This window comes from Parambassis ranga, chromosome 16, assembly GCF_900634625.1.
Source record: "Parambassis ranga chromosome 16, fParRan2.1, whole genome shotgun sequence".
Taxonomy (NCBI): Eukaryota; Metazoa; Chordata; class Actinopteri; family Ambassidae; genus Parambassis; species Parambassis ranga.
Window position 1 is genome coordinate 18167820 of NC_041036.1, and position 282824 is coordinate 18450643.

The 282824-nt window shown below is 42.7% G+C and overlaps 21 protein-coding genes and 1 pseudogene across 40 annotated transcripts in view; 3 read left to right on the top strand and 19 right to left on the bottom strand.

Moving 5' to 3' along the window:
- Window positions 1-1919: 1919 nt before the first annotated feature.
- On the top strand, window positions 1920-5632 carry ethe1 (ETHE1 persulfide dioxygenase). Its single transcript, XM_028426471.1, has 7 exons — window positions 1920-2494; window positions 3064-3208; window positions 3543-3691; window positions 3815-3944; window positions 4095-4184; window positions 4461-4577; window positions 4657-5632. Exons 1-7 carry the CDS (start codon window positions 2282-2284, stop codon window positions 4701-4703), a joined length of 891 nt encoding a protein of 296 aa, XP_028282272.1. The 5' UTR covers window positions 1920-2281; the 3' UTR covers window positions 4704-5632.
- Window positions 5633-9102: 3470 nt separating this feature from the next.
- Window positions 9103-27236, top strand: phldb3 (pleckstrin homology-like domain, family B, member 3). Of its 4 annotated transcripts, XM_028426123.1 has the most exons (16): window positions 9103-9571; window positions 13987-14015; window positions 16186-16334; window positions 16430-16540; window positions 16784-16915; window positions 17216-17344; window positions 19753-19908; window positions 21353-21463; window positions 23070-23171; window positions 23257-23344; window positions 23728-23893; window positions 24425-24506; window positions 24878-25027; window positions 25447-25657; window positions 25925-26010; window positions 26578-27236. In XM_028426123.1, the coding sequence occupies exons 3-16, from the start codon at window positions 16188-16190 to the stop codon at window positions 26710-26712; spliced, it is 1806 nt and encodes a 601-aa protein (XP_028281924.1). In that variant the 5' UTR covers window positions 9103-9571; window positions 13987-14015; window positions 16186-16187; the 3' UTR covers window positions 26713-27236. The 4 variants fall into 4 exon arrangements, with proteins under 4 accessions (XP_028281924.1, XP_028281923.1, XP_028281921.1 ...); XM_028426122.1 differs by lacking the exon at window positions 13987-14015; XM_028426120.1 differs by lacking the exons at window positions 9103-9571; window positions 13987-14015 and adding an exon at window positions 15462-15591.
- Window positions 27237-27591: 355 nt separating this feature from the next.
- On the top strand, window positions 27592-34390 carry LOC114448100 (myelin-associated glycoprotein-like). 4 transcript variants are annotated; one of them, XM_028424814.1, is made up of 11 exons: window positions 27592-27695; window positions 28592-28657; window positions 28782-29150; window positions 29314-29610; window positions 29792-30049; window positions 30123-30383; window positions 31523-31789; window positions 31871-32167; window positions 32247-32337; window positions 32882-32951; window positions 33108-34390. In XM_028424814.1, the coding sequence occupies exons 1-11, from the start codon at window positions 27680-27682 to the stop codon at window positions 33420-33422; spliced, it is 2307 nt and encodes a 768-aa protein (XP_028280615.1). In that variant the 5' UTR covers window positions 27592-27679; the 3' UTR covers window positions 33423-34390. The 4 variants fall into 4 exon arrangements, with proteins under 4 accessions (XP_028280615.1, XP_028280619.1, XP_028280617.1 ...); XM_028424818.1 differs by having other exon boundaries at window positions 33228-34390; XM_028424816.1 differs by lacking the exon at window positions 27592-27695 and adding an exon at window positions 27926-27972.
- A 106-nt stretch (window positions 34391-34496) lies between these two features.
- On the bottom strand, window positions 34497-42488 carry LOC114448099 (B-cell receptor CD22). Of its 2 annotated transcripts, none has more exons than XM_028424812.1 (17): window positions 42335-42488; window positions 41758-41832; window positions 41265-41669; window positions 40589-40846; window positions 40254-40502; window positions 39527-39790; window positions 39156-39440; window positions 38650-38922; window positions 38135-38407; window positions 37504-37767; window positions 37337-37412; window positions 37191-37257; window positions 36969-37096; window positions 36748-36805; window positions 35350-35441; window positions 35219-35270; window positions 34497-34784 (listed from the first exon to the last, which is right to left on the bottom strand). In XM_028424812.1, the coding sequence occupies exons 2-17, from the start codon at window positions 41804-41806 to the stop codon at window positions 34551-34553; spliced, it is 3027 nt and encodes a 1008-aa protein (XP_028280613.1). In that variant the 5' UTR covers window positions 41807-41832; window positions 42335-42488; the 3' UTR covers window positions 34497-34550. The 2 variants fall into 2 exon arrangements, with proteins under 2 accessions (XP_028280613.1, XP_028280614.1); XM_028424813.1 differs by lacking the exon at window positions 42335-42488 and adding an exon at window positions 41933-42006.
- Window positions 42489-42756: 268 nt separating this feature from the next.
- On the bottom strand, window positions 42757-43902 carry irgq2 (immunity-related GTPase family, q2). The gene has a single exon (XM_028424842.1). It carries the CDS (start codon window positions 43894-43896, stop codon window positions 42757-42759), a length of 1140 nt encoding a protein of 379 aa, XP_028280643.1. The 5' UTR covers window positions 43897-43902.
- An 816-nt stretch (window positions 43903-44718) lies between these two features.
- On the bottom strand, window positions 44719-50266 carry LOC114448104 (basement membrane-specific heparan sulfate proteoglycan core protein-like). 2 transcript variants are annotated; one of them, XM_028424828.1, is made up of 9 exons: window positions 49848-50266; window positions 49424-49519; window positions 48517-48801; window positions 48106-48378; window positions 47709-47966; window positions 46594-46878; window positions 46408-46519; window positions 46223-46292; window positions 44719-46045 (listed from the first exon to the last, which is right to left on the bottom strand). In XM_028424828.1, the coding sequence occupies exons 1-9, from the start codon at window positions 49903-49905 to the stop codon at window positions 45719-45721; spliced, it is 1764 nt and encodes a 587-aa protein (XP_028280629.1). In that variant the 5' UTR covers window positions 49906-50266; the 3' UTR covers window positions 44719-45718. The 2 variants fall into 2 exon arrangements, with proteins under 2 accessions (XP_028280629.1, XP_028280628.1); XM_028424827.1 differs by having other exon boundaries at window positions 48100-48378.
- Window positions 50267-50905: 639 nt separating this feature from the next.
- LOC114448107 (myeloid cell surface antigen CD33-like) lies at window positions 50906-54411 on the bottom strand. Its single transcript, XM_028424837.1, has 8 exons — window positions 54365-54411; window positions 54220-54284; window positions 53512-53907; window positions 52895-53215; window positions 52260-52307; window positions 52029-52158; window positions 51720-51789; window positions 50906-51412 (listed from the first exon to the last, which is right to left on the bottom strand). Exons 2-8 carry the CDS (start codon window positions 54263-54265, stop codon window positions 51032-51034), a joined length of 1392 nt encoding a protein of 463 aa, XP_028280638.1. The 5' UTR covers window positions 54266-54284; window positions 54365-54411; the 3' UTR covers window positions 50906-51031.
- A 1082-nt stretch (window positions 54412-55493) lies between these two features.
- On the bottom strand, window positions 55494-66523 carry LOC114448102 (sialic acid-binding Ig-like lectin 10). 4 transcript variants are annotated; one of them, XM_028424824.1, is made up of 10 exons: window positions 66487-66523; window positions 66021-66091; window positions 58840-59232; window positions 58377-58655; window positions 58023-58301; window positions 57510-57767; window positions 57105-57380; window positions 56853-56964; window positions 56698-56767; window positions 55494-56356 (listed from the first exon to the last, which is right to left on the bottom strand). In XM_028424824.1, the coding sequence occupies exons 2-10, from the start codon at window positions 66073-66075 to the stop codon at window positions 55958-55960; spliced, it is 2121 nt and encodes a 706-aa protein (XP_028280625.1). In that variant the 5' UTR covers window positions 66076-66091; window positions 66487-66523; the 3' UTR covers window positions 55494-55957. The 4 variants fall into 4 exon arrangements, with proteins under 4 accessions (XP_028280625.1, XP_028280623.1, XP_028280622.1 ...); XM_028424822.1 differs by lacking the exons at window positions 66021-66091; window positions 66487-66523 and adding exons at window positions 59426-59527; window positions 59856-59992; XM_028424821.1 differs by lacking the exons at window positions 66021-66091; window positions 66487-66523 and adding exons at window positions 59426-59552; window positions 59857-59975.
- A 10954-nt stretch (window positions 66524-77477) lies between these two features.
- LOC114448406 (sialic acid-binding Ig-like lectin 14) lies at window positions 77478-80211 on the bottom strand. The gene is made up of 7 exons (XM_028425325.1): window positions 80157-80211; window positions 79520-79915; window positions 79057-79335; window positions 78047-78308; window positions 77866-77942; window positions 77680-77773; window positions 77478-77583 (listed from the first exon to the last, which is right to left on the bottom strand). The coding sequence occupies exons 1-7, from the start codon at window positions 80209-80211 to the stop codon at window positions 77478-77480; spliced, it is 1269 nt and encodes a 422-aa protein (XP_028281126.1).
- Window positions 80212-84937: 4726 nt separating this feature from the next.
- On the bottom strand, window positions 84938-86824 carry LOC114448112 (DNA-directed RNA polymerase III subunit RPC7-like). Its single transcript, XM_028424843.1, has 4 exons — window positions 86682-86824; window positions 86431-86542; window positions 86273-86342; window positions 84938-85865 (listed from the first exon to the last, which is right to left on the bottom strand). Exons 3-4 carry the CDS (start codon window positions 86297-86299, stop codon window positions 85467-85469), a joined length of 426 nt encoding a protein of 141 aa, XP_028280644.1. The 5' UTR covers window positions 86300-86342; window positions 86431-86542; window positions 86682-86824; the 3' UTR covers window positions 84938-85466.
- Window positions 86825-87255: 431 nt separating this feature from the next.
- Window positions 87256-89768, bottom strand: LOC114448407 (sialic acid-binding Ig-like lectin 14; the record flags this gene model as incomplete). The annotated part of the gene is made up of 5 exons (XM_028425326.1): window positions 89714-89768; window positions 88574-88945; window positions 88069-88389; window positions 87715-87993; window positions 87256-87344 (listed from the first exon to the last, which is right to left on the bottom strand). Coding segments are annotated over exons 1-5 (1116 nt in total), but the record flags the coding sequence as incomplete, so codon positions are not given.
- Window positions 89769-99303: 9535 nt separating this feature from the next.
- Window positions 99304-100892, bottom strand: LOC114448408 (sialic acid-binding Ig-like lectin 14). Its single transcript, XM_028425327.1, has 4 exons — window positions 100838-100892; window positions 100198-100596; window positions 99739-100017; window positions 99304-99663 (listed from the first exon to the last, which is right to left on the bottom strand). Exons 1-4 carry the CDS (start codon window positions 100890-100892, stop codon window positions 99359-99361), a joined length of 1038 nt encoding a protein of 345 aa, XP_028281128.1. The 3' UTR covers window positions 99304-99358.
- A 2483-nt stretch (window positions 100893-103375) lies between these two features.
- On the bottom strand, window positions 103376-105910 carry LOC114448409 (sialic acid-binding Ig-like lectin 11). Its single transcript, XM_028425328.1, has 6 exons — window positions 105758-105910; window positions 105076-105333; window positions 104671-104946; window positions 104448-104559; window positions 104290-104359; window positions 103376-103888 (listed from the first exon to the last, which is right to left on the bottom strand). The coding sequence occupies exons 1-6, from the start codon at window positions 105783-105785 to the stop codon at window positions 103490-103492; spliced, it is 1143 nt and encodes a 380-aa protein (XP_028281129.1). The 5' UTR covers window positions 105786-105910; the 3' UTR covers window positions 103376-103489.
- Window positions 105911-106351: 441 nt separating this feature from the next.
- LOC114448109 (sialic acid-binding Ig-like lectin 5) lies at window positions 106352-112062 on the bottom strand. The gene is made up of 7 exons (XM_028424839.1): window positions 110359-112062; window positions 109755-109825; window positions 108741-109127; window positions 108248-108562; window positions 107357-107638; window positions 106738-106828; window positions 106352-106643 (listed from the first exon to the last, which is right to left on the bottom strand). Exons 2-7 carry the CDS (start codon window positions 109807-109809, stop codon window positions 106535-106537), a joined length of 1239 nt encoding a protein of 412 aa, XP_028280640.1. The 5' UTR covers window positions 109810-109825; window positions 110359-112062; the 3' UTR covers window positions 106352-106534.
- Window positions 112063-115424: 3362 nt separating this feature from the next.
- On the bottom strand, window positions 115425-124422 carry LOC114448108 (hemicentin-1-like). The gene is made up of 8 exons (XM_028424838.1): window positions 124386-124422; window positions 123918-123988; window positions 118643-118963; window positions 118289-118567; window positions 117635-117892; window positions 117230-117505; window positions 117002-117095; window positions 115425-116905 (listed from the first exon to the last, which is right to left on the bottom strand). Exons 2-8 carry the CDS (start codon window positions 123970-123972, stop codon window positions 116800-116802), a joined length of 1389 nt encoding a protein of 462 aa, XP_028280639.1. The 5' UTR covers window positions 123973-123988; window positions 124386-124422; the 3' UTR covers window positions 115425-116799.
- Window positions 124423-128410: 3988 nt separating this feature from the next.
- LOC114448410 (sialic acid-binding Ig-like lectin 14) lies at window positions 128411-131259 on the bottom strand (annotated as a pseudogene).
- Window positions 131260-132290: 1031 nt separating this feature from the next.
- Window positions 132291-142318, bottom strand: LOC114448413 (sialic acid-binding Ig-like lectin 5). Its single transcript, XM_028425330.1, has 9 exons — window positions 142244-142318; window positions 141607-142002; window positions 141102-141422; window positions 137944-138201; window positions 137539-137814; window positions 137315-137426; window positions 137157-137226; window positions 136478-136756; window positions 132291-132365 (listed from the first exon to the last, which is right to left on the bottom strand). Exons 1-9 carry the CDS (start codon window positions 142296-142298, stop codon window positions 132291-132293), a joined length of 1842 nt encoding a protein of 613 aa, XP_028281131.1. The 5' UTR covers window positions 142299-142318.
- Window positions 142319-145646: 3328 nt separating this feature from the next.
- Window positions 145647-149377, bottom strand: LOC114448414 (sialic acid-binding Ig-like lectin 5). The gene is made up of 9 exons (XM_028425331.1): window positions 149341-149377; window positions 148704-149099; window positions 148241-148519; window positions 147887-148165; window positions 147201-147458; window positions 146796-147071; window positions 146545-146656; window positions 146387-146456; window positions 145647-146045 (listed from the first exon to the last, which is right to left on the bottom strand). Exons 1-9 carry the CDS (start codon window positions 149375-149377, stop codon window positions 145647-145649), a joined length of 2106 nt encoding a protein of 701 aa, XP_028281132.1.
- Window positions 149378-153312: 3935 nt separating this feature from the next.
- Window positions 153313-160136, bottom strand: LOC114448110 (sialic acid-binding Ig-like lectin 10). The gene is made up of 9 exons (XM_028424841.1): window positions 160100-160136; window positions 159638-159708; window positions 155698-156018; window positions 155344-155622; window positions 154679-154936; window positions 154317-154549; window positions 154074-154185; window positions 153916-153985; window positions 153313-153478 (listed from the first exon to the last, which is right to left on the bottom strand). The coding sequence occupies exons 2-7, from the start codon at window positions 159690-159692 to the stop codon at window positions 154126-154128; spliced, it is 1206 nt and encodes a 401-aa protein (XP_028280642.1). The 5' UTR covers window positions 159693-159708; window positions 160100-160136; the 3' UTR covers window positions 153313-153478; window positions 153916-153985; window positions 154074-154125.
- A 26454-nt stretch (window positions 160137-186590) lies between these two features.
- LOC114448416 (sialic acid-binding Ig-like lectin 14) lies at window positions 186591-189031 on the bottom strand. The gene is made up of 5 exons (XM_028425334.1): window positions 188977-189031; window positions 188337-188735; window positions 187878-188156; window positions 186867-187128; window positions 186591-186759 (listed from the first exon to the last, which is right to left on the bottom strand). Exons 1-5 carry the CDS (start codon window positions 189029-189031, stop codon window positions 186591-186593), a joined length of 1164 nt encoding a protein of 387 aa, XP_028281135.1.
- Window positions 189032-191567: 2536 nt separating this feature from the next.
- LOC114448101 (sialic acid-binding Ig-like lectin 5) overlaps window positions 191568-282824 on the bottom strand; it is a 96256-nt gene continuing 4999 nt past the window's right edge. The window contains exons 1-10 of one of the 2 annotated variants that reach the window (XM_028424819.1): window positions 196477-196543; window positions 196000-196070; window positions 194661-195056; window positions 194156-194476; window positions 193802-194080; window positions 193168-193425; window positions 192763-193038; window positions 192510-192621; window positions 192352-192421; window positions 191568-192018 (exon numbers count right to left, since the gene is read on the bottom strand). In XM_028424819.1, the coding sequence (XP_028280620.1) occupies window positions 191620-192018; window positions 192352-192421; window positions 192510-192621; window positions 192763-193038; window positions 193168-193425; window positions 193802-194080; window positions 194156-194476; window positions 194661-195056; window positions 196000-196054 (2166 nt within the window). In that variant the 5' untranslated portion in view covers window positions 196055-196070; window positions 196477-196543 and the 3' untranslated portion in view covers window positions 191568-191619. Of the gene's footprint in view, window positions 192019-192351; window positions 192422-192509; window positions 192622-192762; window positions 193039-193167; window positions 193426-193801; window positions 194081-194155; window positions 194477-194660; window positions 195057-195999; window positions 196071-196476; window positions 196544-222575; window positions 222852-271712; window positions 271932-282824 lie in introns of those variants that run through there. The other variant, XM_028424820.1, reaches the window with a different exon arrangement.
- LOC114448105 (uncharacterized) lies at window positions 200532-215177 on the bottom strand. Of its 8 annotated transcripts, none has more exons than XM_028424832.1 (12): window positions 213854-214251; window positions 213682-213772; window positions 212333-212409; window positions 211933-212042; window positions 209150-209251; window positions 208927-209069; window positions 208740-208824; window positions 202145-202289; window positions 201702-201895; window positions 201478-201616; window positions 201195-201313; window positions 200532-200952 (listed from the first exon to the last, which is right to left on the bottom strand). In XM_028424832.1, exons 3-12 carry the CDS (start codon window positions 212397-212399, stop codon window positions 200656-200658), a joined length of 1401 nt encoding a protein of 466 aa, XP_028280633.1. In that variant the 5' UTR covers window positions 212400-212409; window positions 213682-213772; window positions 213854-214251; the 3' UTR covers window positions 200532-200655. The 8 variants fall into 8 exon arrangements, with proteins under 8 accessions (XP_028280633.1, XP_028280632.1, XP_028280634.1 ...); XM_028424831.1 differs by having other exon boundaries at window positions 213712-213772; window positions 213854-214250; XM_028424833.1 differs by lacking the exons at window positions 213682-213772; window positions 213854-214251 and adding an exon at window positions 215011-215177.

The following is a 282824-nucleotide window of genomic DNA, read 5'->3' on the forward strand; positions in this document are numbered from 1 at the left end:
ATGGAGACTGGAGGCTGGCTGGGCTGGTGAGCTGGGGAGACGGCTGTGGACGCCCCAATAAACCAGGCGTCTACAGCAGAGTAACCCAACTGCTGGACTGGGTTGAAGGATATACAGAGGCGGAGAAGCACTCGGTCTGTTCCTGTAATCTGTTCTTTTTTCATGTTTGTAGTAAAGTTAAAGCATCTCATGTCAAATAAACAGGGCAGTGCATTTCAGAATAAAATAGGAATGACATCTGGCTGGGAAACAGGATTTATAGTGACTATAATGAGGACCTCTGTTGTACACCACAAAGCCTTGATTTCCTGCAGGACATTTTATTTACAGAAAGCACTGTGACAAATATAATACCGAGATATTTTCAGTTAATACATTTCCTTGCATGTAAATTCATTTTGTGTTTATGTGGGTTTTCTGTTTTGCTGCAGGGCATACCAGAGGAAACCACGATAGCCGCCTCCACAACACACTTCTAACTAACTGTTGGTTGGTGCTGGTTCTACACACTCACCATTAGGCTAATGCATCAGATGATATTCGTTTGTCATCTGAGATATGCATGAGGTAACATTTTATACAAGTGCAACAGTGATTCCTTATAATAAATTGTTCATGTTGCTGTACACAGTTTCTTAATGTGAGTTGTTACAGAATTTGTTGAAATATTGAATATAATATTTTTTTTAAGGAAGCAGAATGCTCCTCAGGAAATATATAATAAATACAATGGAACCATCATAAAAGCTAAAGAAAAAAAGTTACAGTTGTTATGATGTGGCTCAGGTGCCAACTTACAGCTGAAGACCTGGTGTGAAGGTTTGTGCAGGTGAAGTATGTGAGGGCAGTTGTTGCAAAGTGAAAACTGGAGAGAGTGAGACGTGTTTGCCAGAGCTATGTAGCCACAGCACTGTGGGTAACACAAGTGCTCCAGATCACACGATTTAACTCCCAACAGAGCAGACAGCCAGCCCCGCATCCGACCTTGAGAGGATGCCAGGGGTCGGCACGGTTTTATTAAAGTACATAAAAAAAGAATCAATAAGACAATATGGGGAGTTTCTGTAGTGTAAGCAACAGTTTTATAAGGCACTTGCAAAATTGAGAGCTTCCGTTGTCCTTTGTGAAATATACTAACAGTCTTATGTTATTAACAAGTGTCATTTGTTTAGAAAAGGGATATATGTAGGTCATCAGTAAGTGTGGATATATTTATTTCTACCTGTATGTATTTATATTTGCTAAGGTTTTAATGTTTTCCATATAGTTCAGTGGTCATATAGTTCTGTCATTGCAGCAGCTTGATCATCCAATGACAAGCCAGCTCCACCAAACCTGCTTGTAGTCAGCTGCAGAGCCATGGCACTAAGGGTTCCAACAGGGCTTAGCAGCACTCCATGCTCAGGCCCTAATGATACTGAATGTTACCTCTGCTGTGCCATCAAGTTTGGCAGATGCAACATGTCCAGCAGGTGGCAGCAGCACTTTACTGTTCTCCAGCCTCACTCAGCTGATGATCAGATCCATGGGTCAGATCTGGTTCATGATAATCTAAGACAAAAGGATGCAGTGAGCGTGCTGTGCAGATCCGGCCTTTTAATACTTAAGTACAGTAGTAAAGTAGTCCTACTTTGTTACTTCTGCAAAACTTGTGAAAAATAAGGTATAAACAGTAACAATAATATAGTATAATAACAATATAGTGTGACCCATAATTATTCAGAAAAAATAAAGTAGAACTCTAATTCAAATGCATTACAGTGTCCCTGGGGGAGAATGTGTTTTATACATTTGTATTTTGGCCCTCACCGTGCTCCCGGTGAGTGGACCTGTCTGTGTGAACAGTCACGTACGCTGCTGCTGCAGGTTTCACTCGTGTGTACGGCGCGTGCTCGCGCCTCGTAAACGCGCATGTGCGTGTCTCAGACTACGCAAGAGAGAGAGAGACGCCCGCGTGAGGAAGTTAACTTCCAGCGATCCGCGGGATAAGGCCACGTTTCGTTGCTCATTGACCCGCTCCGTGGCCATGGCTCCAGCCGGAGCAGCTGTAAAAGTGGGCGACGCCGCTGCGGCTCACACGAGATGACAGCTGAGCGTCCACACGACTTTGAACTCTGGGCTTCTTGTGAGGAATCTGACCGTCTCTGCCGCAGGCGGCTGCACACTGCACGGCGCGGCTTTTCCGGTGCAGGCGTACGTCAGAGCTGTTGTCTCAAAGCGCTTCGTCTCACCAGAGATAATTATCTCGTTGTGTAGGTCTGGAATTCAGCAACGAACGACTATGTGCTCGGTAATAGGCAGAGTCAAGCCAGCCCAGCGGGCTCTGGCTCTCACGCTGCGACGCTGCTGCGCGTACACACAGGGCTGGAGTTACGCAGCAACCCAGGACAGGAGCTTCTGTCCCGGCGTCAGTACCAGACTCGACCCGCTCCAAGCTTCCAACAGATCGTACTGCACCAGGATGGCTGTGGTCCAAGGACTGCTCTTCAGACAGGCACGTCCACCTTTTTGCTCATGTTTATGGTGTTTTTTTTAACAAATAAGCAACAACCTATAACATGCAGGAAGTGAGCTATACGAAGTTAGCCGTTAGCTTAATTAAATTATGGTTAAGTTACGTTTAATGTTGAATTTAGGCTGTTGGTTTTGTTGTTGTGGGTTGTGCATGTTGATCTCTAAGTTAGCAGGTCATTATTGTTATCAGCCTGCTTAGTGTGTTTACAGTACAGGACACTGGATGACTGCATACTGTAATATGATGGCTGCTTCACTGTTACAGGAGCAGTCTGTGTTTTGTTAAATATCTGATTAGAGTGCACGTTGTTTTGTTTCTGCAGCCTTCAGTCTGTATTCGTCATAGAAAGTTTAAACACGTTATGCCATTAATACTTTACCTTGTGCACTGTATGAAAAGTGTCCCTAAGAAGAACTAGATTTTGAGTTGTGGTTCAATTTAAAGTGTTTACTTGTAAACACCAGTCTCACTCCACAAACACACGCTGTCAAAGGATCACGTGACATCTGTTGTTATTTTGCTGAGTCACTGTTGTCTCTCCTGTGTAGCTGTTTGAGCATGAGAGCAGCACCTACACCTACCTGCTGGCAGACACGGAGACCAAAGAGGCTGTCCTCATCGATCCCGTGCTGGAGACCATTGACAGGGACCTGAAGCTCATTGACGAGCTGGGACTCAATCTAACGGTGGCAGGTAGATGTTTCCCTGGGGCCGTGATGAATTTGTGCACCAAGACTGTGGTCTGGTATTTCTGATCACAGCAAAGAAGTCCAGTAAAATTAATTTTTAATTTAATATTTTGTGTTAAATTATTCATTTGTTTTGTCAGGGGCTAGTTTAACAGGCAGATTAAAATGCAGCTCTATCCGTTACGTAGCATTTATTACGTTGTATGTAATATTCTGTGTGCTGTACACAAACCCTCATCATACTGATAAGAAAATGGCCTTATCTTTTGTAAATAATCTCTTTATTTTCATTGCAGCTTTATATTACAGTACTATCTTTTTTTAAATTATTATAATAGTGAACACCCACTGCCATGCGGACCACATAACAAGCACGGGGCTGATGAAGAAACGGCTGGTTGGACTGAAGAGTGCCATCTCCAAATTCAGTGGGGCTTCTGCAGATATTCATCTAGACGAGGGAGACAAGATTACATTTGGAAGACACGTAAGACTATTTAGCACCCCCATTGGACCTCCCTGTATTCTTGTAATAACTACATTATAGCTACGTTTGCATAATTAAAAAAAAGATCTGAGCAGGCCCTGAGCTGACTCTGTCCTCTTGAAGTGTCTGACAGTGAGAAACACGCCAGGACACACTGATGGGTGTACAACTCTGGTGATGAGTGATCAGAGCATGGCTTTCACTGGGGATGCTCTGCTCATTAGAGGCTGTGGCAGGACAGACTTCCAGCAGGGTAGACATTCACTTTTTGCTTCCTTGTTTTTTGTATATCAATCCATTATTTCAAATAAAACTTGAAAGTTAAACTTGTTATTTTTGTAATATTACTAGATGACCACAAGGTGGTGGTATTGTACTGTCTAATCTTTTTTTTCTATTTCAGGCTCTCCTCAAAGACTCTATGATTCAATCTACCAGAAGATCTTCACCCTGCCGGACCACTGCCTGGTCTACCCAGCACACGACTACTTAGGTCGGCACGCAGCTGAATGTTTACATCTTGTGTTGTGTTTAAACACAAACAGATTCTAGGCTCTAGGATTGAAACTTGATAGTTAGGGCTTTATTTACTGATGCATAACAGAGACTTTTGTTTTTCAAAAGGTCTGAACATAACAGAAACATACATTATTCTGTGCTTTTTGACTCTGAATCTGTTTTCTACTTTTAGCTGATCAGTAAGTTTCAAGAGAAGAATCAGAAGCTCAAAGATGACAGATATTTACCCGGTTCTGTTTTTGTGTGTCAGGTAGGACTGTTTCTACGGTCGGTGAGGAACGCAAGTTTAACCCACGCTTGACTAAGAGCAAGGAGGAGTTTGTGAAAATCATGAACAACCTCAATCTACCCAAGCCGTCAAAAATAGGTATGACTTCTAAAGTTCGAGCATCAAAATAATCCAGAATATGTGCATCACATCTCCATATTTTTTCTTTCTTTTGCAGATATTTCAGTACCTGCTAATCTGGTTTGTGGCGTGCACGAAGTTTAATTACCACGCTGCAATAGAGAGGATTCTAATCAAACCAACTGCATCATCACAGACTTAACTACATTCACCATAATGTGCATTATTGTGCGTTGGAATGTCAGGGTATAATGTGTATTTGAATTCCAGTGGATACACAGCATTAAATTCACTCATTCATTAAAATCATATTTTAACTGTTAGAAATCAGTTCTATATATGAGGGGTAAACCCCCCCCCCAGTTTTGTTACTGTGTAATTTGCAGAAATAGTGAAAAGGAAAGCTCAGATAGGAATGTTCCATTCATGGTTTTGTTTAAAATTCATAAAAGCTTTAATGAGACAAATGCATTCTTCCACATGGCCTTTTCAGTGATCCGGACCCCCCTAGCCAAGACCACAACCCCCTCCTCCACACACACAGCTCTCAGACTTTTGCCGGCCACGGCCTTTTTGCATAGCAGGAAAATGAAACGACACTATTTGCATTCAAAGTCTAACGAGAGAAGGGATTGTGCAATGTGAGTTTGTATTCTACAGTGTCATCTGTTCCTTATCTGCCAAGGGTGTTGAAATGTGTATTATTATCTCAATTACATATAAAATGGGTGTCAGTGCCACCGAAGTTCCTGTATGTGCTGATCTCATCTTGTGTTTAGCTGCTCATCAGACAGGTGTGTTTGGTGGTGCTGATGTCAACATGTTTGTATAACACTGTTTTCGAGTGAATCTTTTTACTTGTGCCAGGATTTTAAACCAGGTAAAAATGTCATCTTTGCTTTTTAAGGCCTTTAAGGTCAAACAGTGAACACTAGATGTCAGGATTCTCTCAGCTTGTGGTTGTATGCTATGCATATATAACAGAGAGCGTAGAAGTTCAAAACTGGGTGTTTTAATAGCTCTGATTTGTTGCTTCTAGTACAAATATGGACATTAAATACAAACTGATCTGACATGGTGTCTGTACAGTGTCTAGAGGCTCACAAGCATGCTGATAATGTAAACAAGTTGACAACATGGCAATCGACTCCATATAACCCAAATGCAGAATTAGACTTTATTACACAGTTTGGAAAACCAGGACCACTTCAGAAACTGGTACCAATAATGTTTGTGTGGTTTGTTAGTATCTAAAGTCAATAACGTTTGTATCAGACTACTCAGAGTGATGTGGGTCATTTTTGTAGTCCCAGAACTTAGTTGTTTTACTAAATTAGTATTTTTTTTTGTCTAACTCATTTTCAATTACAATTTTTTTGTATAGCGCATTTTACAATCAGAATTGTCTCAAGGTGTTTCACAGAAACCCAGAGACGGAAGAAACCTTGAACAGGACTCGGTTCATAAGGAGAACCTTCCTGCTGACAGTCGGCCGGGTAGAGGAGGAGAGGAAGAGGGAGACAGGACAGAGAGGATGAAGGAGAGAGAGAGAGAGAGAGAGAGAGGGAAACAAACATACATTACAGAGAAGACATGATGGTTGTTGATGTCGAGCAAAACTTGTCTTCTATGGTGGAGTTAATATTACAGTTACAAACATAGGTGTGAATATATAAAAATAAACTGCTATCAATTTCCCACACATAAAACAAAAGCTGCATACATGATGTCACTGTGCAAAATTTTAAATTCAAGGAAAGACTGCACATTATCACCAAAATGTCAAAGTTATTAGGTTATAAAGTTATTAAAGTTAAAGGCTAATATTGTCATGTCCATTGTGTTTGTGTCTCCAATTCCATGTAGCTGCACCTCTTATTGTCGCAGCACCTGTGCCATCTTTATCTTTGATGTTATAACAATGAAAAGACTACAAGGTTTTTTTTTAAACACACACATCGATGTCACAAAGATTAAATTTAAGAATAGATGAAAGTAGTGAAAAGATTATCTGTAGGCTGGTGGATGTTGCCTGGTCTCATGCAATTTAATACAGTATACTACCAGCCAACACACACACACTATCTACCAGCTGTCTCTGTCAGCACTTGAGATAAACAACACACCCCTTTGCCTCACCTACTGTACTCTCTGACAGTCACTTGCATTGTTCTTTCATTCAGAGCAGGCGGTTAGCTGGAAGATATGTTGCTTTTCCACATAAAACAGTCCTGTCTTTCTAGAAGTGATGTGCCAGCTGTCCTCTAACAGCCTGTGTCACCCATCTGCCAGCTTTCTATTCAGTAGTGCTCTTACACTGCGCCACCGTGGGCCTGCTGCCTGCTCTCTCTCACACCGGGCACATGTCACTGGAAAGAATCTATTACACTATCAGGTCATTCAGAAAGAGCTGTAAAGAGGCTGGGCTGGATGATAAAATCCTGAGTGAGGACAGCAGATTTAGCCTATAGGAACTTCAGTCCTGACGTGAGTTTAAGGTGTGGCTTTTTTATGTCAATAATAATACAGTGTGTTTACATTAGATATGCATTGCTGTGGTGCTCAGTAGCAGGTTTATGGGGACTGTAATACTGCATGGTATTTTAATCTCTAGTGAGATCAGTATAAGACGTACAAGTGCACTAAGACCTATACATGTGTGTACATAATCATTTACATCACAAGGCTTGTAACAGTAAGTCAAACTGCCTTGATTTCATAGAGTTATCATCATATTTAATGTCATACCTGTGTTGCACACACACTAAAATCTGATGTTCAGCATGATTTAGTAGCGACCACTTTTTCACAGGCACATATATAACTGTGGAATCTGGTTCATTAACATCTCTGTGACTACACATTTTGTGTTGTATGTTTCAACTATAAGTCCTGGCTGTACTCTGAAAAGCTGGATTACCAAATGGGTAAAGATTCCAGCTGTCAGAAGGCCCCAGAAGTCCCAGGCCTACTCCATAAGATTAGAGGTTACATAATTTGATTAATGGCAATGTTATTCGGGAAACACGTTTCCATTGACTTTAGGGAGATGATTTTATAATGATGAAACAGAGTCAGATGTAGTTCTATTATGCCATTAAGGTAATAAAACTTCAACACCCACAATGCACTTCACTTGTTGCCACTAAAAGCAACTGGTTAGAGTATTAAAGTGTATTAAAGTATTAAAGAGTATTAAAGTTCAAACACAAAAACACAGACAGACAATGAACTATGATAGAATTCTTTTTAGTCAGACCAGTGTTTCTTGTGTTTTACCTTGACTTGACATGTTTCGACTACTTCCTGCAGTCTTCCTCAGAAGTCACATGATGTTACGTGACGTGTCTGCCAGCTGATCTTATGCAGGTTGTGGCGCCAAAAATACACAGACAGACAAGCTGATGGGGATAATATAAATCATTGATTGCATGTTTACACACTGTCAAACTTTAACCACTTGTTGGCATGTAAACACTTTATGTTACGTCTGTTTCATCCTGCTCGCTTTGTTTATTTTTTCACCGTTTCTTTTTGCATTGATGAAATTTGTACCCAATACTTCTTTTTTTCCATGTGTGGCCTGAAGCTTTCCCATAAAATTACATATGTTTGTGCACCTCCATCCAATCTGGCTGCTGCACACAGTAACTCCACCAGCTGTCCCTGCCCAGTGCAAGATTTGCACCTGCATGACTCTCAACTGTGCTGGCCACTTCCTCCTACTTATGCCCTTATGTCCCCTGTGTAGCAGTGGAGGTCCAGAGTTCAACTATAAAGTCTGAAAAGAGTATGCAAAAAAATGCAAACACAGCTCCAGAGTCCAGATATGATGGATTTATTTATTTTTTGTCACCTGGTAGATTTGATACAGGTTAATGAATAGGGAGCTCTGGGGCAAACTGCATATAAAGATAGATGGCATGACAGCCAAGTGACAAGTGAGACCAAAACAACTGGTGGTGGTGGCTGGCTGCAGTATAGGTCATAAACCCCACCTCCATGTTGGAAACACTAATGTTTTATGTTTTTTAGTTCATACTTATCACACTGATCAACTAGTTACTGTTGGCCAAAGGAGGGAGCAGCAAAGCTTCACATCTCTCTGGGAGTCTTTGGTTCCGAGAGCTTCAGGGTCTTTCCAGATGGCAGCGCCCTGAGTGAGATATCCATCTTTACTTTTAAACAAAGGACAGAGGTGGAGCTGCATTCTCTGTCTGTTTTACTGTCTGAAAGAAGTTCAAAATTTGCAAAGTCTCCATGTATTGCTGTGGTTGTTCGGTGTAGGCTGTGGTCAGCAGGGGCCCCATGACACATTTGTGCCCCTGGCCCCCCTAAAGGGGTTAATCCGGCCATGCAGTAAGTTACAATGACCTTAGAAGTTGACTCCCCCATGTATCATTATGATATAATAATATTCCCGTGGGAGCGTGTCTTTAAAAGTATTTAAGCAGCCTTTAACAGCGCAGTGTTCTGGCACAGAGCCTTGATGTCTCCACAATGAGAAAACCGCGTCAGTTCCCAGAATAGAAAGCACGAAACTCTCTCTGCTGTCCGTGCAGCCCCACAGTGGAGAACTGTGCTTAGCAGTAAATGTGCAGTATTAGATTCTGAACTACACAGCAGCAATAACGTTTACACTATTATTAGTCAGTTACCGCCTCCGTCGTCGGTCTCCACCTCCTCCTCCTCCGCGTGTTTCCAGCTCACCTGTTTGACGCCGAGGCGCCGCTCAGCTCACACCGATCTGTCACTTTTTACTTATGAGGGACCCAATCACACCAGGTGGAGATAAACCGGCAGAAAGGAGAGGATAAAGTGGTCTATAGGAGTCATCAGCAATCAAGTTGGCGAGATCGAAGCAATTTTTACGCGCAAAAGTGAAAGAGCTAAAAAGTTGGCTGAAGTGACGCTTCGCTGTTTTTTTCCTCCTCTCTGCTTGTTCGGATTTTTTTTAAACCATGTTATGAATTAGAAGGCTTATGAGATATAACCCGGAACAGCACTCACAGGTAAGAGTTGTGTGTTTATTTTCCTCAGATCGTTGTACACGAACAGCTTCACACTCTGACATGCTGCTGCTGCTGCTGCTTTACACTTTCACCACAACAAAAGGGGAATTAACCGGCCACAGCTTCCTCACATTCAAAGCAAATCTGCCTCCTCGCTTGGATTGTTACACTTCATAATGCTCCATCCCACCATGTGACCTGCATATGCAGGAGTTTCAGAGTTCCATCTGTGAAATTTTCTCGTCCTGTGACAATAAGTGCAGTTTATACAGATTCCCCTTGTGTTTACTCTGACCTTGGGACACCTCTCCTGTCCTCTTTACTCTCTTTATCCCTCCATCAGCACTTCCAGGGTAAACAGAGTGGGTGGGAGTGCAGGCTGAGGTAGGATTCTGTGGAAAGATGCGGATGATTTGCTGTCTGGGGACTTGTGCCTGTAGCTTTTTTTCCCCCTCTGTCTCTTACAGACACACACAGCGCACTTACACACAGACACTCACACACTGTCTTGTTTTGACCGCCTCTGGACAAATCTGTGTCTGAGCTCCATGTCCTAGGCTCTTATTACTGGATCACTCTTTCTTGCATCATGATTCCCACAGATTTACTCTGGCCAAAGGAATCTCTGAGCGCGCTGATGCCAGGTGTTGGCACACAGTACAGAAGTGGCAGGTCTTGTTTATGCTTATAGATTCCTGCCGTACAGTTAAAATTAATACAATAAAAACAAACTCTGCTCTACAGTTCAAGCACCGACAAATGTTTTGAATTTCAGCTATTAGTTGCTCGTGATGAATCACTTGAAGGAAAATCTGATTTTTTTAATTATTTCAGCACCACACTGCAGAAGTTTGTGATTATCTGTGTCTGATGGTCCATATCGGAGACCGTCCCATTCCTAAATCAGCCTTCTGTCCAACGCCTGACCCAAAACAGAAAATACAGAAGGATCATCAAAAGGTCGACCTTTGTGACCTTTAAAGGTCACACTTCTGTTGATTACACTGACATACAGAGGAGTATGCAGTGCATACAGAGGAGATACAGAGGAGTATGCAGTGCATACAGAGGAGATACAGAGGAGTATGCAGTGCATACTGCACTTTTATTTATATATATATATATTTCTGTTAACATCATGTATATGTGACAGACCCATAAGCTTGTAGAACCATTAAATACCTCTGAATACATGCTCAGTCTTCAGCAGGAAAGGCAGGCAAGTGCGTGGGCCCCCAGGCCGTTTTCCCAGGGCCAACACACTCTAACCTACAGCAATGGCAATGTACGAAGTTTGCAGTGACAATATAAAAGACCCCCTAATGGCACCCCGCAAAACTCTTCTCACTGGTGCATTTCAAGTGTTGTATGTTTCTGAAAGAAAGCCACAAAGCAAATGAAGAATTGTTTGGTGTCAGATTACTTATGACATGGCTGGATGCTGGGGCAGTGATTAATGGGGTCCCTGACTGACCTGAGGCCTCAAGCTATTGCCTGCCCTGCCTGCAAGTAGCACCTCTATGTGCAGCCCTTGAACTGTGTCACAGCTATGTAAGCATTTGTCCCTTTTAGCATCTTCCTGAGAACAGACCTCATGTTGCATGTAGCTATCATTATTAAGTGAGAAAAACAACGTGGACATTGTTTTTTCTGTGGTACATGTAATGTGGCTGTGTTGCATTCTGGTCAGCTTGTATGTTGTGTCTTTAATCTGGCGGCTGCATCCTGTGAAGGATGCGGACTACAAATGAACGATCTTTAAAGATTTCACATTGAACTGATTTTTGTAGGACTTCCTGTTGGCATCTCCAGCTTCTCCTGTTACCTAGCAACCCAATCAGCTTTAGCTGATACTTGGGTACATACATAGCCATGCAGTGTCTGCTGTAACACCTGAAAACAAAACTAGTGTGCAAGGAGTCCTGGGATATGTTTGTTTGTGTGGTCTTTACTTGTTTATTTACTGCCAGGTTTCAAAAATCTGGATTTCTCAGCTGCATCTAAGAGAAAATCTAAATGGGACAGTGATGCTGTTTTCAAAAGCAGCCTTTAATGGAATCATTTTTCTCTTTGATTAGTTCTTTGATTTAGATTAGACACTAGTAGAAGCTGGTTTTGGCTCTAACATGGACATGGAAACCAAATATACCCTTCAATAATGCTGTGTAAACCGTGTTATTAAGGCATTGGCAACATGCTCGCAGTGCTCATGCATAGCTACAAAAATCTCCTGGTCTCCTGAAACATCTTCTTTTTATAAAGCTTCCATTGTAGTCACTGCTAAACACCTCATACTGACATTAGCTCATCAGCCATATGTTTCCACAGGAATGTAGAAAAATACACAAGAGCCCAGAGATGGAATGTTGCAACGTTCCACAGTCTTATACAGCTCTAATGAGTGTTCATCAGCCTGTTTCAGTTTGACTAGCTGCTTTAGTAGTGTTGTCATACGCCTTGCTACCCAGGTGTCAGGGAGGATTTGTCCCTTATTGTCACAGTCACATCATGACAGCTGGGTGACTGCCAGGACTGTCTCCTCTCACCTGCTCTTCCTGCTCACAAGCTTGCTCTGCTTCTATGACAGCTTCTGGTCCTTGGCGCTGAGCCAGCAGCAGGTCCAGAGGTCATTGCAGGGTAGTCCACACGGAGCGTAATCTGTGACATGACTGTGTGCACGTTGCCCGACTGCAAGGATAGGTCATTAAACATGGCAGTAGTGCTTTAAGGAAGCAAATAGAATTTTTTTACTTACATTTAAAGAGCTATTGCAGGAAGGAGGGCACTACTGTTTATTCTGGTATTGTTTCTTTGTCTGCACATGGACTCTTGTGTTTGTGGGTCACTGCTAGAGCACAGAAACCTTTCAGAATCCAACCTGTATGATGGACCTGCTAGATAAACTAGATTATCTCATCAAGGCCTCGGCAACACAATTGAGGCGACAGGCGGAGGAGGCGCCTCAAATCATAAAAACAAACTCTATCTGGTTCCTCTTTTGTTAATCCTGCTTTCTGTCACTGTGTTTCATTGACTCAAACCTGTCCATCAACACAGCAGACAACAAGTTAGAAAACCACTCCTACTTCTACTACACAGACTAGTTGGCCAGTTGGTGCACTTTAGCACAAAAGCAAACACTTTCCAACCAGACTTCATCTTCTTAAATGAGAGCAGAAGTGTTGCAGAGAGACATCTGTGTCTCCACTTTTTTTTATTGACAATAAAAACCCAGGACATGACAATCTGCCTTCTGGAAACACTGTGTTCATAAGATAGTGATGTGATGATGTCAGGCCTGCTATTGAACAGAAAGCACAGCCTGTAATTGTGGCAAATAAAAAGAATATGTGACCCGTCCTGCTCCTTCTGGAGCTTTCGGTCCTATTCCCTCTGCAGATGAGAGGCAGTCATGTACGAAGAGGTGAACTGTAGACTGTGACAGTGTAGTTCAAGGTTACACTGGATGTGTGTTAAGATTTCACTATGTCCTAATCCTCTAAAAGGGATTGTGAGGTGTAAATCTTAACATGACAGTCATGTTAAATCGAGTTTTACGGTTTTATTTTTTCCCCCTTTAAAGTCAGCAACCACAAGAGGATCTGCTTTTATTTAATTGCTACAAAGTTTTTGTGCTGGATCATAAAGCTGACTAAGAAGAAAGTTAAAAATCAGGTCCAAACAGCTGTGGATGAACTTAACTTAAATGTGAGCAGAAGTGTGAAAGAAAATCTACATTTTAGAGTCATGTTTCTCAAATGATGCCGAAATAGAAAGCCACTGAGCTAACACACACACTGTCTGTGTTGTTTACATTTGTAGCGCAGAGTGACCAGGGATAAGAGCGGGGTCAGCTCCCTATCTAGTCACTCATTAAAAGATTGTAAAGAATGCATTCAAAGTGCATCATGATGCGTCTGTTTCACTTAATCCTGCCTTATTGTATGATTCAACTGAACACCTGACCTGAGTTGACCCCTGAGTCCGGCCTCTGTGGATTCATTTGGCATTGTACTGTACCAACAGCTTGGTGTCTGACATGTTTTGCCCTATAGTTCTGCTGCTTTGAACGCACACTGACAGGCTGTAATCAGCATTCACACCCACACAGAGCGTGCTGTCGTCACAGCTCTTTTGTCCTGTTGGAATATAGCTGCTGTTGACTTTATGGTTTTGTGTATACAATGCTTAGCCCCACTTTCCCCTTTAGTTGTGTGTCAAAAGTGGGGTCCGGACAGGGACAAGGCAATTTCAGACTGTGTTGCCTCAGTTTAGAATCTGTTTATATGGATGGTATATAACATTTAAACAGTCTGTGATGCTTTCTTGTCACCAACTGTGTGATTTTTAACAGTGTGGGTGTGGAAAAATAACCCCGATGATGTAATCAGGTTATCTCTGCTTTACGCTTACAGGGGGAACTCCACTGATTTCACACATCAAGGTCTGTTTAGAGTTTGTAGGTAGGAGAACTGCATGTATAATAAAAGTTGTACAAAATCATTTGAGTTGATCACAGTGGGGATAATGAATTTGTGCTTGATTGATGTCAAGACTGGAGCCCTTTTTTGATAGTGTATAGTTACAGAGCTGGGTTTCTCCATAGCCAACCCGATCTGGCACATTCAGACTACTAACCATTCCATATGATGAAGAAGGTGGGCTGAGGGGGGGGGTCACCATTTAGTCGGTGAGAATGATGTTGTCGCCTCTTGGGGGTCCAAGATGAATGTGTTTACAGAGGTGAGGAATATTTTGACAATGGAATGTGCATAGTTTATTTGTTAATTATTATTTAATTGACTGCTTCTACTTCAGGTCACAGTCTTATCAATCCCCCACATGTTCTCAGAATGAGAGAATAGATAAACATCTCATGTCGTGGTGCACTGACTGTATTGAGTGACTTCTATAGGATTAGCTGAGATCAAACACACAGCTGAGGTGAGTGGAGATGGCCGGAGCTTCAGTGGAGCCTCACAGTGATAAGTCTTTGCTGATGTGAGCACATGGTGAGCAGCATTCCTCTCCTCCCTGTGTGTTGAGCTTCTCACTGCTGGTTATTGCTGGTTTGAGAGTCGAAGGTTATGTCTTGTGTTCTCTGGGCAGTTATTACATAACACACACTCTCTCACACACACACACACACACACACACACACTCGTTAACACATGCACAAACACATGCAGCAGACTGGATGCTGAACTGCGTCTCCGTTTGTGCTGCTATCTTATTCTCCAGAGGCGCTCCCCTCCCTGCAATCAACTCAAATTATTTTGGGCACAAAACAGCGTTTTGTTCTTTGATCTGCTCTCAGGCTGAACTGTGCCCTGCTGAATATTTCGCTGCTCCTATTACTTTCTCCCTATGTATCTACGCATGTGTTTGTTCAGCTTCATGTTTGTGGCATTTTGCACAAACTGCTGTGTTTACATGAAGACATGGACTTCACCCCCCCCTCCTCTCTGCTCTGCTGATGATAGTGTATGACTGGACTTTAGTTAGAGGTTGCATGTTTGCACTGATGTTTGTTTGCGGCGCTGTCTGCCCGCTTTTCAAAAGAAGTCAGCAGCTTTTACTGTTTGACGACAGCGGGAGCGATCTGATTGGCTGAATTTAGCCTGTGATGGTTTATCCAGACCACCTGACGTGTTTAATGTTGTACTATTACTTTTTATATATTATATACATGATGCTATGTTCTGTAGCTTATTTCTGTATGTTGGACGTTTTCTACTAAAAATAAAATGAAAGATTTTACTGTATCAATGCATGACCATAGATGATACATCCAAACTAGTGCTCTCTCAGTGCTCTCTCTCTCTCTCTCTCTCTCTGGATGTCAGTGTGCCAGTCGTCGTTTGGAAGCCCTCACTCATATCTCAGCTGTATATTTATCTCCATGCTTCCACTCAGACTGCATTCCCCGCAGCCTAATATGGGTCTGAATAGAGGGGTAGGAGGAGGAGGAGGAGGAGGAGGAGGAGGGCACAGAGGGCAACGGAGGATGGTGGGAAAAGGTTGGACAATAGGGATCGAAAGTATTTTCCCAGAAAATTGTTTTTTGTGCATGTGAGTGTTTTTGTGTAAAGACAGACCACACAGACCAGGGTGAAAGGGCAGAATGGAACAAAGAAAGTGGGATAATAATGTACTGTGGAGCTTTAGGTTGACTCCTATAAGTACATTGTAAACACTATACCCACATCAATGTGACAGATGAAACAAAAACGTACAATACAACACAACTTCAAAGTCTGTTCTGATCTACTGCTTCTATAACAGCAGTTCATTACACTGAGAGAGCCTGAACCACCCAACACCACCCACATCCTGAATCCTTCTCTCACTTTTGCTTCCTCCTCAGAGGTGTTTTCTCTGTCACTGGGCTGTTTTCTGGAAGGCGAAGGGGATTTCTGTGTTTTTAAAGTGCTTACGCTGTGTTACTCAGCTGTGATATCCCTTCAACCAGCCGTCACCTGATCCCTCATATGCCTTCAACCGTGCAACAGATTAGATTACTACAATATTCACCACAAAGTCCCCCTTCCTCCTCCTCCTGCTGCTGCTACTACTCCTCCTATTGACGGGTCTCCTCTGTTGTAACTTTTTAGCAATGCCACAACATAACATGGAAAACTCCAGGAGCCAGTGGCAGCAGGGTCTGCGGCCGCCGTGGATCAGCAGGGTGGCTGGAGGTCAGAGCCCCGCCTCCTCAGGGGCAGAGTCGGACACAGAGAGCAGCAGCACAGAGAGCGAGAAGGTGAGTGAGGGAGGTGAAGCTGTAAGAAGAAGGAAGAATCCTCCTGCAGGTTGTGTGTGGTGACTGTGTCTGCTCTTGGTTTTTTTTTGTGTTAGTCCTCTGTAAAAAAGCTGGATGCAGGCTCACTCAAAGTCCTGTCATCACCCTCTGTGCTCCACCAGCGAATCACAGAGATCGACCAGCAAAAAGAAGAGCTGAAGATTGAGGTGAGCATGACCCAGATGTGTCAACACATCTGAGGGACACCAGTCATTTAGCTGAAACTAAAAGGGAAAATACAAGTTTAGTTTTCTTTCAAGCAAAACCATAATCTGATTAAAGACAGATTGTGTAAGCACATCTGCTGAAGTCGCCCCATCATCACAGTCACGGTAAAGGAATGCATATCTCTGACTTGCTCAATGCCTGGTCGGTATGATTCAGCGTGCTGGCGTCTTCTGTCCACTCAGCTGCAGCTGGAGATCGCCCTGCTGCAGGGAGAGCTGCAGACCGAGAAGAGCCAGCTGCACAGACACACTCTGAAGCTGCAGGCGCTGCAGCAGGAGGCCAGACAGAGAGGGAGGCGCAAAAACACACACAAGGTAACACACTCTCTATTTGATCTAAATGTATGCTAATCATCTTCTTTCTTAGAAGACAGTAATTATTGTCTTGGTGGATGTTATATTTATCTCTGAGTGCTGGGAATAGGATCACACCAGGACAAAGTTTAGGATCAGTAATGGTCTGCTAACGTCAACACAAGATCATGTCAGTGATAAGTCAGCTCCCATGCAATGATTAGCGGGTGTTAAACACACAAGTACGGAGCTGTTTTGTCTCCTGTTGGGAAATTTGTTTCTCTTCTCTAAGAGCTTTTAAATGCTTTTCTTTGACTGCAGGAGCGTGACAGTCTGGAGGAGGAGAGACACAGGGTGGAGGAGCTGAAGAGGAGGTGTGAGGAGAAGGAGAAGCTGATTCCTGGCCAGCCAGAGACCCAGAGAGAACAGCTAACACTGCAGCTGCAGCAGGCAAGTGGCTGTACACTGTCTCAACTTCGAATTACTCGGCCTGATCACTTTAATTAATTTGGACAGAAAAAGTGATAGCAGGGCTTTGTCCTGATGCCTGTCACATGTTATTGTACCACAGTTCTCACATTGTGATGACTGAGCAAACGTCTGCAAAGTAATATTTTAACCCATTTTCAGTTCACAAAAAATTATAAAATCCCATTTTTTTGTATGCTGCATATTCAAATAAACAGCACAACCTACACTTTTAGATGTCTGTGTGCAAGAACCCACTTCACTATAAATGTTTCCAACATAGAGGAGATGACTCTACATCCAGCTTTGTTTAAAAAATCATTTTAATGTTGTGGTCACCAGAGTGAACAGATTATCTGTGCCACGGGCGTAGATTTGCTTTTGACATCGGTGAGGACCTAAGATTCCAACAACTGTCTCGCCATCACTGTCTTGCATGTGTTTTGGCACAGCCACCCAACTTAGCTACACATGACAGCAGGGAAAGGCACAGCCAATCACATGGCCATATGTGTTATGGTAGGACCAGAGCTCTTGATGTAACCCAATCAGAATCAGAATATCAAGGGCTTTGGGTAGGATCAATGATAGGAGGATGTTTATTGGTAGGACGGCAGGAAGGGGATCTAATTATTGGTGGGGACAATTTAGTAATCGCTGGACATTGGTGGGGACGCGTCCACCTCCGTCCATGCTAAAACTACACCCCTGACCTGTGCACAAGGAGGTTGCTGCACTGCATGAAGAAACACAGGCGAACAAAAGTCATTTTTTTCAGCACAGTGAAAAAAGGAGTGACTCCTTAATGTCATTTTACAATATACAGGAATATATACAATCAAACTGAGTTTAGCTTCTACCCGCTTATTAAAATGTGCTAACAGACCATAAAGCACTAAGAACAGCACCAGGCTATAAAAGCAGCACTAATGAATCATAATAAGAGAAAAGGCTGTGTGAAAATGTAGCAGCATGTCTAAAGTGTCTGTAGAGCATGCATCAGGTAGTCTTGTGTTGTGCTTTATTTATTACATGGTGCTATAAAAGTGTGCATGTATTTTGACATGGAAGGTGTGTGGACAGCCTGAGCTATTCTGAGGAAGAGCAAGGCACAGCATGTGGGGCTTATAATGATAAACATGTGTGCCTGAAAGTGAAAAGTTCTAAAGATTAACATTCTAACTGATCACTGTGGCTTAACATAAGATTATAGAATTTTTTTATTTATGTTTACAAATTGTCAGGATAAAACTTAACTCAATTTAACATCTTCATTTATCAGCACAAAATGTTTGTATCCTGGCATGCTGAGGATTGACTGACTGTTTATTGAGAAATGATGGCAGCTTTCCAATCTGAAACTGATCCCTGGCGTGCAGTTCAGGCGCCTGACAGAGTGTGTCAGATACAGGGTGTGTTAAACATCGCTCAATCGTACTGTCACGATTGCTCAATACCTGTTCAGCCTGACGCGTCAGTGTTTCGGGTGTGTAGGATGTGTCTTCTGAATGTGACAGAACCAGATGGGGGGAGTGCTCTGTGTTTAATAATGACAGGTTTCTGCGGCAGGTTATCACTGTCTGTTGGAACATGTCAGAAATATTTGGAAAGAGCTTTTTCAGAAACTGGTTTGGCGCACCTTGCTTTATGGTGAAACCCCCAAGCAGAGGGCCTGGTGATGTTAGAGTGGGTATTACCATGACAAAAGGAAGTCTTTAACTGTCACCTGCACTTTATTTTTAAATACAGAACTCTTTCATTGTTCTGTTGCAACAGAAAGTGAAACATCAAATAAGATTCTTAGATGCGATTTGATGTCTTCAGTGTGTGTAGTCAGGCCTTTGAATCTGCACTACAGCTGTTGTTGCAGCATCTGAAACATCAAACTAAAAGTCTGTTATAAATTAGCTCTCTTTTTTCTTCTTTGCATACTTTTTGTGCAAAAAAACACACGTTTTATCACGTTGTTTGTCTACAAAATAATTTGGACGTTAAGTTTATTCTGCTTAAATTACATTGAAATTATAGTCCATTTTAAAAAGTGTGCTTTTGAATGTGGTGGCACTGAAATAGGAGAGTGCCAACAAAGCACCAGCCAATAATCTGCTCAGTGACTGCACCCCCAAGTTATGAAGATATTTTTATCATATTTGACATGTAAAGTTGGACATTTTGTCACAGGATTCACACTTTTAGAGCCACCCTCATGTGGACACATGAAGCACTACAGTTATTTGACACTTAGGAAATGACAAGATACAAGATAAATGGAGATGGGGAAACCTAGAAGAAACTAGTCCATTATCTACCTAACAAAATTCTGTTCATTTGCAAATTTCAATTATTTTTTTTAAATATTTTATTTATCCTGAGTTTTGTCTTTATTTCAGGAGAAAGAGGCAATGGAGGCCGCAGCCCGGGCCTTTGAGGACTGGGAGTTTCGTATTCTGGAGCAAGAGAGTGGTATCGATGAGGAGGATGATGAGGAGGACGGAGAGGTGGAGAAGGAGATCTCGTGCCAGCAGCTTGCAGTCAGCACTGCACAGGTAAACAGAGCGACAGCCCGAGAGGGTATCTTACAGCTGCTCCCTGACTGGTTTGTAGCTTATCAATATGTCATGTGCTTCATGTCACAAGCCAGTTCCCCCAAAGGGAAGGCATGTGATGTCAGAGCAGGTGGACAAAATAAAAGGAACACCCATTTCTGGTAAAGTTGGTAAAATTGTCCCTCTGTTTTACTGTGAACAATATAAAACTGCTGCAGTTTTGTGCTGACTTTTTTTAAACAACCTTCAACCTGGAGTTTGCTGAAATTTGTTATCTTCTTTTCACAGTTGAATAAAGTCAGTACCAGACCAGAAACCAAAACTATAGTGCCTCATACTCCACAAAAACCTGACAGGTTTTTTTCTGCACACACAGATGTATCCAGATTAACAGCTTATGGTTGTAAGTACAGGTACAGACTGGCCCCCTCTACTTCCCCCCTCAAACAGTGACACAAACTTGAACTCTTTACCTCACAGCATCAGTCTGATTCTGTCACATGACTACATACAGGGAGCTTAATTACATCAGAGGCCGTCATTAGTCAAAGATGGAAGAAGAGGACAGACAGCAGAGAGGATGGAAAGATAAAAACATGAAGGGATTTGGAAAGTTTTAAACGCTGCACAATCATGGCTGATTTAAAATGATAAGTACACCTGACGCCTGGTACATGTTTGCACTTGCACATTAAATCTCAAATTTACAGTATCACCAGAGAGAGCATTGAACTGTTAAAACGTTGGTACCTTGTGTAGTTTATGATTTACACATTGTGTGTGATGTCAAGCCGTACTTGCAAAGCATTTCATGGCACAGTGTGGTTATTATACAGCCATCGTCTATGGGCACTATAAAGCATTTAACCCTTATGACAAATCTTCTGCCTGTAAGGGATGGTCATGGTCTCATGTGTCCATAGGTCCAGTCACATGTGTCTTTTTTGTGCTTGACATGTAGTAAACATAGTGTTGAATTGTTCCTCAATTAGCTGCAGTATGTAGGAGGAGGAGTGCGGAGTGAGAGATGAAGGCTGGGATTGTGTGACAGAGATGCTGGTTGACTCAGCTGCACTGTGGCCTCTGCTGCAGATGACAGCTCATCTGTCTGTCTGTCTGTTGCTCAGTCCATCAGTCCGTCCTGTCTTTGAGTTACACTCTCGGCCCTGCTGCCTTGTGCCTCTCTTTAACTTGCAAAATGGACATTTGATTTGCATTGTGTCTTGGCTGAAGGGATCGGCTCAGCAGAGGGCTCCTGCCTTCACTCAGAGAAACACACACACACCACGACATCTGGGATATTTACTCAACATTACATCACAGTCTAATGAAAAAATCAAGTAAACTCAGTGCCAGCCAGATGAATCAGCACATGACTTTTCCTCAGAGGAGCAGAAACCATATGGCTGCCCACGCTGATGGGAACTTTTCTCTGAATTTTAAGGACCGAGTCTATCAGCTGGAGAGACAGCTGAACGAGATGGAGAGGGAGAAGGAGCGGGAGCTGAACGCCTTGAGGAAGGAGAAAAGGGAACTCGTCCACACAGCTCACACGGTAGGAGCTGCATTCAGTCTCTGAAATGTTTCACTTTCACTACATTTTTTTACAGCAAGCATTTAAAAAACAACTCCTGTTTGCTTGTCTTGTTCTAATTTTTCAGTCTGAGACAAAATTATTTGCCAACCCAAGAAAATGTCATCCATTTTTAAACATTTCTCAAATTCCAATTTTGATGATATTATGTAGCCTGTGGTATGTTTTTAACTGAGTGATCCTGTAAGCATTTAATGCTCGCTTAAAAATGAGGACTGGTACTAGTGTCCTACACAGAAATGGACTGTGAGGTTGTGAGGTTCATTTCTTCTGAAATCTTGTCAGGGTGGAAGGAATCATGAAAAAGAAGAAGATCTGAATATACAGCCCTGAACAGAAAACAGACTAGCTTTCACTCAGCCGGTGAATAAATGAAGCATTAGTCTGTCAATGTCCACTATCAGCTAGAAAAATATAGAATGTATGTGTAAGGAAAATATGCACATAAAAGGCCATAAAAATCAGTAGTGTTTACATGACTTTATGACCTCATCTTACCTGCGAAATGTCCATAAACCAGTACATCCTCACAGTGTGCTGATTGGTTAAACACATAGCTTGTAATCTCATAAAATCTCAAGACAATCCAGGTGTATTACCGGGCAATGGCAAGTCCAAACAGAGCAGTATTATTGGGCTTATTCACCAGTGGTGCTTTTCCATTTTTGAACCAGAGGCCAAAAAAATACTCATTCAAGCTGATGTACTGTCATGTGCTATGATAATGTGTTTAACATGAAGATATATTTTACCTTTGTACCACACAACAAGGAAAATTCATATTTCTGCAAATTAACCACTTGGATCCATGCTAGAAGATGGCACACACTGCTATCTGTTTTCTGTACTTATTTAACAAAAACGTGCTGCCCTGTGAGCTAAAATGAGCACGAGACAAGATCTGAATGAGGAAGAAGCCAATCAGACATGTGGAGAGAGGGGTAGTGAGAGTGAGCGAGAGAGCTTAACACAAGCTGGAGTTGGGGAAGCGATAGAGAGGGAGGGAGGGAGGAGTAAGCAATGCTGAGGGAGGGTGCCTCACTTGTGAGCGTATGTGTGTGCGCACATGACGGCGTGTGAGAGAAGACACGCTGGGAGAAGTTTCACATCCTGTCTGGTGAGCGGTAAGCAGAAAGAATTCAGCTCAAATTGATCTGCGAGGCGTTAAAAGTCAATGAAGCTTCAGGTCGTATGCTCTTGTAAATGAGAGGAGGAGGAGGGAGCACAGAGGAGAAGAGGGTGTCGGACAACATGACCAGATGTGTATGACTAAAGTATGGCTGCATGGAAAATGTAGTTTATGTCAGAGAGATGTGTAGGAAAGTAGGGAAATGTTTTCACTGTTCACACTGTTCCCTGTCAGCATGGAGTGAAAGAGACAGATAAGGGTTAAAGAGTGGACAAGCATGTGGTGACTGAATTGCTCATGTGTCTGTGAGTCAAGCGGAGGGAGGGAGGGAGGGGAAAGATAGTGAGGCAGTGATAATTTTTAACTCATTACGATCACTCCTGGTGTTTTCATTCTCAGACAGATGTGGTATGTGCGACATTTAATTTTGTGCTGCAGGTTGTCAAAGAGAAGAAGCCCCTAGCTGATTGGTCGAACATCACCGGCTCAACTCCCTGCATGATGTCACTTTCTCCTCTGACCGTTCACAAGCCTCCTCAGGTATGCAGCTCATCACCATGTATACAGCAGCATTATTCAAATATCTACTTTATAGTCAAGATGTTTGCATGCTTTTATTTTGTAGGAACCAAGCAAAGAATCCACCAGTTTGCCCAGAAGACGGAGTTCTCACCGCCACAACCGACTCAGCGACAGGCCGCTCTCTGTGCAGGGTCAGCCCTCTTTTTCTGCATTCATTGTACTGTTGATTGTTCAAGCTTAGAGTTTTGTGATATAGAACAATACAACACGCTCTCTCTGTACTCATGTCCTCATTTAGTCTGTTTGCTCAGCTCCCTCCCTTTTAGTCAAATCACAGGTGTGTCAGTGTAGCTGGCAGGTTGTTATTATTACGTTGGAAGGACTGTACCAACCGGATGAGCCGGAGAAGCCCAAGCTAGAGTCTCTACAGTAATATATCGCCATCCATACTAGCCTGCATTAAAAAGTCATGTCCGGTCCTGTGTGGCATTTGTTTTCACTGAAAGCTTCGATTTAACGTGATAACTGCTACCTGTGATTCATATTGTCATTCCTCATACCCTCACACTCTCAGGGTTGGTGAGGACTCTTCCTGACTGTCAGACCCCTGAGGCTTTCACCTCCCCGCCCCCCTCGCACAGACTCAGCAACGGACACAGCAGCGGACACAGACTGGGGACCAGCAATGGCGGCGGGCTCCACACCCCTTGTAACAGTGCAACAAGCTCCCGCGCTGCCAGGTCAGTTTTACACCTGCTCCTTATGAGCGGCTTCACTGCAACTAAAGTGGCATAAATTCCTACTGGAATACTGCGTAGGTCACTTGCATGGGCATGCATTAATCCCAGAATGTTTCCATCTATTTTTTTTTTACCCCACATGAAAACCACCACTCTCCTACTGAAGCCACTTCCCATGGTCACCATTTGTTTTGGTTACACAGACATTGCTGTGAATAAAGTTATGTTTTTAGGTTTGGGGACACACACACATTGCTGCAACAGAGTCTGACAAGGCAATAAAATATGCTCTGTCAGATTGTTTAACCACACAATGAAAGCCGCTTTCTCTGTGGGACAAAATAGTCAGAGCACCCAAAATGTTGGGCAAAGTTTCAGTAACTGCTTAAGAAGTTTTTTTGCTGTCAGGGAGGGGAAATGGACCAAATGTTACAGCCAATGTCTGCAGCTCCGCATGGACTTTGACTTGTTTTGATTTTAAGCAGGGATCCCTCTTTTGAATAATGTCTATATTTCCTCTTCCTCTTCCAGCCCGTGCCTTTTGGATCTCGTGGAGATTGAGAAGAAACTGAAGGAGGCCAAAGCAGAGAGAGAGCGGCTGCTCAGAGAGCGGGTGAGTCACCTGTCGTGGGAAACGTTAGCTGACACCTCTAATCATCAGCGACACACTGCATTAGACATGGCTGTCTGAACCCTGACACCCACACAAGCCTGCACATGGTGGTCCAAGAAAACAACCAGCAGATGTGTGGATTTTTGTAATGCATGTTTGCAGCGTTGGCAGAGGGTCAAGCCTGAAGAATGTGCAGCCATGTGACTGAGAGATTCAGACAATTTCAGCATCTGTATTGACCAGATGTGTGGACTCATTATATCCGAGAATCTGTTGTAAATACTTTCAGCTGCATTTTAATTGTGTAACTGTGAAAATCACATATTTTGAAGGTTGTTTATTTATTTATTTCTGTGTACTCGGCCTCTCAGGAGGAGCGACGGCTGTTGCTGTTGGAGGAGAGGAGACAAAGAGAGATCAGCTCTCCTAGAATAGAAATATCAGAACCAGAAACCCCACAAAAACCAGAGCCAGAACCAAAGGAGCAACCAAAGTCCATGTCTTCACCCAACTCCACTGAGGTATGAACATAATACAAACAACGGACATTTTTAAAGTAATACAGAGGCAGTGTAGTCTTTCTTTTTATTTCATGCATTTGACTTCATGCTCTCCTACATTACCCACAATGCAACATGAAATCTTTCTCTAGGCAAAGATTTTATGTAGTCATATTTTAACACGCCCACTTTATTCTACAGGCTTCAATTAAAAATGAACCCAAAATAAAAAAAGTATTGACAAAAATCTAGATCTAAATATTATATAAAGAGCCAACAGTGATAGAAGTGAAAATAACTGCTTGGCATTCAAAGGGTTAAAGAACCAGCATATAAGTTACTGCCATTAAATGGTAAAACTGCAGATTACAACCCAAAACATACACATATTTACGATATCATGAGCTTACACATGTTTACCATTTGACCACTCCTCCCAGCAGCGCAGCCTGCCCCTCTTCCTGTCCCCCAACTTTGACCTGCGTGCCCATGTGGAGTCTCTCGGCCACGGCGTGACCGGCTGCATAGACCTGCGCCTGACGTCTCGACGCTGCGCTGGCTTCCTGACCAAACGAGGGGGGAGGGTCAAGACCTGGAAAAAGAGATGGTTCCTGTTTGACATGGACCACAGACGGCTAGCTTACTATACAGGTTAGACCTGCTGGAGGTGTGTGTGTGTGTGTGTGTGTGTACTCACTCAGCCTACATGTTTGCCTGCATGAATAGAAGCCACCTTGTGCAAGACAATAGCTCACCAAAGGGGTGAGGCTGTTTGTATGATAATATGAACCTTGTGTTCACCATCTATCCTCTATATATTTTACTATAATGCCTAAAGATACAGGTTTTCATTTAAATATCCACTCCATGAGTTTGGTATCAGCAGTTTTTTCTTACTTGTCCCTCCTTTTGCTGCAGACTGTGATGAGAGGAAGCTAAAAGGCGTCATCTACTTCCAGGCCATAGAAGAAGTTTACTACGACCATCTACGAACAGCCACCTCCGTGAGTTACTGAAAAGACTTCAGGATGGAATAGTTCTGAAGCCACAATAATATGAAGTGTGTATTTATAATAATCTTAGTTATGGATAACTTTAAGCCTTAGTGCAATTCTGATGAATGAGAGACCAAAATAGTACCAAGCTGTAAACATCTTTATTTTTGTTGTGGAGTTGGATCAGTTTTTCACATGGAGGTCTCTTTGGATTGACTTGAGGAACTGCAGATTTGCAAAAATGTATTTTACTATATTTTACTGCCTTTCAATGTTTCAAAAAGGCTGACTAATAAAAAAAAACAATTTCTTTAATTATTAGAAATTAAAAGCAGGTCTTACAAGTAGGTATGTGTTGCTTTGTAGTCATGTTTTATTGACTTATTTGACTTTAGCTCCTGAAAAACAGTCTAAAAATATTATAAATATATAACTATATCAGAATACACAGAGATTCAGCCTTAAACAAGCCAATCACTTTCACTGTTAAGATTAAAAAAACCTTTATTTGTTGCATACTGTTATCAAAAGACTCATCCTGACTCATGATGTTTTGTGTGTCTGTCCTCCTTTCAGTCTCCGCGGCCCAGTCTGACGTTTTGTGTGAAGACATATGACCGCCTTTTCTTCCTAGTGGCCACCAATGCAGTGTCCATGCGGATCTGGATGGATGTTATCGTCACAGCAACAGACGAGCACAGCCGTTATTGACATCTTTGCATACCTGACTGTAAAAATGAAGCTACTGAGCATCTACTGTGTGCTGCAGATCCACCTCAGGGACTCATTCTGAAACCTGAACTGCTGTGATGAGTGTGTGTGAGACGCAGAGAGATGCAGTGGTGCCAGATGTGTGTGTTCGAACACAGCGGAGGAAGCTGTTACTGCAGAGTGAGGGCCACTAGCCTGCACAGTGTGGACGTCTGTTACCGGGAGGGTTTTAAACTCTTTGAGTCTGACCTCCCCCTGCTGGTCACAGTTCAGCACTACAGGTCTGACATACACTTGAGCAATACACTACAACAGGACACAGTGGACACACTGCCTAAACAAGAGCAATAAGACTATCACTGTCATATCAGGTGTCCATAATATGTCCACATCCTGCTAACATAGATTGTACATTAAATGTTAATATTATTTATATATGGAAAATTTATATGGGTTTTTGATTTACAACAAAAAGAAGACGTACTGTTATGAATGCACTATTAAATGTTTATTCATAAAAAGAACTCTGCTTTTCTCTTTTGTAATCAACTTAAATATTCATTAGCAGTTGAAAAATCATCGTTAATGAATATATATTTGATGCTGTATTTTGAGTGACGTGACTTTCTTTCTATTATGGAGCATTTGCAAAACAGAGAGTGACCTACATCAAATGGTTCACACTCACTACACAATTCATGATTTCTATATTTTAGAGTACTTTCATCATTGACTTCCTGGTCTGCTGAATGAAAAGATTGTGATTTTTATATTGATAAAGCAGAAAAGAGATGCCATTTAAGACAACACTATAGTGCTCATATCTACTGCAGTTGTGTTGCATATTAAGCAATTTCCTGTTCTTCTCAAGCTGCTGCTGCTGACACTGGTAAAGTTCTCTGCAGACCACAGAAAACAGGTCAGTGGAAATCTACTTTAGTCACCTGTCTTCAAAGTTAATTTTTGGATGGCCTCACTCACAGGTAGGATATTTCCCAATTCTCATTTTTAATAGTGCTGTTTTGAATTAACAGTGTTAGGGAACAAAAATACAAATAATGGAGATTATTTGTTGTTTTTTAAAGTTGTAAAAAGCAGTGTGAAAACATTTCAAGTATACGCAGTGAATCAGTCATTGTGCGAAGACCCCCCCCCCAAACACACACACACACACACACACACTGACACAAAAAGTGCGAGCCAGACAGCAGCAGTCTGAGAGGATTCAGCTGTCAGCCTACAACTTACTCATCAATGCTGGTAAAACTTTGACTTGGCCTGATATTAAATCAGTTATGAACTTAGCTTGAAAAATCTCAGATGTGTTTAATTTTGTTTTCGTATGCTGAGCAACACCAGTGACTTTAAGGTAAGAGTTCCTGAAAATGTAAATAACAGCTAGCTGTCGAGTCTCTTACAACTTACACAACATCACTTTTAGGATCTGTTTGCAGTTTTCTACACAATAAAACATGTTGATGTTTAGGGTTAGGGTTAGGGTTAGGGTTGTATTATAGATATATATAAGAAAAGTTCTGTGGAATTGCAGATAAGCTATACATTAAAAAATTACTTTGCCATCAGTGGGGACGCACATTTTTTTCCCTGTTAGTTATAAATGTATTGTTACAATTAAAATAACTGTTTTATCAATCATTTACTCTCTGATAGTTTGTTTAATGTTCTAATATTTTCTGTAAGATAAATATTTTACCTATGTGCAAGCTTAAGCATCGACTTGAAAATCTTATTTTCACCAATACAAATAAATAAAATAAATAAATAAACTTACTGTTTCTTAAAACTAATCAGTACACGATGGATTATTTAACCTTGTCATATTAATGAATGTCTTCTAATGTGTAGTACCTCTCTTTAGGATCATTGGAACTGAAAAGCATGACAGGTGCGATAAAGGTTGTCTTCCTATGCTGTCTACTTCCAGGTATGCTGTTTTACATTTAAAAACATTTTATCAACATATTTGCATTTTGTCGTGATTTTGGAACAACTTGTTTTATAATTTTTTGCATTTTTGTTGCATTTTTTTTGTTTGTATTGCACTTTAGGTAGCCTCTGCCAGCAGTGGGCAGCCTTCATGCCACAGACCGTGGAGGGCCTGAGTGGATCCTGTGTGATCATTCCCTGCACTTTCAGCTTGCCCTCAGAGTGGGAGCAACACCTGGATGAGTCGTGTAAAGCCATTTGGAAGAGAGGCAGCTGGAGCAGAACCCAGGTGTTTGATTCCAGCCTCACAGGAGCGAGCACGAGCTTGAACATCCTACAGGGGAACCTGACCGGGGTCCTGCGTGAGAAAGACTGCACCACCGTCTTCGACAACCTGCCGTCTAACCATTATGACCACTATTACTTTAGACTGCAGTGCGACAACTTGCTCAAGTTCAACTTTCAAACAAGTGTTATCATCACTGCACAAGGTTTGTTATGTGCCGTTACAACATGTAAAACACACAGACCTTCACTGATACCACCAATATTTTAAGCTTTGTGTGGACATAGTGGAGATGAAGTTTGTTTCTGAAGGTCTTTGCATGATAAATAATCTTTTTGTGCTTACCTTTTGTCTTTCTTCTTTTTCAGACTCGCTACCTAAACCCACTCTAACTCCATCCAAGCTGGAGGTAGAGGAGGGGACTCCGGTGACGTTGAGCTGCTCGGCCGTTGCTCCCTGTCCTATTCTTCCTCCCGTCCTGACCTGGACGCCCAGTGTAGGTGACATAGAGGAGAATATGGAGGCTAAACCCGCAGCCTCTGTCATGAACTTCACTGCTTCTTACCTCCACAATGGACAGAAGTTCTCCTGTTCTGTGCTCTACAGCCGACAAGCAGGAAACACAGACATTGTGTACGAAAAGAGTATGACTCTCCATGTTGTGTGTGAGTGTGATTCTTTTTGTTATTGATTCGGATGTGGTTTATCAGAATGTTTAGATGAGCTATGGAGAAGCTACAAATTAAGTGGATTTGAGAAGTCAGTGTGATCCGAACAGGATTCAGCAACGAATCAGGTGCTTGCTGGTTGACTAAATACATGGACTTTTTAAAATTTCTCTTCCAGATCCTCCCAATAACACATCAGTCAGTTACTCTGGTCCTGTGAATGAGGGCAGCTCAGTGACTCTGACCTGCAACACCAACGCAAATCCAACCGTGGAAAGCTACACCTGGTACAAAGTGGATGGAGATGAGATGGCAGCAGTGGGGACTAAGAAGAGGCTTTTAACCACAGTGTCAGCAATTGACAGCCTTTTTTACTGCAAAGTCAGCAACAAATATGGAACCCAGGATTCGCCCATCACTCAGATAGACGTACTGTGTAAGTCAGAATAAACAGACAGTGAACAACATGCACTGGAACGTGCACCAAACTAAAATACTTTTTTTTACAGTTTCTCCAAAGGAAACGATGGTAATGGTCGAACCCAGCGGTCCCATCCTGGAGGGCAGCTCAGTCTCTTTGCTCTGTAGGAGCCGTTCCAACCCACCAGTGACCAACTACACCTGGTACAGGGGTGATGAAGTGGATACAGAGACTGGACCGACATTAGTTATTGACGATGTGGACCCAAGCCACGGCGGTGACTACCACTGTGCGGTAAAAAACGACCTCGGAGAAGAGACGTCAGCAAAGATTCAGCTGGACATTCAGTGTGAGTTCATTAAACAACAGACCTGTCTGTATGTATGCAGTGATGTGCTGAATGTGTGTCTACTGTATGTCCAGCTGTGCTCACCCAAACAGGATCTTCAGCCAAGACTGCTTCACAGGGCAGCACTATAGTGTCTGGGTTGTGGACAGTAACACATTGTCATACAGTGTGACTAACTTAAAATCCTTTCTGTGTCAGTGTTACATCATGACTGAACTCTGCTGTGCCCTCATGTGTCCCAGTGTGTTAATGTGATGTGTGGATGTTTTGTTTAGTTTGTGTCCTCATTACACTGTCATTTCCAAAGACAAACAAAGATTATGTCCCCAAAAAGACAAATGAAATATGTTGACTATACATAGATATTGACAGTCTGGCGAGCCTGTCTGTATAAATTCTGTCTGTGAAATAGGTCTGGAATTCCTCCCCTACCTTCTGGGCCTAAGCTGGCCTCACAAGCCATCAAATGAGGAAGTTAAAAAAGACCCTCTGACATCAGGATGAGGGAACATTTTTAGATTTCATGTCCCCTTCATGTGAAGAATCACCAGATTTGTTTCTGTGATTTCACAAAGAATTAAAAGCTGTTTCATACATTCAACAGCACACAGTATAGAGCAAAACATCCATTCAGATTTTGTCCTTTGCTTATATCTGCTGTGGTGTTGTGGGGGAGCAGCTTAGGTAAGGAAGACCAGACCTCTCTCTCCTTCCAACCAGCCTCTTCAGAGAGTACAGAGGCATTCCCAAACCCACTTTTGTCGTGGCCTTTCTGGGCCTTCCCTGTTGTACATGCCCATAAACCCTGGTGCCCAGGGGGCTTCCTAACCTAACATGAAGCCCCTTCACCTGGCTCCTGTCAGAAGAGAACATTTGTAGGGAGCATCTGGTTTAAATGTGCTGATGGTGACAAAGGCATCTGTTATGGACTCCAACCTCCACCAGAAACCAGGCTGACTTACTGCTTGTAACCAAGCTCCTACTCTGTTTGTACGGGGACTAAATGGGGCATAAAGCAGTGAGCCCAGTACCCCATACTCCTCTGGAGTACCCCCCACAGATTATCTCAAGGGACATAGTTGAAAGAACATGTAGCCCATTTTTTGATGCAGTAATAACAGGAGAATGACTTCTTTCAGATCCTCCTAAGAACATCTCGGTGTCAGTCGACCCCTCTGGTCCTGTGGTGGATGGCAGTTCCGTGACTCTGACGTGTGAAAGCATTGCCAATCCAGCAGCAGCTAACTTCACCTGGTTCAGGGTGTCAAAAACAGAGGAGGAGACAGTGGGTTCAGAGCAAGACTTCACCTTCAACGTGACCAAACTCTCAGAAGATCTGTACTACTGTGAAGCTCTGAATGTCCACGGAGCTGAATCCTCTGAGCCTGCCAAAATCGATGTCACATGTACGAATTTTGGAATTAATTTTAAGCCTAAGCCTAAGCCTAAGAAAGATGTGCATGTAGTGATTACATTGTTTATCTCAGTTGCTCCAGAGATCCTTCCTTCTTCACGCTGCGTCAAGATTTTATCCCTGGCCCGATGTACCTGCAACAGCCACGGAAACCCACTCCCCTCTCTGATTTGGGAATTAGCTGGGGAACCTGTCAATAACTCTGCAAACATTCCGATCCGGGAAGTAAACTTGGGAGGTGTGGACATGAGGAGCGTCATCACTTTGTACCACCTGGATGAAGACATGCCGTCTCTGGTGTGCCTCAGTACAAACTCGCTGGGCTCTGATAGTATGACCTTCAATATGTCCGCCAGTGAAACTCAGCTAGGTAGAGGAACATGTTCAGATTTGTCATTTTTGTTGCAACTTTTGTCTCTTTCACTCACAAATTTCTGGGGGATTTTCAGGGCTTCATGGTGTATCTCTGCTTATCGGCTCTGCAGTCGGAGCACTGGGGATGTTGGTGGTGTGCATCCCACTGCTGCTGTACCTGTGCAGGTGAGAAGCACATTTTGGAAGCAGTTTACTGCTAACTAACAGAGACATAAGACATCCTCCAGACAATGGTTATGTTGAACAGAACATATGATCATATTGCCTGATGTCATCAGATGATGGGACTGAGACAGCTGCAAAAGGCCCTGCCCCTGACCCCTGGGAGTCCTCTGACGCTGCTAGCTGTTTTGTTTTCACTGCTTATAAGTTTTGTTTTCTCTCATAGTTAAGTTTCTTTTATTATCACAGCTGGATTTGGCAATCAAATCAAATCAGGTTAGAAAAAGATTATCTTAAAACTCACATTTTTATAACATTAGACATAAACATTGGTCTTATCCACAGCAAGCACCGCCCACCATTGCCTATCAGAGTATAACCTTTGTACAAAGTATGCATAAGAGATGAACGAAGTGATGAGCAGATATAAATTTAAATATTGTCTATTTATTTTAAACTATGTTTTTGAATTTCCTAAAAGCAAAAAGTGCATATTTGTGTTTATTAGGCAGATAATGATAAAACCACTTCCTGTGTTCATTTTCAGTAAAAAGAAAGGAAGCTTTTCACCCAAGAAGAACCGCACAGACACATCAGATTTTTTGGTAACCAATGAGGTGAGTCTACATTCATATGCTGTAAGATATTTATACATAAAAACAGGAACCTGCAAACGCAGTGTGGTGGCTGTGGCTTTAGAACTACAGCTAGTTGTCTGAATAAAACGTGGCCTTTTGTTATGTTTATGAAACAAATATCTGTCTTCTCTGTAGACCAAATCTTCAAAGGTGGATGTGATTATTGCTGATAAAGCTGCTGTGCAGGAGAAACAGGAAGGAGGTAAAACTGAAGAGCCTCTTCACTATGCTAATGTAGACTTTGCCAAACTCCAGGCCAGATCAGCGGGTGAGCTCGGGGAAGGTGAGATCAGAGGCCTGGCCTCCAAGACAGCCGAGTACGCTGAGGTTCGCCTGCACTGCAGAGGAAGTACCAACGAAGAAGATGCAAAGGCAGATGAAGCATGTGTAGACACTTATTTGGAACAAGGAAAAGGTGATAATGGTCTTAGTGAAAAGGTGATTGCTTAACATTTAGGGGATTTCATAACAGAAACACAGGACTTCAGTGTTCAGTTGATTCCCAGCTGGGAATTCTGAGCAGTTTCTGCAGCAGTGAAGGTAAGATCTGCCCTCGAAAGTGACAGCACCAGCTGCTGACTGATGTCTCTGTTATCATCCTTCATCAATCCATCCACCTGTCTCTTAGAAAAATACCATGAAATGGATTTAAAGTGGAAATTTTGAAGAATTTACATCTATTGGTGAGTTTTCATGGTTAGAGATGTATCTGACTACAGTTATCTTCCTGCCAGAGACGGCAGGTAGATGGTGACACCAGAGCCCATCTGTCCAACTTCCAACAATGAATAGGAGTGAATGGAGTTATGTTCTTTAATCGTTCTGATGGTGAAGGTGTTATTTTTAAATGTCAGCATTCTGCTAATAGATCCTAGTTGGTCAGTCAACATAGTCCACATTGAAAGAGAAGATCCTCCCTTTATGGTGCTCAGATCAGGCCTGACTGACAAATCAAAACCTGAAAAGAGGGCCACTGTAAGAAAAAATAAGGGGGGGGGGGTTAAATATTTTACAATCCTGTAATCCTTTTTTTCCTTTTTACAGTGGCCCTAACCCTTTCTTATAGATTTGGATGTCCATGAGGTTCAAAAAGCCATTTGTAATTACAGCCTATATGTGATAATTGTCACCAGAATCAACAGAAACCTTTGAGACTGCCACTTTAAACATGTACTGTACAGTAGGTAGTTGACTTATGATATATATATGAACCTCACCTATATGTTTTAACCTCACTGTAATGTCTTAATCTTGCCTATAGGTGTAGTAGTGTAGGTTTCTGTATAATGCAGTGCTAACATTTGTCTTGAAGTTCATTTTAAACCTTTGTGCAGAGGTACGGAAGTGATATTTGTTCACAACTTTATTGATAACTTTGTTAAAATACATATATGTGTTTGAGCTTATTTAGAAAAAAATTCTTCTTAAAATTGCATAGTAAAACACACACACACACACACACACCTTATCATCCACAGCACAGCTTTACAACATCACACTCAGTCTAGTTCAACTTTTTTATGTACAGACTGTTTTTTTTATGTACAGCTTAGCAAGAGTTAATCTTCCTGCACCCACTCACAGTTTGACCTCAGAGTACTGAGTCTTATCATCAGAGCTGCTGGAGCTGCTGGAGGTGCTGCTGTCTCTCTTGTGTCCATGCCTTGGTTTAAAGGTCACCTGAGAATAGTTGACCTCCACTTCATCCTCACTGGTGTCTGACTCAGACTCCCAGAGATTCTGAGGATCGGACGCGCAGGCTGCACTGACATTCTCATAGTCTCTAGTAGTCCCTTGCTTCTCTTGTTCTTTCTAGAAAACAGCAGAGAGGGGTGTGTGCGGTTTGATTTCATAACAGACACATCAGATTCTTATAAAGCCAACATGAGATTCTTTGTCTCTTCAGTACATCTGTGGAGGCACACAGCGTGCAGCACACGATAAAAATAAAAGATTAAAAGTAGGTTCTGCTGTGCTGCCCCAAAAAAACCACAACAAAGACAGACAAGTCCATTTGCATTATACCCAAATTTCGCAGGTGTTATAGGCTTTATAGCAAGTTTAACCTCTTCACGTTCACACCAGATCACTCTGCAGGGGCTAGATTTGCTGTAAATAATAATTTTATAACGAACTGCTACAAACGTGAGGACAGTCACTCAAACACAGGTATAAGAGTATGAAATAGCATTTTGTTAATATTTGAAATATCACACATAAGAAAGCATTAAAAAAAGGTTTCTGACCTCTTTAGCCTTTGGTTTGGACACCTTTGCGTACACATCATTTGCTTCTTTCCTATAAAAAAAACAAATAATCATGAAATTTGCCATGCAATAACACATGTATTTTTTCCTGCAAAAACAGAAATTCTCACGTGTGCTTATTCCCAAAGTGCAGAGAAGCGTAGTTGAGGGCATCATTGTCTGTGTGTCTGTGCTGTTTCACTGGCTTCTGAGCAGATGCAGCCTGAGCAGATAGAAACAAACAGACATGCAGACATCAGTCAATGTACAGCAGCCACTGTTCATTCTGGCTTTAAAATAGAGGTCGATTCATTTCTCCTCAATGTAAGCTACTGTACCGACAGACATCTGTTGACAGTGAGGACACAGCCACAGCACACAGAGGAAAAAGCAACAGCTTGGTTTATTATACGACTCATCCGCCTGACTAAAATGGAGCTTAACAAACTAAAATAAGGGCTGACTGAGGCCAGGGCAGATGCTTGAAGTGGAGGTTTGGGAAGTGTAAGTGTGTAAGTGAATTATATGAAGTCATAAAGGTTCCGACAAATGTTGTGATTACAGGTATAATATTGTGTAAAGTCTTGTTGATGAAGCATCTCAGTCATCCAGGTCATCATACGTAGAGAAGATTGAAGCAAGGCGTCTGGACTTGTAGAGTTTTCTTGAAGACGTTTCACTGCTCATCCAAGCAGCTTCATCAGTTCTAACTGTTTCATCAACATGTTGCCAATCACTTTGGGAAGGACACCCTACGATTGGTGAGGGAACATGAACATGAAAAGACCTCTAGGAAACTGGCAGACTACAGGAATCACCTACGCTTCAGCAAACATTTAGTGCTATTGTTTTTTTTAAGTTTGACCCAGACTCACCCACTGAAGTCTGCAACCACATATTAACCATGTTTCCCCACCAAACAGAACTGATGAAGCTGCTTGGATGAGCAGCGAAAAGAAAACTCTACAAGTCCAGACGCCTTGCTTCAATCTTCTCTACATTGTGTAAAGTCCTTCTATAGACCATCATAGTGGACATTTATAGAAATGTATTTTAACTTTAGTTATATCATCTGTGGATACTCCAGGTTACATTTTCTGTGTAAAAAAAAATTCCAGTTAAATCAAGTATTTAAGTGATGTATTTAAATATTAAGACAATATTAAGACATTTCATGAAAAAGTATTCCTGAATCCCAATCCTTATTCAAATGTAAGTCCATATATATTTGTTTAAGTGTGGTTAAGTCGCTGTATTACAGAGTTCATCATATGGGATATAGTGGATATTTGTAAACCTTAATTAATATTCATAATAGTTGCTTGTACAGTTTAATTAATGCTCCACTACCACCCCCCCTCGTCCCCCGTCCCCGTCACAGCCCACATCTTTGTCATGTGTGTTTCCAACATCAATGCCAAGATAACATTTCACTCTTTAATAAAAAACCAATGTACTATATGTTCTTCTTCTATTAGAATGTCTCCTACGTGCTTTCATTGACTGAGTTTCTTTTTTTCATGACTCACCAGGTTTTTCTGAGGCAGATTCACAGTGCTGTAAACAGTGCTGACATTGGATGCAGGCCTGTGAAATGACACAGAGTATAATAAATGATGAGGCAGACTCTCATTGTGCACTTTGAATGATCTTAAATGGACGCTTTGACAGAAGAATGAGCAGCAGCATCCCGGTCTCTGTCTGACAAAGCGTTCCTTGTCCTGGGTTGGGATGGTGTGTGCCCGCTTACGTGGTGTCTGGTCCTGCAGCCTGACATCGCTGGGCCCTCGGACCGGACGGCTGCTGTGGCAAGAGGTCATCTCTGCTCCTGAAAGGCTCAGCATCATTCAGCGGATTTCTGCCTCTGCTCAACCAAACCTGAGTCAGTTTAAAAAAAAAAAAGCGTGAGTCGTATTTGTTTTTTAGCCCAGATCTGTTCAATATATTGATAGAAGACATCGTGCATACGAACCGGAAAACCACATGGCGGCTGTGTGTTTGTGTTGGATTGTTGTTGAGCTGATTTTTTCCTCCTGTATCTGGAGACAAAAGAACAGGACAGGATTTATAACACACGAAAAATCATTTAAATCTGAATATTGAATATGCATTGATTACCCGAACAACAAGACAAGACAGAATATGATGAGAAAAAGAAGACAAAACAAGACGATCTTCCATGTCTTCATCCGGTCTGTGTGTAGAAGAGGCACAGTGTCAACACAGTGGTTTATTTCACACTGCTACAGAGTTAAATCTGTTTTGGTTAGTTTGACATCACTCACCATCAAATACCACCACTGGGTCAGAATGTCTTAGACCTAACTCATTCTCTGCGATACAGTAGTACTCTCCTGATTCTTGTGAGGTCACTGTTACGTTCTGCTTTTTAGCGATTACATCGTACTTCTTGTCCGCCAATTTCTTGTGCCATGTGTATTTTGTGGCCAGAGGATAGCAGTGACTGCTGCAGATCAGCAGCACGGAACGCGTCCCGTCAGGCTCCCGCTGCTCTGCTCCTTGCACAATCTTTGTGTGCTTTGGAGCATCTAAGCAAGGACAAAGAGGCAAGACACAGATATTCTATAAGAATAAAGTTGTAAAATGGCCATGGGCTGTTTGAACTGAGCCCTAAGTGGATGTTGTGATTGTAAGAACTCTAATTAATTAATTATTAAAAATTAAGACTTCCACCTTTACAAGTTGTGAAGACCACCAATGTGTAAGAAATTTGTATTGAATAATGATCATTATTTTTATTGATAAACTTGTGCTTTTGTGTTATTTAGTGTGAGGTGAGTCTTATAATAACAATGATTTTAGTAAGAATTGGTGATGTGTAGTTAAATATGATTTCTATAGTAACCATCCAATATGAGAGATGACTTTGTTTACGTTGTGCATTCATGTACTCACACTTGACTTTAACCTCGACTTGCTGCGATTGTTTAGATCCGATGTCATTTGTGGCCCTGCAGCTGTACAGACCGCTGTCAGAAGGACTGGCAGACTTCACAATGAGGCTTCCCTGAGCCCTCCAGACACGTTCATTTTTTTCATTATCCATCTTCATCCAGTACACAGAGGTCACCGCTGGGTTGGAACGAGCACTGCAGGTCAAGTTGAATGACGTGTTTTCTTTTACTAATAGACCAGGGTGAGCTTCTACTTTCACATCTTTGGGTGCGTCTTTAATGCAAATATGGAAAAAAAATCAAGAGACATCATTATGTTATGTCACAATATTTTTTTCAATGCAAGATGAAATGGTGTCATCGGCAATGTCTTTTAAGTTAGTGAAGAACCTTATCAGTTTCTTCCATTTGAGGTCAAGTTGTGTTTTATACTGAGATAAAAAAATGATAATCTAAAATGGAAAGTTTTGGTTTTGATCTGATTATAAAAACGATGTTTGCACCATCATTACTCACATTTCACCACCAGAGGTCTTTGAGTGCTTTGTTTGAATCCTTCACTGTTTGTGGCTCTGCAGGTGTAATTCCCTGCATGGGTCCATGTTGCATTAAATGTGTAGTGATAAGTGTTTGTCGTGGTCTGATGATTTTCATCTATAGAATGTTGATCAGGTAGCATGGAAAACTTGAATGTTGATGGTGGGAAGCTTTCAGCGGTGCAGGTGACTGTGACAGGACGACCTTCTGTGACCTCAGCGTCCATGGACAGACTGACTCTGGTGGGAGGAACTGTGCAGAGAAAGTCGATGGCTTTCTGTCAGTTAGTCTTGTTTGATATTGTGTAATTTATAAACAGCCAACCTCTGTTCTGAGTTTCACTTCTCATTTCTAAATAACCTTGCAATGGGTTAGCATTGTGAACTGTGAATTTTAACACATTATACCTTTTTTTAACCCAATGCTTACAATACATAATAATATATACAATACATAATAATAATAATACTTATTACAATACTTACACAATACTTTTATGCACTCGGGGGTACTTGGGTTCCCTTTACCAATTGTGTTAGTTGCGTTACAAACGTAGCATCCTTTATCTTCTCTTTGTACATTACTCAGTATGAGTTGTCTCTCGTGTCCCTTGAAGGCCCACACTGAGGGTTCATTCTGGTTGTAATGGTACCAGGAGTACTGTGGGGCAGGATATGCCTTAGTGCTACAGGTAAATGTGAGACCGTGAGTAACTTTCACATTCCCATTTTTAGCACCATCGATATCAATTTTGGTGTTCCTTGGCCTGACTGGATAAACAGAGATAACCTTTGGTAAGCATTTGATAGTGTTGCTATATGTTTACATATATAAGACATGGGGGTGTGAAACTTACAATGCACTTGAAGTGTAGAGTTCTCTGATTTTCTTGAACCCACAGAATTTTCAGCTAAACATGTGTAGTTGCCACTGTCCTCAGGCTTGATGCTTTCTATAACATAACTCTCTCCACTCTGCCTGACAAGCGAACTATTTATAAGCAAATCAATACTTCTTGAAGGTGGATTGCTTCTTGTCACAATACATTCAAAAGTAACTTTTTCTCCTTCTGTGATGTCACTTCTTTCAGGGTTCCTGAGTATCTTCACATAAGGGGCATCTAAAACAGAAGAATTAAGCAGTTTGAGTACCTGATGATAGAAGATTTTTAGAGGATTTTTATTTTTTAAAAATTGCTAGCAAAACAAATAATATTAATAATAATAATAAATAATCCAAAGTCCTTAGGCTGATGGAACTGTCTTACACTTGCAAATTACGTCAATGTTTTTGAAGATTTTAACACAAGAGCCATTCAGGAGAGCAAAGTTAAAGCTAGCAGGCCAATCATAGCGATACATCACACCACATACATTCCATACCAAGCATTTTAGTGCAGGACAATTGCTTGACTGCTTGACTGTACTGCAGTTCACGTAATGGCCACAAGAGGGCTGCCTTTTAAAAAGGCTTTTCTGATTCTTACAATTAGAACCTTTATATCCAGGATATCCAAATTATTGCTGAATGTTTTTTTTGGAAATGTCAGCATTAAAAATTCAAATAAAACAGGAGGTACTCACATTGCACATTAATAGTGATGTTTGATGTTTGGCGGCCATGTTTATTTTGAGCTGTACAACTGTACTGTCCCCCCTGCGAATCATTAATTGATGGGATCGTCCAATTGGCCTTGTTGCTCAGATTTGTGCCACTGTGAGACCAGTTAAATGTAAGGCCAGGGTTCCCTTTTCCAGAGCAGAAGAAATGCACAGCTTGTCCTTCTTTTACATTTTCAGAGCTTGCCTTCGCAACAATTTCTTTAGGACCATCTGTGAACAAAAATAAAATGTGAGGAGTACCGGTAGATTTTTGTTTTGCTGTATCAGAAGACTACAAACTCCATTTATGAACTTACATTCTACAGAAATGCTGATATTACGAATCAGATACTGGTCCTTGTTATCCTGCGTTTGACATGAAAACACTGTCCCATTCTGAGTCCAGCTGGCAGAGAAACTGTATGTTGTGCTTTTAGATGTCCCTGCATCCGTTGTTGCAGCTTGGTTAATTTGTGGATAAGACTGACATTTAGATGAAGTACTGCATTTGAGAGTTATCGTTGCATTTTCCTCCACAGGCGGTGGTGTCTCAAAAGTGACCAGGCATGGATTTTCTGAAAATATGCAAGAAAGAAAATATGTGTTGTGATATAATATATACAATATATTATATGTAATATAAGCTGTAATTGATTACACCTAGACAATATGATATTACTGCAGTCAAAACGGATTCCAGGTAATGCTACATAGTCTACATGCCCACCTATGCATTTGTTAAAATGGCCACTAGAGGCTTTAAAAACTCAATTCCCATGTTAATATTTACAGCAAAAAATAAACATAAGGTGCCCACATAAACACCAGTCCTTTTAATCCATAACAATTCAACAGCTGTTGATGCATATTATCTGCCTCTAAGATAGTAAATAACTTTATTTGTAATGTCATATTTTCTCAAAAATAAATAATACATTTTATTTTTTATTATTTCCTCACATTATGAAGTCAGTCTATTTTGATACTACTTACCGTCAACTTTGAGATTTGCTGCTGGTTTAGTAATCCATTTATTTTGTTGGCTGACAAATCTGAAAGAATAGTTTCCACTGTCACTTATCTTCAGGTCACAGATCAAAACACTGCACAGTTTCTGTGGTGAGTTTGAGGTCCAGCTTGTACCAACATATTCTACTCTGTTGGCAAAGCTTTCATTTACAGGACGGATTTCTGTATTTGTACTGTATATGTTGATGCCATCAAAGTCTTTTCTACTTTCTATGTATTTAGCATCTTTTATCCAAAACCAGTATGCACCAAACGTATTAAGAGCTTGCTGGACGGTGCACTTGATTTCAACACAGGATCCCTCCACAGCTTTAAGCTCAGTGTAGTCCAATATAAACTGGGGAATAGCGGGATAAACACCAGAAAAATCTGTAGAAATGAAAAAGAGAATGGAACAGTCAGGTATTAAATATGAAAGACTATATTATATATCGTGGAGGAGAGAAGAAGGACCTACTTTGTATTAGCACCAGAAGTAGCAGGCACCTAACTACATGGTGATGCATGTTTGCACAGGAGCAAAGGTTGATCTCTGCAACAAAAAACACACATTGTACACATTGTATTTTTAGTGTCATTTATATTTTGTGTAAACTCAAGGGAGTGTTTGTTTTCTATGCTATGCTTCTTACTTCTTCTTCTAGAGTAATTAACATTTTCTCTTCCTGTGTTAATGCTGGTGCGGCTTAGTGTTTTCGACACACAAATAAATTAATTCCTAGAAGGGAAACAAAACGTTATTTTTATTTGACATCTGTGCTCTGTAATAACTTTTGTCTGCTATTCAAAATCTCTCCCCCCATACTTTAAATCTGATATTGCTAAAAAAAAAATTTCTTGGGATCGGAGATTTGAATCCAGCCGACTCTCCACTATTACTATATAATTTGTTGCACGTTCTGTTTGAATACATCCTCAGAAATCAAAACTGATCAGACTGATTCTCACAAACAGACACAGCGATTCAGGTACATTAGTTGGGCATATTGGTAAACCATTTACACGGAATGATACAACAACAAGCTTGTTCTTACCTCACTTACAGCAGCATGAGCAGCACACAATCATTGCAAAAGTACAAAGATTTTAAAAAAGGAAGTTGATTGAGAAGCAGCATTTAGAAACCAAAAATTTGCATGTCCAATCAAGCAATCCAGAGAGCAATGTTTTATTCTTGTAAAGACAGAGTTTCTTTTGTCAGGTTTCTTTTTAATCAGTCAAACTCCCACTCACTTCCTCTTTGTGTCAAGCTTTATTAATTATTCAGTTTTATATAGGAGGAGTCTTGTAAAGAGGCACAGAGCAGTTTTCAGTACTTAGCATCACTCATCACTTACATATGAAAAATCATACTGTATCAAAGGAATTATTAAAAACTTTATACATGTTCTGCATAATCATGTGGTTCACAGAAATGTGTAGATAACACAGAGATAAACAGGAAACCCTGCGCACTTCATTTCCCCTTTCCGAGAGCTGCAGCCACTATCTTCTCAGAATCTGCTGCCATTTCATCAATAGCACTATTTAAAGCCTGCAGCATGGCGGCGAACGAGCGGCTGGCGGAGCGGGCGTGTCTAGGTATGGCCATCTCCACCAGCTTGGACGAAACTGTGGCCAAGTCCTTCTCTGCGGCGGCCAGCCGCTTCTTCACTTCCGCTTTGGTGACTTCCACTGACAACACACAGGTCCGAAGCTCTTTGAGTGTCGCGGGTTCCATGCCTCGCTGTCGGGCCAGTCGTTCAACAGATTCATCATCCACACACAGAGACAGATGTGCTTTGGTCAGGATTCGCACTGCTACACTCGAGTCCACCATGGATGCCACAAGAGGAACAGGAATTGCTGATACTCCACCAGATAGGGAGGCAGCGGCCCACACTAGTGCTTTGAATGCTTCCTTTTTCTGTGTGACCAGGTCTGAAGTGAGTGCTGGCAGAGCCAAGAGAAGAGCATGGGCTCGGATCTCTGGAAGGTCTCCACTCATGTCTGTTAACAGGCCAGGAAAGTCAAACTTCTCCAGAGCGGAGGGTCTGACCAGATACACTTTGGGCTGTCTCACACCTTGTGAAGTGAGCACTTCCAGACTGGCTTTCCTCTTTTCCTCCAGGCTCTTCTCTGTGTCCTTTGCAGAAGCTAGGAGAACAAAATACACCGTCTGCCTCTGCAAAGACCTGGCCTCCAAGAAAACCTCCACAGAGGTGGGTATGGGAGTTTGTGTGAATGTCATGAAGACAGCATTGTAGCGGAAGAACTTTACTCTGTCCATGTATCCCTCTGGTTCAAAGGGGGATGTGTTTGGGACTGGTGGCAGGTCCCACAGGCGGAAGTCAGGGTGTTTAGGGTTTGGGTATCCTTCCACTTCCTCTGGGGCGACCGGGGATGGAAAAGGAGCTGCTCCCTCATCACCTGGTCCAAGACCGCGGAGTGAGTTTAGGAAGGAAGCCTTTTCATCCACACGGTCCCCAACCACAGCTAAGTTGATCCTGCTGATGAGGAGGTCCTCCACTGCATCCTTGACGTCAGATAACTTGTTGTTCTCTATGGACTCTTTGAGGGTCTCAAGAAGGTTCAGGCCTTTGAAGACATCAGCCATCACTGTAGTAAAACGAAGACAGTCAATAATAAACACATCACATGGCTCACATAAACATAAAACTAGTGTTCTAGAATTTTCTAGACTTTGCGTCAGGGACAGTCGCCCCCAGACATTTTTTCCTGGGCCTACAGTGCTATTTATCCAACTTTCTTGTTTCTTTTGAAGACATGCAATTTTTCTGCCTTCTTTCTAATATAATTCAGAGTTCTCAGAGTGCCAGTAGATATTTCTCTATGCTATACTGTTTATAAACATATTATTATTGACTGTAATATTGCTTAATATTCTATATTTAAGTACATATTTTATTTAAGATGTTCTACATATTTTCTAAACTTTGCATTTAGTTATGTATTCAGCTAAAACGAATTGCGTAATTGAGAGTGCAGTAATTTCATTAGGGGTTTGAATAGTCCCTCTACCTGAAGATGTCTACAGAGAAACAATCATCCTGATCCTTCACACTTCTTACAGATCCATTGCTGTAGTTTGCAGTAACCAGCACACTCACCTGCTGTAGCAGAAGCAGCCCCTCTTGTTGAAATATTCTGCTGTTAAATGCTGATTCTTCAGTAGCTCTAAAGCACTGCCAGCGTCAGGTTGATCTATTTAAGGTGTCTGTCCAGCTCATGGAACATTCTAATCCTGTAGGCGCAGCCCTAATCCACAATCAGTTTAAGCACATACATGCACACTGTGTGTAAGCCTGTGAGAATCCAAACACCTTAATACACATGCAGTTATACAATTTGCAGTTTAATGGAACAATGACAGTATTACAGTATAAACTATAGTGAAGCATTACTGTTGCTGGAAAGAATGGTTGTCATAGCAACCTTACAAAATAGTCATGAAGTACATTTACTATGCTGTATTTATATAGTTTCTCTGATATCTCATATTTACAAAACAACAACAACAATTTTACCAATAAAGAGAAAGACATGAAAAAACACAATGGAGATGATCAGTTTCACTTTCTCCTGTTAATTGCAACCCTGTATGCAAAACACCCCACAGCTGCTGGGGATTTCACAAGTTATTTTTAGCACTTACTGGTTGTCTATTTGACCGCAAAAAGAAGAAAAGTGCTTTGCTGTTCTTTACCAAAAATATTTGCAGCATATTTAAAGTCCATGTACATTTCACTTAGTGTGCCCTCCAAAGAACTGCTTAGTTTATATTTTTTTAATGTAATGCAAAAAAAAGAGAAGAATGTTCAGACTACAAGAAAAGCAACGGCCATTTTGTTTTAGATTCTAGTTTCTCACATGTAGCAACTGGGTTCCGGTCTCCATATTAGGTTATTGCTAGATGGCAACACATAAACTGCTGTGAAACAATACTGATTTAAAATAAAAATAATAATTATCATCATCATAATAAAATACATATATATAACTTTTGAAGCCTGGCAGAGTCTATACGCTAAGCCATTATTTAAAAGTTTAACTTTACACACCACAGAAACATGTGAGCTTTCTTGGAAGAAAAGGTTTGGAAGTTATACAAGAGCACAAAACCTATATTAAAACTTAACTACACAACCCCTTGAACATTGCTTATAACAATAAATCATCAGTCAAGGCAGTCAGCAAAGAAACACAAATGCAGGTGATGAGCAAGTGGCCATAAAATTATGTACATTATTTAACTTCTCACAAACATCTATTATCTATCTATGTTTTTATTTTTACATTACAGAGATGATTCACCATATCATTTGTACATCTTCCTGTTCTATATAAATATCACAGCAAGAAGTCTTTACAAACATAAAATAAATCACAAATATTTCCACCTGTGAGTAGATAAGCTTCTAATTTTGACCCAGGATGTCTGAAACACTGGAATACAACGCTGTATCCTCACCTTCCTCCTCCTCTGCATCACAGTGTTTTATCTCTCCGTCCTCGTTCCCCTCCACCTCTGCTCCCCCCCGTGCTTCTCCTTTCTTAATTTCTGCGTATTCCGTCTCAGGGGTCCCCCGTGACGTCCCCGCCTGTGCTGGACTCTTTCTTTTCATCATGTAGAAATTAACGCTGGAGTACTCCACGTCTGATTTCTCAGCCACATCAGCTTCTGCTCCTTCCGTGGTGTCTTGGTCCTCCACCTCAGCATCCTCCCTTGCTTCACCAGCATTCATCTGTCAGATACAACAGTGGTAAGGATTATAGCTACAGCTCGAAACCACACAAACATCCTGATCAGAAAACTGCTGCCTCAGCACTATCTCAGCACTAACACTAGGTGTCATTAAGGTCAAACTCTGAGGAGTGAGGCTCTCACTAACACTGAATGTAACCTGATAACTAAATAATACCAGTGAATCCTCCTGACTCGTCACCATTTCCAGAGTCTCGGCCAGATTTCCTAACGTCCTCTGTTTTTTTCTGTGGGGAAAAGTACAGATATAAACACACTTCATTTACATTTTGTATGGCACATATGCATAAATACATTTTTAAATGAATATAGAAAACAAAAACACATATTTCCATAACATACCTGCAGCATATTTTTGCCAAGCAGAAGACAATAGATGAAAAAAGTGTTCCAATCAGAAATGCAATGACCATCTCAAGCCGTGAGATAACTTTTATTAGTTTCCTGTTGTCATCTGCAAAAAAAAGTTTTCAGTCTGCAGATAATAATAGTGCATCTACTTTCAATGTGATTTCCAAATACAGTTACCTCCTCCTTCTTCTTCTTCTTTAGCTATTGTGAGGTTTGCTTTAAAGTCTCCATTCTTGTTACTGCTGACACATTCAACAGTGCTGTTACTATGGTTTTTAACAGCCAGGGTGATAGTGCTGTTGACTGTGTGCTTTGACAAGGTGATCATGATGGAGTACTCGGTTTGGTCCTCCAGCAGCGGCCACTTGATGGTGGGCACAGGAAACCCCTCACTGATACACACACAGGTCAGGACAGCTGACTGAACCTTACATACAGAGTCATTCAGGACCTTTGGTCGCGCTGTAAGGAGGCAGAACACGACAAAGTCAGTGTTTGAAACAGCACTGTAGATTATTACATGGCTGGGAGACTGTGGTCTGTTATTTCTGATGAACAGACTCTTCAGCTTATATAAACGTATTGTTTTGTTCTATAGGTAGCAGTACGACAAGGGCCATAATGTGCAGTGATCTGGTCATTTACAACTGTGATACACTGACAACTCACTGTAATGTTTGTATGTGCAGATAGAGTTGTGTTCTGGTACTTTGCTATGCACATGTATTGTCCACCATATCCTGCTGTCATGGTGGGGATGAAAAGAGTGGCTGATTCATCAGAAATCTGCAGCCCTGTTCCATCGGCCAGCTCTGTATCTGAGCTGACTTATGATCATGTGATCGTAAACAGAGCCTCTTATCCAGCAGTGCAGGTCTGATTCAGAGCATCACCTTCCTTGTTACATTTTCATGTCATGGGTCAGACAGGAGACTTTTTACTCTTTACACTTTTGCATTGCAGGAACAGCTTTAGCAACAGGTTGCTAATCAGCAATAGAGTTAACATTAGATACACAACTTGGGTATTTCAACAATTTTGCATAGTGCTGCCATGACGACGGGTGTACATGACATTTACTGAATGTCACATTCATTGACTACACCTTTAATGGGCCTGTGACAGTTGGTGTCAGATTGATGTTCTATCATAATTTCTAAATCAAACACTGAAGTAAAAGCCATGGATTTCTGATCGAGTTGCAAAACAAGATCACAATAAATCACCTTTTAAGTAGCTTTGGCTTGATAATAACAGATAGTATAGATAGAGTAGAAATCCAGGTTACTTACCCTTCACTGTGACATTGACGTTTTCAATAAGGGTGTAGTCCAGATGCTTTGCTGTACAGATGTACTGTCCAGACTGATTTGCTGCCACATTAAATATGACAAGTGTGGCTACACCTGTGCCATTTCCCAGAGTTGTATTATGGCCAATTCTCGTCCAGGTAATGACAGGTGGAGGTGATCTGTCAACACTGCAGGTCAGATTCAAAACACCACCCTCCGTAACAGCTGTCTCTCCAGTGATCTCAGGCTTCCCAGCATCTTTAAAACAAAATTCACTACAATGTATATAAATACATAGACATATGTATTTGCAAGTCTGAGGCCCAAATATTTCAACATGAAGGTCATACATTTAGGCCTTATATTAATGCAAAGGATAGCTGCAGTGTACCCTCACATATCACGGTAATGTTGATGCCTTGCGTCAGGTTGATCCAATGGTTTGCTTTGCAGAAATACTGTCCAGACTCTTGTGCTGTCACGTTATAAATGATGAAAGTGGATATTCCAGTGTGCTCACGCAAGTCACGTTCAGTCTTTTCAGTTAGGCTTCTGTTTTGTTTAGTCCACGTGATCGCAGATGGAGGGAAACTGTCAACGGTGCAGGTCAGATTTAGAACATCTCCCTCCTTCACAGTCGACCCTCCGGTGATTTCAGGTGTCTTTACATCTTTAAGACAAATGTTCAGATGACAAAATTTGTAATCAATCTAAATATATTGAGCCATTCTGGGGTTGAAAACCAAAAACACTTTAGCTGCTGTTAGATTTGGACGTCAACATGCTGAAAATAATTAGTTGTACTCACAGGTTACATTCAGAGTTTCTGTTGTGTTGTGCTCGCCTGTGCAGTTGACCACACAGGTGACTTCACCTCTATGATGTTTGGCTGAAGGGTTGAATGTCCAAGTCGAGTTTTGTCCCTGATCGGTTGTGTCGTTCATGAGGACGGAGTTGTTCTCTCCTGCTCCTCTCCACATCCAGGTGAAAACAGGATCCGATTGAGAGCAGTGACTGGGAGCAGTGCAGGTCAGTGTGCTGTTATGTCCCTCTGTCAGAGAAGGGATCAGCAAAGATGGCTTTGGGCTCCGATCTAAGGTAGAAAACATTAAGTCAAAGACAAAAAAAAAGAGAGTAGCGTAATGTAATCTAGTATTTTATGTCATATTGGCTGCCCACAGATATCATTAAACCCAAAAATAAGTTCATGGATGATTAAAGTGCCATTTTTGTTGTTTAAGAGAGGACGACATTTTATCATGCTGCTGTAGGATTATTTTGGTTCTCTGACAAGGTATTTTTTTATCAAGTGTTGAGCCTGTTCACACCATATTTGGGGAACTATGATAAACCACGGAAGACACAGACATGCCGTTGTGAAAGCATTGCAGCAAACAACTTGTAGTCAGATTATGATGACAGCTCACCTAAATAACTTCAAACTTAGACCTCGAGAAAGGATAAAACCCAGCCACACACATGTTGTATCAGTGGGGTAGAGATGAAATAGAAATAGCTAACAGTTGGATCACTCCTCTCTAAAACACAGCTTAACTTATGAACGCAGGTTAAAAGCCATTCTGTAACTTTTACGAGAGAGGACACCTTACATGTGAAATATGTTAGTAACATCAACTGTAGGCTACTTCTGCTCAAAGGTAGAATCATTCAAATTATTGAATATTCTTCCACCAAGTTCAAAGATGAGCTCAAACCTGTGTTGTTAACATCATTGCTCCACACTCCAAAGATCAGAGTTGCCCAGATGAGAACGAGCATTGTCCTTTTATGGCTCCGAGGTGCTTTTTCCCCTTCAAACAGAACACATTTAAATAGTGCATCAAACATACAGGAAGCTCGGTTGATCAGTCTGGATCAGATAGAGATTCACACCAGCCAAGACAGATGTTAACACAGGATGTTCACATAAACTGTAACGACACTGATGTTAATATGTTCGACTACACCTTATTCCCAGGGGATATAAAGTGTCAAGACACGTAGAGCCCCCTGGGAATGAAGTGTAAAGCCATGAAGAGAGAGCAAAACAGCTCTGAATGGTAAATATCTGTCATCAAGTAGCATTTATTGGCTCAATGCAGAAAGGTGTTTTAAAAGGTTTTAAAAGTTGTGTTTCACCTGTGTGTCCTGCCCTGTGTCCTCCTGCACAAGAGTGTGATCTTAACTGTACGACCATACTCCCAGTTCCTCTTCATCGCCACCTCTTCCTTTGTTGTGCAAAACCAATTGTTGCAGAATGTTCCACCATACATTTACACACACATATCTCAGATTATCACATCATGCACCACTTGCTTATTTATGTATTCAACACTGAACACAGACGTACTGAGAATAGTTTTTGGTACCACTTTCATGAGTGCGAGCTGATACAAGACATTTTAAAAAAGGGGAAGTTTACAGCAGTTGCATACAATTAAAAAAAAAATCCAGACTAGCCATCTTGAGAAACAAACCACACAACTAACCTAAGAATATCCATCTTATAGATTACCTGATTTAGTATATTTATGTGTGTAACAAATATTTTCTGAGTATCTGCCCTCATCCAGTTTGACAGTGAAATACCTCCTGTTTTCCCAGCATGTCACTGCCCTTACTTCCTTATTGGTCATCATGATAGTCTTAGTGTCTCAGAACTTCCTGTTCTCAGTGTGCTACAGAGCAACTACACTGAAACTATAGACACGTTTAGAAGGTCTATTTTTGAGTGGCACTGAGAACTCACTGAAAACTATTAAAGAGCTTTTGGGGGCTAAGAGGTACCAACATTGGTAATCTGTATGCAAACAGGTTTAAGTTTTGTCTTGTTCAAGGGCACTCCAGATGTAAACAGGTGGACGGACATCCTGCTTCGCAGTCATGCTTCAAGGTTTAAGGAAGGGCGTAAGACTGAGTTAATGGCAAATAGAAGGACACATGGTTTATTTAAATATTATGTCAGATGCATTTATTTAGTAAATGTAGCTGTACACACAGTATGTGAACCCTGTGCATCAAAGCTTGCTTTACATACATAGCGTACATAGCACTCTCTCTCTCTCTCTCTCTCTCTCTCTCTCATATATATATATATATATATAGAGAGAGAGAGAGAGAGTGCACATCTTTAGTACTGACCAAATGTTCCTGTTTTAGCTGTATTTACAACACCTAACCCTCGATAAAAAAAACACACTGACACACCAATTGTAACCCCCCCCCATCAATACCTTGCCTCCCTCTGCTTACGTCATACATTCCACTCCGTACATGATATGAACAAAAGAGGATGTCCTCACATGACCCCACATACACAGTCCTTATATTTCATCCATTATTTCATTCACATTGGAATACACCGCCACTTCCTCATCTCCTCCTACCTCCTCAGCTGGCACACTGTCCATCTCCACCTCTTTCACCCCCTCCTCCTCCTCCTCACCCTCACCACCCTCCAATACTTCACCAACCTCTCCATCGGCATCTTGCCTCGCCTTCATTTCATCTTTCTTGATTTCGGCGTACTCTGTCTCTGTGGTATCTCTGGTCTTCTCACTCCGTGCTGGATTCCCCCTTTTCATCGCGGAGAAATTGATGTTGGAGTACTCCACCTCTTTCGGTTCCACAATTCCATTCAGTGCTTCTCCTTCTGCTGCTGCCTCTTGGTCATGGATCACATCCACTTCAGCCTCTTGATCCAGCTGTTAGGAATAGTGCAGACACAGCATTAATGGCTGATACTAGAACTGTGCACAATGACATTCATTTGACTCTTTGGGTAACATACAGTATTTTTTTAACATTACATTTCCAATACATCTGCCTTTAATTACACAATCTTCCCTTTTAAATAATCACAAACTCTGTATTGCTGCAGACATTCATTTTACCACAACACTTTATGAAAGCTCCTTACACAAGTCATTTACTGACTGTAGTAATTGATGTACACAAACTGTACATAACACATAATAAACTTCAACAAGTTGAAATAGAGAATAGAAATACCAGTGGTACTGCTTGAGTGGTCACCATTTCCAAGGTCTCAACCAGATTTTCAGAGCTCTTCTGTTTTTTTCTAGTGAGAGATTTAATGTAAACAGAAATAAGTGAGACACAAAAACACATTTAAACCACTTTTAAATTACATCTGTGTGGATTATCATTTGTTTATTATTACTTAAAAAGTTCAATCAAGCATGTTAGCTTCTGTCCATAATTCGTACTGCTATGTTGTACAACAGACATAAAATACATGTATGTTATTTAATATAAGGGCAGTCATGGGACATGGACATGGGAAGTTTAGAGCTGTACCTGTGGCACTTTATCACCAAACAAGTGATGATGCTCATGAGAAATATCCCCATCAGAAACCCAGTCAAAAACACAATGATGGTGGTGATTTGTGGCTTTTTGACAATGTTTAACAGTTCTGTGAGAAGGTCTGTAAATGAGAGAGGAAACAAACTGTGGTCACTGTATTCCTTATGAAAACTGAAAATGCAGTAATGCAGATTTATTTATTTATTGATTATCAGGACTCACCTGCTGATTGTGACTCATTATTGGGTTTGAGCTGGTTCTGTACTTCATCTGCAGTAAGTTGATGTGAACAGTAAAAATACAGAAGATCATTTGTCATATGCTTGAAAATGTACTCACGTGTTACATTAATGGGTTTGGTCAGGTTTTTGTTTTGATGTTTTACTGTGCATACACACTCTCCAGAATGTTCTGCTGACTCATTCTACCTTTCTGTTAACATGGTAATTTAATGTATCAACAGTGCACCTACAAATTCAAACTGCGGTTCTCTTGATAAATGTATGTATCTACTGTAAGTATGACAAAATCTACCTGAGTAATATTAAAGGCCTTAGTGTTGAGTCACATAGTGAGGTGTCATGCACTGTTTGTATGGGTTGTGTGTTGCAGGCTACATCAGGCTGTGCAGGGATGTCTGTGTGCCCATGAATGTGTTTTATAAATGCAGACCAGTCACAGAGGCAGCAGTCTTTCTTCAGAAGAATGTAAAGAATCAAAACTGTGCAGAGGACATTTTTAAGACTTGAGGAAAGAGGAAATCAGCAGAATGTGCTGTATGTTCCTGTACATGCTGCACATGTATGTCTCTTTGTCAAACTGTTCAGTCAGGACAGAGAATAATAAACAGTACTCACAGCTCACATTGAGAGTTTTTGTCTCCTCTGTAGTTATGTCCCCTCTGAAGCTGACCGTACAGGTGATCTCAGTACCATGGTGTTCAGCTGAAGGGTTAAAGGTCAAAGTAGAGGTGTGTCTCTGTGTACCAGCAGTCACATTCTCAGTCTTGAATTCAGTGGCGTTTCCTGTGATGTAAGAGTCATTATTTCCATTTCCTCTCCATGACCAGGTGATGTTAGGAGCAGATCCAGAGCAGAGACCAGGAGCAGTGCAGGTCAGGGTGGTCTGCTGTCCTGCTGTCAGTGGAGGAATCACCACTGTGGGCTTCTGACTCAGACCTGATGGAAGAAAGGAAAAAAGCACAAGTGTTCTGAAGCATTTAATGATTATTCCCAGGGTTAGGCACCAACTATTGTACTGTGACACTGTACAGGTTTCCCTTAAAGTATGAGAAAAATATACTATTAGCAGGTTTGTAAGTCTTTTACCGAAGAGTTATAATTAAAAGTACCAACACATGTTATACTACTAAATACTACTGTCATGCAGTGTTAAAATAAACCTCAAAGGCTCAGCTAATGTTTAACTATAGAAACATCAGTGTACATAGAGTATTTGCTGTGACTGTAGATACCTGTAACATTAAGTGTGACAGTTTCTTTAGAAGTGACCTTGCAGTTCTTCTCTTGTTTATTAACCCAGTCAAAGCTGAGTTTATATGATCCAGAGTCTGACGTGGTGAGGTCGTTGATGATGATGCTGCAGTTCTTCTTCAGCTCAGGCTCCAGCAGTGACACCCGTCCTCTGAACTCAGAATCAATCTTTTCATTGTTGCTGGACATAAATATTGTTTTTTCACATGATTCATCACATTTGTGCAAAGTTATATTTCTGAGAACAGAACCCTCTTCACTAGTGAAAGAACAGGGTAACACTGCACAGAGTCCAGCCTCTGCTGTTATGGGTCTTTCACTCAGAGTGACTGTGTATTTGTTCTCATCACATTTAGAGCCCTGCTGTTTTGATGCATCTGAAATGTAAAGAGAAGAAGATAAACAGGTCAGAGGACATTTAGATGAAAGCTGATGTGTCTTTCACTTCATGTTCTTTTCACTATTATTAGACTGATATATTTTATTAATGATGATTGACGCTGATGTGGCAGTTTGCTAAGGATACATTACACATGCATTACATACATTAAATACACTTGATAGTAAATTTAATTTCATTTTTGATATGATGATAAATTCTCAATTTAAACAAAAAAAATTTCATTTAAAGCACATGTTTAGCACATGTTTACAAGCGCTTGGTATAGATGTTCAGTAAAGTTACCTACCTGTACAGGTCATCACAGACAAAAGCACCCAGATGAGAACAAACATCCTGTTCTGATGGTTTAGTCTAAATAAATGAATAAAATATACGTTCATTCTTAATATTCAAAAAGACAATAAATAATAATGTTAAGTGTTGTACCATACCTTTTTGTCTTTGAATCTCTGGCCAATGCTTCTTCACTGGTCTCTGCTCTGTGTTTCCACTGTGCACTGACTCTTCTTTCTTCTCCTTTTGTACTTCTCTCTGCACCACAATAAGTTTCCAGGAAGTTTCTCTTCGCACAGCTGGTTGCACGTAAAGCAAATAAGGGTCACATCAGGTACAGCAACGTTCATCTTTTACAACATGTTTCTATTTTTGTGTCTTAAGTGTGACTTTTTAAAAAAGGGGGAAGTTTAGTTGTGTTAACTTGTATCTTCTATTTGTAATGCAGAATGTGCTTTAAGGTAAATGATCTGCGGTGCTGGTCATGTTTATAGTACTATATAAATAAAGTGGATGCAATAGAAACATTTATGCTGTAAGTATTCACAACAGCGTATGTTCCTTGTCAGAGAGGGCGGCGCGGTGGTTAGCACCGTCTCACCTCACAGCAGGAAGGTTCCTGGTTCTGACTGAGGCCTTTTCTCTGGGTGCTCCAGCTTCCTCCCACATTCTAAAGACGTGCTCGTTAGGTAAATTTGTGACTCTAAATTGCCCCTAGGTGTGAGTGTGAATGGTTGTGTGAATAGACTGGTGACCTGTCCAGGGGTGTAGCTCTAGATAGTACTCTAAGGTAGCTGCACTGCAGGACAAAGTGGGTTTGGATGATAGATGGATGGATATTTAAAGAGGAAAAACTAAGAGATGTGACCAAGGACTAATGAGCAACTGGAAATAAAGGGTCAAGAGTCAATATTATTAATCAAAGAGTGTGCTGTGAATATACTAACAGCCTCAAATTAATTAATTAAAATGACTTTATTCTGGACTTAATAGTACACTATACAGACTACAAGCAGTCTCAATGGTGAGGCCATACCACCTTACTCTGGGATACAACTAACACCGAGGTCGAGTATTCATGTGTAAGCATGCGGGTATATAACATCTCCATTCAATACAGAATATAAACATAAAGATAATCACAGTACAGCTAATTTTAGCTATGAACAGGTTGTAGTCTTAACACCATTCTTTATAAAACTTTACAGCTCAAAGTGAGAAAGGCCACTTAAATAGTTCACATCAAAAATGTGTTTCAGATCGTAAAATGAGGAAGTCATCTACAACTTCAACATCAACAACTTTAATAGTGCTATCTTAGGCAACAGGTTTAACAGTTTGATAAAATAATATAACAAGTATAACATGAGAGGAGTTTGTGAAGACTATTGCAATTCAAATGGTGACTTTACTTTGAAATTTATTTACATACGGCATAAACAGCAAAGTATACAGCACATTTCTAAGATTGTATTTTTCACAAGTACACATGAGCATGTGAGCATTGTTTCTGAAAATGTATTTCTATTTAACAAAATATATTAAGACATGTTACTAAAAATAATTCCATGTGTGTACATGTAACCTGATTTCCAGAATCCTTCATTTGTTAACACTGAACTTAAAGACATGTGTGATAAAACAGAACATAAAACTAAACCAACCAACTTTATCTTGAGCACAATTTACAAAACACGTCAACAACTTCTTTACAAGCGTCCCAGCCAGATGGTAGAGAGGACTGTTACTCATTAATCACAATGAGGCTCCATCATCAGTCCATCACATCGATCCACACAGTCCTTATTGTACATGATTTCCTTCACATTAGAGTACACGGCCTCGTCCCCTCTGTTCTCTTCTTCTGAGACATAATGTCTGGTCTCCTCATCCTCCTCCACCATCACCTCCTCCTCTTTCCTCTCCAATGTTTCTCCTTCCTCTCCAGCATCCTCTTTCTTTTCCTCTCTTACCTGCCTCTTTACTTCAGAGTACTCCGTCTCTGTGCTCTCTTGCTTCCTCCTTGCCACCTCGCTGGGTCTCATCCTTTTCAGCAGGGAGAAGTCAATGCTGGCGTACTCCACATCTTTTGGGCCACTGTTCAGTTCAGTGTCTGTCGTCCCTCTGTCCACAGCTCCATTCTCATGTACCTGTCAGGTACACAGAAGATGATACAAGTCCAAGAATGTGCACATTAACTGTGAAATGTCTGATATTTTTACATCACTGCCAACCACTGATTCATTAGCTTGAAGGAAGAAACTCAAAGATACTGCAACCAATACATTGATATTAAGAACCTTTTAATAAAATTGTGAAATTGCATTGTGGACAGACTGAGACTGAACTGGTCAGACCACATTAGAAGGTGACAACATTGTTTCAGTAGTGTGTACCCATGTGTGTTCTCAGCCACACTGAAGGATCGTCTAATGAACTGATGACGGCTGCTTAAGCAGAAGTAGCTATATAAACATATGAACACACATACCAGCATGTTGCCTTGTGGGATTATCATCTCCATAGTCTCATCCACATTTTCAGACTTTTTCTGTTTGTTTCTGGAGAAAAATATATTTGTGCAGCAACAATGTAAATGTATAGAAAATATAATCCACAAAACAATGAATTAAAACAACAGCATACCTGTGGCATTTTATAGCCAAACAGCAAACAACTGCTGACAGAACGACTCCAATTAAAAACGCAATGATGACTTCCAGCCTTGAAGCAGTTTGGAAGATTTCTTCTGATTTACCTGCAATCAGGAAGATGAAAAATACAGGTTTGTATTTGTAATAACTTGTACACTGGTTGACTACAGAGGATTAAACAGAGATACTAAAAATATCATAAAGTGGTCAAAAGTAGCAAAGTGCTGAAGATGAGAGGACGTACCGGCCTCAGGCAACTTTTTCTGAATGGTGAGGTTTGCTTTTACTTCTCTGTTCTCATTACTGGCCACACATTCAACAGCAGTGTTACCATGGTTTCTCACAGTAACAGTGCTGTTGACTGTCTGCTTTGACACAGAGGTCACGACAGAGTACTGAGTGTGGTCCTCCAGCAGCGGCCATTTGAAGGTGGGTAAAGGAAACCCCTCACTGACACACCAACAGGTCAGGACATCTGACTGAAGCTCACACACAGAGCCAGTCTGGATCTCTGTGATCCCTGCAGATACATACCAGAACACAGTGTGTCAACTCAAAATGGTGAATGGCATGAAGGTGCAAGGTAAAGGTTTGCAGCATAGAAAGATATTTAAACATCTGTAAGCAGTGTTAATATACATGTACTTACATGTCACTGTTACAGTGACTCTTTCTGTCAGGGTGGTGTTCAGATGGTTTGCTGTGCAGATGTACTGTCCTGAATGCTCTGCTGTCACATTAGGGATGACTAGTGAAGCTGATCCTATGCCGTTGTGGAGGGTTGTGTTAGAACTAAGTTTAGTCCACATAATAACTGATGGAGGGAAACTTTCAGCACTGCAGGTCAGACTCAGAACATCTCCCTCATTAACAGCTGTAGAGCCGCTGATCTGAGGTTTCCTGATGTCTGTGAACATTTCAGTGTTTTAGTTCATTTAAAAATATTTAAACAGTAAATAAAGGAGGAAAGTCAAATTAAAAGTAAAGGTGAAAATAACTCTGTGCACTGTCATTAATTTTACAACCACTGGAGGGCAGCAAAGTAAAAAGAAAGTTCCAACATATTTGAAAGTAGGCCTATTCAGTTTAATGACCTGACCTCTGAAAAGAAAAGGCCACAGTACTGTTCTGGTTTGTTAAAAGCAGAGGGTTGTGTACTCACATATCACTGTTACAGTGACGTTTCTCATCTTGTGGGTCTTGTTCAGGTGTGTAGCTGTGCACACGTACTGTCCAGAATCTTCTGCAGTCACATTATAGATGGACAAAGCTCCTGTTCTTTGATCCTGTGTGAAGGTGTCAGTGTCTTCCTGCAGATCACTTTCAGACATTTTAGCCCATGTGATGAGTGATGGAGGGAAACTTTCAACACTGCAGTTCAGACTCAGAGTCTCACCCTCAGTCACTTTTCTGCGCCCTGTGATTTTAACTTCCTTTACATCTATAAGACAGAAACACACAGTATGTAGCTTCCAGACAGCCTGCAGACACACTGTACAAACACTGTAGTACTCACAGCTCACGTTCACAGTCTGAGTCTCCTCTGTAGTTATGTCACCTCTGAAGCTGACCGTACAGGTGACACTGGTGCTGTGGTGTTTAGGTAAAGGGTTAAAGGTCAAAGTAGAGGTGTGTCTCTGTGTCTCTTCACTCTTATAGGCAGTGGTTTTTCCTCTCCATGACCAGGTGAATTTAGGAGCAGATCCAGAGCAGAGACCAGGAGCAGTGCAGGTCAGGGTGGTCTGCTGTCCTGCTGTCAGTGGAGGAATCACCACTGTGGGCTTCTGACTCAGACCTGATGGAAACACAGAGCAGAGTGGGATCAGGTGGACAGTCTGAAGGTCAGCATTCAATAAACATTTCAATGAAACAATAAGTGTTAGCTTTAACTGCTGCAGCTCCTACTGTCTGCAAACAGAGGACCATCAATGACAAAAGTTACTTTATGATTCATCAAGATTATAAATAACTTTTCATACCTTTAACAGTGACAGCTGCTTTTGAAGTGAAGGTAAATGCATCACTCTGTTTGAAACCTTCAACTCTGAGCTGATAAAATCCAGAATCAGACTCTCTGAGATCATTAATCATGATGCTGCAGTTTCTCTGACTCACATCAGGCTCCAAAAGTGACACTCGACCTCTGAACTCAGACTGAACTGATTGACTCTTGTCGGTGTGAAATATTCTGTTATAATACCATGTTTGTCCAGCTTTTATCCTTTTGGACCAAATGACATGTCTGGGTGTAAAGATGGTGGTGAAAGAACACGGTATCACAACACAGAGTCCAGCCTCTGCTGTTAGTTCTCCCTCACTGAGAGTGACACAGTATCCTTGTGGACAGTGCTGTTTTCCCCAAACTGAAGCACCTGTTCATGTAAACAAGGAGACAGAGACAGAGACAGAGACAGAGACAGAAACGGGTTTTAGAGTCAAATTGTGAGAGAAATTTAAAGTGATAAAAGGCTTTGTCAATGAACACAGCAGCTGCTTGATGTTAACTCATAATGTCTGGCTGCTAAATTTGGAGTGAGAATTTTTACTTGTTGTGCTGAAGTGTACCTGTATCTGCATTGCTGTCCCCCACACAGAAAAGCAGTGTTGCCCAGACGATAACAAACATCCTGAGTTGATGCGTGGTGAGCTCTCCCCCCACAGGACAAACTTTAGAGCAGACGATGAAGTAACCGAAGCAAAGGTTCACAGTTAACACATTGAATACAGGATGTTGCAGCTGTTTATAATATTAACACATTTTACAAGTGACTGTTTAAGGACAAAACACTTTGATTCACTAGAACAATCCTCACACAGTGAATGTCTTTAAATACAAGCAACAATCTTTGTTCATCCATATGCCATGCTAAGAAAGCTTAGCTTAGACCTACACTGAGACAAATATACTCTCTATCCACTCACATCTTACTTTTACCCAAAACATGCCATATTTACACAAGTAGTTGCAATAATAACTCATTAAACTGTATTTTACCTCATGTGCTCTCCTCTTGTCCTCTCCACTGCTGACTTTCTTCTGGTGTTACTCTCCCTCTGCTTCCCTTTTAATTCTTCCTTCTTTGTGCAACACCAAAGTTTAAGGAAGTTTCTCACCACAGCACTGAATATTACTGGACCTCTTATGAGACAGACCAGCTTTCAAACACTTTTGTTCTCCTAGTATCAAACTATGTTACATGATTAAACACAAAGTTTCCAGGATTTTATATTTTAAAAAAAGTTTTGACTCTTCTCTTCTGTTTGCTTTCGCGTCTGAAGTCATTTTAAACTTTCCATAAAAAGGAAGTGTTGTAAACGTGTCATTTTTAGGCAAGGTCTTGTCTAAAAATGACTTGGAAACTGACATCATGTGAGGAAAACACATGTATAAGATTGTGTTAAATACATTGATACTGCTTTTCCTTTTTATGGACTCTGCAAACACTTCTGTGAGCTTTTTTGATTCATATTTTCCAACACCAGTTGTTACTTTTTCCTGCAGGTCAACTGTGGTGTTAATGCTTTTGTACAACGGCATGCTGTGTCAACTTCCCCTTTTGCACATGATCTGCCACATCTATTAATAGAGAGAGAGAGAGAGTGTTGCTTGGGTATTATTAGTGCTCTCAATACTCACTGGTCCTAGCAGACTTGACTCCCATTCAAACTCTAACGATGGGCCGTCAACTAGTCCTGCACATGGCCCAGACACAGTTTCTGGTCGTTAACTAACCATTAACCAACTAGAGGGATCTTAGTCATGTGAGCTCCTGCGAGATCCACCCACAGAGGTCCTGAACACATAAAACTCAGATTCCCAACCAGAATAGTAGCAGAACTGAAGAAGCCACTTGGGGGAGTGGTGAAACGTCTTCAAAAAACAATCCTTGAGTCCAGTTGCCTCGATTTAAACTCTTGGAAAAAAAAATATATATAAAAAAAAATAAAAAATATGTACTATTACATTTCAAACATGAAATGTTAGATTCCATTTATACATTTGTTATTTTTTAGTTTCATTTAATTAGGTGTCACTTTGTGTTTTTGAATATACATAAACTTCTGTTTCCACATAGATACTCCACAGCATCATGGAATCCCCATCAAGTCTGGAAGCAACCCATCTGGCATCAGATCGTATTCTAAATTTTCTGTGGACACAACAATGCCGACCCAAGAGTTCAAACTTGAAGCATTCATCTGTGCCTGGAGATCAGCAGTGATCGTTCTTCCTCTGGTGCCTAAAACCTTGAGGTGTCTGACATCTCCTTCAGGTAATTTCATTGCCCACATACCAGTCTCTGCAACGTCTCAGAGACCATCTAGCATCATGAAATGTTTTAATGCACAATCTTTTATTTCCAGGGAGCTCTTGATGTATATAATATTTGGTATTTGAAATGAGGAATTTCAAACTGATTTCACCCAAATCGGCTCACTGTGCTTCTCTGAGAAGTTTGGAATTAATCAAGCATAACATTTAAACACTGAAACTAATCTTTCTGTTCAGGAATGCAAATAATAACTTTATTTTGACATCTTAATCAAGAACTAATAATACACCTTTTCTTCTTCTTCTCTCCTTTTTGTTGTTTTTGTAACCCCACTGGAGGGACACACTGTGGTGCCAAAATGCTGCATGAATTATGACTGAAATCTGAACAGCATCAAATAACCTGGACACCAGGATAGAACTATAGAAGAGGTGTATATTAATCAAACTTACACAACTTTATACACAAAACTAAAGAACAAATAAGTCAGCTTGTAGTTTACAATATGTACCATTATAACTTCTTTACAAGCACCAAACATGTCAACTACCTGGACATTAGAGCTATGAAAAGAATAAAGCTGCGTTCAAGAGCTTACAGCACACTGAATATAGTGCAAGTCCCAGCCAGATGGTAGAGAGGACTGTTACTATCAATCACAATGACGCTCCATCATCAGTCCATCACATCGATCCACACAGTCCTTATTGTACATGATTTCCTTCACATTAGAGTACACGGCCTCGTCCCCTCTGTTCTCTTCTTCTGAGACACAATGTCTGGTCTCCTCATCCTCCTCCACCATCACCTCCTCCTCTTTCCTCTCCAATGTTTCTCCTTCCTCTCCAGCATCCTCTTTCTTTTCCTCTCTTACCTGCCTCTTTACTTCAGAGTACTCCGTCTCTGTGCTCTCTTGCTTCCTCCTTGCCACCTCGCTGGGTCTCATCCTTTTCAGCAGGGAGAAGTCAATGCTGGCGTACTCCACATCTTTTGGGCCACTGTTCAGTTCAGTGTCTGTCGTCCCTCTGTCCACAGCTCCATTCTCATGTACCTGTCAGGTACACAGAAGATGATACAAGTCCAAGAATGTGCACATTAACTGTGAAATGTCTGATATATTTACATCACTGCCAACCACTGATTCATCAGCTTGAAGGAAGGAACTCAAAGATACTGCAACCAATACATTGATATTAAGAACCTTTTAATAAAATTGTGAAATTGCATTGTAGACAGACTGAGACTGACCTGGTCAGACCACATTAGAAGGTGACAACATTGTTTCAGTAGTGTGTACCCATGTGTGTTCTCAGCCACACTGAAGGATCGTCTAATGAACTGATGACGGCTGCTTAAGCAGAAGTAGCTATATAAACATATGAACACACATACCAGCATGTTGCCTTGTGGGATTATCATCTCCATAGTCTCATCCACATTTTCAGACTTTTTCTGTTTGTTTCTGGAGAAAAATATATTTGTGCAGCAACAATGTAAATGTATGTTTAGAAATATAATCCACAAAACAATGAATTAAAACAACAGCATACCTGTGGCATTTTATAGCCAAACAGCAAACAACTGCTGACAGAACGACTCCAATTAAAAACGCAATGATGACTTCCAGCCTTGAAGCAGTTTGGAAGATTTCTTCTGATTTACCTGCAATCAGAAAGATGAAAAATACAGGTTTGTATTTGTAATAACTTGTACACTGGTTGACTACAGAGGATAAAACAGAGATACTAAAAATATCATAAAGTGGTCAAAAGTAGCAGAAGTGCTGAAGATGAGAGGACGTACCGGCCTCAGGCAACTTTGTCTGAATGGTGAGGTTTGCTTTTACTTCTCTGTTCTCATTACTGGCCACACATTCAACAGCAGTGTTACCATGGTTTCTCACAGTAACAGTGCTGTTGACTGTCTGCTTTGACACAGAGGTCACGACAGAGTACTGAGTGTGGTCCTCCAGCAGCGGCCATTTGAAGGTGGGTAAAGGAAACCCCTCACTGACACACCAACAGGTCAGGACATCTGACTGAAGCTCACACACAGAGCCAGTCTGGATCTCTGTGATCCCTGCAGATACATACCAGAACACAGTGTGTCAACTCAAAATGGTGAATGGCATGAAGGTGCAAGGTAAAGGTTTGCAGCATAGAAAGATATTTAAACATCTGTGAGCAGTGTTAATATACATGTACTTACATGTCACTGTTACAGTGACTCTTTCTGTCAGGGTGGTGTTCAGATGGTTTGCTGTGCAGATGTACTGTCCTGAATGCTCTGCTGTCACATTAGGGATGACTAGTGTAGCTGATCCAGTGCCGTTGTGCAGGGTTGTGTTAGAACTAAGTTTAGTCCACATAATAACTGATGGAGGGAAACTTTCAGCACTGCAGGTCAGACTCAGAACATCTCCCTCATTAACAGCTGTAGAGCCGCTGATCTGAGGTTTCCTGATGTCTGTGAACATTTCAGTGTTTTAGTTCATTTAACAATATTTAAACAGTAAATAAAGGAGGAAAATCAAATAAAAAGTAAAAGTGATACCGACATCATCAGCACTGTGTCTCACTTTCTGACACAATATTCAACAAATAAAAGATCTGAACAAAGTCTGTACATGTAGGAGAGGTTACACTGAAAGAGTTTCTAAATATGACTGTTTCTATATCAATTACCCCTTGTTGGCATTCTCTGTAAAAACAGGAACTCTGAAAATAACTGTGCACTGTCATTAATTTTACAACCACTGGAGGGCAGCAAAGTAAAAAAAAGTTCCAACATATTTGAAAGTAGGCCTATTCAGTTTAATGACCTGACCTCTGAAAAGAAAAGGCCACAGTACTGTTCTGGTTTGTTAAAAGCAGAGGGTTGTGTACTCACATATCACTGTTACAGTGACGTTTCTCATCTTGTGGGTCTTGTTCAGGTGTGTAGCTGTGCACACGTACTGTCCAGAATCTTCTGCAGTCACATTATAGATGGACAAAGCTCCTGTTCTTTGGTCCTGTGTGAAGGTGTCAGTGTCTTCCTGCAGATCACTTTCAGACATTTTAGCCCATGTGATGAGTGATGGAGGGAAACTTTCAACACTGCAGTTCAGACTCAGAGTCTCACCCTCAGTCACTTTTCTGCTCCCTGTGATTTGAACTTCCTTCACATCTATAAGACATAAACACACAGTATGTAGCTTCCAGACAGCCTGCAGACACACTGTACAAACACTGTAGTACTCACAGCTCACGTTCACAGTCTGAGTCTCCTCTGTAGTTATGTCACCTCTGAAGCTGACCGTACAGGTGACACTGGTGCTGTGGTGTTTAGGTAAAGGGTTAAAGGTCAAAGCCGAGGTGTGTCTCTGTGTCTCTTCACTCTTATAGGCAGTGGTTTTTCCTCTCCATGACCAGGTGAATTTAGGAGCAGATCCAGAGCAGAGACCAGGAGCAGTGCAGGTCAGGGTGCTCTGCTGTCCTGCTGTCAGTGGAGGAATCACCACTGTGGGCTTCTGACTCAGACCTGATGGAAACACAGAGCAGAGTAGGATCAGGTGGACAGTCTGAAGGTCAGCATTCAATAAACATTTCAATGAAACAATAAGTGTTAGCTTTAACTGCTGCAGCTCCTACTGTCTGCAAACAGAGGACCATCAATGACAAAAGTTACTTTAGGATTCATCAAGATTATAAATAACTTTTCATACCTTTAACAGTGACAGCTGCTTTTGAAGTGAAGGTAAATGCTTCACTCTTGTTGGAACCTTTAACTCTGAGCTGATAAAGTCCAGAATCAGACTCTCTGAGATCATTAATCATGATGCTGCAGTTTCTCTGACTCACATCAGGCTCCAAAAGTGACACTCGACCTCTGAACTCAGACTGAACTGATTGACTCTTGTAGGTGTGAAATATTCTGTTAGAATCACATCTTTTTTGTTCAGCTGTTTCACATTTGTACCAAATGACATGTGTGGGTGTAAAGATGGTGGTGAAAGAACACGGTATCACAACACAGAGTCCAGCCTCTGCTGTTAGTTCGCCCTCACTGAGAGTGACACAGTATCCTTCTTGTTGACAGTGCTGTTGTCCCCAAACTGAAGCACCTGTTCATGTAAACAAGGAGACACAGACAGAGACAGAGACAGTCTTTAAGAGGACACAATGACATTTAACAAGTGAAGACAAAAGGCTAGTGGCAGTTTTGTTGTTATTAGCATTAGATGACAACAACATCTGTCATGATTCTGTTTTGTTTTGTAATTTAATTTTAAAGTTATCTTAGTGCGATCTGATTTGTTATGGTGTGTTTTCACTGTTTCTTTGTTATCCTGCTTTTTGCTTCTGATTAACCCTTTGTTTCTTTACTATTTCTTGTGTTTTGTGAATTAACCCCTCACTTCTTGGTTATCTTGGTATGATTCGGTTTTCATGATGTGTGTAATTGTCCCGTGTCTGTGTTATGTTTCCTGTGGTTTAGTCTTGCTTCCTGTTTTATTTCAATGGTCTCGTCTTCCTTGTGTTTTCCCACATGTTTTACTTCCTCTTGTGTCTTCCCGCTTTGTGTGATTGTCTGCCCTCCCCTGACTGTGTTTACTTGTGTCTTGTCCTCCCCTTTGCTTGTGTCTCTTTGTCTTGCTTGTACCCTGTGAGATCTCTGTTTTGTCACTGTGAGGTTCTGTGCTCTGTTTTTATGTTCTCCTGTGTCTTCCAGCCCCATGGTTATATTGGATTACCTGTGCTTTGGTTTGTTCCAGTTAAAACCATTGATTAAATTTAGGATTTCCTTTGTGAAAGGTGTGAATGTGTGGAAAGAAAAAACACATTCTGAAGGATGTTCAGTGTCACAACAACAGTTCTGATGTTTGCGTCTTGACGGTCACATACCTGTGTCAGCACTGATCTCACACAAGAGCACAGTGGTCCAAAGGAGAAGAAACATCCTGATCCAGAGCTGACTGGAAGTGAATTAAAGTCAGACGTCAAAAAGACACTTCAGTATCTCCACACATCATGTAGCTGACACTTTAAAGTCTTTGACTCATTAACTCTTTCTTTCCCTCTCCTCGACAGCTGACAGGAGTCTGTAACAATGGACCCTTGCTCAGACTGTTTACATTTTTCAGTAGCACACCAACTGTAATATTGTTTACTGTTCATGCACCTTCATATGCAACAACTGCACGTGTCGTACTGTTTCTCTCCCCTGACATTCTCTGCTCAATGTTGCACAGCAGATCACACATTTATGTATATAGCTTTACTTATTCATAGTTTATGTTTTATGTTAATATACATGACAATAAATACTTTGAATCTTTCCCACAAGAAATGTTAACAGTTATGTTTTTACCTCTATCTGCTGTCCTGCACTCTGCTCCAGACCAACGATCTCCTCTGATGTCTGCTAAATGTTCCTTCCCCTTTGTGATAAATTTAGGGAAGTCTTTCAATTTACAAAGTCATGCTTTTCTTTGACTTCCATATTATGATCGTGATCTATCTATATTAATTACTTATTTATCTATTTACAACTTTTTAATGAAATAATAATAATAATAATAATAATAATAATAATAATAATAATAATAATAATAATAATAATAATAATAATAATAATATAATAATAATAATAATAGACATGTTTATTTCAATAGAAATACGTTTATATAGACAAGTATTATTTACCGTACTTGTCATCACATTCTGCAGTGCATGTTCACTTTTAACACTGAATAATGATGCTCTAATGCAAAGTCACAGTGTCTGTTCAGCTGGTGTTATTTGGCCTTATATGGTATCAGTGCCAGTGTGTGATGGCTTGTTGATCACACTTAGTCATTTTTAACTGGATGGTGAAGTACGATAACATAGAGCTAACATGCTACATGCCTGTTTCCACTTTGGTTGTAATCAATTGATAATGACTTTGTTTATCCCCTAGGAGCTCACACAGCTGCAAAGTGGGCACAGGTGAAGGAAAGACACTTATTGTGTGTAAACCTAAAAGAAAAGAACCAAATCCCAAAGGTTTTAAAATGCAGATAAATACAGTAGTCACAAAAAAGGAACTTATCAGCAGAGACCAAAACTGTTCCTTTAGCACACTGATGTTGATGTCTGCTGTAAAGTTGGCCATGTTACAGTGTTTTCTGAATGCTTAAACACTAACAATGATTCTTTTCTTATACACAATTTTTAAAACTAATACAGTTTTTTCTGATTGCTTAAGCACATTTCTGTAACTATTGGCTATTTGTGCAAAACTCTACACACAAATAAAAAAACCTTACACCAAATCAGCAAAACATTGTAGATCTCTTGCAAAAGCTAATACATCTTGCTTAACTCTTCAAACCTTTGTAAAAATGGTATTTTTGTACCACACAGTTAACACAAACCATCATATTACTAAGCACACAATGTGCCAACTACACACTGATGGTATTAACTGAAAACACATCTGGCTTTTGCTTTCTTTGTGCATAGGGTATGTCCATGTGAGGTCAAACTTTTGTCATAAATAGTTCTATAAACACAGGGATTCAAATTTCAAGTATGGATGTTTATTCACACACATCAAAACAAACACAAGAAAACATACAATTTCACTGAAAGAGAGAGAGAGAGAGAGAAAATCAGTCTCATTGTCTCTCTGGGTCTGGCCACAGAATTTCATCAACATCACATGCAATGTCTTCTAGTCCAAGGCACCGGGTACATGTCTCCTGGAGTGCCGTATCCAGGCCTGACATGATGCCTGGTCCATATCCTCGCATGCCTCCTTCCAGATGCTGGATGTCTAGTAATTCTGTGGAGTAACAGTTTCAGTTTTACATGTACAGTATTGTTGTTTTTCTCATTAGAGTATGGTACACCTACAAAACTTAGAGTGAAGGAACTGTACTAACCCATTCTCATCAATATGTCCTCATGATGCTTGCTATATTGTAGCGGCTCAGGCTGAACCCGTTGTCCAGCTTCCCTCAGGGTCATTCCATGGTTGATCACATGATCCACTATTGTAGCTCCGATGACATCAGTAATTCTATTTCTTCTTACCCTTCCTCCTTCCTCTTCACCTCCTCGTCCTCTTCCTCTAAATTCACCTCCTAGTCTTCGTCCTCTTCCTCTTCCTCCTGCTTCCTCATGTCCTCATCCTCCTCTAATTCTCTCTCTTCTCAGTCTTCTTCTCCCTCCATTGTTCTCCACACTGAAGCTTACCTGTGTCTTATTTACAGATCTCATGCTGATTGCAAAGTAAACTAATGATGTAAAACAGTTCTCACATGTGACAGTGTAGCCAGACAGTTGGCAAAATAGTGTAAATACCAGCCATAAATGTGTGTAGTTTTACTAGGAGTGTGTTGATCATTTGGAAGTTGTGTGTAAAGCAGTGAGTTGTGTTTACAGTTCAGCAAAAAGAGTGCTCAGAAGTGGATTATATTTATACAATTGCAAATTGTGTGTTACAAAAGTGCAAATTGTGTGTAAAGCAGTTTTTTTGCTTTTAGTTTTGCAAACTCAGTGAGTGATTTTGTTAAAACTATTAATAGTTTTAGAAATTGTGCTATAAGAATCATTGTTAGTGTTTAAGCAATCAGAAAAAACTGTAATAGTTACAGCAAAATCACTCACTGAGTTTGCAAAACTAAAAGCAAAAACATTGCTTTACACTCAGTTTGCATTTTTGTAATAGAATTGTCTCGGCTTCTTTGTTTTCGTCTTCTACTTTGGGCTGGGTGAATGGGTGGCCGTCTTACACACACCTCCGACACATCTTTTATATTCCATTTCGTGTTTTATTTTCAAAGCTGAACAAAAGGTCTTAAAAAATACAAAATAATTTAACTCAAATGAAAACCACTCAAAACTAATAACGCTTGGCCAAAGGTGGTCAAGAAACTGTTTGCCACCTTCTTCCACCCCCGCGCTCACTCCAAACATTTTTCCCATTCATAAAAATCCTGGCGCTGCCCTTATGACGTCACCTCCACTTCCCGTAAAAACCCTAACTAAACATAAATGTAGATTTGTTATGTGTAGCAAAATAATAATGGCACAGCTTTCAAATATACTAAATAACCCAAAACAATATTGTACAGTGCCAAATAATCAAAAAATGGCTACAACAAGAATAGAATAGAATATACTTTATTAATCCCTTTGGGAAGGTCCCTTGGGGAAATTTGGGACACACAGGCTGCAAATGTATAAATATAATCCACTTCACAGCACTCTTTTTGCTGAACTGTAAACACAACTCACTGCTTTACACACAACTTCCAAATGATCAACACTCTCTTAGTAAAACTACACACATATATGGCTGGTATTTACACTATTTTGCCAACTGTCTGGCTACACTGTCACATGTGAGAACTGTTTTACATCATTAGTTCACTTTGCAATCAGCATGAGCTCTGTAAATAAGACACAGGTAAGCTTCAGTGTGGAGAACAATGGAGGGAGAAGAAGACTGAGAAGAGTGAGAATTAGAGGAGGATGAGGACATGAGGAAGAGGAGGAGGACGAAGACTAGGATGTGAATTTAGAGCAAGAGGACGAGGAGGTGAAGAGGAAGGAGGAAGGGTAAGAAGAAATAGAATTACTGATGTCATCGGAGATACAATAGTGGATCATGTGATCAACCATGGAACGACCCTGAGGGAAGCTGGACAACAGGTTCAGCCTGAGCCGCTACACTGTAGCAAGCATCATAAGGACATATTGATGAGAATGGGTTAGTACAGTTCCTTCACACTAAGTTTTGTGTGCTTAGTAATATGATGGTTTGTGTTAACTGTGTGGTACAAAAATACAATTTTTACAAAGGTTTGAAGAGTTAAGCAAGATGTATTAGCTTTTGCAAGAGATCTACAATGTTTTGCTGATTTGGTGTAAGGTTTTTTTATTTGTGTGTAGAGTTTTGCACAAATAGCCAATAGTTACAGAAATGTGCTTAAGCAATCAGAAAAAACTGTAACTGAAAACACATCTGGCTTTTGCTTTCTCTGTGCACAAGGTCTGTCCATGTGAGGTCAAACTTTTGTCATAAATAGTTCTATAGAAACAGAGGGATTCAAATTTCAAGTATGAATGTTTATTCACACACATCAAAACAAACACTAGAAAACATACAATTTCACTGAAAGAGAGAGAGAGAAAATCAGTCTCATTGTCTCTCTGGGTCCGGCCACAGAATTTCATCAACATCACATGCAATGTCTTCTAGTCCAAGGCACCGGGGAACATGTCTCCTGGAGTGCCGTATCCAGGCCTGACATGATGCCTGGTCCATATCCTCGCATGCCTCCTTCCAGATGCTGGATGTCTAGTAATTCTGTGGAGTAACAGTTTCAGTTTTACATGTACAGTATTGATGTTTTTCTCATTAGAGAAAAACTTAGAGTGAAGGAACTGTACTAACCCATTCTCATCAATATGTCCTCATGATGCTTGCTATATTGTAGCGGCTCAGGCTGAACCCGTTGTCCAGCTTCCCTCAGGGTCATTCCATGGTTGATCACATGATCCACTATTGTAGCTCCGATGACATCAGTAATTCTATTTCTTCTTACCCTTCCTCCTTCCTCTTCACCTCCTCGTCCTCTTCCTCTTCCTCCTGCTTCCTCATGTCCTCATCCTCCTCTAATTCTCACTCTTCTCAGTCTTCTTCTCCCTCCATTGTTCTCCACACTGAAGCTTACCTGTGTCTTATTTACAGAGCTCATGCTGATTGCAAAGTGAACTAATGATGTAAAACTGTTCTCACATGTGACAGTGTAGCCAGACAGTTGGCAAAATAGTGTAAATACCAGCCATAAATGTGTGTAGTTTTACTAGGAGTGTGTTGATCATTTGGAAGTTGTGTGTAAAGCAGTGAGTTGTGTTTACAGTTCAGCAAAAAGAGTGCTGTGAAGTTTATTATATTTATACAATTGCAAATTGTGTGTTACAAAAGTGCAAATTGAGTGTAAAGCAGTTTTTTTGCTTTTAGTTTTGCAAACTCAGTGAGTGATTTTGCTAAAACTATTAATAGTTTTAGAAATTGTGCTATAAGAATCATTGTTAGTGTTTAAGCAATCAGAAAAAACTGTAATACCATCAGTGTGTAGTTGGCACATTGTGTGCTTAGTAATATGATGGTTTGTGTTAACTGTGTGGTACAAAAATACCATTTTTACAAAGGTTTGAAGAGTTAAGCAAGATGTATTAGCTTTTGCAAGAGATCTACAATGTTTTGCTGATTTGGTGTAAGGTTTTTTTATTTGTGTGTAGAGTTTTGCACAAATAGCCAATAGTTACAGAAATGTGCTTACAGTTTTTTCTGATTGCTTAAACACTAACAATGATTCTTATAGCACAATTTCTAAAACTATTACAGTTTTTTCTGATTGCTTAAACACTAACTATGATTCTTATAGCACAATTTCTAAAACTATTAATAGTTATAGCAAAATCACTCACTGAGTTTGCAAAACTAAAAGCAAAAAAACTGCTTTACACTCAATTTGCACTTTTGTAACACACAATTTGCAATTGTATAAATATAATCCACTTCACAGCACTGTTTTTGCTGAACTGTAAACACAACTCACTGCTTTACACACAACTTCCAAATGATCAACACACTCCTAGTAAAACTACACACATTTATGGCTGGTATTTACACTATTTTGCCAACTGTCTGGCTACACTGTCACATGTGAGAACTGTTTTACATCATTAGTTCACTTTGCAATCAGCATGAGCTCTGTAAATAAGCCACAGGTAAGCTTTAGTGTGGAGAACAATGGAGGGAGAAGAAGACTGAGAAGAGTGAGAATTAGAAGAGGATGAGGACATGAGGAAGCAGGAGGAAGAGGAGGAGGACGAAGACTAGGAGGTGAATTTAGAGGAAGAGGACGAGGAGGGGAAGAGGAAGGAGGAAGAGTAAGAAGAAATAGAATTACTGATGTCATCAGAGCTACAATAGTGGATCATGTGATCAACCACTGAGGGAAGCTGGACAACAGGTTCAGCCTGAGCCGCTACACTGTAGCAAGCATCATAAGGACATATTGATGAGAATGGGTTAGTACAGTTCCCTCACACTAAGTTTTGTAGGTAGTACCATACTCTAATGAGAAAAACAACAATACTGTACATGTAAAACTGAAACTGTTACTCCACAGAATTACTAGACATCCAGCATCTGGAAGGAGGCATGCGAGGATATGGACCAGGCATCATGTCAGGCCTGGATACGGCACTCCAGGAGACATGTTCCCCGGTGCCTTGGACTAGAAGACATTGCATGTGATGTTGATGAAATTCTGTGGCCGGACCCAGAGAGACAATGAGACTGATTTTCTCTCTCTCTCTCTCTCTCTCTCTCTCTCTTTCAGTGAAATTGTATGTTTTCTTGTGTTTGTTTTGATGTGTGTGAATAAACATTCATACTTGAAATTTGAATCCCTGTGTGTTTATAGAACTATTTATGACAAAGGTTTGACCTCACATGGACAGACCTTGTGCACAGAGAAAGCAAAAGCCAGATGTGTTTTCAGTTGATACCATCAGTGTGTAGTTGGCACATTGTGTGCTTAGTAATATGGTGGTTTGTGTTAACTGTGTGGTACAAAAATACCATTTTTACAAAGGTTTGAAGAGTTAAGCAAGATGTATTGTCTTTTGCAAGAGATCTACAATGTTTTGCTGATTTGGTGTAAGGTTTTTTTATTTGTGTGTAGAGTTTTGCACAAATAGCCAATAGTTACAGAAATGTGCTTAAGCATTCAGAAAAAACTGTAAGCAATCAGAAAAAAACTGTAACTGTTTGGTACAAAAATACCATTTTACAAAGGTTTGAAGAGTTACAGTTTCTCTCAATTGTTTACGCACGAATTCTAGTACTTGAGACACAATGACCACAACATGTAACTCATTTACCAACCCCCTGAACCAATTCTGCTAAACTACAAGCACAGTTCCGGCTTTACACTCAAATTGCAGTTCTAAAACACACTTATTTCAAAACAGCACACACAATTCTCTGCTTCTGGCACAATTTTCATGCAGAACAGATCTTGTTTTTTTACAAGGAACACACTGCCATTCAAATATACACACCGACTCATCACAAGGGCAAACACCCATCACATAGTTTTACAATGAGCAATCAGAGCTTTAGCATAAAAGGGCAACAGGTGAGCTCCTCTGTTTTGGAGCAATGGATTGGTGTGTGTACTCTCACTAGAAAATTGCAGAACTGCATATCAATACAGTACTCAATGAGCACTGTAATGAAGGGCCTCTTCATTACTGTTAGCAGTGTTTGCTAGCACAGTTACTCATCTTAATTCATGATCGATAAAATAAAATCACAGCACACAGCAACATAGAGTAATTGTTTATTGTTGTTGTTGAGTTGTTTAGCTTTTGCTGGTGGAATTTGGGTTGGAAGCATTATCTGTAAGACACAAGCGGCAACCTTCGGGGCTCAAAGTTGAAGCCCATGCGGAAGTGTCAAAACTTGTAATTCACACTGCAACTGCTGGGGGTTGGCTCCGAAAGCGAGTCATTTCCCATAGACTCCCATGTTAAAATGGCCGACTTCACAGAAGAAATGAACATGTTTACAGCCTGGTACAAAAAACACTCTGGTCTCAGATGATAGGGTCTATTCTGGTGTCAATTGTACGGGAGGTAAATTTTTTTTACAACTCACCCATTTCAATTGTATTCGGACTTAAAATTACGCATAATTATGATCGTTGCAGCTTGAGTGACAGACAGTTGACGTATCACAGCGTGAGTTTCTTGCTTCCACGATCGCCCGCCCCCCTAAACCCCGCTCGTGCTCCCCCTCTTTGTATATATTTGGAGTTTTGGCAGACGTGACGCTGCCAACATGGAGGCGGTCATCACGTCCCGGAACCTCCCACCGAGCCTCAAAACGGCTCTTCAGAAACAAACGGGTGATGTCACGGAAGCTCTGTCCATAGTTTTTACTGTCAATGGTAAGACACAAAGAAATAGATTGCTAAATGAGCTGTACAATGATTGGATTGTGTGTTGGTTAATAATTGTTTAAGGGCTAATGTGTAATGGTGTGGGAGCTCTGACCTTTTGTTGTGGCCAGGGGTGACAGTCAAAAGAGTCCCTCTTGGAACAGGCAGCTATTTATGGTTCCGGGCCAGTCCATTCAGGAAATAGGTGCAGGGGGGAGGGTATTGTTTGATTGAGGGACAATTATTGTTATGAGTTTTAAACTAGCTTTTAAACTAATGAAAAGGGATTCCATTTATTTATTGTATATATATATTGCATTGTATTTGTTGTAAGGTGTATGGTTGGGTAAATGTAAAATGGAGGAAGAATGAGATCTGGGGATGGGAGAGGACTCCAGGTGTGGCAGCAGCTATTTAAGGCGGCCATTTTGTATTCACAGGGGTTCTTTTGTGTGCTGTCAGGACCATATGCTGCCTGTGGTTCCCAGTAGTGATGGGTTTTCGAGGCTTTGTTGAAGCTTCGACACATGATTCAAGAAAATGGTTCATTACTCGAGCCTTCCAAGACACAGTGCTCGAGTAGGACATCTAGTGGTGAATAAAATGCATTGCGGTGTGTGTTATTGGTTCATGGATTGGTTGGGATTTGAACTGCCGTGCAGTCTCGTTGGACTACACTACATGGTTGAATGGTTGACACAATAAAATACATTAAATTTTCAGTTTCACTGCACAAAATTGTTATACAAAGTTACATTTGAAGTGGATACATAGGGCTAATCAAACGTCCTGATTAATCCGATTAAAATGTTTAACACAATTAAAGCATTTGCAGCAGAGAACAAAGCTGGATGGTGGTGTAGGGATATCATTGTTGGTTTGGGTGTGAGAGGTTCCGGATTCAAAACCTATGATACACGAAAAAGCAAGAGGTCCTCCACACACACACACACAAACAGAGAGTTTCGTCTATGCAAGAGAAACATGATCAATAACTTTTCTTCTAAAATGTACACAATGACAACTGCGTTTAATGCTATGAAATTCTTAGATATAAAAAATTAATTAATGTGAATCGTTTGCATCTAAGTAATATAACTCATATATTATTCGTATTTGATTGCTTTGCAGCGATCAAATTGATAAATGTATCAATGTAGCTAATATATTTCACTAAGTAACTGATTGATCTATAACTATATGTTGATATAGCTACATTGATTGCTAAGGATGTCCTATCCCTGAACACACTCGGTCCCACCAAGCGATTCACAACCCGAAACAATCACATGACTCATATACCGTTCGAAGCACTCAACTGCTTCAAATGTCACTAGTCACGTGACCGAAGCAAGCCTCGGCACAGTTCCCACTGGGAACTAAGGATGGTCCTCTGACACCCGAGGCTCCGACACATGCGCGGTAGCTCATGAAGCAAAGTGATGATCAAATGAAGCTTCATGAAGCAATGAGGCTTTCCAGCCCAATGTGTTGCTCAAAGGTTCGTTACTCAATGCTTCATTCAGTACTCACTAGTGACATCTGCTGTTGGAGTTAACTGTTGACTTTGACAGCCAAGTCATTCAGATCTTAGTTTTAACAAACTACCAAAATACAGCTTTATATACTCTTATATATATATCTTTATATATCTATACTTTCATTATAAAGATTTTGTCAAACCCATAAACAACTCTTTTTCATGTCACATTGTTACCTCTTTAGCCATCAGGCTCCTCAACAGCTGACAGGAGTCTGTAAGAAATGGCCTCGTTTGTCATTGGTTTGTCATTGGTCTTATGCCGGCTGAAGAGGCACGGACACGGATAAAGAGGCCCTGGCTGATCATGACCTGAAACTGATGGCACTAATGTACAGATGCAGAGAGATCAGACTGAGGCTGAGCATCAGAAAGCTCCAGTTTAAAGTCAAAGAGGTCAAGTTTCATGGACACATCCTGTCAGCAGAGGGCCTACAGCCAGACCCTGAAAAAATCAGGGCGGTCCATGTGATTGCAGGCATGGCTTCGGGGTGAGCTGCAAAAGAAAGGGGCGTGTGTTTACTTTCAAAATCTGTCTGACTCTCACTGATTTTTTAAAATCTCCTACCCTACCTATAACACAGACGTAACAGAATTATGCACAGATCTAGAAGGAGTGTCTGAGCATTGTGTTTGTTTGCCAACGCTTTCACCATTATCTCTATGGCAGGGATGTAAACAGCTGTAAACAGATCTTACCTCCATCTTCAACAAGCCCCTGCTGAGTGCACCTAAGCGCTTGCAAAGCATGCTCCTCACTGTGCAAAACTACAACCTCAATGTGATGTACAGACCTGGCCTTAGCACGCATATTAGTGACACTCTCAGCTGGGCCACAGTTCTAATGATGCATACAACCGTCATTCCATATGCACCCTGCAGAGGGCACAAGAAATCACAGAATGTACCAAGCTGACTACCTGAATGCCACTAGCCAACGCCTTACACAGATAAGGAAACACACAGAGGAGGACAACAGCCTCCAGATGTTGAAAACAGCAGTCCTGCAGGGGTGGCCGGAGCACAAGGAAGAGACCCTCTTAGCTATCAGGGAGTACTGGTCCATCAGGGATTAGATCAGTGCACAGGATGATGTGCTCTTCAGAAGTTAGAGAATAATCATTTCATGATCGTTATGCCTAGAAATGCTGAAACGTGTCAGCGTAAGTCACATTGGGGTGATGCATGCTACAGGCAGGCCAGGGACACATTATACTGGCCCAATATGCAGGGTGAGATAAAAGACTTTGTCAGCCAGTGCTCAGCATGCAACGGATACTCACACAAACAGCAGGGAACAATGATGTCACACACAATCCCCACACATCCAGTTCGACAATGAGACATTTAGGAAATTTACAAAAGAATGGGAATTTGAACATGTCCTGTCATCTCTGAGACACCCCAAGTCTAAAAAACGGCCAGCGCAGGTACTGATCCCTGGTGGCTATACTGCGGTGGAGGAATACCACTACAGATGACATGCACAGTAGTCCCTCACACAGACATACTTGCATGTGTCAGACAAGCATCTGCTGTGTCTTTATTTACAATAACAATCATTCACAGTCTTTTCAGAATCTTTATTTTTGCCATGAAGATAGATAGATAGAACAGTGGTTGCTTGAGTTGTTGTTTAATTAAAGAAAAGTAGCATATTTTCAATGCAATATAAAAAACTAATAATAAAAAGATGAACAAAGAGGCGCTACTTACTGCAGGAATAACACACGCAGATATTACATGTTAAGGTATAAGAGACTAGAAACTGAATGATGCTGCCAAAGTATCATTAACAATTGTCCACCTTCATGTCTGATACGGGGTGATGACCTCATACTCTGATGTCTCTGCTTTCTGTATTGACATGTACACTCTGTCCTCTTGATTTGGTTTGACCTTTTTTCTTGTGTTCCTACAAAGAGGAGAAACAACATTGTTATTATTGTTATTTAAAAGTGTCCAGTGCATTAAAGGCTTCGACACATTAAACACACAAGCAGCAACATACCAAAGACTCCATATGCAGATGATGCAGAGAACATTCACAGTGAGAGACACACCAGCAACAATCCAGGGAAGGACTCCACGCTGAGGTCCAGCATCTAATGGAAGACCAGATGTGTTACAGATATTAGATATAAAAGCTTACATATAATACAGAATAGAAAGATCCAGGTACTAAAAATACAGATACACCAACAGGTCAGGACATCTGACTGAAGCTCACACACAGAGCCAGTCTGCATCTCTGTGATCCATGTAAAAGAAACTCTGAATTTCATGAACACACTAAAAAAAGGGAGTTCCAGTCTCCATCTATACTTCTGTATCCCTGTTTGACAGAAGTTTGTTTTTTAATATACAAAGTTGTGCACTTACATGTCACTGTTACAGTGACTCTTTCTGTCAGGGTGGTGATCAGATGGTTTGCTGTGCAGATGTACTGTCCTGAATGCTCTGCTGTCACATTAGGGATGACTAGTGTAGCTGATCCAGTGCCGTTGTGCAGGGTTGTGTTAGAACTAAGTTTAGTCCACATAATAACTGATGGAGGGAAACTTTCAGCACTGCAGGTCAGACTCAGAACATCTCCCTCATTAACAGATGTACAGCCGGTGATCTGAGGTTTCCTGATGTCTGTGAACATTTCAGTGTTTTAGTTCATTTAAAAATATTTAAACAGTAAATAAAGGAGGAAAATCAAATGAAAAGTAAAAGTGATACTGACATCATGACCACTGTGTCTCACTTTCTGACACAATATTCAACAAATAAAAGATCTGAACAAAGTCTGTACATGTAGGAGAGGTTACACTGAAAGAGTTTCTAAATATGACTGTTTCTGTATCAATTACCCCTTGTTGGCATTCTCTGTAAAAACAGGAACTCTGAAAATAACTCTGTGGACTCATGTCATTAATTTTACAACCACTGGTACTACTACTACTATTCGGTTTAATGACCTGACCTCTGAAAAGAAAAGGCCACAGTACTGTTCTGGTGTGTTAAAAGCAGAGGGTTGTGTACTCACATATCACTGTTACAGTGACGCGTTTCATCTTGTGGGTCTTGTTCAGGTGTGTAGCTGTGCACACGTACTGTCCCGAATCTTCTGCAGTCACATTATAGATGGACAAAGCTCCTGTTCTTTGGTCCTGTGTGAAGGTGTCAGTGTCTTCCTGCAGATCACTTTCAGACATTTTAGCCCATGTGATGAGTGATGGAGGGAAACTTTCAACACTGCAGTTCAGACTCAGAGTCTCACCCTCAGTCACTTTTCTGCTCCCTGTGATTTGAACTTCCTTCACATCTATAAGACATAAACACACAGTATGTAGCTTCCAGACAGCCTGCAGACACACTGTACAAACACTGTAGTACTCACAGCTCACGTTCACAGTCTGAGTCTCCTCTGTAGTTATGTCACCTCTGAAGCTGACCTTACAGGTGACACTGGTGCTGTGGTGTTCAGCTAAAGGGTTAAAGGTCAAAGCCGAGGTGTGTCTCTGTGTCTCTTCACTCTTATAGGCAGTGGTTTTTCCTCTCCATGACCAGGTGAATTTAGGAGCAGATCCAGAGCAGAGACCAGGAGCAGTGCAGGTCAGGGTGGTCTGCTGTCCTGCTGTCAGTGGAGGAATCACCACTGTGGGCTTCTGACTCAGACCTGATGGAAACACAGAGCAGAGTGGGGTCAGGTGGACAGTCTGAAGGTCAGCATTCAATAAACATTTCAATGAAACAATAAGTGTTAGCTTTAACTGCTGCAGCTCCTACTGTCTGCAAACAGAGGACCATCAATGACAAAAGTTACTTTAGGATTCATCAAGATTATGAATAACTTTTCATACCTTTAACAGTGACAGCTGCTTTTGAAGTGAAGGTAAACGCATCACTCTTGTTGGAACCTTCAACTCTGAGCTGATAAAATCCAGAATCAGACTCTCTGAGATCATTAATCATGATGCTGCAGTTTCTCTGACTCACATCAGGCTCCAAAAGTGACACTCGACCTCTGAACTCAGACTGAACTGATTGACTCTTGGTGTGAAATATTCTGTTAGAATCCCATAATGTTTCTTCAGCTGTTTTACATTTGGACCAAATGACATGTTTGGGTGTAAAGGTGGTGGTGACAGAACACAGTATCACAACACAGAGTCCAGCCTCTGCTGTTAGTTCTCCCTCACTGAGAGTGACACAGTATCCTTGCTGTGGACAGTGCTGTTGTCCCCAAACTGAAGCACCTGTTCATGTAAAGAAGGAGACACAGACAGAGACAGAGAGAGTCTTTAAGAGGACACAATGGTATCTATCAGCTTCTTATTTACAAGGATCACATTTCAGGATTTACATATTTCACAGTCATGTGTTAGATCAACATTAAAGCAAACACAGAGTAGCTGATCATCCTCATATAAAATGTGACATGAAGGACTGAAAAATCAAACTTTTTTCCAAGAAACTGAGTTACATACAGTCACATACCTGTGTCAGCACTGATCCCAGACAGGAACACAGTCGTCCAAATGAGAAGAAACATCCTGATTCAGAACAGATTCCACTCTAAAATGTATCTGTGTGTGTATATTCTGAATAAATGCTGCTGCCACTCTTCAGGTTGAGTCCTTTCAAATGAAACATATGAGCATATTTGTCAGGCTGCATCTGTATGTGTGAAGAGGAAGTCTTCTTCAGCCATCATCAACAACCAATCACAGACTGACTGCAAAGAAAAGTAGAACTTTTTAAGTGGTGGATAAAGTAGCTATTAAAACAGCCAGTATTCTTTTAAGGCTGCTTGATAACAACAGAGGTATATTTTGATATAATGTTTTTTCAATACAACTTTTGATGCCTTTTATTGATTCAGCTCTGGTTTTAGCATCAGGGAAGTCACACATTGTCATGTTGCCTTATGTGATACAGCTGCATTCAGTGTCTTTTATAGCTTCTTTTTCACACCATGTTATCAGTATGATTATCAGAATATGTCTCTAACAGGCCTGCATCTTTAAACTTAACTACAGAGAGTGCAAACATGGCAGAGCTTCAGGCTGGCAGCACTGTGCAGCATCACAGTATTAACTGTAGAGCCAGTGGTTCTGTGGGAAAACACAGCCTCTTCCCCAGAGCTGTGAAATCCATCACCCCATTTCCCCATACACATCCCACCCACCCAAAGACTGAGCATTAACCTCTGCACACAGACACTCTGCACTTTGAAGCATTAACACTGTCACGACCTGGTGTTATTTCTGGTTTTGTTTTATTGTTTTGGGTTTTTAGTTTAATCTGTGTTTAGTTATTGTTATTTTCCTGTAGTTCTAGTGTTTTGTTTCTCTGGGTTTTTGTTTAGTTCTTGTGTCTTGTTTGTCTTGTCTTGTGCTTCCTGTTTTACTTTGGTAGTCCTGTCCCCCCAGTGCATTGTCTTTTACTTGAGTTTTACTTCCTGTGGTTCCCCTCCTTGTTTGATTACCTGCCCTGCCCTCATGTGTCACCTGTGTCTCGTTGTCTTCCCTGGCCCTTGTGTATTTAGTCTTTGTCTTCCCTGCACTCCCTGCCAGTTTGTCTCATCATTTGTGGTGTGTGTGTTTCATCGCTCAGCCTAGATTACTTTGCCATGCCATGCTTTTTCAACCTGTCTCCCATTATTCTTTGTTAAGGGACTTTGTTTTTTGCCTCGGTGAGTTTTTCCACATCTAGAGTGATTTTGTGTTTTAGTACTTTGGACTTTGCCCTCCTGGCCTGTAATAAAGACTTTGTTTTGCCACGTGACCACTTTGTGATTCTGCATCTGTGTCTGCTTCACCCTCACAAACCCTGACAAATACCCTGCATTTTGTACTATATATTCATACTGTTCACAAATTTCATTTGCACTGTTAGTTTTACTCTTTTTATTCTTTATTCTATTTTATATTAATCTAGGTATATTTTAAGCATGTCTCTTTTTTTAATTTTGTGTCCAACTGTGTGCCTAAGCCACGAGCTGCTCTTGACTCTTGATTCTTGAGTCTCTGTTTTAAACTGACTCTTCCTTGTCTCTGTACTTCCTCTGTCTTTAATGCAAAGGTGTTAAGTACATTTCTCTGAATAATAAAACACTGACAGACATTATGACTTCCGTCAAGACTGCTTCACTTTGTAGGCACAATTCAAATAGTATTTACATACATTGATCAAACAGTGAGAGTATGGAAAATCAATTTTCAGCCAGAGGCAGTCATCCTAAAAATAAAACTCACAGGTGTACAGCAGGGTCTGGGGTCTCTGTTAAATGGTGGATTAGCCCTTTAAACAGCTCTCTCTGTAACTATGTCTCATCCTGATAGCAACTCAGCAATTTGTATGATACATTCACTCGCATTCCTGCAGCTCTTAGTAGTGAAGACTTCATGAGCTTCTTCACTGATAAAATCACCACTATTAGAGGACAAATCAACCACAATCTCTCTGTGACCGCTGAGGATACACCGCCACTTCTGGAAACGGATCCTGATCTAACTCTGGACTGCTTCGCGCCCATCGGCCTCCCTGAGCTGACCACCAGCATCAGCAAGTCTAAACCTACTACCTGTCTTCTGGATCCGATCCCTTCACAGCTCCTCAAGGATGCTATTCCTCTGATCGGAGACTCTATATTAGGACAGATCAACTTGTCTCTGGAAACAGGATATGTACCACAGGCTTTTAAAACTGCTGTGATCATTCCGATACTTAAAAAACCTTCACTGGACCCGGACGTCCTAGGAAACTACAGACCGATCTCCAACCTCACCTTTATCTCCAAACTACTTGAAAGAGCTGTTGTAAGTCAGCTAAACGACCACCTGTGTAGTAACAGTCTGTTTGATGCTTTCCAGTCTGGTTTCAGAGCCCATCACAGCACAGAAACAGCACTGCTTAAAGTCACCAATGACCTCCTCATGGCATCGGACCGGGGTCTCGTCTCTGTACTCGTTCTACTGGATCTCAGTGCTGCCTTCGACACCGTAGACCATCGCATCCTGCTACACAGATTGGAACACGAGATCAGGATTACAGGAACAGCACTGCGCTGGTTTAAATCATATTTATCTGACAGATTTCATTTTGTTCACACTAACGATGTGTCTTCCACAGGTACAAGGGTTAACCACGGTGTTCCACAGGGTTCTGTGCTCGGACCGATCCTGTTCACCCTCTACATGCTCCCTCTAGGATACATCATCCAGAAGCACGGCATAAACTTTCATTGTTATGCTGATGATACCCAGCTGTATTTATCCATGAAGCCTGAAGAAACGGAGCCGCTAGTCAGACTACAGGCGTGTCTAAAGGACATAAAGGACTGGATGTCCTCCAACTTTTTACTATTAAACCCAGACAAGACTGAGGTCATTGTTTTTGGACCGAAACATCTCAGAACTAGTTTATCAGATAATACTTTCTCCCTGGATGGAATTACTCTGGCCTCCAGTACGACTGTGAGGAACCTTGGAGTTATCTTTGATCAAGACATGTCGTTTGTCTCTCATATTAAGCAGGTCTCCAGGACCGCTTTCTTTCACCTGCGTAATATTACTAAGATCAGGAGCATCCTCTCTCAGAGTGATGCTGAAAAGCTCATCCATGCTTTTGTCACTTCAAGACTGGACTACTGCAACTCTTTATTGTCAGGATGTCCACATTACTCCATCAACAGTCTGCAGCTGATCCAGAACGCAGCAGCTAGAGTTCTGACAGGAAGCAGCCAAAGGGATCATATCTCTCCTGTCCTAGCGTCTCTTCACTGGCTCCCAGTGGACTCAAGAATACACTTCAAGATCCTTCTTCTAACCTACAAGGCTCTTCATGGACTTGCTCCATTGTATCTGCAGGACCTGATTGTACCATATGTTCCTAATAGGACACTCAGATCTCTGAGTGCAGGTTTACTAGTAGTTCCTAGGATTCATAGAAGTAGAATGGGAGGACGAGCTTTCAGCTATCAGGCACCGCTATTATGGAACCAGTTACCAATCTGGGTCCGAGAGGCAGACACTGCCTCCACCTTTAAGACTAGACTTAAAACTTTTCTGTTTAGTAAGGCGTACAGTTAGCCTTAGACCTAGTGTGTAGCACAGCTATGCTGCTCTAGGCCTACGTTGTCGGGGGGCACAAACATGATCCACTGAGCAGTTTCCCTCTCACCCTCTAACCTCTCCTTTTCTCTCCTTAGTCTGGCTCACACTGGTCTCAAGACCTGGATGATGACCTGCAGTCCGGCCCGTGAAGTCTCTCTTGCTTTACGTTGTCGGGGGGCACAAACATGATCCACTGAGCAGTTACCCTCTCACCCTCTAACCTCTCCTTTTCTCTCCTTAGTCTGGCTCACACTGGTCTCAAGACCTGGATGATGACCTGCAGTCCGGCCCGTGAAGTCTCTCTTGCTCTACGTTGTCGGGGGGCACAAACACGATCCTCTGAACACCCTCTGACCTCTCCTCCACTCTCCTTAGTCTGGATCATACTGGGTAATATCGTCTCATAATCTGTGTTAACTGTCTTCCTTGTAGTTCTGTGCCTCGCTCTCGCTCTCTCTCTTTGCAGGGCTCAAGACCTGCATACTGACCTGCAGTCTCTCCTGTGCTCATCGACTTCACTAGCCCCTGCTGCTCATCTTTACTATCAAATTACTATTCCTACTTATGGACCGACGATATATATAGATATCATTACAATATATCACTGTTTCATCTTGCTGTCATGTTTGCTCTGTACTGTATCATGTTTGTATCATGTTTGCTCCTCTCTCTCTCTCTCTCTCTCTCTCTCTTTCTCCTTCATCCTCTCTCTCTCTCTCTCTCTCTCTCTCCCTCATCCTCTCTGACTAGCAGCAGGACTGGTTCCCCCTTAAGTTGACGGGTCCTGCTCAAGGTTTCTTCCTCTTAAAGGGAGTTTTTCCTTGCCACAGTGCTCTTAGGGGGGTTCCTGTGAAGCGCTTTGAGACAATGTCTGATTGTAATATGCGCTATATAAATAAAACTGAATTGAATTGAATTGAATTGAATTCATAACAATAATCAATGATTTTTATTGTTGCTGTACAGTGAAGGCTACTTTCTGGTTTCAGCATCACAGAAGTCACACATGACCTAATATGGAATCACTCACAGTGTCTCTGCTTACTTCCTGTTCACACCAAATTATCTCTGTATGTTTACCGCTATTTACATCTTTGTGTAGAAAACTTTCCAATGCAACATATCAGCATATTTTTCCAGCTGCATTTGTATGTGTGTTTGTGTTTGTAGTAACATTTGAATACAGTGGATGCGATGGAAACATTTATGCTGCACGTATTGACAACTTCAGCTTCTTGCATCCTCTTTAAAATAGCTTCATGTATCTGGAACAGCATGAGTTCTAAGAAAAGTTGCTCACATGATTCTTCATTTAAACATCCACTAAAAAGGCATCACAGCCTCATGTCTGAAGGCTTCCTGTTCACATTTTGAGTTAAGATTACTGTTAAGATTAGATCTGAGCTGTCTGACACGCCCTCTCATTTCCTCATTCATACTGTACAAAACACTGAGCAGAGCACATAAGAGCACTCACTAAACACACAGCAAACACTTTATACACAAAACTAAAGAACAAAAAATCAGCTTGTAGTTTACAATATGTACCATTATAACTTCTTTAGAAGCACCAAACATGTCAACTACCTGGACATTAGAGCTATGAAAAGAATAAAGCTGCGTTCAAGAGCTTACAGCACACTGACTATAGTGCAAGTCCCAGCCAGATGGTAGAGAGGACTGTTACTCATTAATCACAATGAGGCTCCATCATCAGTCCATCACATCGATCCACACAGTCCTTATTGTACATGATTTCCTTCACATTAGAGTACACGGCCTCGTCCCCTCTGTTCTCTTCTTCTGAGACATAATGTCTGGTCTCCTCATCCTCCTCCACCATCACCTCCTCCTCTTTCCTCTCCAATGTTTCTCCTTCCTCTCCAGCATCCTCTTTCTTTTCCTCTCTTACCTGCCTCTTTACTTCAGAGTACTCCGTCTCTGTGCTCTCTTGCTTCCTCCTTGCCACCTCGCTGGGTCTCATCCTTTTCAGCAGGGAGAAGTCAATGCTGGCGTACTCCACATCTTTTGGGCCACTGTTCAGTTCAGTGTCTGTCTTCCCTCTGTCCACAGCTCCATTCTCATGTACCTGTCAGGTACACAGAAGATGATACAAGTCCAAGAATGTGCACATTAACTGTGAAATGTCTGGTATATTTACATCACTGCGAACCACTGATTCATCAGGAACAAGGAACTCAAAAATACTGCAACCAATAAATTGATGTTAAGAAACTTTTAATAAAATAAAATAAAATAAAATAAAATAAAATAAAATAAAATATAGTTATCTATTGCTCATGACCTTACATCTTTGGCCTACAACACACCCACAGTGCATTGTGGACAGAACTGGTCAGACCACATTAGAAGGTGACAACATTGTTTCAGTAGTGTGTACCCATGTGTGTTCTCAGCCACACTGAAGGATCGTCTAATGAACTGATGACGGCTGCTTAAGCAGAAGTAGCTATATAAACATATGAACACACATACCAGCATGTTGCCTTGTGGGATTATCATCTCCGTAGTCTCATCCACATTTTCAGACTTTTTCTGTTTGTTTCTGGAGAAAAATATATTTGTGCAGCAACAATGTAAATGTATGTTTAGAAATATAATCCACAAAACAATGAATTAAAACAACAGCATACCTGTGGCATTTTATAGCCAAACAGCAAACAACTGCTGACAGAACGACTCCAATTAAAAACGCAATGATGACTTCCAGCCTTGAAGCAGTTTGGAAGATTTCTTCTGATTTACCTGCAATCAGAAAGAAAAAATACAGGGTTGTATTTGTAATAACTTGTACACTGGTTGACTACAGAGGATAAAACAGAGATACTAAAAATACCATAAAGTGGTCAAAAGTAGCAGAAGTGCTGAAGATGAGAGGACGTACCGGCCTCAGGCAACTTTGTCTGAATGGTGAGGTTTGCTTTTACTTCTCTGTTCTCATTACTGGCCACACATTCAACAGCAGTGTTACCATGGTTTCTCACAGTAACAGTGCTGTTGACTGTCTGCTTTGACACAGAGGTCACAACAGAGTACTGAGTGTGGTCCTCCAGCAGCGGCCATTTGAAGGTGGGTAAAGGAAACCCCTCACTGACACACCAACAGGTCAGGACATCTGACTGAAGCTCACACACAGAGCCAGTCTGGATCTCTGTGATCCCTGCAGATACATACCAGAACACAGTGTGTCAACTCAAAATGGTGAATGGCATGAAGGTGCAAGGTAAAGGTTTGCAGCATAGAAAGATATTTAAACATCTGTGAGCAGTGTTAATATACATGTACTTACATGTCACTGTTACAGTGACTCTTTCTGTCAGGGTGGTGTTCAGATGGTTTGCTGTGCAGATGTACTGTCCTGAACGCTCTGCTGTCACATTAGGGATGACTAGTGTAGCTGATCCAGTGCCGTTGTTCAGGATTGTGTTAGAACTAAGTTTAGTCCACATAATTACTGATGGAGGGAAACTTTCAGCACTGCAGGTCAGACTCAGAACATCTCCCTCATTAACAGCTGTAGAGCCGCTGATCTGAGGTTTCCTGATGTCTGTGAACATTTCAGTGTTTTAGTTCATTTAAAAATGTTTAGGAATTAGAAATAACAACAAGGAGAAACATCAAATAAAAAGTAAAAGTGATACTGACATCATGACCACTGTGTCTCACTTTCTGACACAATATTCAACAAATAAAAGATCTGAACAAAGTCTGTACATGTAGGAGAGGTTACACTGAAAGAGTTTCTAAATATGACTGTTTCTGTATCAATTACCCCTTGTTGGCATTCTCTGTAAAAACAGGAACTCTGAAAATAACTGTGCTGAAAGTAGACCTATTCAGTTTAATGACCTGACCTCTGAAAAGAAAAGGCCACAGTACTGTTCTGGTTTGTTAAAAGCAGAGGGTTGTGTACTCACATATCACTGTTACAGTGACGTTTCTCATCTTGTGGGTCTTGTTCAGGTGTGTAGCTGTGCACACGTACTGTCCAGAATCTTCTGCAGTCACATTATAGATGGACAAAGCTCCTGTTCTTTGGTCCTGTGTGAAGGTGTCAGTGTCTTCCTGCAGATCACTTTCATTCATTTTAGCCCATGTGATGAGTGATGGAGGGAAACTTTCAACACTGCAGGTCAGACTCAGAGTCTCACCCTCAGTCACTTTTCTGCTCCCTGTGATTTGAACTTCCTTCACATCTATAAGACATAAACACACAGTATGTAGCTTCCAGACAGCCTGCAGACACACTGTACAAACACTGTAGTACTCACAGCTCACGTTCACAGTCTGAGTCTCCTCTGTAGTTATGTCACCTCTGAAGCTGACCGTACAGGTGACATTGGTGCTGTGGTGTTCAGCTAAAGGGTTAAAGGTCAAAGTAGAGGTGTGTCTCTGTGTACCAGCAGTCACATTCTCAGTCTTGAATTCAGTGGTGTTTCCTGTGATGTAAGAGTCATTATTTCCCTTTCCTCTCCATGACCAGGTGATGTTAGGAGCAGATCCAGAGCAGAGACCAGGAGCAGTGCAGGTCAGGGTGCTCTGCTGTCCTGCTGTCAGTGGAGGAATCACCACTGTGGGCTTCTGACTCAGACCTGATGGAAACACAGAGCAGAGTGGGATCAGGTGGACAGTCTGAAGGTCAGCATTCAATAAACATTTCAATGAAACAATAAGTGTTAGCTTTAACTGCTGCAGCTCCTACTGTCTGCAAACAGAGGACCATCAATGACAAAAGTTACTTTATGATTCATCAAGATTATAAATAACTTTTCATACCTTTAACAGTGACAGCTGCTTTTGAAATGAAGGTAAATGCATCACTCTTGTTGGAACCTTCAACTCTGAGCTGATAAAATCCAGAATCAGACTCTCTGAGATCATTAATCATGATGCTGCAGTTTCTCTGACTCACATCAGGCTCCAAAAGTGACACTCGACCTCTGAACTCAGACTGAACTGATTGACTCTTGTCACATTTTCCTTCAGCTGTTTTACATTTGTACCAAATGACATGTGTGGGTGTAAAGATGGTGGTGAAAGAACACGGTATCACAACACAGAGTCCAGCCTCTGCTGTTAGTTCTCCCTCACTGAGAGTGACACAGTATCCTTGTTGTTCACAGTGCTGTTCTCCCCAAACTGAAGCACCTGTTCATGTAAAGAAGGAGACACAGACAGAGACAGAGACAGGCTTTAAGAGGACACAATGACATTTAACAAGTGAAGACAAAAAGCTAGTGGCAGTTTTGTTGTTATTAGCATTAGATGACAACAACATCTGTCATGATTCTGTTTTGTTTTGTAATTTAATTTTAAAGTTATCTTAGTGCGATCTGATTTGTTATGGTGTGTTTTCACTGTTTCTTTGTTATCCTGCGTTTTGCTTCTGATTAACCCTTTGTTTCTTTATTATTTCTTGTGTTTTGTGAATTAACCCCTCATTATTATTATTATCTTGGTATGATTTGGTTTTCATGATGTGTGTAATTGCCCCGTGTCTGTGTTATGTTTCCTGTGGTTTAGTCTTGCTTCCTGTTTTATTTCAATAGTCCCGTCTTCCTTGTGTTTTCCCACATGTTTTACTTCCTCTTGTGTCTTCCAGCTTTGTGTGATTGTCTGCCCTCCCCTGATTGTGTTCACTTGTGTCTTGTCCTCCCCTTTGCTTGTGTCTCTCTGTCTTGCTTGTACCCTGTGAGATCTCTGTTTTGTCACTGTGAGGTTCTGTGCTCTGTTTTTATGTTCTCCTGTGTCTTCCAGCCCCATGGTTATATTGGATTACCTGTGCTTTGGTTTGTTCTAGTTAAAACCATTGATTAAATTTAGGATTTCCTTTGTGAAAGGTGTGAATGTGTGGAGAGAAAAAAACACATTCTGAAGGATGTTCAGTGTCACAACAACAGTTCTGATGTCACATACCTGTGTCAGCACTGATCTCACACAAGAGCACAGTGGTCCAAAGGAGAAGAAACATCCTGATCCAGAGCTGACTGGAAGTGAATTGAAGTCAGACGTCAAAAAGACACTTCAGTATCTCCACACATCATGTAGCTGACACTTTAAAGTCTTTGACTCATTAACTCTTTCTTTCCCTCTCCTCGACAGCTGACAGGAGTCTGTAACAATGGACCCTTGCTCAGACTGTTTACATTTTTCAGTAGCACACCAACTGTAATATTGTTTACTGTTCATGCACCTTCATATGCAACAACTGCACGTGTCATACTGTTTCTCTCCCCTGACATTCTCTGCTCAATGTTGCACAGCAGATCACACATTTATGTATATAGCTTTACTTATTCATAGTTTATGTTTTATGTTTATATACATGACAATAAATACGTTGAATCTTTCCCACAAGAAATGTTAACAGTTATGTTTTTACCTCTATCTGCTGTCCTGCACTCTGCTCCAGACCAACGATCTCCTCTGATGTCTGCTAAATGTTCCTTCCCCTTTGTGATAAATTTAGGGAAGTCTTTCAATTTACAAAGTCATGCTTTTCTTTGACTTCCATATTATGATCGTGATCTATCTATATTAATTACTTATTTATCTATTTACAACTTTTTAATGAAATGTTTTAAGAATTTAATAATAGACATGTTTATTTCAATAGAAATACGTTTATATAGACAAGTATTATTTACCGTACTTGTCATCACATTCTGCAGTGTATGTTCACTTTTAACACTGAATAATGATGCTCTAATGCAAAGTCACAGTGTCTGTTCAGCTGGTGTTATTTGGCCTTATATGGTATCAGTGCCAGTGTGTGATGGCTTGTTGATCGCACTTAGTCATTTTTAACTGGATGGTGAAGTACGATAACATAGAGCTAACATGCTACATGCCTGTTTCCACTTTGGTTGTAATCAATTGATAATGACTTTGTTTATCCCCTAGGAGCTCACACAACTGCAAAGTGGGCACAGGTGAAGGAAAGACACTTATTGTGTGTAAACCTAAAAGAAAAGAACCAAATCCCAAAGGTTTTAAAATGCATATAAATACAGTAGTCACAAAAAAGGAACTTATCAGCAGAGACCAAAACTGTTTCTTTAGCACACTGATGTTGATGTCTGCTGTAAAGTTGGCCATGTTACAGTGTTTTCTGAATGCTTAAACACTAACAATGATTCTTATGCACAATTTTTAAAACTAATAATAGTTACAGCAAAATCACTCACTGAGTTTGCAAAACTAAAAGCAAGAAAACTGCTTTACACTCAGTTTGCACTTTTGTAATACACAGGTTGCAAATGTATAAATATAATCCACTTCACAGCACTCTTTTTGCTGAACTGTAAACACAACTCACTGCTTTACACACAATTTCCAAATGATCAACACACTCCTAGTAAAACTACACACATTTATGGCTGGTATTTACACTATTTTGCCAACTGTCTGGCTACACTGTCACTTGTGAGAACTGTTTTACATCATTAGTTCACTTTGCAATCAGCATGAGCACTGTAAATAAGCCACAGGTAAGCTTCAGTGTGGAGAACAATGGAGGGAGAAGGAGACTGAGAAGAGAGAGAATTAGAGGATGAGGACATGAGGAAGAGGAGGAGGACGAAGACTAGGAGGTGAATTTAGAGGAAGAGGAAGGAGGAAGGGTAAGAATAAATAGAATTACTGATGTCATCAGAGCTACAATAGTGGATCATGTGATCAACCATGGAATGACCCTGAGGGAAGCTGGACAACAGGTTCAGCCTGAGCCGCTACACTGTAGCAAGCATCATAAGGACATATTGATGAGAATGGGTTAATACAGTTCCCTCACACTAAGTTTTGTAGTAGTACCATACTCTAATGAGATAAACAACAATACTGTACATGTAAAACGGAAACTGTTACTCGACAGAATTGCTCGACATCCAGCATCTGGAAGGAGGCATGCGAGGATATGGACCAGGCATCATGTCAGGCCTGGATACGGCACCCCAGTGCCTTGGACTAGAAGACATTGCATGCGACGTTGATGAAATTCTGTGGCCGGACCCAGTGAGACTGCAAGACTGATTTTCTCTCTCTCTCTTTCAGTGAAATTGTATGTTTTCTTGTGATTGTTTTGATGTGTGTGAATAAACATTCATACTTGAAATTTGAATCCCTGTGTTTATAGAACTATTTATTACAAAAGTTTGACCTCAAGTGGACATATACCTTGTGCACAGAGAAAGCAAAAGCCAATGTGTTTTCAGTTAATACCATCAGTGTGTAGTTGGCACATTGTGTGCTTAGTAAACAGCAGTGGGCAGCAGTGTCCAGTAACTGGAAGGTTGGTGGGTCAAACCCACCTCCTCCCTAGTCACTGTTGTGTGTCCTTGGGCAAGACACTTTACCTGCATAGCTTTCAGTGTACTCACTGGTGTATGGCACTGTTTGCTCGGCTGCCTTAAGCAATTTCTCCATTATAGAACTATAAAGTTTTTAAATTTTTAAAAAAAATTTTAATATGATGGTTTGTGTTAACTGTTTGGTACAAAAATACCATTTTACAAAGGTTTGAAGAGTTACAGTTTCTCTCAATTGTTTACGCACGAATTCTGGTACTTGGGACACAATGACCACAACATGTAACTCATTTACCAACCCCCTGAACCAATTCTGCTAAACTACAAGCACAGTTCCTGCTTTACACTCAAATTGCAGTTCTAAAACACACTTATTTCAAAACAGCACACACAATTCTCTGCTTTTGGCACAATTCTCATGCAGAACAGATCTTGTTTTCACAAGGAACACACTGCCATTCAAATATACACAAGGGCAAACACCCATCACACAGTTTTACAATGAGCAATCAGAGGTTTAGCATAAAAGGGCAACAGGTGAGCTCCTCTGTTTTGGAGCAATGGATTGGTGTGTGTACTCTCACTAGAAAATTGCAGAACTGCATATCAATACAGTACTCAATGAGTACTGTAACGAAGGGCCTCTTCATTACCGTTAGCAGTGATTGCTAGCACAGTTACTCATCTTTAGTTCATGATTGATAAAATAAAATCACAGCACACAGCAACATAGAGTAATTGTTTATTGTTGTTGAGTTGTTTAGCTTTTGCTGGTGGAATTTGGGTTGGAAGCATTATCTGTAAAACACAAGCGGCAGCCTTCGGGGCTCAAAGTTGAAGCCCATGTGGAAGTGTCAAAACTTGTAATTCACACTGCAACTGCTGGGGGCTGGCTCCGAAAGCAAGTCATTTCCCATAGTTAAATGTTCCCATGTTAAAATGGCCGACTTCACAGAAGAAATGAACACGTTTACAGCCTGGTACAAAAAACACTCTGGTCTCAGATGATAGGTTCTATTCTGGTGTCAATTGTACAGGAGGTAAATTTTTTTTACAACTCACCCATTTCACTTGTATTCGGACTTAAAATTACACAGAATTATGATCGTTGCAGCTTGAGTGACAGACAGTTGACGTATCACAGCGTGAGTTTCTTGCTTCCACGATCGCCCGCCCCCCTAAACCCCGCTCGTGCTCCCCCTCTTTGTATATATTTGGAGTTTTGGCAGACGTGACGCTGCCAACATGGCGGCGGTCATCACGTCCCGGAACCTCCCACCGAGCCTCAAAACGGCTCTTCAGAAACAAACGGGTGACGTCACGGAAGCTCTGTCCATAGTTTTTACTGTCAATGGTAAGACACAAAGAAATAGATTGCTAAATGAGCTGTACAACGATTGGATTGTGTGTTGGTTAATAATTGTTTAAGGGCTAATGTGTAATGGTGTGGGAGCTCTTACCTTTTGTTGTGGCCAGGGGTGACAGTCAAAAGAGTCCCTCTTGGAACAGGCAGCTATTTATGGTTCCGGGCCAGTTCATTCAGGAAATAGGTGCAGGGGCGAGGGTATTGTTTGATTGAGGGACAATTATTGTTATGAGTTTTAAACTAGCTTTTAAACTAATGAAAAGGGATTCCATTTATTTATTGTATATATATATATATATATTGCATTGTTTTTGGTGTAAGGTGTATGGTTGGGTAAATGTAAAATGGAGGAAGAATGAGATCTGGGGATGGGAGAGGACTCCAGGTGTGGCAGCAGCTATTTAAGGCGGCCATTTTGTATTCACAGGGGTTCTTTTGTGTGCTGTCAGGACCATATGCTGCCTGTGGTTCCCAGTAGTGATGGGTAGTGATGGGTTTTCGAGGCTTTGTTGAAGCCTCGACACCTGATTCAAGAAAAAGGTTCATTACTCTAGGCTTCATTGACACAGTAGCTCGAGTAGGACATCTAGTGGTGAATAAAATGAACTGCGGTGTGTGTTATTGGTTCATGGATCTTTGGGATTTGACTGCCCATGCACAGTCTCGTTCCACTACAGGTTTCACTGGTTTCAAGCTAACACAATACAGTACATATATTAAAGAAAGATGTTATTACCATTATACTAATATATTGTTTAGATGTTTAATTGCAGTAAGTAACACAAACCTAGTGACAGGGTTTTGATCCTGTGTAAAGGAGTGAAGTGTTTCATATGACGTAAGTCACATGATTTTTCCTAAAGCAGGCACTTACGTTTGACTGTAAGTGTGACTATGACGGACCTAGAAATAATATCACATTTCAGTTGCACTGCTATGGGATTTGACATGGATAATTACTGATAATATAAAATAATAATTATAATCACATATGTTGTGTTAAGAATACTTGAAATGCATAGGAAAGTCTGTTTTGGGGTTCATTGGTGATTCACATGACAAACCGAACCAATCACATGGTTCGAAGCACTCAACTGCTTCAAACGTCACTGAAGTGGTTCAAACGTCACTAGTCACGTGACCGAAGCAAGCCTCGGCACAGCGGTTCGAAACAATTGCTTTATGAGCTACCGCGCATGTGTTGAAGCCTCGGGTGTCAGAGGACCATCCTTAGTGATGGGTTTTCGAGGCTTTGTTGAAGCTTCGACACATGATTCAAGAAAATGGTTCATTACTCGAGCCTACCAAGACACAGTGCTCGAGTAGGACATCTAGTGGTGAATAAAATGCATTGCGGTGTGTGTTATTGGTTCATGGATTGGTTGGGATTTGAATCGCCGTGCAGTCTCGTTGGACTACACTACATGGTTGAATGGTTGACACAATAAAATACATTAAATTTTCAGTTTCACTGCACAAAATTGTTATACAAAGTTACATTTGAAGTGGATACATAGGGCTAATCAAACATCCTGATTAATCCGATTAAAATGTTTAACACAATTAAAGCATTTGCGGCAGAGAACAAAGCTGGATGGTGGTGTAGGGATATCATTGTGGGTTTGGGTGCAAGAGGTTCCGGATTCGAAACCTATGATACACGAAAAAGCAAGAGGTCCTCCACACACACACACAAACAGAGAGTTTCGTCACTGCAAGAGAAACATGATCAATAGCCTTTCTTCTACTAAAATGTACACAATGACAAATTGCGATTAACTGCGTTTAATGCTATGACATTCTTAGATATAAAAAATTAATTAATGTAAATTGTTTGCATCTAAGTAACATATTTAACTCATATATTATTCGTATTTGATTGCTTTGCAGCGATCAAACTGATAAATGTATCAATGTAGCTAATATATTTCACTAAGTAACTGATTGATCTATAACTATATATTGATATAGCTACATTGATTGCTAAGGATGTCCTATCTCTGTACACACTCGGTCCCACCAAGCGATTCACAACCCGAAACAATCACATGACTTGTATACCGTTCGAAGCACTCAACTGCTTCAAACGTCACTGAAGTGGTTCAAACGTCACTAGTCACGTGACCGAAGCAAGCCTCGGCACAGTTCCCACTGGGAACTAAGGATGGTCCTCTGACACCCGAGGCTCCGACACATGCGCGGTAGCTCATGATGCAAAGTGATGGGCAAATGAAGCTTCATGAAGCAATGAGGCTTTCATGCCCAATGTGTTGCTCAAAGGTTCGTTACTCGACACTTCATTCAGTACTCACTAGTGACATCTGCTGTTGGAGTTAACTGTTGACTTTGACAGCCAAGTCATTCAGATCTTAGTTTTAACAAACTACCAAAATATTGCTTTATATACTCTATTTTCATTATAAAGATTTTGTCAAACCCATAAACAAGTCTTTTTCATGTCACTTTGTTACCTCTTTAGCCATCAGACTCCTCAACAGCTGACAGGAGTCTGTAAGAAATGGTCTCAGATGCCGGCTGAAGAGGCACGGACACGGATAAAGAGGCCCTGGCTGATCATGACCTGAAACTGATGGCACTAATGTACAGATGCAGAGAGATCAAACTGAGGCTGAGCATCAGAAAGCTCCAGTTTAAAGTCAAAGAGGTCAAGTTTCATGGACACATCCTGTCAGCAGAGAGCCTACAGCCAGACCCTGAAAAAATCAGGGCGGTCCATGTGATTGCAGGCATGGCTTCGGGGTGAACTCCAAAAGAAAGGGGCGTGTGTTTACTTTCAAAATCTGGCTGACTCTGACTGAGTTTTCAAAATCTCCTACCCTACCTATAACACAGACGTAACAGAATTATGCACAGATCTAGAAGGAGTGTCTGAGCGTTTGCTTGCCAACGCTTTCACCATTATCTCTATGGCAGGGATGTAAACAGCTGTAAACAGATCTTATCTCCATCTTCAACAAGCCCCTCCTGAGTGCACCTAAGCGCTTGCAAAGCATGGTCCTCACTGTGCAAAACTACAACCTCAATGTGATGTACAGACCTGGCCTTAGCACGCATATTAGTGACACTCTCAGCTGGGCCACAGTTCTAATGATGCATACAACCGTCATTCCATATGCACCCTGCAGAGGGCACAAGAAATCACAGAATGTATCAAGCTGACTACCTGAATGCCACTAGCCAACGCCTTACACAGATAAGGAAACACACAGAGGAGGACAACAGCCTCCAGATGTTGAAAACAGCAGTCCTGCAGGGGTGGCCGGAGCACAAGGAAGAGACCCTCTTAGCTATCAGGGAGTACTGGTCCATCAGGGATGAGATCAGTGCACAGGATGATGTGCTCTTCAGAAGTCAGAGAATAATCATTTCATGATTGTTACGCCTAGAAATGCTGAAACGTGTCAGCGTAAGTCACATTGGGGGTGATGCATGCTACAGGCAGGCCAGGGACACATTATACTGGCCCAATATGCAGCGTGAGATAAAAGACTTTGTCAGCCAGTGCTCAGCATGCAACGGATACTCACACAAACTGCAGCAGGGAACAATGATGTCACACACAATCCCCACACATCCAGTTCGACAATGAGACATTTAGGAAATTTACAAAAGAATGGGAATTTGAACATGTCATGTCATCTCTGAGACACCCCAAGTCTAAAAAACGGCCAGCGCAGGTACTGATCCCTGGTTGGCTATACTGCAGTGGAGGAATACCACTACAGATGACATGCACAGTAGTCCCTCACACAGACATTTGGCCTGTAGGCTTAAATCTCCCTGTCGCTGACTCACTGTTTGTGTCGTGTGTTCCAGGCGTCGCAGAAAAAATGAGCTAAACTTTAGAAAGCAAAGTTCCAGTATGACAGATCAGCCAGGGATCTGCCAGAACTGAATGTAGGCCAGCGTATTCTGATGCAGCCGCTGGCAGGAGACCGAACAGGCAGGTGGAGAAAAGGTGTGTGCCTCCAACAGGTGGGCCTGAGGTCATACCTAGTGAATGTAGAAGGGACTGTGTACAGACGAGCAGGTTGAACAGCCTGCTTCATACTCCCCAGATACAGGGCAGTACAGGACCAGTAGTAGTAGGCTGGTGAAAATGCCAATCAGACTGAATTTGTAAAATCTGAAAATGCACTGAAATTCTATTCTATATAAGTTAGTTATCATAAGTTATGTTGAATTATAAGTTATATATAGTTATATTATTTGTTGTAACAGATGACTATAAAAGGGGAGATGTTACGAGGTTGCCCCCTTCAGTGTCACACTAATGGTACAATCAGGAGACTGGAAGTACATTGTATTTTGCTGAGTAATGCACTTTAATGCAATACATGCTTGCATGTGTCAGACAAGCATCTGCTGTGTCTTTATTTACAATAACAATCATTCACAGTCTTTTCAGAATCTTTATTTTTGCCATGAAGATAGATAGATAGAACAGTGGTTGCTTGAGTTGTTGTTTAATTAAAGAAAAGCAGCATATTTTCAATGCAATATAAAAAACTAATAATAAAAAGATGAACAAAGAGGTGCTAATTACTGCAGGAATAACACACACAGATATTACATGTTAAAGTATAACAGACTAGAAACTGAATGATGCTGCCAAAGTATCATTAACAATCATCCACATTCATGTCTGATACGGGGTGATGACCTCATACTCTGATGCCTCTGCTTTCTGTATTGACATGTACACTCTGTCCTCTTGATTTGGTTTGACCTTTTTTCTTGTGTTCCTACAAAGAGGAGAAACAACATTGTTATTATTGTTATTTAAAAGTGTCCAGTGCATTAAAGGCTTCAACACATTAAACACACAAGCAGTAACATACCAAAGACTCCATATGCAGATGATGCAGAGAACATTCACAGTGAGAGACACACCAGCAACAATCCAGGGAAGGACTCCACGCTGAGGTCCAGCATCTAATGGAAGACCAGATGTGTTACAGATATTAGATATAAAAGCTTACATATAATACAGAATAGAAAGATCCAGGTACTAAAAATACAGATACACCAACAGGTCAGGACATCTGACTGAAGCTCACACACAGAGCCAGTCTGCATCTCTGTGATCCATGTAAAAGAAACTCTGAATTTCATGAACACACTAAAAAAAGGGAGTTCCAGTCTCCATCTATGCATCTGTATCCCTGTTTGACAGAAGTTTGTTTTTTAATATACAAAGTTGTGTACTTACATGTCACTGTTACAGTGACTCTTTCTGTCAGGGTGGTGGTCAGATGGTTTGCTGTGCAGATGTACTGTCCTGAATGCTCTGCTGTCACATTAGGGATGACTAGTGTAGCTGATCCAGTGCCGTTGTGCAGGGTTGTGTTAGAACTAAGTTTAGTCCACATAATAACTGATGGAGGGAAACTTTCAGCACTGCAGGTCAGACTCAAAACATCTCCCTCATTAACAGATGTACAGCCGCTGATCTGAGGTTTCCTGATGTCTGTGAACATTTCAGTGTTTTAGTTCATTTAAAAATATTTAAACAGTAAATAAAGGAGGAAAGTCAAATAAAAAGTAAAAGTGATACTGACATCATCAGCACTGTGTCTCACTTTCTGACACAATATTCAACAAATAAAAGATCTGAACAAAGTCTGTACATGTAGGAGAGGTTGCACTGAAAGAGTTTCTAAATATGACTGTTTCTATATCAATTACCCCTTGTTGGCATTCTCTGTAAAAACAGGAACTCTGAAAATAACTGTGCACTGTCATTATTTTTACAACCACTGGAGGGCAGCAAAGTAAAAAGAAAGTTCCAACATATTTGACAGTAGGCCTATTCAGTTTAATGACCTGACCTCTGAAAAGAAAAGGCCACAGTACTGTTCTGGTTTGTTAAAAGCAGAGGGTTGTGTACTCACATATCACTGTTACAGTGACGTTTCTCATCTTGTGGGTCTTGTTCAGGTGTGTAGCTGTGCACACGTACTGTCCAGAATCTTCTGCAGTCACATTATAGATGGACAAAGCTCCTGTTCTTTGGTCCTGTGTGAAGGTGTCAGTGTCTTCCTGCAGATCACTTTCAGACATTTTAGCCCATGTGATGAGTGATGGAGGGAAACTTTCAACACTGCAGGTCAGACTCAGAGTCTCACCCTCAGTCACGTTTCTGCTCCCTGTGATTTGAACTTCCTTCACATCTATAAGACATACACACACAGTATGTAGCTTCCAGACAGCCTGCAGACACACTGTACAAACACTGTAGTACTCACAGCTCACGTTCACAGTCTGAGTCTCCTCTGTAGTTATGTCACCTCTGAAGCTGACCGTACAGGTGACACTGGTGCTGTGGTGTTTAGGTAAAGGGTTAAAGGTCAAAGCCGAGGTGTGTCTCTGTGTCTCTTCACTCTTATAGGCAGTGGTTTTTCCTCTCCATGACCAGGTGAATTTAGGAGCAGATCCAGAGCAGAGACCAGGAGCAGTGCAGGTCAGGGTGGTCTGCTGTCCTGCTGTCAGTGGAGGAATCACCACTGTGGGCTTCTGACTCAGACCTGATGGAAACACAGAGCAGAGTGGGATCAGGTGGACAGTCTGAAGGTCAGCATTCAATCAACATTTCAATGAAACAATAAGTGTTTTAACTGCTGCAGCTCCTACTGTCTGCAAACAGAGGACCATCAATGACAAAAGTTACTTTAGGATTCATCAAGATTATGAATAACTTTTCATACCTTTAACAGTGACAGCTGCTTTTGAAGCAAAGGTAAACGCTTCACTCTGTTTGGAACCTTCAACTCTGAGCTGATAAAATCCAGAATCAGACTCTCTGAGATCATTAATCATGATGCTGCAGTTTCTCTGACTCACATCAGGCTCCAAAAGTGACACTCGACCTCTGAACTCAGACTGAACTGATTGACTCTTGTTGGTGTGAAATATTCTGTTAGAATCCCATAATGTTTCTTCAGCTGTTTTACATTTGGACCAAATGACATGTCTGGGTGTAAAGATGGTGGTGACAGAACACGGTATCACAACACAGAGTCCAGCCTCTGCTGTTAGTTCTCCCTCACTGAGAGTGACACAGTATCCTTGCTGTGGACAGTGCTGTTGTCCCCAAACTGAAGCACCTGTTCATGTAAACAAGGAGACACAGACAGAGACAGAGACAGTCTTTAAGAGGACACAATGGTATCTATCAGCTTCTTATTTACAAGGATCACATCTCAGGATTTACATATTTCAGAGTCATGTGTTAAATTAATATTAAAGCAAACACAGAGTAGCTGATCATCCTCATATCAAATGTGATATGAAGGACTGAAAAATCAAACTTTTTTCTAAGAAACTGAGTTACATACAGTCACATACCTGTGTCAGCACTGATCCCAGACAGGAACACAGTCGTCCAAATGAGAAGAAACATCCTGATTCAGAACAGATTCCACTCTAAAATGTATCTGTGTGTGTATATTCTGAATAAATGCTGCTGCCACTTTTCAGGTTGACACTTTTCAGGTTGAGTCCTTTCAAATGAAACATATGAGCATATTTGTCAGGCTGCATCTGTATGTGTGAAGAGGAAGTCTTCTTCAGCCATCATCAACAACCAATCACAGAATGACTGCACAGAAAAGTAGAACTTTTTAAGTGGTGGATAAAGTAGCTATTAAAACAGCCAGTATTCTTTTAAGGCTGCTTGATAACAACAGAGCTATATTTTGATATAATGTTTTTTCAATACAACTTTTGATGCCTTTTATTGATTCAGCTCTGGTTTCAGCATCAGGGAAGTCACACATTGTCATGTTGCCTTATGTGATACAGCTGCATTCAGTGTCTTTTATAGCTTCTTTTTCACACCATGTTATCAGTATGATTATCAGAATATGTCTCTAACAGGCCTGCATGTTTAAACTTAACTGCAGAGAGTGCAAACATGGCAGAGCTTCAGACTGGCAGCACTGTGCAGCATCACAGTATTAACTGTAGAGCCAGTGGTTCTGTGGGAAAACACAGCCTCTTCCCCAGAGCTGTGAAATCCATCACCCCATTTCCCCATAAACATCCCACCCACCCAAAGACTGAGCATTAACCTCTGCACACAGACACTCTGCACTTTGAAGCATTAACACTGTCACGACCTGGTGTTATTTCTGGTTTTGTTTTCTTGTTTTGGGTTTTTAGTTTAATCTGTGTTTAGTTATTGTTATTTTCCTGTAGTTCTAGTGTTTTGTTTCTCTGGGTTTTTGTTTAGTTCTTGTGTCTTGTTTGTCTTGTCTTGTGCTTCCTGTTTTACTTTGGTAGTCCTGTCCTCCCTGTGCATTGTCTTTTACTTGAGTTTTGCTTCCTGTGGTTTCCCTCCTTGTTTGATTACCTGCCCTGCCCTCATGTGTCACCTGTGTCTCGATGTCTTCCCTGGCCCTTGTGTATTTAGTCTTTGTCTTCCCTGCACTCTCTGCCAGTTTGTCTCATCATTAGTGGTGTGTGTGTTTCATCGTTCATCCTAGATTACTTTGCCATGCCATGCTTTTTCAACCTGTCTCCCATTATTCTTTGTTAAGGGACTTTGTTTTTTGCCTCGGTGAGTTTTTCCACATCTAGAGTGATTTTGTGTTTTAGTACTTTGGACTTTGCCCTCCTGGCCTGTAATAAAGACTGTTTTGCCACGTGACCACCCTGTGATTCTGCATCTGTGTCTGCTTCACCCTCACAAACCCTGACAAATACCCTGCATTTTGTACTATATATTCATACTGTTCACTTTGAAAATTTCATTTGCACTGTTAGTTTTACTCTTTTTATTCTTTATTCTATTTTATATTTATCTAGGTATATTTTAAGCATGTCTCTTTTTTTACTTTTGTGTCCAACTGTGTGCCTAAGCCACGAGCTGCTCTTGACTCTTGATTCTTGAGTCTCTGTTTTAAACTGACTCTTCCTTGTCTCTGTACTTCCTCTGTCGTTGTGGCAAAGGTGTTAAGTACATTTCTCTGAATAATAAAACACTGACAGACAGTATGACTCCCTTCAAGACTGCTTCACTTTGTAGGCACAATTCAAAGAGTATTTACATACATTGATCAAACAGTGAGAGTATGGAAAATCAATTTTCAGCCAGAGGCAGTCATCCTAAAAATAAAACTCACAGGTGTACAGCAGGGTCTGGGGTCTCTGTTAAATGGTGTATTAGCCCTTTAACCAGCTCTCTCTGTAACTATGTCTCATCCTGATAGCAATTCAGCAATGTGTATGATACATTCATAACAATAATCAATGATTTTTATTGTTGCTGTACAGTGAAGGCTACTTTCTGGTTTCAGCATCACAGAAGTCACACATGACCTAATATGGAATCACTCACAGTGTCTCTGGTTACTTCCTGTTCACACCAAATGATCTCTGTATGTTGACCGCTATTGACATCTTTGTGCAGAATTTTCAAATGCAACATATCAGCATATTTTTCCAGCTGCATTTGTATGTGTGTTTGTGTTTGTAGTACCATTTGAATACAGTGGATGCGATGGAAACATTTATGCTGCACGTATTGACAACTTCAGCTTCTTGCATCCTCTTTAAAATAGCCTCATGTAGCTGGAACAGCATGAGTTCTAAGAAAAATTGCTCACATGATTCTTCATTTAAACATCCACTAAAAAGGCATCACAGCCTCATGTCTGAAGGCTTCCTGTTCACATTTTGAGTTGTTAAAATTACTGTTAAGATTAGATCTGAGCTGTCGGACACCCTCTCATTTCCTCATTCATACTGTACAAAACACTGAGCAGAGCACATAAGAGCACTCACTAAACACACAGCAAATACTTTATACACAAAACTAAAGAACAAAAAATCAGCTTGTAGTTTACAATATGTACCATTATAACTTCTTTACAAGCACCAAACATGTCAACTACCTGGACATTAGAGCTATGAAAAGAATAAAGCTGCGTTCAAGAGCTTACAGCACACTGAATATAGTGCAAGTCCCAGCCAGATGGTAGAGAGGACTGTTACTCATTAATCACAATGACGCTCCATCATCAGTCCATCACATCGATCCACACAGTCCTTATTGTACATGATTTCCTTCACATTAGAGTACACGGCCTCGTCCCCTCTGTTCTCTTCTTCTGAGACATAATGTCTGGTCTCCTCATCCTCCTCCACCATCACCTCCTCCTCTTTCCTCTCCAATGTTTCTCCTTCCTCTCCAGCATCCTCTTTCTTTTCCTCTCTTACCTGCCTCTTTACTTCAGAGTACTCCGTCTCTGTGCTCTCTTGCTTCCTCCTTGCCACCTCGCTGGGTCTCATCCTTTTCAGCAGGGAGAAGTCAATGCTGGCGTACTCCACATCTTTTGGGCCACTGTTCAGTTCAGTGTCTGTCGTCCCTCTGTCCACAGCTCCATTCTCATGTACCTGTCAGGTACACAGAAGATGATACAAGTCCAAGAATGTGCACATTAACTGTGAAATGTCTGATATATTTACATCACTGCCAACCACTGATTCATCAGCTTTAAGAAAGGAACTCAAAGATACTGCAACCAGTAAATTGATGTTAAGAACCTTTTAATAAAATAAAATAAAATAAAATATAGTTATCTATTGCTCATGACTTTACATCTTTGGTCTACAACACACCCACAGTGCATTGTGGACAGACTGAGACTGACCTGGTCAGACCACATTAGAAGGTGACAACATTGTTTCAGTAGTGTGTAACCATGTGTGTTCTCAGCCACACTGAAGGATCGTCTAACGAACTGATGACGGCTGCTTAAGCAGAAGTAGCTATATAAACATATGAACACACATACCAGCATGTTGCCTTGTGGGATTATCATCTCCATAGTCTCATCCACATTTTCAGACTTTTTCTGTTTGTTTCTGGAGAAAAATATATTTGTGCAGCAACAATGTAAATGTATGTATAGAAATATAATCCACAAAACAATGAATTAAATCAACAGCATACCTGTGGCATTTTATAGCCAAACAGCAAACAACTGCTGACAGAACGACTCCAATTAAAAACGCAATGATGACTTCCAGCCTTGAAGCAGTTTGGAAGATTTCTTCTGATTTACCTGCAATCAGAAAGAAAAAATACAGGGAATACTACAGAGGATTAAACAGAGATACTAAAAATATCATAAAGTGGTCAAAAGTAGCAAAGTGCTGAAGATGAGAGGACGTACCGGCCTCAGGCAACTTTGTCTGAATGGTGAGGTTTGCTTTTACTTCTCTGTTCTCATTACTGGCCACACATTCAACAGCAGTGTTACCATGGTTTCTCACAGTAACAGTGCTGTTGACTGTCTGCTTTGACACAGAGGTCACGACAGAGTACTGAGTGTGGTCCTGCAGCAGCGGCCATTTGAAGGTGGGTAAAGGAAACCCCTCACTGACACACCAACAGGTCAGGACATCTGACTGAAGCTCACACACAGAGCCAGTCTGGATCTCTGTGATCCCTGCAGATACATACCAGAACACAGTGTGTCAACTCAAAATGGTGAATGGCATGAAGGTGCAAGGTAAAGGTTTGCAGCATAGAAAGATATTTAAACATCTGTAAGCAGTGTTAATATACATGTACTTACATGTCATTGTTACAGTGACTCTTTCTGTCAGGGTGGTGTTCAGATGGTTTGCTGTGCAGATGTACTGTCCTGAATGCTCTGCTGTCACATTAGGGATGACTAGTGTAGCTGATCCAGTGCCGTTGTGCAGGGTTGTGTTAGAACTAAGTTTAGTCCACATAATAACTGATGGAGGGAAACTTTCAGCACTGCAGGTCAGACTCAGAACATCTCCCTCATTAACAGCTGTAGAGCCGCTGATCTGAGGTTTCCTGATGTCTGTGAACATTTCAGGGTTTTAGTTCATTTAAAAATATTTAAACAGTAAATAAAGGAGGAAAATCAAATAAAAAGTAAAAGTGATACTGACATCATCACCACTGTGTCTCACTTTCTGACACAATATTCTACAAATAAAAGATCTGAACAACGTCTGTACATGTAGGAGAGGTTACACTGAAAGAGTTTCTAAATATGACTGTTTCTATATCAATTACCCCTTGTTGGCATTCTCTGTAAAAACAGGAACTCTGAAAATAACTGTGCACTGTCATTATTTTTACAACCACTGGAGGGCAGCAAAGTAAAAAGAAAGTTCCAACATATTTGAAAGTAGGCCTATTCAGTTTAATGACCTGACCTCTGAAAAGAAAAGGCCACAGTACTGTTCTGGTTTGTTAAAAGCAGAGGGTTGTGTACTCACATATCACTGTTACAGTGACGTTTCTCATCTTGTGGGTCTTGTTCAGGTGTGTAGCTGTGCACACGTACTGTCCAGAATCTTCTGCAGTCACATTATAGATGGACAAAGCTCCTGTTCTTTGGTCCTGTGTGAAGGTGTCAGTGTCTTCCTGCAGATCACTTTCAGCCTGCAGGAAACTTTGTCCGAATTTTGTGTTTTTATGATCAATTATGATCAATATGTGTTGAAACTCATCAAAGTAACTGTGGTGCTAATTTCATGAATCACTCTGACTGCTGTCATCTCTGCACCTCTGAAAAAATGTCTGTTTTCTTTCTGTGTACTTTGTAAACAGGCAGCAGTGACACAAAGGGAGAAAGATTCAGCAATCTTGCTTTATTTACATGAATGTATCTATTCTCAAATCAATCAAAGCTCTGTAGACTGCAGGCTGAGCTGTTCCAGCAAGTGCAAACATATGTGTTGTGAATATGCAGCATCAGATGTGAGCAAAATTAAATAAATGAGATTACACACAATATAAAGACATAAATGTACAGACATACTGTAAAACACTATATAGGGAAAGTCAATAAAAACTCTTCAGCTGTTGAATGTCATGTTTTATATCACACAGCACTGCATGCATGTATAGCAAAAAAAACCTCCTGTAACAAACACTTTTATGTTTAATGTCTTTCAATGTTTGTCAGAAAATATGAAAACACTGTACTTAATCTACTTGATTTAACTCTTACAGTTTGTCCCCCTGACTGCTTGGCTTCCAGCAGACATTGGTCAGTTCGGATGCTGGCCTATAACATCATACTCTGATGATTTGTCTGTTCTCTGCAGTGATGTGTAGGTTCTGTCCTCTTCACAGGGTTCCTCCTTTTTTCTGTTTTTGCTTTAGACATAAAAATAATTTGGTCTCAATTTGTTGGCAAAATGATTTCAATGTATTAAAAACACATTTAAGTATGTCTGATGTGTGGACATACCAGAGGGACATCACATAGCCTGTGTAGAAGAGGTTCACAGTGAGAGACAGTCCAGCAACAGCCCAGCAAGATCCACACTGCTGCACAGAACCTGTAAGAAAAGACACAGTGCAGTGTCTGACTAGTGTCTGTCACAGTCTGCACCCAAACAGAGAGCTATGATAATGACTGAATAGTTCTTCAACAGCACTGTTGGAAGCTGAGGATGATTATTGACTCATGTTTGGAGCTGCCTCTAGTGGCCATTTGAGGAAATGCAGGTTTTGGCACTCAGCAATGATTTCATAACTTCAGAATAAAACTCAGAGCTACTTTGATGAAAAAGACCAAAGAAAAAACATCATGTTATAATAATCAATATCATAACAGGTGATTGTATGTACACAGAACCATCTACAGTAAAAAACCTTCAAACTTACTCAAAAACATGTAAAGAGTTCTGTTCTCTCTGTAAATAAATAGCCCACATCAATGGTTAACATCAAAATGAATTAAAACACAGTAATATCTTATTGACCTATAAGAGGGGAAACTAGCTTTTAGTCTATTTTTGTTCAGTATATACAAATAAAAAAATGAATTATTGTATAACACAGGTGTTTTAGTTGTGAACACTCACCTGCTGATTGTGACTCATTTTTGAATTTGAGCTGGTTCTTTACTTCCCCAGCCTCATTACTGCTGACACACTCAACAACAGTGCTGCTGTTGTCTTTCACAGTCAAGGTGACAGTGCTGTTAACTGTGTGATTTGACACTGTGGTGATGAAAGAGAACTCATTGTGGTCCTCCAGCAGCGGCCATCTGATGGTGGGTAAAGGAACCCCCTCACTGACACACACACAGGTCAGGACATGTGACTGAAGCTCACACACAGAGCCACTCAAGATCCTTGGAACAACTGAAATCATTGAAAACATAAACATACAGTAAGTTGATGTGAACAGTAAAAATACAGAAGATCATTTCGTCATATGCTTGAAAATGTACTCACATGTTACATTAATGGGTTTGGTCAGGTTCTTGTTTTGATGTTTTACTGTGCATACACACTCTCCAGAATGTTCTAATGACTCATTCTACCTTTCTGTTAACATGGTAATTTAATGTATCAACAGTGCACCTACAAATTCAAACTGCGGTTCTCTTGATAAATGTATGTAGCTACTGTAAGTATGACAAAATCTACCTGAGTAATATTAAAGGCCTTAGTGTTGAGTCACATAGTGAGGTGTCATGCACTGTTTGTATGGGTTGTGTGTTGCAGGCTACATCAGGCTGTGCAGGGATGTCTGTGTGCCCATGAATGTGTTTTATAAATGCAGACCAGTCACAGAGGCAGCAGTCTTTCTTCAGAAGAATGTAAAGAATCAAAACTGTGCAGAGGACATTTTTAAGACTTGAGGAAAGAGGAAATCAGCAGAATGTGCTGTATGTTCCTGTACATGCTGCACATGTATGTCTCTGTCAAACTGTTCAGTCAGGACAGAGAATAATAAACAGTACTCACAGCTCACATTGAGAGTTTTTGTCTCCTCTGTAGTTATGTCCCCTCTGAAGCTGACCGTACAGGTGATCTCAGTACCATGGTGTTCAGCTGAAGGGTTAAAGGTAGAGGTGTGTCTCTGTGTACCAGCAGTCACATTCTCAGTCTTGAATTCAGTGGTGTTTCCTGTGATGTAAGAGTCATTATTTCTCTTTCCTCTCCATGACCAGGTGATGTCAGGAGCAGATCCAGAGCAGAGACCAGGAGCAGTGCAGGTCAGGGTGGTCTGCTGTCCTGCTGTCAGTGGAGGAATCACCACTGTGGGCTTCTGACTCAGACCTGATGGAAACACAGAGCAGAGTGGGGTCAGGTGGACAGTCTGAAGGTCAGCATTCAATAAACATTTCAATGAAAGTGTTAGCTTTAACTGCTGCAGCTCCTACTGTCTGCAAACAGAGGACCATCAATGACAAAAGTTACTTTATGATTCATCAAGATTATGAATAACTTTTCATACCTTTAACAGTGACAGCTGCTTTTGAAATGAAGGTAAATGGATCGGTACCTTCAACTCCAAGCTGATAAAATCCAGAATCAGACTCTCTGAGATCATTAATCATGATGCTGCAGTTTCTCTGACTCACATCAGGCTCCAAAAGTGACACTCGACCTCTGAACTCAGACTGAACTGATTGACTCTTGTCGGTGTGAAATATTCTGTTAGAATCACATTTTCCTTCAGCTGTTTTACATTTGTACCAAATGACATGTGTGGGTGTAAAGATGGTGGTGAAAGAACACGGTATCACAACACAGAGTCCAGCCTCTGCTGTTAGTTCTCCCTCACTGAGAGTGACACAGTATCCTTGTTGTTGACAGTGCTGTTGTCCCCAAACTGAAGCACCTGTTCATGTAAAGAAGGAGACACAGACAGAGACAGAGACAGTCTTTAAGAGGACACAATGACATTTAACAAGTGAAGACAAAAGGCTAGTGGCAGTTTTGTTGTTATTAGCATTAGATGACAACAACATCTGTCATGATTCTGTTTTGTTTTGTAATTTAATTTTAAAGTTATCTTAGTGCGATCTGATTTGTTATGGTGTGTTTTCACTGTTTCTTTGTTATCCTGCTTTTTGCTTCTGATTAACCCTTTGTTTCTTTATTATTTCTTGTGTTTTGTGAATTAACCCCTCATTATTATTATTATCTTGGTATGATTTGGTTTTCATGATGTGTTTAATTGCCCCGTGTCTGTGTTATGTTTCCTGTGGTTTGGTCTTGCTTCCTGTTTTATTTCAATAGTCCCGTCTTCCTTGTGTTTTCCCACATGTTTTACTTCCTCCTGTGTCTTCCAGCCCCATGGTTATATTGGATTACCTGTGCTTTGGTTTGTTCCAGTTAAGACCATTGATTAAAATTGTGATTTCTTTTGTGAAAGGTGTGAATGTGTGGAGAGAAAAAACACATTCTGAAGGATGTTCAGTGTCACAACAACAGTTCTGATGTTTGCGTCTTGACGGTCACATACCTGTGTCAGCACTGATCTCACACAAGAGCACAGTGGTCCAAAGGAGAAGAAACATCCTGATCCAGAGCAGACTGGAAGTGAATTAAAGTCAGACATCAAAAAGACACTTCTGTATCTCCACATATCATGTAGCTGACACTTTAAAGTCTTTGACTCATTAACTCTTTCTTTCCCTCTCCTCGACAGCTGACAGGAGTCTGTAACAATGGACCCTTGCTCAGACTGTTTACATTTTTCAGTAGCACACCAACTGTAATATTGTTTACTGTTCATGCACCTTCATATGCAACAACTGCACATGTTCATACTGTTTCTCTCCCCTGACATTCTCTGCTCAGCAGCTGATAGCACATCGCTCATTTATTCATAGTTTATATTGTATGTTTATTTTTGAATGTTCTTTCTTAAATGCAATGTTTGTTAATTGCCCAGTTGTTAAATTATTCGACTTTTATATACTGTAAATGTTCATGCCATTCAGTGTAGACGGCAAAGAAAGAAATTCATTGTACAAGGAAACCTGCTTGCTCACTGTGCATTTGACAATAAACGATCTAAATCTTTGAATCTTTCCCACAAGAAATGTTAACAGTTATGTTTTTACCTCTATCTGCTGTCCTGCACTCTGCTCCAGACCAACGATCTCCTCTGATGTCTGCTAAATGTTCCTTCCCCTTTTTGTGTTAAATTTAGGGAAGTCTTTTTCAATTTACAAAACTATGCTTTTCTTTGACTTCCACATCATGATCATGATCTATCTATCTAACTTAAATTCTTATTTATTTATTTACAACCTTTGCTATCAAATGTTCTACAAATGTATAAATAAAAATGTTTATTTGAATAGAAATACTTTCATGACAAGTATTATTTACTTCGTCACAGTGTCTGTTGAGCTGGTGTTTTTTGGCCTTATATGGTATCAGTGCCAGTGTGTGATGACTTGTTGCTCATATGTTGAGTAATTTTTAACTAGATGGTGATCAACCTGCGGCCTGACTGACCAACATTAGGACATCAGGGGGAAGTAAGATAACATTATAAAGCTAACATGCTACATGCCTGTTTCCACTTTAGTTGTAATCCTTCATTTATCCCCTATAGCAGCTCACACAGCTGCAAAGTGAGCACAGGTGAAGGTAAACCTAAAAGAAAAGAATCCCAAAGGTTTTAAAATTAATATAAATACATACAAAAACCCTCCCCTGTAGAGTTGTCACCAAAAAGGAACTAATCAACAGAGACCAAAACTGTTTCTGTAACACTGGTGTTGATGTCTGCTGTAAACATTTCATATCTCACTTTTGAAGCCAGGCCCCTAGAGGCCTGCAAGGGTAACTGCAGTTTTTATCACATTCATGTGGGCTTTATAAAGCCCAGTGCAAGGAACAAAACACATGTCTGACACCTGATTGATGGGTGAAAGTCTGCAGCAGTTACAGTCACCGCCCCGACATATTGCTCTGACAATTTATTACATATGTGACCATCTGCTGATTCTGTTTTAGATTACTCACTTACCACCCAGGGGAGCTGGGGTGCAGACCTAAATCCAGCACAATAAGCACAACCAGTAGTTTGGTGGTGGCTCTGTTGGCCAACACAGAAAGCACCAGGGGTCTTTAAGGGGCCAGTGTGTAGGCTATGTAGTGGTTAGATTTAAAATTGCAACAAAGTGAATGAAACAACATAAAGAACATGACACACAGTCTCATGTGTGTCACCACAGAAAAGACAAAAAGACAGCCTGAGGCGTCCAGTTTTGTTTTCTATCAATAAATAACTGTTCCCACTTTGTTGTTTTCATCTTATTTATGTTGGCATGAAGACGACAGGTTTAAAATAAAAGAGCAAGCAATCATTGCAGAGAACTTCTACTGTCATCATATTAACAGTGCAGTTTAGAGTGCTGGCTAAACTGCTGTCAATCATGGACAATCCCTCCCACCCTCTCCATAACACTGTGGACAGACTGAGAAGCAGCTTCAGCAACAGACTCCTGCTGCCCCGCCGCCATCAGACAGTATAACTCCTCCTGTGACTGTCAGAGCTGTGCTCACAAAATTGGACTAAAGAATCATCACAGGTGCATTTCAAACTTCTCAGTTACATTAACTGTGCTTTATCTTTTATTTGATCTGCTTCTATGTGTGTGTATGTACAAACCATCACAGGCCACAATAAGATCTCTGACCAGCTGATGGATGGAGATCTGCAGGAGGCCAACCAGCTGAACCTGTTTTTCAACAGGTTTGATAGTCCACTCCCTGAACACCCTCCCCCTCACCATTCCTGTGATGCACCATTAACACCTGTCTGTAACAATGTACCTCCTCCTCCCCCTCTCCCTAACCACACTAACCAGTCTCACCTCCCCATCACTAACATAACCCTGCCCCCCTCCCCCATCAGATCTCTCTCTCTGCTCTTCTGTGTCCAGAGTTACCATCACCACAGAAGATGTGAGGAGTGAGTTCAGTCGTCTACAACTGCGAAAAGCTGCAGGACCGGATGGACTCAGCCCCAGAGTACTCAAGGACTGCACCACACATCTGTGTGGGGTCTTCCAGCACATCTTCTCCCTGAGTCTGAGCCTGATGACCATCCCTTCCCTGTGAAGACAACATGCCTTGTTCCTGTGCCCAAGACCAAACATCCAAGCACACACAGCGACTACAGACCAGTTGCTCTGAGAGTCTCTGGAGAGGCTGGTCCTGAAACACCTGCGTGCTGTTGTTGATCCATAACTGGACCCCCTCCTTACCAGCCCTGTGTTGGAGTGGAGGACGCCATCATCTACCTACGGCACAGAGCCCACACTTGGAGGAGGCAGGCAACACTGTTAGAATCATGTTCTTTGATTTTTCCAGTGTGTTTAACACCGTGCAGCCTGCCCTTTTGAAGAGGAAGCTCCTGGACATGCAGGTGGAGACCCCACTGGTCACCCGGATCATCAACTATCTCACAGGTCGACCACAATTTGTGAGGCTGAGGAACCCCTTCTCAGACACGATAGTCAGCAGCACGGGGGCACCCCAGGGCACAGTACTGTCTCCATTCCTGTTCGCACTCTATACATCGGACTTCAGACACTGCTCACAGTCCTGCCACCTGCAGAAGTTCTTGGACGACTCGGCCATTTGTGGGTTGTACCAGCAGAGGTCGGGAGGTGGAGTACATGAGTGTGGTGGACAGCTTCGTGGAGTGGTGCAGACAAGACCAACTGCAGCTGAATGTCACAAAGACAAAAGAGCTGGTGGTGGACTTCAGGAAGCACCAGACACTCCCAGACCTGGTCAGCATCAAAAGTACCAACGTGGACATTGTGGACAGCTACAAATACCTGGGTGTCCACATTCACCACAAACTGGACTGGTCCACAAACACAGAGGCAATATACAAGAAGGAACAGAGTCGCCTGTATCTCCTAAGGAGACTCAGGTCCTTTAAAGTCTGCCAGACCATGCTGCAGATGTTTTACCACTCTGTGGTCTCCAGCGTCATCTTCTACGCTGTAGTGTGCTGGGGCAGCAGGATGAGGACGGCCGACACCAACAGACTCAACAAGCTCATTCGGAAGGCCATCGGACTGTATAACTCCTCCCCTTTCTGTAGGAAGAAGAGCTGGATGTTCATGTCAGGCATCACTGTCATTCCCTCCACTCGTCTATATTTATATTACTTAGCACCTTATATCTCCATATTTTTATCCATGTATCATATATTGTGCTCATACTGCGTACTGTACTCTGATTTGGATTATAGTGACACTTATACTCTTATACTCTGTACTTAACTGCATTTAATGTAACTTGATACCTCTGGCACAAGAATTTCCTTTGGGATTAATAAAGTTTTATCTTATGTAGAAAACAAAAAAATCCTCAATAATGACAATTATAATCACCACAAAGTCAGACATACAAATTTGCTTCACAACACACTGACAAAATATTAGGTAAGACATGTTTGATACTTTGACTCTTTCAAAAGAAAAACAACAAAAAAAGAAACAAGCACATTGGGAACAATGTCTTAATAAAAGTTAAATAAGTTTAACATCGGCTCTTTTTACATGCAGAGAATCAAGAGTCTTTATTGTCACTATGCAAGGCACAGTGAAATTTCATTCAGCACCTCTAGGCACGCAGTTGGACACATCAAATAAAAAAGAGACATGTAAAGGTCTACACAAGCAGTGTTTGCTGCCCTCTTGTGGTGGTGTGAAACAGTGCATGTAAACAGTGGTTAAGATCTGGGGCTTCACCGTGAATTGTTGGACAGTCATATGTAAATTTAGCGTAAAAACATAAACAAGTATCCATATTGCTTACATGTGACTCATGAGCAATTAAAAACAAAAGTAACATTTTAAAACATTTGTCAAGCACCAAACACAAACCCCACTCTATGCTGTTTGTGGACTTTCATGGTATTGTGACTACTACTGCTGCAGTGAGACGTGATGTTATGAAATCATCAGTATTTGACCTACTCTGTCTCTTAGTATGTGTGAGGATGTGTTGCCTTTATAATGAAGTTATGGATAAACTTTATCAAATCTAAAGGAAAAAGGTTTATTAAGTGCATTGGCGAGTCCTAGACCAAAGATGCTATTGGTTGCATTATGGGTAATCTAGGATTCAGATTTAACCATTGCAAGGGACTACACCTAGGACAGGTTGTGACAGTTTTGGCCATTCTAAAAATGTGTCTCTCACATTGTTTAGTGGCAAAATGACCATTACTATATATGTTTTCTGATCACCTTCCACCCAAGCCCATTTTAAAGGCATCAGCTTGAAAATGGCATGCCCAAAATGAATTGAGTATATCTCAGCAACCACTAGGTGTATTCGAATACTTTTGGTGTCATAATAAAGGGGACACCTGGGAGATTTGCACAGTTGTGTAAGTATTAATTTGTATGCCTCTTGCTCTTTGTAAATTAGAATGGCACAAAGCAGAAATGATAAAAAATGTCCTCGTCTGTCAAAAATTTACACTTTTACAATGAATATCTCAAATGATGTAGATGAGCAATCTAGTCTCAATCTGTAGCTAAGTTTGTGGACATTATCTCTGCCAAGTTTTTTATTTCATTCTAATTAAGGGAAACAAAATTACAGAGGGTTTAGTCCAACCAAGATGATTTCCAACCAATTTCCAAGATGGCCGCTATGTGTCTATGTGTCAATTATCCAATTATTGTGTCAAATATAATTGACACCTCTATCAAAAGGTCAGAACCAATAGATTTGACAGGTAGTAGTAATATTAGTGCTAGACTCACCAATGACCAGCCACATGGAAGAAAATGCATTTTATGCTAAACAACCGTTGATACATTCTCCCCCAAAAAAGTCCTCCACAAACATAATAAATGTCTAATCCTAATATTTTTAGTCTTGAATAAACACAGACATGTTGGTCTATCTGAACCAAGCATTTATTGCCTTCAAATATGACTGATTATTGCAAATTTACAGAAGAAAGACAGATTTTGTTGTTACTTGTGATTTTTTACTTTTATATTCTTTATATTCTAATTTACCAAATGTTTATAATATAGCAAAACAACTGTAACAGTGTCAATTGGTAAAGTCTCAGCTTTCATATGACACCTTGTTTGTTGTCTTTTATTTTTTGGATGCATGAAAAAGCCCCCAAACTTGGGTCCCTTGGGGTGGAAAGGGTTAAATCAACAAGTGTGATTAATTTAGTAAGTAGTCACTTAGTAGGCTTAGTAGGCAACACACATACATGCTTCTTTTTGTATAAATTAACAAGAAAATAAAAACAGGATAAAAGGATAAAAAGAATCGGACCAAAAAAAATATATATGTAGTATATTACATTATAATGTGTTATATACCTACATTAAATCAATGAATAACAAGGTTATACATCCTGCATGTAAACAATGCCTCTCTTTTGACTAGATACAGGTATGTATGTTAAATACTTTAATGGCCTGTGGCCATGCTGAAGTTAGCAAAAGTGCTACTTGTCTTGTGTCCAGCTTTGTATCCCGTCCCATTGCCATGACATACAGGTTGAACTGCTGCTTAGAGGCATGCCAATTTTCGTCAACATTTCCCATCAACTTCAACCTTTCAGGTGGTTTTAGATCCATGATGACCCCCTCCACATACTCAGTTTGCTCCGTGTTGTGATTGTGCTTTTAAAGGAGGAAGCTGGGTTTCTTGCTACCCTGTTTGAAATCTTTAGTATCCAAACAGCCTCCAACTCCTTAACCATACACACGTGAACACTGTCACACACTTCTGCTATTTTACATCAACACAGAGTGACAGGTATTAAGTGCATCCTAGACGTACACATGTGTAATTGCAACTGATCATCAACTGTGAGGGGGTGAAGGATGACAGACAGAAGCATTGGAAGCGGAGCAGGTAGCATTTCAGATTAGGGTTAGGGCTCCCGACGACGCACACAGCAGTGATGGTTGCACAGAGACTGGTCTCTGTATGGCTGATCTCCTAAATCTTAGAACTCTTCTTGTGAAATTTTATTCATCTCATCATTCAAACATTCAATGAGAGAAACACCTTTCATGTTGCTCTGAGAGCTTGTAGGTCTATTTTGATGAGTGTTTCCACACATTTATTTCTCTGTACCAGGATAAGAAAAAACTCCTTGTGTTGTAGCATGGTTATCAGGTTAACAAAACACTATTTGCTCAAGGGAAGAGAACAGAAATAGTAACATTTGTACTGTATATTGCACCCCCTTCCTCAGTGCCTCAAGCGTCCGAACAGCTCAATGTGAAATGTGGTGCCCTCATTTGGTCAGGTTATTGTACTGCATGTGTAAAGAGGTGATGAGGAAACACTTCAGCTTGATTAGTTGTTTAATTAAAGAAAAGTATCATATTGTCCAATGCAAAAAAGACTAATAATAAAAAGATGAACAAAGAGGTGCTACTTACTGCAGGAATAACACACGCAGATATTACATGTTAAAGTATAACAGACTAGAAACTGAATGATGCTGCCAAAGTATCATTAACAATCGTCCACCTTCATGTCTGATACGGGGTGATGACCTCATACTCTGATGTCTCTGCTTTCTGTATTGACATGTACACTCTGTCCTCTTGATTTGGTTTGACCTTTTTTCTTGTGTTCCTACAAAGAGGAGAAACAACATTGTTATTATTGTTATTTAAAAGTGTCCAGTGCATTAAAGGCTTCGACACATTAAACACACAAGCAGTAACATACCAAAGACTCCATATGCAGATGATGCAGAGAACATTCACAGTGAGAGACACACCAGCAACAATCCAGGGAAGGACTCCACGCTGAGGTCCAGCATCTAATGGAAGACCAGATGTGTTACAGATATTAGATATAAAAGCTTACATATAATACAGAATAGAAAGATCCAGGTACTAAAAATATGATAAAGTGGTTAAAAGTAGCAGAAGTGCTGAAGATGAGAGGACGTACCGGCCTCAGGCAACTTTGTCTGAATGGTGAGGTTTGCTTTTACTTCTCTGTTCTCATTACTGGCCACACATTCAACAGCAGTGTTACCATGGTTTCTCACAGTAACAGTGCTGTTGACTGTCTGCTTTGACACAGAGGTCACGACAGAGTACTGAGTGTGGTCCTCCAGCAGCGGCCATTTGAAGGTGGGTAAAGGAAACCCCTCACTGACACACCAACAGGTCAGGACATCTGACTGAAGCTCACACACAGAGCCAGTCTGGATCTCTGTGATCCCTGCAGATACATACCAGAACACAGTGTGTCAACTCAAAATGGTGAATGGCATGAAGGTGCAAGGTAAAGGTTTGCAGCATAGAAAGATATTTAAACATCTGTGAGCAGTGTTAATATACATGTACTTACATGTCAGTGTTACAGTGACTCTTTCTGTCAGGGTGGTGTTCAGATGGTTTGCTGTGCAGATGTACTGTCCTGAATGCTCTGCTGTCACATTAGGGATGACTAGTGTAGCTGATCCAGTGCCGTTGTTCAGGGTTGTGTTAGAACTAAGTTTAGTCCACGTAATAACTGATGGAGGGAAACTTTCAGCACTGCAGGTCAGACTCAGAACATCTCCCTCATTAACAGCTGTAGAGCCGCTGATCTGAGGTTTCCTGATGTCTGTGAACATTTCAGTGTTTTAGATCATTTAAAATATTTAAATAGGAATTAAAATTAAAAACAAGGAGAAAAATCAAATAAAAAGTAAAACTGACACTGACATCATGACCACTGTGTCTCACTTTCTCACAGAATATTTTGTTTTGATTCTTTCTATACCATATACCATACATACACTATATATATATATATATATATATATATATATATATATATATATATATCAATTACCCCTTGTTGGCATTCTCTGTAAAAACAGGAACTCTGAAAATAACTGTGCACTGTCAGTTCCAACATATTTGAAAGTAGGCCTATTCAGTTTGATGACCTGACCTCTGAAAAGAAAAGGCCACAGTACTGTTTTGGTTTGTTAAAAGCAGAGGGTTGTGTACTCACATATCACTGTTACAGTGACGTTTCTCATCTTGTGGGTCTTGTTCAGGTGTGTAGCTGTGCACACGTACTGTCCAGAATCTTCTGCAGTCACATTATAGATGGACAAAGCTCCTGTTCTTTGGTCCTGTGTGAAGGTGTCAGTGTCTTCCTGCAGATCACTTTCAGACATTTTAGCCCATGTGATGAGTGATGGAGGGAAACTTTCAACACTGCAGTTCAGACTCAGAGTCTCACCCTCAGTCACTTTTCTGCTCCCTGTGATTTGAACTTCCTTCACATCTATAAGACATAAACACACAGTATGTAGCTTCCAGACAGCCTGCAGACACACTGTACAAACACTGTAGTACTCACAGCTCACGTTCACAGTCTGAGTCTCCTCTGTAGTTATGTCACCTCTGAAGCTGACCTTACAGGTGACACTGGTGCTGTGGTGTTCAGCTAAAGGGTTAAAGGTCAAAGCTGAGGTGTGTCTCTGTGTACCAGCAGTCACATTCTCAGTCTTGAATTCAGTGGTGTTTCCTGTGATGTAAGAGTCATTATTTCTCTTTCCTCTCCATGACCAGGTGATGTCAGGAGCAGATCCAGAGCAGAGACCAGGAGCAGTGCAGGTCAGGGTGCTCTGCTGTCCTGCTGTCAGTGGAGGAATCACCACTGTGGGCTTCTGACTCAGACCTGATGGAAACACAGAGCAGAGTGGGATCAGGTGGACAGTCTGAAGGTCAGCATTCAATAAACATTTCAATGAAAGAATAAGTGTTAGCTTTAACTGCTGCAGCTCCTACTGTCTGCAAACAGAGGACCATCAATGACAAAAGTTACTTTAGGATTCATCAAGATTATAAATAACTTTTCATACCTTTAACAGTGACAGCTGCTTTTGAAGTGAAGGTAAATACATCACTCTGTTTGGAACCTTCAACTCTGAGCTGATAAAATCCAGAATCAGACTCTCTGAGATCATTAATCATGATGCTGCAGTTTCTCTGACTCACATCAGGCTCCAAAAGTGACACTCGACCTCTGAACTCAGACTGAACTGATTGACTCTTGTCGGTGTGAAATATTCTGTTAGTACACCATCTTTGATCAGCTGTTTTACATTGGACCAAATGACATGTGTGGGTGTAAAGATGGTGGTGAAAGAACACGGTATCACAACACAGAGTCCAGCCTCTGCTGTTAGTTCTCCCTCACTGAGAGTGACACAGTATCCTTCTTGTTGACAGTGCTGTTGTCCCCAAACTGAAGCACCTGTTCATGTAAAGAAGGAGACACAGACAGAGACAGAGACAGTCTTTAAGAGGACACAATGACATTTAACAAGTGAAGACAAAAAAGGCTAGTGGCAGTTTTGTTGTCATTAGCATTAGATGACAACAACATCTGTCATGATTCTGTTTTGTTTTGTAATTTAATTTTAAAGTTATCTTAGTGCGATCTGATTTGTTATGGTGTGTTTTCACTGTTTCTTTGTTATCCTGCATTTGCTTCTGATTTAACCCTTTGTTTCTTTATTATTTCTTGTGTTTTGTGAATTAACCCCTCATTTCTTGGTTATCTTGATATGATTTGGTTTTCATGATGTGTTTAATTGCCCCGTGTCTGTGTTATGTTTCCTGTGGTTTAGTCTTGCTTCCTGTTTTATTTCAATAGTCCCGTCTTCCTTGTGTTTTCCCACATGTTTTACTTCCTCTTGTGTCTTCCAGCCTTCTGTGATTGTCTGCCCTCCCCTGATTGTGTTCACTTGTGTCTTGTCCTCCCCTTTGCTTGTGTCTCTTTGTCTTGCTTGTACCCTGTGAGATCTCTGTTTTGTCACTGTGAGGTTCTGTGCTCTGTTTTTATGTTCTCCTGTGTCTTCCAGCCCCATGGTTATATTGGATTCCCTGTGCTTTGGTTTGTTCCAGTTAAAACCATTGATTAAATTTAGGATTTCCTTTGTGAAAGGTGTGAATGTGTGGAGAGAAAAAAACACATTCTGAAGGATGTTCAAGTCAAGTCAAGTCAAGTCAAGTCAGCTTTATTGTCAACTCTGCTATATGTGCTGAACATACAGAGAATCGAAATTGCGTTACTCTTCACTCCGCAACATATAACATGTAACTAAAAACTAAAGATAAATATAAAGTGTAAAAAATGTACCTACAATGAGGCACACACAAAATACAAGGCACATAATGAAGGCACAATGCAGTCAGAGTGCAAAAGATGTATAGTGCAAGTCAGTGCAGTTGGCATAATATAAACAGGAATGGTTTAACTTATAACAGCTTATTGAGACTGGTATGAGAGTGCAAAAGATGCAATAGTGCAAGTCAGTGCAGTTGGCATAATGTAACAGTCCAGGAATAGATTAAGTTATAGCAGCTTATATGAGACTGGTGTGACATGACAGGGTAAAAAGTGACTGGTGCACAGAGTTCCTTTGGTAAAGTGGCTGGTACAAAGAGTTCCTATCTTGGGTGGTGGTAGGGGTGAGGGGATGGTGGTAGGGGTAGGGGGTGGGGGGGGGGGGATGGTGGTAGGGGTAGGGGGGGGGGGGGTGGTGTCAGGGAAGGGGGAGAAAGTGGGGCGCAGCAGGGAGAGAGTTCAGCTTCCTGACAGCCTGGTGGATGAAGCTGTCCCTCAGTCTGCTGGTCCTGGCCCGGAGGCTGCGCAGTCTCTTTCCTGATGGCAGCAGACTGAAGAAGCGGTGTGAAGGGTGGGTGGGGTCTCCTGTGATGCGGAGGGCCTTTCGGGTGAGACGGCTGTCGTAGAGGTCTTGGAGGGAGGGGAGAGGGACGCCGGTGATCCTCTCAGCTGCTCTCACTATGCGATGAAGCGTCTTCCTGCAGGTGGCGGTGCAGGCTCCGTACCACACAGTGATGCAGCTGGACAGGATGCTCTCAACAGCCCCTCTGTAGAAGGTGCACAGGATGGAGGGAGGGGCTCTGGCTCTTTTGAGCTTGCGGAGGAAGTAGAGGCGCTGCTGTGCCTTCTTGGTCAGGGATGCAGTGTTGTTAGTCCAGGAGAGGTCCTCAGTGATGTGCACACCCAGGAACTTGGTGCTGCTCACCTGCTCCACAGCAGCACCGTCGATGGTCAGAGGGGTGTGCTGACTCTGTGCTCTCCTGTAGTCCACAACCATCTCCTTTGTCTTCTCCACATTCAGGGAGAGGCTGTGGTCTCTGCACCACCCGGCCAGAAGGTGCACCTCATTCCTGTAGTATGTTTCATCTCCACCGGAGATGAGACCCATCACAGTTGTGTCGTCCGCAAACTTCACAAAGATGTTGGTGTTGTGTGTTGGCGTGCAGTCATGGGTCAGCAGAGTGAAGAGGAGGGGGCTCAGCACACATCTTTGGGGAGCCCCGGTGTTCATTATGATGGTGCTGGATGTGTTTCTGCCGACCCGCACTGTCTGAGGTCTCCCGGTGAGGAAGTCCAGCAGCCAGTTGCACAGCAAGGAGTTCAGCCCCAGCTGGTCCAGTTTGTTGATGAGCTGCTGTGGGATGATGGTGTTGAATGCTGAGCTGAAGTCTATGAACAGCATTCGAACGTATGAGTCTTTATTTTCCAGGTGGGTGAGGGCTGTGTGGAGTGCTGTGGAAACAGCATCACTGGTTGACCGGTTGGGCCGATATGCAAACTGGAAGGGGTCCAGAGAGGGAGGGAGGGCCGTCTTGATGTGTTTCATGACTAACCGTTCAAAGCACTTCATGATGATGGGTGTGAGTGCTACTGGACGGTAGTCATTGAAGCAGGCGGGGGTGGACTTCTTCGGCACAGGGATGATCGTGGTGGCTTTGAAGCAGGTGGGGACAACAGCCTGGCTCAGTGAGATGTTGAAGATGTCTGTAAACACCTCAGCGAGCTCCTCAGCACAGTCTCTGAGCACACGGCCAGGTATGTTGTCAGGACCGGGAGCTTTGCGTGCGTTGATCTGGCTGAGAGATGTCTTCACGCTGGCTCGGGACAGGGAAAATACCTGGTCAGTGGGAGAGGATGTGATCTTTTGTGCAGGAGTGCTGTTGAGTGCTTCAAAGCGTCCGAAGAAGTCATTCAGCTGGTTCAGCAGAGAGGTGTCGCTGTCACAGGTCTGTGGTGGGGGCTTGTAGTCTGTGATGGTCTGTATCCCCCGCCACAGGCTCCGGGTGTCCCTGCTGTCGCTGAAGTGGTGGGCAACCCTTCTGGAGTACTGTCTCTTCGCCTTCCTGATGCCACGGGACAGGTCGGCTCTGGCTAACTTTAGGCTGGTGTCGTCGCCTCTTCTGAAGGCAGCGTTCCTGGCCCTCAGCAGCCTGTAGACCTCCCCTGTCAGCCATGGTTTCTGACTGGCTCGAATGCTGACAGTCCTGGTTTCAGTTGCATCATCAATGCATTTGGTGATGTAAGCAGTGACAGTCTCTGAGTACTCCTGGAGGTCAGTGCAGTTGTTGTGGGTTGCAGCCTGCTTGAACACATCCCAGTCTGTTGTGCTGAAACAGTCCTGTAAAGCTCCTGTGGCTCCCTCCGGCCACACTCTCACTTCTTTTCGGACCGGTTTGGCAACTTTTACCAGTGGTCTGTATGCTGGCATTAGCATAACAGTGATGTGATCAGAAGCTCCGAGGTGGGGGAGGGGGAGGGCTTTGTACGCGCCTCTCTGGGTGGTGTAAACATTGTCCAGTGTGTTGTTACCACGAGTTGGAAAGTCTATGTGTTTGTGAAGTTTTGGAAACACAGTCTTGGGGTCTGCATGGTTGAAATCACCCGCCAGGATGAGAAAAGCATCCGGGTGGGCTGTCTGCTGCTCACTGACCTGCAGGTAGAGCTCATTCAGTGCGTCGCTCCTGTTGTTGTTGCTGGAGCTCGGCGGGATGTACGCAGCTACAAGCAGTATAGCTGTAAACTCCCGTGGCAGGTAAAACGGCCGGCACTTTATAATCATAAGCTCCGCAAGTGGCGAGCAGTGTTTTGAGACCACAGCAGCGTCCCGACACCAAGAGTCATTGATGTAAACACAGAGCCCGCCGCCGCGGGTCTTACCTCCTTCAACCAAGGCTCTGTCCGCTCTGAAACACGCTAGGCGGTCGAGCTGAATGGCGGAGTCCGGGATGCTGTCGTTCAGCCATGTTTCCGTAAACACAAACACACAACACTCCCTTATAGTCCTCTGTGTGGCGCGAAGTAGCCGGATATAGTCCATTTTGTTGTCCAAAGAGCGTACGTTGGCCAGTACGATGCTAGGGATGGCCGGCTTATGTGGGTTAGCCGCTAGCCTGGTCCGTATCCCTCCGCGCTTGCCCCTCTTCTGCTTCCTTTCACACCGCCTGTGGCGCTTCCACTGCGGGCGAGATGGTGTTGCAGGGGCCGGTAGAGGTGCCGGCAGGCGGAGTAGTCCACAGTCCCGTAGCTCTTCAGCGATTGCAGGGTCTAACTCAACATTTACAGTTCTGCTGATGTTAAAAAGTAGCTCACGGCTGTATGTGCGCTTCCTGACATACAAACACGGCGATGACTTGCTATAAGTCTGCGGCACGTGTAACATAGAACACGAAAACAATGAAGAATCGGGAGAGAGAGAAGCCGCCGCACGTGTCTGCGCCGCCAGTTCAGTGTTCAGTGTCACAACAACAGTTCTGATGTTTGCGTCTTGACGGTCACATACCTGTGTCAGCACTGATCTCACACAAGAGCACAGCGGTCCAAAGGAGAAGAAACATCCTGATCCAGAGCAGACTGGAAGTGAATTAAAGTCAGACGTTAAAAAGACACTTCTGTATCTCCACATATCATGTAGCTGACACTTTAAAGTCTTTGACTCATTAACTCTTTCTTTCCCTCTCCTCGACAGCTGACAGGAGTCTGTAACAATGGACCCTTGCTCAGACTGTTTACATTTTTCAGTAGCACACCAACTGTAATATTGTTTACTGTTCATGCACCTTCATATGCAACAACTGCACATGTGTCGTACTGTTTCTCTCCCCTGACATTCTCTGCTCAATGTTGCACAGCAGATCACACATTTATGTATATAGCTTTACTTATTCATAGTTTATGTTTTATGTTTATATACATGACAATAAATACTTTGAATCTTTCCCACAAGAAATGTTAACAGTTATGTTTTTACCTCTATCTGCTGTCCTGCACTCTGCTCCAGACCAACGATCTCCTCTGATGTCTGCTAAATGTTCCTTCCCCTTTGTGATAAATTTAGGGAAGTCTTTCAATTTACAAAGTCATGCTTTTCTTTGACTTCCATATTATGATCGTGATCTATCTATATTAATTACTTATTTATCTATTTACAACTTTTTAATGAAATGTTTTAAGAATTTAATAATAGACATGTTTATTTCAATAGAAATACGTTTATATAGACAAGTATTATTTACCGTACTTGTCATCACATTCTGCAGTGCATGTTCACTTTTAACACTGAATAATGATGCTCTAATGCAAAGTCACAGTGTCTGTTCAGCTGGTGTTATTTGGCCTTATATGGTATCAGTGCCAGTGTGTGATGGCTTGTTGATCGCACTTAGTCATTTTTAACTGGATGGTGAAGTACGATAACATAGAGCTAACATGCTACATGCCTGTTTCCACTTTGGTTGTAATCAATTGATAATGACTTTGTTTATCCCCTAGGAGCTCACACAGCTGCAAAGTGGGCACAGGTGAAGGAAAGACACTTATTGTGTGTAAACCTAAAAGAAAAGAACCAAATCCCAAAGGTTTTAAAATGCATATAAATACAGTAGTCACAAAAAAGGAACTTATCAGCAGAGACCAAAACTGTTCCTTTAGCACACTGATGTTGATGTCTGCTGTAAAGTTGGCCATGTTACAGTGTTTTCTGAATGCTTAAACACTAACAATGATTCTTATAGCACAATTTTTAAAACTAATAATAGTTACAGCAAAATCACTCACTGAGTTTGCAAAACTAAAAGCAAAAACACTGCTTTACACTCAGTTTGCATTTTTGTAATAGAATTGTCTCGGCTTCTTTGTCTTCGTCTTCTACTTTGGGCTGGGTGAATGGGTGGCCGTCTTACACACACCTCCGACACATCTTTTATATTCCATTTCGTGTTTTATTTTCAAAGCTGAACAAAAGGTCTTAAAAAATACAAAATAATTTAACTCAAATGAAAACCACTCAAAACTAATAACGCTTGGCCAAAGGTGGTCAAGAAACTGTTTGCCACCTTCTTCCACCCCCGCGCTCACTCCAAACATTTTTCCCATTCATAAAAATCCTGGCGCTGCCCTTATGACGTCACCACCACTTCCCGTAAAAACCCTAACTAAACATAAATGTAGATTTGTTATGTGTAGCAAAATAATAATGGCACAGCTTTCAAATATACTAAATAACCCAAAACAATATTGCACAGTGCCAAATAATCAAAAAATGGCTACAACAAGAATAGAATAGAATATACTTTATTAATCCCTTTGGGAAGGTCCCTTGGGGAAATTTGGGACACACAGGTTGCAAATGTAAAAATATAATCCACTTCACAGCACTCTTTGTGCTGAACTGTAAACACAACTCACTGCTTTACACACAACTTCCAAATGATCAACACTCTCTTAGTAAAACTACACACATATATGGCTGGTATTTACACTATTTTGCCAACTGTCTGGCTACACTGTCACATGTGAGAACTGTTTTACATCATTAGTTCACTTTGCAATCAGCATGAGCTCTGTAAATAAGACACAGGTAAGCTTCAGTGTGGAGAACAATGGAGGGAGAAGAAGACTGAGAAGAGTGAGAATTAGAGGAGGATGAGGACATGAGGAAGAGGAGGAGGACGAAGACTAGGATGTGAATTTAGAGGAAGAGGACGAGGAGGTGAAGAGGAAGGAGGAAGGGCAAGAAGAAATAGAATTACTGATGTCATCAGAGCTACTTATTTTTATTTTATTTTTTTTATTTTAGATACTGTATTAATCCCATAGGGAAATTCTTTACGGCTGTGTCATACAATGACTAGCGCGCCACAGGCTAGGGTGAAGTGTCTTGCCCAAGAACACACAATAGTGACTAGGGGGGAGTTGGGATCAAACCACCAACCTTCCGGTTACTAGACAACCCTGTTATACCACTGCGCCACTGTTGTCCCCACTGTTGTCTACAATAGTGGATCATGTGATCAACCATGGAACGACCCTGAGGGAAGCTGGACAACAGGTTCAGCCTGAGCCGCTACACTGTAGCAAGCATCATAAGGACATATTGATGAGAATCGGTTAGTACAGTTCCCTCACACTAAGTTTTGTAGTACCATACTCTGAGATACACAACAATACTGTGCATGTAAAATGGAAACTGTTACTCCACAGAATTACTAGACATCCAGCATCTGGAAGGAGGCATGTGAGGATATGGACCAGGGATCATGTCAGGCCTGGATATGGCACTCCAGGAGACATTTTCCCCAGTGCCTTGGACTAGAAGACATTGCATGCGACGTTGATGAAATTCTGTGGCCGGACCCAGAGAGACGACAAGACTGATTTTCTCTCTCTCTCTCTTTCAGTGAAATTGTATGTTTTCTTGTGATTGTTTTGATGTGTGTGAATAAACATTCATACTTATACTTTCATACTGATGCAATGAGGCTTTCATGCCCAATGTGTTGCTCAAAGGTTCGTTACTCAATGCTTCATTCAGTACTCACTAGTGACATCTGCTGTTGGAGTTAACTGTTGACTTTGACAGCCAAAAGGTCAAGTTTCGTGGACACATCCTGTCAGCAGAGGGCCTACAGCCAGACCCTGAAAAAATCAGGGCGGTCCATGTGATTGGAGGCATGGCTTCGGGGTGAGCTGCAAAAGAAAGGGGCGTGTGTTTACTTTCAAAATCTGGCTGACTCTCACTGATTTTTTAAAATCTCCTACCCTACCTATAACACAGACGTAACAGAATTATGCACAGATCTAGAAGGAGTGTCTGAGCATTGTGTTTGCTTGCCAACGCTTTCACCATTATCTCTATGGCAGGGATGTAAACAGCTGTAAACAGATCTTACCTCCATCTTCAACAAGCCCCTCCTGAGTGCACCTAAGCGCTTGCAAAGCATGCTCCTCACTGTGCAAAACTACAACCTCAATGTGATGTACAGACCTGGCCTTAGCACGCATATTAGTGACACTCTCAGCTGGGCCACATGATGCATACAACCGTCATTCCATATGCACCCTGCAGAGGGCACAAGAAATCACAGAATGTATCAAGCTGACTACCTGAATGCCACTAGCCAACGCCTTACACAGATAAGGAAACACACAGAGGAGGACAACAGCCTCCAGATGTTGAAAACAGCAGTCCTGCAGGGGTGGCCGGAGCACAAGGAAGAGACCCTCTTAGCTATCAGGGAGTACTGGTCCATCAGGGATTAGATCAGTGCACAGGATGATGTGCTCTTCAGAAGTCAGAGAATAATCATTTCATGATCGTTACGCCTAGAAATGCTGAAACGTGTCAGCGTAAGTCACATTGGAGTGATGCATGCTACAGGCAGGCCAGGGACACATGATACTGGCCCAATATGCAGCGTGAGATGAAAGACTTTGTCAGCCAGTGCTCAGCATGCAACGGATACTCACACAAACAGCAGCAGGAAACAATGATGTCACACACAATCCCCACACATCCAGTTCGACAATGAGACATTTAGGAAATTTACAAAAGAATGGGAATTTGAACATGTCCTGTCATCTCTGAGACACCCCAAATCTAAAAAACGGCCAGCGCAGGTACTGATCCCTGGTTGGCTATACTGCAGTGGAGGAATACCACTACAGATGACATGCACAGTAGTCCCTCACACAGACATGCTTGCATGTGTCAGACAAGCATCTGCTGTGTCTTTATTTACAATAACAATCATTCACAGTCTTTTCAGAATCTTTATTTTTGCCATGAAGATAGATAGATAGAACAGTGGTTGCTTGAGTTGTTGTTTAATTAAAGAAAAGTAGCATATTTTCAATGCAATATAAAAAACTAATAATAAAAAGATGAACAAAGAGGCGCTACTTACTGCAGGAATAACACACACATATTACATGTTAAAGTATAACAGACTAGAAACTGAATGATGCTGCCAAAGTATCATTAACAATTGTCCACCTTCATGTCTGATACGGGGTGATGACCTCATACTCTGATGTCTCTGCTTTCTGTATTGACATGTACACTCTGTCCTCTTGATTTGGTTTGACCTTTTTTCTTGTGTTCCTTCAAAGAGGACAAACAACACTGTTATTATTGTTATTTAAAAGTGTCCAGTGCATTAAAGGCTTCAACACATTAAACACACAAGCAGTAACATACCAAAGACTCCATATGCAGATGATGCAGAGAACATTCACAGTGAGAGACACACCAGCAACAATCCAGGGAAGGACTCCACGCTGAGGTCCAGCATCTAATGGAAGACCAGATGTGTTACAGATATTAGATATAAAAGCTTACATATAATACAGAATAGAAAGATCCAGGTACTAAAAATACAGATACACCAACAGGTCAGGACATCTGACTGAAGCTCACACACAGAGCCAGTCTGCATCTCTGTGATCCATGTAAAAGAAACTCTGAATTTCATGAACACACTAAAAAAAGGGAGTTCCAGTCTCCATCTATACTTCTGTATCCCTGTTTGACAGAAGTTGTTTGTTTTTTAATATACAAAGTTGTGTACTTACATGTCACTGTTACAGTGACTCTTTCTGTCAGGGTGGTGTTCAGATGGTTTGCTGTGCAGATGTACTGTCCTGAATGCTCTGCTGTCACATTAGGGATGACTAGTGTAGCTGATCCAGTGCCGTTGTGCAGGATTGTGTTAGAACTAAGTTTAGTCCACATAATAACTGATGGAGGGAAACTTTCAACACTGCAGGTCAGGCTCAGAACATCTCCCTCATTAACAGATGTAGAGCCGCTGATCTGAGGTTTCCTGATGTCTGTGAACATTTCAGTGTTTTAGTTCATTTAAAAATATTTAAACAGTAAATAAAGGAGGAAAGTCAAATAAAAAGTAAAAGTGATACTGACATCATCACCACTGTGTCTCACTTTCTGACACAATATTCAACAAATAAAAGATCTGAACAAAGTCTGTACATGTAGGAGAGGTTACACTGAAAGAGTTTCTAAATATGACTGTTTCTATATCAATTACCCCTTGTTGGCATTCTCTGTAAAAACAGGAACTCTGAAAATAACTCTGTGCACTGTCATTAGTTTTACAACCACTGGTACTACTACTACTATTCAATGACCTGACCTCTGAAAAGAAAAGGCCACAGTACTGTTCTGGTTTGTTAAAAGCAGAGGGTTGTGTACTCACATATCACTGTTACAGTGACGTTTCTCATCTTGTGGGTCTTGTTCAGGTGTGTAGCTGTGCACACGTACTGTCCAGAATCCTCTGCAGTCACATTATAGATGGACAAAGCTCCTGTTCTTTGGTCCTGTGTGAAGGTGTCAGTGTCTTCCTGCAGATCACTTTCATTCATTTTAGCCCATGTGATGAGTGATGGAGGGAAACTTTCAACACTGCAGTTCAGACTCAGAGTCTCACCCTCAGTCACTTTTCTGCTCCCTGTGATTTGAACTTCCTTCACATCTATAAGACATAAACACACAGTATGTAGCTTCCAGACAGCCTGCAGACACACTGTACAAACACTGTAGTACTCACAGCTCACGTTCACAGTCTGAGTCTCCTCTGTAGTTATGTCACCTCTGAAGCTGACTGTACAGGTGACACTGGTGCTGTGGTGTTCAGCTAAAGGGTTAAAGGTCAAAGCAGAGGTGTGTCTCTGTGTACCAGCAGTCACATTCTCAGTCTTGAATTCAGTGGTGTTTCCTGTGATGTAAGAGTCACTCTTTCTCTTTCCTCTCCATGACCAGGTGATGTCAGGAGCAGATCCAGAGCAGAGACCAGGAGCAGTGCAGGTCAGGGTGCTCTGCTGTCCTGCTGTCAGTGGAGGAATCACCACTGTGGGCTTCTGACTCAGACCTGATGGAAACACAGAGCAGAGTGGGGTCAGGTGGACAGTCTGAAGGTCAGCATTCAATAAACATTTCAATGAAACAATAAGTGTTAGCTTTAACTGCTGCAGCTCCTACTGTCTGCAAACAGAGGACCATCAATGACAAAAGTTACTTTATGATTCATCAAGATTATGAATAACTTTTCATACCTTTAACAGTGACAGCTGCTTTTGAATGAAGGTAAATGCTTCACTCTTGTTGGAACCTTCAACTCTGAGCTGATAAAATCCAGAATCAGACTCTCTGAGATCATTAATCATGATGCTGCAGTTTCTCTGACTCACATCAGGCTCCAAAAGTGACACTCGACCTCTGAACTCAGACTGAACTGATTGACTCTTGTCGGTGTGAAATATTCTGTTAGAATCCCATAATGTTTCTTCAGCTGTTTCACATTTGGACCAAATGACATGTGTGGGTGTAAAGATGGTGGTGAAAGAACACGGTATCACAACACAGAGTCCAGCCTCTGCTGTTAGTTCTCCCTCACTGAGAGTGACACAGTATCCTTCTTGTTGACAGTGCTGTTGTCCCCAAACTGAAGCACCTGTTCATGTAAACAAGGAGACAGAGACAGAGACAGAGACAGTCTTTAAGAGGACACAATGGTATCTATCAGCTTCTTATTTACAAGGATCACATTTCAGGATTTACATATTTCACAGTCATGTGTTAAATTAATATTAAAGCAAACACAGAGTAGCTGATCATCCTCATATAAAATGTGATATGAAGGACTGAAAAATCAAACTTTTTTCCAAGAAACTGAGTTACATACAGTCACATACCTGTGTCAGCACTGATCCCAGACAGGAACACAGTCGTCCAAATGAGAAGAAACATCCTGATTCAGAACAGATTCCACTCTAAAATGTATCTGTGTGTATATTCTGAATAAATGCTGCTGCCACTTTTCAGGTTGACACTTCAGTCCTTTCAAATGAAACATATGAGCATATTTGTCAGGCTGCATCTGTATGTGTGAAGAGGAAGTCTTCTTCAGCCATCATCATCAACCAATCACAGACTGACTGCAAAGAAAAGTAGAACTTTTTAAGTGGTGGATAAAGTAGCTATTAAAACAGCCAGTATTCTTTTAAGGCTGCTTGATAACAACAGAGCTATATTTTGATATAATGACAAAGTTTTTTCAATACAACTTTTGATGCCTTTCATTGATTCAGCTCTGGTTTCAGCATCAGGGAAGTCACACATTGTCATGTTGCCTTATGTGATACAGCTGCATTCAGTGTCTTTTATAGCTTCTTTTTCACACCATGGTATCAGTATGATTATCAGAATATGTCTCTAACAGGCCTGCATGTTTAACCTTAACTGCAGAGAGTGCAAACATGGCAGAGCTTCAGGCTCTTAACAGTAGAGCCAGTGGTTCTGTGGGAAAAGCTGCATCCCTGTGAGGTGAAGATTTTCCCAGTGGCCCATTCAAATATTAACACTTTCATCTCAGTTGATCCGAGTCTTGGTTTGAGTTGTAGTTAATAACTAAATCAAGTCCACTTAAGGTTTAACAGGTTTGAAACCTTGAAATGATTCTCTCTTCCTGGGCCGTCCATGAAACAAGTTTCTTCTTGAAAGCTTAAACTTTGTCTGCAACAAAATATATGTTGCTATTTCTCCCTAGTGAGATGTTCAGCTGGTTCAGCAGTGTAAATTGGCAATTTTTTTATTCTCTCCAGAAGTTGATGGTGTATGTCTCAGTCCATGTCAGCATTACAGTGACTCACAGTGTTGTTTGAGAGTGAGATGGTCTTCAGCTTCTACAGCACATGTCCACAGTGGCAGGCAGGACCAATTCCTCCGCTATGGAACGCTTTCTTACTCTAGTAGCTGGCTTTCAAAGCACGTTTAGTGTTGCCAGTCAGTGACACGATACACCTTGTCTGTATCTACAGCCCATTTTCTTTACTCTTGAGAGCTAGCTTTCGATGTTTAGTTTCTAGATGCCGCCTTAGTTTTGAAAGCTTCAGTGCTTCGTACACTGTGCTCTACATTGGAGGCTACTTTCTGGTTTCAGCATCACAGAAGTCATTTACACATGACCTAATATGGAATCACTCACAGTGTCTCTGGTTACTTCCTGTTCACACCAATTTATCTCTGTATGTCCGGCTCACACTCCTGTGTGTTTGAACTGCACTGCAGTAAACATGGTGGAGCCTGCATGTTTAAACTTAACTGCAGAGAGTGCAAACATGGCAGAGCTTCAGGCTGGCAGCACTGTGCAGCATCACAGTATTAACTGTAGAGCCAGTGGTTCTGTGGGAAAACACAGCCTCTTCCCCAGAGCTGTGAAATCCATCACCCCATTTCCCCATACACATCCCACCCACCCAAAGGCTGAGCAGTAACCTCTGACCACAGACACTCTGCACTTTAAAACATTAATACTGTCACGACCTGGTGTTATTTCTGGTTTTGTTTCCTTGTTTGGTGTTTTTAGTTTAATCTGTGTTTAGTTATTGTTATTTTCCTGTAGTTCTAGTGTTTTGTTTCTCTGGGTTTTTGTTTAGTCCTTGTGTCTTGTTTGTCTTGTCTTGTGCTTCCTGTTTTACTTTGGTAGTCCTGTCCTCCCTGTGCATTGTCTTTTACTTGAGTTTTGCTTCCTGTGGTTTCCCTCCTTGTTTGATTACCTGCCCTGCCCTCATGTGTCACCTGTGTCTCGTTGTCTTCCCTGGCCCTTGTGTATTTAGTCTTTGTCTTCCCTGCACTCCCTGCCAGTTTGTCTCATCATTCGTGGTGTGTGTGTTTCATCGTTCATCCTAGATTACTTTGCCATGCCATGCTTTTTCAACCTGTCTCCCATTATTCTTTGTTAAGGGACTTTGTTTTTTGCCTCGGTGAGTTTTTCCACATCTAGAGTGATTTTGTGTTTTAGTACTTTGGACTTTGCCCTCCTGGCCTGTAATAAAGACTGTTTTGCCACGTGACCACCCTGTGATTCTGCATCTGTGTCTGCTTCACCCTCACAAACCCTGACAAATACCCTGCATTTTGTACTATATATTCATACTGTTCACTTTGAAAATTTCATTTGCACTGTTAGTTTTACTCTTTTTATTCTTTATTCTATTTTATATTTATCTAGGTATATTTTAAGCATGTCTCTTTTTTTACTTTTGTGTCCAACTGTGTGCCTAAGCCACGAGCTGCTCTTGACTCTTGATTCTTGAGTCTCTGTTTTAAACTGACTCTTCCTTGTCTCTGTACTTCCTCTGTCATTGTGGCAAAGGTGTTAAGTACATTTCTCTGAATAATAAAACACTGACAGACAGTATGACTCCCTTCAAGACTGCTTCACTTTGTAGGCACAATTCAAATAGTATTTACATACATTGATCAAACAGTGAGAGTATGGAAAATCAATTTTCAGCTGGAGGCAGTCATTCTAAAAATAAAACTCACAGGTGTACAGCAGGGTCTGGGGTCTCTGTTAAATGGTGTATTAGCCCTTTAACCAGCTCTCTCTGTAACTATGTCTCATCCTGATAGCAACTCAGCAATGTGTATGATATATTCATAACAATAATCAATGATTTTTATTGTTGCTGTACAGTGAAGGCTACTTTCTGGTTTCAGCATCACAGAAGTCACACATGACCTAATATGGAATCACTCACAGTGTCTCTGCTTACTTCCTGTTCACACCAAATGATCTCTGTATGTTGACCGCTATTGACATCTTTGTGCAGAATTTTCAAATGCAACATATCAGCATATTTTTCCAGCTGCATTTGTATGTGTGTTTGTGTTTGTAGTACCATTTGAATACAGTGGATGCGATGGAAACATTTATGCTGCACGTATTGACAACTTCAGCTTCTTGCATCCTCTTTAAAATAGCCTCATGTATCTGGAACAGCATGAGATCTAAGAAAAGTTGCTCACATGATTCTTCATTTAAACATCCACTAAAAAGGCATCACAGCCTCATGTCTGAAGGCTTCCTGTTCACATTTTGAGTTGTTAAGATTACTGTTAAGATTAGATCTGAGCTGTCGGACACCCTCTCATTTCCTCATTCATACTGTACAAAACACTGAGCAGAGCACATAAGAGCACTCACTAAACACACAGCAAATACTTTATACACAAAACTAAAGAACAAAAAATCAGCTTGTAGTTTACAATATGTACCATTATAACTTCTTTAGAAGCACCAAACATGTCAACTACCTGGACATTAGAGCTATGAAAAGAATAAAGCTGCGTTCAAGAGCTTACAGCACACTGACTATAGTGCAAGTCCCAGCCAGATGGTAGAGAGGACTGTTACTCATTAATCACAATGACGCTCCATCATCAGTCCATCACATCGATCCACACAGTCCTTATTGTACATGATTTCCTTCACATTAGAGTACACGGCCTCGTCCCCTCTGTTCTCTTCTTCTGAGTTCTGTGCTCGGACCGATCCTGTTCACCCTCTACATGCTCCCTCTAGGATACATCATCCAGAAGCACGGCATAAACTTTCATTGTTATGCTGATGATACCCAGCTGTATTTATCCATGAAGCCTGAAGAAACGGAGCCGCTAGTCAGACTACAGGCGTGTCTAAAGGACATAAAGGACTGGATGTCCTCCAACTTTTTACTATTAAACTCGGACAAGACTGAGGTCATTGTTTTTGGACCGAAACATCTCAGAACTAGTTTATCAGATAATACTTTCTCCCTGGATGGAATTACTCTGGCCTCCAGTACGACTGTGAGGAACCTTGGAGTTATCTTTGATCAAGACATGTCGTTTGTCTCTCATATTAAGCAGGTCTCCAGGACCGCTTTCTTTCACCTGCGTAATATTACTAAGATCAGGAGCATCCTCTCTCAGAGTGATGCTGAAAAGCTCATCCATGCTTTTGTCACTTCAAGACTGGACTACTGCAACTCTTTATTGTCAGGATGTCCACATTACTCCATCAACAGTCTGCAGCTGATCCAGAACGCAGCAGCTAGAGTTCTGACAGGAAGCAGCCAAAGGGATCATATCTCTCCTGTCCTAGCGTCTCTTCACTGGCTCCCAGTGGACTCAAGAATACACTTCAAGATCCTTCTTCTAACCTACAAGGCTCTTCATGGACTTGCTCCATTGTATCTGCAGGACCTGATTGTACCATATGTTCCTAATAGGACACAGATCTCTGAGTGCAGGTTTACTAGTAGTTCCTAGGATTCATAGAAGTAGAATGGGAGGACGAGCTTTCAGCTATCAGGCACCGCTATTATGGAACCAGTTACCAATCTGGGTCCGAGAGGCAGACACTGCCTCCACCTTTAAGACTAGACTTAAAACTTTTCTGTTTAGTAAGGCGTACAGTTAGCCTTAGACCTAGTGTGTAGCACAGCTATGCTGCTCTAGGCCTACGTTGTCGGGGGGCACAAACATGATCCACTGAGCAGTTTCCCTCTCACCCTCTAACCTCTCCTTTTCTCTCCTTAGTCTGGCTCACACTGGTCTCAAGACCTGGATGATGACCTGCAGTCCGGCCCGTGAAGTCTCTCTTGCTCTACGTTGTCGGGGGGCACAAACACGATCCTCTGAACACCCTCTGACCTCTCCTCCACTCTCCTTAGTCTGGATCATACTGGGTAATATCGTCTCATAATCTGTGTTAACTGTCTTCCTTGTAGTTCTGTGCCTCGCTCTCGCTCTCTCTCTTTGCAGGTCTCAAGACCTGCATACTGACCTGCAGTCTCTCCTGTGCTCATCGACTTCACTAGCCCCTGCTGCTCATCTTTACTATCAAATTACTATTCCTACTTATGGACCGACGATATATATAGATATCATTACAATATATCACTGTTTCATCTTGCTGTCATGTTTGCTCTGTACTGTATCATGTTTGTATCATGTTTGCTCCTCTCTCTCTCTCTCTCTTTCTCCTTCATCCTCTCTCTCTCTCTCTCTCTCTCTCTCCCTCATCCTCTCTGACTAGCAGCAGGACTGGTTCCCCCTTAAGTTGACGGGTCCTGCTCAAGGTTTCTTCCTCTTAAAGGGAGTTTTTCCTTGCCACAGTGCTCTTAGGGGGGTTCCTGTGAAGCGCTTTGAGACAATGTCTGATTGTAATATGCGCTATATAAATAAAACTGAATTGAATTGAATTGAATTGAGACATAATGTCTGGTCTCCTCATCCTCCTCCACCATCACCTCCTCCTCTTTCCTCTCCAATGTTTCTCCTTCCTCTCCAGCATCCTCTTTCTTTTCCTCTCTTACCTGCCTCTTTACTTCAGAGTACTCCGTCTCTGTGCTCTCTTGCTTCCTCCTTGCCACCTCGCTGGGTCTCATCCTTTTCAGCAGGGAGAAGTCAATGCTGGCGTACTCCACATCTTTTGGGCCACTGTTCAGTTCAGTGTCTGTCGTCCCTCTGTCCACAGCTCCATTCTCATGTACCTGTCAGGTACACATAGATGATACAAGTCCAAGAATGTGCACATTAACTGTGAAATGTCTGATATATTTACATCACTGCCAACCACTGATTCATCAGCTTTAAGAAAGGAACTCAAAGATACTGCAACCAGTAAATTGATGTTAAGAACCTTTTAATAAAATAAAATAAAATAAAATATAGTTATCTATTGCTCATGACTTTACATCTTTGGCCTACAACACACCCACAGTGCATTGTGGACAGACTGAGACTGAACTGGTCAGACCACATTAGAAGGTGACAACATTGTTTCAGTAGTGTGTAACCATGTGTGTTCTCAGCCACACTGAAGGATCGTCTAACGAACTGATGACGGCTGCTTAAGCAGAAGTAGCTATATAAACATATGAACACACATACCAGCATGTTGCCTTGTGGGATTATCATCTCCATAGTCTCATCCACATTTTCAGACTTTTTCTGTTTGTTTCTGGAGAAAAATATATTTGTGCAGCAACAATGTAAATGTATGTATAGAAATATAATCCACAAAACAATGAATTAAATCAACAGCATACCTGTGGCATTTTATAGCCAAACAGCAAACAACTGCTGACAGAACGACTCCAATTAAAAACGCAATGATGACTTCCAGCCTTGAAGCAGTTTGGAAGATTTCTTCTGATTTACCTGCAATCAGAAAGAAAAAATACAGGGAATACTACAGAGGATTAAACAGAGATACTAAAAATATCATAAAGTGGTCAAAAGTAGCAGAAGTGCTGAAGATGAGAGGACGTACCGGCCTCAGGCAACTTTGTCTGAATGGTGAGGTTTGCTTTTACTTCTCTGTTCTCATTACTGGCCACACATTCAACAGCAGTGTTACCATGGTTTCTCACAGTAACAGTGCTGTTGACTGTCTGCTTTGACACAGAGGTCACGACAGAGTACTGAGTGTGGTCCTCCAGCAGCGGCCATTTGAAGGTGGGTAAAGGAAACCCCTCACTGACACACCAACAGGTCAGGACATCTGACTGAAGCTCACACACAGAGCCAGTCTGGATCTCTGTGATCCCTGCAGATACATACCAGAACACAGTGTGTCAACTCAAAATGGTGAATGGCATGAAGGTGCAAGGTAAAGGTTTGCAGCATAGAAAGATATTTAAACATCTGTAAGCAGTGTTAATATACATGTACTTACATGTCACTGTTACAGTGACTCTTTCTGTCAGGGTGGTGGTCAGATGGTTTGCTGTGCAGATGTACTGTCCTGAATGCTCTGCTGTCACATTAGGGATGACTAGTGTAGCTGATCCAGTGCCGTTGTGCAGGGTTGTGTTAGAACTCAGTTTAGTCCACATAATAACTGATGGAGGGAAACTTTCAGCACTGCAGGTCAGACTCAGAACATCTCCCTCATTAACAGCTGTAGAGCCGCTGATCTGAGGTTTCCTGATGTCTGTGAACATTTCAGGGTTTTAGTTCATTTAAAAATATTTAAACAGTAAATAAAGGAGGAAAGTCAAATTAAAAGTAAAAGTGATACTGACATCATCACCACTGTGTCTCACTTTCTGACACAATATTCTACAAATAAAAGATCTGAACAACGTCTGTACATGTAGGAGAGGTTGCACTGAAAGAGTTTCTAAATATGACTGTTTCTATATCAATTACCCCTTGTTGGCATTCTCTGTAAAAACAGGAACTCTGAAAATAACTGTGCACTGTCATTATTTTTACAACCAGTAAAAAGAAAGTTCCAATATATTTGAAAGTAGGCCTATTCGGTTTAATGACCTGACCTCTGAAAAGAAAAGGCCACAGTACTGTTCTGGTTTGTTAAAAGCAGAGGGTTGTGTACTCACATATCACTGTTACAGTGACGTTTCTCATCTTGTGGGTCTTGTTCAGGTGTGTAGCTGTGCACACGTACTGTCCAGAATCTTCTGCAGTCACATTATAGATGGACAAAGCTCCTGTTCTTTGGTCCTGTGTGAAGGTGTCAGTGTCTTCCTGCAGATCACTTTCAGCCTGCAGGAAACTTTGTCCGAATTTTGTGTTTTTATGATCAATTATGATCAATATGTGTTGAAACTCATCAAAGTAACTGTGGTGCTAATTTCATGAATCACTCTGACTGCTGTCATCTCTGCACCTCTGAAAAAATGTGTGTTTTCTTTCTGTGTACTTTGTAAACAGGCAGCAGTGACACAAAGGGAGAAAGAATCAGCAATCTTGCTTTATTTACATGAATGTATCTATTCTCAAATCAATCAAAGCTCTGTAGACTGCAGGCTGAGCTGTTCCAGCAAGTGCAAACATATGTGTTGTGAATATGCAGCATCAGATGTGAGCAAAATTAAATAAATGAGATTACACACAATATAAAGACATAAATGTACAGACATACTGTAAAACACTATATAGGGAAAGTCAATAAAAACTCTTCAGCTGTTGAATGTCATGTTTTATATCACACAGCACTGCATGCATGTATAGCAAAAAAAACTCCTGTAACAAACACTTTTATGTTTAATGTCTTTCAATGTTTGCCAGAAAATATGAAAACACTGTACTTAATCCACTTGATTTAACTCTTACAGTTTGTCCCCCTGACTACTTGGCTTCCAGCAGACATTGGTCAGTTCGGATGCTGGCCTATAACATCATACTCTGATGATTTGTCTGTTCTCTGCAGTGATGTGTAGGTTCTGTCCTCTTCACAGGGTTCCTCATTTTTTCTGTTTTTGCTTTAGACATAAAAATAATTTGGTCTCAATTTGTTGGCAAAATGATTTCAATGTATTAAAAACACATTTAAGTATGTCTGATGTGTGGACATACCAGAGGGACATCACATAGCCTGTGTAGAAGAGGTTCACAGTGAGAGACAGTCCAGCAACAGCCCAGCAAGATCCACACTGCTGCACAGAACCTGTAAGAAAAGACACAGTGCAGTGTCTGACTAGTGTCTGTCACAGTCTGCACCCAAACAGAGAGCTATGATAATGACTGAATAGTTCTTCAACAGCACTGTTGGAAGCTGAGGATGATTATTGACTCATGTTTGGAGCTGCCTCTAGTGGCCATTTGAGGAAATGCAGGTTTTGGCACTCAGCAATGATTTCATAACTTCAGAATAAAACTCAGAGCTACTTTGATGAAAAAGACCAAAGAAAAAACATCATGTTATAATAATCAATATCATAACAGGTGATTGTATGTACACAGAACCATCTACAGTAAAAAAACCTTCAAACTTACTCAAAAACATGTAAAGAGTTCTGTTCTCTCTGTAAATAAATAGCCCACATCAATGGTTAACATCAAAATGAATTAAAACACAGTAATATCTTATTGACCTATAAGAGGGAAAACTAGCTTTTAGTCTATTTTTGTTCAGTATATACAAATAAAAAAATGAATTATTGTATAACACAGGTGTTTTAGTTGTGAACACTCACCTGCTGATTGTGACTCATTTTTGAATTTGAGCTGGTTCTTTACTTCCCCAGCCTCATTACTGCTGACACACTCAACAACAGTGCTGCTGTTGTCTTTCACAGTCAAGGTGACAGTGCTGTTAACTGTGTGATTTGACACTGTGGTGATGAAAGAGAACTCATTGTGGTCCTCCAGCAGCGGCCATCTGATGGTGGGTAAAGGAACCCCCTCACTGACACACACACAGGTCAGGACATGTGACTGAAGCTCACACACAGAGCCACTCAAGATCCTCGGAACAACTGAAATCATTGAAAACATAAACATACAGTAAGTTGATGTGAACAGTAAAAATACAGAAGATCATTCGTCATATGCTTGAAAATGTACTCACGTGTTACATTAATGGGTTTGGTGAGGTTTTTGTTTTGATGTTTTACTGTGCATACACACTCTCCAGAATGTTCTGATGACTCATTCTACCTTTCTGTTAACATGGTAATTTAATGTATCAACAGTGCACCTACAAATTCAAACTGCGGTTCTCTTGATAAATGTATATATCTACTGTAAGTATGACAAAATCTACCTGAGTAATATTAAAGGCCTTAGTGTTGAGTCACATAGTGAGGTGTCATGCACTGTTTGTATGTGCTGTGTGTTGCAGGCTACATCAGGCTGTGCAGGGATGTCTGTGTGCCCATGAATGTGTTTTATAAATGCAGACCAGTCACAGAGGCAGCAGTCTTTCTTCAGAAGAATGTAAAGAATCAAAACTGTGCAGAGGACATTTTTAAGACTTGAGAAAAGAGGAAATCAGCAGAGTGTGCTGTATGTTCCTGTACATGCTGCACATGTATGTCTCTTTGTCAAACTGTTCAGTCAGGACAGAGAATAATAAACAGTACTCACAGCTCACATTGAGAGTTTTTGTCTCCTCTGTAGTTATGGCCCCTCTGAAGCTGACCGTACAGGTGATCTCAGTACCATGGTGTACAGCTGAAGGGTCAAAGGTCAAAGCTGAGGTGTGTCTCTGTGTACCAGCAGTCACATTCTCAGTCTTGAATTCAGTGGTGTTTCCTGTGATGTAAGAGTCATTATTTCCCTTTCCTCTCCATGACCAGGTGATGTTAGGAGCAGATCCAGAGCAGAGACCAGGAGCAGTGCAGGTCAGGGTGCTCTGCTGTCCTGCTGTCAGTGGAGGAATCACCACTGTGGGCTTCTGACTCAGACCTGATGGAAACACAGAGCAGAGTGGGGTCAGGTGGACAGTCTGAAGGTCAGCATTCAATAAACATTTCAATGAAACAATAAGTGTTAGCTTTAACTGCTGCAGCTCCTACTGTCTGCAAACAGAGGGCCATCAATGACAAAAGTTACTTTATGATTCATCAAGATTATAAATAACTTTTCATACCTTTAACAGTGACAGCTGCTTTTGAAGTGAAGGTAAATGCTTCACTCTGTTTGGAACCATCAACTCTGAGCTGATAAAATCCAGAATCAGACTCTCTGAGATAATTAATCATGATGCTGCAGTTTCTCTGACTCACATCAGGCTCCAAAAGTGACACTCGACCTCTGAACTCAGACTGAACTGATTGACTCTTGTACGTGTCAAATATTCTGTTTAAATACCATATTTGTCCAGCTTTTATCCTTTTGGACCAAATGACATGTGTGGGTGTAAAGATGGTGGTGAAAGAACACGGTATCACAACACAGAGTCCAGCCTCTGCTGTTAGTTCTCCCTCACTGAGAGTGACACAGTATCCTTGCTGTGGACAGTGCTGTTGTCCCCAAACTGAAGCACCTGTTCATGTAAACAAGGAGACACAGACAGAGACAGAGACAGTCTTTAAGAGGACACAATGGTATCTATCAGCTTCTTATTTACAAGGATCACATTTCAGGATTTACATATTTCAGAGTCATGTGTTAAATTAACATTAAAGCAAACACAGAGTAGCTGATCATCCTCATATCAAATGTGATATGAAGGACTGAAAAATCAAACTTTTTTCCAAGAAACTGAGTTACATACAGTCACATACCTGTGTCAGCACTGATCCCAGACAGGAACACAGTCATCCAAATGAGAAGAAACATCCTGATTCAGAACAGATTCCACTCTAAAATGTATCTGTGTGTGTATATTCTGAATAAATGCTGCTGCCACTTTTCAGGTTGAGTCCTTTCAAATGAAACATATGAGCATATTTGTCAGGCTGCATCTGTATGTGTGAAGAGGAAGTCTTCTTTAGTCATCATCAACAACCAATCACAGACTGACTGCAAAGAAAAGTAGAACTTTTTAAGTGGTGGATAAAGTAGCTATTAAAACAGCCAGTATTCTTTTAAGGCTGCTTGATAACAACAGAACTATATTTTGATATAATGTTTTTTCAATACAACTTTTGATGCCTTTTATTGATTCAGCTCTGGTTTCAGCATCAGGGAAGTCACACATTGTCATGTTGCCTTATGCGATACAGCTGCATTCAGTGTCTTTTATAGCTTCTTTTTCACACCATGTTATCAGTATGATTATCAGAATATGTTTCTAACAGGCCTGCATGTTTAAACTTAACTGCAGAGAGTGCAAACATGGCAGAGCTTCAGGCTGGCAGCACTGTGCAGCATCACAGTATTAACTGTAGAGCCAGTGGTTCTGTGGGAAAACACAGCCTCTTCCCCAGAGCTGTGAAACCCATCACCCCACTTCCCCATACACATCCCACCCACCCAAAGGCTGAGCAGTAACCCTATCCACTCCACGGCCACCATTTTTGGGGGCTTTTTCATGCACCCAAAAAATAAAAGCCATATAACACTGTACTAACCATGTAAAAATATAATCATATTGCATATCAAATTAAACATTAGAAATTCTTACAAGCACATATAAGCCATATTTACACACATCAAACATACCTTCAACACTATGCAAATCAATTATCACTCATCAAAATAAAATTCTCATATCAAAGTCGACACACTTGCCACATTCTTATTGCTAGCTCTGTGATACTTCAAGTCACACAACAAACAAGGTGTCATATGAAAGCTGAGACTTTACCAATTGACACTGTTACAGTTGTTTTGCTATATTATAAACATTTGGCAAATTAGAATATATAGGTAAAAAATCACTAGTTTAGAGCGAGTAACAAAAAATTCTGCTTTCTTCAGTAAGTTTACAATAATCAGTCATATTTGAAGGCAATAAATGCTTGGTTCAGATAGACCAACATGTCTGTGTTTATTCAAGACTAAAATATTAGGATTAGACATTTATTATGTTTGTGGAGGACTTTTTTGGGGGGAGAATGTGGCAACGGTCGTTTAGCTTAAAATGCATTTTCAATATTACTGCTACCTGTCAAATCTATTGGTTCTGACCTTTTGATAGAGGTGTCAATCATCCTAATCAACCCGTCCATTGCAAAGTTATGAGCCTGCATATTTGTCAAGGTATTAGCTTAGCATTGGGTGCGCGTGGCCTATCTGCTTTATACATCTGTTATAACCTCTAGATGTGTAATAATGTATGTATACAAGTAAAAACTGATGTAAATAGAAGTGATGAACACCAATAAAGACTTAAAAGTGAAATATATAGTTTAGTTCATTAAATTTAAAACCTTTAAAAATGTCCAAGATGGCCGCACATAGCATCCACATTGGAAATTTTTTCTACATAGGTTGGACTTAACCCTCTGTGATTTTGTTTCTCTTAATTAAAATGAAATAAAAACTTGGCAGAGATAATGTCCACAAACTTAGCTACAGATAGAAATAACTAGATTGCTTCATGTACATCATTTGTAAGGAGATATTCATTGTAAAAGTGTACATTTTCAACAGACAAGGACATTTTTTATCATTTCTGCTTTGTGCCATTCTAATTTACAAAGAGCAAGAGGCATACAAGTTAATACTTACAAATCTCCCAGGTGTCCCCTTTATTATGACAACAAAAGTATTCAAATACATCTAGTGGTTGCTGAGATACTCAATTCATTTTGGGCATGCCATTTTCAAGCTGATGCCCTAAAAATGGGCTTGGGGTGGAAGAGGTTTCAACCTCTGCACACAGACACTCTGCACTTTGAAGCATTAATACCCTGCATTTTGTACTATATATTCATACTGTTCACTTCAAAAATTTAATTTCCACGGTTAGTTTTACTCTTTTTATTTTTTTTATTTTATATTTATCTAGGTATATTTTAAGCATGTCTCTTTTTTTATTTTGTGTCCAACTGTGTGCCTAAGCCAAGAGTTGCTGAACAAAATTTCATTGTGCCTTGCATAGTGAGAATAAAGACTCTTGATTCTTGAGTCGAGTGTCTCTGTTTTAAACTGACTCTTCCTTGTCTCTGTACTTCCTCTGTCTTTATGGCAAAGGTGTTAAGTACATTTCTCTGAATAATAAAACACTGACAGACAGTATGACTCCCTTCAAGACTGCTTCACTTTGTAGGCACAACTCAAATAGTATTTACATACATTGATCAAACAGTGAGAGTATGGAAAATCAATTTTCAGCTGGAGGCAGTCATTCTAAAAATAAAACTCACAGGTGTACAGCAGGGTCTGGGGTCTCTGTTAAATGGTGGATTAGCCCTTTAACCAGCTCTCTCTGTAACTATGTCTCATCCTGATAGCAACTCAGCAATGTGTATGATATATTCATAACAATAATCAATGATTTTTTATTGTTGCTGTACAGTGAAGGCTACTTTCTGGTTTCAGCATCACAGAAGTCACACATGACCTAATATGGAATCACTCACAGTGTCTCTGCTTACTTCCTGTTCACACCAAATTATCTCTGTATGTTGACCGCTATTTACATGTTTGTGTAGAAAACTTTCCAATGCAACATATCAGCATATTTTTCCAGCTGCATTTGTATGTGTGTTTGTCGTTGTAGTACCATTTGAATACAGTGGATGCGATGGAAACATTTATGCTGCACGTATTGACAACTTCAGCTTCTTGCATCCTCTTTAAAATAGCTTCATGTATCTGGAACAGCATGAGTTCTAAGAAAAATTGCTCACATGATTCTTCATTTAAACATCCACTAAAAAGGCATCACAGCCTCATGTCTGAAGGCTTCCTGTTCACATTTTGAGTTAAGATAACTGTTAAGATTAGATCTGAGCTGTCTGACACCCTCTCATTTCCTCATTCATACTGTACAAAACACTGAGCAGAGCACATAAGAGCACTCACTAAACACACAGCAAACACTTTATACACAAAACTAAAGAACAAAAAATCAGCTTGTAGTTTACAATATGTACCATTATAACTTCTTTACAAGCACCAAACATGTCAACTACCTGGACATTAGAGCTATGAAAAGAATAAAGCTGCGTTCAAGAGCTTACAGCACACTGACTATAGTGCAAGTCCCAGCCAGATGGTAGAGAGGACTGTTACTCATTAATCACAATGAGGCTCCATCATCAGTCCATCACATCGATCCACACAGTCCTTATTGTACATGATTTCCTTCACATTAGAGTACACGGCCTCGTCCCCTCTGTTCTCTGCTTCTGAGACACAATGTCTGGTCTCCTCATCCTCCTCCACCATCACCTCCTCCTCTTTCCTCTCCAATGTTTCTCCTTCCTCTCCAGCATCCTCTTTCTTTTCCTCTCTTACCTGCCTCTTTACTTCAGAGTACTCCGTCTCTGTGCTCTCTTGCTTCCTCCTTGCCACCTCGCTGGGTCTCATCCTTTTCAGCAGGGAGAAGTCAATGCTGGCGTACTCCACATCTTTTGGGCCACTGTTCAGTTCAGTGTCTGTCGTCCCTCTGTCCACAGCTCCATTCTCATGTACCTGTCAGGTACACAGAAGATGATACAAGTCCAAGAATGTGCACATTAACTGTGAAATGTCTAATATTTTTACATCACTGCCAACCACTGATTCATCAGCTTTAAGAAAGGAACTCAAAGATACTGCAACCAATACATTGATGTTAAGAACCTTTTAATAAAATTGTGAAATTGCATTGTGGACAGACTGAGACTGACCTGGTCAGACCACATTAGAAGGTGACAACATTGTTTCAGTAGTGTGTAACCATGTGTGTTCTCAGCCACACTGAAGGATCGTCTAATGAACTGATGACGGCTGCTTAAGCAGAAGTAGCTATATAAACATATGAACACACATACCAGCATGTTGCCTTGTGGGATTATCATCTCCATAGTCTCATCCACATTTTCAGACTTTTTCTGTTTGTTTCTGGAGAAAAATATATTTGTGCAGCAACAATATAAATGTATGTATAGAAATATAATCCACAAAACAATGAATTAAAACAACAGCATACCTGTGGCATTTTATAGCCAAACAGCAAACAACTGCTGACAGAACGGCTCCAATTAAAAACGCAATGATGACTTCCAGCCTTGAAGCAGTTTGGAAGATTTCTTCTGATTTACCTGCAATCAGAAAGATGAAATACAGGTTTGTATTTGTAATAACTTGTACACTGGTTGACTACAGAGGATAAAACAGAGATACTAAAAATATCATAAAGTGGTCAAAAGTAGCAGAAGTGCTGAAGATGAGAGGACGTACCGGCCTCAGGCAACTTTGTCTGAATGGTGAGGTTTGCTTTTACTTCTCTGTTCTCATTACTGGCCACACATTCAACAGCAGTGTTACCATGGTTTCTCACAGTAACAGTGCTGTTGACTGTCTGCTTTGACACAGAGGTCACGACAGAGTACTGAGTGTGGTCCTCCAGCAGCGGCCATTTGAAGGTGGGTAAAGGAAACCCCTCACTGACACACCAACAGGTCAGGACATCTGACTGAAGCTCACACACAGAGCCAGTCTGGATCTCTGTGATCCCTGCAGATACATACCAGAACACAGTGTGTCAACTCAAAATGGTGAATGGCATGAAGGTGCAAGGTAAAGGTTTGCAGCATAGAAAGATATTTAAACATCTGTGAGCAGTGTTAATATACATGTACTTACATGTCACTGTTACAGTGACTCTTTCTGTCAGGGTGGTGTTCAGATGGTTTGCTGTGCAGATGTACTGTCCTGAATGCTCTGCTGTCACATTAGGGATGACTAGTGTAGCTGATCCAGTGCCGTTGTGCAGGGTTGTGTTAGAACTAAGTTTAGTCCACATAATAACTGATGGAGGGAAACTTTCAGCACTGCAGGTCAGACTCAGAACATCTCCCTCATTAACAGCTGTAGAGCCGCTGATCTGAGGTTTCCTGATGTCTGTGAACATTTCAGTGTTTTAGAGTAATTAAAGGTAGGGTAGGAGATTTCATTCTGATGCACTTTTTGTTAAATTAGTGTAACTTCACTTTACAATCCGATAGCAACCGATTACTTTGGCAGTTTCACTTTAAAACAAAGAATATTAATCATCTGTGGAAGCTATAAAATGCTAAAAACATCAGCCAATCCTAAGAGATGTTTACTTTCAAAATCTGGCTGACTCACTGAGTTTTCAAAATCTCCTACCCTACCTTTGAGATAAAACACAAGAAAACTGTCATCAATTTTACAACCACTGGAGGGCAGCAAAGTAAAAAGTTCCAACATATTTGAAAGTAGACCTATTCATTTAATGACCTGACCTCTGAAAAGAAAAGGCCACAGTACTGTTCTGGTTTGTTAAAAGCAGAGGGTTGTGTACTCACATATCACTGTTACAGTGACGTTTCTCATCTTGTGGGTCTTGTTCAGGTGTGTAGCTGTGCACACGTACTGTCCAGAATCTTCTGCAGTCACATTATAGATGGACAAAGCTCCTGTTCTTTGGTCCTGTGTGAAGGTGTCAGTGTCTTCCTGCAGATCACTTTCAGACATTTTAGCCCATGTGATGAGTGATGGAGGGAAACTTTCAACACTGCAGGTCAGACTCAGAGTCTCACCCTCAGTCACTTTTCTGCTCCCTGTGATTTGAACTTCCTTCACATCTATAAGACAGAAACACACAGTATGTAGCTTCCAGACAGCCTGCAGACACACTGTACAAACACTGTAGTACTCACAGCTCACGTTCACAGTCTGAGTCTCCTCTGTAGTTATGTCACCTCTGAAGCTGACCTTACAGGTGACATTGGTGCTGTGGTGTTCAGCTAATGGGTTAAAGGTCAAAGTAGAGGTGTGTCTCTGTGTCTCTTCACTCTTATAAGCAGTGGTTTTTCCTCTCCATGACCAGGTGATGTTAGGAGCAGATCCAGAGCAGAGACCAGGAGCAGTGCAGGTCAGGGTGCTCTGCTGTCCTGCTGTCAGTGGAGGAATCACCACTGTGGGCTTCTGACTCAGACCTGATGGAAACACAGAGCAGAGTGGGATCAGGTGGACAGTCTGAAGGTCAGCATTCAATAAACATTTCAATGAAACAATAAGTGTTAGCTTTAACTGCTGCAGTTCCTACTGTCTGCAAACAGAGGACCATCAATGACAAAAGTTACTTTAGGATTCATCAAGATTATAAATAACTTTTCATACCTTTAACAGTGACAGCTGCTTTTGAAGTGAAGGTAAATGCTTCACTCTGTTTGGAACCTTCAACTCTGAGCTGATAAAATCCAGAATCAGACTCTCTGAGATCATTAATCATGATGCTGCAGTTTCTCTGACTCACATCAGGCTCCAAAAGTGACACTCGACCTCTGAACTCAGGCTGAACTGATTGACTCTTGTCGGTGTGAAATATTCTGTTATAATACCATATTTGATCAGCTTTTATCCTTTTGGACCAAATGACATGTGTGGGTGTAAAGATGGTGGTGAAAGAACACGGTATCACAACACAGAGTCCAGCCTCTGCTGTTAGTTCTCCCTCACTGAGAGTGACACAGTATCCTTGCTGTGGACAGTGCTGTTTTCCCCAAACTGAAGCACCTGTTCATGTAAACAAGGAGACACAGACAGAGACAGAGACAGTCTTTAAGAGGACACAATGGTATCTATCAGCTTCTTATTTACAAGGATCACATTTCAGGATTTACATATTTCAGAGTCATGTGTTAGATCAACATTAAAGCAAACACACAGTAGCTGATCATCCTCATATAAAATGTCATATGAAGGACTGAAAAATCAAACTTTTTTCCAAGAAACTGAGTTACATACAGTCACATACCTGTGTCAGCACTGATCCCAGACAGGAACACAGTCATCCAAATGTGAAGAAACATCCTGATTCAGAACAGATTCCACTCTAAAATGTATCTGTGTGTGTATATTCTGAATAAATGCTGCTGCCACTTTTCAGGTTGAGTCCTTTCAAATGAAACATATGAGCATATTTGTCAGGCTGCATCTGTATGTGTGAAGAGGAAGTCTTCTTCAGCCATCATCAACAACCAATCACAGACTGACTGCAAAGAAAAGTAGAACTTTTTAAGTGGTGGATAAAGTAGCTATTAAAACAGCCAGTATTCTTTTAAGGCTGCTTGATAACAACAGAGCTATATTTTGATATAATGTTTTTTCAATACAACTTTTGATGCCTTTTATTGATTCAGCTCTGGTTTCAGCATCAGGGAAGTCACACATTGTCATGTTGCCTTATGTGATACAGCTGCATTCAGTGTCTTTTATAGCTTCTTTTTCACACCATGGTATCAGTATGATTATCAGAATATGTCTCTAATAGGCCTGCATGTTTAAACTTAACTGCAGAGAGTGCAAACATGGCAGAGCTTCAATCTGGCAGCACTGTGCAGCATCACAGTATTAACTGTAGAGCCAGTGGTTCTGTGGGAAAACACAGCCTCTTCCCCAGAGCTGTGAAATCCATCACCCCATTTCCCCATACACATCCCACCCACCCAAAGGCTGAGCAGTAACCTCTGACCACAGACACTCTGCACTTTGAAGCATTAATACCCTGCATTTTGTACTATATATGTCATACTGTTCACTTTAGAAATGTAATTTGCACTGTTAGTTTTAGTCTTTTTTTCTTTATTCTATTTTATATTTATCTAGGTATATTTTAAGCATGTCTCTTTTTTAATTTTGTGTCCATCTGTGTGCCTAATCCACGCACTGCTGAACAAAATGTCATTGTGCCTTGCATAGTGAGAATAAAGACTCTTGATTCTTGAGTCGAGTGTCTCTGTTTTAAACTGACTCTTCCTTGTCTCTGTACTTCCTCTGTCTTTATGGCAAAGGTGTTAAGTACATTTCTCTGAATAATAAAACACTGACAGACAGTATGACTCCCTTCAAGACTGCTTCACTTTGTAGGCACAACTCAAATAGTATTTACATACATTGATCAAACAGTGAGAGTATGGAAAATCAATTTTCAGCTGGAGGCAGTCATTCTAAAAATAAAACTCACAGGTGTACAGCAGGGTCTGGGGTCTCTGTTAAATGGTGTATTAGCCCTTTAAACAGCTCTCTCTGTAACTATGTCTCATCCTGATAGCAACTCAGCAATGTGTATGATATATTCATAACAATAATCAATGATTTTTATTGTTGCTGTACATTGAAGGCTACTTTCTGGTTTCAGCATCACAGAAGTCACACATGACCTAATATGGAATCACTCACAGTGTCTCTGGTTACTTCCTGTTCACACCAAATTATCTCTGTATGTTGACCGCTATTTACATCTTTGTGTAGAATTTTCAAATGCAACATATCAGCATATTTTTCCAGCTGCATTTGTATGTGTATTTGTGTTTGTAGTAACATTTGAATACAGTGGATGCGATGGAAACATTTATGCTGCACGTATTGACAACTTCAGCTTCTTGCATCCTCTTTAAAATAGCCTCATGTATCTGGAACAGCATGAGTTCTAAGAAAAGTTGCTCACATGATTCTTCATTTAAACATCCACTAAAAAGGCATCACAGCCTCATGTCTGAAGGCTTCCTGTTCACATTTTGAGTTAAGATTACTTTTAAGATTAGATCTGAGCTGTTGGACACCCTCTCATTTCCTCATTCATACTGTACAAAACACTGAGCAGAGCACATAAGAGCACTCACTAAACACACAGCAAACACTTTATACACAAAACTAAAGAACAAATAAGTCAGCTTGTAGTTTACAATATGTACCATTATAACTTCTTTAGAAGCACCAAACATGTCAACTACCTGGACATTAGAGCTATGAAAAGAATAAAGCTGCGTTCAAGAGCTTACAGCACACTGAATATAGTGCAAGTCCCAGCCAGATGGTAGAGAGGACTCATTAATCACAATGACGCTCCATCATCAGTCCATCACATCGATCCCCACAGTCCTTATTGTACATGATTTCCTTCACATTAGAGTACACGGCCTCATCCCCTCTGTTCTCTTCTTCTGAGACACAATGTCTGGTCTCCTCATCCTCCTCCACCATCACCTCCTCCTCTTTCCTCTCCAATGTGTTACGTTCCCCAATTAGTCCAGGGGATGAGGGGAAGCAACAATAATGTTACCCAGGCTTGAGGAAGAGACAGCAGTCGGAAACAGTGACAATCAAATTCATTAACTTAAACGAATTACAAAATAATAAATTAAACACAAAAGCAAAAACTAAAAAAGATCAGCGCTGAATATCATGCTCTAGTCCCTCTGGACGGAGCAAAGACGCATGGTGTACAAGTTGGCCCACACTGGCCCCGGCCATGTGCACATCTCCAGTTGATATACTTCTATTGATGAGGACCAAGTGGACTCAGGTGTGAATCATCCACTTGGTTCACTGGAAGCACTTGGAAACCTGCACAGAAAGCAGAGACACAGACATACACACCCACCAAATACCGGCACGTAACACCCCCTCCCATAAAAGCAAACCCCCGGTTTGCAAACTAGAGGGTTAACAAATACAAAGTGATCCCACTACACGAAACAAAGTTCTGTCCACAGAACCAGTTCTGCCTTAGAATTAATGGAATCACAGGCCACATGGCCACACACGCTACCGCCACAGCCACTACTATGGCCGGCAGCACCACAAATCACGCCTGGCAACACCTCTGCCCACAGCAGAGAAACTCACGAAAGTCTTAGCACACGCGAACACACACCCCTGCTCGCAGCAGAGAACACAACGAAACGTACGCTAACACACATGAAAACTGAGTGTGCGCACACACCTCTGCCTCCAGCGGAGAAACACACGAACTAAAGTGCACACTCGCACACCTCTGCCTACAGCAGAGAAAACACAAAGGACGAAGCGTACGCTAACACACCTCTGCTTTCAGCAGAGAACACACGAACGAAGCGCATGCTAATACACAAGCTAAACCATACAGAGTATCTACACAGACTGTTCCAGTTCCTGCCCAAACAAACTCACCTATCTGTCTTCTGGAGCGTGCCGGGCTCGAGGCGTCTTTAAAGGCTGAACTCCAGTGGCCGAGGCCCTGAAAAGCCTACCCCCGCCAGGGAACTGGATCCCCACCCAGGATTAGCTCCGAAAATAAGAAAGGCAAAATAACAAGAGTGTCTGATGGAAGGACTGCTAGCAGACCAGCTGGGCACTCACCTATTCTAAACTGGGAAGACAGTCAATGGGGTTAAAGCTCACATTCACCACGAGGTTTCCAGCAGGCTACATGGCTACAACAAAGCTACACAGTCACTGAGACCTTGCTGAAACTCTCCCTCAGTAGGATATCCCGGACGAGCCCCCATTTGTTACGTTCCCCAGTTAGTCCAGGGGATGAGGGGAAGCAACAATAATGTTACTCAGGCCTGAGGAAGAGACAGCAGTCGGAAACAGTGACTATTAATTAAATTTATTAACTTAAACAAATAACAAAATAATAAATCAAACACAAAAGCAAAACTAAAAGAGATCAGCGCTGAATACCATGCTCTAGTCCCTCTGGACGGCGCAAAGACGCATGGTGTGTGCATCCACAAGTTGGCCCACACTGGCCCCGGCCATGTGCACACCTCCAGTTGATATACTTCTGTTGATGAGGACCAAGTGGACTCAGGTGTGAATCATCCACTTGGTTCACTGGAAGCACTTGGAAACCTGCACAGAAAGCAGAGACACAGACATACACACAAGTACCGGCACGTAACAAATGTTTCTCCTTCCTCTCCAGCATCCTCTTTCTTTCCCTCTCTTACCTGCCTCTTTACTTCAGAGTACTCCGTCTCTGTGCTCTCTTGCTTCCTCCTTGCCACCTCGCTGGGTCTCATCCTTTTTAGCAGGGAGAAGTCAATGCTGGCGTACTCCACATCTTTTGGGCCACTGTTCAGTTCAGTGTCTGTCGTCCCTCTGTCCACAGCTCCATTCTCATGTACCTGTCAGGTACACAGAAGATGATACAAGTCCAAGAATGTGCACATTAACTGTGAAATGTCTGGTATATTTACATCACTGCGAACCACTGATTCATCAGGAACAAGGAACTCAAAAATACTGCAACCAATAAATTGATGTTAAGAAACTTTTAATAAAATAAAATAAAATAAAATAAAATAAAATAAAATAAAATAAAATAAAATAAAATAAAATAAAATAAAATATAGTTATCTATTGCTCATGACCTTACATCTTTGGCCTACAACACACCCACAGTGCATTGTGGACAGAACTGGTCAGACCACATTAGAAGGTGACAACATTGTTTCAGTAGTGTGTAACCATGTGTGTTCTCAGCCACACTGAAGGATTGTCTAATGAACTGATGACGGCTGCTTAAGCAGAAGTAGCTATATAAACATATGAACACACATACCAGCATGTTGCCTTGTGGGATTATCATCTCCGTAGTCTCATCCACATTTTCAGACTTTTTCTGTTTGTTTCTGGAGAAAAATATATTTGTGCAGCAACAATGTAAATGTATGTATAGAAATATAATCCACAAAACAATGAATTAAAACAACAGCATACCTGTGGCATTTTATAGCCAAACAGCAAACAACTGCTGACAGAACGACTGCAATTAAAAACGCAATGATGACTTCCAGCCTTGAAGCAGTTTGGAAGATTTCTTCTGATTTACCTGCAATCAGAAAGATGAAAAATACAGGTGTGTATTTGTAATAACTTGTACACTGGTTGACTACAGAGGATAAAACAGAGATACTAAAAAAACTAAGGCAACTTTGTCTGAATGGTGAGGTTTGCTTTTACTTCTCCGTTCTCATTACTGGCCACACATTCAACAGCAGTGTTACCATGGTTTCTCACAGTAACAGTGCTGTTGACTGTCTGCTTTGACACAGAGGTCACGACAGAGTACTGAGTGTGGTCCTCCAGCAGCGGCCATTTGAAGGTGGGTAAAGGAAACCCCTCACTGACACACCAACAGGTCAGGACATCTGACTGTAGCTCACACACAGAGCCAGTCTGGATCTCTGTGATCCCTGCAGATACATACCAGAACACAGTGTGTCAACTCAAAATGGTGAATGGCATGAAGGTGCAAGGTAAAGGTTTGCAGCATAGAAAGATATTTAAACATCTGTAAGCAGTGTTAATATACATGTACTTACATGTCAGTGTTACAGTGACTCTTTCTGTCAGGGTGGTGTTCAGATGGTTTGCTGTGCAGATGTACTGTCCTGAATGCTCTGCTGTCACATTAGGGATGACTAGTGTAGCTGATCCAGGGCCGTTGTGCAGGGTTGTGTTAGAACTAAGTTTAGTCCACATAATAACTGATGGAGGGAAACTTTCAGCACTGCAGGTCAGACTCAGAACATCTCCCTCATTAACAGCTGTAGAGCCGCTGATCTGAGGTTTCCTGATGTCTGTGAACATTTCAGTGTTTTAGTTCATTTAAAAATATTTAAACAGGAATTAGAAATAAAAACAAGGAGAAAAATCAAATAAAAAGTAAAAGTGATACCGACATCATGACCACTGAGTCTCACTTTCTGACACAATATTTTGCTTTGATTCTTTCTATACCATATACCATACATACTATATATACAGAGTTATTTTCAGAGTTCCTGGTTTTACAGAGAATGCCAACAAGGGGTAATTGATATATATATCACTGTCATTAATTGTACAACCACTGGAGGGCAGCAAAGTAAAAAGAAAGTTCTAACATATTTGAAAGTAGGCCTATTCAGTTTAATGACCTGACCTCTGAAAAGAAAACGCCACAGTACTGTTCTGGTGTGTTAAAAGCAGAGGGTTGTGTACTCACATATCACTGTTACAGTGACGTTTCTCATCTTGTGGGTCTTGTTCAGGTGTGTAGCTGTGCACACGTACTGTCCAGAATCTTCTGCAGTCACATTATAGATGGACAAAGCTCCTGTTCTTTGGTCCTGTGTGAAGGTGTCAGTGTCTTCCTGCAGATCACTTTCAGACATTTTAGCCCATGTGATGAGTGATGGAGGGAAACTTTCAACACTGCAGGTCAGACTCAGAGTCTCACCCTCAGTCACTTTTCTGCTCCCTGTGATTTGAACTTCCTTCACATCTATAAGACATAAACACACAGTATGTAGCTTCCAGACAGCCTGCAGACACACTGTACAAACACTGTAGTACTCACAGCTCACGATCACAGTCTGAGTCTCCTCTGTAGTTATTTCACCTCTGAAGCTGACCGTACAGGTGACACTGGTGGTGTGGTGTTTAGATAAAGGGTTAAAGGTCAAAGCAGAGGAGTGTCTCTGTGTACCATCAGTCACATTCTCAGTCTTGAATTCAGTGGTGTTTCCTGTGATGTAAGAGTCATTATTTCTCTTTCCTCTCCATGACCAGGTGATGTCAGGATCAGATCCAGAGCAGAGACCAGGAGCAGTGCAGGTCAGGGTGCTCTGCTGTCCTGCTGTCAGTGGAGGAATCACCACTGTGGGCTTCTGACTCAGACCTGATGGAAACACAGAGCAGAGTGGGATCAGGTGGACAGTCTGAAGGTCAGCATTCAATAAACATTTCAATGAAACAATAAGTGTTAGCTTTAACTGCTGCAGCTCCTACTGTCTGCAAACAGAGGACCATCAATGACAAAAGTTACTTTAGGATTCATCAAGATTATAAATAACTTTTCATACCTTTAACAGTGACAGCTGCTTTTGAAGTGAACAAAAATGCTTCACTCTTGTTGGAACCTTTAACTCTGAGCTGATAAAGTCCAGAATCAGAATCTCTGAGATCATTAATCATGATGCTGCAGTTTCTCTGACTCACATCAGGCTCCAAAAGTGACACTCGACCTCTGAACTCAGGCTGAACTGATTGACTCTTGTCACATTTTCCTTCAGCTGTTTTACATTTGGACCAAATGACATGTGTGGGTGTAAAGATGGTGGTGAAAGAACACGGTATCACAACACAGAGTCAAGCCTCTGCTGTTAGTTCTCCCTCACTGAGAGTGACACAGTATCCTTCTTGTGGACAGTGCTGTTGTCCCCAAACTGAAGCACCTGTTCATGTAAACAAGGAGACACAGACAGAGACAGAGAGAGTCTTTACAGTTTTTTCTGATTGCTTAAACACTAACAATGATTCTTATAGCACAATTTCTAAAACTATTAATAGTTATAGCAAAATCACTCACTGAGTTTGCAAAACTAAAAGCAAAAAAACTGCTTTAAACTCAATTTGCACTTTTGTAACACACAATTTGCAAATGTATAAATATAATCCACTTGACAGCACTGTTTTTGCTGAACTGTAAACACAACTCACTGCTTTACACACAACTTCCAAATGATCAACACACTCCTAGTAAAACTACACACATTTATGGCTAGTATTTACACTATTTTGCCAACTGTCTGGCTACACTGTCACATGTGAGAACTGTTTTACATCTTTAGTTCACTTTGCATTCAGCATGAGCTCTGTCAATAAGCCACAGGTAAGCTTCAGTGTGGAGAACAATGGAGGGAGAAGGAAACTGAGAAGAGTGAGAATTAGAGGAGGAACATGAGGAAGAGGAGGAGGACAAAGACTAGGACGTGAATTTAGAGGAAGAGGATGAGGAGGTGAAGAGGAAGGAGGAAGGGTAAGAAGAAATAGAATTACTGATGTCATCGGAGCTACAATAGTGGATCATGTGATCAACCATGGAATGACCCTGAGGGAAGCTGGACAATGGGTTCAGCCTGAGCCGCTACACTGTAGCAAGCATCATAAGGACATATTGATGAGAATGGGTTAGTACAGTTCCCTCACACTAAGTTTTGTAGTAGTACCATACTCTAATGAGAAAAACAACAATACTGTACATGTAAAACTGAAACTGTTACTCCACAGAATTACTAGACATCCAGCATCTGGAAGGAGGCATGCGAGGATATGGACCAGGCATCATGTCAGGCCTGGATACGGCACTCCAGGAGACATGTTCCCCGGTGACTTGGACTAGAAGACATTGCATGAGACGATGAAATTCTGTGGCCGGACCCAGAGAGACAATGAGACTGATTTTCTCTCTCTCTCTCTCTCTTTCAGTGAAATTGTATGTTTTCTTGTGTTTGTTTTGATGTGTGTGAATAAACATTCATACTTGAAATTTGAATCCCTGTGTGTTTATAGAACTATTTATGACAAAGGTTTGACCTCACATGGACAGACCTTGTGCACAGAGAAAGCAAAAGCCAGATGTGTTTTCAGTTAATACCATCAGTGTGTAGTTGGCACATTGTGTGCTTAGTAATATGATGGTTTGTGTTAACTGTGTGGTACAAAAATACCATTTTTACAAAGGTTTGAAGAGTTAAGCAAGATGTATTGGCTTTTGCAAGAGATCTACAATGTTTTGCTGATTTGGTGTAAGGTTTTTTTATTTGTGTGTAGAGTTTTGCACAAATAGCCAATAGTTACAGAAATGTGCTTAAGCAATGTAAACACAACTCACTGCTTTACACACAATTTCCAAATGATCAACACACTCCTAGTAAAACTATACACATGTATGGCTAGTATTTACACTATTTTGCCAACTGTCTGGCTACACTGTCACATGTGAGAACTGTTTTACATCATTAGTTCACTTTGCAATCAGCATGAGCTGTCAATAAGCCACAGGTAAGCTTCAGTGTGGAGAACAATGGAGGGAGAAGGAAACTGAGAAGAGTGAGAATTAGAGGAGGATGAGGACATGAGGAAGAGGAGGAGGACGAAGACTAGGATGTGAATTTAGAGGAAGAGGACGAGGAGGTGAAGAGGAAGGAGGAAGGGTAAGGAGAAATAGAATTACTGATGTCATCAGAGCTACAATAATGGATCATGTGATCAACCATGGAACGACCCTGAGGGAAGCTGGACAATGGGTTCAGCCTGAGCCGCTACACTGTAGCAAGCATCATAAGGACATATTGATGAGAATCGGTTAGTACAGTTCCCTCACTCTAAGTTTTGTAGTACCATACTCTAATGAGAAAAACAACAATACTGTACATGTAAAACTGAAACTGTTACTCTACAGAATTACTAGACATCCAGCATCTGGAAGGAGGCATGCGAGGATATGGACCAGGCATCATGTCAGGCCTGGATACGGCACTCCAGGAGACATGTTCCCTGGTGCCTTGGACTAGAAGACATTGCATGTGATGTTGATGAAATTCTGTGGCCGGACCCAGAGAGACAATGAGACTGATTTTCTCTCTCTCTCTCTCTCTCTCTCTCTTTCAGTGAAATTGTATTGTTTTCTTGTGTTTGTTTTGATGTGTGTGAATAAACATTCATACTTGAAATTTGAATCCCTGTGTGTTTATAGAACTATTTATGACAAAAGTTTGACCTCACATGGACAGACCTTGTGCACAGAGAAAGCAAAAGCCAGATGTGTTTTCAGTTAATACCATCAGTGTGTAGTTGGCACATTGTGTGCTTAGTAATATGATGGTTTGTGTTAACTGTGTGGTACAAAAATACCTTTTTTTACAAAGGTTTGAAGAGTTAAGCAAGATGTATTGGCTTTTGCAAGAGATCTACAATGTTTTGCTGATTTGGTGTAAGGTTTTTTTATTTGTGTGTAGAGTTTTGCACAAATAGCCAATAGTTACAGAAATGTGCTTAAGCAATTAGAAAAAACTGTAATTGCCCCGTGTCTGTGTTATGTTTCCTGTGGTTTAGTCTTGCTTCCTGTTTTATTTCAATAGTCTCGTCTTCCTTGTGTTTTCCCACATGTTTTACTTCCTCTTGTATCTTCCCGCTTTGTGTGATTGTCTGCCCTCCCCTGACTGTGTTCACTTGTCCTCCCCTTTGCTTGTGTCTCTTTGTCTTGCTTGTACCCTGTGAGATCTCTGTTTTGTCACTGTGAGGTTCTGTGCTCTGTTTTTTTGTTCTCCTGTGTCTTCCAGCCCCATGGTTATATTGGATTACCTGTGCTTTGGTTTGTTCCAGTTAAAACCATTGATTAAATTTAGGATTTCCTTTGTGAAAGGTGTGAATGTGTGGAGAGAAAAAAACACATTCTGAAGGATGTTCAGTGTCACAACAACAGTTCTGATGTTTGCGTCTTGACGGTCACATACCTGTGTCAGCACTGATCTCACACAAGAGCACAGCGGTCCAAAGGAGAAGAAACATCCTGATCCAGAGCAGACTGGAAGTGAATTGAAGTCAGACGTCAAAAAGACACTTCTGTATCTCCACATATCATGTAGCTGACACTTTAAAGTCTTTGACTCATTAACTCTTTATTTCCCTCTCCTCGACAGCTGACAGGAGTCTGTAACAATGGACCCTTGCTCAGACTGTTTACATTTTTCAGTAGCACACCAACTGTAATATTGTTTACTGTTCATGCACCTTCATATGCAACAACTGCACGTGTGTCGTACTGTTTCTCTCCCCTGACATTCTCTGCTCAATGTTGCACAGCAGATCACACATTTATGTAGCTTTACTTATTCATAGTTTGTTTTATGTTAATATACATGACAATAAATACGTTGAATCTTTCCCACAAGAAATGTTAACAGTTATGTTTTTACCTCTATCTGCTGTCCTGCACTCTGCTCCAGACCAACGATCTCCTCTGATGTCTGCTAAATGTTCCTTCCCCTTTGTGATAAATTTAGGGAAGTCTTTCAATGTACAAAGTCATGCTTTTCTTTGACTTCCATATTATGATCGTGATCTATCTATATTAATTACTTATTTATCTATTTACAACTTTTTAATGAAATGTTTTAAGAATTTAATAATAGACATGTTTATTTCAATAGAAATACGTTTATATAGACAAGTATTATTTACCGTACTTGTCATCACATTCTGCAGTGCATGTTCACTTTTAACACTGAATAATGATGCTCTAATGCAAAGTCACAGTGTCTGTTCAGCTGGTGTTATTTGGCCTTATATGGTATCAGTGCCAGTGTGTGATGGCTTGTTGATCACACTTAGTCATTTTTAACTGGATGGTGAAGTACGATAACATAGAGCTAACATGCTACATGCCTGTTTCCACTTTGGTTGTAATCAATTGATAATGACTTTGTTTATCCCCTAGGAGCTCACACAGCTGCAAAGTGGGCACAGGTGAAGGAAAGACACTTATTGTGTGTAAACCTAAATGAAAAGAACCAAATCCCAAAGGTTTTAAAATGCATATAAATACAGTAGTCACAAAAAAGGAACTTATCAACAGAGACCAAAACTGTTCCTTTAGCACACTGATGTTGATGTCTGCTGTAAAGTTGGCCATGTTACAGTGTTTTCTGAATGCTTAAACACTAACAATGATTCTTATAGCACAATTTTTAAAACTAATAATAGTTACAGCAAAATCACTCACTGAGTTTGCAAAACTAAAAGCAAGAAAACTGCTTTACACTCAGTTTGCATTTTTGTCTCGGCTTCTTTGTCTTCGTCTTCTACTTTGGGCTGGGTGAATGGGTGGCCGTCTTACACACACCTCCGACACATCTTTTATATTCCATTTCGTGTTTTATTTTCAAAGCTGAACAAAAGGTCTTAAAAAATACAAAATAATTTAACTCAAATGAAAACCACTCAAAACTAATAACGCTTGGCCAAAGGTGGTCAAGAAACTGTTTGCCACCTTCTTCCACCCCCGCGCTCACTCCAAACATTTTTCCCATTCATAAAAATCCTGGCGCTGCCCTTATGACGTCACCTCCACTTCCCGTAAAAACCCTAACTAAACATAAATGTAGATTTGTTATGTGTAGCAAAATAATAATAATGGCACAGCTTTCAAATATACTAAATAACCCAAAACAATATTGTACAGTGCCAAATAATCAAAAAATGGCTACAACATTCCGGCCCCTAATTCTTGTACAACAAGTAATTACATTACATTCTATAAGTAGCCATTTCATCAACTTAAAAAAGGCTCCATCTTAGATGCCTATTGAAATCTTCCTCAAAAAACAATGGTTCAAAACGTCAACAAATGTCTTTGTACTTGCAGAGTCAGAGGTTATACCATGACTCACAGAAGGCAAACATTTACAGCTGCCTTTGCACTGCCTCCATAAGAAGGCAGATCTTACTAATGGGCTTCTCCAGTTCGCTTGTTTGTGTCTTGATACAAACACGCCGAACAAATCCTTTGGAATCTGCCATGACTTTTATGATGCGTCCAACTGTCCAAGAATTTCTTGGAGCAGAGCCATCTACGATAAGCACAACATCCCCCACAGCAAAATTCCTTCTAACTTTGTTCCATTTTTGCCGCTCCTGCAACATTGGAAGGTATTCTTGAATCCATCTTTTCCAGAATAGATCGGCAATGTACTGAACCTGCCTCCAGCGTCTCCGAATGTACAGGTCCTCCTTTCTGAACAGTCCAGGTGGCAGTATTGGTTTACCCTTTAGCTGCAGTATGTGGTTGGGAGTTAAAGCTTCCATATCATTCGGATCATCTGAGGAGGTAGTGATTGGGCGATCATTCAGTATTGCCTCTACCTCACAAAGAATGGTCTGCAGAGATTCATCATCAAGTGTTTGCTGTTTTAACACTGAGTTTAACACTTTCTTGATTTCCTGCACTAGGCGCTCCCACACGCCTCCATGATGGGCTCCATATGGTGGATTGAATGTCCATTTTATACCATCTTGTATTAAAATGTTTTGGATTTTGCTTTGATTTAGTTCTGAAATGGCCTGCTTTAACTCTCGATTTGAGCTGACGAAATTGGTTCCGTTATCAGACCGGATTTCCTTTACTTGGCCCCTGCGGCACACAAATCTTCTTATTGCACTTATGCAGGAATCTGTGTCAAGGGAATGTGCCACCTCCAGGTGAACTGCACGACAAACAAGGCAGGTGAACAATGCTCCATATCTTTTGACAGTGCTCCTTCCTCTCTTTATTTCTATGGCTCCAAAATAGTCTAGGCCAACATTTGTAAACGGTGGAGAATCAGCTGATATTCTGTCATCAGGGAGATCAGCCATTTTTTGTTCACCTGGTTTTTGTCGCTGTCGTTGACACACCATACATTCTCTAATGATTCTTCTTGCTGCAGAGTTTGCATGTGGGATCCAGTAACGCCGACGAAGGGTGGAAAGCATATGATTTCTTCCTCTATGGCCGACCTTTTGGTGGACATAGTGTAGAATGAGGTTTGACACATGACTTGCTTTTGGCAGTATAGCAGGATGCTTTGCTTCTTCAGGCAAGCCTGATTTGCTCAGCCTCCCACCCACTCCATCAGCAATAACTGGATCAAGTTTATATAGGTGGCTTGATTTTTTAACAGTTCCTCTGCCCAGGGCGTCTATCTCATCTCCATAATGTTTTCTCTGGACAAAGCACACAATGGCCTCTTCCGCTATAGAGATGTCATCAGCTGAGAGCTGTGGGCTCTCCTTGTTATCTTTCTTTACATCTGCTAGGTTTCCACACTGTGTGTTTTTATCACTTTGTCTGTTCTGTGTTTGTAGTTGAAGCCTTTTCTTAAGCTTTAGCATCCAAGCCACAGCCCGTCTTAGCTTAGTCCAGCTGGAAAAGTATGTTAGCAGCTTAGTGGTAGGACACGTCTCTTGCTTCAACACTGCTGCACAAGACAGGACCTCATCTTTTATCTTTGAGTCAGCATCTATATGGGCAGACACTTTACCATCCAAGACTACAGGCCACTGACAAGGAGGTTTACTAAGAAAATCAGGGCCACTGATCCAGCAAGACTTTAGGAAAGGGCCCACCTTCATGCCCCGAGAGGCTGCATCTGCAGGATTCAGTTTGGTGTTAATGTGTCTCCACTGAGTGACACTAGAGAGAGCTGTAATAATGGACACTCTGTTGGCCACATAGGTTTTAAACTGTGTGGTTGTGTTTGCAATATACTTCAAAACAGTCATGCTGTCTGACCAGAAGACTGATTCACTCAGGTTAAGTTCCAGTTGAGTTGATAGCATCTTGTCTAAACGCACAGCTAAAACTGCAGCTGCAAGCTCCAACCGGGGTATAGTGACTTGTTTAAGTGGTGCCACTCTTGCCTTTCCAATGACGAAGGCAACACACGCTTCCTGCCTGATATTTGACAGTCGAAGATATGACACAGCACCAAATCCAGCTTCACTGGCATCACAAAAGTGATGCAGCTCTGCCACTGTTATTTCCCCAAAGGCTTTGGGCATGAAACAGCGACCTACACTGAATGAATCAAGCAGTTCTAAGTCCTCCATCCAACTCTTCCAAGTCTGCGCCATCTCCACTGGAATTGCTTCATCCCAACCAAATTTCATCTTACACAGGTTTTGCAAAATTTGCTTTGCAGTGAGAATCAAAGGATCAAATATGGAACTTACAGTAGACAGAATTCCACGCCTTGTCGCTGGCTTGTGTTTGCTTGTGATGCTGAAGGTGAAGACGTCCTGTTCAACATCCCACTGGACACCCAAAGCTCTTTCCATAGGAAGGTGGTCCTGGGTGAGGTCTAGCGTCTTTGCTCCTTTAGCTCTGTTTTCCTCAGGAATCACAGACAGGACAGAACGATGATTGCAAACCCACTTATTGAGTACAAAGCCCCCTTTAGCACACACTTCAGTGAGTTGATGGTACAGGCATATGGCTTGTTGCACAGACTGAACAGACTTTAGACAATCATCAACATAAAAGTTCTGCCTGATTGTGTTCATGACATGCTCTGGATAGAGGCTCTCATTGTCACTGGCAGTTTTTAACAGAGCATATGAGGCACAGCTGGGAGAGGACACTGCTCCAAAAATGTGAACTAACATTCTGTGTTCAGTAAGGTCTCTAGAGATGTCACCATCAGGCCACCAGAGAAAGCGCAGATAATTTATGTCTTCCTCAGCCACTCTGACTTGGTGAAACATGCCTTTAATGTCTGTCATAAGGGCTATAGGACCTTGACGAAAGCGAAGGAGCACTCCTAACAAGCTGTTTGTCAAATCTGGCCCCTGTAACAACTCCTTGTTTAGAGATGTTCCAGCAAAGGTTGAGGCACAGTCATATACAACACGCAGTGTTTTCTTTTGGGGGTGATAGACCCCATGATGGGGGATGTACCACACCTTTCCATCCTCATGCTCCAGCCGATCAGGTGGTATAATCTCTGCGTGGCCTTCAACACAGACATTACTCATGAAGTCTTTGTATTCTTCAAAGAAAGGCAGATTTCTTTTAAATCTTTTCAACAGGTATTGCGCCCTCTGCTGGGCCACCTGTCTATTGTTGGGCAGTCTTACTTCAGGGTTACGAAAGGGCAGCTTCAAATGGTAGTGGCCATCTTTGAGCTCTGCTGATGTAGACATTATGTCCATAAACTGCTTATCTTCTACAGACATCTCTGTGTGTTCATCACAGTGCTGCTCCACAAAGTCTTGGTTATACTGTCTTTGAAACATTTCTTCCAGGTTACTTATAGAGATCCTGTTGACTTGAACAGAAGTAACATCACTTTCACTCTCTTCACTAAGAGTGAGTGGTCCATTGATGACCCACCCAAGACGAGTTAGCACAGCATAGGGTCCACTACCCTCACTGTTAACAATTCTTAAAGGTTCCAATGCCTTGGGTGCATTCACGCCAATAAGCAGCCCAATGCTTGCATCTATTGCCATTATTTCCACCTCATTCAGGTAAGGCCATTTTCTTACATCTTCCTATTTAGGGATGTTTTCTTCTGTGACAGGAATTGACTTTTGTGAATAAACATCAGGGAGCCTAAGAAATGTGCTTTCTTTTAAAGCAGCTACTTCCAAACCAGAGACCCTATAGCTACCTACAGGTCCTGTTGCGGCTCCGGATAAGAGCCGCATCTGCGCCGGTCAATAAAAGAAAAACAAAAGGCAGCTGCCGATCCAGAATCTTATTCGAACGTTTATTAACTTAAATTACGAAACTTTCCAAGAAAAAGAAAAACATCGCTTTCTACAGTCTGCCTTTGCAGTCAAAAAACTGTCCCACTTCCCTCTCTGACCAGCGTCCCTCAGGTGTGCCTGATTGTCTCCTAAAACACCTTCATTCTCGCTACCTGCATGTCGCCGCCCTCATCCTTACGGAGGCGAAAAGGAGGGAGGGGCTTAAGACCATAATACAACATAATTTGTCTAAAAATAAAAAGATAATTTTGGCCCTGACATACCGGCCCCTAATTGTAAGTGCTAAAGCAGTACAATTAAACATTTAAACAAGGGCCAAACTGAAACTTATGTAAGGATTTCATACACCTCGCAATACAAAACATACAGACATACATTTTCTCATAAAGGTTTTGTAAATCATGATAGTTCGTGTGATCCTTTGATTGTATGATATATGTCCAGGGTTCCAGAACGTCCAAAAGGACGCGGAGTGGAGTGTGTGTATGAGATGTGTTGTTGAGGGCCAGAGGTTACCAGCACATAGCCCTCTAGTTAACGGCTGCCTCCGAAAGAAGGCAGAGCCTGTCGATAGGTCTTTGAATGATGTTGCTCTTGGTTTTTACCAAGACGCTCCGGACAAGGCCCTTAGATCCTGGGAGAGTCTTTATTACACGGCCCAGGAGCCAAGAGCTCCTAGGTGCTGCGTCGTCCACTATGATGACGAGGTCATTCAGACAAAGGCTTCGTTTGGTGTGGAGCCACTTAATTCTCTTCTGGAGGAATGATAGATACTCTCTAGTCCACCTTCGCCAGAAGAGATCAGCAAGGTACTGGGCCTGTCTCCATCTTCTCCGTGAGTACAGGTCGTTTTTATGAAAGAGTCCTGGAGGCATGATTGGTTTATTTTTTAGTTGTAGGAGGTGGTTTGGGGTAAGGGGTTCAAGATCATTGGGATCACTTGACACTGTCGTTAATGGTCTGTCATTCATTATAGCCTCTGCTTCGCATAGTGCTGTCTGTAGGGTCTCATCATCCAGTTGTTGTTCTTTCAGAACAGAATAGAGAATCCTCTTCACCGGCCCAATCAACCTTTCCCACACTCCACCGTAATGGGCTCCAAAAGGTGGGTTAAATAACCACTTCACTCCATCCTTCAATAGTGCGTTTTGAATTTTATGATGATTTAGTGTTGCAAGTGCGGTCTTCAGCTCTTTCTGTGCCCCCACGAAGTTTGTTCCATTGTCCGTGCGAATGGTTGACACTGTTCCTCTGCGGCACAAAAATCTGCGTAGTGCATTGATGCAGGAGTCAGTGTCCAGTGAGTTTGCCACTTCCAGATGTATTGCCCGACTCACCAAGCAGGTAAAGATGACTCCCCATCTTTTAACATATGACCGGCCCCGCTTCACTTCTATGGGACCAAAGTAATCAATGCCCACATGGGTAAAGGGGGGTAAATCTGGAGATACCCTGTCCTCCGGCAGATCGGCCATCTTCTGTGCACCAACCTTTGCTTGCCTTCGACGACAGAACGCGCAGCTTTTGATAATACGCCTGGCAGTGGAGTTGGCATGGGGCAGCCAGAACCTCTGCTGCAGTCGGGACAGCATATGGTTTCTTCCTGAATGCCTAGTCTGCTGATGGATGTGGTGTAAAATTAGTTTTGATACATGAGAGGTTTTGGGTAAAATGATGGGATGTTTCAGGTCTATGGGCATCGCTAATTTGCTTAATCGTCCTCCCACCCTCAGTACATGGTCATCCAGTACTGGATCCAGCTGGCAGATTGAGCTGGTTGCTTTCACTGGTTTTCTGTTTTCAAGGAGTGCCAGTTCCTCTGAGAAGAAGCGTCTCTGCTCGAAGAGGATGATTGACCTTTCTGCCTGTTCCATATCTTCAACAGTCAGATGCTGAGGGCAGGGTAACTTAAGCAGATTGTATTTGTCTTTCAGGCCTTTTGCAGATGTCCAAGCGGGGTTTTGGTCTGGGTTTGTGGATCTTTTCCTGTCCACTATTAAGAGAAGAAGTTCTCTAATTTTCAATATCCATGCAACCCCTACCTGTAGTCTGTACCAGCAGGAATAGTAGTCAATCAACTTACTGGTTGGATCTTCATCGCGGATGGTCGTACTGTTTACGGATACTTCGTTTTTTACTTCTGGATCACCTGGAGGAATTTGTCCCAGGTTCCTGGGGATTACTGGCCAATTGGTTTTTGGCAGTTCCAAATACTTGGGACCTTTCAGCCATCTTGATTTTAGAAAGGGTTCCATATGTAGCCCACGTGAAGCTGCATCGGCCATGTTATCGTTGGAGCTCACGTGCCTCCACTGTCTCTCTTGGGATAGGTTGTGTATCACTGAGAGTCTATTGGCTACGAAGGTATGGAATCTTTTCGATCTGTTATGGATAAATCCGAGCACAGAGGTGCTGTCTGTCCAGAAGGTGGAATCTTCAAGCTGTATTTGAAGTTCCCTTTTCAGCATCCTGTCCACTTTTACAGCAACAGTTGCTGCTGCCAGCTCTAATCTGGGGATTGTGATTTGCTTGAGCGGAGTGACTCTGGATTTCCCCAGTATGAAAGCAACATGGACTTCTCCTGCACCGTTTGTGAGTCTGATATAGCTGACGGTGCCATAACCCACTTCGCTAGCATCACAGAAGTGATGAAGCTCTGCAGCCTGTACTGGGCCGAAATTCTTGGGCTTTACACATCTGCTTACTTGAAATCTGATGAGCTGGTCCAACTCTGCCAACCACAGCTGCCATCTTTTAGAGAGTTTGTCAGGAATAGCGTCGTCCCATCCACATTTTAATTTGCACAGCTCTTGAAGTATTTGTTTGGGTTTAAGAATGAGGGGGGCAAGGAATCCTAATGGGTCATAGATGGAGCCAACGATGGAGAGCATGCCTCTCCTGGTAAGTGACTTTTCTTTGATGGAAGCTTTAAATGTGAAGACGTCGCTCTCTGTGTTCCACTGGATCCCGAGTGCTCTTTCAACTGGCAGTTTCTCTCTATCCAGGTCCAGTTCCGACAGATTTTTGGTTTTCTGATGCACTGGAATGCTCAACAAGACCTCGCGACTGTTACTGGCCCACTTGGTTAGTGAAAAGCCTCCTTGAGCACAAACTTCCTTCAGGTCTTTGATGAGTTTAATTGCTTGGTCATCTGTGCCCACTGACTTCAGGCAATCGTCAACATAGAAGTTGCGTTGGATAGTTTCAGATGCCTCCCCACGGTGGTGGTTGTCCTCCGCTGTCTGTTTGAGAGCAAAGTTGGCAATGCTGGGTGACGAAACGGCTCCAAAGAGATGGACCTTCATTCTATATATTTCCAGAGCCTGGTTGGTTTCTCCACCTGGCCACCACAGGAATCGGAGGAAGTCCCTGTGTTCACTGCAGACATGCACTTGATAGAACATTGCTTCAATATCTGCCATAAAGGCAATTTGCTCTTGGCGGAATCTGAGTAACACTCCAATCAGAGTATTCGCCAGATCAGGACCTTGGAGAAGTTCCTTGTTTAAGGATGCACCTTTGTATGATGAGGCACAATCAAAAACAACCCTGAGTTTGCCTTTCTGATGATGGTAAACACCGTGATGAGGTATGTACCATGCTCGTCCATCGTTGCAGACTTGCTGATTAGGTGGGACTTTCTCAGCATAACCTTTCTTCAACATGTCCTCCATGAAGTTTCTGTATTCTGTAGCATAGCCTTCATCTCTCCTAAACTTCTTTAGAAGGCTTAGGGCACGTTCTTCTGCTATTTTGTAATTGTCTGGCATAATTGTTTTCTCGTTGCGGAAAGGTAAGGGTAGCTGGTAGTGCCCGTTTAAGTGGACAACTGAAGTTTGCATCATTTTCATAAACCGTTTGTCCTCTTCTGACATTTCATTCTTCTCTTCACATTCATTTTCAGAGAAGTCCTGGTTATACTGTCGAACGAGCAGATCCTTAAGCTGCTCCACGGCTATTCGATTGGTCATGGTAACTACAGGTCCAGACTTCACAGCACCATCTGGATTAAGGGGACCATTTACTACCCATCCAAGCATGTTTTCACTGCATATGGGCCGTTTCCTTGACTGTTGATTATGTCCCACGGTTCCATAGCTTTAGGTACATCAACTCCAATAAGTAGCTCAACGTCTGCATCGATTTCATTCAGCTTTATATGGCTCAGGTAAGGCCATTTTTCCAGGTCCTTTGCGGTAGGTATATTTTCTTTTGAAACAGGTATTTTATTTTGAGTATACACTTTTGGTAGGCTAAGGTAAGAGCTGCCTGACAGATCACCAACCTCCAATCCTGTGAGTTCATAACTTTTCACTGGCCTTTTCTGACCCATAGTTTTCAAGATAACTGTTGTTCTTCGTGCTTTGGGGTTCAATTGTCTCATCAGGTTATCTGTGCAGAATGAAGCAGAGCTACCGGGGTCCAGGAATGCATAAGTTGAGATAAATTTGTCTCCTTTATCAATCTTTACTCTCACTGGCACGATAGCCAGTGCACAGTCCTTGCCGGCCCCAGTTAATTTTCCAGCTGAAACCAAGGCGCTATTGACAGAGGTTTCACTCGTTCCAGAGGGGGTGATTTTTAACCCTGTAACCCTGTAACCCTGGGACCCTGTGCTGGTGCTACTGAGTGGCTGTCGATATGCAGTACTGTTGGATGATTTCGGTTACATTTTTGACATGTAAGCCTTCGATTGCAGTGTCTGCTCAAATGTCCTTTAGTTAAACATCCAAAACAGTGACCATGGCTTTTGAGAAAATCCACCTTTTCCTTGTGTGAATGAGCCTTGAATTGTGAGCAATCGGACAGCACGTGCTTTCCTTCACAAAAGGCACACAGTAAAGAAGCTGGACTGCCATCTGGTGGACGGTGTTTGAGGGAGTACTGACGTATGGCGTTTGAAGCAGATGGAGCATCACCTTTCACCTTAGCAGTCACAATTGTAGCAAAGCTGCTTCCTTTGCTCTTGGATGTGTTTGAATTTACCGTTTGGTTCTTTGCAGCTGTTCTTTTATTGGGGAGTTGGTCATGAAGTTGGTCTCCAAACAATGGGTCCATAAGTATTTTTGCATGCCTTTCCATAAATTCTACGAGGTGCTGAAATCTAGCTCTCCTGTTGGTTCTCTGTAGAACATCATAAGCTGTCACTCGCCATCTTTCGCGCAGTTTATAGGGAAGCTTGGATATGATTGATCCTAAATTGGGGGGAATATCAAGTTCATCCATGTGGTGCAAATCCTGCATAGCATTACAGCAACCTCTTAAATAAAGTGCGTATGCATGAAGTGCCTTTCCATCGTCAGCCTTTATGGCTGTCCAATTTAATGCCTTTTCCAAATAGGCATTCGAAATCTTGATTTCGTCCCCATAATCTTCCTTTAATAATCGTTTGGCTTCCCTGTAACCTCTTTGCGGATTCATATAGAGACAACTTTGAACGAGGCGTCTGGGTTGACCTGAAGTGTATTGCTCCAGGAAGTAGAGCCTGTCCAGGCTGCTGCTTGTTTTGTCTTCGATTAAGTGCTTAAATGCTTGAATGAATGAAATGTATGCCAGTGGATCACCATCAAACACTGGCACCTCCATCGATGGCAGAGTGGCTAGTTTTTGTTGCATTATAATGAGCTCAGCAATGTCATTTTGTTGTCTTTGAGTGGAGTTGTCCTGTTGATCTGAACTGTGGACTGAATCCACCATGAATCCACCATGCTGTGTACTTAATTTGGGTGGCTCGTTCACTGGACGTGGGCGATCATGCTGCTGAAAATGAGTTTGGTCTGAGGAAGGGTTTGGAAATTGCATGTTTTCAACAGTTCTCTGAAGAGGAGTTTTAGGCACTGCACCCATGTTCAGAAATTCCACAGGTGAAACGTCTGGATTCATAAAGTCAATGTTCTTGTGTTTATTTGCTTCCAGGTATGAATTCATTCCATCCCTTTGAGTTTCGCTGTCCATTTCAGTGTTTTGCAGCGATTTTACTTTGGCAGCCGATGCTGCAATTTCTGCGTTGAGCTCCAGTAATTCCATCTCTGTCCTTAGCTTTGCCTCTTGTAACATCAGGTCATGTTTGCCCTTTAATGCAGCAGCTTTGGCCAGCAAGGCGGCGTTTTCAGCAGCTGCTTTTCTGCAAGCCGAGGAGGCTGAGGATGAAGCTCTAGATCCGCTTGATTTCTTTGTGATGTTAGAAATGCTGTCTTCAGGCTCAATCTTTGACTGTGCAATTTGTTCTCTTTTCCACATCTCAACCTCTTTTAGCCAGTATTCAAAATTAGTCATCCTGGGTTCATACCAGTCCACATGATCCTCTTTCTCATCCTCTGATAAGAGTGTTTGCACAGAATTATGAACAGCATTCAATTCACCAACAGCTTCATGAAATTCTTTCAGGCATTCGTTTACATCGTCAACACTTCCACCGTCCACAAGCAAAGTCTTAACTTCATTCATTTTCCGCGTGCACACGCCCAGCCTGCCTTTACGGGAGGCTTTCAGAGTTTTTAACATTTTTTCCGCTTCATCCGCGGTTTTTACGATATCCATTTTAATTTAGTTATAGTTTGCAGAGAGCCTTTAATGCAATATATTTACACGCTGCAGTCCAGCTGATTTCGCCACATTCCATTTTAATCAAATGCCGATCACACATTAGTTTTCCGCTTGTAGCTTCAGTTCATTCATAAGTTTGTTTACTCATGACCGGTCCGATCCACCAGTGTGTCTAGTATGTGGCGTCTTGATTGTAGCGGAGTTTTTTGACTTGATGTTGCGGCTCCGGATAAGAGCCGCATCTGCGCCGGTCAATAAAAGAAAAACAAAAGGCAGCTGCCGATCCAGAATCTTATTCGAACGTTTATTAACTTAAATTACAAAACTTTCCAAGAAAAAGAAAAACATCGCTTTCTACAGTCTGCCTTAGCAGTCAAAAAACTGTCCCACTTCCCTCTCTGACCAGCGTCCCTCAGGTGTGCCTGATTGTCTCCTAAAACACCTTCATTCTCGCTACCTGCATGTCGCCGCCCTCATCCTTACGGAGGCGAAAAGGAGGGAGGGGCTTAAGACCATAATACAACATAATTTGTCTAAAAATAAAAAGATAATTTTGGCCCTGACAGGTCCTTCTTGCCTGGATCAAGAAAGGCATAAGTCTCCACAACTTTGTTTCCTTTTTCTAATTTTACTTTCACAGGAACAACCGACAATGCACATTCACTTATTCCGGCCCCAGTATGGCTCTCTGAATTTAAGGAAACCAGAGCACTGGACATGGATGCTTCCTTTGACTCCATCTTCACTTGGGACTGTCTTGGCGTTTCAATGTGCAGGACTGTTGGGTGATTCTTTTGGCAGGTCTGGCAGGACATACGCTGTGGGCAGCTTTTACTCATGTGCCCTTTTTTTAAACAGCCAAAGCATAAACCATTGGTCTTAATGAATTGTATTTTTTCTTTATTGGACTTCTGTTGAAAGGCATTACACTTCTCCAGGAAGTGATCTTTGTTACAAAACAAGCAATAAGTTTGACAAACTATGGCAGACTCAAGATCTGACTGGTTATGGTCAAACTTGACTTTGTTACTGGGCTGCTCTGCCACTGGAGCTACAGATGTAGCAAAACTACTGCTTTTAGCTTTGTAAACTGGCTTTGTTGCTTTTGAGATTACCCTTTCTCTTGGGCACTCACCAAAGACAGGATCTAATGCAGCTCTCACTTGCTTTTCCAGGAACTCCAGAAGATCTTTAAGTTTTGCTCTGCGGTGACGCTTTTCATTTAAGTTGCAAACCACCATCCTCCACTTATCACGAATCCTGAAAGGCAACTTAGACACAAGAATTCTCATGTTAGTTGAGTTTTCTAGCTCGTCAACAAATCCTGCTTCATCCATGGTGTTAAAGCAACTTCTCGGGAAGAATGTATAGGACCGTAAAGCTGCAACATCATCTGGTTTTACAACTGACCAATTCAGTGCTTTATCCACAAATGCAGATGTTATTTTGAATCTGTTACCAAAGTTCCATTCAAGCTGCTCCTTTGCCTTTTCATATGCAGTCTGTGGATTCATGTGCATGCAGCTCCGCACAAGATTTCTGGGCTGCCCAGTTGTAAATTGCTCTAAGTAACAAATCCTGTCCTGCATATTGTCAGTTTTGGCTTCAACTCCTTGTTCAAATGCTTTAATGAAGGATCTAAACTGTAAAGGATCACCATCAAAGATGGGAATTTGAACACATGGAAGAAGTGCTAGTTTTTGCTGCTTTACAATCATTTCGGTTAACTCATTCTGCTTTCTCATCACTTCAGCAATAGCGCTGCTGCCAAAGTTAGTAGTGTCACCTAGAGTGTGAATTTGTGTGGTACTCTCTTCTGCCTTCAGCGGTAATGATTGAGGTGAAGTACTTGGTTGCAATGACAAGAGAGGTACAACAGGTGGCGACATTTTACTTCTCTGAGTCTTTTGCGCTGTTGCAAGGGGTTTAAACTCAGTGGATGCTTCTGATGTGGCTGTAAATATACTGTCCAGTCCAATTTGAGTCCTGGAATCCTCCACATGTTCCTGCAGCGATGTGTAGACCTGCACCTTTGCATCGGTCACAGCCAGATCAGTCATTACTGCCAAAGCTTCCTTTCGTGCCTTTAACTGGGCTTCTTCGAGATCCAGAGCATGCTTCTTTTCCAGAGCTTCCGCCTGCGCTCTTAAAGTGGCTCTTTCCACCTCGGCTTGTATGCGCGCTGCAGATGCCTTAGACACTCTGCTTTTCTTGCTTGAGGCTGTACTGCTAGCAGAGCTCTTACTAGAAGTCCTGCTGGTTGCCTTGGCGGAAGGCTGATCAGCGGCCTTGCCCTTACATTCTGTTTCTCCGATTTGAGATATAGAATCCTGAGGCTCCACAGCATTTGAATCACCATCTGATGCTTCACCATTTTCATCCATCCAGATGTGAACCTTTTCCACAAACACTTTAAAATGAAGCAATTTAGGTTCGTACCAATCACTGTGGTCCGCGTCTCTTTCATCTTCATTCAACAAACTTTGAACTGCAACTTGCAAATCCATAAATTGTTCCAAATAAGTATCAAACATCTGCATAGTTTCTTTGATTACATCTTTGGGTTGCCCAGCATCAATTAAAGCATCAATTTCATTTCTTTTTCGAGTGAGGAATCCGAGCTTCCCTCTGCGCGACTTAATCAAACTTAGGAGCTCCTGTTCCTTTTCCATTTCTTGCTCAGCGTCCTCATCCATATTATCTTCAAATTTCGATTTACTTGGTCTTTCATTGTTCATCAAAATAGTTTCATTTTACCACAGAGTTGCAGGTCCAACAAAATCCAAACGTCCAACATCCAATAATTACATGCCGCCAGGTGAAGCGTTTACTCACGCTGCGCGTCCTCTCCAATTTGTTTTTTGTTTTAAACTCCAACAATCCAGCTATTTCAGGGAAAACTCCAAAAAGTCCAAACAGTTTCTTGACTTACATGTCTCGGCTTCTTTGTCTTCGTCTTACACCGTCTTACACACACCTCTGACACATCTTTTATATTCCATTTCGTGTTTTATTTTCAAAGCTGAACAAAAGGTCTTAAAAAATACAAAATAATTTAACTCAAATGAAAACCACTCAAAACTAATAACGCTTGGCCAAAGGTGGTCAAGAAACTGTTTGCCACCTTCTTCCACCCCCGCGCTCACTCCAAACATTTTTCCCATTCATAAAAATCCTGGCGCTGCCCTTATGACGTCACCTCCACTTCTCGTAAAAACCCTAACTAAACATAAATGTAGATTTGTTATGTGTAGCAAAATAATAATAATGGCACAGCTTTCAAATATACTAAATAACCCAAAACAATATTGTACAGTCAGGTAGTCAGTGTAGTTTTACTAGGAGTGTGTTGCTCATTTGGAAGTTGTGTTTACAGTTCAGCAACAAGAGTGCTGTGAAGTGGATTATATTCATACAATTGCAAATTGTGTGTTACAAAAGTGCAAATTGAGTGTAAAGCAGTTTTTTTGCTTTTAGTTTTGCAAACTCAGTGAGTGATTTTGTTAAAACTATTAATAGTTTTAGAAATTGTGCTATAAGAATCATTGTTAGTGTTTAAGCAATCAGAAAAAACTGTAAGCACACAATGTTAACTGAAAACACATCTGGCTTTTGCTTTCTCTGTGCACAAGGTATATGTCCACTTGAGGTCAAACTTTTGTCATAAATAGTTCTAGAAACACACAGGGATTCAAATTTCAAGTATGAATGTTTATTCACACACATCAACACAAACACAAGAAAACATACAATTTCACTGAAAGAGAGAGAGAGAGAGAGAGAAAATCAGTCTCATTGTCTCTCTGGGTCCGGCCACAGAATTTCATCGTCTCATGCAATGTCTTCTAGTCCAAGGCACCGGGGAACATGTCTCCTGGAGTGCCGTATCCAGGCCTGACATGATGCCTGGTCCATATCCTCGCATGCCTCCTTCCAGATGCTGGATGTCTAGTAATTCTGTGGAGAAACAGTTTCAGTTTTACATGTACAGTATTGTTGTTTTTCTCATTAGAGTATGGTACTACTACAAAACTTAGTGTGAGGGAACTGTACTAACCCATTCTCATCAATATGTCCTTATGATGCTTGCTACAGTGTAGCGGCTCAGGCTGAACCCGTTGTCCAGCTTCCCTCAGGGTCATTCCATGGTTGATCACATGATCCACTATTGTAGCTCCGATGACATCAGTAATTCTACTTCTTCTTACCCTTCCTCCTTCCTCTTCACCTCCTCGTCCTCTTCCTCGTCCTTCCACGTCCTAGTCTTTGTCCTCCTCCTCTTCCTCATGTTCCTCCTCTAATTCTCACTCTTCTCAGTTTCCTTCTCCCTCCATTGTTCTCCACACTGAAGCTTACCCTGTGTCTTATTTACAGAGCTCATGCTGAATGCAAAGTGAACTAATGATGAAAAACAGTTCTCACATGTGACAGTGTAGCCAGACAGTTGGCAAAATAGTGTAAATACTAGCCATAAATGTGTGTAGTTTTACTAGGAGTGTGTTGATCATTTGGATGTTGTGTGTAAAGCAGTGAGTTGTGTTTACAGTTCAGCAACAAGAGTGCTGTGAAGTGGATTATATTTATACAATTGCAAATTGTGTGTTACAAAAGTGCAAATTGAGTGTAAAGCAGTTTTTTTGCTTTTAGTTTTGCAAACTCAGTGAGTGATTTTGTTAAAACTATTACAGTTTTTTCTGATTGCTTAAGCACATTTCTGTAACTATTGGCTATTTGTGCAAAACTCTACACACAAATAGAAAAACCTTACACCAAATCAGCAAAACATTGTAGATCTCTTGCAAAAGCTAATACATCTTGCTTAACTCTTCAAACTTTTGTAAAAATGGTATTTTTGTACCACACAGTTAACACAAACCATCATATTACTAAGCACACAATGTGCCAACTACACACTGATGGTATTAACTGAAAACACATCTGGCTTTTGCTTTCTCTGTGCACAAGGTCTGTCCATGTGAGGTCAAACTTTTGTCATAAATAGTTCTATAAACACACAGGGATTCAAATTTCAAGTATGAATGTTTATTCACACACATCAAAACAAACACAAGAAAACATACAATTTCACTGAAAGAGAGAGAAAATCAGTCTCATTGTCTCTCTGGGTCCGGCCACAGAATTTCATCGTCTCATGCAATGTCTTCTAGTCCAAGGCACCGGGGAACATGTCTCCTGGAGTGCCGTATCCAGGCCTGACATGATGCCTGGTCCATATCCTCGCATGCCTCCTTCCAGATGCTGGATGTCTAGTAATTCTGTGGAGTAGCAGTTTCAGTTTTACATGTACAGTATTGATGTTTTTCTCATTAGAGTATGGTACTACTACAAAACTTAGTGTGAGGGAACTGTACTAACCCATTCTCATCAATATGTCCTTATGATGCTTGCTACAGTGTAGCGGCTCAGGCTGAACCCGTTGTCCAGCTTCCCTCAGGGTCAATCCATGGTTCATCACATGATCCACTATTGTAGCTCCGATGACATCAGTAATTCTATTTCTTCTTACCCTTCCTCCTTCCTCTTCACCTCCTCGTCCTCTTCCTCTAAATTCACCTCCTAGTCTTCGTCCTCCTCCTCTTCCTCATGTTCCTCCTCTAATTCTCTCTCTTCTCAGTCTCCTTCTCCCTCCATTGTTCTCCACACTGAAGCTTACCTGTGTCTTATTTACAGAGCTCATGCTGATTGCAGTGAACTAATGATGTAAAACAGTTCTCACATGTGACAGTGTAGCCAGACAGTTGGCAAAATAGTGTAAATACTAGCCATAAATGTGTGTAGTTTTACTAGGAGTGTGTTGATCATTTGGAAGTTGTGTGTAAAGCAGTGAGTTGTGTTTACAGTTCAGCAAAAACAGTGCTGTGAAGTGGATTATATTTATACAATTGCAAATTGTGTGTTACAAAAGTGCAAATTGAGTGTAAAGCAGTTTTTTTGCTTTTAGTTTTGCAAACTCAGTGAGTGATTTTGCTATAACTATTAATAGTTTTAGAAATTGTGCTATAAGAATCATAGTTAGTGTTTAAGCAATCAGAAAAAACTGTAATAGTTTTAGAAATTGTGCTATAAGAATCATTGATAGTGTTTAAGCAATCAGAAAAAACTGTAATACCATCAGTGTGTAGTTGGCACATTGTGTGCTTAGTAATATGATGGTTTGTGTTAACTGTGTGGTACAAAAATACAATTTTTACAAAGGTTTGAAGAGTTAAGCAAGATGTATTAGCTTTTGCAAGAGATCTACAATGTTTTGCTGATTTGGTGTAAGGTTTTTTTATTTGTGTGTAGAGTTTTGCACAAATAGCCAATAGTTACAGAAATGTGCTTAAGCAATCAGAAAAAACTGTAAACAGCAGTGGGCAGCAGTGTCCAGTAACTGGAAGGTTGGTGGGTCAAACCCAACTCCTCCCTAGTCACTGTTGTGTGTCCTTGGGCAAGACACTTTACCTGCATAGCTTCCAGTGTACTCACTAGTGTATGGCACTGTTTGCTGGGCTGCCTTAAGCAATTTCTCCATTGTGGGACTATAAAGTTTTTAAATTTATAAAAAAAAATTTAATATGATGGTTTGTGTTAACTGTTTGGTACAAAAATACCATTTTACAAAGGTTTGAAGAGTTACAGTTTCTCTCAATTGTTTACGCATGAATTCTGGTACTTGGGACACAATGACCACAACATGTAACTTTTACCAACCCCCTGAACCAATTCTGCTAAACTACAAGCACAGTTCCTGCTTCACACTCAAATTGCAGTTCTAAAACACACTTATTTCAAAACAGCACACACAATTCTCTGCTTCTGGCACAATTTTCATGCAGAACAGGTCTTGTTTTCACAAGGAACACACTGCCATTCAAATATACACACCGACTCATCACAAGGGCAAACACCCATCACACAGTTTTACAATGAGCAATCAGAGCTTTAGCATAAAAGGGCAACAGGTGAGCTCCTCTGTTTTGGAGCAATGGATTGGTGTGTGTACTCTCACTAGAAAATTGCAGAACTGCATATCAATACAGTACTCAATGAGTAGTGTAATGAAGGGCCTCTTCATTACCGTTAGCAGTGTTTGCTAGCACAGTTACTCATCTTTAGTTCATGATCGATAAAATAAAATCACAGCAACATAGAGTAATTGTTTATTGTTGTTGAGTTGTTTAGCTTTTGCTGGTGGAATTTGGGTTGGAAGCATTATCTGTAAAACACAAGCGGCAACCTTCGGGGCTCAAAGTTGAAGCCCATGCGGAAGTGTCAAAACTTGTAATTCACACTGCAACTGCTGGGGGGCTGACCCCCATGTTACAGTTTTTCTGAATTGCTAAGACACATTTCTTGAAACCTGCTCTCCTTTTCTCTAAACTGTGAACACAAAACCCAATTTTCAAGCTACATTCACAAAACCTCTGACTCCTCTTGCAAAACCAAACATTTGACCCAAAACCATTTTAACTTTAATCAAATTCACTCACTTCCGTCAAAAACCACACAAAACCAGCTAATGGGCAAACACAACTTAGCAATCATTACACACTACATAAATAAATGCAAAACACTGTGGGATATCAGGAATAATTTTATTCTTGTACTCAGATTTAAACAAAAAGAAATAAAATAAAGCTTTAAAAAAACTGCAGCAAAAAAGAGAAACAAAAGTTATATAAAGAAAAAAATAAATAAGACATGTTTATAGCATTTATTCTGCCTCAGGATCACGCCTCTCTGCTGGGTGAGGCCACAGGACTTCATCCACGTCACATGCTATGTTCTCCCTTGCAAGGCAACGGGGAAAGAATCCTTTAGCATGCCGAATCCAGCCCTGGCAAGATTACACGCTGATGTCGCCACATGCTCCAGTCATTGCTTGAATTAGGTTTTCCTGTGTGTAAGGGTTATGATCATACACTTTCCATCTCCATGCCGAGAAAAACTCCTCGATAGGGTTTAAGAAGGGAGAGTATGGTGGAAGAAAGACATTAATAAAATGCTGCTCATTTTGAAACCAGTCGCGTATTCTCGGACCACGGTGAAAGCTCACATTGTCCCAAATGACAACACACATGGGATGCGCCGCCTGCTCGCGCTCCCTCTGCTCAAGCAGAGCACCCCGTAGACCATCCAGGAATGTTAGTAGCAGTTCGGTGTTGTATGACCCAACAGTAACATGACTGTTGAGAACCCCATAGCTGCTGATGGCAGCACAGATGGTTACATTTCCACCACGCTGGCCAGGCAGTTCAATAATGGCACGTTGACCTATCACGTTGCGACCTCTTCTTCTCCTTTTGGCTAGATTGAATCCAGCTTCATCCATGAAAATGTATTCATGAGGAATAGCCATTGAGTCAAGCTCAAAGATTCTCTGTCCACAGTGAAAACTACATTTAGTTCCATAAATGACACAGTAAGATGTATAAATGTGCTGCTTCCCAAACTACACAGTACTTTCTAGTAATGAGTTTACTTACTTGCACATATTGACATCGTAGCTCTTTCACTCTCTCACTGTTTCGCTCAAATGGTACCCGATAAACTTGTTTCATCCTTATCTTGTTGCGTTGCAGGACACGATCAATAGTTGACAGACTCACACTATTTATTCCCTCGAAATGTACATTGTCTTCTACAATCTGCTGCTGTATTTCATGCAGTCGAATTGCATTGTTCTGACGGACCATATCCACAATAAGTATCTCCTGGTGTTGTGAGAACATGCGTGTCCTTCCACCTGCATGAGGCCGTCTTTCAATTCTGTAAAAAGAACCCCATTTAGTTAGAAGTATACACATACACACACATTTTATTCAGTAAATAAACACAGTACCATGGAAAAGTTATGTCTCATTGTCCCCTTTCTGAGACAAGTATACTTTACCTGTTTTCTTCTCTGAAGGTCCGGATTATAGAAGCCACTGAGAACCTGCTTAAGTTTGGTTGCACACGTTGCCCTGCCTCCCTCATAGTCATGCCATGCACCAGAACATGATCTATGACAGTTGCTCGAATGTCATTTGAAATTATTGATCTGCTTGGTCTTTGTCCTCGCCCACCACCTCTGACACGGACTCCTCTTCCTCTTCCACCTCTTCCTCTGTTCTGCTCCATTGTTGGATCAACTCATGCCATTTGCATTTGACTAGGCTTAAATACTGCTTGCTAATTGTGTGCACTGATTAGACACATGTGTTTTCAATTTTGAGTGGTAGTGTGTAAAGGATGAGAAGAGTGTGTTAGTTGTGTTTAACTTCTGTAGCCTGTGTGCACCATTCTGGGTACAAGTGTATGACACTGCAAAGTTGTGTTCTGTGTTTGAGAATATGTTTAGAGTTTTGGTAAATGGGCGATTCAGATTCACAAATTGTGTCCTAAACAGATGAATAGTGTTTAAGATTTTGACAACAGTGTGATTGATTTGATAAAAGAGTTTTGGCAGTTGCCAGTTTAGTTTTTACAATGGGATTTAGTGTTTTAGCAATTCAGAAAAACTGTAAAATGGCCGACTTCACAGAAGAAATGAATATGTTTACAGCCTGGTACAAAAAACACTCTGGTCTCAGATGATAGGTTCTATTCTGGTGTCAATTGTACGTGAGGTAAATTTTTTTACAACTCACCCATTTCAATTGTATTCTGACTTAAAATTACACATAATTATGATCGTTGCAGCTTGAGTGACAGACAGTTGACGTATCACAGCGTGAGTTTCTTGCTTCCACGATCGCCCGCCCCCCTAAACCCCGCTCATGCTCCCCCTCTTTGTATATATTTGGAGTTTTGGCAGACGTGACGCTGCCAATATGGCGGCGGTCATCACATCCCGGAACCTCCCACCGAGGGTATTGTTTGATTGAGGGACAATTATTGTTATGAGTTTTAAACTAGCTTTTAAACTAATAAAAAGGGATTCCATTTATTTATTGTATATATATATATATATTGCATTGTATTTGGTGTAAGGTGTATAGTTGGGTAAATGTAAAATGGAGGAAGAATGAGATCTGGGGATGGGAGAGGACTCCAGGTGTGGCAGCAGCTATTTAAGGCGGCCATTTTGTATTCACAGGGGTTCTTTTGTATGCTGTCAGGACCATATGCTGCCTGTGGTTCCCAGTAGTGATGGGTAGTGATGGGTTTTCGAGGCTTTGTTGAAGCCTCGACACCTGATTCAAGAAAAAGGTTCATTACTCAAGGCTTCATTGACACAGTAGCTCGAGTAGGACATCTAGTGGTGAATAAAATGAACTGCGGTGTGTGTTATTGGTTCATGGATCTTTGGGATTTGACTGCCCATGCACAGTCTCGTTCCACTACAGGTTTCACTGGTTTCAAGCTAACACAATACAGTACATATATTAAAGAAAGATGTTATTACCATTATACTAATATATTGTTTAGATGTTTAATTGCAGTAAGTAACACAAACCTAGTGACAGGGTTTTGATCCTGTGTAAAGGAGTGAAGTGTTTCATATGACGTAAGTCACATGATTTTTCCTAAAGCAGGCACTTACGTTTGAAGTGTGACTATGACGGACCTAGAAATAATATCACATTTCAGTTGCACTGCTATGGGATTTGACATGGATAATTACTGATAATATAAAATAATAATTATAATCACATATGTTGTGTTAAGAATACTTGAAATGCATAGGAAAGTCTGTTTTGGGGTTCATTGGTGATTCACATGACAAACCGAACCAATCACATGGTTCGAAGCACTCAACTGCTTCAAACGTCACTGAAGTGGTTCAAACGTCACTAGTCACGTGACCGAAGCAAGCCTCGGCACAGTGGTTCGAAACAATTGCTTTATGAGCTACCGCGCATGTGTCGAAGCCTCGGGTGTCAGAGGACCATCCTTAGTGATGGGTTTTCGAGGCTTTGTTGAAGCTTCGACACATGATTCAAGAAAATGGTTCATTACTCGAGCCTACCAAGACACAGTGCTCGAGTAGGACATCTAGTGGTGAATAAAATGCATTGCGGTGTGTGTTATTGGTTCATGGATTGGTTGGGATTTGAATTGCCGTGCAGTCTCGTTGGACTACACTACATGGTTGAATGGTTGACACAATAAAATACATTAAATTTTCAGTTTCACTGCACAAAATTGTTATACAAAGTTACATTTGAAGTGGATACATAGGGCTAATCAAACGTCCTGATTAATCCGATTAAAATGTTTAACACAATTAAAGCATTTGCGGCAGAGAACAAAGCTGGATGGTGGTGTAGGGATATCATTGTTGGTTTGGGTGCAAGAGGTTCCGGATTCGAAACCTATGATACACGAAAAAGCAAGAGGTCCTCCACACACACACACAAACAGAGAGTTTCGTCTATGCAAGAGAAACATGATCAATAACCTTTCTTCTACTAAAATGTACACAATGACAAATTGCGATTAACTGCGTTTAATGCTATGACATTCTTAGATATAAAAAATTAATTAATGTGAATTGTTTGCATCTAAGTAATATATTTAACTCATATATTATTCGTGTTTGATTGCTTTGCAGCGATCAAACTGATAAATGTATCAATGTAGCTAATATATTTCAGTAAGTAACTGATTGATCTATAACTATATATTGATATAGCTACATTGATTGCTAAGGATGTCCTATCCCTGAACACACTCGGTCCCACCAAGCGATTCACAACCCGAAACAATCACATGACTCGTATACCGTTCGAAGCACTCAACTCCTTCAAACGTCACTGAAGTGGTTCAAGCGTCACTAGTCACGTGACCGAAGCAAGCCTCGGCACAGTTCCCACTGGGAACTAAGGATGGTCCTCTGACACCCGAGGCTCCGACACATGCGCGGTAGCTCATGATGCAAAGTGATGGGCAAATGAAGCTTCATGAAGCAATGAGGCTTTCATGCCCAATGTGTTGCTCAAAGGTTCGTTACTCGACACTTCATTCAGTACTCACTAGTGACATCTGCTGTTGGAGTTAACTGTTGACTTTGACAGCCAAGTCATTCAGATCTTAGTTTTAACAAACTACCAAAATATTGCTTTATATACTCTATTTTCATTATAAAGATTTTGTCAAACCCATAAACAAGTCTTTTTCATGTCATTTTGTTACCTCTTTAGCCATCAGACTCCTCAACAGCTGACAGGAGTCTGTAAGAAATGGTCTCAGATGCCGGCTGAAGAGGCATGGACACGGATAAAGAGGCCCTGGCTGATCATGACCTGAAACTGAAGGCACTAATGTACAGATGCAGAGAGATCAAACTGAGGCTGAGCATCAGAAAGCTCCAGTTTAAAGTCAAAGAGGTCAAGTTTCATGGACACATCCTGTCAGCAGAGAGCCTACAGCCAGACCCTGAAAAAATCAGGGCGGTCCATGTGATTGGAGGCATGGCTTCGGGGTGAGCTCCAAAAGAAAGGGGCGTGTGTTTACTTTCAAAATCTGGCTGACTCTGACTGAGTTTTCAAAATCTCCTACCCTACCTATAACACAGACGTAACAGAATTATGCACAGATCTAGAAGGAGTGTCTGAGCGTTTGCTTGCCAACGCTTTCACCATTATCTCTATGGCAGGGATGTAAACAGCTGTAAACAGATCTTACCTCCATCTTCAACAAGCCCCTCCTGAGTGCACCTAAGCGCTTGCAAAGCATGGTCCTCACTGTGCAAAACTACAACCTCAATGTGATGTACAGACCTGGCCTTAGCACGCATATTAGTGACACTCTCAGCTGGGCCACAGTTCTAATGATGCATACAACCGTCATTCCATATGCACCCTGCAGAGGGCACAAGAAATCACAGAATGTATCAAGCTGACTACCTGAATGCCACTAGCCAACGCCTTACACAGATAAGGAAACACACAGAGGAGGATAACAGCCTCCAGATGTTGAAAACAGCAGTCCTGCAGGGGTGGCCGGAGCACAAGGAAGAGACCCTCTTAGCTATCAGGGAGTACTGGTCCATCAGGGATGAGATCAGTGCACAGGATGATGTGCTCTTCAGAAATCAGAGAATAATCATTTCATGATTGTTACCCCTAGAAATGCTGAAACGTGTCAGCGTAAGTCACATTGGGGGTGATGCATGCTACAGGCAGGCCAGGGACTATACTGGCCCAATATGCAGGGTGAGATAAAAGACTTTGTCAGCCAGTGCTCAGCATGCAACGGATACTCACACAAACAGCAGCAGGGAACAGTGATGTCACACACAATCCCCACACATCCAGTTCAACAATGAGACATTTAGGAAATTTACAAAAGAATGGGAATTTGAACATGTCCTGTCATCTCTGAGACACCCCAAGTCTAAAAAACGGCCAGCGCAGGTACTGATCCCTGGTTGGCTATACTGCAGTGGAGGAATACCACTACAGATGACATGCACAGTAGTCCCTCACACAGACATTTGGCCTGTAGGCTTAAATCTCCACTCCCTGTCGCTGACTCACTGTTTGTGTCATGTGTTCCAGGCGTCGCAGAAAAAATCTGAGCTAAACTTTAGAAAGCAAAGTTCCAGTATGACAGATCAGCCAGAGATCTGCCAGAACTGAATGTAGGCCAGCGTATTCTGATGCAGCCGCTGGCAGGAGACCGAACAGGCAGGTGGAGAAAAGGTGTGTGCCTCCAACAGGTGGGCCTGAGGTCATACCTAGTGAATGTAGAAGGGACTGTGTACAGACGAGTGGAAGGGGAGCAGGTTGAACAGCCTGCTTCATACTCCCCAGATACAGGGCAGCACAGGACCAGTAGTGGTAGGCTGGTGAAAATGCCAATCAGACTGAATTTGTAAAATCTGAAAATGCACTGAAATTCTATTCTATATAAGTTAGTTATCATAAGTTATGTTGAATTATAAGTTATATATAGTTATATTATTTGTTGTAACAGATGACTATAAAAGGGGAGATGTTACGAGGTTGCCCCCTTCAGTGTCACACTAATGGTACAATCAGGAGACTGGAAGTACATTGTATTTTGCTGAGTAATGCACTTTAATGCAATACATGCTTGCATGTGTCAGACAAGCATCTGCTGTGTCTTTATTTACAATAACAATCATTCACAGTCTTTTCAGAATCTTTATTTTTGCCATGAAGATAGATAGATAGAACAGTGGTTGCTTGAGTTGTTGTTTAATTAAAGAAAAGTAGCAGATTTTCAATGCAATATAAAAAACTAATAATAAAAAGATGAACAAAGAGGCGCTAATTACTGCAGGAATAACACACGCAGATATTACATGTTAAAGTATAACAGACTAGAAACTGAATGATGCTGCCAAAGTATCATTAACAATTGTCCACCTTCATGTCTGATACGGGGTGATGACCTCATACTCTGATGTCTCTGCTTTCTGTATTGACATGTACACTCTGTCCTCTTGATTTGGTTTGACCTTTTTTCTTGTGTTCCTACAAAGAGGAGAAACAACATTGTTATTATTGTTATTTAAAAGTGTCCAGTGCATTAAAGGCTTCGACACACAAGCAGGAACATACCAAAGACTCCATATGCAGATGATGCAGAGAACATTCACAGTGAGAGACACACCAGCAACAATCCAGGGAAGGACTCCACACTGAGGTCCAGCATCTAATGGAAGACCAGATGTGTTACAGATATTAGATATAAAAGCTTACATATAATACAGAATAGAAAGATCCAGGTACTAAAAATACAGATACACCAACAGGTCAGGACATCTGACTGAAGCTCACACACAGAGCCAGTCTGCATCTCTGTGATCCATGTAAATGAAACTCTGAATTTCATGAACACACTAAAAAAAGGGAGTTCCAGTCTCCATCTATACTTCTGTATCCCTGTTTGACAGAAGTTGTTTGTTTTTTAATATACAAAGTTGTGTACTTACATGTCACTGTTACAGTGACTCTTTCTGTCAGGGTGGTGGTCAGATGGTTTGCTGTGCAGATGTACTGTCCTGAATGCTCTGCTGTCACATTAGGGATGACTAGTGTAGCTGATCCAGTGCCGTTGTGCAGGATTGTGTTAGAACTAAGTTTAGTCCACATAATAACTGATGGAGGGAAACTTTCAGCACTGCAGGTCAGACTCAGAACATCTCCCTCATTAACAGATGTACAGCCGGTGATCTGAGGTTTCCTGATGTCTGTGAACATTTCAGTGTTTTAGTTCATTTAAAAATATTTAAACAGTAAATAAAGGAGGAAAATCAAATAAAAAGTAAAAGTGATACCGACATCATCAGCACTGTGTCTCACTTTCTGACACAATATTCAACAAATAAAAGATCTGAACAAAGTCTGTACATGTAGGAGAGGTTACACTGAAAGAGTTTATAAATATGACTGTTTCTGTATCAATTACCCCTTGTTGGCATTCTCTGTAAAAACAGGAACTCTGAAAATAACTCTGTGCACTCTGTGTCATTAATTTTACAACCACTGGTACTACTACTACTATTCGGTTTAATGACCTGACCTCTGAAAAGAAAAGGCCACAGTACTGTTCTGGTTTGTTAAAAGCAGAGGGTTGTGTACTCACATATCACTGTTACAGTGACGTTTCTCATCTTGTGGGTCTTGTTCAGGTGTGTAGCTGTGCACACGTACTGTCCAGAATCTTCTGCAGTCACATTATAGATGGACAAAGCTCCTGTTCTTTGGTCCTGTGTGAAGGTGTCAGTGTCTTCCTGCAGATCACTTTCAGACATTTTAGCCCATGTGATGAGTGATGGAGGGAAACTTTCAACACTGCAGGTCAGACTCAGAGTCTCACCCTCAGTCACTTTTCTGCTCCCTGTGATTTGAACTTCCTTCACATCTATAAGACATAAACACACAGTATGTAGCTTCCAGACAGCCTGCAGACACACTGTACAAACACTGTAGTACTCACAGCTCACGTTCACAGTCTGAGTCTCCTCTGTAGTTATGTCACCTCTGAAGCTGACCGTACAGGTGACACGGGTGCTGTGGTGTTCAGCTAAAGGGTTAAAGGTCAAAGCCGAGGTGTGTCTCTGTGTCTCTTCACTCTTATAGGCAGTGGTTTTTCCTCTCCATGACCAGGTGAATTTAGGAGCAGATCCAGAGCAGAGACCAGGAGCAGTGCAGGTCAGGGTGCTCTGCTGTCCGGCTGTCAGTGGAGGAATCACCACTGTGGGCTTCTGACTCAGACCTGATGGAAACACAGAGCAGAGTGGGGTCAGGTGGACAGTCTGAAGGTCAGCATTCAATAAACATTTCAATGAAACAATAAGTGTTTTAACTGCTGCAGCTCCTACTGTCTGCAAACAGAGGACCACCAATGACAAAAGTTACTTTATGATTCATCAAGAGTATAAATAACTTTTCATACCTTTAACAGTGACAGCTGCTTTTGAAGCAAAGGTAAACGCTTCACTCTGTTTGGAACCTTCAACTCTGAGCTGATAAAATCCAGAATCAGACTCTCTGAGATCATTAATCATGATGCTGCAGTGTCTCTGACTCACATCAGGCTCCAAAAGTGACACTCGACCTCTGAACTCAGACTGAATTGATTGACTCTTGTTGGTGTGAAATATTCTGTTAGAATCCCATAATGTTTCTTCAGCTGTTTTACATTTGGACCAAATGACATGTCTGGGTGTAAAGATGGTGGTGACAGAACACGGTATCACAACACAGAGTCCAGCCTCTGCTGTTAGTTCTCCCTCACTGAGAGTGACACAGTATCCTTGCTGTGGACAGTGCTGTTGTCCCCAAACTGAAGCACCTGTTCATGTAAACAAGGAGACAGAGACAGAGACAGAGACAGTCTTTAAGAGGACACAATGGTATCTATCAGCTTCTTATTTACAAGGATCACATCTCAGGATTTACATATTTCAGAGTCATGTGTTAAATTAATATTAAAGCAAACACAGAGTAGCTGATCATCCTCATATAAAATGTGATATGAAGGACTGAAAAATCAAACTTTTTTCTAAGAAACTGAGTTACATACAGTCACATACCTGTGTCAGCACTGATCCCAGACAGGAACACAGTCGTCCAAATGAGAAGAAACATCCTGATTCAGAACAGATTCCACTCTAAAATGTATCTGTGTGTGTATATTCTGAATAAATTCTGCTGCCACTCTTCAGGTTGAGTCCTTTCAAATGAAACATATGAGCATATTTGTCAGGCTGCATCTGTATGTGTGAAGAGGAAGTCTTCTTCAGCCATCATCAACAACCAATCACAGACTGACTGCAAAGAAAAGTAGAACTTTTTAAGTGGTGGATAAAGTAGCTATTAAAACAGCCAGTATTCTTTTAAGGCTGCTTGATAACAACAGAGCTATATTTTGATATAATGTTTTTTCAATACAACTTTTGATGCCTTTTATTGATTCAGCTCTGGTTTCAGCATCAGGGAAGTCACACATTGTCATGTTGCCTTATGTGATACAGCTGCATTCAGTGTCTTTTATAGCTTCTTTTTCACACCATGGTATCAGTATGATTATCAGAATATGTCTCTAACAGGCCTGCATCTTTAAACTTAACTATAGAGAGTGCAAACATGGCAGAGCTTCAGGCTGGCAGCACTGTGCAGCATCACAGTATTAACTGTAGAGCCAGTGGTTCTGTGGGAAAACACAGCCTCTTCCCCAGAGCTGTGAAATCCATCACCCCATTTCCCCATACACATCCCACCCACCCAAAGACTGAGCATTAACCTCTGCACACAGACACTCTGCACTTTAAAACATTAATACTGTCACGACCTGGTGTTATTTCTGGTTTTGTTTTATTGTTTTGGGTTTTTAGTTTAATCTGTGTTTAGTTATTGTTATTTTCCTGTAGTTCTAGTGTTTTGTTTCTCTGGGTTTTTGTTTAGTCCTTGTGTCTTGTTTGTCTTGTCTTGTGCTTCCTGTTTTACTTTGGTAGTCCTGTCCTCCCAGTGCATTGTCTTTTACTTGAGTTTTGCTTCCTGTGGTTTCCCTCCTTGTTTGATTACCTGCCCTGCCCTCATGTGTCACCTGTGTCTCGATGTCTTCCCTGGCCCTTGTGTATTTAGTCTTTGTCTTCCCTGCACTCTCTGCCAGTTTGTCTCATCATTCGTGGTGTGTGTGTTTCATCGTTCATCCTAGATTACTTTGCCATGCCATGCTTTTTCAACCTGTCTCCCATTATTCTTTGTTAAGGGACTTTGTTTTTTGCCTCGGTGAGTTTTTCCACATCTAGAGTGATTTTGTGTTTTAGTACTTTGGACTTTGCCCTCCTGGCCTGTAATAAAGACTTTGTTTTGCCACGTGACCACTTTGTGATTCTGCATCTGTGTCTGCTTCACCCTCACAAACCCTGACAAATACCCTGCATTTTGTACTATATATTCATACTGTTCACTTTGAAAATTTCATTTGCACTGTTAGTTTTACTCTTTTTATTCTTTATTCTATTTCATATTTATCTAGGTATATTTTAAGCATGTCTCTTTTTTTTAATTTTGTGTCCAACTGTGTGCCTAAGCCACGAGCTGCTCTTGACTCTTGATTCTTGAGTCTCTGTTTTAAACTGACTCTTCCTTGTCTCTGTACTTCCTCTGTCTTTAATGCAAAGGTGTTAAGTACATTTCTCTGAATAATAAAACACTGACAGACAGTATGACTTCCGTCAAGACTGCTTCACTTTGTAGGCACAATTCAAATAGTATTTACATACATTGATCAAACAGTGAGAGTATGGAAAATCAATTTTCAGCTGGAGGCAGTCATCCTAAAAATATAACTCACAGGTGTACAGCAGGGTCTGGGGTCTCTGTTAAATGGTGTATTAGCCCTTTAACCAGCTCTCTCTGTAACTATGTCTCATCCTGATAGCAACTCAGCAATGTGTATGATATATTCATAACAATAATCAATGATTTTTATTGTTGCTGTACATTGAAGGCTACTTTCTGGTTTCAGCATCACAGAAGTCACACATGACCTAATATGGAATCACTCACAGTGTCTCTGGTTACTTCCTGTTCACACCAAATTATCTCTGTATGTTGACCGCTATTTACATCTTTGTGTAGAAAACTTTCCAATGCAACATATCAGCATATTTTTCCAGCTGCATTTGTATGTGTATTTGTGTTTGTAGTACCATTTGAATACAGTGGATGCGATGGAAACATTTATGCTGCACGTATTGACAACTTCAGCTTCTTGCATCCTCTTTAAAATAGCCTCATGTATCTGGAACAGCATGAGATCTAAGAAAGGTTGCTCACATGATTCTTCATTTAAACATCCACTAAAAAGGCATCACAGCCTCATGTCTGAAGGCTTCCTGTTCACATTTTGAGTTGTTAAGATTACTTTTAAGATTAGATCTGAGCTGTCTGACACCCTCTCATTTCCTCATTCATACTGTACAAAACACTGAGCAGAGCACATAAGAGCACTCACTAAACACACAGCAAACACTTTGTACATAAAACTAAAGAACAAATAAGTCAGCTTGTAGTTTACAATATATACCATTATAACTTCTTTACAAGCACCAAACATGTCAACTACCTGGACATTAGAGCTATGAAAAGAATAAAGCTGCGTTCAAGAGCTTACAGCACACTGACTATAGTGCAAGTCCCAGCCAGATGGTAGAGAGGACTGTTACTCATTAATCACAATGAGGCTCCATCATCAGTCCATCACATCGATCCACACAGTCCTTATTGTACATGATTTCCTTCACATTAGAGTACACGGCCTCGTCCCCTCTGTTCTCTTCTTCTGAGACACAATGTCTGGTCTCCTCATCCTCCTCCACCATCACCTCCTCCTCTTTCCTCTCCAATGTTTCTCCTTCCTCTCCAGCATCCTCTTTCTTTTCCTCTCTTACCTGCCTCTTTACTTCAGAGTACTCCGTCTCTGTGCTCTCTTGCTTCCTCCTTGCCACCTCGCTGGGTCTCATCCTTTTCAGCAGGGAGAAGTCAATGCTGGCGTACTCCACATCTTTTGGGCCACTGTTCAGTTCAGTGTCTGTCGTCCCTCTGTCCACAGCTCCATTCTCATGTACCTGTCAGGTACACAGAAGATGATACAAGTCCAAGAATGTGCACATTAACTGTGAAATGTCTGATATATTTACATCACTGCCAACCACTGATTCATCAGCTTGAAGGAAGGAACTCAAAGATACTGCAACCAATACATTGATGTTAAGAACCTTTTAATGAAATTGCATTGTGGACAGACTGAGACTGAACTGGTCAGACCACATTAGAAGGTGACAACATTGTTTCAGTAGTGTGTACCCATGTGTGTTCTCAGCCACACTGAAGGATCGTCTAATGAACTGATGACGGCTGCTTAAGCAGAAGTAGCTATATAAACATATGAACACACATACCAGCATGTTGCCTTGTGGGATTATCATCTCCATAGTCTCATCCACATTTTCAGACTTTTTCTGTTTGTGTCTGGAGAAAAATATATTTGTGCAGCAACAATGTGAATGTATGTATAGAAATATAATCCACAAAACGATGAATTAAAACAACAGCATACCTGTGGCATTTTATAGCCAAACAGCAAACAACTGCTGACAGAACGACTCCAATTAAAAACGCAATGATGACTTCCAGCCTTGAAGCAGTTTGGAAGATTTCTTCTGATTTACCTGCAATCAGAAAGATGAAAAATACAGGTGTGTATTTGTAATAACTTGTACACTGGTTGCCTACAGAGGATAAAACAGAGATACTAAAAATATCATAAAGTGGTCAAAAGTAGCAGAAGTGCTGAAGATGAGAGGACGTACCGGCCTCAGGCAACTTTGTCTGAATGGTGAGGTTTGCTTTTACTTCTCTGTCCTTATTGCTGGCCACACATTCAACAGCAGTGTTACCATGGTTTCTCACAGTAACAGTGCTGTTGACTGTCTGCTTTGACACAGAGGTCACGACAGAGTACTGAGTGTGGTCCTCCAGCAGCGGCCATTTGAAGGTGGGTAAAGGAAACCCCTCACTGACACACCAACAGGTCAGGACATCTGACTGAAGCTCACACACAGAGCCAGTCTGGATCTCTGTGATCCCTGCAGATACATACCAGAACACAGTGTGTCAACTCAAAATGGTGAATGGCATGAAGGTGCAGGGCAAAGGTTTGCAGCATAGAAAGATATTTAAACATCTGTGAGCAGTGTTAATATACATGTACTTACATGTCACTGTTACAGTGACTCTTTCTGTCAGGGTGGTGTTCAGATGGTTTGCTGTGCAGATGTACTGTCCTGAACGCTCTGCTGTCACATTAGGGATGACTAGTGTAGCTGATCCAGTGCCGTTGTGCAGGGTTGTATTAGAACTAAGTTTAGTCCACGTAATAACTGATGGAGGGAAACTTTCAGCACTGCAGGTCAGACTCAGAACATCTCCCTCATTAACAGCTGTAGAGCCGCTGATCTGAGGTTTCCTGATGTCTGTGAACATTTCAGTGTTTTAGTTCATTTAAAATATTTAAATAGGAATTAAAATTAAAAACAAGGAGAAAAATCAAATAAAAAGTAAAACTGACACTGACATCATGACCACTGTGTCTCACTTTCTCACAGAATATTTTGTTTTGATTCTTTCTATACCATATACCATACATACACTATATATATATATATATATATATATATCAATTACCCCTTGTTGGCATTCTCTGTAAAAACAGGAACTCTGAAAATAACTGTGCACTGTCAGTTCCAACATATTCCAAAGTAGGCCTATTCAGTTTAATGACCTGACCTCTGAAAAGAAAAGGCCACAGTACTGTTCTGGTTTGTTAAAAGCAGAGGGTTGTGTACTCACATATCACTGTTACAGTGACGTTTCTCATCTTGTGGGTCTTGTTCAGGTGTGTAGCTGTGCACACGTACTGTCCAGAATCCTCTGCAGTCACATTATAGATGGACAAAGCTCCTGTTCTTTGGTCCTGTGTGAAGGTGTCAGTGTCTTCCTGCAGATCACTTTCAGACATTTTAGCCCATGTGATGAGTGATGGAGGGAAACTTTCAACACTGCAGGTCAGACTCAGAGTCTCACCCTCAGTCACTTTTCTGCTCCCTGTGATTTGAACTTCCTTCACATCTATAAGACATAAACACACAGTATGTAGCTTCCAGACAGCCTGCAGACACACTGTACAAACACTGTAGTACTCACAGCTCACGTTCACAGTCTGAGTCTCCTCTGTAGTTATGTCACCTCTGAAGCTGATCGTACAGGTGACATTGGTGCTGTGGTGTTCAGCTAAAGGGTTAAAGGTCAAAGCTGAGGTGTGTCTCTGTGTACCAGCAGTCACATTCTCAGTCTTGAATTCAGTGGTGTTTCCTGTGATGTAAGAGTCATTATTTCTCTTTCCTCTCCATGACCAGGTGAATTTAGGAGCAGATCCAGAGCAGAGACCAGGAGCAGTGCAGGTCAGGGTGCTCTGCTGTCCCGCTGTCAGTGGAGGAATCACCACTGTGGGCTTCTGACTCAGACCTGATGGAAACACAGAGCAGAGTGGGATCAGGTGGACAGTCTGAAGGTCAGCATTCAATAAACATTTCAATGAAACAATAAGTGTTAGCTTTAACTGCTGCAGCTCCTACTGTCTGCAAACAGAGGACCATCAATGACAAAAGTTACTTTAGGATTCATCAAGATTATAAATAACTTTTCATACCTTTAACAGTGACAGCTGCTTTTGAAGTGAAGGTAAATACATCACTCTGTTTGGAACCTTTAACTCTGAGCTGATAAAATCCAGAATCAGACTCTCTGAGATCATTAATCATGATGCTGCAGTTTCTCTGACTCACATCAGGCTCCAAAAGTGACACTCGACCTCTGAACTCAGACTGAACTGATTGACTCTTGTCGGTGTGAAATATTCTGTTAGTACACCATCTTTGATCAGCTGTTTTACATTTCAACCAAATGACATGTGTGGGTGTAAAGATGGTGGTGAAAGAACACGGTATCACAACACAGAGTCCAGCCTCTGCTGTTAGTTCTCCCTCACTGAGAGTGACACAGTATCCTTCTTGTTGACAGTGCTGTTGTCCCCAAACTGAAGCACCTGTTCATGTAAACAAGGAGACACAGACAGAGACAGAGACAGTCTTTAAGAGGACACAATGACATTTAACAAGTGAAGACAAAAGGCTAGTGGCAGTTTTGTTGTCATTAGCATTAGATGACAACAACATCTGTCATGATTCTGTTTTGTTTTGTAATTTAATTTTAAAGTTATCTTAGTGCGATCTGATTTGTTATGGTGTGTTTTCACTGTTTCTTTGTTATCCTGCTTTTTGCTTCTGATTTAACCCTTTGTTTCTTTATTATTTCTGGTGTTTTGTGAATTAACCCCTCACTTCTTGGTTATCTTGGTATGATTTGGTTTTCATGATGTGTTTAATTGCCCCGTTTCTGTGTTATGTTTCCTGTGGTTTAGTCTTGCTTCCTGTTTTATTTCAATAGTCTCGTCTTCCTTGTGTTTTCCCACATGTTTTACTTCCTCTTGTGTCTTCCCGCTTTGTGTGATTGTCTGCCCTCCCCTGATTGTGTTCACTTGTGTCTTGTCCCCTTTGCTTGTGTCTCTCTGTCTTGCTTGTACCCTGTGAGATCTCTGTTTTGTCACTGTGAGGTTCTGTGCTCTGTTTATTTGTTCTTCTGTGTCTTCCAGCCCCATGGTTATATTGGATTCCCTGTGCTTTGGTTTGTTGCAGTTTTTTTTTTCTTTGTTTGTACCTTGTGGGTTTTGAACTTTTGAGTTTTCTGGATTTTGGCCTTTTGTTTAATAAGGACTTTTGAACTGCATCTGCATCTGAGTCCTACCTTTTGCTAAGATTTCTGACAACAACAAAATATGTTTTAATTTTTTACATATCACATTTAAAATTCATTATATTTAGAAAAATGTTTGTGTGCAAGGTGTGAAGGTCTAAAAAAATATACACATTCTGAAGGATGTTCAGTGGCACAACAACAGTTCTGATGTTTGCGTCTTGACGGTCACATACCTGTGTCAGCACTGATCTCACACAAGAGCACAGTGGACCAAAGGAGAAGAAACATCCTGATCCAGAGCAGACTGGAAGTGAATTAAAGTCAGACGTTAAAAAGACACTTCTGTATCTCCACATATCATGTAGCTGACACTTTAAAGTCTTTGACTCCTTAACTCTTTCTTTCCCTCTCCTCGACAGCTGACAGGAGTCTGTAACAATGGACCCTTGCTCAGACTGTTTACATTTTTCAGTAGCACACCAACTGTAATATTGTTTACTGTTCATGCACCTTCATATGCAACAACTGCACATGTATCATACTGTTTCTCTCCCCTGACATTCTCTGCTCGATATTTCACAGCAGATCACACTTTTATGTATATAGCTTTACTTACTTTACTTATTCATAGTTTGTGTTTTATGTTTATATACATGACAATAAATACTTTGAATCTTTCCCACAAGAAATGTTAACAGTTATGTTTTTACCTCTATCTGCTGTCCTGCACTCTCCTCCAGACCAACGATCTCCTCTGATGTCTGATAAATGTTCCTTCCCCTTTGTGATAAATTTAGGGAAGTCTTTCAATTTACAAAGTCATGCTTTTCTTTGACTTTCACATGTTGTTGTTGTTTAAAAGCTAATAATGATTCTTATAACACAATTTCTAAAACAATTAATAGTTACAGCAAAATCACTCACTCAGTTTACAAAACTAAAAGCAAGAACACTGCTTTACACTCAGTTTGCACTTTTTTAACACACAATTTGCAATTGTATAAATATAATCCACTTCACAGCACTCTTTTTGCTGAACTGTAAACACAACTCACTGCTTTACACACAATTTCCAAATGATCAACACACTCCTAGTAAAACTATACACATTTATGGCTGGTATTTACACTATTTTGCCAACTGTCTGGCTACACTGTCACATGTGAGAACTGTTTTACATCATTAGTTCACTTTGCAATCAGCATGAGCTCTGTAAATAAGACACAGGTAAGCTTCAGTGTGGAGAACAATGGAGGGAGAAGAAGACTGAGAAGAGTGAGAATTAGAGGAGGATGAGGACATGAAGAAGCAGGAGGAAGAGGAGGACGAAGACTAGGAGGTGAATTTAGAGGAAGAGGATGAGAAGAGGATTGAGGAAGTGTAAGAAGAAATGTAGCTCTCAGCGTAAGTTCAATCAGGAAGACTCTATTTCCCATCATTCACCATTTATCCCTATCCGCTTCCTAATCTTTCTCCCTCTATCCCTCACTCCTCTGCTCCCCCTCTCTTCCGCTCACTTAGTCAGGTGCTTACAGTTTTTTCTGATTGCTTAAACACTATCAATGATTCTTATAGCACAATTTCTAAAACTATTAATAGTTTTAGCAAAATCACTCACTGGGTTTGCAAAACTAAAAGCAAAAAAACTGCTTTACACTCAGTTTGCACTTTTGTAACACACAATTTGCAATTGTATAAATATAATCCACCTCACAGCACTCTTTTTGCTGAACTGTAAACACAACTCACTGCTTAACACACAACTTCCAAATGATCAACACACTCCTAGTAAAACTACACACATTTATGGCTGGTATTTACACTATTTTGCCAACTGTCTGGCTACACTGTCACATGTGAGAACTGTTTTACATCATTAGTTCACTTTGTAATCAGCATGAGCTCTGTAAATAAGCCACAGGTAAGCTTCAGTGTGGAGAACAATGGAGGGAGAAGGAGACTGAGAAGAGTGAGAATTAGAGGAGGATGAGGACATGAGGAAGCAGGAGGAAGAGGAGGAGGACGAAGACTAGGAGGTGAATTTAGAGGAAGAGGACGAGGAGGTGAAGGAGGAAGAGTAAGAAGAAATAGAATAGCTACAATAGTGGATCATGTGATCAACCATGGAATGACCCTGTGGGAAGCTGCCAACGGGTTCAGCCTGAGCCGCTACACTGTAGCAAGCATCATAAGGACATATTGATGAGAATGGGTTAGTACAGTTCCCTCACACTAAGTTTTGTAGGTGTACCATACTCTAATGAGAAAAACAATACTGTACATGTAAAACTGAAACTGTTACTCCACAGAATTACTAGACATCCAGCATCTGGAAGGAGGCATGCGAGGATATGGACCAGGCATCATGTCAGGCCTGGATATGGCACTCCAGGAGACATGTTCCCCGGTGACTTGGACTAGAAGACATTGCATGAGACGATGAAATTCTGTGGCCGGACCCAGAGAGACAATGAGACTGATTTTCTCTCTCTCTCTCTCTTTCAGTGAAATTGTATGTTTTCTTGTGTTTGTTTTGATGTGTGTGAATAAACATTCATACTTGAAATTTGAATCCCTGTGTTTATAGAACTATTTATGACAAAAGTTTGACCTCACATGGACAGACCTTGTGCACAGAGAAAGCAGAAGCCAGATGTGTTTTCAGTTAATACCATCAGTGTGTAGTTGGCACATTGTGTGCTTAGTAATATGATGGTTTGTGTTAACTGTGTGGTACAAAAATACAATTTTTACAAAGGTTTGAAGAGTTAAGCAAGATGTATTAGCTTTTGCAAGAGATCTACAATGTTTTGCTGATTTGGTGTAAGGTTTTTTTATTTGTGTGTAGAGTTTTGCACAAATAGCCAATAGTTACAGAAATGTGCTTAAGCAATCAGAAAAAACTGTAATAGAAAGCACCTCCCTCACCAATCAGCTGTCGCTTTCTATCCCTCTCCTGACCAATCACAGCTTAGCACGAAATTTAAAAGTCTTCGTCTCTTCTCCAGCTGTCTTCTGATCGAACCCGGCAACGATTCTGCGCTGCTCTACGCTGCAATCAACTGGCATTATTCCTCCTTCTGAACTCACTTAATCCAACATCAGATCCAAATTCCGTCTCCCCTGCACCCGCGCCGGCAGCGGCTCCCGCGGCCGGTAAAAGGAGCGAGAAGTCAGCCTCCTCTGCTCCCAGGGCTAAACGAAGGAACGCATACTCTCCCGCTGCCGCTACTCCACTTATTCCCTCGACACGCTCAATCAAACACTTCAGTGCCAGTCTTTGTTTCTTCAATCAGTCGACCTCCACCTGAAGGCAGTCGTAGAGTCCACATCTCCTGCTCCTGCGGTCTCTGCCGATCCAGCCGCTTGATCTCAGCCGCTGATCTCCCGTTCTCCTCCACCATCTTCCTGCTACACTCTGGCGTCTGCTCGGCCTGCCCCTCCTATAGGTAGGCCCTTCATTTCGCAATCCGCTAACATATGAGGGCTTAATTCTGCAGGCAGAGACAATATTTTAGTAAACCTCATCCTGCAATCTCCTCAGCGTCATAAATCTGTGGCATCTAGCTAAATTCTCAGCCGTTCTCATCTGCAGATCCCCGGCTGTCAGCGATCTGATCCATCGGGCAGTTTCTAGTCTTTCAGCGTCTTTCAGGATGTATGTGCTCAGTTTTCCCGGAGAGACGCCAAGACTATCTAGCTCTAACCGGAGACCCCCATCTTAAATAGCCGGAAAACATATTCTATTAATATCACTTCCAGTAAGCAGCCCTTTCTCACTATTCGGCTACTAGCCTGGTCTGTGGACTGGACTCTGAATTTGGCCATGATCGCCGGGGTCCCAAATGATCTCGGCAATTCGGTTTTCAAATCCTCATTTCGCGTTGTCAACTCTCTGGTTCATGTCTGTTTTATTTCTTCTCAGTTTCACAGGTATAAATTTAAAAAAAAAAATCTAATCAGCACGATATGAAAACTCAATAGTCTCTGAACAGAAAGAACTAGAAGGGCTGCCGTATATAAATCCCCTCCGCTCTCGTCTTCTTGTACAAGCCCCATCGGCATAGCCACACGCAATACTCCAGAATGGCTTTATTCCATCTGTCCGCTCCTCGCTCCGGCCCATTTCAGCAATTAGTCTGATTACGCCGAACCTTTGTCCCCTCTTTATGCCAGCGGATAGCGCTTTAAACTTATCTATTCATGGGCCTGGGAGCCGACTTCTCTGACCCATTTAGATTCCTCCATTCACCTGTTGCAATGGAATCTTTTCGGCATTAAGTGGGATTTAAAATATATATATTTCACCGTTCGTCTCATTTGCATTAGTACCTGAATCTTCAATCTCGCGTCAAAGCCTTATGCCAGATCCTGCTAAAGAAGCTAGAGTTCCCTCTATGCTCACATGCTGGATGATTTCCTCCTCAGAAATCCCTGTTTAGTCACACTCAAAAAACTGCTGGGTTAAAAAATAACCCAACCTTAACCCCACTGCTGGGTCACTATGGGACAGAACACACGCTGGGTTATTTTGGCCCAACTGCTGGGTTCTACCTTTTTAACCCAGACTGCTGGGTTATTTTTTGACCCAATCTAGTGAGTCAAATTAACCATATTGCTGGATCAATGTTACATATAATCTGGGTTATTTTTTGACCCAACCTAGTCAGTCAAATTAACCATATTTCTAAATCAATGTTACCTATTACCAATTTGTTTGCTCCAACCTAGTGGGTACTCATCCTAACTTGATACAGTAGATTAATTTACTTTGGAACTGTTTATTAGTCAAAATTCAGATTCTGACAACACATTTCTATGTAACAAAACACAGGTAAATGTCAGTGGAAACCAAACAAACCAAACAGTCTTCAGAGATAATCCACACTCTAGGTATGGGCAATGGCTGTCCTCAAAAATTTGACAGCTGAAGATTCTTGTCCATTTATTTCATAAATGCAGTGCTGCAAAAACTCCCATGTGGGTTGGCACTCCTTTGGGTAATTCGTGTCAAAAACATAAAAAGACTTAAAGCACAGGTCCACAGCTTCAAGCAGCGAGTCAGTCTCAATGGCATGGCCTTCCACAACCAGAAATGTTTGAGACACTCTCTCATGTCCCAGCGACAGAACGTGTGGAAAGGTGTTATCCACATTTGTCAGGTACTCCACTATATTGGTTCCAACCTGTTAAATAACATATCAGAAGGTTAGTGTCATAATAAAACAGAAATTTATATTCATATCAACATTGAGTTATTGATATCATATATAGGATAAATGTTGTGAAAGCCTTTCTAGTTATCATCAGTGTTCAACTTAGTTTATATTTATCATTAGATGTGTAGTTTCTGATACTTACTGTCAAGCATTTTAAGAAGTAAAAATCCTCACATTTATTAAAAGAAATATGTGAAAGATAAACTTACAGGCTGCATGTTAACAAATGCCCTTTGAGACTCCGCTGTCGTGGGTCTCACAATTTTTCCACCTCTTTTGAAGAGTGATGGGGGAAGCAGGTTTGGTAAGGCCTTTAAAGCTCTCTCACCTTTATCAAATACACAATACATAGTGCCCCGTTTACTAGTGCTGTTTGTGATTTCCATTATGATCAATTATGGAAAATATATTGTGGATGGAATATGGATAATAATTAATTATAATAAGAACAGGTTTCACAAGATGGATACATGGATAATACAAATATCTTACCAGGTGTGACATCATCTGGCACAACATTTATTTTTCCCTCTCGTTGGGCATATTTTAAGATTTTGTCTGCAATTGCAGGCCACTTCTCAAACATTTGTCCTGCTGCCTCAGGATGAAGTTGCTGAAAGTCTTGCGATATCTGATAAATAAAAAAAAGAACAAATTAATTACGATAGCACTGAGAGTTCAATAAGTACATAATAAAACAAACTTTTTTAAATTACCATGCCAGGATTGTCTGTCAGCCTGGGAAACTCCCTCAGGATTTCACTGATGGTTTTGGAGCCGTTACATCTAATCCATTTGCTTCTGTGTATGGAGGTTTCCTTCATCTTGGCCTCCACTTCAGAGACTGGATATTTGTTAGCTTTCAGCCAGGCAACCATCTCTCGAATATTTTGGGGAGATGAAAGTGAATCTGTTGAACAATAGTAAAGGCAGTAAAGAGTGTGAACTTGTTTGTGAAAGTGGTTGTCACAATTAGATGTTGATTGGCAAGAGAACAAAAACATGAGTATAAAATTACCATCCCATTGCTAAAGAACGGCTGCTAAATGTATCATACAACCTCAGCAGTATCTATAGTCCCTCAAACAACTACCCTGCAACAGAAAAATACTGGAAAAAATCATGTAAATGAACAAATAATGAAAATATGATACCTTACCTGGTGTAAGGACAGCATGGTCCTCTTGTGGTTCCTGTTGGCGCGGGCGAATCAGGCTCCTCATACGCTTTCTGACATTTCTCAAGCGCTCCTCCAAAAAACCTGTAGCAGGTCTGTGTTTTCGGCCAGGTGTGTACCATGCTCCCTGTGACATAAGATCCAATTCAGCTTTAAGTGTAAACCCAATAATAGGTAATGAAGCAATTAACAAAAAATGTGTTTGTGTTAAAAACCACATTAATGGAACACAGTTGCCACATTGCCAAATTGACTATTACTCATTTCACTTCCTTGCTGTCCTTCCATGGCACGCAATTTTTTTTTAAGAACAAAATAATTTGACAGTTTGTGACATCTACATTTCAATCATGAGAGACTCAGCGAACTGAATGAGAAAGATTTATTGAGAATACATTTAGAAATGTGCGTTGGCGTCCTAGACCCCGTCGTGGAGACCACGTCCGAAAGGAGGGAGAAACCGCAGGAGGGGAGACCGCTGAACAGAAAGCCCCCCCGGGGTCTAGACCTGGTGGTGGTGGAGAGCTGGAGGGCAAGAGATAGGAGGTCTGAACTGGCGTGGGCCTGGAGGTGCATGGGGTGGAGGAGGGTTGCCGAATTCGATCAGAAGGCAGCTGGAGAGGAGATGGAGACATTTAAATACCATGCTAAGCTGTGATTGGTCGAGAGAGGGACAGAAGGAGACAGCTGATTGGAGAGGGAGGTGCTAACTATTAAGCACCTGACTCAGAGAGCGGAAGAGAGGGGGAGCGGAGGAGTGAGGAGGAAAAGAGATTAGGAAGCAGATGGGGATGAAGGGAATGATGGGAAACAGAGTCTTCCTGATTGAACTTACGCTGAGAGCTACATTTCAATCATGAGAGACTCAGCGAACTGAATGAGAAAGATTTATTGAGAATACATTTAGAAATGTGCGTTGGCGTCCTAGACCCCGTCGTGGAGACCACGTCCGAAAGGAGGGAGAAACCGCAGGAGGGGAGACCGCTGAACAGAAAGCCCCCCCAAAACAAAACAGAGATGAGAAATAAGGATGATACTTACGATGCGGGCTCTAGATGGAGAACATGAAAGACAAACATATTTGTTAGAGAGAATGCAATGAATATACTAGCTAAATAACAATCGATGCCGTGAGAGGAGGAAGAGAGCGGAAAGATGGGAAACAGTACAGAGGAGAGATTAGTAAAGAAGGCGAGGGAGGACTGAAGCGAGCGTAAGCTCGAGCTATGAAGAATTTAGCGAGCGTGTGCTCAAGCTAAAGGCGAATAGGGCGACGTAGAAAGAGAATTTTTTTTTTTTTTTTTTTTTTTTAATTAAACGAAGCCCGCTGGCAGAGGTAGAATCAGATGCGGCCTAATCGGGATGAAGCCCGCGGGCAGAGATTGCTATATTATGGATTCATAATGAAGCCTTGATCAGAGAGCCCACGGGCTGACAGAATGAAATTAATAGAAGAAGCGAGTAGGATAGGAGAGAAGGGCGAGAGAACGTTATAACATGATTAGAGAGATACACCACCACCAGTAGATGAAGAAAACTAACAAGATCATGACAATGAAGTCGAAGAAGGCCGGAAAAGGCCGGAGAGAAAAGAAAATAGAACATGAGGGGAGGAACTGGACGAGCTCATAATATATATATATAATTATTTATTTATTTATTCATTTTTTATTTTTTTTTTTTTTTTTTCAAATAAATAACGATAGACAAGATACCTTAAGAGAATGAAGCTCGCTGGCGATAATGCCTGGATGAAGGAAACAGCTGAGATAATTAGATGCTGGGATAGCATGGCTAACGGCTTGCATGAACAGAGCCCACTGGCTATGAGAGAAATGAGCCCACTGGCTATGAGAGAAATGAGCCCACTGGCTATGAGAGAATTGAGAGAATTGAGCCCACTGGCTATGAGAGAATTGAGAGAATTGAGCCCACTGGCTATGAGAGAATTGAGCCCACTGGCTATGAGAGAATTGAGAGAATTGAGCCCACTGGCTATGAGAGAATTGAGCCCACTGGCTATGAGAGAGTTGAGCCCACTGGCTGAGGGTGTGACAATATGAGGCCTAGAGAATGCCGAGAAGAGGGAGGAGAAGGCATGCGGATAGCAGACGAGAATATATAATTACACCAGTAATGGAATAACTCACCAGGGGCGGAGAGATCTCTGAGATGCGAGAACGTGGTCTGTGTTCGGGCGAATATAGGAGGTGAAGGCGGCAGAGGACCATCGGCCGAGAGTTTGCAGAGATGAAGGGGACATGCCTTGAGCTGCAGCGGAAGTGGCAGCGCCTATTCTAAAGGAGTGACCCGAGTATTGATTTGGGGATAGATGAGATTTGATGAGAATTTGTTTGAAATGAGCGTAAAACCAATTCCTAGACAGAGGGTAATTTCCGGGGATAAGAAAGAGAGGCGCTAGAGGTTCGGACTGAGGGCGAGCGCGTAGATAATTAGTCATGGATTTGAAGGGGCAGAAAGATGAATTATTGCGGGCTATGATAATGGAGCAGGCACCGCTGCTCTTAGAGTGTTTTAGGGAAAGCTTGAAATGACTAGGATAAAAAACTAGGTCTGAGAAAGATATGTCTTTAGATGGGTCGAAAGTGAGGGAGGCTGTGGTAAATTCGCCTATTCTGAGGAACCCGTAGAAGGCTAGGAGAAAAATGGCTTCTAAGAGAGAATCGATATAAGGGGAAAATACGCCTGATCTGAGGGTTAGAATTAATTTATGAAGGAGCGGGAGAGTGATAGGCTGCCTGTTATCTACGGTAGAGGGTGAGACTTTTGAAATACCTTTGAGTAGCAATTTAATGGAAGGGTTAGAGAGAAACCCGGGGAAAGAAGGATCGGAACAACGCAGATTAAATTGAATGCCAGCTAGCAGAGTTTTAATATATGGGAGTTTAAAGTGGCGCACTTCAAAACAATAACAAACGAAAGCACAAACAGTGTTAGTAAATACAGGTTCGAGGGGAATGTTAATGGATAAGCAGAAGAAAGCAAAAACCTTCCAAGCAAAGTCATAAGATTTGAGAGTGGACGAGGCCAGGCCTTTTCTCATATAAGCGCTGGCTGAAAGTAAATAGGAGCTGAGGGGATTGGGATTTAGGAGAGGGCTAGGAGATGGAATGGAGGAATTGAGACTGGAACGGGATTGGCTTCGGGGCAGATGAACCGGAAAGTCTGAAAGTTGAAACGAGACAGAGAATCAGCGAGAGTGTTGGAATGGCCGGGGACGTGTCTAGCCGTAATGATGAAATTGTGCATGACGGAGGACCAAGTGATGCTCCTCATGAAAAGCATGACGTCTTTTGATGAGGAGCGTCCTTTATTAATGATTTCGGTGACAGCTTGATTATCGCAAAGCACTGAGATGCGTTTACGTTTCCATAGGTGACCCCAGATGTGGCAGGCTGCCGCTATGGGATATATTTCGTGAAGCGTGGAGGAGCCGGAGAATTGAGAAAACTGGGGAGGCCAGCTGGAAGCGAACCACTGGCCTTGAAAAAACCCCCCAAAACCTACAGAGGGGGCTGCATCTGTGAAAAACCTAAGAGAGTCGGAAGAGTGAACTACGTCGTCGTAGAAAAAGGAGACGCCGTTCCAGTGCTGAAGCAGGTCGGACCAGAAACGCAAATCGGAACGACAGCCTTGGTCCAGTGTGACGAGATCATGGAGATTCGGCGCCGCGGAGGCAGTATCCAGGAGGCGAGATATGAACGAGCGGCCTTGAGGGATGACGCGCATGGCGTAGTTTAAATGACCTAGAAGGGACAGGAGCTGCTGTTTGGAAATAACCTGCCTTTCGCAAAAGGATTTTGAGATCTCTCTAATGCGATTTAATTTCTCTATTGGGAGAGAGGCTTTCATGTCAACTGAATCGAGCGTGATACCGAGGAATTCTAGGCGGGTGTTGGGACCCAGTGTTTTTTCCTCTGATAGCGGAACACCGAGATGACTGAAACAGGATTTTAATTTTTTTTAGGGACGAACCCGAACTGTCGTGAGGGGGATCTATTAAGAGGAAATCGTCCAGCAAATGTAATACCGAAGGAACCCTGATTTTATTTAGCAGGATCCAGCACAGGGCTTCGGACACGAGATTGAATATGCAAGGGCTGCTTCTACATCCGAAAGTGAGGCGCACAGCGAAATAGAATTTATTATCCCATTTCATGCCGAAAAGATTCCACTGGGAAGGGTGAATGGGAACGATTTTGAAGGCATCCGTGATATCGGCTTTGGAAAGCCAAGCTCCTTTGCCCATTAATTTAATGAGTTTAATTGCATTATCTACAGAGCTGTAATGAAGGGAAAACGGTTCGGGTGGAATCATGCTATTCACGCTGGAATACGGACCTGAGCGAGGAGCAGACAGATCGAAAATTAATCTTTTCTTGCCAGAGTATTTGCGAGTGGCGATGCCGATGGGACTGGTGCGAAAGGGTGAAAACGGTGGGGATTTAAAAGGCCCTAAGATGTAGCCCTTCTTTATTTCTTTCTCTAAAAGCTCGGTAACTATGGATTGCTCGTTCAGTGCTGACTGAAGGTTCTTTGATACATAAGAGGTTGAGAGAGGCGCTAAAACACCAACGTGAAAACCTTGAGAGAGACCAGTGAGGAGGTGATCAACAAATACTGAATCAGGATGAGAAGACAGGTCTGCTGCTAAGTGTGCTAAATTTATTGGAGTAGAGGGGTGATTGATTAGAAGGTCTTTGAAGCTCTCCGATTTTGCACCGGAGGGTGCGTCCGAGCGGGTGGGCGACGAGGACACACAGATCTGGGGTGCGCATCCTTGCATGCGCTACAGATGTGAAGAAAGTGACAAGTGGGGTGAGTACATACATTTTCATTAAAGTTATTGCAAATAGGTATTTTGTTGAAGAAGTGAACCTGGCGGCCTTGTTTGTCCATAGCGGGATTAACGAAGGGAGGATTGCTGCGGGTGACAGCAGCCTGAAAAGGCACGGAGGGGCAGAGGAGAGCTGTATGGCCGGAAGCGCCGCAAGAGTTGCACGATATCATCTGGGATCCCCCGGCAATCATTACGAGGAGTTCTGTGTCGAGGACAGACCAATCCAGACGAGTATTGTGGTGGGAGATGTATAATGCTGCTTTGCTTGAAAATGCCTTGTGGTACTGATAGAAAATGTTTTTTTCCGTATCTGAGGTGCAGATCCCCGATTAAGGCGAGGTAATTATCCAGTTCTTGACGCCTTGCAGGAAACACTGAACAGATAACGTCGCGGAGGATACCAAATGCAACTAAAAACTGCCCGATGGTCAGGTCACAGTTAAGCCTGGGATCGGCAGATTTTAAAATTGCGGTGAGATTTTCGCCTGATGCAACTGCTTTGTCACATTGAGGAGAGGGCAGAATGAGACTGATTAGATTAATGTCCCTGCCTTGCAGGATCTTGGCCCTCAGCCGAGGGGAGATGTTAGCTGACTGAGAAATAAAAGGCCTACCTATGAGAGGAGCCGGCTGAGCAGAGGCCAGAGAATGAGCAGATGGTGAAGGAAGAGATTGAGGAATGACGGCTGCCGGCTGGTAGGTGGGATGCGAGGGGGGCAGCATGGCTGCGGCGGCGGAGGCGGCAGCAGCAGGTGATGTGTGGGCTTTCTCCATTGCTTGCAGGCGGAGATCGAATGCATGAAGAGACGCCGACAGATTTTGAAGCGAGCTGGTGAGCGGGTCGTGATGAGTGATAGGAGCAGTGGCAACTGCGGCAGGAGGAGCGGCAGCGGTGGCAGCAGCAGGAGTGGGAGAAGCTGCCCGACGTTTTGCCTTGGGAGCAGAGGAGGAGGCAGCCTTTCTCCCTCTTTTTCGGCCTCGAGGTGCTGCAACTGGAGCGGGTGGGGGGGAGCCGGGATTGGATTCAGGGCACGGAGAGGGCGAGTGAATAAGGGGAGGTGAGGAGACCAGCGTTGACAGATCCTGAAGTTGGGAAAGGTTGAGGTCCGGAGCAGGAGTGATGCCGGCCGCCAACAGCTTAGATCGGCGGGTGCTACGGCGCAGGACGGGCTGGTCGTTGTCTGACTGATCGTCAGGCATGAGGACTGGATCCTCGGGAACTGGCTCGAGCTCGGAATCAGCCATGCGGAATAGAACGATGACAAGAAATGAGGCGAAAAAAATGTACGTACATTGCCGAATTCGATCAGAAGGCAGCTGGAGAGGAGATGGAGACATTTAAATACCATGCTAAGCTGTGATTGGTCGAGAGAGGGACAGAAGGAGACAGCTGATTGGAGAGGGAGGTGCTAACTATTAAGCACCTGACTCAGAGAGCGGAAGAGAGGGGGAGCGGAGGAGTGAGGAGGAAAAGAGATTAGGAAGCAGATGGGGATGAAGGGAATGATGGGAAACAGAGTCTTCCTGATTGAACTTACGCTGAGAGCTACATAACACACTCAACTCTTAACTGAAACAATTACAGCCTTTTCCTTGAGTAAGGATGTACAACTAAACACATTTGTAAACAGTTCAAAAACGCACATTTTTAATTTATGCATTTACTTTATTGGTGGGATAAAATATACTGATTACTAAATATCTGGGTGAACTTACATAGCTGCTGCCTGTGTCATCCTTAAGACATGGAAATTCATAAATCAACGCCATGGCAAGTGCTATCTTAGTGTCTGAGGGTGGCCTGTAGAGGATAGCATTTAAAAATGGGTAGAAAGGTTACGATGCCATTATATAAATCAACTGCATTAAAATTTTATTTTTTCTCCTTGCAAAACTTGCTTACATTTCGCCATGTTTTTCAATAAGGTGGGATACCAGAAGTCTCACAAGAAGCTTCCTCTCTTTGGATGTAATTGATTGCTTCTCATCCAAAGTGCTTAATATAGATCTCCCTTCAAGGCTACCTCCCAACATTTGGCGAATCGCCTATATTGGATATAAACAAATTACTTAAAGATTTTTACGCATTGCACTGTTATCTAGGTGCTTAGAAAATTCAAACATACAAATTCTGGATGAAGCACCACAGTAAGCAGAGTTGTCGATGCCACCGTTTCAACATTCTTTTCTGATAAACATTGATCCTTTGTCGAACAGGCAGCTTGGAGCTATAGTAAGGAGGGATTCAAAAACTCATCATGCACTTAAAACAAACATTTAACACAATACATATAATTCAACACCTGATCATAACATTGTGAATGTCAGATGAAATGAACAGCGTCTTAAAAGATTCTGTATCTAAGCGAAACATATAAACAGTCATCATTATCCCTGAAGGACTTCACTGCATGGAGAGTGTGATAGTCAAGGAGGGAACCTTGATCAACAGCAAACACATCAGTGGTTGCTGTTACACCGTAGGCAAAGAAATGCTTCTCAAATCCTACTGTATCCCATTTTTGGATGACAAGCTTCACTCTGTCACCCAACATGAGAAGGCTTTTCACTCTACCAAACTGGGGCTCGCCATCAGCAGTGTAAGACAGAAATACTGTGGTTCCAGGTTTGTAGTGTGTACCATTTACTTTTACCCAAGCTGGCACAAAGATCTCTGTAAAGGGTGGAATATCCTCAAGACCATTTTGTACATCACAAAAGCCATCCATTACGGCAAGCAAAACACTCTGGCCTGGACCAACCTCTGTTTCATTTTTAAACACAGAACCAGAGAGGAGTGAGTAGCATAGCATCATCTGATGCCGAAATGCCATAGTCTTACAAATATTCTTAAAGTTACAGGTGACATGGCTGATGCGTTTAAAGAAACCATGTTTGGCTTCAAATCGCATCGACCAGAACTGAACAAGTGGTCCCAAGTGTAGGATTGCATTTGGATAGTGCACCATGAGGTGGTGCTTCGGGCGAAGATGCAATCTGGGGTACAGCTCAAGGAACAGAGAGTGATGCTCATCAATCAGTGCAGCCAAGTAAACTACAGCCTCTGGTGTAATGGAAGAAGAGAAAATCAACTCCATACATTCCAGAAGGAGAAGCAAGAGCTCCCAGTGCTTGTTTTCTTCAGGAATGAGGTCCCCAATCATACATGGCAACCATCTGAGGAGACACCATGTTTGCGCTGCAGACTGATGCATTGCTCCTTCGGGATTTTTAAGTTCATTCTTCCCAATCAAGGATGGCTTATTCTTCAGATCAGGAAAGCCATAATCAAAACTTGTGATCCGGAAGTTGAGTTTTTCAAGGGTCAAGTGTTTGTCCTCAATCAGTGAAGAGATTACCAGCTTCAACTCATATGGCCCCACCCCTTCCAACAAGTCATGCATTATGTCTGCAACTTTGTTGTCTGTGACATGAAAGTAGGACAGACTGTTTAGGATGCTGTCTCTTTTAACACCAGTCTCAGACACATTACCATGACAAACATCTTCAGCATGGTTTGTTTCATTTCTTATCATGGCAAGATCCTCTTTTGTCTGTGTCCTTGTGATGTTCTTGTGTGCCTTGCACATGCGACAGAAGAAATTACTTGAGAAGCTCTCAGTAAAACCTAGAATGGCATTTAGGCCAAGATTGTCCCCACACACCTGTGCAACAGAAAACCTCATTTCACCCTTGAAAAGAGGTGTGTTGAGGGAGATGCCAGTGATCTCAAGATCTTTCAGCTCCTCTACAATTGACTGTAGAACACTATCAATCCCATAGGTTTTGCATCATCTGTTCTGTAAACTGCTATGAGAAAGTGTGATGAGAGTTTTGATAGAAACTCTGGAGGCAGACTCTTGATAGTGAAGTAAAGGAACCCCAACTTGTGTACCACAACCTTTGAGCCTAGTGGGTTAACTATTTCACAGTCATCGTTGTACAAAAGAAGTGGAACAGACACATTGCTGGAAAAGAGACAATGCTGCTTGCAATACTTCCCATCATAGAAGTCTATGAGTACTCCATTTTCTCTTTTCTGCCAGGTGAAGATGGCCTCCAAAATGCCAGGGATCTCAAGCAGTTGAGTTAGCAGAGTTTTCAGTGGGACACGAAAAAACACATCCTGAACAGCAACCTGTCTAAGTGTCCCAGTAGCAGAGTCCCTTCTCTGCACATATGAGACTCCAGGCAGAGCCTGCTCTACAGGCTGGATAAAGTATCCTGACTTTGCAAAATACTGCATTTGTTTGAAGTCTGAATCCAAACCTTTAAAGGGGCACACTGCCTTATCAAAATCACGGGCAAGTTCTTGCACCTCTGGGTCATCCCGATGGCCGAATTTCGCAAAGAGAGACAAAGACTTTCTCTGAAGTGAACCCACAATGTCTGAAATCAAGCAGGATGTCTGTGCAACAACAAAATTGACTGTACTATATGTCTGTGCTGCCTTGGCCTTAAGAGCTGCTAAAAACAGAGCTACCCGCTGTGTTACAGTCTCTGGCTGCAACTCGTCCCAGAAATCATCTTCGTTTCTGCCCTGTTGTGTAGGAGCCTCAGATGTGTCTGCATTTGCTAACTCTCTATCAATGGGACCTGAGAAACACTGTACAGACATTGTTGTGGTACCAATTAAATGCTGTCCAGTACTTTGGGCACTTTCTTGGACAGAATGTTGAAGAAGATGTCGTCTGAATGACCGAATATATCTGAATGTCCGTCTGCAGCCATCTTCGCAGCATTGAAAAAAGGACGAAGCGGTATTAACACCATGAACTGCCCTTAAATGAACAAACAGTCCTTTTGCATGACCAGGGATTGCCTGTCTGCAGCGAAAGCATGTGAATGACATTAGAGAACTTACCTTTAATCTTTACCAAACTTACAAAAACAAAAGCACTTTACTCACAAGCTCCTTGTGATGTTTTTGAAATTTGAGACGTTGACCAATTTTTGGAATAAGATGCTGCATGGCAGCATCATCCAGCAAAAGGAAACTCTCCTCATCCACTTCCTGCTCTGAAAATTAAACAGACAAAAACAGACAGTTGTAGTTTTGAGTCCACACACAAAATATGCCACAGATAAATGAAGTCAACTTCGGCTTAGTTGGTCATAAAACCAAGCACATCAGCTGAAGAAAAAATTAAAAAAACACCTTCTGTTTAAATCTAAAAAGTTAGTTAGTTTACTGTAGTATTGGTGTAGCTCTTCAGGAAAGGCTATTTACAATGAAAACCCTCATAACATGTGCTTGCATCTTGATAGACGTTTTAGCAATGTTAACTAAATATTAAATATTAGCTTACCTTTGAATGTATCCAACAGGGTGTCCAGCTGCCATTCATTTAATTTTGTTTTGACAAATTCATCCATCAAGTCTGATCTAGAATAATTAGAATCAGAATCAAAATTACTTTATTCATCCTCAAGGGGAAATTCGGGGATAATAATAATACAATATTATTTATAATTATTTATAATATTTATATAATAAAATAATATTAAAGATAAAATGTTTAGGCAATGAAACAGTCTAACTTTGTATATATAATTTGCCAAGAAACATATGCCAAAAATATGTAAACATAAAAAATTTAATCTAATCTAATAGATGAAAATTGGTACTTCGGCTATAGGGCGCTGCCATATTTTCGACGCGTCACTGTTGTCGTCATGCGTCATGTGATTCGGTACAAACGCACAGCAGTGAAACCTATTGATTTGTTATTGTTAAGAGAAGCCGGTCTGTTTGCAGTCACTTTTAACTTAAATGCATACGGCAGCGATTCATTCTCCTCTAAAGACACAGAGACCCGCAAATAAAATCTATTTAACGATAACGTTAAATAAAATTTGTTGTTAGTGTTTATTTGATTGATTATTTTATTTACATACCATTAACGCATTAACGACAGAAAGTAAACAATAGTGTTACGCCTCAAATAGATTTTGGGAAAAGGCCGCTAGCTTCGGGACTCTCCCAGACGCTTACTCCTGGCCCACCGCTGCTCTTGCCTTTCACACAAACACACAAAAAAAAATCTGTTCCCCCAAAATGTACCACCACTATCAAGCTGATCCTGCCAACAACGCCAAATGTTATGTGGCTATGAGACCAGCTGAAGAAATGATGAGAAGGTGGGTCTAATCAAATCAATTTATTAATGCAATCAAACAACATAAATTTGCCCACCTCCACTACCCCACTTCCAAAGAACGGCCGCCCGGAATGAAAGAAAAGTCCACCCCACACTTTATGAACACTGCAACTGTGATTCCACCACACACGTGAGTCAGGCACTGCAATTGTGTTTCACTGCACACGTGAGTATTTAGACACTGCAACCGTGTTTCACTGCACACGCCTGGCAGGTCGTATGGAAGTAGGGTAGGTACGGATTAAGGGGAAAACAAAAAAACGAAACAACAATAAACAAATTAAGAAAGAAAGAAAAACTAGTCCGCCCAAAGGCACCTCCCAGTTCTTTTGTGCCACACACCGGCTCACTTGCCGGGCGGACTAGACAAAGAAAAGAAACCGACAATTTGCATGCTATGGCAAGAGCAGCGATGCCCATCAACCCGACGCTCTGCAACAAAACAAATACTTTCTTTTAAAACCTCTTTACACTTTATTAAATCATGCTTAAAATACCTGCAATATAATTAATAATCCTTAAAATACCTGGCATCTGCGTGACCAAACTACTTGTGAATACCGTCTACTTCTTTGCCTGAACATCCATCTGTAATGTATAAAACAAAGTCAATCAACCACCCGTCAAATACTTTAAAACAAAAAGGTAGGCTACAGCCAACCCGCATACCTGTATGGCCTCCCTGCACGCCAGTGTGGAGCAAGGTGTGCACCTGCCTTACTCCACCGGGCGGAACCAAACCCCAACACCTTTGTTCCCCCGTACAAGGAGCCCTATATATGCGGGTCGACTTACCCTCCCCTTTTTCCCGACCTGAGGCAAATAGCACCCGCTACAGGATGTTTGTGTTTAATACCAACTCACACAGTATGAATAAATCGATGCGATGTCAAGTCAAAACTCACGGACGTAGTCGCGCACCTTAAATCTTCGGTGCGGCTTTTGGAAAATGACGGCTCACTTGACTGCAGTCACGATTGCTGTGCTCACACTGTACGGCTGTATGGTGCGATTGTCGGCTGCGACTTCAGGTGATCACACTGAACCCGAAATGAAACATGTCTAACCCGGTACTGTTGCTGTTTCAAAGAAAAAGTCAGTCAGAATTTGTGTTGCATGCTGCTGCATCACCTCTGTCCTAAAGCGATAGAGTATAAATATATCTCTCTCCATGGCTGTGCTCTGTCCAACAACGTATGGGCGCCGCCATGTGTGTTATCGTCTGTAGCAACTTCATGGAGGCTCAGAGACATCGCGTATTCGGCCAACGCATGCGCAATAAAGGAAAAGAGACTTCGGGCCGTATATCTACTTAAACAGTGCTTTACTCTTACGAAGGGCGACAAAAATATCAAACATGTCAGAAATTCAACCGATCATCCGATTGCTGCTCGTGCCACTTTAACCGCCTCCAGTAAGCCCATGTCGACTGACGCACGACAAAGCTAAAATTAGGCCCGAGTCAAACGGACAAGTCTGCAGTGTGCTGCGTCCCTAATGGTCACTTTAAATGCTAAAAGAAGGATTCTCATGTTTGTTTTGAATCGAACTCGGTACTAAAGAGACTTACAATATAAACGGACACAAAGGTTAGGACTGTGAATTCAGATAAAGACACACAATGTATTGGCTAACTTTATACTGACGGCTTGTCTTAGCTAGCATATTTGCTCTGGCATACGCCAACCAACAAGTATCACGGCACAGAATAAGAAATATGTACACCACAAGCATTATAATTCAATATTGCGACGATAAGTGACAATTAACATTAAAATAAACACAATATGGTGACCTTAACCGACAAATGAAGAATATTAACCTACCAGAAAGTCCAGCAGTTGTTTCCCCTGCCAGCCGAAAAAACTGGAAACTTCCATGGGCGGGAAAATAAATGACACTGTGGCTGGGTCAAAATAACCCAACCAGATGGCTGGGTGGTGAAAATGCCTTTGATCCAGCATGAGCAACCCAACCATTGGTTCACAGTACCCCAAACAACCCAGAATGGTGACCCAGCATAATCAACCCAGCAATGTGTTTACAAAAATAACCCAGCACTTTTTTGAGTGTAACTGTAACGGTATACAGTTACTCATATTTTGTATTCTAAATACATAATGTCGGTACATGTAATCCATTATCTCCCCAACACTGCGTAGGGCCAACCTTTCATATTTCCCCTCAGGACGCTCCTCTGCAGTTCCTATCTTCCGTGTCCATGTTGCCTTGAACCAAGGCTGCAGCGTGATCTGCGGATCTGGTCTCACCTGCTAAGAGCTCTGCAACATGTTGATGAAGATTCTCAGTCATCCAGGTCATCATACGTAGAGAAGATTGAAGCAAGGCGTCTGGACTTGTAGAGTTTTCTTGAAGACGTTTCGCTGCTCATCCAAGCAGCTTCATCAGTTCTGCAACATGGTGTTATTCTTTTAATGATGACGTAGTGCATTCATCCAATTCTCTCGGGTTGTTCCAGATGGAGCCCATCTGTGGGTTTTGGGGGGTTCTTTCCTCCAAGGACAGTGATTCGCTAGATGCCAGCCTTTAAATTCTCACAATTGTGTCTCTTCGGTGCTGCGTGCAATCTATCCCATAGCCGGGCTTGCTTCATTTGGGTTCATCATTGGAAACGCATTTAGTTCAGATAAGGGTGCTCCTGGTGGTTCATACTACCTCACATCAGAACCTTGTCGGCTCACATGCATTTCAATTTCAGGTTATTTCTCAAACCTGCAGTTATACTATTAAAGGCATTCGAAGGCTTCTCCCTCTCCTCTAGAATCTCCGTGGCCTATAACCCTTTCAATTCTCCACTAATTGGTTTCAACCCAGATCAGGTGTATTTCTCCTTCTGTTGATTCTCTCCTGGAATCTCTCTTTGCTTAGCTTTTGGCTTTCTTAGAGTAGGCCTCCCATTCGTTCAGTCCTTCTAGAAGTCACCTTCTCAGAACTAGTATTCCATCTAACCACTACAGCTGCCATTACACCCTAAATGCAGTGGTGCATGTTCAGAAGTCATAGCCCGCACTAATTCACCCTTCTGTCCTTTTAAATCCATGAGTGGTTATTTTCAGGTTGCCCCAATTTAGATCCTCAAGTCCCTCGGTTATCACAGGAATCTCCCTCTGTCTAGGAACTGGTTCTATGCTCACTTCATACAACCTCTCTTCAGATCCCCATTATCCCCTAATCATTATTAGGGTCATTCCTTTAGAATAGGTGCAACTACTTCAGCAGCAACTCAGTGGCTCCGCTTCATGCAAGGCCATTTAGCTATGCTATCACAGCAGTGGGTGCTTTTCATGCAGGCCATATAACTATGCTATCATAGCCAATGGGCTTTGTTTCACGCAAGGCCATTTAACCAATGAATTCCTGCTAATGGCACGCTCAGTCATCTTCTCTCTACACATTCATCTTCAGGCCCACCTGGCCTAGCTGGTAGAATTGTTAATCATATTATTATGTGATTTCATCATTATGCGAGTTTTCATCATATTACTGGTGGTGGTGTAATGCTCGAATCATGTATGTTATCTCCATGCCCTCCTTTTCTCTATCCTCTCAGCTTTCCCTCAAGCTTTATAATTAATGTTCTGTCAGCCAGCGGGCTTCGATTCATGCAACCATATCCTTTTTATTCACAGCCAGTGGGCTTCGATTCACGCAACCATATCCCCTTTATTAACAGCCAGTGGGCTTCGATTCATGCCGACCTATCCCCACGTAGTCACAGCTGACTGTGCCTTCTTTCATGCAAAGTCTTCTTCCACTCCTTCCCTTCTTCTAGCTCAAGTATATGCTTGCTAAACTGTCTCTATAAATTTTCCTTACTTGAGCGGCACTCGCTAAACTCTCTCCACTCTCCCCTTGGCTTGAGCACATGCTCGCCAAATCCTCTCTCTACTTTCCATAGCTCGGGCGCTCACTAAACCTCTATTCCTTCCCTAGCTTGCTAAACACTCTCCCTACATTCCGCAGCTTTAGCGCACGCTCGCTAAAATCCCTATACCTTCTTCGGCTTGAGCACATGCTCGCTAAACTCTCTCTATGTTTTCATCAGCTCGAGCTCACGCTCGCTAAACTCTTCTACGCCTTCCTCGACTTCCTAAACCCTCCTCTTCTTATGCTGTCCCTATATCCCTAACTCGCTAAGCTCTGTTTCTCCTTCCCCCTCTCAAGGCATCAAGTCCGTAGATTGCTGTCATGTTATGCATTCTTTTTAACAATTGTCTTTGATTTTACATGATTTCCGCCTAGAGCCCAGATATGTAAGTATTGACCTCAATTCTCATCTCTCTCTGTTTTGGGGATCTTATGATCCAGCAGCCTCTCCTCTTGCGTTTTCCCCCCTTTCCAGATGTGGTCTTCACGATGGGGTCTAGGACGCCAATGCACATTCAAACTTTGTACTTAATAAATCTTTCTCATTCAGTTCGCTGAGTCTCTCATGATTGAAATAGAATTACATCATCATCAGAGCTACAATAGTGGATTTTTTTAACCTTTATTTAACCAGGTAAAAACCCATTGAGATCCAGATCTCATTTGCAAGGGATCATGTGATCAACCATGGAATGACCCTGAGGGAAGCCGGCCAAGGGGTTCAGCCTGAGCCGCTACACTGTAGCAAGCATCATAAGGACATATTGATGAGAATCGGTTAGTACAGTTCCCTCACACTAAGTTTTGTAGTAGTATCATACTCTAATGAGATAAACAATACTGTACATGTAAACCTGAAACTGTTACTCCACAGGATTGCTAGACATCCAATATCTGGGGGAGAGGAAGAATATTCACTGAAGAAGACCCATATAGTCAATATGGTGATTACAAATAATAATTAGGTAACGAGAAATACAGCAGCGCAGAATAGAGGATGACACCACCTTCCAAAACATAAACAATCTGTATTATCTCGTGTACTGGCATGCAACAGAAACAATGAATGCATAAAACAACTGTGATATATTATGTGAAGGTAAGCTATAGTATTGGTATTGAATCTGGAATTGCATACTGTAGTGCTGCATGGGCCTGCTGTGCTGCATTTGTTTTGTCTTTTCCAGAGAGTGATGGAGCTAGAGGCAGGTGCCATGGGTCATGATCTGATGTTTGTGGATGAGGCCAGTTTTAACCTCACTAAAACGAGGCGACGTGGCAGGAACATTATTGGACACTGTGGCATAATCAATGTCCCAGGACAATGTGGTGGCAACATAACTCTGTGTGCAGCTATAAGTCAAAATGGTGTTGTTCACCATCATGCAACCCTGGGCCCATACAACACTGCACACACCATTTCATTCCTGGACAGACTTCATCTGTTCACTTATGTTCAGAGACGAGAGCAGACCAGGTACGTCATATGGGACAATGTCAGTTTTCATAGCTGCTTTGGTCCGCAACTGGTTTACAGATAACCCACTCTTTACTGTACTCAACCTCCCGCCTTACTCTCCATTCCTGAATCCGATTGAAGAGTTCTTCTCTGCCTGGCGCGGGGAGGTCTATAACCATCACCCCCATCAACGCATGGCTCTTTTACAGGCAATGGAGGAGGCATGCGAGGATATGGACCAGGCATCATGTCAGGCCTGGATACGGCACCCCAGGAGATATTTCCCCCGGTGCTTTGGACTAGAAGACATTGCATGGGATGTTGATGAAATTCTGTGGCCGGACCCAGAGAGACGACAATACTGATTTTTTTTGCTTTTGTTATGGGTCCCAGGGATGGGAGACCACAGTAACAAATATAAGACCTGTATTTAGCAGGTAAAGAGGAGAAATGAGGACGCAGGTCTGTATGTTTTCCTCTCCAGATCACGTCTGAGAAGAAGCAGGCGGTCCGCCCCCCTAATTGTTCCCCGGGGCAACTCACAGGTTCCGCCCCCCACTTTCCCCATAAATGTAGCGGTTTATGACAACGTTCATACTTTCTAATTGAAAACAAAACAACACAGTAACAGTACACACCTTACAAAAATGTCAAAAAATTATTACAAATAACTTTTGTGTTCAACCCATTTTAGGGGTGCCACACTTTCTCTCTTTCAGTGAAATTGTTGTGTTTGTTTTGATGTGTGTGAATAAACATTCATACTTGAAATTAGAATCCCTGTGTGTTTATAGAACTATTTATGACAAAAGTATGACCTCAAATGGACATACCTTGTGCACAGAGAAAGCTCAACAATGTGCCTTTTTTATCCTGGAGCCTGGCCAATGATTGGTCCAGCTCCGCCCTGGCCAGGTTGCAGCTCACCTGGACTGCACAGATAACATGTTAGAAAAGGAAATAATCAACAGCCCAAACATAACATTGTGATCCCATGTATATTAGGAGTTTCTGAGAAACTCAGAAAAAATTTCACATCAGATCCCAGAGCAATGTCATCTATGCAGTTCAGTGCAGTGAGGAATGCTCTGATCTCTATATTGGTGAAACCAAACAACCACTACACAGAAGGATGGCACAGCACCGGAGAGCCACCTCCTCAGGACAAGACTCAGCAGTTCACCTACACCTTAAAGACAGTGGTCATTCCTTTGAGGATAATAATGTCAGAATACTAGAGGACAGATGGTTTGAGAGAGAAGTCAAAGAAGCCACGTGAAAATAGAAAAACCATCAGAGGAGGAGGGTGTAGTGTATATATACTCATAAGAAACTTAAAGGTTTTGCCTTGGACATTCTTTTATTTAAATGAAGCAATTGCACATTCAAAATACTTAATGAAGAATTAATGAAACAAATACAAAAAACTGAACAATGAATAAAGTATTTCTGATTCTGATATGCAATATATAGAGATGACAAATGTTCTCCTGTTGACTGCTCTGCCACAAGGAAGCCCAAGAAATGCTCTTTTACTTGAGGAATGTCTTCTTGTAACACTATCCTGACAGAGAGCTGTTCCTTATGACTCAGATCAGAGGTGCAGTCTAAAATGATGGAGAAATATTTGGATATTTTGATATCTGTCACAATGTGTTCTGTTATTTTAGAACTGATGGAGTCTATCAGTTAATTTTGGATTGTTTTGCCAAGATAGTGTACATGGCTGCCAGCTCCTCTTTCCACTACTGGAGCAACATGAGGTCTGCTTGAGGCTGCTGCATCAGTGCTGGGTGGTGCTGCTGAGGTGGAGGAGACAGGAGGAGCGGTTGATGCTGCTACATCAGTGCTGGGTGGTGCTGCTGAGGTGGAGGAGACAGGAGGAGCACTTGATGCTGCTGCATCAGTGCTGGGTGGTGCTGCTGAGGTGGAGGAGACAGAAGAGCAGTATGTGACAGCAGTTTAATAATAAACACATGATTTCAAGAATAAAATAACATGAAATAATATAAATGAAAAACTGTATGCTGTATAATATACAGTGTACTTTATGTGATATACAAATTATATATGTAATTTATTATTATTTTATTTATAATTATATCAGATAACCATGTCAATGCAATAAGACCTGCTGACTAGATCTCATATTTACATGTTTGCCTGAGGAAGGAATGATGGGGAGTTACATGACTATTTCCATAACAACTAGGCCCCTCCATAACATAAACAAACAGATAGCGCTGGCTATTTATTGATTAGCAAACCATGTTATGCTAAATGATAATACTGTTATCAATCGTGAAGTGAATCCTGAAGTTTAAATGACTTAGTCCCTGTGATGATTAAATTGTCCCCTTCATTTTTGAACAATGCATTGCACGGTAAAGAAAAGTTGCTACCAAATTATCAACAAGCTTTCACCTTCATCTTTGATTCGGGGTGAAGACATCATACACTGTTTCTGCTTTCTGCATTGACATGCTCTCTCTCTCTTGATTTGGTTTGACTTTTCTTGTGTTCCTTCAAAAACGAGAAACAGCGTTGTTATTATTGTTATTTAAAAGTGTCCAGTGCATTAAAGGTTCAATACATAAAACACACAAGCAGTAACATACCAAAGACTCCATATGCAGACGATGCAGAGAACGTTCACAGTGAGAGAAACACCAGCAACCAGGGAAGGACTCCAAGCTGAGGTCCAGCATCTAATGGAAGACCAGATGTGTTACAGATATTAGATATAAAAGCTTACATATAATACATAGAGAAGATTGAAGCAAGGCGTCTGGACTTGTAGAGTTTTCTAGAAGACGTTTCACTGCTCATCCAAGCAGCTTCATCAGTTCTAACTGTTTGGTGGGGAAACATGGTTTATATGTGGTTACAGACCTATGTGGGTGGGTCTGGGTAAAACTTTAAAGAACTTACAAACAATAGCACTAAATGTTTCCATACTTACCTGTGATGTTCTGGCTGACTGGGCCAGGTGTGTCTAACGACTGGCTAACGACTATGAAACTGCCGGAGGGGGACTGGTTGACAGCCCTTTGTTCTTGCTGTGAGTATGTGCAAACTTCCTGGGAATGGATGGAATCACTGCATTGTATGTGGTAGAAAGATGATGTCTGAGGCCACCACCTCTGTTAAGGGAAGGTTTTTCCAGCTTAACATAGATGGCTTCCTTGACTCCTCTTTCATACCACCTTTCCTCCCTGTCTAAAATGTGAACGTTGTTGTCCTCAAAGGAGTGTCCTTTGTCTTTGAGGTGGAGGTGAACAGCTGAGTCTTGTCCTGAGGAGGTGGCTCTCCTGTGCTGAGCCATTCTTCTGTGGAGTGGTTGTTTAGTTTCTCCAATGTACATATCAGAGCATTCCTCACTGCACTGGACTGCATATATCACATTGCTGTGTTTCTCCCTGGGAATCTTATCCTTCGGGTGAACCAGTCTCTGTTTCAGTGTTGTCATAGGTTTGAAATGGACCGGGATGTCATGGTTGTTGAAGATCCTGCAGGAGTTTCTCTGATACTCCTGACACATATGGAATGGAGATGTTCTTTCTCCGCCTGGTGTTGTCCTTCTTCTTGTTGTTGGGGGGTCTTGTTTTTGTGGCTTTGATGAGTGCCCACTTCGGGTAGCCACATGTTTGCAGGGCCTTCCTGATGTGGTGTTGCTTCTTCTTCTTCCCCTCTGAGCTGGTGGGTACAGTTTGTGCTCTGTGCTGCAGGGTCCTGATGACTCCCAGTTTGTGTTCCAGTGGGTGGTGTGAATCAAACAACAGGTACTGGTCCGTGTGTGTGGGTTTCCTGTACACTTATAAACCATGTTTCCCCACCAAACAGAACTGATGAAGCTGCTTGGATGAGCAGCGAAACGTCTTCTAGAAAACCAGACGCCTTGCTTCAATCTTCTCTACGTATGATGACCTGGATGACTGAGAATCTTCATCAACATACATATAATACAGAATAGAAAGATCCAGGTACTAAAAATATCATAAAGTGGTTAAAAGTAGCAGAAGTGCTGAAGATGAGAGGACGTACCGGCCTCAGGCAACTTTGTCTGAATGGTGAGGTTTGCTTTTACTTCTCTGTTCTCATTACTGGCCACACATTCAACAGCAGTGTTACCATGGTTTCTCACAGTAACAGTGCTGTTGACTGTCTGCTTTGACACAGAGGTCACGACAGAGTACTGAGTGTGGTCCTCCAGCAGCGGCCATTTGAAGGTGGGTAAAGGAAACCCCTCACTGACACACCAACAGGTCAGGACATCTGACTGAAGCTCACACACAGAGCCAGTCTGGATCTCTGTGATCCCTGCAGATACATACCAGAACACTGTGTCAACTCAAACATAGAAATATATTTAGCTCTGAAAAAATCTGACTAGTGTAGCTGATCCAGTGCCGTTGTGCAGGCTTGTGTTAGAACTAAGTTTAGTCCACATAATAACTGATGGAGGGAAACTTTCAGCACTGCAGGTCAGACTCAGAACATCCCTCATTCCCTCATCCCTCATTAACAGCTGCAGAGCCGCTGATCTGAGGTTTCCTGATGTCTGTGAACATTTCAGTGTTTTAGTTCATTCAAAAATATTTAACCCTTATGCACTGTTCGGGACATTTTTGAATCATTTTTGCTCAACAAGCTTAATTTTACATACATTTTGTTAATATGATTTTAAAATTTTTCATAGGTCAACAGGACACTGTGTGCAAATTTTTTTGATTTTTTTTTGCATAGACCTTTTAATTAACTTCAGTTCTAATCAAAAGTAGTGAAAAAAATCATTTTCCCCCAGGATTTTAATAGGGTCATTAAGTTGTTAACTGTAAAAATCACAAATTTTACCTCATATCAACAGGGCAAACCACTAACAATCAAGAATGCATGATTATGTAGTGCCATGGCTGTGCAGTCAAAAAATGTGGTTATAAGTGGGACAAAAATGGCTATGAACAACACATAAGGGAGAAAAAATGAAAATCTAATGCAATAAAGTCAATGTTGTTACTAATGTTTGACCTGAAAATCCAGTCCACATTCACCTTGTAGCACCCTCCGGTAGTATAATCACAGAGTCCGAGATCATAGTTGAATACAAGGTTTATTCCATAAAGAAGACCCGTGAGAACTAAGAACAGGACATTCAGCAAGGACTTGAGCAAGTCGCTGGTGCGTACTGCTACCACTGCTGCTGACAGTTCAAGTTGGGGTATGGTTGTAACCTTAGTAGGGGTGACTCTAGACTTCCCCATGACTAAGGAGCAGAAGACTTCCTTTGATGTACTGACTGCTCTGAGATATGAGCACACTCCATAACCTGATGTACTAGCATCTGAGAAATGGTGAATCTCAAAGTGATGGACCTCAAAGCCTGGTGGAATGAAACATCTTTGAACCTTTACATTGGCTAGGTTTTTCAGATCTTGGAGCCAGAATTCCCACAAGGGTCGGAGATCATCAGGTAAAGTGTCATCCCAACTGAGCTTGTCACAACACATTTGTTGAAGGATCTGCTTTCCTACCAAGATGAAGGGAGCCACAAATCCAAGTGGATCATACACTGAAGCAACCGTTGACAAAACTCCCCTTCGGGTGAGTGGATTTTCTTTGACAACCACTCTGAACTGAAACTCATCAGAAGCTACGCACCATTGTACACCGAGAGCTCTTTCCACACGTGGTTCGCCCAATGCCATGCTCAAATCTTTGGTCGCGTCAGCGCATTCTTCCTTAGGAATTGTGGCTAAGACCTTTTTGCTGTTTGAGATGAACTTGTGTAGCCGGAGTTTGCCAGTGCCACAAAGCTCTCTTGCTTCCTTGACTAGCTGTATAGCCTGGTCATCAGATGCTAAACTGGTCAAGCCATCATCCACGTAAAAGTTCTTCTGGAAGAATTGGATGGTGTCTTCACTGAAATGTCCCTTTCCTGTAGCAACAAGGTGCTTGAGTCCATAATTGGCACAGCCGGGTGAGGAGGCTGCGCCAAACAGGTGGACTTTCATCCGGTAGACTGAAGGTTGGGCTTCAAGATTTCCATTCTCCCACCACAAGAATCGCAGGTAATCTCTGTCCTCTGCCTTGACATGGAACTGGTGAAACATGCGTTCTATGTCACACATGATTGCCACAGGGCCTCTGCGAAACCGGCAAAGTACTCCCACTAAGGTGTTGGTCATCTCGGGGCCTGTCAACAGATAATCATTTAAACATGTCCCTTTGAACCTTGCAGAGCAGTCAAATACGATGCGGATCTTCCCCGGCTTCTGGGGATGATAGATTCCATGGTGAGGAATGTACCATGCTAGTGTCTGAGTAATGTTTTCTTCTGGAACCTTTTCTGCGTCTCCACGAGCCATGGTCTTTTCCATAAAGGTCTTATAGTCATGGTAGTATTGCTGGTTCCTTTCCAGTTTTCTTTTCAAGCACTTGAGACGATGCATGGCACACACCTTGTTGTCCCGTAAGTTGGGTCTGTCCTTCTTAAACGGCAGAGGCATCTCGAGGTGACCGTCCTCATTGACTCTAATGCCTCTTTCCATCTTTGACAGGAATCTGAGATCTTCTTGAGATACGTTGGCATCTTCCAAGGCTCGTTCTACAAAGTCTGATTCCAGCACCTTAATGATTTCTGTGGGTGTGACTACTTCCTTGACCTGTGTTCTACAGACATAGTGCACTTCTCTTGTGAGGTTTGAAGAGACCTGAAGACTTGGTGTGACCTGTTTCACAATGATATGGTGACTTACTCCAATTGCATCACCACCATCCAGACATGGGTTGCCATGGCCAACTACACTCCAGCCCAAGTCTGTTTTCAGTGCAAAGGGCTCATTTTCTTTGCCAGGCATGACTTGTTTTGGGACGAGGGCTTGAGGACAGTTGTAGCCGATTAACAGTCCCACATCACAGCTTTGGTGAGGAGCTATCTCATCTGCAATGTGTTCAAGATGAGGCCATTTCCTTGCAGTATCTGGTGTGGGAATATGATCCCTGTTTGCAGGTATGAATGCTCTTGTGTAGGTGACTGGCAAGTGAATCCTTTTGTCTGAGTAGAAACCCCTAACCTGTAAACCTGTTAGCCTCTTACATGGCACCACTGTGTTCTTTGATGTTATTGTGGAGAGCTTTAAATGAACTGGTTCGTTTTCTGCATGTAGTGTCTTGGCTGTTTCTTCTAAGATAAAGGTTGTATCACTCTGTGTATCCAATAGGGCATACACAAGAACTTCGCAGTCAGGCTCGTTTAGGGCTGACACCCACACTGGAATGATTGCTGAAGTACGAGTGTCTCTGACATTCTGAATGACTGTTTGATGTTGCCTCGTGTAATGTTTTCAGCACCTTGTTCTGTGGACAATCCATCTTAGCTTCTCTTGACCTTGCGCCATCTTTGTCTCCATCAGACCGCCTTGACATCCTTCCATCCTTGTTGCGATCATCGTGGAGGCATGTTGGATGTCTCTTCTCACACGTATCACAGATCATTCTACTCTCACAGTCTCTTGAGCGATGGCCAGACTTCAGGCAGCCAAAGCATAACTTGTTCTCTTGGACGAACTTGACTCTCTCAGAAACTCTCTCATCCATAAATCTACGGCACTTCTGTAGATTGTGACCTGACACTTCACAGAAACCACAGACAATAACACCAGACCGTTCTTCTGAGTCTGTGACTAGAACTCTTGCTCCAGGCTCTCTGTTCTTGGTAACTCTGACCTTCTCACCTTCACTTGGTTTCAGTGCATGAAGAGATGTGATGGGGTTACAAGCAATTTTTGCTTCACGGTTAAGGAACTCTACAAAATGGCTGAAGGTTGGGAACTTGTGACTTTGTTCCTCCTCTTCTATAACCCTTCTGTTCCATCTCGAGATTAACCAGTCTGGAAGCTTGACAAGCAGTTTCTGATTCTCGTTGCAGTCGTTAAGAACCTCTAGCCCTTTAATCTGTGACATACCAGCTTCGCAACTATGAAGGAAGTCAGCAAATTCTTGGAGTTCAACACTGTCTCTTGAGCTTATTTTGGGCCAAGCATTGAGTTTATCTCTAAATGCTTTGCAAATGAGAAATGGATTGCCATATCTTTCTTCTAAGATGGTCCACGCTGCATGGTAGGCTGACTCTGTGCCTAGTAAGAAATAGCTTTCAATGGCCTTCTTTGCTGGTCCAGCAATGTACTTTCGTAGATAATATATTCTTTCTTCGGCTGGTATGTTTTTCCTTTCGATGAGCATTTGAAAGGAAACCTTCCAATCATTGAACCTCAGTGGGTCACCGTTAAATATCATAGGTTCAGGTACAGGAAGGCGACTTGCACCGATAGATTCTGCAAAGGCTCGAACAAGAGCTACTGCGTTATCTTCTTGTCTTGGTTGTGTGCTGACTTGCACTGGGGGTTTTAAGTGCCGTGGACTTTCAGGCATGACCTCCTCCTTAACCTTCCAGGATGCACATTGATGGAGCATTGAGTCTATATCTTCATTTGAGCATTCACTTTGCTCATACACCTTCTGTCGTGCCTTAGCAGCCTTTATCCGTTTGATTGTTTCCAAACGTTCCACTTGTCTGCGCTTAGTTTCTAGCATTCTTTTTCTCTCTGCATTTTCAGCCTCCTGTTTAACTCTTAACTGGGAAGCTTCAGCTTCAAGCTTTTCCAGTTCTTCAATATGTCGCTCTTGCTCAAGAAGCACTTCCAAGGCTGCTTCATTGGCAGCAACATCAGCAGCCGCATCTTGTCTGTTTGCAGATAAGTGGCTTGAACGTCTAGATGTGTTCCTTGAGCTGGTTCGTGAATGAGTGGACTTAGTAGACTGTGTGTGGTGAGATTTGATACTCATCCTCTCTGAAGCCACAGACTTCAATGCAGCTCCCATCTCCATTGCATGTTGCTCATCCTTTCTTTGACCTTCTACTCTTTCAGTGTTGAGACGCTCCTTGGCTGAGTGAAGGATTTTTTCTGTCACTGCTCCACAGGTGTCTACCTTGCGACGTGTGTCATGATCTGGATTATCAATGCGTCTCAGTTCTTCATAGACAACATTCAGCTTTCTTGAGGCATTGTTTACTCTTGTGATGTGTTCATGGATCTCTTCATCTGAGCAGTTATCACTCAGGGCTCCTCTGGCATCCTTAATGATAGTTTTCCACTTCTCATAACTCAGGTTGAAACGGTGCATAATTTTCTTTACCTGCTCATCTTGTAGCATTTGGCCCTTTTCTGTTAACTTGCGGGCTCTTTGGCTTCCTTGTGGTCCTTGAGAAGATGCACAGTAATCCTCACCTGAGCCTTTGGATGTCTGAGGCAGCATATCATCGTCATTCTCCTGTGCTTCCTTGATACCTTCTCTGCCATTGTCTGATAGGAACTCAAACACTGACATTTTACTTACTCCTGACTTTAGCTGTGTAGATAATTTACTGAGATCAGAAAAGCCAAATTGGATGAACTGAATTAATTTGGTCAATAATGTGTATGGTTGTTAGACTAGTATTGCAAAAGAAAAACAGTTTAGCTTATTTGTAACAATTTTTCAGCCTATATTTAACTAGCCTAAATTGGACCCTGCTCTTAATGTTTTAACCCTTTTCCCTTTATGGCATAACAGCAATTAACACAATATAATAACTGAATCAGAATTCAACTTCAACTTAAATGAACTTCAGGTAGAAAGGGCACACTATTCATTAGATGAATGTAGTTATATGTCTTTTATCCAATGTAAACAGTCTCTGAGTTGCTGCTACCTTCCTCTTCTTCACCTTAATCTTGCTGTGTCAATGTTTGTCCTAGACGCTGCAAGTAGACATCTGTTGATGCTGTAGATCGCCGCTCCTTGGCACCGTTATTCCTCGTGACAGCAACGGAGCAGACGAGTTCTCACTGTAGCACCCTCCGGTAGTATAATCACAGAGTCCGAGATCATAGTTGAATACAAGGTTTATTCCATAAAGAAGACCCGTGAGAACTAAGAACAGGACAAAAATAAAGGAAATAAGTAAAAAATAAAATAAAAACTGCTGCACAATGCATGAATGTCCCCACATTGTTAGCAAAGGTAGGACTCAAACACACACACACCTCAACAGCGTTACACTGTGGGCCGTTAGCTCGTGAAACTCTAACGCACAACATATATTGCACAATCATACTCATAACACGATGTCACCTCAGTTTAGCATTCAATACATTAGACCACACATACCTCGTAGGCTGCATAAACACTACGGAGGGGCTAATCCTGGATTCTTCGTTCTTCTTGTTTAGAAATTAAACCAAGCTGGTTGGGGGAGCTCACAGTGGCAAAACAAAGTTACAAAAGGTTGTTACAAAAAACAGTTACAAAAAAGCTGTGTATGTCTGTGAATATTCCACACATGCCGACTCTTTGAGGCCTTTCTTTCTTTTTTCTCTCTCTCTGGCGCGATTGCAGGTGAGGTGCGCGTGTAATTAGAAACACTATGGAACACTACGCCAGCACATTAGTTCCGCTTACAGGACAATTAATAATACACAGAACAACTAACTATAACAACAATAAATCACAAAACTAACTGACAGGCAGTTACACACCTTTTCTGTTAAAAATGAGCCATTTTGTGTGTTTTTTTTCCAATTTTCAGCACCACCCAACCCTTTAGTGATTAAAGGGTTAAAACCGTTAAAGTTAGGGGACATTTTTGTCACGAACAACACATAAGGGTAGTGTTTGCGAACTGACATCATCACCACTGTCTCACGTTCTGACACAATATTCAACAAAAAAAAGATCTGAACAAAGTCTGTACTTGTAGGAGAGTGTAGGAGGAAGTGTTTCTAAATATGACTGTTTCTATATCAATTACTCCTTGTTGGCATTCTCTGTAAAAACAGGAACTCTGAAAATAACTGTGCACTGTCATTAATTTTACAACCACTGGAGGGCAGCAAAGTAAAAAGAAAGTTCCAATATATTTCAAAGTAGGCCTATTCAGTTTATTGACCTGACCTCTGAAAAGAAAAGGCCACAGTACTGTTCTGGTTTGTTAAAAGCAGAGGGTTGTGTACTCACATATCACTGTTACAGTGACGTTTCTCATCTTGTGGGTCTTGTTCAGGTGTGTAGCTGTGCACACGTACTGTCCAGAATCTTCTGCAGTCACATTATAGATGGACAAAGCTCCTGTTCTTTGGTCCTGTGTGAAAGTGTCAGTGTCTTCCTTCAGATCACTTTCAGACATTTTAGCCCATGTGATGAGTGATGGAGGGAAACTTTCAACACTGCAGGTCAGACTCAGAGTCTCACCCTCAGTCACTTTTCTGCTCCCTGTGATTTGAACTTCCTTCACATCTATAAGACATAAACACACAGTATGTAGCTTCCAGACAGCCTGCAGACACACTGTACAAACACTGTAGTACTCACAGCTCACGTTCACAGTCTGAGTCTCCTCTGTAGTTATGTCACCTCTGAAGCTGACCTTACAGGTGACACTGGTGCTGTGGTGTTTAGGCAAAGGGTTAAAGGTCAAAGCTGAGGTGTGTCTCTGTGTCTCTTCACTCTTATAGGCAGTGATGTTTCCTCTCCATGACCAGGTGAATTTAGGAGCAGATCCAAAGCAGAGACCAGGAGCAGTGCAGGTCAGGGTGCTCTGCTGTCCTGCTGTCAGTGGAGGAATCACCACTGTGGGCTTCTGACTCAGACCTGATGGAAACACAGAGCAGAGTGGGGTCAGGTGGACAGTCTGAAGGTTAGCATTGAACAAACATTTCAATTAAAGCAATTAAAGCTGCGAGCAGTGATGATCGGACCCTCGCATTCTGCGTGACCGGCCCCCTCCCCATCACGTCATCCCTTTTCTCCTCCGCTCTCACCACAAGCTGAGGTGATTTTGCTAGTGGTGGAAAAAAGTGCCATGGGACATATCAAGTGCAACAAATCAATATATGTCTATATATGTAAAAAAACTCCTATTTACATTAGGGGGCGCTGTCCACAGATGTCCACACATGGTCAGGGTTGGGTCTGTATTACATGTAAAAAATCTGAGGATTTTAGGAGCATCCGTGGTGGAGTTATACCAACTGTAGTACCCTATGTGTCCACTAGGTGGAGCCAGACACCATGAGAATAGTGGAGACCCGAATGTGCATCAAACCTCCAAAAACATGTTATTCATAAATGAAAATTGTCAATAAGCAGTTACTCCCAGTTTCCAGTAGAAGCTCATGAGCATGCAGATGTGTCCGGGATACATGAAAAAATTTCAGGATGTTAAGATGATGCATGGCGAAGTTATAAGCAGTTGATGTTTCATGGCGAAGAGACGGTCAGGGAGGGGCTCTGACCATGTGCCGAAAGTATGTAGGAGAGAGAGCTGTTTGTGTATGAATGATGATCAGCAGGTCCTTCAGGTGACATCCACCTGATATTAAGTCAATTAGGACAAATCCCTAGGAGGAGGTTGTCTGCATACCAGCGGTGTAAATCGCCAAAATCGCCAACTTCCATCCAAGATGGCGGACTTCCTGTTAGGTTGAGGTCATGGTGTCAAGAGACATTTTGGTGAGTCTCGGTATGATAAACATGTGTACGAATTTCTGTGCACCTACGCCAAACTAAGCCAAACAGAAGGGGGGTTTTGTGGACTTGAATCAAACCAAGACTCGGATCAACTAAAATGAAAGCGTTAATATTTGAATGGGTTACTGGGAAAATCTTCACTTCACAGGGATGCAGCTTTTCCCACAGAACCACTGGCTCTACTGTTAAGAGCCTGAAGCTCTGCCATGTTTGCACTCTCTGCAGTTAAGTTTAAACATGCAGGCCTGTTAGAGAGACATATTCTGATAATCATACTGATACCATGGTGTGAAAAAGAAGCTATAAAAGACATCAAAAGTTTTATTAAAATAAACTTTGTCGTTATATCAAAATATAGCTCTGTCTGTGATTGGTTGTTGATGATGACTGAAGAAGACTTCCTCTTCACAAATACACACCACTGTGTGCTCAGTCCCTAACAAGGGTTAGCTTTAACTGCTGCAGCTCCTACTGTCTGCAAACAAAGGACAATTAATGACAAAAGTTACTTTATGATTCATCAAGATCATAAATAACTTTACATACCTTTAACAGTGACAGCTGCTTTTGAAGCAAAATGCTTCACTCTTGTTGGAACCTTTAACTCTGAGCTGATAAAATCCAGAATCAGACTCTCTGAGATCATTAATCATGACGCTGCAGTTCTCCCTCACTGAGAGTGACACAGTATCCTTGTTGTGGACAGTGCTGTTGTCCCCAAACTGAAGCACCTGTTCATGTAAACAAGGAGGCACAGACAGAGACAGTCTTTAAGAGGACACATTGGTATCTATCAGCTTCTTATTTACAAGGATCACATTTCAGGATTTACATATTATAGAATAGAATAGAATAGAATAGAATAGAATAGAATAGAATACAATATATACTTTATTAATCCCTTCGGGAAGGTCCCAAAATTCACGTACCAGCAGCAATACAACACCAACAGTAAGAGCAAGAATTAAGTAGAACAAGATAGATTAAAGCTGCAAGCAGCGATGACGGCCCTCGCACTACTCGCGGTCCGCGGGACTCGCAGCCGCCGCCTCCCCTATCGTCCCATGAACTCTCTCCCACCTGTACTGGCATGAGCTGTGGTCTGCAGGGCAGAAGAGTATAGCAAAACACACATATACAAAAGACAGGTCCTCCGGCCAGTAGGTGGCGCAGTGACTGTAGCATATCAGCATATAAATGCGTGCAGAGTCAGATGTTCATCATGGCTGTAAAGTTTCATCCACATAGGATGAAGTATGTGGAAGATACAGCCACAAAAACATGTATTTTCTGTGTGTTAGCGAACGGTGAAATTCGTGGCGGTGCCACAGCCAGACCATAAGATGAAGTGCTGCATTTTTAATAACCTTTGGTCCCTAATGCCTTAAGAGTAACCAAAACCAATTACCAGGTGGAATGGACAAATCCTCTGGGAGGAGTTTGTAAAAATGCGGGGAGTGAAAAATGCAAAATGGCGCAGTTTTTTCAAAATGGTGGATTTCCTGTGCATTTTAGTGGATACCTCCAAGAGACTTTTTTTCTTGTCTAGAGGTGAGACATATATGTGCCAATTTTCGTATCTGTAGGTCAAACGAGGACTCAGATCTCATTCTACGGGGGCACTGCTGAGCCATGTGGCCACGCCCGCATATGATGATGAGGTGATATGAAAAGGTACATAGGGGCTGATGTCATGATAGAGTAAGAGGCAGGTAGGATTAATAAATCAAGAAACACAGCAGCTTTCTCTATGGTGGCGAAGGGTCAACTTCATGGTGTTGCCCCGCCCACACGGTGTAACACCGAGCTGCGTTTTTGATAAATTTTGCTCAGCCATGTCTTCAGAACCATGTGACAAAATCTCAGGGGCTTCAGCCTCCTTAAAATATTCCAAAGCCCCCCTATAATTTGGGGCGATATTTTATTTATTATTATTATCTTGATATTACCTTTGGAGTCAACCATGTCGTATACGACAAAGTCACTCATATCTCAGGAATGGTAATAGCTAGAGACATTCTTTCCTCGAAAAGAGGACACTTCAGGCTTTCCGTGGAGCTATCTGTTGTTCTGTGTACCCCTGTTATACACAGTTATTTCTTACTGGAAACATTTTATTTGACTTATTAGCGATACTATTGAATGGTCTTAGTCTCTGTACTTAGTTGGAATATTGATCTACGCATGCTGTGTAGTGCAGTAAATAAATCCAGTGTCCATTGAGTTTTCTTGCTTTATTGCCAAAGGTGCTGAAACAAACAAAGTAGCACGCTCAAAGTAACTAAACTACGGTCTTAATGAAACTAAAACTTCTGCCACGACGTCAACGACTATGGCTATGGTAGAAAAACTGTGTGCCTTCCTACCAACTAAGACCAGGAAGACCGGAAAAGGTGTGGCTTTAAAGGTAAAACAAACATGCCCTCTACTGGCAGAATCAACAAAAAACATAGGCCACAAACCATTTAAACCAAACTGCGAATTGTTTAATTTTACAAAATACACAAATTACTCAAATAAGTCCCTTTATGGCTGCTTAATCAGCAAGCAGACCTTTGTGAAAGGCCTAATGAGTTCAGTGGTTTGAGTCTTTATTTTGACACTTCTTATTAGTCCATGTTATCCGGGATGACCTGGATTATTATTGGAGTCAAGGCCTCGACGTCGTTAGGATAATTGAAAGGGGTGGTAACTGTTGAGCGTCGCCTCGGCCTCACACAGAAAGGTTTGAAGGCCCTCCTCATCTAGACTCTGAGTCCTGAGAGTGGCGTTGATGACCTTTCTTACTGATCTGATGAGTCGCTCCCATACCCCACCTTGATGGGATGCAGATGGAGGATTGAACGACCACTGTATTCCTCGCTGCAGTAAGGTGTGTTCGATTTTTGATGTGTTCCACTATTTTATTGCCTTCTTCAGTTCGCGCTCAGCCCCCACAAAATTGGTCCCATTGTCACTGCGGATCTCATGAACCTGTCCCCTTCGTGCAATGAATCGCCGTAGAGTGTTTATGAAGGAGTCTGTGTCCAATGAGGCGGCTACCTCCAGGTGCACTGCACGTATGGCCAGCCAGGTGAAGATGACGCCATACCTTTTGATTGTGGATCTCCCACGTTTGATGTTGAAAGGACCAAAGTAGTCCACTTCAGTTATTGTAAATGCTATTGCTAAGCTAAAAGCTTTTCTCCTTTTTGTAGAGCTTCGACCTCGTCTGGAAATGAGTGTCTTTGGCAATGAACAATCTCCAGCTCTGCTTCCTGAAGATCGGCCACGGTGACTGTTTGCTCCGGATCCTTGTTTGGTTCCTGGTGGCACTTTTAGTCTGCAGGACCTTGAAGTCTTTGACTGACTGCAGCAGGAAGCTCTTTACCCTCAAGATCCACGCCACTGCCCTCTTCAGCCGGTCCCAGGAGGCGAAGTGCTGCACCAGCTGCTCCATCGGCTTAGTCCTGGCCACGGTAAGTATGTTGACTGTTGCATTCTTTTTCATCTCAGGATCTGCAGCTGGAAGTACTTTGAGATCGTCCAGGCTTTGTGGCCAAGTCTCTGTGGACTTTGTGAGGAAAGGAGGTCCATTGGTCCAACTCTGATTATGGACAAACTGTGTTACCTTCTGTCCTCTTGATGAATCAGGAGGATTCAGATGTGTACTGATGTGTCGCCATTGAGATACTGTAGTTAATTTGAGGATTTCCGTCACTCTGTTGGCCACAAAGGTCCTGAATCTTGTAGTTTCGTTGTTGATGTACTTTAGCACCGCCATGCTATCGGACCAAAAGACAGAGTCTCTGAGTTGCAGTTGTAGTTGTTTCTTTAGCATGTGATCTATGCGGACTGCCATGAAGCTCTAAGTGAGGGATGTTAGTGAGTTGAGCGGTGCGACTCTAGCCTTTCCCACTTTAACTGGTCTGACTGGACACACCACTGGACTCCTAGTGCTCTCTCAACAGGAAGATGATCTCGATCCAGGTCCAGCTCCGACACTTCCTTTGCCCTCTCCACCTCTGGTATGACTGCCAACACCATACAACTATTGCTGATCCACTTCATCAGCTTGAAGCCTCCCTTCAGACAGTTAGCTTTGAGGTCTTGATACAGCCTTATAGCTTCAGCATCCGTTCCCACAGACTTGTTGTCCTCTGCAGAGCGTCTGAGGGCATAGCTGGCGCAAGCTGGTGATGACGTGGCACCAAATATGTGAACCGCTGTCCTGTATACGGACAGCTCTTTGTTGAGATCGCTGTTGGTCCACCACAGGAAGCGAAGGAGGTCATCTTCAGGTGGGACCATTACTTGATGGAACATGGCTTCCACGTTGGCCATCAGAGTCACTGCAGCTTGGCGGAATCTGAGAATGACGCCGATTAAGCTGCTGGTGAGATCTGGCCCCTGGAGTAACTGGTCATTGAGAGATGTCCCTTTGTAGGAGGCACCACAGTCGAATACTACCCGTATCTTGTGCTTCTTGGGGTGGTACATACCGTGATGTGGAATGTACCACACTTTCCCATCATCCCAAGCGAGATCTTCCGGTGGTACCTTTACTGCATAGCCCTTGCTTATGATGTCTGCCATGAATCTGATGTAGTCAGTCAGAAACACTGGATTCTTGAGTAGTTTTCTTTATATGTTTAAAGCTTGTTGTTCTGCTAGAACATGATTGTTTGGCATGCAGGCTCTCTTGTTCTTCAGGAGCAGACCTATGCAGTAATGTCCATCCACCATCTTTGTTGACTGTGTGACGCTCTCCAAGAACTGCAGGTCTTCTCTTGACATCTCAAACTGTTCTTCTTGCTTACTTTCAGGGAAGTCACACTCGAACTGCTGATGCCACAGGTCATCCAGCTTGCCAACAATCTGTTTGGATGTAACAGCCACTGTAGCTCTGCTGTCTGTAATGTTGCCCTCCCGCAGTGGCCCATTAATCGTCCAACCTAGAAGAGTTCTCACTGTGTAGGGTCCATCATTTACGCTCTTGATGACCTAACTGGAACAATGAGAACAATAATGTCTGCACCTCCAGCCTCAGTACCATCACATGGCTCGCCTTTAGTGCCCACAAGATCACTTGTAACTGGTCGCTTGCCACCTTGTTGCCCTCTGTGTGCCTCCTCCTCTTGCCTTGGCCTGTCACTCGTCTTGAAGTGAAGAACAATGCTCGTCTCATCTTGTTGCATTCGGCCATGCTGTGGTTACCTTCGCAAAACAGACAGGGCTTGGCAAAGGCATCTTTGGAGCTCAGTCTCTCCTTTGTCCGAGAGTCCTTTAGGGCTCCTAGCTTCAAGACGATTGATAGGCGTGTTATTTGGTGAAGCAGCAGTAGTGAAAACCGACTTGTTTCTCTCTGTTATAGTATGTACTGAAGACTTGAGATGTCCCTTTCAGCCCTCCTTTAGCTCACCAAACAATGGATGCAGTGCCACCTTAGCTTGTGTACTGATGAAGTTCACAAGGTCCTTGAACCTTGGTCGTCGTTCTTGCTTCTCCTGGATGCTGTAGGCCACACTTCGCCACCTCTCTTTCAGCTTGTATGGAAGTTTGTATATGATGGCTCGCATGTTAGCCATGTTATTCATCTCCTCTATGAACTCCATCTCTGTCACAGCATTGTTGCAGCTTGCCAGGAACAATGCATTCCTGGGCCTCACCATCATCTGGCTTGATTGTAGGCCAGCTCAAAGCCTTGTCAATGTATGCCATCGCCATGCTGTAATTATTTCCGAAATGTTCTTTGAGGAGCTTCTTTGCCGTCCGATACCACAGTTCTGGATCCATATGTAGCAGCTTCGTATCAGCTCTTTAGGTTGACCACTGGTGTGTTGCTCTAAAGAGTACAGCCGATCTTCATTGTTATCCGTTTTGTTATCCACAGCATGCTCAAAGGCTCTAATGAACAGTCTATAGTCCAGGGGGTTACCCTTAAATATCGGGATGCTTTGTGGTGGAAGTGTAGCAAGTCTTTGCTGCTTCACCAGAAACTCTGTAATGTCATTTTGACGCTGGAGTACACTGAAAAGAGTTTCAGTACCGCCAACCTCTTGCTGAGTCGAGTAGTTGCTACTACTGTCCATTAAAGGATCACTAAAAGGTGGCAGTTGCAGGTGACCACCCTGTGTTCGTTGTGGCTCTGTGCAGTCGGGAATTGTCCACTGGAGCTGATGGGCGGCGACTTGAGGCTGCGTGGGCTGGAGCTGATGGGTAGCGACTTGAGGCTGCGTGTGCTGGAGCTGATGGGCGGCGACTTGAGGCTGCGTGGGCTGGAGCTGATGGGTAGCGACTTGAGGCTGATGGGCTGGAGCTGATGGGCGGCGACTTGAGGATGTGTGGGCTGGAGCTGATGGGCGGCGACTTCAGGCTGTGTGGGCTGGAGCTGATGGGCGGCGACTTGAAGCTGCGTGGGCTGGAGCTGATGGGCGGCGACTTGAGGCTGCGTGGGCTGGAGCTGATGGGCGGCTACTTCAGGCTGCGTGGGCTAGAGCTGATGGGCGGCGACTTGAGGCTGCGTGGGCTGGAGCTGATGGGTGGCAACTTGAGGCTACTGGGTGAAGGCTGGAGCTTATGGGGCTGTATGTCTGACTCCCCACTCGTGACTGATCCCTCGTAGCTCTGCAACACCGTCAGTTTAGCATCAGTGGCAGCTAATGCTATCTTGATTTTCAGCTCCTCTTTACTCCTTTTCAGGTGTAATTCTTGTTCCTCAAATGCCAATCTCTCCTTCAGTGCAGCAGCTTGGGCCATTAGTGCAGCTTTGTCCAATTCAGCTCTCAAGCGGTCTGAAGATGCTTTTTAGAACTTTTAGTCCGTTTAGTCTCGTCTATTTTTCATGCGAACATGTGCTTCATCAGCCTGATCAATAAAGTCACAAAACACAGTCTCTTTGGACTCAAACCAGCTCTGTTGGTCGTACTGCATATTGTCTTCCAAGCCCATGCATATAAATTGTTCCTTGACTGCATTATTGGCCTCTCTGAAGTCCTCAGAACCCGGAGTAAATTCCACTGATAACTTTTCGACGTTTTAACCAGGTCTATGTTACAGTCATTTTCCATAAGATGCATCAGCTCATTCTTCTTTAAGGTAAGTTGGCTTAATTTACCTCTTCTGTTGTTCATTTTTCTCTGCAAGGCCTCCTCCAAGGCTCGGAGAGTAGGCTTCTCAGCCCGTTTCGGCCACGTGCATGCACCGCCATCCGCCTCCTCCATGGCTGGTCCCCCGGCTTGAACGCTGCATGATCTCTCGTGCTCCATCACGCGGACCATAGGCGCTCCCTCCGCGTCTCAAAAGCTCCACTCTAAAGTCCTCAGCGCTGGGATTTAGTCCATGAAGCGTCGCCACCGTGCACGCTCCAGGCTTCTTTGTTTCCCAAACGCGTGTCTCCTTTACTCACAGTCAATGTAGTGGTGCACACAAATCAAGGGCCTTGTTTCCATACAGTCCGTAATATCAACGAGGGTAGTTTTTCTACTACTGAATGGTCTTTGCCTCTGTGCTTAGTTGGAATATTAATCTACGCGTGCCGTGTAGTGCAGTAAATAAATCCAGTGTCCATTATGTTTTCTTGCTTTATTTCCAAAGGTGCTGAAACAAACAAAGTAGCACACTCAAAGTAACTAAACTGTTAATGAAACTAAAACTTCTGCCGCAACGACGACAACGACTACAGTTACGGTAGAAAAACTGTGTGCCTACCAACTAAGACCAGGAAGACCGGAAAAGGTGTGGCTTTAAAGGTCAAGCAAAGGTGCCCTCTACTGGCAGAATCAACAAAAAACATAGGCCACAAACCATTTAAACCAAACTGTGAAAAACACACAATTCTTTCTTGGTCCCTACAACTATGTTTTGTTACGCTAAGTTTGTTACGTCAAAGATGTTCCAGGTGAAACGGGGAGATATCACTCTCAGACACTCAAAGTAAACAGGGCTCCTTTGATGTAGCGCATCTTCATTTTACAAATATTGCAGTGACAAAAGAGACATTTACAGCGCAACTATTTCTGAAAGAATAAGAAAAGATGATAGACTGTGACGCTGTTTCTGAGTCACTGGCAAAAGTTTTTTTCACGGATGACCAGCTGGATTGGTGGTTGGTAGGTGCAATATTCACACACCACATAATTATATAATTATATTATAAAATAATATAATAAATTAGTTATTTGTTTCTTTTGATGCACTATGTACAGTTTTGTACAAACCACTTCTACCTCCAGTCATCTGTGCAATACTTGTTAATATAAAAACTTTTTTGATTCTATTGTATATTTTATCGGTAGTTTATTTTATTATTGTAGTAAGATTGCTGGTGGAATTTAAGGACAGTTTTGCATGGAGTGATGAGGATGTTGGGAGGACAGGTCTGGTTGAGCATGTGATCGACACGGGAGATGCACGCCCAATCAAATGTCGCCCATTGCGCCTACCCCTGGCATGCCAACAAGCATGTGATGCTGCAGTAGAGATGATGTTGAGAGCAGACATCATCGAGCCGTCTGACAGTCCCTGGGCTGCAGCAGTTGTCATGGTCCCTAAGAAAGGGACTGGCTGAAGGTGTTGCTCAGACTACAGGCCATTGAATGCAGTGACTAGGAAGGACTTTTATCCCCTGCCCCAGATAGGTGAGACACTGGACCTGGTCACAGGGTTCTCGTGGTTCTCCTCTCTGGACCTACACAGTTGATATTACCAGGTCCTATTGGCCCCAGAGTCCAGGCCAAAGACCACTTTCTGCACCGGCCGGGGATTATCACAGTTCAAGGTTCTCAGCTTCGGCCTGTGTAATGCCCCAGCCACCTTTGCAAGGTTGGTGGACAAGGTGTTGCCCGGGGTCCCACGTCAACAGTGTGTGGTCTACCTGGATATCCTGGTGCATGGTGGCTCCTTTAAGGTGGCACTGGAATCACTGCGGGTGCTGCTGGAAAAGATCAGAGTGGCTGAAACTGAACCCAGATTTCATGCAGAGGGAGGTGACCTTTTTGGGGCACAAGGTCGGGCAGGGAGGCATCAGCACCTTGGAGGACAAGGTGGTCATGGGCTGGCCCGTCCCTGCCAATCAGAGACAACTGAAGAGTTTCTTGGGGCCCGCCACGCTACTTCAAAAGGGCAGAGAGTTTAGATGGACTGAGGAATCTCAGGAGGCTTTTGGAAACCTCCGGCGAGCTTTGAGTGGGGCTCCAGTGCTGGCCCCAGCAGACCCCTCCTTGCCATTTATACTGCACACGGATGCCAGTAGTGTTGGGGTGGGGGGTGTGCTCTCACAGGTCGGTCCTGAGGGGGAGAGGGTGGTGGCCTACTTCAGCCGCACATTCAACAAAGCAGAGCGTCGTTATTGTGTCACATGCAGGGAGCTTCTGGCAGTGGTGCTGTTGATCAGGCACTTCAGGTACTACCTCTGTGGCCTGCCTTTCACCGTACGAACTGCCACTCAGCACTTCCGGGTTCTGAGGCTCATGTCTTTCAAAGAACCAGAGGGGCAGTTTGCTAGGTGGATCAAGGAACTGCAGGCATTCAACTTTGGCATGGAGCACAGATCGGGTACTCAGCATGCAAATGCAGATGCACTTTCTCGCCACCCCTGTGCTGCTGACGAACTGAACTGAAACCAGGACTGTCAGCATTCGAGCCAGTCAGAAACCATGGCTGACAGGGGAGGTCTACAGGCTGCTGAGGGCCAGGAACGCTGCCTTCAGAAGAGGCGACGACACCAGCCTAAGGTTAGCCAGAGCCTGGCATCAGGAAGGCGAAGAGGCAGTACTCCAGGAGGGTTGCCCACCACTTCAGCGACAGGGACACACGGAGCCTGTGGCGGGGGATACAGACCATCACAGACTACAAGCCCCCACCACAGACCTGTGACAGCAACAGCTCTCTGCTGAACCAGCTGAATGACTTCTTTGGACGCTTTGAAGCACTCAATAGCACTCCTGCACAAAAAATCACATCCTCTCCCACTGACCAGGTATTTTCCCTGTCCTGAGCCAGCATGAAGACATCTCTCAGCCAGATCAATGCGCGCAAAGCTCCTGGTCCTGACAACATACCTGGCCATGTGCTCAGAGACTGTGCTGAGGAGCTCGCTGAGGTGTTTACAGACATCTTCAACATCTCACTGAGCCAGGCTGTTGTCCCCACCTGCTTCAAAACCACCACGATCATCCCTGTGCCAAAGAAGTTGTCAGAAGTTGTTAGTCATGAAACACATCAAGACGGCCCTCCCTCCCTCCCTCCCTGGACTCATACGTTCGAATGCTGTTCATAGACTTCAGCTCAGCATTCAACACCATCATCCCACAGCAGCTCATCAACAAACTGGACCAGCTGGGGCTGAACTCCTTGCTGTGCAACTGGCTGCTGGACTTCCTCACCGGGAGACCTCAGACAGTGCGGGTCGGCAGAAACACATCCAACACCATCACAATGAACACCAGGGCTCCCCAAGGATGTGTGCTGAGCCCCCTCCTCTTCACCCTGCTGACCCATGACTGCACGTCAACACACAACACCAACATCTTTGTGAAGTTTGCGGCCGACACAACTGTGGTGGGTCTCATCTCCGGTGGAGATGAAACAAACTACAGGAATGAGGTGCACCTTCTGGCCGAGTGGTGCAGAGACCACAACCTCTCCCTGAATGTGGAGAAGACAAAGGAGATGGTTGTGGAGTACAGGAGAGCACACAGTCAGCACACCCCTCTGACCATCGACGGTGCTGCTGTGGAGCAGGTGAGCAGCACCAAGTTCTACTTCCTCCGCAAGCTTAAAAGAGCCAGAGCCTCTCCCTCCATCCTGTGCATCTTCTACAGAGGGGCTGTTGAGAGCATCCTGTCCAGCTGCATCACTGTGTGGTATGGAGCCTGCACCGCCACCTGCAGGAAGACGCTTCATCGCATAGTGAGAGCAGCTGAGAGGATCACCGGCGTCCCTCTCCCCTCCCTCCAAGACCTCTACGACAGCCGTCTCACCCGAAAGGCCCTCTGCATCACAGGAGACCCCACCCACCATTCACACCGCTTCTTTATTCTGCTGCCATCAGGAAAGAGACTGCGCAGCCTCCGGGCCAGGACCAGCAGACTGACAGCTTCATCCACCAGGCTGTCAGGAAGCTGAACTCTCTCTCTGCTGTGCCCCACTTTCTCCCCCTTGCCTGAGGGGAAGTCTGTGGACCAGCCACTTTATCCTGTGCATTCTCTTGCATCTTAGTCATGTCATACCAGTCTCATATCAGAATCAGAAATACTTTATTGATCCCAGGGGGAAATTGCTTAAATTGCTATAGCAGCTTATAAGCTGCTATAACTTAAACTATTCCTGGACTGTTTACATTATGCCAACTGCTATGTCTTGCACCATTACATCTTTTGCACTCTCACTGCATTGTGCCTTCATTTTGTGCCTTGTATTTTCTCTCAACAAAGCTTTGATGCGGTCCCACTACCAAATGCAAACTGGACAGAGAAAGCAGCTACACAACGACATTCTGGACCCCTTGGGGCAGGTATAGATGGCTAGAGTGTCCGTTGCCCCAGAAGTTTATCAATGAAAACAGCATGCGCTTTTGGCAGGGATCCGTGGTGTTGAGCCGATGACATACTAGTTGCCGGCTGAAGAGGCACGGACATGGATAAAGAGGCCATGGCTGATCATGACCTGAAACGGATGGCACTAATGTACAGATGCAGAGAGATCAAACTGAGCATCAGAAAGGTCCAGTTTAAAGTCAAAGAGGTCAAGTTTCGTGGACACATCCTGTCAGCAGAGGGCTTACAGCCAGACCCTGAAAAAAATCAGGATGGTCCAGGACATGCCCAACCCCACTAACGCCAAAGCTGTGCAGAGGTTCATAGGCTTTGTGACTTACCTCGCAAAATTTTTGCTGCGCCTGTCTGAGGTTTGTGAGGTGCTGCATATAGGCTGCTGCACAAAGACGTGTTGTTCCACTGGCTACCAAAACACGAGGCAGCAGTTCAGGAGATCAAGCATCTGGTCAAAAAAAATGCAGGTTTTGAAGTACTATGATGTGACAAAGCCGGTCACAGTTCAGCGTGATGCTAGCCAGAAAGGACTTGGTTGCTGTCTCCTTCACGATGGTCAGCCAGTTGGGTTTGCATCACATGTATTAAACGTAAGGGAGGAGATTTCATTCTGATGCACGTTTTGTTAAATTACTTTATTTACTTAATAAACTTCTCTTTACAATCCGATTGCAACCAATTAGTTCTGCAGTTTCAAATTAAAACGAAGAATATGAATCATCTGTGGAAGCTATAAAACGCTAAAAACATCAGCCAATCCTCCGGGACGACCCTGCATGGAGTATTGGCTGGTTGTCACTCTCTTCCTGCTCTGCGCGTGTAACGGTCTCTGAGTCCCGTCTCTGCGTGGTGAATTATCGTCTCTGCGTTGTGTATTTTTATAGAAAGACAAATCCACTTTTGTTTTGGCTCAGCTCGGCGTTTATTGAGCGCGTCCACACAGACAGTATGGAGGGGGGCGGGACACCACCTGGAAGCAGGAGCACAACCTCTCACACACAATGGCCTGAGCTCCGCGTCGAACACACACACACGCGGACAGCATGGAGGATACTGGCCGTGAATTAACAATAAAATGTAACAAATAATAACAATAAGTACCTGGAAGCAGGAGCACAACCTCTCACACACAATGGCCTGAGCTCCGCGTCGAACACACACACTATAATACAAAGGAAGAAATTAGCGAATGTAGCATTTAAGCTAGCGATTCCCCCACAATGCAGTACACTTAAAACACATTAACAGAATAATACTGCACACTCTAGGCAGTGGTGCCTTCGAAGATATTAAGTTGCCACATGTGGGTATTTACCATTTACAATGCATAAAACAACATAAATATCTCAGTGCTAGCAGAGCTCATGACCACACAACTTACCACGCGGACAGCATGGAGGATACTGGCGACAGCACTAGGGCGTGCCCAGGTAAGTCCACAGGGACTCCATAGGTGGCGCCAGTTCCCACTGTCCACGGGTGAACAGGACAACTGTGACATACATACCTAATATTACAGTGGCAAGTGGAACAATTATTAAGGGACATTATTACCCTGTTACACTCCCCCCTGCTGAGTTCCACTTGCACACTCAAACCAAAACCAAAAAAATAAATGAGAGCAATGAGAGAACAATAAGCATCCAGACACTCCAGGCACCATAGAAAATACAGAACAGTTCTACAAAAACAGTGCAAGGAACAATGAAATAAGAGAAAAAAAATGACAAGATCCATTTCCCTAAAAATAAAAAAACACATCCCAGATTCAGTACTACTGAGGACACAGTCAGAAATAGAGCCACAAAACACCCAGTCAAAAAGACCACCCTCAAAAAGAGTCAGTGAAAGAAAAGGCTGGCCAAACCTCATCTCAACACACGGGAAGGAAATATGCCTGTTACATATTCCACACACGTTGCAACTGTAAATCACCTCAGAAATTAAAAATTAGGGATCCCTGTTACACACATTCCCCACCGTGACACACCGGGGACTAATAAAAAAAAAAAAGAAAAAGGATCCACACATCCTCAAACCACAAAATGAAACCAACCACTGTGAGCAAAACAACAACTAAGATGCAGAAACTGCTTTTTGATGCATCATCTCAATAAGCCGCGCGACAGGTTTCAACAGCCGTCCAGCCCTGGATCGAACACCCGACCTGACACTTGCAGCATCGTCATCCCCAGCACCAGCGCCGGCATCACCCGCACCCCGCACCTCAGTGTCTACAATGGGGCACAGCAAGCCACTACTGACAGGCTGCAGTGGACAGAAAGAAATCTGATCAACCAGCGGCTCAGGCAGATCACCGATGACTGGAACAGAGGAAGAAACACTGTGCTGACTAACTGCAGCGTCCTCAGGGTTTGCAACAGCCCGCAGGCTCACAACACTTGAAGTCTCAGACGGCAGGACAGACACCCACACCCTAGTCCTATACTCAGCTGAGTCTTCAGAAACCCCAGCCACCATCTCATCCTCATCAGAGAGGTCCACAGAGCCAGAAACAAGACACTCAGCCAACCCATCCTGCTGAACCGAGTCAGTCAAAGGAAGAAAATTAACAGGCATTATCAGATTGCGATGTACCACCTTTTCCACACCAGAGGAAGCATGCTGAATCTTAAACGTGTGGCAGGCGTCATTCTTTCCAGTCACAACATAAATGACATTCTCCCAGCGGTCAGCAAGTTTCCTCTTTCCACGGACACCTTTGTTGGCCAGCAACACACGATCACCTACTTCCACGGGCGCCCCACGTACCTTGCGGTTATACAGATCTGAATGTCGCTGCAACTGCCTGGATGCCACATTCTGTGCAATGGCCATGGCCTCTCTCAGTTCTGTTCTCAAAGACTGAACATAGCGATCGTATGTTGATGAAGATTCTCAGTCATCCAGGTCATCATACGTAGAGAAGGTTGAAGCAAGGCGTCTGGACTTGTAGAGTTTTCTAGAAGACGTTTCGCTGCTCATCCAAGCAGCTTCATCAGTTCTGACTGTTTGGTGGGGAAACATGGTTTATATGTGGTTACAGACCTCAGTGGGTGGGTCTGGGTAAAACTTTAAAAAACTTACAAACAATAGCACTAAATGTTTCCATACTTACCTGTGATGTTCTGGCTGACTGGGCCAGGTGTGTCTAACGACTGGCTAACGACTATGAAACTGCCGGAGGGGGACTGATTGACAGCCCTTTGTTCTTACTGTGAGTATGTGTAAACTTCCTGGGAATGGATGGAATCACTGCATTGTATGTGGTAGAAAGATGATGTCTGAGGCCACCACCTCTGTTAAGGGAAGGTTTTTCCAGCTTAACATAGATGGCTTCCTTGACTCCTCTTTCATACCACCTTTCCTCCCTGTCTAAAATGTGAACGTTGTTGTCCTCAAAGGAGTGTCCTTTGTCTTTGAGGTGGAGGTGAACAGCTGAGTCTTGTCCTGAAGAGGTGGCTCTCCTGTGCTGAGCCATTCTTCTGTGGAGTGGTTGTTTAGTTTCTCCAATGTACAGATCAGAGCATTCCTCACTGCACTGGACTGCATATATCACATTGCTGTGTTTCTCCCTGGGAATCTTATCCTTCGGGTGAACCAGTCTCTGTCTCAGTGTTGTCATAGGTTTGAAATGGACCGGGATGTCATGGTTGTTGAAGATCCTGCGGAGTTTCTCTGATACTCCTGACACATATGGAATGGAGATGTTCTTTCTCCGCCTGGTGTTGTCCTTCTTCTTGTTGTTGGGGGGTCTTGTTTTTGTGGCTTTGATGAGTGCCCACTTCGGGTAGCCACATGTTTGCAGGGCCTTCCTGATGTGGTGTTGCTCCTTCTTCCCCTCTGAGCTGGTGGGTACAGTTTGTGCTCTGTGCTGCAGGGTCCTGATGACTCCCAGTTTGTGTTCCAGTGGGTGGTGTGAATCAAACAACAGGTACTGGTCCGTGTGTGTGGGTTTCCTGTACACTTCCACATTGAGGCTCCTGTCCTCCTCAATATGTACTGTGCAGTCCAAGAAGGCCAGATTGTTGTCCTTGGTGTCCTCGCGAGTGAACTTGATGTTATTATCCACTGCGTTGATGTGTTCTGTGAACCGTTCCACTTCGTTGGTCTTGATTTTGACCCAGGTGGTGACACACCACATCACATCCACAACTCGCAGGACTTTGTGAACAAAGTGGAGAAGATCCAAATGGACCCAGATGACACCATGGTCTCATTTGATGTCACCTCTTTGTTCACCTGCATCCCTACATCAGAAGCCACAGAGATGGTAAGGACTTGCCTCACACAAGACAGCACACTCAAGGAGAGAACCAACCTAACGCCAGACCACATCTGTGACCTGCTGGACCTCTGCCTGACCACCACTTATTTCCAGTACAATGGGAACTTTTACAGACAGAAGCACGGCTGTGCGATGGGATCACCTGTGTCTCCTATTGTGGCCAACCTCTACATGGAAGAAGTGGAGAGAAGAGCCCTGAGTTCCTATCCTGGAACCACCCCCACCCACTGGTTTAGATATGTGGATGACACCTGGGTCAAAATCAAGACCAACGAAGTGGAACGGTTCACAGAACACATCAACGCAGTGGATAATAACATCAAGTTCACTCGCGAGGACACCAAGGACAACAATCTGGCCTTCTTGGACTGCACAGTACATATTGAGGAGGACAGGAGCCTCAATGTGGAAGTGTACAGGAAACCCACACACACGGACCAGTACCTGTTGTTTGATTCACACCACCCACTGGAACACAAACTGGGAGTCATCAGGACCCTGCAGCACAGAGCACAAACTGTACCCACCAGCTCAGAGGGGAAGAAGAAGGAGCAACACCACATCAGGAAGGCCCTGCAAACATGTGGCTACCCGAAGTGGGCACTCATCAAAGCCACAAAAACAAGACCCCCCAACAACAAGAAGAAGGACAACACCAGGCGGAGAAAGAACATCTCCATTCCATATGTGTCAGGAGTATCAGAGAAACTCCGCAGGATCTTCAACAACCATGACATCCCGGTCCATTTCAAACCTATGACAACACTGAGACAGAGACTGGTTCACCCGAAGGATAAGATTCCCAGGGAGAAACACAGCAATGTGATATATGCAGTCCAGTGCAGTGAGGAATGCTCTGATCTGTACATTGGAGAAACTAAACAACCACTCCACAGAAGAATGGCTCAGCACAGGAGAGCCACCTCTTCAGGACAAGACTCAGCTGTTCACCTCCACCTCAAAGACAAAGGACACTCCTTTGAGGACAACAACGTTCACATTTTAGACAGGGAGGAAAGGTGGTATGAAAGAGGAGTCAAGGAAGCCATCTATGTTAAGCTGGAAAAACCTTCCCTTAACAGAGGTGGTGGCCTCAGACATCATCTTTCTACCACATACAATGCAGTGATTCCATCCATTCCCAGGAAGTTTACACATACTCACAGTAAGAACAAAGGGCTGTCAATCAGTCCCCCTCCGGCAGTTTCATAGTCGTTAGCCAGTCGTTAGACACACCTGGCCCAGTCAGCCAGAACATCACAGGTAAGTATGGAAACATTTAGTGCTATTGTTTGTAAGTTTTTTAAAGTTTTACCCAGACCCACCCACTGAGGTCTGTAACCACATATAAACCATGTTTCCCCACCAAACAGTCAGAACTGATGAAGCTGCTTGGATGAGCAGCGAAACGTCTTCTAGAAAACTCTACAAGTCCAGACGCCTTGCTTCAACCTTCTCTACATAGCGATCGTAGTCAACAACCTCTGGGTCGTCAAGAACAGAGTCAAACAGCATATCAACAGGGAGTCTCGGGACTCTCCCAAACATCAGCAAAAATGGAGCATATCCTGTTGTTTCATGCACTGTACAGTTATAAGCAAAAGTCAGAGACTTCAGAGCATCGGGCCACTTTTGCTTTGCCTTGGGAGGAAGGGCACGAATCATGTTCCCCAATGTTCTGTTCATTCTCTCACAGGAGCCATTGCCCATGGGGTGATAGGGTGTTGTGTGGGATTTCTGGACGCCACCGACGCACATCAACTCGGCAATTAGAGCACTCTCAAAATTGGCCCCCTGATCAGAGTGCAGGCGCTGGGGAAAGCCATAGATGCAGAAATAATTGTGCCACAGCTGATGAGCCACTGCTTTTGCAGATTGGTTCGGACACAAGAAGGCATGTGCCATTTTGGTGAAATGATCCGTGACGACTAATACGTCCAAAGACTTGTTGGATGAGTCCTCAGCCGTCCAGAAATCGACACACACCAGCTCTAGGGGCTCAGATGTCCTCACATTCTCCAGAGGTGCTCTGGCCTCAGGCTCCTGTGATTTACTCACAACACACCTCCTGCAACACCGCACATACTCTGCCACATCCTGGCTCAACCCCAACCAATAGAACCTCTGCCTTGCCAGATACAGAGTACGCTGCCGCCCCTGGTGGCCAGCGTTATCATGGACACCCTGCAACACTGTTGAACGCAACGAAGATGGGACAACGTACAGGTAAGACTTTTTCTTGTTCATGATGCCTTTAACCACACGGTACAACACACCTTCTTTCATAGTCAGCTTGTCCCAGTGCCTCAGCAACTTCACCACCTCAACTGGTTCCTTAGCACGCTCTCATCTGGAAGGTCTCCGCTTCCTCTCCACAAAGAATATCACCCTACTCAAGATCAGATCACATTGCTGCTTTCCCTTCAATACATCCCGAGAGAGCGGCTCTGAGCCTGCATGCTCTGAAGACAAAACAGTTTGCGAGAACTGAGGCAGCAAAAGTGCATGAGGGCACACCCGCGCATCCTGCTTGTTATGCGCAGAGATGACCGCCGACACTTCATGAAGAGTCAAACTACCAGTCCCCGCAACAGCCATGCAGTGAGAAACAACAGGCGTACAGCCTTCTGGGGCGTCATCAGGAGGATGTGCAGACCAGCGGAAAGCCTCCTGTACACCATGTACACACACTCCCTCCGCCTCAGCCAAAAGGTCACCGTAGGGCACTCTTGTCAACCGATGCAGAGCACTGGGTTGAACAAACGGCTCTCTGCTCAGGGCATCAGCCACCACATTCTTGGGACCCGGAATGTATCTGATGTCAAACTGGAAGGGAGCTAGCTTAGCTATCCATCTCTGCTCACACGCATCCAGTCGAGCCTTGGACAAAACATAAGTCAAAGGATTATTATCGGTCCACACAGTGAACTGATGACCTCGTAACCAATGATAGAATTTATCGCACACAGCCCACTTCAAGGCAAAGAACTCCAATCTGTGCGCAGGATACCTTGACTGAGCGTAGCTGAGTGACTTGCTCGCAAAGGCAATCGGCCTCGCAGTTGACCCGCCAGCAGGAACTTGTGACAACACGGCTCCGAGTCCGTTACTGGACGCATCCACAGAAAGCACAAATGGCTTACCAAAGTCAGGGTGAGCTAAGGTAACCTGATCCAGCAGGGCCTGCTTCAGCTGCATGAAAGACCTCCTACAGTCATCAGTCCAGTCCTCAGCACATAGTTTCCGCCGAACCTCCCTACACTTCCTCCCCTTTCCACGAGGACCCTTGCTGCCCGATGTAAGACCAAACAAGGGCTTTGCAACAGCCGAACAACCTTCAATGAACTGTTGGTAGAACACCACCATGCCAAGAAATGACCTCACCTTCCGCTGCGAAGGAATGTTCGTGCCATGCTCCATAAGATCCGTCTCAGTCAAGGAAGTGATAGCCGCCACTTTATCAGGATCAGATGTAATGCCATCAGCGCTAACAATGTGACCTAAGAACTTAACAGATTTTCGGAGGAAATGGCATTTCCTTGGAGCAAGCTTGAGGTTATGGGCCTTCAACCGTTGAAAGACCAGCTCCAACCTCTCCAAAGCTAGTTCTTCTGTGGGCGCAAAAACCAAGATGTCATCCAAATAGCACAAAAGACTAAGGAAGTTCTGGTCGCCAAAAATGCCTAGCATCATCCTCATGAAAGTCGCTGGACTGTTGCAAAGACCCTGCGGCATTCGATTGTACTCATACAACCCAAATGGCGATGTAAAAGCGGTGTACTTTTTCTCTTCCTCGTGTACTTCAACATTATAGTACCCAGATGTGAGGTCCATAGTTGAAAACAAAGCATTACCACCCAAGGCTGCCAGGGCGTCGGCCGGATGAGGAAGCGGGTGGGCGTCCTTGATGGTCCGAGCATTTAACCAGCGAAAATCATTGCAGATCCTTAAATCACCCGACTTTTTCCAAACCAGCACCAAAGGAGACGCAAACTCACTGCTCGACTTCCGTATAATTTCGCGCTCCTCCATTTCATCCAACGCCTGTCTGAGCTTCTCATACTGGGTGGGAGGCACCCTTCGGCAAGGCAGCCGGAAGGGATTCTCGTCCATAAGTCTAATCCGGTGGAGACAACCTGTAACTTTACCACAGTCTAGCCTATCCCTGGAGAAGATAGACTGGTACTCCTCCAAGAGACTAACCAGCCTGGCTCTACAAGAAGGAGAGACATCACAGGAGTCAATGTCAATATCAGACAATCCAACGTCACACAGTACAGAATGAAGTGAGCTAGATTGAGCTTCAGGTTCACCAAGCACAGGACAGTCAGGCACACTGGTACTTTCAGAAACCAGGCTGTGCTCACCCACATAGAGGATTGGGACAGTAGTTTGCTGGGTGACAGCCTGTTGCATGCTGGGCTGGAGGGCGCAGGAGACTGCCGGAGCACCAAAGTTTTCAAGTGCCGCACATGAAAACACATCAGCTAGCTTAGCATTGCGTCTTAGAGTGACAGGACTGTCAGCAGGGTTGATCACTTTAACAGGCAGCCACCCGTCACTTCTCAGCACAGCCACCGTCCTCCCAACCAAGACTGACCTGGGTCTCGATCTAGCACTCGTGGGCTCCAGCATGACCACACAACCGACGGACACATCACTCAATTGCTTAAGCTTACCCCAAACCAAGTGCTCAGTCATAGGCTCCAGAACGACAGCTCTATTTAGTTTGACAACCCCAACTCTCGGCGGCGCGTCGGCAGTGTCCTTATCCACTCCAGCCATCAAGCTCAACAGCTTAATCTGGGAGTCACCATCAGAGACAGATATGGGCAACTCACTGTCCGAAACAGCACCATCAGACTTCAAATGTCTAACCAAATACCTCATCAGATTACTTCCAACAATCAAGTCTTCACTCTGTCCACCAACCACCAACATTGGCACAACCACTCTGCAACCATAGACATTCACCTCCACATCACACATGCCGGACGGTTTAGTCTTTGAACCACCGCAACCAATCAGCACAACATCAGGTGGTGACAAGACAGGCGTCAACAGCGCTTGCTGTGACAACAAAGCCACCATGTCAGGACTCAGAGTGCATGCCATTGATCCACTGTCAAACATCGCTTTGACTGGCACTCTTCCACCCAAGGTCACTGTCTCATAAAACAAGTCATCATGTAGCTTCAGTCTGTGTATGTACTGTACAATAGGTCTGTTCCCCAACTCACACTCCTCACATACAGTCTGATAAACAGACTCTAAATCATCAAGGTCATCTGTCACTGGGGGGTCACACTCAGGCCCAACACTTGCCCCCATCACATGCAGGCCCACTAGTTTAACCCCTGCTGAGCTGTGGCTGCAGCACCACCAGGCGCGACTACAGCCTTGGGACACTCAGCACGAGAATGACCAGCTGTGAAGCATACAAAGCAAAGACGGTTAGTTCTACAGTGGTGACGAGTAGTGTGATTTGCATCCCCACACACAGCACAAGATGTCACGGGCCTAGCTGGAGACTGATAACCCCTGGAAGCCTGCATGCCACCCCTATCAGCCGACCTAAAGTGCTGTGGCTGTTCTAAAACCCGCTCCAGCATAGCCAGCAGGCGGTCCAGGCGGTCTGCAGACACATCTATCTGCTGCCTAGGAGGAGACACCACAAGAGGAGCTTGTGGGGGCACCACAACATCACCAGCAGGAGCCACATGGTGCGCACAGGAGCTAACTTCCTGCTGATGCTGAATCATAGGTGCAGCTACCGTCAGTTGTGACAATCTCTTCTCATCCCTGCTGTGTTCAACAACCCTCTCATACACGTCAGCAGCTGTCCACTGATGCAATGGTTTGCATTTAAAAATGAGAGACAGCTCTGGGTCAGGACAATGGCGAATAAACATAGCAGTCAAGTCCCTGGTCAGGTCATCAAATGTCTTATTCTGGCGCTTGAGGCAGTCCTCCGTCACCTCCATAGCCCTGTTTAGTCTCAACCAATAGTCAAAGGGGCGTTCACCAACATTGGGAAGGGTGGCATAAAAGTCGGCTAGAGGCATGCTAGAAGAAACTGTGTCGCTGAAGTGTTGCTTCAATATTTCAAAAATGGGGTCAGGACCAACAGACAGTGATTCAGATGGCTTACTACGTAACCCCACTTTCACAACCTCACGTGCCCTCCCCACCAACCTACTGAGCACCTCCTCGGCCTGTTCAGCAACCGGCACTCCTTTCTTCTTCATGTAGGCCACCATCACAGCTTCCCACTCCTGCACTGAAAATGTGTCATTGCCATCACCCTTGAAACTCACAGGCTCCTTAACATCAGACCTAACTATAACATTAAGTTGTGACGGATCAGTTACCCCAACCAAACTAGGCCCCAACCCACAGCCTAAGCGTGACTCAATACAGGAGGCTATGCTCTCACCGATTGAAATCCCAATTTGTGACGCCAAGCCTGCCAGAACATTCTCAGGTGGGGCGTCATCCACCAGCTGTCGAGGTGGAGACTCACCTTGGTAAGGCACACTATCAGAGCAGGCCGCGGTCAAGTTCACAAAAGCAGGTTTAGGGGTAGATGACTGCGGAGAAAACAAAAACTTTGCCCTGCCGGCACCAATACTTGGAGCCACAGGCGGGGTCACCAAACCCCTCCCCTTACCATAAACCATATTACCATCCATAGCTCAAGCTATGGGCAAGAGAAAACAAAGAAAAGTAAAATAAAATACACAAATCTCTTCAGTTTCAAACAAAAAAACAGGTGACCAAACAAAATAAGGAATGAGCATACAGAGCACAAAAAAATAGGTAATCAAATAAATAAATACAAAAATATGCACAGTAGCAATAAAAAAAATTATTTGTATTTATAAGTTCAACTTTCCTTTTGTCCTTTCTGTCAATCAGATGTACATGACAGCATCAGCAGCCTCTCACAGTACACCGTACCACTGCTCCCAGCCGCACGTGACGGCACACACCTGCAACGCTGATTCCTGCGCAGCAGAGAGAGCCTCGCGACGAGCCTCATCTGTCACTCATCCAAATCGAGCAGAAACGCCGTCCGCGTCCACTGAAGCTGAAGGCGATTGGTTCACACAATTCCGGCGCTGCGCTGTCGGCCCGCCCACCTGCTGCTGCTCCTCCACACGGAATGTCGGACCTCCAGAAACTGACGAAGCACAGCGAGATCCGGGTCACGGCACCATTGTAACGGTCTCTGAGTCCCGTCTCTGCGTGGTGAATTATCGTCTCTGCGTTGTGTATTTTTATAGAAAGACAAATCCACTTTTGTTTTGGCTCAGCTCGCCGTTTATTGAGCGCGTCCACACAGACAGTATGGAGGGGGGCGGGACACCACCTGGAAGCAGGAGCACAACCTCTCACACACAATGGCCTGAGCTCCGCGTCGAACACACACACATGCGGACAGCATGGAGGATACTGGCCGTGAATTAACAATAAAATGTAACAAATAATAACAATAAGTACCTGGAAGCAGGAGCACAACCTCTCACACACAATGGCCTGAGCTCCGCGTCGAACACACACACTATAATACAAAGGATGAAATTAGCGAATGTAGCATTTAAGCTAGCGATTCCCCCACAATGCAGTACACTTAAAACACATTAACAGAATAATACTGCACACTCTAGGCAGTGGTGCCTTCGAAGATATTAAGTTGCCACATGTGGGTATTTACCATTTACAATGCATAAAACAACATAAATATCTCAGTGCTAGCAGAGCTCATGACCACACAACTTACCACGCAGACAGCATGGAGGATACTGGCGACAGCACTAGGGCGTGCCCAGGTAAGTCCACAGGGACTCCATAGGTGGCGCCAGTTCCCACTGTCCACGGGTGAACAGGACAACTGTGACATACATACCTAATATTACAGTGGCAAGTGGAACAATTATTAAGGGACATTATTACCCTGTTACACGCGCACCAGAGAGGTACATGCATGATGGCCGAAGTCGCAGACCACAGCTCGTCTTCAGGTAATGAGTGTCCATGTGATTGGAGGCGTGGCTTCAGGGTGAGCTCCGAGAGAAAGAGGCGTGTATTTACTCACTGAGTTTTCAAAATCTCCTACCCTACCTTTAACACAGACGTAACAGAATTACACACAGATCTAGGAGTGTCTGAACATTGTGTTTGCTTGCCAACGCTTTTACCATTATCTCTATGGCAGGGATGTAAACAGCTGTAAACAGATCACAAGCCACTCATCTCCATCTTCAACAAGCCCCTCCTGACTGCACCAAAGCGCTTGCAAAGCATGCTCCTCACCCTGCAAAACTACAACCTCAATGTGATGTACAGACCTGGCCTTGGCATGCATATTAGTGACACTCTCAGCTGGGCCACAGTTCCTGGAAGAACTCCTAATGATGCATACAACCATCATTCCATATGCACCCTGCAGAGGGCACAAGAAATCACAGAATGTATCAACCTGACTACCTGAATGACACTAGCCAACGGCTTACACAGATAAGGAAACACACAGAGGAGGACAACAGCTTCCAGACAGCAGTCCTGCAGGGGTGGCCGGAGCACAAAGAAAGAGACCCTCTTAGCTATCAGGGAGTACTGGTCCATCAGGGATGAGATCAGTGCACAGGATGATGTGCTCTTCAGAAGTCAGAGAATAATCATTCCATGATCGTTACGCCCAGAAATTCTGAAAGTTGTCAGCTTAAGTCACATTGGGGGTGATGCATGCTACAGGCAGGCCTGGGACATATTATACTAGCCCAATATGCAGGGTGAGATAAAAGACTGTCAGCCAGTGCTCAGCATGCAACGAACACAAGCAGCAATTCAATTCAATTCAATTCAGTTTTATTTATATAGCGCATATTACAATCAGACATTGTCTCAATGCGCTTCACAGGAACCCCCCCTAAGAGCACTGTGGCAAGGAAAAACTCCCTTTAAGAGGAAGAAACCTTGAGCAGGACCCGTCAACTTAAGGGGGAACCAGTCCTGCCGCTAGTCAGAGAGGATGAGGGAGAGAGAGAGAGAGAGAGAGAGAGAGAGAGGGGAATGAAGGAGAGAGAGAGAGGAGAGAGAGGATGAAGGAGAGAGAGAGAGAGAGAGAGAGAGAGAGAGAGAGAGAAGAGCAAACATGATACAAACATGATACAGTACAGAGCAAACATGACAGCAAGATGAGACAGTGATTATATTGTAATAGATATCTATATATATCGTCAGTCCATAAGTAGGAATAGTAATTTGATAGCAAGGATGAGCAGCAGGGGCTAGTGAAGTCGATGAGCACAGGAGAGATCAGGGACCAGACTGCAGGTCAGCATGCAGGTCTTGAGACCTGCAAAGAGAGAGAGCGAGAGCGAGGCACAGAACTACAAGGAAGACAGTAAACACAGATTATGAGACGATATTACCCAGTATGACTATCCAGACTAAGGAGAGTGGAGGAGAGGTCAGAGGGTGCTCAGAGGATCGTGTTTGTGCGTGACAACGTAGAGCAAGAGAGACTTCACGGGCCGGACTGCAGGTCATCATCCAGGTCTTGAGACCAGTGTGAGCCAGACTAAGGAGAGAAAAGGAGAGGTTAGAGGGTGAGAGGGAAATTGCTCAGTGGATCATGTTTGTGCCCCCCGACAACGTAGGCCTAGAGCAGCATAGCTGTGCTACACACTAGGTCTAAGGCTAACTGTACGCCTTACTAAACAGAAAAGTTTTAAGTCTAGTCTTAAAGGTGGAGGCAGTGTCTGCCTCTCGGACCCAGATTGGTAACTGGTTCCATAATAGCGGTGCCTGATAGCTGAAAGCTCGTCCTCCCATCCTGCTTCTATGAATCCTAGGAACTACTAGTAAACCTGCACTCAGAGATCTGAGTGTCCTATTAGGAACATATGGTACAATCAGGTCCTGCAGATACAATGTAGCAAGTCCATGAAGAGCCTTGTAGGTTAGAAGAAGGATCTTGAAGTGTATTCTTGAGTCCACTGGGAGCCAGTGAAGAGACGCTAGAACAGGAGAGATATGATCCCTTTGGCTGCTTCCTGTCAGAACTCTAGCTGCTGCGTTCTGGATCAGCTGCAGACTGTTGATGGAGTAATGTGGACATCCTGACAATAAAGAGTTGCAGTAGTCCAGTCTTGAAGTGACAAAAGCATGGATGAGCTTTTCAGCATCACTCTGAGAGAGGATGCTCCTGATCAAAGATAACTCCAAGGTTCCTCACAGTCGTACTGGAGGCCAGAGTAATTCCATCCAGAGAGAAAGTATTATCTGATAAACTAGTTCTGAGATGTTTCAGTCCAAAAACAATGACCTCAGTCTTGTCCGAGTTTAATAGTAAAAAGTTGGAGGACATCCAGTCCTTTATGTCCTTTAGACACGCCTGTAGTCTGACTAGCGGCTCCGTTTCTTCAGGCTTCATGGATAAATACAGCTGGGTATCATCAGCATAACAATGAAGGTTTATGCCGTGCTTCTGGATGATGTTTCCTAGAGGGAGCATGTAGAGGGTGAACAGGATCGGTCCGAGCACAGAACCCTGTGGAACACCGTGGTTAACCCTTGTACCTGTGGAAGACACATCGTTAGTGTGAACAAAATGAAATCTGTCAGATAAATATGATTTAAACCAGTGCAGTGCTGTTCCTGTAATCCTGATCTCGTGTTCCAATCTGTGTAGCAGGATGCGATGATCTACGGTGTCGAAGGCAGCACTGAGATCCAGTAGAACGAGTACAGAGACGAGACCCTGGTCCGATGCCATGACAAGGCCATTGGTGACTTTAAGCAGTGCTGTTTCTGTGCTGTGATGGGCTCTGAATCCAGACTGGAAAGCATCGAACAGACGTTCCTACGCAGGTGGTCGTTTAGCTGACTTACAACAGCTCTTTCGAGTAGTTTGGAGATAAAGGTGAGGTTGGAGATCGGTCTGTAGTTTCCTAGGACGTCCGGGTCCAGTGAAGGTTTTTTAAGTATCGGAATGATCACAGCAGTTTTAAAAGCCTGTGGTACATATCCTGTTTCCAGAGACAAGTTGATCTGTCCTAATATAGAGTCTCCGATCAGAGGAATAGCATCTTTGAGGAGCCGTGAAGGGATCGGATCCAGAAGACAGGTAGTAGGTTTAGACTTGCTGATGCTGGTGGTCAGCTCAGGGAGGCCGATGGGCATGAAGCAGTCCAGAGTTAGATCAGGATCCGTTTCCAGAAGTGGCGGTGTATCCTCAGCGGTCACAAAGAGATTGTGGTTGATTTGTCCTCTAATAGTGGTGATTTTATCGGTGAAGAAGCTCATGAAGTCTTCACTACTAAGAGCTGCAGGAATGCGAGGCTCCACAGAGCCGTGGCTCTTTGTCAGCCTGGCCACGGCGTTAGGTCGAGGGTGTGACTGTGGCAGTGTGTGGGTTCATTTACTAACTGAGAGAACCCAACTGAATCCAAGAGTGAGTTGAAGGCAATCTTCAGACTGTCGGAGTCAACGTGTGCTAAGCACTAAACTTGATAAGAAGTCTGAAAACTCCAGCAGGAACTCTGAATAAGCAGCAGCAGGTGGACGATATACTACGACGAGTACAACAAATTCTGACTTCTTCCAGCTTCCGTGAGACAGGCTGAGAGTGAGACTCTCAAAAGAAGTATGAGTAGACTTAGGCTTAAGATTCATCTGAAGACTGGAGCGGTAGATTGCTGCCACTCCTCCTCCGCGACCTGTAACTCTAGGAACATGACAGTTAATATAACAAGACGGAGTTGATTCATTTAAAGCAACATATTCTTCACCCTGTAACCAAGTCTCAGTGAGACAAAGTATATCAGTGTGATGATCAACAATTAAATCATTAACTAAGAGCGACTTAGAGTGTAGGGATCGTATGTTAAACAATCCACACCTGAGTGTTCTGTTACCTTGTTCTATGTTGTATTGTGTGTGTTAGTGTGTATTTTTATGAGGTTATTATGATTAATATATCTTAACTTGTGTGCTTGATGAACTGTGGGAGGACGTGTGACCGTCACCACTTAAATAACATTATTAAGCTTAGTGTTTCTATGTGTAGTTGTATTTAATGTGTTTCTAACTGAGGGCGGCAGTCCTCCAGAAGCAGCAGAGAGGTGTGTAGGACAGCGACTCTGCCTCCTGGCCTCGACCCTGGGTTGTCAGGTTGGTCTAATAAACTTGGCTATGTTGCTAAAAATCAGAGCTGCACCACTCTGGGTGGGATGAATGCCGTCTGAGCTAAACATCAGAAAGCAAAGTTCCAGTATTACAGATCAGCCAGAGATCTGCCAGAATTGAATGTAGACCAGCCTATTCTTGTGCAGCCGCTGGCGGTAGACCGAACAGGCAGGTGGAGAAAAGGTGTATGCCTCCAACAGGTGGGCCTGAGGTCATACCTAGTGAAGGTAGAAGGGACTGTGTACAGACGCAACAGAGTGGAAGGGGAGCAGGTTGAACAGCCTTCACACTCCCCAGATACAGGGCAGTACAGGACCAGTAGTGTCAGGGCCGATATAAAATGGAGGACACAGATGCAGCAGAGCCGGAAGTATAAGGCAAATCTCAGTGTTTTAATGCAGACAATGGTCGGTACACAGGAGTTCAGTCCATGAGGCAAAGGTATCAAAAGGGCAAAGGCAAAAACAGTAGTCAAATCCAAAGCAATGGTCGGTACACAAGAGTTCAGTCCGCGAGGCAAAGGTATCAAAAAGGGCAAAGGCAAAAACAGTAGTCAGATCCAAAAACAGGTCACTCACAAGGAAATACAAAACTCACTGAAAAACTCACAGGGAAAATCACAAGCGCGGAAAAACAACTTGGACGGCTGTGTCGCTAGGAATACTCACAAAACAAACTGGCAACAAGGGGAAGGAAACACACAGGTTTTATGCACAGGAGGGCGGGAAGACAATAGGACACAGGTGGAGCACATTAGGGCGGAGCAGGTAATCACGGGAGGGGGAAGGTAGCACACATGAGGAAGGCGAAGTCAACAGACCTGAAACACAAGGGGAAAGTCAAGTTTCAAAATACGACAGGAAGTAACTAGTAAAACTAAAATTAATGCAAACGAAAACAGACTAACAAAATAAAAGCCCTGGCTCAAAACCCTGACAAGCAGTGGTAGGCTGGTGAAAATGCCAATCAGACTGAATTTGTAAAATCTGTAAAATGCACTGAAATTCTATTCTATATAAGTTAGTTATCATAAGTTATGTCGAATTATAAGTTAACAACTGCCAAGTTATATTATTTGTTGTAGCAGATCACTATAAAAGGGGAGATGTTACGAGGTTGCCCCCCTCCCGCTACGGGGGAGCTGGCGCACGGTGACGGTCAGCTGACCTCCGGTTCTGGTCGGTGGAATGAAGCAGAGCACTCCTGACCTGCTTCCAGATCCGGTGACAGCATTGCAGGTGATGTTGCACCGAGGGGACGGCCAACTCCTCCTCCTGGGCTGGGCTGGGAAGAGGGGGGCAGATAACCCAGTGAGGCCTCGAAGGGAGACAAGGGAGCCACACAGGACTGGGAATTATGGGCGTATTCCACCCAGGGCAGGTGGGAACTCCAGGTCCCTTGGTTGGCGGCCACAACACAGCGCAGAGTTGATTCCAGGTGCTGGTTGGCCCGCTCCGTCTGACCGTTCGTCTGGGGATGGAAGCCCGACGACAGGCTGACGGAGGCCCCCAGTGCCCGGCAGAATGCCCTCCACACCCCGGAGGTGAACTGAGGACCTCTGTCAGAGACGATGTCGGTGGGGATGCCATGGAGCCGGAAGACGTGAGTGACCAGAAGTTGAGCTGTCTCAAAGGCAGATGGAAGCTTGGGAAGTTGGACAAAATGTATGTATTTAGAAAAACGGTCCACAATGGTGAGGATGACTGTGTTACCATTGGATGGTGGAAGGCCCGTAATGAAGTCCAGAGCAACGTGGGACCAGGGGCGACCGGGCACTGGGAGAGGATGGAGCGGGCCAGCAGGAGGGTGATGAGAGGACTTGCCATGGGAACAGGCAGAGCAGGCAGAAACTAATTCTTTAGTGTCCCGTTCCAAGGACGGCCACCAGAAATCGTGTCGAAGCAGGTTAATAGTGCGGTGGACTCCAGGGTGACAGGACCACCGAGAAGAATGGGCCCATAGCAGGACTTGGGACCGCACTGCGGAGGGGACAAAGAGACAGTTAGGTGGGCCGTCACCTGGGTCTGGTTCCTGGCACTGGGCCTCCTTGACAGTGGATTCAATCTCCCAGATAAGAGAACCAATAACCCTGGAGGCAGGTAGGATGGATTCCGTCTCAGGAGACACACCGGGATCTTCATACAGACGGGAGAGAGCATCAGGTTTAACATTTTGGCTACCAGGTCTGTAGGTGAGGGTAAAATCAAACCTGTTAAAGAACAACTGCCAACGAGCTTGGCGGGAGTTCAGTCTCTTGGCTCCCCTTATGAACTTGAGATTTTTGTGGTCAGTCCAGACCACAAAGGGTTGCTCGGCACCCTCCAGCCAATGTCTCCATTCCTCAAGGGCCAGCTTCACTGCAAGCAGCCCCCGGTTGCCCACGTCGTAGTTGTGCTCTGCAGTGGTAAGGCGGCAAGAGAAAAAGGCACAGGGGTGAAGCTTGTCATCTACTGCAGACAGGACTGCCCCCACCCCCGAATCGGACACATCTACTTCTACGATAAATTGTCTAGTGGGATCAGGCTGGATCAGGATAGAAGCTGAGGTAAAACGGGCCTTTAGCTCACAAAAGGCCTCCTCAGCTGGATGGGACCATTCAAACGGTCTAAGAGTAGAGGTGAGCTGAGTTAAGGGGAAAGCAACGCGACTATAGTTGCGGATAAACCTTCTATAAAAGTTGCCAAATCCTAAAAACTGTTGAAGCCTACGGCGAGTAGTTGGTCTAGGCCACTTGACTACTGCCCTGATCTTTTCAGGATCTGCCTCAACCTGTCCCACATGGATGATGAAGCCCAGGTAGCTAACAGATGGAGAATGGAACTCACATTTCTCCGCCTTAACAAAGAGTTTATTCTCTAACACACGCTGGAGAACTACTCTGACGTGTGCCACATGTTCCTGCAGAGAAGAAGAAAAGATCAAAATGTCGTCTAGATATACAAAGATGAATTGGTTAAGGAAATCCTGCAGGACGTCGTTAACCAATGTTTGGAAGACGGCAGGGGCGTTAAACCAAAGAGGCATAACAAGGTACTCGAAATGACCCAAAGGAGTGTTGAACGCCGTTTTCCACTCATCCCTCTCGCGGCTCCGAACCAAATGGTAAGAGTTACGAAGATCCAGCTTAGTGAACACCCGTGCCCCCTGAAGGAGTTCGAAAGCAGAGTTGATCAGGGGGAGAGGATATTTATTACGCACCGTGATCTTATTTAAGCCACGGTAATCAATACATGGCCAAAGGGAGCCGTCTTTCTTACCGACAAAGAAAAAAACGGCTGCGACGGGAGAGGAGAAGGGACGAATAATGCCTGTGGCTAATGAGTCGTTAATGTATTGCTCCATTGATTTTCTCTCGGGGATAGACAGGTTATATAAACGGCTCGAAGGGAGCGGAGCTCTCAGGAGGAGATCAATGGAACAATCATATGGATGGTGAGGTGGCAAAGCTAGAGCTTTGGATTTGCTAAAAAATTCACCTAGACCATGATATTCAGTGGGAACAGTGTCAAGATTAGGAGGTTCTGGGGTAGTTACCATTTTAGTAGGGGCCAGTGCATTAGCAGAGCGGAGACAGCGTGACAGAACGGACTCCAAATAAGGAGCTTGCGGTTGCGCCAATCAATGTAGCTCGAGCCAGGGATAGCCGAAAACTAGCTGCGCACTCGGAGAATCAATAACAAAGAAGGAAATCACTTCCCCGTGGTTACCAGAAGTGGTAACCTCTAGCGGAAGAGTTTCATGTGTTACCGTGGTGATGAGATGGCCATCCAGAGTGGTAGCGCGGACTGGCTCCCCTAGTGGCATGGAGGGGAGTTCGTGCTGCCACAGGAGACTGGCATCAATTAAATTGCGGTCGGCCCCTGAGTCGATCAACGAAACTACGGAGATAGAGAGAGAGTGTGGACACAGAACAACAGGAAGAGACATTCTAGGGTTAGAAGTATGCATAGCTTGGCCCACTTGTAGCCCTAGTCCAACTGATGAGCCCTGTCTTTTGGCCGAACCTGACAGGAAGACAAAGTGTGTTGGTCATCCCCACAATATAAGCACCGTCCCTCCCTAAGTCTACGGTCTTTTTCCGCAGGGGTAAGGCGAGTCCTGCCCAGCTGCATAGGCTCAGGTTGGTGCGTGTTCTCAGCAGTAGGGGGCGCTGGTAGCGCATGTCTGATGTCAGATGGAGAGCTAGAGGAACTACAGGGTGAAGCCCTGTACCTGGTTCTGGATGAGGTCTCGAGACCGATTTCTCTCATATGATTGTCCAATTGAATAGCCAGGGAAATTAGAGCCTCGAGGGAAGATGGCTCCCCGTGGCAGGCAACTTCATGCCTGATGGTTTCAATCAGGGACTTCAGGAAAACCCCTTTCAAGGCTGGCTCATTCCAACCAGAATCCAGCGCGAGGGTTCTGAAATGAACAGAGTATTCTGCCACAGAATCGGAGCCTTGAGATATAGAAAGCAAGCACTGGGAGGCATCCCCAGCCTGATTAGGGATATCGAAAACCTCTTTAAATGGGCAAAGAAAATCGTCTAAGGTTCGACTTGTCCAAGGTGCCGTCGCGTCTTCCACTTGGGCCCATTCCAGAGCCCGGTCCCAGAGTAGGCCCACCATGTAGAGGACCTTGGAGCGATCCGAGTCAAATGAAATGGGTTTGAGAGCGAAGACATTCAGGCACTGGAGGAGGAAGCCCCGACACTTGCCCAACGTTCCGATGAAAGGCTCGGGGTCAACCACGTGATATTCACGGGGAGTGCTGGGAATAGACGGTCTCGACGCAGCTGTGGCAGGAGGGAGAAACTGTGCGGCAAATGCCTGGAATTGATTTCAGAGCTCATTTACTTGTTCGAATGTTACTTGTTCATGTCTGCCCAACAGCACCCCTTGGCGGGTCAATACCTTTGTGGGCGACAGTGGAGATGAGGCCGCTGGATCCATAACTGGTCACTTCTTCTGTTGAGGCAATAAACTCAGGATCCAAATGCTGGTCTCAAAAGGTGTTCAGGTTTATTCACGGAACAGAAAACAACCACTTGGGTGAAAAGGTCTCACTAGAGTGAACGAACAAAACAACCACTAGGGCGAAAAGGTCTCTCTGGAGTAAACAAAAAACAACCACAAGGGCAAAAGTCTATGAAGAAAACAGAAGATCCACGATGGTGGGAATCCTTAAAGAACCTTAGAGAACCTGTCTACGATGGTGAGGATTACTACGTTACCTTCGGAAGGAGGGAGGCCGGTGACAAAGTCCAAGGCAATGTGGGACCAGGGGCGACTGGGCACCGGGAGGGGGCGGAGCTGTCCGGCAGGGGGCCAGTGAGTAGCCTTGCCGCGGGAGCAGGCGGCGATGAATTACTGGGCGTCAGTCTCCAGGGATGGCCACCAGAAGCGGCGCTGGAGCAGCTCCACTGTTCATCGGACTCCTGGGTGACAGGCCCAGCGAGAGGCGTGGCCCTATTGCAACACCTGGGAGTGGACTGCAGCTGGAACAAACATACGATTACGAGGCCCATTACCTGGATCGGGTTCGGTGTTCTGGGCCTCCAGGATCCGAGCCTCAATCTCCCAGGTGAGTGAGCCGATGACCAGAGTCAGAGGGATGATAGCTTCGGGTTCGGACGGAGAGGGAGAGCTGGCGAACTGGCGGGAGAGGGCGTCTGGTTTGGTGTTTTTGCTGCCGGGTCTGAAGGTGATGGTGAAGTTAAAGCGGCTGAAGAAGAGTTGCCAGCGAGCTTGCCGGGAGTTTAGCCTCTTCATCGACTGGATGTAGGCAAGGTTTTTGTGGTCCGTCCAAATGAGGAATGGTTGGTCCGTGCCCTCTAACCAGTGCCGCCACTCCTCCAGGGCAAGATTAACGGCAAGCAGCTCCCTGTTGCCCACGTCATAATTTTTCTCTGTGGGAGTGAGGCGGTGAGAGAGGTAGGCACATGGGTGAAGCTTGTCGTCCTTGGCCGAGCGCTGGGACAGGACCGCTGTGCGGGTTGTGGATTTTGAGGCGATGGAGATGAGTTCATCCGCGGAAGGTGTGCCAGGGGTGCCGCGGCGTCCTCGGTCTCGGCCCATTCCAGCACCCACGATGTACAGGTTTCTTGCAGGTTTGAGGGCGAACACATTGGCGCACTGGAGGAGGAACCCACGGCAACTCCGTAGGGCCCCGTGGTAGGGTTCTGGCTCAACCACGTGGAGGTCTCGGTCGTGGGTGGGAGGAGGCGGGTGAGAGGCCACAGCTGGGGCAGAGGAGAAGACATGGGAGGTAAGTTCTCTGAGTGTCATGGTGAGTTCATGTACCTGAGCGGCCAAGTCACGGTTCTCTGCTTGCATCGCCCTGCAAGCAGAGAACCGTGACTGTGGGCCCAGGGTTCAGGAAGGGAGGAGGAGAACCCGCTGGATCCATGGTGACCTGTTCTTCTGTTGTGTGAGTTTTCAGGTAGGAGATCCACATGCAGGGTTCACAAGCAGAGTCTTTATTCAAAAACAAGGTTTAACTAAAAACATCCACTAGGGAGGAAAAAGGCCAACTGGACAGGCACTCGGCACGGCAGGACTGCAGAGGACGCCGGGGAGGAGCCTGGGAGAAAAAAGAAGGCAAGGTCAAAAAACAGCCAGGGAAAATACTCAGGAGAGCAGAACGGAGAATGGTTCTTACGACGCGTGGTTAGCTGAAGAACAGGTGACTGGTGAAGAGGAGTGAGGCCCTTAAGAAGTGGTGCTAAAGAGGTGATTGATGACAGGTGCGTCTGCCCAGCCCCGGCTCCACCTTGCAGTCACTGCCATCCCAGAGCACCTGAGGAGAAAGAAGGAGGGAGAAGGAGACAGCACGATAGTGGCGTGTGGTGGCCCACAGGGGACAATGCTGCACCTTACCACTAGGGATGTCCCGATCCGATCACGTGATCGGAAATCGGGCCCGATTACGTGATTCGAAATCGGACATTACCTCCCGATCAGGACTCGGATATATATTTATTAGGGCTCTCAAAGTTAACGCCTTCTGTGCAGGGTGGCTCTGTGTCCTGTAGTGTAGGGGTATGACTAGGCCTGTCGCGATAAACAATAAATCAATTAATTGCACGATAAATTAAATGGGCTCGATAAGTTTTTCGGCCGTGATAAATTACATTTGCATGCTGGTTTGTTTTCCTCTCTTTCTCTCTCCCTCTCGCTGCCAAAGAGACTGGATGACAAAAGGTGTCGTAGCGTATAAAGGCCGTCGGACTTCATATGGCTTCTGTCTTAAAATGTGTCAAATCAACAGGTAGTTCTTATTTTTTTAACTCATTGTGTAATGTTTACGGGATGTTCTGAGCAGACCACGGTCAGCTCGCTGTCTGCGTCACCACGGTGCGTCACAGCGCTGCAGGGCTTGGACGTTACAGCAACACAGAGAGCTGTGAAGCTGCTCAACATCGTTTCAACAGCCACAATTCACCACGACACTAAACATGCTCATGTATAGAACCTGCTCTCAGAGAGAGTCCGCGTTGTACGAGTGAAGTTCTCTGCCTTCTCACTGGCGGCACTCGCTGCAGCGCCACCCAGTCTAGTTTGTGCCATCTCTGCTGTCAGTTTCTATGTGTTTCTGTCTACATGGTGCCGTTTGTAAAATTGCATATACACACATGCAAACGCAAACGCGTGCGCACACAAGCACATGTGCATACAGGTGAACCCACTCCTAGAGAGTGCGTGTTGTTTGGCTCTCTGTTGCTCATGACGTGCTAGTTGGTTTGACTTAACTCCATTGACTATGCTCAGATAAGCTATGGTAATAGGTCTATCATTACTCATAATAATAATATCAACATTAATATTAATATCATTATTATTAATAATAATAATAACAATAATTATAATAATGTTGATGATAAGGGCCTTTAAGTGTTAAATGTTCTTTAGAAATTTTCAATTCAGTTTTATTTATATAGCGCATATTACAATCAGACATTGTCTCAAAGCGCTTCACAGGAACCCCCCTAAGAGCACTGTGGCAAGGAAAAACTCCCTTTAAGAGGAAGAAACCTTGAGCAGGACCCGTCAACTTAAGGGGGAACCAGTCCTGCTGCTAGTCAGAGAGGATGAGGGAGAGAGAGAGAGAGGGAGAGAGAGGATGAAGGAGAAAGAGAGAGAGAGAGAGGAGCAACATGATACAACATGATACAGTACAGAGCAAACATGACAGCAAGATGAAACAGTGATTATATTGCAATAGATATCTATATATATCGTCGGTCCATAAGTAGGAATAGTAATTTGATAGTAAAGATGAGCAGCAGGGGCTAGTGAAGTCGATGAGCACAGGAGAGACTGCAGGTCAGTATGCAGGTCTTGAGACCTGCAAAGAGAGAGAGCGAGAGCGAGGCACAGAACTACAAGGAAGACAGTTAACACAGATTATGAGACGATATTACCCAGTATGATCCAGACTAAGGAGAGTGGAGGAGAGGTCAGAGGGTGTTCAGAGGATCGTGTTTGTGCCCCCCGACAACGTAGAGCAAGAGAGACTTCACGGGCCGGACTGCAGGTCATCATCCAGGTCTTGAGACCAGTGTGAGCCAGACTAAGGAGAGAAAAGGAGAGGTTAGAGGGTGAGAGGGAAACTGCTCAGTGGATCATGTTTGTGCCCCCCGACAACGTAGGCCTAGAGCAGCATAGCTGTGCTACACCCTAGGTCTAAGGCTAACTGTACGCCTTACTAAACAGAAAAGTTTTAAGTCTAGTCTTAAAGGTGGAGGCAGTGTCTGCCTCTCGGACCCAGATTGGTAACTGGTTCCATAATAGCGGTGCCTGATAGCTGAAAGCTCGTCCTCCCATTCTACTTCTATGAATCCTAGGAACTACTAGTAAACCTGCACTCAGAGATCTGAGTGTCCTATTAGGAACATATGGTACAATCAGGTCCTGCAGATACAATGGAGCAAGTCCATGAAGAGCCTTGTAGGTTAGAAGAAGGATCTTGAAGTGTATTCTTGAGTCCACTGGGAGCCAGTGAAGAGACGCTAGGACAGGAGAGATATGATCCCTTTGGCTGCTTCCTGTCAGAACTCTAGCTGCTGCGTTCTGGATCAGCTGCAGACTGTTGATGGAGTAATGTGGACATCCTGACAATAAAGAGTTGCAGTAGTCCAGTCTTGAAGTGACAAAAGCATGGATGAGCTTTTCAGCATCACTCTGAGAGAGGATGCTCCTGATCTTAGTAATATTACGCAGGTGAAAGAAAGCGGTCCTGGAGACCTGCTTAATATGAGAGACAAACGACATGTCTTGATCAAAGATAACTCCAAGGTTCCTCACAGTCGTACTGGAGGCCAGAGTAATTCCATCCAGGGAGAAAGTATTATCTTATAAACTAGTTCTGAGATGTTTCGGTCCATAAAACAATGACCTCAGTCTTGTCCGAGTTTAATAGTAAAAAGTTGGAGGACATCCAGTCCTTTATGTCCTTTAGACACGCCTGTAGTCTGACTAGCGGCTCCGTTTCTTCAGGCTTCATGGATAAATACAGCTGGGTATCATCAGCATAACAATGAAAGTTTATGCCGTGCTTCTGGATGATGTTTCCTAGAGGGAGCATGTAGAGGGTGAACAGGATCGGTCCGAGCACAGAACCCTGTGGAACACCGTGGTTAACCCTTGTACCTGTGGAAGACACATCGTTAGTGTGAACAAAATGAAATCTGTCAGATAAATGATTTAAACCAGCGCAGTGCTGTTCCTGTAATCCTGATCTCGTGTTCCAATCTGTGTAGCAGGATGCGATGGTCTACGGTGTCGAAGGCAGCACTGAGATCCAGTAGAACGAGTACAGAGACGAGACCCCGGTCCGATGCCATGAGGAGGTCATTGGTGACTTTAAGCAGTGCTGTTTCTGTGCTGTGATGGGCTCTGAAACCAGACTGGAAAGCATCAAACAGACTGTTACTACACAGGTGGTCGTTTAGCTGACTTACAACAGCTCTTTCGAGTAGTTTGGAGATAAAGGTGAGGTTGGAGATCGGTCTGTAGTTTCCTAGGACGTCCGGGTCCAGTGAAGGTTTTTTAAGTATCGGAATGATCACAGCAGTTTTAAAAGCCTGTGGTACATATCCTGTTCCCAGAGACAAGTTGATCTGTCCTAATATAGAGTCTCCGATCAGAGGAATAGCATCCTTGAGGAGCTGTGAAGGGATCGGATCCAGAAGACAGGTAGTAGGTTTAGACTTGCTGATGCTGGTGGTCAGCTCAGGGAGGCCGATGGGCGCGAAGCAGTCCAGAGTTAGATCAGGATCCGTTTCCAGAAGTGGCGGTGTATCCTCAGCGGTCACAGAGAAATTGTGGTTGATTTGTCCTCTAATAGTGGTGATTTTATCAGTGAAGAAGCTCATGAAGTCTTCACTACTAAGAGCTGCAGGAATGCGAGGATCCACAGAGCTGTGGCTCTTTGTCAGCCTGGCCACGGCGTTAAAGAGAAAGCGCGGGTTGTTCTTGTTTTCTTCTATTAGTGATGAATAGTAGGCTGTCCTGGCTTTACGAAGGGCCTTCTTATACGTCAGCAGACTGTCTCTCCAGATCCTCCGGGAGTCATCTGATTTAGAGGACTGCCACATCCTCTCCATCCTACGTGTAATCCGTTTCAGTGATCGGATGTTTGAGTTGTACCACGGAGCTAGCCTCTTCTGGTTTGTAGTTTTCTTCTTCTTCAGTGGAGCAATCCTGTTTAAGACTGAGTGTAGTGTGTCTGCAGTGTTGCTGTCCTAAACTGCTTTACGGCGTCTTCAGACAGACATCTGCTGTAGTAGACCTTTTCCTCAGGTGCTGGTAGGTGAAATGAAAGTTTATTGATCTTTGAAAGGGTGTACTTGCATTATATGTCGTTATCATTATATTAGTTGAACATGGTCTCAAAACGACAATATTATCGATTATCGCATTAATTTCTCTTGGCAATTAATCACCCAGCAAAATCTGTTATCATAACAGAGTAGTAGCAAAGTATCGGATCGGGACTCGGTATCGGCAGATACTCAAAATCAAATGACTCGGACTCGGACTCAAAGGCAAAAAAACCTGATCGGGACATCCCTACTTACCACACACCACACTGCGGGCTTTAAAACTTTACATCTAGCCGGAGCTATAGAGTCTAAAATGCAAGAGCAAGTGCTTTTAAAATTTCTAACCCGCTCCTCAACTGTGCTGCTGTTTTCCTTTTCAGATTCCCCATTTATTAATAAAAGCTTGACAGAAAATCGGGGCAGAGAGTGAGCTCAGGGGGCGAGAGTGGATTTTTTTGATAGGTTTATGGTCAGGAAGGAGTGGAATTTGGAACTGCACTGAACTGTGATCAGTGACAGGAAATGCTGTTAGAGATACCTGTTCTACAGCAACACAGTTTGAGATCACAAGATCCAAAATGTGACCTTTGGCTGGGGGATTTTACATGTTGGTTCAGATGAAAAGATTGTAGCAGTTTAATGAAGTTGAAGGCAAGCAAAGAAGAAGTAGGACAACAAACGTGAATGTTAAAATCCCTTAAAATGATTACCCTGTCATATCTGACCTTAATGATTGATAAAAAATGTGCAAATTCCTGAATAACATTAGTTAGGAGGTCTGTAAATTAAAACACATAAAAAGGCAGGTTGTTTCTTACAACAAAGGAGAGATATTCAAATGTGGCAAAGTGGCCAATCTTGGTACAATCCGGAGACCAGGAGTACATTGTATTTTGCTGATGAATGCACTTTAATGCAATATATGCTTGCATGTGTCAGACAATCATCTGCTGTGTCTTTATTTACAATAACAGTCATTTCAGAGTCTTTTCAGAATCTTTATTTTTGCCAAGAAGATAGATAGATAGAACAGTGGTTGCTTGAGTTGTTGTTTAATTAAAGAAAAGTAGCATATTTTCAATGCAATATAAAAAACTAATAATAAAAAGATGAACAAAGAGGTGCTAATTACTGTAGGAATAACACACGCAGATATTACATGTTAAAGTATAACAGACTAGAAACTGAATGATGCTGCCAAAGTATCATTAACAATTGTCCACCTTCATGTCTGATACGGGGTGATGACATCATACTCTGATGTCTCTGCTTTCTGTATTGACATGTACACTCTGTTGATTTGGTTTGACCTTTTTTCTTGTGTTCCTTCAAAGAGGAGAAACAACATTGTTATTATTGTTATTTAAAAGTGTCCAGTGCATTAAAGGCTTCAACACATTAAACACACAAGCAGTAACATACCAAAGACTCCATATGCAGATGATGCAGAGAACATTCACAGTGAGAGACACACCAGCAACAATCCAGGGAAGGACTCCACGCTGAGGTCCAGCATCTAATGGAAGACCAGATGTGTTACAGATATTAGATATAAAAGCTTACATATAATACAGAATAGAAAGATCCAGGTACTAAAAATACAGACACACCAACAGGTCAGGACATCTGACTGAAGCTCACACACAGAGCCAGTCTGCATCTCTGTGATCCATGTAAAACAAACTCTGAATTTCATGAACACACTAAAAAAAGGGAGTTCCAGTCTCCATCTATACTTCTGTATCCCTGTTTGACAGAAGTTTGTTTTTTAATATACAAAGTTGTGTACTTACATGTCACTGTTACAGTGACTCTTTCTGTCAGGGTGGTGTTCAGATGGTTTGCTGTGCAGATGTACTGTCCTGAATGCTCTGCTGTCACATTAGGGATGACTAGTGTAGCTGATCCAGTGCCGTTGTGCAGGGTTGTGTTAGAACTAAGTTTAGTCCACATAATAACTGATGGAGGGAAACTTTCAGCACTGCAGGTCAGACTCAGAACATCTCCCTCATGTACAGCCGCTGATCTGAGGTTTCCTGATGTCTGTGAACATTTCAGCATTTTAGTTCATTTAAAAATATTTAAACAGTAAATAAAGGAGAAAAATCAAATAAAAAGTAAAAGTGATACTGACATCATGACCACTGTGTCTCACGTTCTGACACAATATTCAACAAATAAAAGTCTGTACTTGTAGGAGAGGTTACACTCAAAGAGTTTCTAAATATGACTGTTTGTATATCAATTACCCCTTGTTGGCATTCTCTGTAAAAACAGGAACTCTGAATATAACTCTGTGCACTCATTATTTTTACAACCACTGGAGGGCAGCAAAGTAAAAAAGTTCCAACATATTTGAAAGTAGGCCTATTCAGTTTAATGATTTAATTACTGTGGCCTTTTCTGAAAAGAAAAAGCCACAGTACTGGTCTGGTTTGTTAAAAGCAGAGGGTTGTGTACTCACATATCACTGTTACAGTGACGTTTCTCATCTTGTGGGTCTTGTTCAGGTGTGTAGCTGTGCACACGTACTGTCCAGAATCTTCTGAAGTCACATTATAGATGGACGAAGCTCCTGTTCTTTGGTCCTGTGTGAAGGTGTCAGTGTCTTCCTGCAGATCACTTTCAGACATTTTAGCCCATGTGATGAGTGATGGAGGGAAACTTTCAACACTGCAGGTCAGACTCAGAGTCTCACCCTCAGTCACTTTTCTGCTCCCTGTGATTTGAACTTCCTTCACATCTATAAGACAGAAACACACAGTATGTAGCTTCCAGACAGCCTGCAGACACACTGTACAAACACTGTAGTACTCACAGCTCACGTTCACAGTCTGAGTCTCCTCTGTAGTTATGTCACCTCTGAAGCTGATCGTACAGGTGACACTGGTGCTGTGGTGTTTAGGCAAAGGGTTAAAGGTCAAAGCCGAGGTGTGTCTCTGTGTACCAGCAGTCACATTCTCAGTCTTGAATTCAGTGGTGTTTCCTGTGATGTAAGAGTCATTATTTCTCTTTCCTCTCCATGACCAGGTGATGTCAGGAGCAGATCCAGAGCAGAGACCAGGAGCAGTGCAGGTCAGGGTGCTCTGCTGTCCTGCTGTCAGTGGAGGAATCACCACTGTGGGCTTCTGACTCAGACCTGATGAAACACAGAGCAGAGTGGGATCAGGTGGACAGTCTGAAGGTCAGCATTCAATAAACATTTCAATGAAACAATAAGTGTTAGCTTTAACTGCTGCAGCTCCTACTGTCTGCAAACAGAGGACCATCAATGACAAAAGTTACTTTAGGATTCATCAAGATTATAAATAACTTTTCATACCTTTAACAGTGACAGCTGCTTTTGAAGTGAAGGTAAATGCATCGGTACCATTAACTCTGAGCTGATAAAGTCCAGAATCAGACTCTCTGAGATCATTAATCATGATGCTGCAGTTTCTCTGACTCACATCAGGCTCCAAAAGTGACACTCGACCTCTGAACTCAGACTGAACTGATTGACTCTTGTCACATTTTCCTTCAGCTGTTTTACATTTGGACCAAATGACATGTTTGGGTGTAAAGATGGTGGTGAAAGAACACGGTATCACAACACAGAGTCCAGCCTCTGCTGTTAGTTCTCCCTCACTGAGAGTGACACAGTATCCTTCTTGTGGACAGTGCTGTTTTCCCCAAACTGAAGCACCTGTTCATGTAAACAAGGAGACAGAGACAGAGACAGTCTTTAAGAGGACACAATGACATTTAACAAGTGAAGACAAAAGGCTAGTGGCAGTTTTGTTGTCATTAGCATTAGATGACAACAACATCTGTCATGATTCTGTTTTGTTTTGTAATTTAATTTTAAAGTTATCTTAGTGCGATCTGATTTGGTATGGTGTGTTTTCACTCTTTCTTTGTTATCCTGTGTTTGCTTCTGATTTAACCCTTTGTTTCTTTATTGTTTCTCGTGTTTTGTGAATTAACCCCTCACTTCTTGGTTATCTTGGTATGATTCGGTTTTCATGATGTGTTTAATTGCCCCGTGTCTGTGTTATGTTTCCTGTGGTTTGGTCTTGCTTCCTGTTTTATTTCAATAGTCTCGTCTTCCTTGTGTTTTCCCACATGTTTTACTTCCTCCTGTGTCTTCTAGCCCCATGGTTATATTGGATTACCTGTGCTTTGGTTTGTTCCAGTTAAAACCATTGATTAAAATTGTGATTTCTTTTGTGAAGGGTGTGAATGTGTGGAGAGAAAAAAACACATTCTGAAGGATGTTCAGTGTCACAACAACAGTTCTGATGTTTGCGTCTTGACGGTCACATACCTGTGTCAGCACTGATCTCACACAAGAGCACAGTGGTCCAAAGGAGAAGAAACATCCTGATCCAGAGCAGACTGGAAGTGAATTAAAGTCAGACGTTAAAAAGACACTTCTGTATCTCCACATATCATGTAGCTGACACTTTAAAGTCTTTGACTCAACTCTTTATTTCCCTCTCCTCGACAGCTGACAGGAGTCTGTAACAATGGACCCTTGCTCAGACTGTTTACATTTTTCAGTAGCACACCAACTGTAATATTGTTTACTGTTCATGCACCTTCATATGCAACAACTGCACGTGTGTCATACTGTTTCTCTCCCCTGACATTCTCTGCTCAATGTTGCACAGCAGATCACACATTTATGTATATAGCTTTACTTATTCATAGTTTCTTTCATGTTTATATACATGACAATAAATACTTTGAATCTTTCCCACAAGAAATGTTAACAGTTATGTTTTTACCTCTATCTGCTGTCCTGCACTCTGCTCCAGACCAACGATCTCCTCTGATGTCTGCTAAATGTTCCTTCCCCTTTGTGATAAATTTAGGGAAGTCTTTCAATTTACAAAGTCATGCTTTTCTTTGACTTCCATATTATGATCGTGATCTATCTATATTAATTACTTTAATTGATCTATTTACAACTTTTTAATGAAATGTTTTAAGAATTTAATAATAGACATGTTTATTTCAATAGAAATACGTTTATATAGACAAGTATTATTTACCGTACTTGTCATCACATTCTGCAGTGTATGTTCACTTTTAACACTGAATAATGATGCTCTAATGCAACACACAGTGTCTGTTCAGCTGGTGTTATTTGGCCTTATATGGTATCAGTGCCAGTGTGTGATGGCTTGTTGATCACACTTAGTCATTTTTAACTGGATGGTGAAGTACGATAACATAGAGCTAACATGCTACATGCCTGTTTCCACTTTGGTTGTAATCAATTGATAATGACTTTGTTTATCCCCTAGGAGCTCACACAGCTGCAAAGTGGGCGCAGGTGAAGGAAAGACACTTATTGTGTGTAAACCTAAAAGAAAAGAACCAAATCCCAAAGGTTTTAAAATGCATATAAATACAGTAGTCACAAAAACAGAGACCAAAACTGTTTCTTTAGCACGCTGATGTTGATGTCTGCTGTAAAGTTGGCCATGTTACAGTGTTTTCTGAATGCAAAATCAATTTACACTATTTTGCCAACTGTCTGGCTACACTGTCACATGTGAGAACTGTCAAGACCTGGTGTTTATTTATGGTTTTGTTTTCCTTGTTTTGGGTTTTTAGTTTAATCTGTGCTTAGTTATTGTTGTTTTCCTGTAGTTCTGGTGTTTTGTTTTCCTGGGTTTGTGTTTAGTTGTCTAGTCTTGTGTTTCCTGTTTTACTTTTGTAGTCCTGTCCTCCCTGTGTATTGTCTTGAGTTTTGCTTCCTGTGTTTTCCCTCCTTGTATGATTACCAGCCCTGCCCTCATGTGTGTCACCTGTGCCTCGTTGTCTTCCCTGGTCCCTTTGTATATAGTCTGTGTCTTCCCCTTTGTCCTTGCTAGTTCGTCTCGTCTGCGTGGGCTTTGTGTCACTCCATGTCTCGTCCTTGCCATGCCATGCCATGCTTCGCTCCAGGTAGTTTCTCTGTTTATGTTATGTTTTTGAACCCTGCCTTGAATCCTTGCTAGAATCCTAGTTTTTGCTTTTCTAGTTTTGCCACGTGTAGTGTGATTTTTAGTTTGCATTGTTTTGCCCTCCTGGCCTTTAAATAAAAGACTTTTTTGAACATCTAAACTGCTCTGCGTCCTGCAACTGTGTCCGCTCCTCACAAAACCCTGACAGAACGAACTAGCCAACAATGGACACAGCAAACGCAGAGCAGGAACTTTCGGCTATTACTAGCCGGAGCCGGGAGGTGACCCCTTCTGAGCTCGCTATAATCTGGAGCCTGATGAACCAGCTCAGGAGGAAGCTCCAGGCAGAGCTGGCCCTGGTGGATAACCTGCCATCACCTCCAACGGACAGGGAGGAGGCGTGGCAGTGGACTAACCACCAGATAACTGTGCTCCAGATACTGGGGAGTGTATGGAAGGCCAAGGAGGAACTTAAAGTCAAGATGGACCTAGCGTTGAGCGCTAACCCTTGGCTCCACCTCCATTATGCCAGGGCGTTCACAGATATGGAGAAGTTCCCGGCGCCCGTGGCCCCCATGCTGCCCTCCTGGTTTCCCCGCCCAGTCCTCGACTCAGCCCCAACTCCTGAGGGCGGGCTCCAGATGACGCCATCCCTTCCGGGGCCGCCCAGGGGCGGGCTCCAGACGACGCCATCCCTTCCGGGGCCGCCAGAGGGCGGGCTCCAGACGACGCCATCCCTTCCGGGGCCGCCAGAGGGCGGGCTCCAGACGACGCCATCCCTTCCGGGGCCGCCAGAGGGCGGGCTCCAGACGACGCCATCCCTTCCGGGGCCGCCAGAGGGCGGGCTCCAGACGGCGTCATCGCTCCTCCCGTCTCGGCCAGAGGGCGGGCTCCAGACGGCGTCATCGCTCCTCCCGTCTCGGCCAGAGGGCGGGCTCCAGACGGCGTCGCTCTTCCCGTCACGGCCAGAGGGCGGGCTCCAGACGGCGTCATCGCTCCTCCCGTCTCGGCCAGAGGGCGGGCACCAGACGTCGTCATCCCTTCCGGTGCCGCCCGGGGGCGGGCACCAGACGACGTCATCCCTTCCGGTGCCGCCCGGGGGCGGGCACCAGACGTCGTCATCCCTTCCGGTGCCGCCCGGGGGCGGGCACCAGACGTCGTCATCCCTTCCGGTGCCGCCAGAGGGAGGGCTCCAGACGGCGTCGCTCCTCCTGTCTCGGCCAGAGGGCGGGCTCCAGACGGCGTCGCTCCTCCTGTCTCGGCCAGAGGGCGGGCTCCAGACGGTGTCGCTCTTCCTGTCTCGGCCAGAGGGCGGGCTCCAGACGGCGTCGCTCCAGACGGCGTCGCTCCTCCCGTCTCGGCCAGAGGGCGGGCCCCAGACGGCGCCGCCTGCCCTAGAGACCTCCAGTGCCCCCCGCAGAGGACTTCCTGCCAAGACAGGGGTGGCAGAGACACTGGAGGTCACCTGTCTGGATGCTGGGGGTGCATCCAGCCTTGACCCTGGAGGGTCATCAGATCTGGGTCCACGCCCTGACCCAGAAGGACTCTCAGCCCCAGCGACTGGTCCAGTCACAGGGCGGGCACCAGACGTCGTCATCCCTTCCGGTGCCGCCCGGGGGCGGGCACCATACGTCGTCATCCCTTCCGGTGCCGCCCGGGGGCGGGCACCAGACGTCGTCATCCCTTCCGGTGCCGCCCGGGGGCGGGCACCAGATGTCGTCATCCCTTCCGGTGCCGCCAGAGGGCGGGCTCCAGACGGCGTCGCTCCTCCTGTCTCGGCCAGAGGGCGGGCTCCAGACGGCGTCGCTCCTCCTGTCTCGGCCAGAGGGCGGGCTCCAGACGGCGTCGCTCCTCCTGTCTCGGCCAGAGGGCGGGCTCCAGATGGCGTCGCTCCAGACGGCGTCGCTCCAGACGGCGTCGCTCCAGACGGCGTCGCTCCTCCCGTCTCGGCCAGAGGGCGGGCCCCAGACGGCGCCGCCTGCCCCAGAGACCTCCAGTGCCCCCCGCAGAGGACTTCCTGCCAAGACAGGGGTGGCAGAGACACTGGAGGTCACCTGTCTGGATGCTGGGGGTGCATCCAGCCTTGACCCTGGAGGGTCATCAGATCTGGGTCCACGCCTTGACCCAGAACGGGGGCCCAGCCTTTGGTTCCTGTCGGGACCCTGGAGGGTCCCCCGCTCTGGTTTCCTGTCGGGACCCTGGAGGGTCCCCCGCTATGGTTTCCTGTCGGGACCCTGGAGGGTCCCCCGCTCTGGTTTCCTGTCGGGACCCTGGAGGGTCCCCTGCCTCGTCTTCGGCTCTGGCTTCCTGTCTGGACCCTGGAGGGTCCCCTGCCTCGTCTTCGGCTCTGGCTTCCTGTCTGGACCCTGGAGGGTCCCCTGCCTCGTCTTCGGCTCTGGCTTCCTGTCTGGACCCTGGAGGGTCTTCTGCTTCGTCTTCAGCTCTGGCTTCCTCTCTAGACCCTGGAGGGTCTTCTGCTTCGTCTTCGGCTCTGGCTTCCTGTCCGGACCCTGGAGGGTCTTCTGCTTCGTCTTCGGCTCTGGCTTCCTGTCCGGACCCTGGAGGGTCTTCTGCTTCGTCTTCGGCGCTGGTGTTCTGCCCGGACCCCGGAGGGTCCGCAGCCTCGTCTTCGGCGCTGGTGTTCTGCCCGGACCCCGGAGGGTCCGCAGCCTCGTCTTCGGCGCTGGTGTTCTGCCCGGACCCCGGAGGGTCCGCAGCCTCGTCTTCGCTGGTGGGCTTCCGCCCGGACCCCGGAGGGTCCTCAACCATGTCCTGGTGACTGGTGTTTATTTATGGTTTTGTTTTCCTTGTTTTGGGTTTTTAGTTTAATCTGTGCTTAGTTATTGTTGTTTTCCTGTAGTTCAGGTGTTTTGTTTTCCTGGGTTTGTGTTTAGTTGTCTAGTCTTGTGTTTCCTGTTTTACTTTGGTAGTCCTGTCCTCCCTGTGTATTGTCTTGAGTTTTGCTTCCTGTGTTTTCCCTCCTTGTATGATTACCAGCCCTGCCCTCATGTGTGTCACCTGTGCCTCGTTGTCTTCCCTGGTCCCTTTGTATATAGTCTGTGTCTTCCCCTTTGTTCTTGCTAGTTCGTCTCGTCTGTGTGGGCTTTGTGTCACTCCATGTCTCGTCCTTGCCATGCCATGCTTCGCTCCAGGTAGTTTCTCTGTTTATGTTATGTTTTTGAACCCTGCCTTGAATCCTTGCTAGAATCCTAGTTTTTGCTTTTCTAGTTTTGCCACGTGTAGTGTGATTTTTAGTTTGTATTGTTTTACCCTCCTGGCCTTTAAATAAAGACTTTTTTGAACATCTAAACTGCTCTGCGTCCTGCAACTGTGTCCGCTCCTCACAAAACCCTGACAAGAACTGTTTTACATCATTAGTTCACTTTGCAATCAGCATGAGCACTGTGAATAAGCCGCAGGTAAGCTTCAGTGTGGAGAACAATGGAGGGAGAAGGAGACTGAGAAGAGAGAGAATTAGAGGAGGATGGGGACATGAGGAAGAGGAGGAGGAGGAAGAGGAAGAGGAGGAGGACGAAGACTAGGAGGTGAATTTAGAGGAAGAGGACGAGGAGGTGAAGAGGAAGGAAGAAGGGTAAGAAGAAATAGAATTACTGATGTCATCAGAGCTACAATAGTGGATCATGTGATCAACCATGGAATGACCCTGAGGGAAGCTGGACAACGGGTTCAGCCTGAGCCGCTACACTGTAGCAAGCATCATAAGGACATATTGATGAGAATCGGTTAGTACAGTTCCCTCACACTTTTGTGAGGGAACTGTTTTGTAGGTGTACCATACTCTAATGAGAAAAATACTGTACATGTAAAACTGAAACTGTTACTCCATAGAATTACTAGATATCCAGCATCTGGAAGGAGGCATGCGAGGATATGGACCAGGCATCATGTCAGGCCTGGATACGGCACTCCAGGAGACATGTTCCCCGGTGCCTTGGACTAGAAGACATTGCATGTGATGTTGATGAAATTCTGTGGCCGGACCCAGAGAGACAATGAGACTGATTTTCTCTCTCTCTCTCTTTCAGTGAAATTGTTTGTTTTCTTGTTTTGATGTGTGTGAATAAACATTCATACTTGAAATTTGAATCCCTGTGTTTATAGAACTATTTATCACAAAGGTTTGACCTCACATGGACAGACCTTGTGCACAGAGAAAGCAAAAGCCAGATGTGTTTTCAGTTAATACCATCAGTGTGTAGTTGGCACATTGTGTGCTTAGTAATATGATGGTTTGTGTTAACTGTGTGGTACAAAAATACTATTTTTACAAAGGTTTGAAGAGTTAAGCAAGATGTATTAGCTTTTGCAAGAGGCCTACAATGTTTTGCTGATTTGGTGTAAGGTTTTTTTATTTGTGTGTAGAGTTTTGCACAAATAGCCAATAGTTACAGAAATGTGCTTAAGCAATCAGAAAAAACTGTAATAGTTTTAACAAAATCACTCGCTGAGTTTGCAAAACTAAAAGCAAAAAAACTGCTTTACACTCAATTTGCACTTTTGTAACACACAATTTGCAATTGTATAAATATAATCCACTTCACAGCACTCTTGTTGCTGAACTGTAAACACAACTCACTGCTTTACACACAATTTCCAAATGATCAACACACTCCTAGTAAAACTACACACATTCATGGCTGGTATTTACACTATTTTGCCAACTGTCTGGCTACACTGTCACATGTGAGAACTGTTTTACATCATTAGTTCACTTTGCAATCAGCATGAGCACTGTGAATAAGCCACAGGTAAGCTTCAGTGTGGAGAAAATTGGAGGGAGAAGGAAACTGAGAAGAGTGAGAATTAGAGGAGGAACATGAGGAAGAGGAGGAGGATGAAGACTAGGAGGTGAATTTAGAGGAAGAGGACGAGGAGGTGAAGAGGAAGGAGGAAGGGTAAGAAGAAATAGAATTACTGATGTCATCAGAGCTACAATAGTGTATCACGTGATCAACCATGGAATGACCCTGAGGGAAGCTGCCAACGGGTTCAGCCTGAGCCGCTACACTGTAGCAAGCATCATAAGGACATATTGATGAGAATGGGTTAGTACAGTTCCCTCACTCTAAATTTTGTAGTAGTACCATACTCTAATGAGAAAAACAATACTGTACATGTAAAACTGAAACTGTTACTCCACAGAATTACTAGACATCCAGCATCTGGAAGGAGGCATGTGAGGATATGGACCAGGCATCATGTCAGGCCTGGATACGGCACTCCAGGAGACATGTTCCCCGGTGCCTTGGACTAGAAGACATTGCATGTGATGTTGATGAAATTCTGTGGCCGGACCCAGAGAGACAATGAGACTGATTTTCTCTCTCTCTCTTTCAGTGAAATTGTATGTTTTCTTGTGTTTGTTTTGATGTGTGTGAATAAACATTCATACTTGAAATTTGAATCCCTGTGTGTTTCTAGAACTATTTATGACAAAAGTTTGACCTCACATGGACAGACCTTGTGCACAGAGAAAGCAAAAGCCAGACGTGTTTTCAGTTAATACCATCAGTGTGTAGTTGGCACATTGTGTGCTTAGTAATATGATGGTTTGTGTTAACTGTGTGGTACAAAAATACCATTTTTACAAAGGTTTGAAGAGTTAAGCAAGATGTATTAGCTTTTGCAAGAGATCTACAATGTTTTGCTTATTTGGTGTAAGGTTTTTTTACTTGTGTGTAGAGTTTTGCACAAATAGCCAAAGTTGTGTGTAAAGCAGTGAGTTGTGTTTACAGTTCAGCAAAAAGAGTGCTGTGAAGTGGATTATATTTATACAATTGCAAATTGTGTGTTACAAAAGTGCAAATTGAGTGTAAAGCAGTGTTTTTGCTTTTACTTTTGCAAACTCAGTGAGTGATTTTGCTATAACTATTAATAGTTTTAGAAATTGTGCTATAAGAATCATAGTTAGTGTTTAAGCAATCAGAAAAAACTGTAAGCATGTCTCTTTTTTTATTTTGTGTCCAACTCTGAGAATAAAGACTCTTGATTCTTGAGTCGAGTGTCTCTGTTTTAAACTGACTCTTCCTTGTCTCTGTACTTCCTCTGTCTTTGTGGCAAAGGTGTTAAGTACATTTCTCTGAATAATAAAACACTGACAGACAGTATGACTCCCTTCAAGACTGCTTCACTTTGTAGGCACAATTCAGAGTATTTACATACATTGATCAAACAGTGAGAGTATGGAAAATCAATTTTCAGCTGGAGGCAGTCATTCTAAAAATAAAACTCACAGGTGTACAGCAGGGTCTGGGGTCTCTATTAAATGGTGTATTAGCCCTTTAACCAGCTCTCTCTGTAACTATGTCTCATCCTGATAGCAACTCAGCAATGTGTATGATATATTCATAACAATAATCAATGATTTTTATTGTTGCTGTACAGTGAAGGCTTCTTTCTGGTTTCAGCATCACAGAAGTCACACATGACCTAATATGGAATCACTCACAGTGTCTCTGCTTACTTCCTGTTCACTCTTCCTGATCTCTGTATGTTGACCGCTATTTACATCTTTGTGCAGAATTTTCAAATGCAACATATCAGCATATTTTTCCAGCTGCATTTGTATGTGTATTTGTCGTTGTAGTACCATTTGAATACAGTGGATGCGATGGAAACATTTATGCTGCACGTATTGACAACTTCAGCTTCTTGCATCCTCTTTAAAATAGCCTCATGTATCTGGAACAGCATGAGATCTAAGAAAAGTTGCTCACATGATTCTTCATTTAAACATCCACTAAAAAGGCATCACAGCATCATGTCTGAAGGCTTCCTGTTCACATTTTGAGTTGTTAAGATTAGATCTGAGCTGTCTGACACCCTCTCATTTCCTCATTCATACTGTACAAAGTAAAGTACACACAGTGTACAAAGTACACTGAGCAGAGCACATAAGAGCACTCACTAAACACACAGCAAACACTTTATACACAAAACTAAAGAACA

Excerpts from the sequence above, each read along its gene's own strand:
- ethe1 (XM_028426471.1), top strand. The coding sequence starts at position 2,282 with ATGTGCTCGGTAATAGGCAGAGTCAAGCCAGCCCAGCGGGCTCTGGCT. Across the intron at positions 3,209-3,542 it reads ACTCAATCTAACGGTGGCAG|TGAACACCCACTGCCATGCG; the intron begins GTAGATGTTTCC and ends TTATTATAATAG. Across the intron at positions 3,692-3,814 it reads AGATTACATTTGGAAGACAC|TGTCTGACAGTGAGAAACAC; the intron begins GTAAGACTATTT and ends GTCCTCTTGAAG.
- phldb3 (XM_028426120.1), top strand. The coding sequence starts at position 15,474 with ATGCTTCCACTCAGACTGCATTCCCCGCAGCCTAATATGGGTCTGAAT. Across the intron at positions 16,541-16,783 it reads AAGAAGAGCTGAAGATTGAG|CTGCAGCTGGAGATCGCCCT; the intron begins GTGAGCATGACC and ends CTGTCCACTCAG. Across the intron at positions 23,345-23,727 it reads CAGGCCGCTCTCTGTGCAGG|GGTTGGTGAGGACTCTTCCT; the intron begins GTCAGCCCTCTT and ends TCACACTCTCAG.
- LOC114448100 (XM_028424814.1), top strand. Across the intron at positions 32,338-32,881 it reads CTGCTGCTGTACCTGTGCAG|TAAAAAGAAAGGAAGCTTTT; the intron begins GTGAGAAGCACA and ends GTTCATTTTCAG. Across the intron at positions 32,952-33,107 it reads ATTTTTTGGTAACCAATGAG|ACCAAATCTTCAAAGGTGGA; the intron begins GTGAGTCTACAT and ends TCTTCTCTGTAG.
- LOC114448099 (XM_028424812.1), bottom strand. The coding sequence starts at position 41,806 with ATGCATCACCATGTAGTTAGGTGCCTGCTACTTCTGGTGCTAATACAA. Across the intron at positions 39,441-39,526 it reads CTCTACACTTCAAGTGCATT|TCAGGCCAAGGAACACCAAA; the intron begins GTAAGTTTCACA and ends CTGTTTATCCAG. Across the intron at positions 37,258-37,336 it reads TGTCTTGTCTTGTTGTTCGG|ATACAGGAGGAAAAAATCAG; the intron begins GTAATCAATGCA and ends TTTTGTCTCCAG.
- irgq2 (XM_028424842.1), bottom strand. The coding sequence starts at position 43,896 with ATGGCTGATGTCTTCAAAGGCCTGAACCTTCTTGAGACCCTCAAAGAG.
- LOC114448104 (XM_028424827.1), bottom strand. The coding sequence starts at position 49,905 with ATGGTCGTACAGTTAAGATCACACTCTTGTGCAGGAGGACACAGGGCA. Across the intron at positions 48,802-49,423 it reads CAATGATGTTAACAACACAG|ATCGGAGCCCAAAGCCATCT; the intron begins GTTTGAGCTCAT and ends TTTCTACCTTAG. Across the intron at positions 46,293-46,407 it reads TTGGCAAAAATATGCTGCAG|AAAAAAACAGAGGACGTTAG; the intron begins GTATGTTATGGA and ends TTTTCCCCACAG.
- LOC114448107 (XM_028424837.1), bottom strand. The coding sequence starts at position 54,265 with ATGTTTGTTCTCATCTGGGTGCTTTTGTCTGTGATGACCTGTACAG. Across the intron at positions 53,908-54,219 it reads GTCTGTGATGACCTGTACAG|ATGCATCAAAACAGCAGGGC; the intron begins GTAGGTAACTTT and ends TTTACATTTCAG. Across the intron at positions 51,790-52,028 it reads TTGGTGATAAAGTGCCACAG|AAAAAAACAGAAGAGCTCTG; the intron begins GTACAGCTCTAA and ends ATCTCTCACTAG.
- LOC114448102 (XM_028424822.1), bottom strand. The coding sequence starts at position 59,486 with ATGTTTGTTATCGTCTGGGCAACACTGCTTTTCTGTGTGGGGGACAGC. Across the intron at positions 58,656-58,839 it reads AGCAGCTGTCACTGTTAAAG|GTCTGAGTCAGAAGCCCACA; the intron begins GTATGAAAAGTT and ends TGTTTCCATCAG. Across the intron at positions 58,302-58,376 it reads TCAGACTGTGAACGTGAGCT|ATGTAAAGGAAGTTAAAATC; the intron begins GTGAGTACTACA and ends TCTGTCTTATAG.
- LOC114448406 (XM_028425325.1), bottom strand. The coding sequence starts at position 80,211 with ATGTTTCTTCTCATTTGGACGACTGTGTTCCTGTCTGGGATCAGTGCT. Across the intron at positions 79,336-79,519 it reads AGCAGCTGTCACTGTTAAAG|GTCTGAGTCAGAAGCCCACA; the intron begins GTATGAAAAGTT and ends TGTTTCCATCAG. Across the intron at positions 77,943-78,046 it reads ACTGTAACAGTGACATGTAA|AGTTTCTTTTACATGGATCA; the intron begins GTGCACAACTTT and ends CATGAAATTCAG.
- LOC114448112 (XM_028424843.1), bottom strand. The coding sequence starts at position 86,299 with ATGATAATCCCACAAGGCAACATGCTG. Across the intron at positions 85,866-86,272 it reads TCCCACAAGGCAACATGCTG|GTACATGAGAATGGAGCTGT; the intron begins GTATGTGTGTTC and ends TGTACCTGACAG.
- LOC114448408 (XM_028425327.1), bottom strand. The coding sequence starts at position 100,892 with ATGTTTCTTCTCATTTGGACGACTGTGTTCCTGTCTGGGATCAGTGCT. Across the intron at positions 100,597-100,837 it reads TGGGATCAGTGCTGACACAG|GTGCTTCAGTTTGGGGACAA; the intron begins GTATGTGACTGT and ends TTACATGAACAG. Across the intron at positions 99,664-99,738 it reads TCAGACTGTGAACGTGAGCT|ATGTGAAGGAAGTTCAAATC; the intron begins GTGAGTACTACA and ends TATGTCTTATAG.
- LOC114448409 (XM_028425328.1), bottom strand. The coding sequence starts at position 105,785 with ATGAGAAACGTCACTGTAACAGTGATAT. Across the intron at positions 105,334-105,757 it reads CGTCACTGTAACAGTGATAT|ACATCAGGAAACCTCAGATC; the intron begins GTGAGTACACAA and ends AAATGTTCACAG. Across the intron at positions 104,947-105,075 it reads AGTCACTGTAACAATGACAT|GGATCACAGAGATCCAGACT; the intron begins GTAAGTACATGT and ends ATGTATCTGCAG.
- LOC114448109 (XM_028424839.1), bottom strand. The coding sequence starts at position 109,809 with ATGTTTCTTCTCCTTTGGACCACTGTGCTCTTGTGTGAGATCAGTGCT. Across the intron at positions 108,563-108,740 it reads AGCAGCTGTCACTGTTAAAG|GTCTGAGTCAGAAGCCCACA; the intron begins GTATGAAAAGTT and ends TGTTTCCATCAG. Across the intron at positions 106,644-106,737 it reads GGCTATGTGATGTCCCTCTG|CAAAAACAGAAAAAAGGAGG; the intron begins GTATGTCCACAC and ends TTATGTCTAAAG.
- LOC114448108 (XM_028424838.1), bottom strand. The coding sequence starts at position 123,972 with ATGTTTCTTCTCCTTTGGACCGCTGTGCTCTTGTGTGAGATCAGTGCT. Across the intron at positions 118,568-118,642 it reads TCAGACTGTGAACGTGAGCT|ATGTGAAGGAAGTTCAAATC; the intron begins GTGAGTACTACA and ends TATGTCTTATAG. Across the intron at positions 117,893-118,288 it reads CGTCACTGTAACAGTGATAT|ACATCAGGAAACCTCAGATC; the intron begins GTGAGTACACAA and ends AAATGTTCACAG.
- LOC114448413 (XM_028425330.1), bottom strand. The coding sequence starts at position 142,298 with ATGTTTCTTCTCATTTGGATGACTGTGTTCCTGTCTGGGATCAGTGCT. Across the intron at positions 142,003-142,243 it reads TGGGATCAGTGCTGACACAG|GTGCTTCAGTTTGGGGACAA; the intron begins GTATGTGACTGT and ends TTACATGAACAG. Across the intron at positions 132,366-136,477 it reads ATGAGGAGACCAGACATTAT|AAAGTAGCCTCCAATGTAGA; the intron begins GTCTCAATTCAA and ends TGCTGAAACCAG.
- LOC114448414 (XM_028425331.1), bottom strand. The coding sequence starts at position 149,377 with ATGACTGTGTTCCTGTCTGGGATCAGTGCTGACACAG. Across the intron at positions 147,459-147,886 it reads CGTCACTGTAACAGTGATAT|ACATCAGGAAACCTCAGATC; the intron begins GTGAGTACACAA and ends AAATGTTCACAG. Across the intron at positions 146,657-146,795 it reads GACAAAGTTGCCTGAGGCCG|GTAAATCAGAAGAAATCTTC; the intron begins GTACGTCCTCTC and ends TTCTGATTGCAG.
- LOC114448110 (XM_028424841.1), bottom strand. The coding sequence starts at position 159,692 with ATGTTTCTTCTCCTTTGGACCGCTGTGCTCTTGTGTGAGATCAGTGCT. Across the intron at positions 155,623-155,697 it reads TCAGACTGTGATCGTGAGCT|ATGTGAAGGAAGTTCAAATC; the intron begins GTGAGTACTACA and ends TATGTCTTATAG. Across the intron at positions 154,937-155,343 it reads CGTCACTGTAACAGTGATAT|ACATCAGGAAACCTCAGATC; the intron begins GTGAGTACACAA and ends AAATGTTCACAG.
- LOC114448416 (XM_028425334.1), bottom strand. The coding sequence starts at position 189,031 with ATGTTTCTTCTCATTTGGACGACTGTGTTCCTGTCTGGGATCAGTGCT. Across the intron at positions 188,736-188,976 it reads TGGGATCAGTGCTGACACAG|GTGCTTCAGTTTGGGGACAA; the intron begins GTATGTGACTGT and ends TTACATGAACAG. Across the intron at positions 187,129-187,877 it reads TCAGACTGTGAACGTGAGCT|ACATCAGGAAACCTCAGATC; the intron begins GTGAGTACTACA and ends AAATGTTCACAG.
- LOC114448105 (XM_028424833.1), bottom strand. The coding sequence starts at position 212,399 with ATGGATGAATTTGTCAAAACAAAATTAAATGAATGGCAGCTGGACACC. Across the intron at positions 209,252-211,932 it reads AAAAACATCACAAGGAGCTT|CTCCAAGCTGCCTGTTCGAC; the intron begins GTGAGTAAAGTG and ends TCCTTACTATAG. Across the intron at positions 200,953-201,194 it reads CATTTGTTAACATGCAGCCT|GTTGGAACCAATATAGTGGA; the intron begins GTAAGTTTATCT and ends GTTATTTAACAG.